This window comes from Pelodiscus sinensis, chromosome 1 (assembly GCF_052426305.1).
Source record: "Pelodiscus sinensis isolate ZL-2025 chromosome 1, ASM5242630v1, whole genome shotgun sequence".
Taxonomy (NCBI): Eukaryota; Metazoa; Chordata; order Testudines; family Trionychidae; genus Pelodiscus; species Pelodiscus sinensis.
Genome location: NC_143052.1, coordinates 285,179,195 through 285,467,552, shown reverse-complemented (window position 1 = coordinate 285,467,552; position 288,358 = coordinate 285,179,195). Strand labels below are relative to the sequence as shown.

Genomic DNA, 288,358 nt, shown 5'->3' with positions numbered 1-288,358 from the left:
ACCTTTTTGTCCCTCACCGCTTCTTTTACATGGTGGTTAAGCCACGGTGACTCTTTTTTAGGTCTCTTGCTATGTTTTTTAATTTGGGGTATACATTTAAGTTGGGCCTCTATTATGGTGTCTTTAAAAAGTTTCCATGCAGCTTTCAGGGATTTGGCTCTAGTCACTGTGCCTTTTAATTTCTGTTTAACTAACCTCCTCATTTTTGTGTAATTCCCCTTTTTGAAATTAAATGCTAGGGTGCTGGACTGCTGAGGTGTTCTTCCCACCACAGGAATGTTGAATGTTATTATATTATGGTCACTATTCCCAAGCGGTCCAGTAATGGTTATATCCTGGATCTGATCCTGCACTCCACTCAGGACTAAATCGAGAATTGCCTCTCCCCTTGTGGGTTCCTGCACTAGCTCCTCCAAGAAGCAGTCATTTAAGCCATTGAGAAATTTTATCTTCGCTTCTCTTCCTGAGGTGACATGTATCCAGTCAATATGGGGGTAATTAAAATCCCCCATTATTATAGAGTTCTTTATTTTGGTAGCCTCTCTAATCTCCCTCAGCATTTCAATGTCAGTATCGCTGTCCTGGTCAGGTGGTCGGTAATATATCCCTACTGCTAATTTCTTATTATTGGAGCATGGAATTACTATCCATAGCGATTCTATTGAACATGTTGATTCACTTAATATTTTTATTTCATTTGATTCTACATTATCTTTCACATACAGTGCCACTCCGCCACCCACCCGGCCTGCTCTATCCTTTCTATATATTTTATATCCTGGTATGATTGTGTCCCACAGATTTTCCTCATTCCACCAGGTTTCAGTGATGCCTATTATGTCAATCTCCTCATTTAATACGAGGTACTCTAGTTCACTTATCTTATTAGTCAGACTCCTAGCATTTGTGTACAAGCACTTTAGAAATTTGCCACTGGTTATTTGTCTGCCCTTCCCTGATGCATTGGATTCCTTTGTATGCGGTTGTTTGTCTGCTCTGGCCCATGGTTTACCCTCTCCCCTCCTCTCTTTCTGACTACAGCTTAGAGAATCTCTATCAATGGATTCTCCTCTAAGAGAAGTCTCCTTCCGATTTACATGCATCTCCGCACCAATCGGCTTTCCCCCATCTCTTAGTTTAAAAACTGCTCTACGGCCTTTTTAATGTTTAGTGCCAGCAGTCTGGTTCCACCCTGGTTTAGGTGGAGCCCATCCTTCCTCTATAGGCTCCCCTTCTCCCAAAAGTGTCCCCAGTTCCTAATAAATCCAAACCCCTCTTCCCTACACCATCGTCTCATCCACGCATTGAGACTCTGAAGCTCTGCCTGCCTACCTGGCCCTGCGCGTGGAACTGGAAGCATTTCCAAGAATGCCACCATATCCATTATCCCAAAATCGCATTCTGCAAATCTTAATAGAATGCCCATTATTTCCAGATACATTGAAAATAACAGGCTTCTCATTCCAGATTCCTAAAAAACCTCATTGCACAAGGATTAAGGAAGACCCTGGAATATCAATTAATTTTGAAATTAGCACTGTGTAGTTATTGCCAAATTTTGAAATAAGCTATTTCAAATTAAATAGCTTATTTCAAGGTATGCAATACTGTGTAGATGTACCCGTAGTGAAAAGAACCTCTGTCACCAAAGATAAAAAGAGAAATCTCAGTAGATACTAGGCTGTGAATAAAAACTCTTACGCACAGTGATGTTTACTCAATTTATTTACCTTAGAATATCATAGATCCTGATTCTCTCTTTACCTCCATGGGTTTTACATTATTGTAACTTCATTAATTACTCCTGATTTATGCCACTTTCACTGATAATCAGCCCAATGGAGTTTAGACATTAAAAGCTCTGCTTAGTAATATACTCCTTTTTTCTGTCACTATGGAATTTTTCCCTTCAGTTTATTTTCTAGTGATTTGCCAAACTGGTTTTAAATTGCTTTTGATAAAGCCCAACCCACTAATGCTTTGAAACCAATGGGATTTTTGCCTAAGGTAGGACTGCAGGAGCATCATCCATAAGTTTGAGAATGGCTGGCTGACTTCTAGCAGAGTGACTGATGGAAAAATACATTTACTCTCCTAGCAGGAAGAAAAGCTCTGGAAAATTGCAAACTGCAAAACAAACATTATTCTTGGACATCTGACTAGGATACTGTAAGACAGGAGTAGTTACACAGAATAAATAAACTACAGGATAGATCAGAAAACATCAGCATGAAACAGTGACTATCAGAATAATCCCTGAAAATTATAAGGGACTCCATGAACAGCTATAGATTCACAAAAATACAAAGTGACTGGATTTATAAATTTATAGATTTATTTTTGAGGGAGGTTAAGATTAGAAAGGACTATTGTGATCATCCCATGTAACCTGCTGAATAACACAATGTCCCTCTATTTGCTCATATGAAAAGTATCTTTTAGAAAAACATCCAATATGGATTTTAAAATTTCAGTGATGGTAAATCCATCAAAATCACTGGTTAAATTGTTGCAATGGTTAATTAACCTCAGTATTAAAAATTTGCACCTTACTTTTAAAGTTTATCTAGCTTCATTTTCTAGTAATTTTATCTTATTTTACTTTTGTCTGCTAAATTAAAGAGCCCTGTATAATAAAACTTCTCTTCCCTGTGTACATACTTATGGATTGTGATCAAACTTTCTCAATAAAAAGCTAACATTTTTCACTATAAAACATGTTTTCCAATTCTCAATCATTCTCATGACTCTTCTCTGAAGCATAGTCATCCTTCTTGAAGTATGCATACCAGGACTAGATATAGTATTCCAGTAGCAGTCTCAGCAATGCCAATACACAGGTAATGTAATCTCCCTGTTTATATACACCAGGATCACATTATCCCTTTTAGCCTCAGCATTGAGAGCTCATGTTCAGCTGATTATTCACTATCACCCAAAAGTCCTAAATCTTAAAGCTCACCCATACTAACAAGAGGGACTAGCTGGTCCTTGCAAGTCTTGATTCCTTTATACACAATCATAGCATTTTGGATGGACCAAGTTTGGACTACTTTACAGGAAAGAGGTTTCATGTATATTTCATTTACTACATGCACTGGAAAACAGAAATAGATTAGTAGGCCCCTCACACTCATGCAAAGCTCATTCTAGTTAAAGGAAATATTTCCATTGATTTCAACTGGCTTCCCATCAGGAACTCAGAAAACACCAACAGTCAGTTTGGCAAAGTTATGTAAATAACACATGAAAATCTTGTGTATTAGCAAGAAAATCATTCTACTACAAGAAAGCAGGTAGCTACGTTAATTATTTGTTTTTTGGGTTTGGGTTTTATGTTTTATTTTGTTTTAATGAGAGTTGTTATTAATCATATGCACAATCATAATTTTTAAAAAGCAGCATTTATAATAAACTGCAACAAAAAACTATTAAAATGCCATTCCGATTTAAGTGGCTAAATTGATTATGACATATTCCTTGACTTTATAAAGTTCATAGTGCATATGATTGCAAATTTCTATTAAAATATATGTACTTCTTTGTTCACTAACAGATATTTAAGAGCCCTTCCTGAAGAAATGTAAGTGCTATTACTGAGACTGGCATGCCATATGGCAACCAGGATCAGCTGCAGCTCTAAACACTGCTGTCTTTTTTCCCTCATGCTACAGTTTTACATGATGTAATGTTTCTCTGTAATTGTTCAGTAGTCTACAATTTAAGCCAGCCATATCCTAAAATGTCACTTTATGGGGTTGCAGCTGATCCTGCTCACCATAAGTCTGCATTTATTTCACAGATGTCTATCATGCTGTCATCCCACAGGTGCTCTCAAACTTTAAAATTTCCCTAAGCTTCAGTTTTTAATGTAAGAAAAATGTATTATGCAAGACAAGGAAATGGCAGCCAAAAGTAAATGATGCTAAATGTCACTTGACAATACAACAGGCATGCAAATGCAAAGCTTGTGTATTCCTACCAGGTGACAATATTTGCACTATCTGCAAAGGTACGTAATACAGACAACACTAGGTGCAGAATGCTACTTTTTGGAAAAAGAAGTAAACACCCGGGGAAAAGAAAGGTGGGTTTTTTTCACTTGATTCAAGGAAATGATTAATTGTTTCAGTAAGTGTCACTCAGTACAAGGCTTATCAGTGAAAATAACATTACTTTCTAGAATTGGATGCATTCAATAGTTATTTACTAACTTTAATGCAGTTACAGATGAGAGCAAGTAAAAACAAAATTTGTTAAAGCGTTCTTCCACTGCAAAGAGACTGTACAAAAATGGCTACTTCTTAATCAGAAGCTTAACTCCTTTTGTATATTCAAGTCAGCTTACTTTACTGTCACAAATAGTTTGACAAAGTGGACTCCAGTCCATGAAAGCTTATACCCAAATACAGTTGTTAGTCTTTAAGAAGCCACAAGACCCCTTGTTATTTTTACTGAAAGTGTATGTCTACACAGCAGTGTCAGGGCCGGCCCGAGCCATTCACATGCCCTGGGTCCCGGGAGCACGATGCCGCCCCAGGGAGCGCGACGCATGCGCGGCCCCACCCCTGGGCGCCCAGCGCATGTGTGGCACCGCCCCGGGTGTGTGGAGCACGCGTGGTGCCACTCCTGCCCCGCCTGGCAGCCCCGCGCGGCGCCCCCTACAATGGGGCACTCCGGGTGGTAGCCAGGTTGGCCTGTACCTTGGGCTGGCTCTGAGCAGCATTATTTCAAAATAATGGACAGCTTATTTTGACTTCTGTAAACCTCGTTCCACAAGAAATAAAACCTCTTCTGAAACTGCTATTCCAAAATAGCTGTAGTATGGATGCTCCACGGCTGCTATTTCGAAATATTTCCTCTCTAGGGCCATTCAAAGTAATTACTTCCTAGTGCTTCCTGGGGCTCTAAATCGAGGTAGTACATCAACATTACCCTACCTTGGACTAATTTTGAGGCTTCCCTGAAGCGTAGATGCGCTATTTCAAAATAAGCTATTTTGGAGTATTTCTTCTAGTATCGCTTATTCCAAAATAAGAGTGCAGTATGGATATACCCAAAGAAACTAACATACCTAACCCTCTGAAATAAATAATCTGCTACTGTCTGCTTCCATTAGCATTGCAGAACCAGTACAGATATGGAAGGAGACTATGGATTTTATTATGGCTCATATTTCATCATGAAGTTTACTAAGGACAAATGCAAAGTACTCCACTCAGGAAGGAACAATCAGTTTCACACATACAGAATGGGAAGTGATTGTCTCAGTAGGAGTACTGCTGAAAGGGATTTGGGTGTCATAATGGATGACAAGTCAAATATGAGTCAGCAGTGTGACACTGTAGGAAAAAAAGCAAAAGTGATTCTGGGATGAATTAACAGGAGCGTTGTGTACAAGACACGAGAAGTCATTCTTCCGATCTATTCCATGCTGATTAGGCCTCAGTTGGAATATTTTGTCCAGTTCTGGGCATCATATTTCAAGAAAGATGTGGAGAAATTAGAGAAGGTCCAGAGAAGAGCAACAAAAATGATTAAAAGTCTAGGAAACATGACCTATGAAGGGAGACTGAAAGAACTGAGCTTGTTTAGTTTAGAAAAGAGAAGACGGAGAGGGGACATGATAGCTGTTTTCACGTATCTAAAAGGGTATTACAAAGAGGAGGGAGAAAAATTGTTCTCCTTGGCCTCTGAGGATAGAACAAGAAGCAATGTGCTTAAACTGCAGCAAGGGAGGTTTAGATTGGACATTAGGAAAAACTTCCCGTCAGGGTGGTTAAACACTGGAATAAACTGCCTATGGAGGTTGTGGAGTCTTCATCACTGGAGATATTTAAAAGCAGGTTAGACAGCCATCTATCAGGGGTGGTCTAGATAGTGCTTGGTTCTGCCGTTAGGGCAGGTGACTGGACTTGACCTCTCAAGGTCCCTTCCAGGTCTAAGATTCTATGATTCTATACCTGAAATTGTAAATTTTTTGTTTTAGGGCCAAATTTGCCTTATTTACCTCTGTGTTCCCCACTGTCTTCACTTGGGTTGGGCAAAAAAAAGTGAGGACAGAATCTGGAGACAATGAAACTGTAATTGAAGGCAAAATTTAACCTACTGAAAATGTTACTGAGTATGATATAGAAGCAAGAAAAGATGCAGTTTGGCTTTTGAATCCTAATAAAAAAAACCAGTAACTTGTATACTAAACATATTGGATCCAGAAATCACTGCAACACAATATATATGGATCTCTACAATGCAATTTATAAAAAGTCACCCTCTAAACTAAAATAAATATAGGGCAATAAATATAGTTTCACAATCAAGGCTCATTTCCATCATTAGATATGTTGTTGCATGTTTAAAATTAAAGGTAGAATAGAAATGAAAATGCCTTTGTTAAACAATTTGTTAAAAGTATAAACCAAGGTCATAGGCAGAATTAATCTCTGTATTCTTAGGCTGTGTCTAGACTGGCATGATTTTGCGCAAAAGCAGTTGCTTTTGCGCAAAATCTTGCTGCCCTGTCTACACTGGCCACGAGTATTTGCACAAGAACACTGACTTTGTAATGTATAAATGTAATGTAATGTTCTTGTGCAGATACTCTGACACTCCCGCTCTGGGATAAGCCCTCTTGTGCAAGAGGGCCAGTGTAGACAGCAATGTTAATTTCTTGCGCAAGAAAGCCCGATGGCTAAAATGGCCAGTGGAGCTTTCTTGCGCAAGAGAGCATCTACACTGGCACGGATGCTTTTGCGCAAAAGCAAATCTTTTGCACAAAGGCACATGCCAGTATAGACGCTCTCTTGCACAAATACTTTTAACAGAAAAACTTTTCCCTTAAAAGTATTTGCGCAAAATCATGCCAACCTAGATGCAGCCTAAGGGTATGTCTACACAGCAAAGTTATTTCAGAATAACGTCCATTATTGCAAAATAACTATTTGAGAATCTACACAGCAATTCTGTTATTTCAAAATAATTTTTGAAATTTCAAAATAATTTTGAAATAATGGACGGCTTATTCCAACTTCTGTAAACCTCATTCTATGAAGAATAGCACCTGTTCTGAAACAGCTATTTTGAAATAAGACATGTGTAGCTGCTCCACTGCTGCTTTTTTGAAATAGCCCCTCACCAGGGCCATTCTAAGTTGTTCCTTCTGGGGCTCTAAATTAGGGATGCCTTGGACTAATTTTGAGGCTTCCCTGCAGTGTAGACATGCTATTTCAAAATAAGCTATTTCAGAATAACTATTCTGGAAAAGCTTATTGCAAAATAACTGTGCAGTGTAGACATAGCCTTAGTTGTGTCCATGATGCCTAGATTTTGGAGTACAGGCAGTCCCCGACTTACGTGGATCCGACTTACGTCGGATCCCTAGATACGAACGGGGTGAGGCAACTCCCGCACATGCGCAGCAGCATTCCCGGGGCTCGCTCACCTGGGTCCTAGGATCCTCCTCCTCCTCGGGCCGGCTCCGACTGGGGTCCCGCAGAGTTGCCAGGCAGAGGAAAAGTGCCTCCCCACGCCCGCTGCCAGCAACAGGCTGCCCCCTCCCCTGAGCAACAGGCTGCCGAACAGACAAAAGCAGCCTCTCTGCCCCTCCTCCCCTCTATACATGCCGGGCTCCCAGAGCGCAGCAGCGTCCCCGGGGCTCGCTCACCTGGGTCCTAGAATCCACCTCCTCCTCCTCTTCGGCCGGCTCCAACTGGCCTCTGCCTGCAGCAGCTGGCCACAGGGACAGGGATCCCGCAGAGCTGCCGGGCAGAGGAAAAGTGCCTCCCCACGCCCGCTGCCCCCCTCCCGCGGCCTCGCATCCTGCACGCCTCCCCCCTCCCCCCCTGCCAGCAACAGGCTGCCCCCTCCCCTGAGCAACAGGCTGCCGAACAGCAGACAAAAGCAGCCTCTCCGCCCCTCCTTCCCCTATACATGCTGGGCTCCCTGGGCAAACAAAGACTCTACCAAAACAAACAAAGTGCTGGCCTCATTGTGTTAGCAAAAAAAGGACCCTCCTCCTACAACCCTGGGTGGTGTGTGGAAATAAAGCTATTAGCTCAAAGCATGGTGCAGAGCTGTTTGGTATTTGATGAGTTACTCCTTTAGTCCTGAGTTTGTCACAGGGACAGAAATAGATGTGAAATCTTCTGAACAGGGGAACAGACAGCAAAACAAACATTAGAGGGGAGTTAACCTTTCCCTATGATATCCAAAACTAAAAAAAATGTTTGGCTAGAGTTTCCCCTACAATATGTACCAGTTCCGACTTACATACAAATTCAACTTAAGAACAAACCTACAGTCCCTATCTTGTACGTAACCCGGGGACTGCCTGTATAATGCCTGTTACTCTGTATTCAAAGATCACATAGGCTTCAACAACTACAGCTGTTTTTGCACAAGAGGCTTTTGCACAAAAAAACGCAATGTAAATGGCTCCTTTTTGCACAAAACCCCTCTCTTGCGCAAGAGTCATTCTTCCTCAAAAAATGAAGGGGTTTTTGCGCAAAAAGGAGCCATCTATACAGCTCTTTGGCATAAAAGCCTCTTACACAAAAATGGCTGCTCATTAATTATGCAAATGAAGCACAGCAATATTACACGCCGAGCTTCGTTTGCATAAGCTTTTCCGCAAGAAGGCTACAGTGTAGATGTAGCCAGGATGTTTAAAAGATAATAAAAGTGAGAACTACCAGATGATATATTAACACTGTGGCTACATCTACACTGGCCCCTTTTCCGGAAGGGGCATGTAAATTTCACCAGTCGTCGTAGGGAAATCCGCGGGGGATTTAAATATCCCCCGCGGCATTTAAATAAAAATGTCCGCCGCTTTTTTCCGGCTTTTAAAAAAGCCGGAAAAGAGCGTGTAGACTGGCCCCGATCCTCCGGAAAAAGTGCCCTTTTCCGGAGGGTCTTATCCCTCCGGAAAAGGGCACTTTTTCCGGAGGATCGGGGCCAGTCGAGACGCTCTTTTCCGGCTTTTTTAAAAGCCGGAAAAAAGCGGCGGACATTTTTATTTAAATGCCGCGGGGGATATTTAAATCCCCCGCGGATTTCCCTACGACGACTGGTGAAATTTACATGCCCCTTCCGGAAAAGGGGCCAGTGTAGACGTAGCCTTTATGTTTAATTACAGTGGGACATGGTGATGATTCACTAAGTTTCTTCCAAATAATTATTAATAAGCAGAGCTGGTAAGAAAATATTGGTGATGATGGAAATAAATGACATTTTTAGAGCATTTTAATATTTTATTTTTTTCTGAGCAGTTCTACTAATAAAGCTCTTACTTTTGTGGTAACTATACCTGTGCTCTCATGCCACTTGATCTCACTTCTTCTCTAGAGTTTTCCACCAGGCAGCCATTTGCTTTTTTTTTAAATTAATGTTTTCCTTTTAATTTGGATAACCAAAAATTGATTAATTGGATAACCAAAAAATGAGTAATTGATTAAGAAACAAAATATATTTGTTTTTGGTTAAAAAAATGAAAAGTATGCAAAACATTGAAAAGTTTCTGCTAGTGTTTTTGGAAATGATAAAGCTATAAAATGTTCCAAATTGTAATTTTAATGGAAATAGCAAACAATGTTGCTATGTTGTTTTAATGTTTATAATTTAATATATACATGATTAACTATGTAAAAATGTTGTAGTGGATGAACTGGAGACGACTGGAAGTAAAAATCCATTAACATAATCTATATATAACAAGAGCATGGAAATACCAGAATGTTTCTGTCTACAATTTTCTCTCAACTATGTGGCCCAATGTTTAGTTTACCGTGAATTTAAAATATTTAAGTAATATGATGAACATATGTTTGGCCTGTAGAATGTAAGTCAAACGTGTATTATCTGGTCTTAAGGCAGCTTCTCGTTACATCAGAGTTGTGGTTTAAGGATATTTATGGGTGAAGAGGAAAGGTATGTCAAAAACAATGTAATCACAGGGAAATAAGAAATGTAGGTTGGTTGGTAGATGACATCTTATATTATGATGAGTCTCTGTGTTTATTTGAATATGTTTTTATATGAAGATTGAGACTCAAACTTGTAAAATATATTCTGACTTAAATATCATGCCAAATGTCACTGGAAAGATGATTTTCTCTAGATCTGCAATAAGAGCTTGGTTTTGTTTGATAATCTCTCAGATTTGACCTATGAGCTTTAATGGTCAGCTCTGACTATCTCCTGATCCTTGGATATGGATAATTATAGTCCAAAAGATGAATGTTTCAGAAAATGCTGGCATGTTTTGAATGGGGGAAGGGAGGATTAATGGAAATGTTTTGCAACTTTAACTACAGCAGGCACAACCAACAGAAAGATCTTAACAGGGAGGAATATAATGTCACTGCTCAACAGTCTCTAGCTTTACTTTTTTCTGATGAGCAGTTGGAAGAGTAAAGCAAGAAAGGATGCAGTAATGGTGAGGGAGAAAAATAAAACAAAGTTATAAGGGATAAAATAAACTAATTTAAAGAACAGTGTGTGACCCATGTACCCAGTAGGGAGATATCTTTTTAAAAGACCTATTGATGGGAAGCTGAGGGGGGGGGGGTCATTGTTGCTAGACAGATTTAGCATTCCACACCCAGAAGTTTCTGGAATTGGATGTGGTAGTTTGGGGTCTGCTCCAGTAGATTCTGTCTTTGTGCTGGGTGCTGACTCCATGAGCAAGCAGGCAGAGCAGCAGCTTTTCTAAAGACCATGTGCCCTGTGTGAGCTGGGAGAAGCTGAGCTCAGGAACGAAAAGCAAGGTGGTTTTCCTCATTCTGAAGCACTTTCCTGCAGGTAGTGACGATGTTAACCCTCTACCAGGGAACATGGACAATATTAATTATTGCAAAGGGAAAGGGGCAGGGAAAATAACTTCCTCTGTTTTAGTGGTATGCTTTGAGGACAGCAAACTGTCCTAATTCACTTTCTCAACTAGTATAATTCATCAACTTTTCTTCAAATGTACTAATGGGGAAAGTGTCATTTTGCCTACAGTCAGCCCCCTAACCTTAAGCAAATACTTACCAGTAGAAACACATCACAGCACAGATACATGCACCCAGGAACCTACACCTGCAACACACCCCATTGCCAACTCTGTCCTCACATCTATACACGTGACAGCATCATAGGACCTAACTGCATAAGCCCAGCATCAGGAACTCATACAGTCTCTGCAACAAAGGATTAATGGACATAAATCAGACATCAAAATGATAACACACACAAACTTGAGGGGGAACATTTTAACTTCCCTGGGCATTCAATAACCATTTTAAAAGTAGCCATTCTTCTACAGAGGAAATTTATCACCCAATTACAGAGGGAGACTGCTGTACTGAAATTCATTTACAAATTTGACACTATCAACGTGGGCCTGAATAATGATATTAACTGGTTAACAAACTAGAAAGGCAATTTCCCCTGATTTTGCTATACACATTTACACATCAAAAGCTAGGAATGGGACACATCCAGCCTGATGCAATTAGCGCCATTAACACTGGTCCTATCATTGGCAGGTAAATGCTTTTGCTGTTATATATACTCTGAATTCTGTAATTTCCACTCCAATTAAAACGGGCCCAGTTTTACCCATGAAAGCTCATAATATATTTGTTAGTCTCTAAGGTCCACAGGAGTGCTCATTATTTCTATTTTGTTATTCTCAGTTTTTCTATTTTCTTGTAACAGGGTTTCCTTTAAATCTGCATGCTTGTGACATAACTGGGGGTATGTCTATACTGCCACCCTAGTTCGAATTAGGGTGGCTAATGTAGGCATTCGAACTTGCAATTTAAAGTTAAACATCCCAGGCTTCATTTGCATGTTCCTGGGCACCGCCATTTTTAAATGCCCCGTAGTTCGAACTACCTGCTCGCGGCTACACATGGCACGGACTAGGTAGTTCGAATAAAACCTCCTTGTAGAAGGAATAACAGTAGTTCAAATTAGGAGCTTTAATTCGAACTACCTAGTTCGTGCCACGTGTAGCCGTGGGCAGCTAGTTTGAACTACAGGGCATTTAAAAATGGCGGTTCCTGGGAACATGCAAATGAAGCCTGGGATATTTAAATTCCAGGCTTCATTTTCAAGTTTGAATGCCTATATTAGCCACCCTAGTTCGAACTAGAGTGGCAATGTATACATACCCTGGGTGACTGGTTAATCAGTTAGTTGACTGGCTAGGAGTGATCCACAGCAGAGGAAGAGTAGGCCTGGATTCCAACTGAGGATTCCTATAAGCAAGTGGAGGGAAAATGTTTTTTAAGACTCAGCAAATTGTGCAGATTTGGTGATCAAAGACATTAACTGAGATTTAGGTGAACTAAATCTAATCTTTTGGGATCTCTCAGTTTCTTCTATCTGGCTGTGTCTACATTGGCATCCCTTTCCGGAAAAGGGATGCTAATGAGACACTTCGGAATTGCAAATCCGCGGGGGATTTAAATATCCCCGGCGGCATTTGCATTTACATGGCTGCCGCTTTTTTCCGGCTTGGGGTTTTTGCCGAAGAAAAGCGCCAGTGTAGATGCGATTCTCCGGAAAATAAGCCCTTTTTCTCAAGGAATAAGGGATCCTCCGGAAAAGGGCTTATTTTCCGGAGAATCACGTCTACACTGGCGCTTTTCTCCAGCAAAAATCCCGAGCCGGAAAAAAGCGGCAGCCATGTAAATGCAAATGCCGCTGGGGATATTTAAATCCCCCGCGGATTTGCAATTCCGAAGTGTCTCATTAGCATCCCTTTTCCAGAAAGGGATGCCAATGTAGACACAGCCTTTGTGTTTAGTGGAGACTACACTATTCAAATTTTACTTTTGGTTTTCTCTTTCTTTATATTTATTGTAACTGTGAAGATAGTGTCTGAGTTATAAAATAGCTATGTTATGTTATAAAAATTGGATTATTATTTGTTTCTTCATCCTAAGGTTTTATCAAGTTTTTACATTAATTTCTTTAGTTCCTTTTGGGACTTGAATGTGGGGAGAGTAAAGCAGTGCAATCCTTGTTGAAAATCATTAGAGACTGAACTCTGGGTCTCCAGCTATTTTCTCTGGGAGCTGGGTTTTGTTAAGGCACTGGAGTAGGGCAATGAAGGGAAGTCTAGCCCACCCAAGGTTACAAGAGCACAGCTTGGGAAGCGTGAAACAGACTTCATTACTTAGCACCGCTTAATGCCATATCAGTCAGAGCTAATTGGATTACATTGTTATCCAATGCTCTGCAATATTTAACAAATTGTCATTTGTCGGGCCACCTAGTTCTCTTTAGTATTATTTTGGGACAAATTAAATGAATAGGGTATGACTCAGGCAAAGTTTTTGCCCTTATTGCTTTCAATATTATTATCAATCCCAGCTGTACTGTTTAACAGAGACTCACACTGGTTCAATGCTAGTTAGAATTAAAATCTGTTTTTACTCAAGAGTGTCTTGTGAAAACAGGACAAATGTGTAGACCAGTGAGATTGGCAAGGCTGCTGTAAAAGACTGGTCCATCAATAAAATGGAGTGAAGACAGTAAAGCAAGTTTAAATGCGAATATTGTAATGTACAATAATTGAAATATTCTTGAATTGGGCACTTTCATGTCATTTAAGTTGAATAGCTCAATTTAGTGGCAGTATGTAGTTCACTGTATATGAAATATTCATGATAGCTTTGCACAATATTTATATGCTTGAAAATTTTAAATGTCATATATAAATGTTTCTTTTTAATCCATCATACATGATTTTGCAATTACCTCCTGTTCTGGCGATTCTCAATAACCTAGTTTGAAGTTGTATTTCTATTACTATTAGTATATGTAGTTTACTTTTGGTTAGATCAAGCAATTAGGATGTACCATTACTCTAAATAAGGGAAAGGGACATTTTTCCTGCTCTGAATAAAGGAATTATTACCTGGCCAGCAAATTGAGTAAACTGTTAAATGACGTGGATTCTCCATATTTCTCCCTTTTCTTATCTTTTGTGTACTTCAATGACATGTGCTCTTCTTGCTCCAAGCCAGAGGAAGCAGAAATGTGTAAATAAAAACCCTAACTATTGCACTGAGGATCTCAGTCTATCTCAAAAACATTAATTAATGATGCCTAATAATAATCAGCAAGGTTAGTGTTATCATAGACATTTTACAGATACACTAAGGCATAGTGTCAAAATATTCAAATTTGGGGTGCTTAAAGTTGGCACAAAAAGTCAATAGTTGGCACCAAAATAAGTGGCCTGACTTTAAGCACCTCTGAAGATAAGACTTTTTATATATTTGTGCCTAATAATGGATGGTGGATGCTTAATTTTAAGTATCCATAAATAAAATGTTGCCCAAATGTTACCAAAAGTTTCACACTGAGTCAGTAGCAAGTTAGAAACAGAAGTGAATGAACCCTGAGTTCTCACTCCAAGACTTGTGCTCTAATTATTAGTCATAATGGACCTGTTGTCCCTTATGAATGCACAGTCAACATGAAGCTTCAATTGGCTGTACATAGCAGTTATTTATTGATCAACTGAATATGGAGAAAATATAAAATGTTCGGCAAAGCAGCAATTTTTTGATGAATTTCTGTAACACACTGTGTGTTATTTGGTGCTCATAAAAATGACTGGATAAGCTGTCTTTGTCCCACAAGTGGAAGGAGAGGGGATTCTTTGCATTCAGATGGAAAGCTGGAGACACTCCCCGCTTTTTCCCTGGTTCAGTGCTTTCTTCACTTACTAAGCCTGTTTTGCATCTATTATTCATCCTCCTGGCTGATGGGTACTCTATGGGATTCTCCTCAGAGCCCAATGACATTGCTCAAAAATCAGCTAGAGGGGGCGAATATTAAGTAAAAGTGTTTTCTCCTTCCATTCTCTCTAAACTGCCTTTAGAGCAGCCTTTTTGTCTGACAGTTCTGTGGCATGAAAGATCAGGACCAGAAATCAAATGTAGAGACTAATGTGAATTAACGTGGAAGAGCACACTCAGTTACTAATTTTTTCATTGTGATTCAGCACAAAGGATCCACAAAAAGTTCACCTAAATCAGGGGAAGGCAAAATACAACCCATGGCCTGGATTTGGCCTGCCGAGCCTTTTAGTCCACCCTGCCTGCCCCTGCAGCACAGAGCAGAGCCGCTCAAAGTGGCTAGCTGTTCCCTATGGCTCTCTGCACTGAGGAAGAAGATGTGTAGGCTTTGGGCACTGCCCCTGTCCTCAGATCCACTTCCAATCCAACAACAACATTATCAACATTGCATGCATGAATCCCCACTAGCCTTTCAACATTGTCATAAACACTTGCCAACCTGGGCATACAGTCTTCACCATCTCTCTCAACAGCAAAATCATCCACCATTTCACCCACCCTGGAACAACTGGCCCCTTCTTCCCCATAGCATCTAGTTTTGGATATTCCCTCTGAAAAATCCAACATCTGGCCTCATCACACCAAAATCTTCTCCCTAGCCACAAAATAAGGTATTTTATACATATATTGGTTCTTTCTTTCCTCTGGATTTTACTGGTAGTGATGAGAGTGGGGGGTTCGTATACATGGGAAACTCAGGGTCAGTGTATCGTCTGCCCAGCTTGTGCCCTAGAAAAGCACTTCTGCTTCCCTTTGAGTATTGACACAACATTGGAGGCAGCAGTAACTGGTTCTAAACACTTACTCAATGGCATAGAGACAAGCAGCAGGGGCTGTCTCTGATGGTAGGCATGATTATTGTATCTCATTGGACAACCACTGCCCACCATAAAACTGGGCAGCACCAAGATAAAATGGCATCATACCACAATCTGCCTATTTCAAGGCGTGCTTAGAGTTTTATAACTTGAGAAGTGGGCTGTAATAAATGTACTAGGCAAATAAATAAAAGAAACAAAACATCCTTAAAAATAAGGGTGGAGTTTTGGGGAGTTTTGCTCAGCAGCAGCTGTGCGCTCCAGAATGCTGTTTGCTTTTCATCCTATTCTCCAGATACCTTCAAGATAGCCCACCAGCCAGGTGTGAGAGGCATGCATGGAATGCAAGTACTTTTCCTCGCTCCCTGATAGTTCAGGGAACAGGACAAAAAGCAAGCTGTGCCCTGGAATGCATGGCTGCTGCACCCCCTATCCTCCTGAAACTCTGCCCTTGCTTAAAAATAGGGTGTTAGAGTGTTCACATCGTAGCAACTGGATGATCTGAGCACCTTGAACAAATCAACAATGCATGTAAATCTGCTGAGATATATGATCAGCTGAAATTATTTAAAGTGGATATTGCATCCCTCCAAGAACCACTGCTAGCATCAAGCACATCTCTCAGGGTACGGCTAGACTGCAAGGATCTATCGGAAAAAGTTACGCAAAATGTGCTCCACCTTTTGCGTGTCTTTTTTCGATACTTTTGTCAGAAGAGACTTTTCCAAAATTTGGCCCATTTAGACTGGGCCAAATTTCGGGAAAAAAACCCATCTTTTGAAAGCCCCCTTTTTCCTCATGGAATAAGAAATACAGGGGCTTCCGAAAAAGCGTGTTTGCTCTTCTCGAAAAAAAAAGTAGAAGAACAAACACATTCCCTGGACACAGTGGAGGTTTTTTTGGGATACCAGAGGTATCTTGAAAAAACCTCGCTGTCTAGCCATACCCTCAGAGAAAAAGACTACAGGGGAGAAGAGCAGAAGAAGCATGAAAGCATGGAGCGGGATTTGTTATCAAGAACTCATTTCTGGGGATGACTCTGCTGCATTCAAATGGGTCAGAAAGAAGTTTGGCACTATGCTTGTTCACACCTGATAGCTTGTGAATGTGTAAGCCCCAATGATCTCCTAATCTTCTGACTTCAAGGACCAGTTCTCTGACCAGTTGAACATCACAATCAGCAAGATTCTGAAACATAAATATGTTTTTCTGCTTGAAGATTTCAGTGCACGGTTGGGAGATGATTATGAAACAATCAAATATGATGACCCCATCAAATGGGAAATCCTGAAAGGAAAGCTGGGCCTCTGGAGACAATCCCTAGAGGAGCAAAGTTGCAGGTTTCCTATAGAGATTTTCATTTAGTAACAAAGTTAATTACACTCTCCTCTTGAAGTCCAATATGCACATTGAATAGGAATGGAGACTGGATGGACCCCTATGGCTCTACATAGGTGACTGCTCTTATGAAAGAGGATCAGCTGCCCTTTCTATTTTGAAAAAAAAAAAATAACACATATAATCATTATCACATTTAAAGCACTTTACCATTTCAAAACCTTTTGCAATCAAGTAATTAATGTTTACATAACATAATATATCCCAATATGCAAAAACATTGAAATAACAGATAGTTTTAGAAAGCACAGTACAAATCCCTAAGCACATCCTAAGAAGCTACACAACATAGCAGTCAAATTCTCTATACTGTACACCTTTGAAGAGTAATGTACATAAGCTATCCATGGCTGCAGGACTAAGTAACAGAAGAGATAATTTGGGAAGTCGCTAAAATCCTCAAGGAAAGTTCAATGGGTTAGATGTGCCTTCAGAGCATTAGAGGCTATGTCTACACTTCAGCATTAGTTAGGAATAACTGACGTTGCTCCGAAATAACACAGTTCGTGTCTACACGACAAGCAATTATTTCGACATAATGTCAAAAGCCGAAATAAGCTATTTCGACTCAAGTTATGCAATTGATATAGTTCAAGTTGTGTAGCTTATTTCAGCTTTAGCCCTATTGTGTAGATGTGCCCAGAGTGAGTGGAATGGTGCATTTGGTCAGACTTGACTTGCCATATATTTATTATTAGGTGGAAGGGAATTAACCAGATCCGAAATTTTTCTTTTAAGCATTGTAAGATTTTTCTGTTAGTTCTGACAATTTATTTCCTTAAGATCTGATCCAATGTTTTTGATGTCCATAAAAGCCCCATTGCTTTAAATGAGAGTACTGAGTACAGAATGAATTCAGGATAAGACCTTTAGAATTAGAATCATTATTTAGATTTTAGGCATGCTTGGAATCAGCATTTTAGCTTACTAGGACATTTTGCTTCAATTAGCACTGGGTCTCCTGCATTCTTCCCCAAATCCCTCTGTCCTTGTTTAACAAACTTCTCTCTTCACATTAACCAGCCAGGTGCTCTCTACCACCACATGTTGCTGAAAGTTACAACATGAGCTGGAATTTGCATATTGTGTCTGATATGTGTGCACTCCTTTGCCATGGAAAATGCGGAGTGGATTATTTGTATGTGTGTGTTTCCCTCCTTAAACTTTGTTGCTGGAATCTTTAACAGAACTGAACTTAATACGAGGGAAAAGAAATTTTCAGGTCCTACACCAGACACTGTAAATTACGCTAATGATATTTGTAGTTGATCAATTCTATGAGGGAGCTAAGAAAGCCAAAACAAAGAACAAGAGACTACTTGTATGTCTAGGTGTGACGGACCGGGGCAGATCTGGGTACCACTGAAGGCGTCTGATCAGGGCAAATTGCTTGAACTTGGGGCTCCTTACAGCTCCTGACCGGACACCTTACCAAACAGGTCACAAACCAGTCACACCAAGCAAAACCCCATAGACACTCCAGCTCTCCCCTTATGCCCCAATCAGCCCTGGACCTAACACACAGGTCAGGGGTTATATAACCCAATCTTACCCACTCAGAATGGGGTTTTCCAGTCCCAAGAAACCAGCCACAGTTCCCAGGTTAATTTATACTCTGGATCTTACCCACAAGATCACACTGAGCCAATCCTTTAGAATCTAAAATCTAAAGGTTTAATACTAAAAGAAAGAAAAGCATGAGAGTAAGGTTGTTAAGGAGAATACATTACATGCATCGAATCACCAAGTTCTTGGTGCAGGCTCTTAGCAGAGATGTTATAAACTGCTATCTTATAAGTCTCTGGTGTATATCCTATGTCAGGATGGGTCTATGGCAGGCATGTCCAAAGTCCGGCCCGCGGGCCAATTGCGGCCCGTGTTCTGATTTAATACGGCCCCCGCTTCCTCCCCCTCTCCTGGCTCCCCGGCGCTCTTTTGAACTGGCACACCCAGTGTGCCGCTTCCGGCCGCGCCACCGCCGCCGCCGCCGCCGCCGCCGCCCATGGTCTCTGCGGTCCTAGAGCCTGCCCTGTAGGGCATGTCCGCAGCCCCGCTCCCCCGCTCAGCTGCGGGTTCGCCCTGCCCCCGGGCCGCTGTGAGGCCGGCGTGCCCTGCGCTCTCCGCCCGCCTCCAACCCTGCGGGCCCTCCGCCTTGGGGATGAGAGTGCGGGGACGGCCCTCACGCATGTTCACTTCTTCAAATCTGGCCCTCTTTGAAAAAAGTTTGGACACCCCTGGTCTATGGTTCTTTCCAGCTCATTGTTCCCTGTAAGGCTGCATCTGGGATCAGGAGCTGAACTGAAGACAGATAGAGGGTGCCACATGGCACTTATATACCTCTCCTGGCATCTTGCTGGCCAGAGCTAGTCATATGGTCAAATGACCTATCTCTGTTTCACCTACTGGCAACCATTATGCCCTGGCTGGTTTTCAGGTATCAGATATATTCCTCAGGTGTGTATTGGTCCCTAGAGATTCATTGTTTCCTTGCTAATTAGCATAGCCACTGGCTAAACGTTCTTTGCCTACTGCTCTATCTCAGACAGATAGTTTTCCAGCATCAACACAGAGAACATATTTATAATTCCAAATACAGATATTACACAAGTACATGAAGGCTGTGTCTAGACTGTCAAGTTTTTCCGCAAAATCATCTGATTTTGCAGAAAAACTTGCCAGCTGTCTACCCTGGCTGTTTGAATTTCCGCAAGAACACTGACGATCTCATGTAAGATCGTCAATGTTCTGGTGGAAATACTGTGCTGCTCCCATACGGGCAAAAGCCCTCTTGCGCAAATCATTTGCGCAAGAGGGCCTGTGTAAACAGCACAGTACTGTTTTCTGCAAAAAAGCCCCGATCGCAAAAATGGCAATCGGGGCTTTTTTGCGGAAAACTGCATCTAGATTGGCCAGGGACGCTTTTCCGCAAAAAGTGCTTTTGCGGAAAAGCATCCTGCCAATCTAGACATGCTTTTCCAAAAATGCTTTTAACGGAAAACTTTTCCGTTAAAAGCATTTTTGGAAAATCATGCCAGTGTAGATGTAGCCGAATAGTATGTACAGAATCAGTAGAACATAAGCTTTCATGTGACACCTCACACGGCCCCATTTGATTTTTGGGGCACCCCCCCATGGGTGCAGCAATGACATTTAAAATCCAATAATGTGACATTAGGAAATATTTTTTTGGGGGTAGTGGGGCTCAGAAAACTGGAGTACTGATGTCTTTGCATGGCTTTCCACTTTAGAATTGCAGTTTGAAAGCAGCTTAAAAACATAGTATAACATCCACCACAAACTGAAGCATCTTGCAAAGTGGGGACATGAAATTACAAGTTTTACTTTGAGTTCAGTGGGAAAGTCATAGTCTGTGCTCGGACACCTTTGGAGGTATTTTTCTCTTTTATTGCAAGCAGTATAATAGGCAATCAGTTCCTGAAATCCCTGTTGTTTAGATGAGGCATTTATAGGTGTTTTAACTACTTGAATACTAGTTAATAAAAATAGCTAGTCTTTACTAGTTCAGATTCTAAGGCCCTGATCCTGTAATGAGCTCTGTATGGGCAAAACTCTGTGCCCACCTGGAGCTCGCTGCAGCATGAAAGTATACATTACTAAATTGCTCAATGTAAATGTATCTTCTGAATTTACACCTGGATTTCGCATGGAAACAATATTGCAAATAGAACACCTTGATTGCTACTAAAAATATGGTGTCTGTCCTTTGAAAAGTTAATTTCCCTAGATTTATGCATAGATTTACATAGTAATCTGGTAACAGACGATACTTCTCCTAATGAAATAGGGGATTACTAATATATATATATATATATATATATATATATATATATATATATATATATATATATATATATATATATATATATATATATACACACACACACACACACGTGCATATATCACCACAAATGTTTTTCATGGGCAAATACTGTCTTTGAATGCATTCTAGTCAAAACCCTATGCAGAAAACAACATTTATTCATATTTTTAGTAAAACGGAAATGATTCTTTTATGTCAACAATGAGCTTATATTGCTAGAAAGCATACAGTGGCTAGACAGGTGACCTTATGGGCTTCATTAAGGGAAATTTTTTTCTGCATAATGCCTAACCAATCTGGTTTTCTATTGGTGCAAAGCAATTGGAACAAAATCTACCTTCATAATGCCACCTGGCTCCAGCCCTTTCCAGTTTATCATCTCTATGTTGTTCTGTGCAACACTGGCACAACCAAGTATTGCCAAATTCAAAAATCATGATTAAGCTGCAAAACACCATGAGAATGGCTTTAAAATTTATATATATATTTGGGTTCTCTGTTTTCTTTGTGGTTTCTGAGCACTTGGTGTGCCTGCAAATCACACAGGTGTCATTTGCAAAACTGATAAGCATCTCTCTACTCCATTATCAAAGTCATTAATGAAAATAATGATTAGTACCAGATCCAAGACAGAGCCATGCAGGACTCCACTGAATACATATCCCCACTTTGATAGTGAGCCATTGATAATCACTCTATACTGTAGTCTTTCAACCTGCACCCACCTTATACTAATTTCATTTAAATTACATTTCCCCAATTTGCTTATAAGAATGTCATATGGGACTGTGGGAAAAGCCTTACTAAAATCAAGATATATCACATCTACAGCTTCCCTCCTATCTACTATGCCAATATAGACATTTCTACAGTCCACCGAGGCTATGTCTACACAGCAGTGTTATTTCACAACAACTGATGTTATTCCAAAATAACAGAGTATATCTACATTGCAAGCCATTATTTTGAGATACAGTAGAGTCTGGATTATCCGACCTTCAGTAATCTGACATTCCACTTTATCCGACCCTGCAGCTCCTGGGGACAAAGCGGCACTGGTAGGAGCAGCATCAGTAGCTCCAGGGCGCGGGCCGGGAGAATGACCCCGCTCACTGACCTGTTGCTCTCCTGGAGCCGCTGATGTCGCTCCTGGCACCACTTCCTCCCCAGGAGCTGCAGGGTCAGATAAAGCATGGGCCGGGAGAATGGCCCCGCTCGCTGCCCCATGGCTCTCCTGGAACCGCTGATGCCGCTCCTGCTAGCGCCACTTCATCCCCGGGAACTACAGGCATCAGCGGCTTCAGGAGAGCGACAGGCCAGCGAGTGGGGCCATTCTCCTGGCCAGTGCCCTGGAGCCACTGATGTCACTTCAGCCGGCACCACCTCATCCCCTCCCTGCAGCACCCGGGGATGAAGCAGCGCCGGCAGGTGCAGCATCAGTGGCTCCAGGAGTGCGATGGGACAGCGAGCAGAGCCATTCTCCTGGCACGCACCTGGGAGCTCCAGGGAGGGAAGGGGCCAGAGCCAGGCAGAGATGGGGACCAAGCGGTGACAACTACAGTAGAGTCCCTATCATCCGACATTTTCAGAATTCTGACCACCTGTCGGTCCCGTTTAGGTCGGATAATTGGGACTCTTCCGTAATTGTGAAATGGAAGACTTCTTACTCCAACTCTTGGTAATCCTCATTTCATGAGGAGTAAGGAAAATCAAAAAAAGAGTGTCCTTCCTTTGACTTCCTGCTGTGTAGACAGCGCCAAAAGCCGAGATAAGATTTTTCATCTTAAGCTATGCAACTGATGTAGCTCAAATTGTGTATCTTTATTCGGCTTTCGCCCTGCTGTGTAGATGTACCCTGAAAGTTCTGGCATGCAGCCTGGCTGAATACTACTTGAAAATATATGAAAGATTATGGAGTAATGATGATCTCTTTTACATGTAGAACAGTGGAACAATAGCAACTCAAAGAGCCACCATGTTTTCCTTAAATTTTCATTGAAAACACTCTACATTAGTTTATTTAATTTAGTTAAATAAAGAAAGCTTTTTTTACCTAATTGTAATTTCTTTGTGGGCAGGGAGGCAAGGCCTGACTTCTTGTTATGTGTACATAAGGCAGTGCTTCCCCAACAAAGATTATAAGGATGTTATAAAGAGGAGGGAGAGAAATTGTTTTCCTTGGCACCTGAGGATAGGACAAGAAGCAATGGGCTTAAATTGCAGCAAAGGAGGTTTAGGTTGGACATCAGGAAAAACTTCCTGCATATCAAGGTGGTTAAACACTGGAATAAATTACCTAGGGGGGTTGTAGAATCTCCATCACTGGTGATATATAAGAGCAGGTTACACAGACATCTGTCAGGGATGATCTGAATAGTTCTCAGTCTTGCTGTGAGGTCAGGAAACAGGACTCAGTGACCTCTCGAGGTCCCTTCCAGTTCTATGATTTTATGATTCTATGATTAGGGCATCAAGGAACTTTTTACTTTTAATAATAATAAAAAGTGAATAACTTCTGATAATCACGTTTTTACTTCAGTACTTTCATATATTAAGAGTTAGATATTTTTAGAATGTATTTGAGTGAATTAAAGTGCATAGACTCTCCCAAAGCAACAATACTACATAGTTTAACCCCCAAATATAATTTTTCATTAATTTTTAAGATGTTAAGAAAATGTAAGATTTAGATATATTTCATATAGTTTCAAAGATGAAAAAAGTTTGTTTGATTATAGACTATTTCCATTGTGTATTTCTAATTATAATTATAACTTGGTCTCCTATGGAAAACTGTTTTTTTTATTCTATAACAAAGGACAAAATGGACTTTAGGGAAAAGTGTAATAGGACAAAAGAGATAAAAGGCCAGATGTTTGGGAAAATGGGCCATATAACATCCAATCACAGGCTACATCTACATTGGCCCCTTCTCCGGAAGAGGCATGTTAATTTCCAACTTCAGGATAGGGAAATCTGTGGGGGATTTAAATATCCCCCACGGGATTTAAATAAACATGGTCACCGCTTTTTTTCCGGCTTGGGGAAAGCCAGAAAAAAGCATCTAGACTGGCATGATCCTCCGGAATAAAACCCTTTTCTGGAGGATCTCTTACTCCTACTTTATCCTAGCCGGACAAAAAACCGGCGGCCATGTTTATTTAAATCCCGTGGGGGATATTTAAATCCCCCGCGGATTTCCCTATTCTGAAGTTGGAAATTAACATGCCTCTTCCGGAGAAGGGGCCAATGTAGATGTAGCCACAATGTTTTCAGTGAAAATTATGCCAGACTTTCATACCAATTGTGTATTGTTCTAATAACTTCCCCATCCACATAATCTATGGATCATTTGGGGGCTAGAATTTGCCTGGCCCTATGTGGGTTGGCAGTAGTGGGTTTGGAAGTAAGGAGTCTCTTCACCCCCTTTGACAGTCTGGATAAAATCCAGGTAGAATAACAGTCCCTGCATTGTGGCTGTTATCAATGGATATGTCTAGTCTGAACACCTTTTTCGACAGAGACTTTGTTGACAGATACTGCGACAAAGCCTCTGTTGAAAAAGAGCGTTTAGATTACATTATGCGAATCAAAAAAATTGATTCACTTTTTTGAAAAAGAGCATCCAGACTGCCGGACTCTCTGTCAACAAAAGAAGGCACCCGGAAGTGCGTCTGGCAGCGTATGGGGGCAGCCTTTATTTCCAGGTGCTGATGCCTGCCCTTTGCAGAGACATGTGCTTAAAGGGATCCCCCTGGACAGCTGTTGCTCTGCTCCTGCTTCTGGCTTGCCTACCTCCTAGAGGGAAAACAAAGCTTCTGCAGTTCTTGTTCTGGTAGCCCTGCTTCCTCGGACACCACAGCAGTTTATATGCAGGGTTTTTTCTGCTTTTCACCTTTTATTTGGCCATGGAGCCTGAGCTGCCCCTGAGCAGGCGATGGCCCCACGCTGCCATACTGCAGCTTCTGCAGCATCTGCATGACTCTGTCATGAATCTCCTGTCCCATATGGCCCCAGACCACACCAAGGAGACCCTCCTCCGGGATGCAGGAGCTCTGCCCTTGCCCCCAAACTTTTTTGGGGAAAGCAGATTTGGCAGCACGAAACGAGTTCGGACTGGTGGGACCGGCTCGTCATGCAGCTCTGGGATGATGACCACTGGCTCCGCAACTTCTGGATGCAGAAGACCACATTCCTGGAGCTGTGTGCCTGATTTGCTCCTGCTCTGGAACACCAGGACACCCACCTATTGCCCGTCACCCCCTGCAGAAGCGGGTTGCAATCGCCCTTTGGAAGCTGGCCACCCCCGACAGCTACCTCTCCATGGGACAGCATTTTGGCATGGGGAGATCTACTGTCAGGGCCGTTCTGATGGAGGTAAGTCACTTTCGGGGGACTGGCCCTGCTGAGTGGGGGGGACTGAGAAAGGGGGACTGCCTGGCAAGGACAAGAGGGAGTGGGGGGGTTGAGTGGCACTTGAAGGCCGCTCCTTGGCCACCCCTACACTGATGCGGGGGATGGGGGCATCCTGACAAGAGGAGGAATGGGTTGCAGGGAGAGGGTTCTCCTCCCAAGCGCTTAGGTAACCTTCTAACTCCCTGGTTTCTGTCTGTCTATTTGTCTTGTGCTGCAGGTGTTGAGGGCCATCAATGCGGAGCTGTTGAAGAGGCTTGTCCGTTTCGGGGACCTGGACAAAATCATTGTTGGGTTTGCTGCCCTTGGCTTCTCAAACTGTGGAGGAAGCCCAGTTTATAAACAGGACTATTCCTGCTACAGGCCCTGGTCAACCATGGGGTACAGTTTATGGCCATTTGTGTATCATAGTCGGGGTAGGCACATGATGCCAACATATTCCGCAACTTCTACCTGTACCGCAGGTTGCAGACAGGAACATTTTTCTCCCAGTGACACCTCACACTCAGGGATGTGCAGATGCCAGTGTGCATAGTGGCCGACACAGCCTAACCCCTAATGCTGTGGCTCATGAAGCCTTATACCGGCCACCTGGATGCGAGCAAGGAGTTTTTCAACATGCATCTTAGCCAGGCTCGCATCCAGGTGGAATGTGCTTTCATCTGGCTGAAAGGGAGGTTCTGTTGCTTCCTCAAATGCCTGGAGATGGGCGAATGCAACATCCCAGAGGTGGTGGCTGCATGTTGTGCCCTCCGTAACCAGGTAGAAAGGAAAGGGGAGGCCTTCCTGCCAGGGTGGAGGACAGGTCCTGAGGGCAAGGACAGGCCATTTCAGCATCCCCAGACAGCTGCCATCCACCAGGCCCACTATGGTGTCCAAATCCGAGAGGCCCTGAGGGAGAGATACTCAGAAGGAGCCCACTGACTCTCCTCAGGGCCTCACCCATGGACAGTTTGGCCTGGCCCACCTCTACCTGTCCCTCCATTACCCTTACCCTCTTCCCATAAAGAATACATACACATCCAGTTTTCTTTCTATACAGACATTTTTATTAGAAACACTATCAGTAAAGAAAATGTGCTAACTGTTTTTTAAAAAAATGCTGTTTACTGTTCAAATGTTTATAGACAAGGTAAATCTTTCACTCAAAAATAAAGATTTTGTTATATAACTGAAATGACCTTTAACTGAGGTGGTAGGGGACTGAAAACCTGGAAGGGGATGGAGGGCTCAAGTAGGCCGCTGCTTCCCTAATTGCTGGGTCCTGCCACCTTCCTGTGTCCTGGCATCACCACAGCCTTGGGATTGGGTGGAGTGAGACCTAGACCTGGCCTGGTCAGGAGGGGGGGGGGGGCAGCTGTTGGGCCTGTGAGGGCTTGGGAGCAGGAGGGGCTGGGGGGAAAGGAGGGCTGAAAGGGCTGGGGGGCAAGGGGGAAAGGGAGACTGGAGTGGAAGGGGTCTGGGGGAAGGGGGGCTGGAGGAGATGGGGGAGCAGGGGCCTGGCGTGCAGGAGGAGCAGTACCCATGACAGGGGCAGGCAAACCGAGGACCTCCTGCATTGTAGCACAGATGGTAGTGCACTGCTGGACCATCTCATCTAGCATCCTAGAGCAACACTCAGCCTCTGCTTCTGTCCTCTGCTGGAGGTTCCTGTTCAGGTCCTGCGGGGCCACTATGTGCTCCCTCAGCAAGTCCGTGTAGACCTGCCAGTGCCTGCGGGTGCCACGGGTCCAGGATAGTGGTAGGGCAGGTGTGGTGCTCCCCTGTTGGGTATAGGGTCCAGCTGTTGAGGAAAAGAGGAGGAGACAATCAATGTCTGTGTGCACCCCTGCTGTCCCTGAGGGCAGGCAATGGCTGTCAGAGGCTCTCCTTTAGGCAGGAGACACAGGGGTGTTACACATGACACTGTGTGTGAGTTGGGCAATGGCCTGAAAGCCTCACAGGGGCCCCACAGTGGCAGTGGGGCTAGCTGGTCCCACACACTGCCAACCCTCCTGTGTGTGGTGACCCCTCAAAGCACTCACCTGATGTTCCCTCCCTGATGTCCACGGACGCCTGGGAGGCCTCTGGGGTCTGGGTCCCTGCTGCCTCCTCTTCCTCCTCCTCCTCCTGGTGCAGCTCTCCTGCCTCTCTTGACTGGTCTTCCTCCCTCGGGAGGGGTTGGTCCACGATGTGGTGGGGTAACCCAGACTCCACCACATGCAGTGGAGTCTGGGCTTCCCCACCGCCCAGGATCTGTTCCAACTTCTGATAGTAAGGGCAGGTCTTGAGAGCTGCCCGGGAGCGGGAGCTCTGGTTCCAGACCCTGGCATATCCCTGCCACAGCTCCTTTACCTTGGCCCTGATTTGTGCCATGGTGCAGGGGTGATGCCCTTTGGTGGCCAGTCCCTGGGCCAGGCACTCATAGATGTCCGCATTCCTGCAGCATGACTGCAGGGCCTGCAGGGCTTCTTCCTGGGACCTGAGCTCCTGGAAGTTTTGGATTTCTGGCCCTGACCAGGCTGGTGCCCGCCTTTGGTGCCCCAGGGTGGGTCCTCGTCTCTGTCCCAAGAAGGTCCAGGGGGGCCTTGAGACTGGGACATGGCTGGCATGGCTGGCACGGGTCTGTGGTTAGATGCCAGACAGCAAGGCCTGTCTGGGTGCTTGAGCCCTTAAGAGGCTGCAGCCGGGAACCACAGAGGTTCTGTACATGTAAAGGCTACTCTGTCCACCAGGGCTTCTTCCTGGAGGACTTTTTTTGTCGACAGAACTGACTCCCTGCATCCACACACACCTTTTTTTGCTAGATCTCTGTTGACAAAGGCATTCTTCCTCGTAAAACGAGGTTTACTGCCTTTGACAAAACTGCTGCATTCTGTCGACTTAATGTCGACAGAACACAGCGGTAGTGTAGACGCAGGTATAGTTTTGTTGACAAACGGCCACTTTTGTCGGCAAAACCCTATAGTCTAGACATGCCCAGCATGTTTTCCTGAGGAAATACGGTACTGAAAGGCAAGGAGGTAGATAACAGTGGGTGAATGGGAAGTATAGTTCACAAAGGAGAATTTCAGCAACTCAGCCAGAGGTTATGGGCCTCCTACAGGTGTGGTGGGTGAGATTCTATAGCCTGCAATGTGGAGGAGGTCAGACTGGATGATTATGATGGTCCCTTCTGGCCTTAAAATCTAAGAGGAGGATCAGAGAGGAGGAAAAACTGGCTATTCACATGGGGAAATTATGCTATTCCCTTTAGTGGGCTATAGTAGTTCCCACTCCCATTGGTGCACTGGAAAGACTCTCTTGAAGGATAATCTTTGTGCCTCTTCTGTGACAGTGAGATTATGAACTACCCAATGCAGGGTTTGCCAAACAAGCATGGTAGTGACTATGTGAGAGAGAATGGGGGAGCAGTGTATGCAGATACATTCAAGAGTTTGGATCATAATACAGAAACAGGCTGATAACAAAATGTATCCTCAGCAGAAAGTGACTGACTCAGGGTATGTCTACACTACAAAGTTAATTCGAACTAACAGCCGTTAGTTCGAATTAACTTTGATAGGCGCTACACATGCAAACTGCTAGTTTGAACTTAATTCGAACTAGCAGTGCGCTTAATTCGAACTAGGTAAACCTCATTCTACGAGGACTAACACCCAGTTTGAATTAACTAGTTCGAATTAACAGCTTGTAGCCACTTAATTTGAACTAGTGGGAGGCTAGCCCTCCCCAGCTTTCCCTGGTGGCCACTCTGGGCACCACCAGGGAAACTCTTCTGCCCCCCTCCCGGCCCCGGAGCCCTTAAAGGGGCACGGGCTGGCTACGGTGCCTGTGCCAGGTGCAAGCCTGCCAGCACCCAGCCATCAGACCCTGCACCTGGCACGGCTCGAGCCGGCCACCCGCTGCCACCCAGCCCTCCGCCTCTTCCCAGGACCAGGCTGGTGGCTCCCAGGAGCCTGCCTAGGTCCGCAAGAGGCGGGCACCTGCCTGGTCTAGTGCAGACATCGTGGACCTCATCCATGACCTCCGCACTAGGCAAAGGAAAGTGGCCGTCTAGGGCAGGAGAGCTGCCAGCCTGGCCACCCACGAGCAGGTTGGCATGAAAATTAAGGTGGTCCACTGAGACCCCCGACCCTGAGCCCTGAGCTTAGAATGGCCGTACTGGGTCAGACCAAAGATCCATCTAGCCCAGTAGCCTGTCTGCTGACAGCGGCCAACACTAGGTACCCTGGAAGGGATGGACCGAAGACAATGACCAAGCCAATTGTCTCGTGCCATCCATCTCCAGCCTTCCACAAACAGAGGCCAGGGACACCATTCCTACCCCCTGGCTAATACCACTCCATGGACCCAACCTCCATGACTTTATCTCACTTCTCTTTAAACTCTGTTCTAGTTCTAGCCTTCACAGCCTCCTCCAGCAACGAGTTCCACAGGTTGACTATTTGCTTTGTGAAGAAGAACTTTCTGTTGTTAGTTTGAAGCCTGCTACCCATTCCTTTCCTTTGGTGTCCTCTAGTCCTTCTATTATGGGAACTAATGAAGAACTTTTCTTTATGCACCCTCTCCACACCACTCATCCTTTTATAGACCTCCATCATATCCCTCCTCAGTCTCCTCTTTTCTAAGCTGAAAAGTCCCAGTCTCTTTAACCTCTCTTCATATGGGACCTGTTCCAAACCCTTGCTCATTTTAGTTGCTCTCCCCTCTCCCACCCTCTCTCTTTCTCTCTCCCACCTCCTTTTCCCAGTCTCCCCGAGTTTTGTTCAATAAAGAGAGTTTCTATTTTTGAACACGTGTCCTTTATTTTGTACATCAGGAAGGGGGGCTAGGGAGGGGTAAGTGGAAGGAGGTGAGGGAGGAATGGGGTATGAGCCCCCGATGGGGAGGACTGGGCTGGCTCTGCAAGCTCCTCGGGGTGGAAGCTCTCCTGAAGCCCCTTGATTGACACCCCCCTGCCCCGGATGGCAGCCTGTGGCAAGTGCAGCCGGGCTGATGGCCGAGTGCTGTGATGTGCCGAGTGCGGGCACTCAGGGCACTCCAAGACAGGACTGCTTTGCAAGCGGGGAACCCCTGAGAACTGTCTGTCCGGGGTGGGGGTTGGGTCCCTTTAAGCACAGCCCTCGGCTAGCCTGAGACAGCAGCTCCACGCTCTAAGTCTTAATCTGATGCCCTGCCGGCACTGCTTCCGGCCATCCTTAACCTCGTTTCAGGGTCCACTCAGTGTGGACATGCTAGTTCAAATTAGCAAAATGCTAATTCGAACTAGTTTTTAAGTCTAGATGCACTAATTCGAATTAGCTTAGTTCGAATTAACTAATTCGAACTAAGTTAGTTCGAATTAGTGCTGTAGTGTAGACATACCCTCAGGTGTTTTCTTCCACACAGGTTCTACAAAATAATAGTTTGTCATCTTTTGGCAGTGGCTAAATGCAATATAGGCAGTTAGTGGGAAAAGTTACTAATGAATGGAGCGAGCCCCTGTGATAAATTACAGCTATTAAATGTGTTAATATATATATATGGCCTTATTGGAAATATACCCCTTGTCTATGCAAATCTCATAGCCATAGTTCAAAACATATCAGTCCCCTTGGCACCATTTTTTCCCCTAGGAATTAAGAATAAGACTCCACATTTTATCTGAAGCTGATGGACTAAGGAAAAAGAGACAGATTTGATTGAATTTTTTGTTTAGTTGACATTTTTGTTTGATTTTTTTGGCTGTTTCCTACGCAAAACAAACACAAGCCCGTTCATTTTGGATCACAATTTAAATGATCTGGGCCTGCAAATGCAAAGGAGGACAATGGTGTTTTCTAGCATTAGCTCCCTGTTGTTATCCTTTGTCTCCACATTTTTATTTGTTCTCAGCTGATTCCAGTTTCTTCATATCATTTCTTAACTCCTGTTGGCATAGCCATTGGCATATTGATGGTTGGACCCCCTGTCCTTGCCAAAGGTCAAATTACCCAGCATCCGCTTCTAACAAAAGAGAAGAAAATTCAGAATGTCTACTCAACCCACATTTACTCAACCCAGTGAGAAGGACCATTTGACCTCTAGTTTCATAGCCAAGGCCCCTACGTCTCCAAGAGACTCTACCCAAGGATGTAATGGTCCAAAATCTAAGTAACTAGGGAAAAGCCAAAAAGAAATCAGATTGAAAGATTTCCACACAGCAAGGAACATGGCTCCTCCAGATTCCATGTTACTTGCTTCTTGGATCAGAGTGTTTTCCAAAACTGATAAAACCTAAAGTAATGAAATATTTCTGATCTTTCTTCAAGGATTCAAAACAAAATTTAATTTGGGACTCATTCTGGAAATCTGGAAGGAAAAGATTTTTTTTCTTAATGAAGTATCAGTTTGGGGATTTGAAGATTATTATTGTAAATATGGATGATGTATTCCACCAACAATCCAGCATTAACTCTCTACACATTCTGAAGAATGTCATAATGACAGATAATGTTGCCACTTTTGGCCAAAGAGATTAGGCAAAATGTGCGGGTCTTGCAACTTATTTCCATTTGAAGAAGAAATTTACTATGCGACTCAAGCATTTCTTTGGGTCAATTCTATTTACAAAGAATGTACACAGAGTAATATGTCCTCAAACACAGTGGGACAGGAGGCGGTTTCCTAACTCACTGTTTCCAAGCTTCTTTCCAGATAGCACTGTGCTCAAAGAAGCTGGCTGTGTCTACATTGGCACCCTTTTCCGGAAAAGGGATGCTAATGAGACCAGTCGGAATTGCAAATTCCGTGGGGGGGGGTTAAATATCCCCCACGGCATTTGCATGAACATGGCTGCCACTTTTTTCCAGCTCGGGGCTTTGCCGGAGAAAAGCGCCAGTCTAGACGGGATCTTTTGGAAAATAAAGCCTTTTCCGGAAGATCCCTTATTCCTGATTTTAAGAGGAATAAGGGATCTTCCGGAAAAGGCTTTATTTTCCGAAAGATCCTGTCTAGACTGGCGCTATTCTCCAGCAAAGCCCCGAGCCGGAAAAAAGCGGCAGCCATGTTCATGCAAATGCCGCAGGGAAAATTTAAATCCCCGCGGCATTTGCAATTCTGACTTGTCTCATCAGTATCCCTTTTCCGGAAAAGGGTGCCAATGTAGACACAGCCGCTCTGTCTTGACTTCCTCTCTTAGGGTCACCTTCATCCAGAGCTTCTCTGACTTTCTTTTCACTTTTCTGAGTAATAGCTTCTGACACACATAAACATACTAGACTGCATACGAATAGCCTTACTGCGTCATGGCAAAGATACATCTAACTCATTATCCTGTCTTCTGACAGTGCCCAATGGCAAGTGTCCCAGAGGGAATAAACAGAACAGGTAACCAAGTGATCCATCCTGTCACCCACTCCCAGCTATTGGCAAACAGAGGCTAAGGATACCATCCTTGCCAATCCTAGCTAATAGCCATTGATGGATCTATCCTTAATGAGCTTATCTAGCTCTTTTTTGAAGTGTGTTATGGTTTTTGGCCTTCACAACATCCTCCAGCAAGGAATTAAACAGGTTGACTATGGGCTGTGTGAAAAAAGTCTTTTTTCTTAACCCTGTTATCTATTAATTTCATTGGTGATCTCTAGTTCTTGTGTTTCCAAGATGAAAAGTCGCAGACTTTTATAATCTCTTCTCATAGGGAAGCCATTCCATATGCTTAATCATTTTTGTTTTTCTCTTCTGAACTTTTTCCAATTCCAATACATATTTTTGGGATGGAACAACCATGTGTACATGCAGTATTCAAGATGTGTGTATACCATGGATTTATAGAGATACATGATGATATTTTATCTTATTATTTATTCCATTCGTTATGATTCTCAATCTGCAATCTAATGTAATCAATGTCGATCCCCTGTGTTTACAGTTAGTTCCTGAAGACACCTCTCTTATTATTCCTGAGTTAATTCTTAGACCTTCTCTCTGGCCAATGCTTTGGGTGGTAGCTTTTATTGTTTCAGCTGTCTTAGTCAGTGAAGGAACTTAACTGCTTCTCCCATTTAGCCAAAAAGAAGTATAGTTCATCCACCTATCAGTTTCAGCAAGGTCTGTGGTTTCTCATAGATTAAATCCACATTTGCTGTCCACTACTCACAACCAGCAACATAGAAACATATATAATTTAACTGAAAATCCTTAGAGAATGAAATAAGAATCTAAAAATTTGAGGGTCTCAAATTTGAGGGTCTACCTACCAGAATTCAAGGGAGTAATATTGAAAGCTTTTTGGGGAAAAAAATATGTTGAAAGAGCCATGATATTTTTCCCATTAAGAGGTCCACATCTTAACACAGAGATTGCCTTGTAGACCAATTCTCTTCACATTCATAATTACACAACACCGTGGTATTTACAGTAATTCCTTTCATGGCAAAGTAACATTAGGGTAATGTTTAATTTATATTTACTGGTCTTTTAATGAAATTTAGCAGGTGGGAAAAAGAAGGAACCAACACCATGTAAACACCCAGCAGACACAGCAAAGGTACCACAAACCAACTGTGATCCATTGACTTCAGAAGAACCAATAATATAGGAAGAGCTGTGTCCCCTGAAAACTGTGCACTTGTGATGCCACTCAGGAGAAATTCAGGTGTTGCCCAGCTGATTAGAAGAATGCCCACAGCTAGAATTTGTGTTTCTACTGGTGGTGTACATTCGGTGGACATAAAAAATGCTTTTCACACATGGATGTAAAAGATTAGAGGGAGCATTGATAGATTAATATTGTGTTGAAAGACCTACATCTGATATTAACCGAGATTACAGTTGTAGATTAATTTTAGACTTATCAAGTGATTCAAGTGCAAAGGCTACTACCATAAACCAATCATACAATGGGCTCACAATCCATCTCAGGGTGCTACGTCCCTCCTTCCACTAGTGTTATTGGGATAACTCAGGGAGGTCTCAGAAACTTTCAGTATTGGGACCTGGATTTGTCCCATTCATAGCCACCCTGCATAGAGGCTTTGATATTTATAAGATGGAGTGGAAAAAGAAAATGTATTTTCACTGAAGTCAGTGGAGTTATGATTTACTACATCTGAGATTTGGCTAAACGAATGGTTCTAATTAAAATTAAAAGACAGCTTCTCCTATATCAGCATGGATTTATACTATTACCCCTCTCTTCCAGTAACCTGGCAGGGGGTGAAGGGTGATCTTCCCCATGCTGACCTGGTATGCAGCTATACCAGAAAGTCACTTCTGGGATATCTAGCCCTTAAAGAGGCACACACCTTTCCCAAAAACCCAGAGAAAGGCCCCAGCCACTTAATCCGTGGTGAGGTCACCATGGTGGCAGTAGAGGGAATGAAATTTCTTCACTGTTCCAAGGCCAACTGATTGATACAGTTTGGAAAGAAAATCTTTTCAAAGAAAAAAAAAGTGATTCATTTTGAGGTTGATATCTAGCAAAGTGAATCAAAACAACTTTTTTACGTATTTTTTTTATTTTGCCAACCGACAGCTTAGAACTCCTAGTTTCTTCCAGTTACACCCACCACTCTTGTAACATCCTGAAAAGAGAATTGTCTTCGGATTTGTCCTACACATTTATACAATAAGGTATGAGAACTGACTGATTTCTCTCTTTTCAAAGGATGTGTGTAAATCTGAATTTTGAAGGTTTTTTATTTGACACCTTTGATATAATTACTATCTTGTTTAAATTTCACTGTACTATTGCCTAAGGTAAATGCAATAGAAAATCACCATGTTCAATGTTACATTTTTATATTCACATCCCCTCTGTCAAAACTAAACCTTTTTTTAAGACTACAGAGGATTTTTAAAATTTTATTTGCATGTTCATTTTTAATGTTGGTGGCTAATATACTGAAAGAACAGATGGAGGCGACTGAAGCAAGCGTCACTCTCCTTGTTACCATCCTCACTGTCTCCTGGAATCCCAGGCCTTCTTCATCCTAAACCTAAAAGATCCCCTTACCAGGGCAGACCAGAGAGAGGCACCCACTTAACATCACCACCTCTACCAGATCCACCTGAAACCCAAACACCACATTGGATTTTATGGAATTTGACTTTAACAACAACAGATTGTGTTTATCTTGACTAACTTCTTCTCTTTTCCCCCAAAAAGACAGTTATTACCATATTTGGTACCATCTAAGACACTTCCAAACATGTAGGTTTTCCTTCTAAAAACTCTTGCTAGCCAAAGAGAAAGGGAACAATGGACATTGTTAAAATTAAAGCCTTATTTAATGGTTCACATTTCAAGTGCTTTAACAGTTTTCCCTTCCTGTCTTTATCTTTAATAAAAGGTTAAAATAATTATAATATGTTTGGTGCTAAGCAGAACGAAGTCTCTGCACACAGGTGGGACATAACCAGTCCTGAAGGAAGGAATTTGCTGGACCAGGGAAGGTCCAGCCTCCAGGCTCTCCTGGAGGTCACCAGACTTCTGGCCAGATACCCCTCCTGACCACCGACCTCACAGATGGCCCCAGACACTGGGCTCTGCTGTGAGCCCCAGCTGGCCTCCCTGGTCCCAGAGTGCTTGCCTAGCTCCACTCCCAGGCCCGGTTGGGCTTTCTGCCCCTGATCCATGGGACTAGCTCTGCTCCCAGCCCCATCTGGGCTCTGGGGGCTTGCCTCCCTGCCACCAGCCCCCTAGCCCAGCTCTGGTCTTGGACACTAACCTGGCTCTGCTTCCAACCCTGGATGGGCTCCCAGATGCCAGCTCCTCTACCACTAGAATCCCAGTCAGCCCTGGCTCTATGGTCCAACAACATCTGCAGTCCTGCCAAACCATGGATGTTGCTGGACCAGAGAGTCATGGACCAGTGAGGTTCAACCCGTACCAAACTCTAGACCTTGTTTAACACTGATGGTATGGAAGCATCGAATACTAGAACTGAAAGGGACTTCGAGAGGTCATCAATTCCAATCTCCTGCTGTCACAGCAGGACCAAGCACCTCTAGATCATCCCTGATAAATGTCTATCCAACCTGCTTTTAAATGGTAGATAAGGATTGGGTTATATGGATTTAGCCCATGGTTATTCCATCTAAATTAATACAACAGTACTTTTACTTTGTAACTAGTTCACTGAAAGCAACTGAATTACTCAAAGAATAAACTTCACTCAGTGAGAGAAAGGATGGCAGGATGTGGCTTTGTAGATAATGGAGGATTTTCTCTAGGTTCACTACAGGATATTCATTTTTAACCATGCCAGCAAAACAGTACTACAGGTGCTGGAGAAATACTTGGTTCTGATACACTATAAGTGGTCCCCTCTCTACAGGCCTTCCAAACATGGGAGACCAGCTCTAGAAGGCGCCTTACATGATGCCTTGCTCAGGATGGCCAGAACTGTGCTACCACTCTGCTTCAACAGGACTGAGCTTTTTTGCTGCTAAGTGTATCAGTTCCCTGACACACAAGCTTGTCTAGCTTGCCAGAAAATACTTCAGGGCTCTGGTAGTCTAAATCTTGCCGTGCAAGTAACAATCAGTGAGGCCAAATTTCTGAGTTATTCAAACACTAATATAGGTCTGAGTTCCGCAAAGCACTGCAGGATGCAGTTCCCTTGGCCTCTCACAGAAGTTATTAAGTTTGCTGCCATCAAAGATGTAATGTACACACCAGGCTGTTAGGTTAAATGAAGACTCACCTTCCACTGTTAATACACAACAGTGGAATGACATTGTAATAAAACAAGAATGAGTTTATTAACAAATAGCTGTTATTTAAAGTGATACTAAGCAACATTCAATGATAGAAGTGTTTTTACAGATAAAATAAAACAAACATGCTTCCTAATGACTAAAATTTAATTTTACCGAGTTACAATCTTATATGACTCATAACCCATTGTCTCTGTGTGAAAAGCCAGGAAGACTTTTTGGGGTGCAGTTTCTGTCCCCCCAGGATGACTGTTGGATAGTTTTCTACCCTGTTCTCTTGGTGGATAATTTACCTTCTATGTAAATGTATTTTCATTGTTTTCTGCCTGTAACCATGCTGGCTGGACAAGTGAATACATAACTAGAGCAAGTTGGTCTTATGCTTTGCCTCCCAAACACATTTTAAGAACATATTTCCAGCATACATCTATAACTCCTTATGTGCAACATCACACAGTGTCTCTAGGGACAATTGTGTTCAACAGTTTACATGTGATATCTTACATAACACTTTTGGGATATATATTACAATAACAGTTTGCTATGACAATGAGTGTGTCAGGCCTGAGTGAGTTATGTTATGGCCAGTTGGTATTAAGGGGTTCCCAAGGTCACACCTAATCAAGCTGTTTCCACTCAACAGCAGATAAACTCCTGTGCATTCAGTTCTAGCACACCACAGATTATGATAGAAGGAATATATACAAATCTATTGTTCCTGGATTTAAATAGGCGTGCCAGTCTGTTCTCATAGACTCCGCCATTTGTGAACACGACTGATACAATGCTCATGAGGCCATTATTTAGAAAATTTAACTCTAGGAACTGCTAGATGAAAAATGCAGAAACACAACCCAATAATGGGAGAAATTTTACCCTCAGTTACATCTGTGCAACATCTCGGATGTCATGGTGCTTGCACAGGTGTAACTGAGTGGATAATAAATACCCATGCATTTTTATCACAATTAATTGGCGTATCTGTGTCTTATAAGTCTAGAGTTCTTCAACTAAGATTGTCTTATATAAGAACATAAGAACAGCCATACGGGGTCAAACCAAAGGTCCATCTAGTCCAGTATCCTGTCTACTGACAGTGGCCAATACCAGATGCCCCAGAGGGAAGGATCACAACAGGTAATTCGCACATGATCCCTCCCGTCACCCACCTCCAGAGAAATAGAGGTTAGGGACACCATTCCTACCCATCCTGGCTAATAGCCATTGATGGATCTAACCTCCTTGACTCTATCTAGCTCTTTTTTGAACCCTGTTAAAGTCCTAGCCTTCACCGCATCCTCTGGCAAGGAGTTCCACAGGTTGATTGTGCTGTGCGCTGAGTGAAGAAAAAATTCGTTTTGTTTGTTTTAAACCTGCTACCTATTAATTTCATTTACTGATCCCTAGTTCTTTTATTGTGGGAATAAGTAAATAACATATTTATTCACTCTTTCCATACCAGTCATGATGTTATAGACCTCTGTCATATCACCCCTACTCTCCTCTTTTCTAAACTGAAAAGTCCAAATCTTTTTAATCTATCTTTATATGGGACCCGTTCCAAACTCCTAATCATTTTTGTTGGCCTTTTCTGAACCTTTTCCAATGCCAGTATCTCTTTTTTGAGATGAAGCGACTACATCTGTAAGCAGTATTCAAGATGTGAGCGTACCATGGTTTTATATAGAGGCATGTCTTGTTCTCTATCCCTTTTTAAATTATTCCTAACATTCTACTTGCTTTTTTGACTGCTGCAGCACACAGCATGTATGTTTTCAGCAAATTATCCACAATGACTCCAAGATCTCTCTCTTGAGTAGTTATAGCCAAATTAGTCCCCATCATATTGTATATATGTGCATTACTTTACATTTATCAACATTACATTTAATTTACCATTTTGTTGCACAATCACTTAGTTTGGTGAGATCTTTCTAAAGCTCTTCTCAGACTGCTTTGGTCTTAACTATCTTAAGCAGTTTGGTATCATCTGAAAATTTTGCTACCTCACTGATTACCCTCTTTCTCTAGATCATTTATAAATGAGTTGAATAGGGTGGGTCTGAGGACAGACCTTTGGAGGACCCCACTAGTTACCTCTCTCCACTTGGAAAACTTACCATTTATTCCTCCCCTTTGTTCCATGTCTTTTAACCAGTTATCCATCCATGAAAGGACCTTCCCTCTTATCCCATGACAGCTTACTTTACTTAAGAATCTTTGGTGAGGGACCTTGTCAAAGGCTTTCAGGAAATCTAAGTATGCTATATCCACTGGATGTCTACATGTTTGTTGACCCCCTCAAAGAACTCTAGCAGATAAATAGGGCACAATTTCTCTTTACAGAAACCACGTTGAGTTTCCTCAAAAAATTATATTCATCCCTGTGTCTGACAATTTTATGTTTTATTATAGTTTCAACTAATTTGCCCAGTACTGATATTAGACTCGCCGGTCTGTAATTGCCAGGATCACCTTTAGAGCCCTTTCTAAATATTGGTGTCACGTTAGCTATCTTCCAATCATTAGGTACGGAAGCCGGTTTAAAGGATAGGTTACAAATTACAGTTAATAGTTTTGCAATTTCCCATTCAGAACTCTTGGGTGAATGTCATCTGGTCCCGGTGACTTGTTACTGTTAAGTTTACCAGTTTGTTCCAAAACCTCCTCTAATGACACCTCAGTCTGGGACAATTCTTCAGATTTGTTACCTAAAAAGAATGGCTCAAGTTTGGGAATCTCCCCAATATCCTCAGCCATGAAGACTGAAGCAAAGAATTTATTTAGCTTCTCCGCTATGACTTTATCATCTTTGAGTGCTCCTTTAGCATCTCCATCATCCCAGGGCATCACTGGTTGTTTAGACAACTTCCTGATTCTCATGCTCTTAAAAAACATTTTGTTATTTCTTTTTGAGTTTTTGGCTAGCTGTTCTTCAAACTCTTTTTTTGCGTTTCTTATTATATTTTTACACTTAATTTGACAAAGTTTATGGTCCTTTCTATTTTCCTCATTAAGATTTTACTTCCACTTTTTAAAAGATAGATTTTTATCTGTCACTGCTTCTTTTACCTAGTTGTTAAGCCAGGGTGGCACTTTTTTGGTTCTCTCCTGTGTTTTTTAATTTGGAGTATAAATTTAAGTTGGGCCTCTATTATAGTGTCTTTGAAAAGTTTCCGTGCAGCTTGCAGAGATTTTACTTTTGTGTCTGTACCTTTTAATTTCTGTTTAACTAACTTCCTCACTTTTGTGTAGTTCCCCTTTCTGAACTTAAATGCCACAGTGTTGAGCTGCTGAGGTGTTTTTCCCACCACAGGGATGTTAAATTTTATTATATTGTGATCACTGTTTCTAAGCAGTCCAGTTATTATTGAACCAGATCTTGCGCTCCACTTAGGATTAAATCAAGAATTGCTTCTCCCCTTGTGGGTTCCAGAACCAGATGCTCCAAGAAGCACTTAAGGTATCAAGAAATTTTATCTCTTCATCCTGTCCTTTGGTGATGTGTACCCAGTCAATATGGGGATAGTTGAAATCTCTCTCTATTAAAGTTTTTTAAATGTAATAGCCTCTCTAGTCTCCCTTAGCATTTCATAGTTACTATCACTGTCCTGATCATGTGGCTGATAATATATCCCTACTGCTATATTCTTATTATAGGAGCATGGAATTACTATCCATAGAGAGTCTATGGAACATTTTGGCTCATTTAACATTTTTACTTCATTTGATTCTACATTTTCTTTCACGTATAGTGCCACTCCCCCACCAGCATGACCTGTTCTGTTCTTATGATATATTTTGTACTCTGGTATGACTGTCCTATTGATTGTCCTCAATCCACCAAGTTTCTGTGATGCCAATTATATCAATATCCTCCTTAAACTAGGCACTCTAGTTCACCCAATTTACTATTTAGACTTCTAGCATTTGAGTATAAGCACTTAAATAATTTGTCACTATTTATCTGTCTACCATTTCTTCATATATTAGACTTTTTTTCATTTGATTGTGTCTCATCTGTTGCAACCCATACTTCTTTGTCTCCTTCTGTCTAGAACATAGAGCATCTCTATTAATAGAACCTCCCCTAATAGATGTCTCTGTCCGATCCATGTGCTCCTGAGCACCTGTCAGCTTTCCCCGTGCCCTTAGTTTAAGAACTGCTCTACAACTTTTTAAATGTTAAGTGCCCGCAGTCTGGCTCCATTTTGGTTTATGTGGAGCCCATCCTTCCTGAATAGGCTTCACCTATCCCAAAAGTTTCCCCAGTTCCTAATAAATCTAAAACCCTCCTCTCTACACCACTGTCTCATCCATTCTTTGAGACTCTGAAGCTCTGCCTGCCTACCTGGACCTGCACGGAACTGGAAGCATTTCAGAGAATGCTACCATAGAGGTCCTGGATTTCAATCTCTTTCCTAGAAGCCTAAATTTGGCCTCCAGAACCTCTCTCCTACCCTTCTCTATGTCATTGGTACCTACATGTAGCACGACCTCTGGCTCCTCCCCAGCACTACACAGACATCTATCTAGATGACTCAAGAGATCCGCACTCTTCACACCAGGCAGGCAAATCACCATACGGTTCTCCTGGTCATCATAAACCCAGCTATCTGTTTCTAATGATTGAATCCCCCATTACTATCACCTGCCTTTACCTAACGACTGGAGTTCTTCCCGGAGATGTATCTTCAGTGCGAGAAGTCTTCAAGGTTATAGAAACTGTTTGACTTCACATTTATGAAAATTCAGATTTCTTCCTATATTTAAAATTGGATTTATCTAGATTTTGTCATCTCCAGTAATATTGAGAGGGTTATTTTTGTGAAGTGGCTTTAAAGTTACCAATTTTATAAGGACATTTCTGGAACTCACAGGAGCAAAAAGGGACTGTGTAGAAATGTTAATCCATTGGAATTCAAGCCTTTAAGCTTTCTATATTCTGTGATAACATGACCTTTGTATTTTCTATTGACCATCAGAATCCTATTCAGTATAACACTGTTTATCAATATTAATTAATTAAATCACATAACCAGGCCATATGTTACTACCTTGTTGAACTTTTTCTTATATTATACTAGAGATTCACATTTGAAAGAAATGTGAAATCTGTCCTTGAAAACTTATAACTAGATCTTTATAAATATTACAAAAACAATAATTTTTGCATCAGTATGGTGAACAAGTAGCAAAGAGTCTGAAGAATATAAATGGAATGTTCTCTAGAAGAATTGGAAAAGGTTAAAATTCATCATTTTAACTGATAGGCTTTCTTTGGGAAATAACTGATGCAAAGAATACAAAATACTATGTTAATATTGTGTTCTTATCCAGTGTATTTTTTTGAAAAACAGCATCTCTTCAATAATAAAACTCACTTTTTTACATTCAGTCTAGATTTAAAATTCTCTCGAATGTTTTTGTCTTCATACACAAATACTATCTTAATTAAAAAGGAAAACTGTTTATGTGAATGATAGCATCTTTGTCCATTTCAGAAGGCATTGTACTATCAGAGACACATTGTAATTTAGTCCTTTTTAGGAATAAAATTAACATTGCCGTGGTATCTTTAATTGGTTGAAAGCTGGTTGCTAACTACCTAATTTGCTATCATGGTTTCTATAGTGATTTTCAGACTCTAACAAGCAAGTGACTACACTGGGGAAAAAAGGAATAAGTACAATTTATGCTAGAAGTATTACTTATTATTTAAATAACAGTGGTACTACAGGCTTCATTATCCTAGATACTGTACAACAACTGATAAGCAACAGCTCTTCTACTGAAGTGTTTATAATCTATATAGACAAGAAAAAAAACTATTATTCATATTTTATAGATGAGAAACAGAGAGATTAACTGACTTTTCCATACTCATAGAGGAAGGATGCATCAGAGTGAGGAAATGTACACAGATTTCTTATGTCCCGTTTTAGTGCTTTAACCACAAGACCATCTTTTTTCTTAAACAACTCTCTTCCATTTAGCTGTTTCTACAACTACAGATTAATCTGCTACAGTGATGGCCTGAAATTGACCCCAGTTTGGGTAAATAAATTGACCCCAGTTTGGGTAAATAAATGAGGTATTAATTTTTGGGAAAAGCTAACTCTGTCAATACTCCTGGCTGTATCTTACTTTCAACTTAAGGCATTTTGTGTAATTGGTGATGGAAAATGGATTTTTAATTGATTTGCTGATGAATAAATTACTACTCCAACTACCTTATCACAGAACAGACAACTTAGGGCCCAATTTTCAGGTTTCATTGGGAGCTATGGATGCTCAGCATCTCTAAAATCCAGAAAGATAACCATTCAATATAGCCTAACAACGAAGCTTATCTAGATGCAGTGACACCACATAAGTAGAGCCTTGCAAGGATACAAAATTTGTATCTGCATCTGCATGCATATCTGCAAAAATGAGACACAAATATCCATATCTATATCTATGGATGCAGGTTAGTGACAATTATAAAGGAATATCTGCAAATTTGCAGAGTTAACAATATAAAATTTGTATCCACATCCATATCTCGCCAAAATGAGTCATAGATATCTGCAGATATAGAGCTGATATCCATGGATTTGCAGGGTTCTACACACAAGATTTTCTTCACAACATAAATATTGCCCTTCTACATGGATAAGCAATCCCTGTAAAAGCCAACATAGACAGACACAAATGAAGTTATAAGGGAAGCCAAAGGAGGAAATCCTGAAACTATTCACATTTGTGAGGATTGTGTTTCTACTCTCTGGCTTGAGTTAAATCTATTTTCTTTAAACCTCCTCTGTTTACACACAACCTCCTCAAGCCCCCTCCAAAGTTCACCACAAAAAGCACAGTTATTTTGGTCTTGTGCTTATGTGTACTCCACCCATAAATTTCCTATGGGTTACAAATTACTTCTGCCACTTGTATTCCTTCCTCATTTTCTTCTTTTCCATAGTCTATTCAGACAAGGGTTTTTTCATTGTCTCTGTACCCACTGTATTCTGAATAACTGGAGTGTATGAGAAAGCAAAAGTCACAAAAGAATGACTTACTAACATTGCTGCCTATGCTGGATTTGAATTTAAAGCCATCACACAAGAATGCTGTTAACATTTATCCTACTCTCTGTAGGCTGACAAATTAAAATATTACTTGAAGACTCTGATCAGTTTCTGCTTCAGTGTTTCATTTTGATTGATGTTCTCTATTAATACCAGTGATGCTAGTTAGCTTTAAGACCCCCCCAAAGGCTAGTCCACTAGTTAAAACTCCAAATGTACCTCACACCAGCTGTTAAGCCTCCTGAAAGTTTTCCTGAGCACTGACAGAAGACCTTATCAATCATTACAATTAAGTGCTTTATGACTGCCCATTCTAAGGCAAGTCAGTTGAAGTGCCATCTGCTATTTTGCTTTTAAAACTCACTGGTCTGTTTATCTAAGGCATCTACTTATCATTTGAAATGATGTTTCCTTTATAAGGGCGTGTGACAGGCTAATGAAAAACAACTTTTTTTTTGTTTTAATAATCAGCAATTATACGATGTGATATGATTTTTGCAGTGCTCAGGGCCCTTTACAAATCAAAAGAAATCCAACAAAAACAGTAATTAATGTCAAATGACGAGTCACAAAAGGCCCTATTTAATTAAAAAGTTGTAATCTTTGATTAAGCCTCATCATATGTTCTTGTGATTGCAAACTGTTGTCTGAAAAGAGAAAGTAATTGGGGACATCGTCTATTGTCTCTCCTAACTGACACCTGCTAATTGTCTCAGCAGAAGTTAGAAGTGGTTTCATTGAAAAAGTAAATACATGTAAAATAAGTTTGACTTTCACATTAATGGCAGAGGGTGAATGGAGGAGATCCTGCTTCCAAGCAGGTTGTAATAAGATTTTCTATTTTATTATTTAAATTATCATAGTACCTAGGACCCCAGCCATGGACAAACATATAATATAATACAAACTATACTCCATTGAGCTAGTTGCTGAACACACATGGAACAAAAATACAGATACTATAAAATCTATCAATCCATAGCTGTATTCACTTTTCACTATTTATGTTGTGCTTTCATTTCAAAAGGATTTTGTGAACATCAGCTAATTCTCAGAATTCTTTGAGTAAGTGTGTTTCTAAAATCATGGCCTGCAGTATGAGGGTAAGGATTGCAGCATTGGCCTCAGAAAGAATTCCTCCTAAGGGAAATTGCCAGCATCTACTCCCTTTGACAGCATTAAATATATAAACTCTTCTGTGCCTCTCATTATTGTGAAGTTAGCTTCACCAAGAGTGACACTAGCTTGAAGCTTCTCAACAGGATTATTGCCTGTACAGAAATTCTCACCTCATTGAAATTCATGACAAACCTTCCATATCCTTGAGTAGGGTCAAGAGTTCACTTCAGGAATACATATGGAGAGAGAAAAGGCCTTGCCTCTCATCTCCTCCACCGTTCACCACAGTGCCTACTGTGGTTTGCTGAAAAGGCATTATCAGAGTTGGGTTTAGAACTCATGAGTTCATGATTCCATACCTCAGATCAGTTTACTAGATTTCACTCTGGCAAATCAATATTAATTCCTAATTCAAGTTCTTCTGCAGTAGATGTTTACCACTTTTTTACGAAGACATATACATATGGCCATGGTCCTCCAGCCTCACCATTGCCAAAATTTCCACTAAAGTCAAAGAGAATTTTGCCTGCATAGAGACTGCAGGAAAAGAACCCAACTGGTACCTACCTCTTACACATATAATTTTAAATGCCCTTTGGTGAGCTGAATGGAGCAATTCAGGGAAGTTTGCCTCCACTGTTTTTGACAGCATACACTTTAGAGATGTGCATAATTAAACATGCCTAATATAATGTAAAATTTGTCCTATAACATCTTGAATTTTCTCACAAAGCAGACTTTTGACACCTCCACTTCCGAGACTACTTCCTTGGGCACATTTTTTACTTTCTATCAATCTTAAATATAGTCTGCCTCAGTCTTAATATCTGGACTACGCATATTCCTTAAATTATACAGTAGATGATGTATTATCAGAATGACTGGTGTGATAGGGAGTGAAGTAACAGAACATTAAATATCACACCCACATCTAGATTTTGGATGCTATATAATACAGATTAGCTCTCATACATATTTTTGTATCTATCTGCCGATGAAGAAATTCAAGCACAGTGAATAAAACCAACAAGACCCTAAAGTAAATAATTCTTCCTCTTGGGCAATCAAACTTCTAACTCTGGGGTCATCTTTGATTCCTCCTCAGCTTTCTGTACTACTTACATACCAGATCTGGCTAAACCCTGTTGTTTCTCTGTCTACAGCATCTTCAATATTCACCACTTCCTATTTGTCCTCCCTTAAACCTCTGTCCCATGCTCTCATTATTTCTCACTTACGGTGACTTACTTTTGGCTCCTCTAACATTCTTCACTATGATCTCCCTTTCCGCTTCATTCAGCGTGTTTCAGTCAAGATTAACCTTTCTGGTCATATTATTCCATGGTTTAAGCATCTTTGCTGGTTTTCCATGTAACTGGATTAGATCAAATTTCTTATCCTTCCTCAAGGCTTTGCATAAGGCCACTTTTGGATCTCAGATGCCACTATACCTTTGCCCATCTATAATGTCCTATCTCTTCTGTACACTCTTCTCCCACTCAGGACTCTCTGTTTTTTCCACATTGTTTCCTGCAGCTGGAACACCTTCCATGGTATCAAGCAACCATATTCTCCTCCTTGAAGTTCCTCCTAGAAATTAATTACTAAACATCTTCCCCATTCTCACTGCTCACCTCATAATACTTGTCTTCATATTGGGTTGTGAGGAAAGTATAAAAACATGACTTACCTTTAGAAATAAAAGGATAGATACCAAATACACTGTTCATTCATTTTGCTTTTTATGGTGAACCCTTCCTCCTCTGTCCAATTTGTTTGTATTTTATGAGATAAACATTGTGAGCACTTTGAGACAAGAACCTTGTTCTTTTACATGTCTGTAAAGCATCAAGCATGGTAATGACACTGTAAATAAAAATTACGCTAGCTTTCTTCACATTGTACAGTGTCTTACTCTATGAGTATCTTTCTCAAATGTGTTTTGATCAGTCAAAGGAAAGTTAACAATCAAAATCTCTCCAGGTTCCCTATCCTCCAGAATTAACCCCCCTGCCCGCCATATAACTAGGTGGAAAAAGTGTTTTAACTTGCTACATAACATGTGATAACTTATGTATATTAAAAGTCTAGTACAGACAAGGCAAGTTGCCGGTTTAAACATTAGCTGGTCAAGATAAATGTTATGCTCTCTCCATCAAATCAAATAATCAATCAACACATTTTACAACTACAAGTACAAATTACAACAACAAGGCCCCAGATAGTTCCAAAGCTTTCTCAGTTAAGAACCCTGTTCTTTATCTCCCATTTTGCATAGTTTCTCCTACAAAAGAGGCTTTTTATGTGAAATAGGCTTATTCTGGAGTGTTTGCCAACCAAACACAGCTCCTTCTGGAAAAGAGGAGCAGCTGAATTTAAAGGAAAGGGAAAATAAGTATGCATGGAAAGAAAGACCAGGAAGGGTGGAGATTAACCGAGGAAAATTTTTTTGCCATCAGTTCAACCTGCTTTCCCTTAAATTAGAAAGGAAATCAGAGGAGGGAAAAAATAAGATAAGAACCAAAACAACAACAAAATCCTTTATTCTATGGAGTTCTTTTAGATGAAGCCTCTTTACCTCACAAATCACTCCTGTGACTCAGTTCTTAAGCATCTGGATTCTCCAGTCTATTGTCAGTTAAATTAATGTCTGTGAATCTTATCACTGATGATATTGTAATATCAGAAACATCAAAGGCAACTGCTTTCAGTTTCACTGACAAAAGCAATGGGAAGTAGAAGAAAAACCTTGCATCAGAAAATCCGTAAATTCTTCTGCTAATAAAAACATGGCATTTGATGCATTCTTTTTAATTTACAAATCATGATAACCAAACAGAAAAAAATAAAAATGCTTAGTTACACTGGGTTTGCCCCTTGAAATATAATTGGGAACTTGATTAATCAACGATAATATTGCTCAAACTGTTGTATCATGTCACTTATGTAGATGACTTCTATGAGTAAAATAGGTCATTAATATTTGCAGATCTGATGCTACTGTAAAAAATAGAAACAAATACTGAAGTAATAGTATTATCGAGGTAATTGGAGAAAAATTGGAGACACCTTAAACATGGAAAAATGGTAGATCATTAATCTCCTCAAATGATTATACTCTATTGATCACTAATGCCTAAATTCACGTTTGAACATGATGTCTGACTTACACCATTCACGTTTAAAGACATAGACTTTCTATAATGTATACATACTTTTAGTCTATCTTAAAGTAGCAATAGACAATGTTTAGTGTTCTTTCTTTTAGACATGGTGTCAATTCCAAAAAATATTTTGACATCTACAATAGACTAGCACACTTTTTTAACCTGTTAAATTCAATGAATACCTGGTAGCTTTAGTGCACTGTTCATTTTAAAAATGTATCAGTGACTCTGCTCTCCACTTTGTGGTGCTAGTGAGTCAGTGTGGATAGTGAGCAACAGTCTAAATATTTTGATTGAAAATCTCTTATTGAAAGACAATTCATAATCCACTAGAACAGTATACTCTTTCTTTTTCAGCCTATCTCTGAATCAAATTAGAGTAATATTTCAGCAAATATGACAGCAAAATATATGTACATACTTAATTTTAAATAATTTACTTTACCTTTTACTGAGATAGCTTTACTTGTGCAGTGTTTTACTCTGGCTGATATGTTAGAGATCTTATAATTTATTGATTGCAGACTTTATCAGTGTTGTATTTGCCTATACTAACTTAAAAAAATGCATGTATTTTCAAAGTCAGAATGCCTGTTCCTGCTGCCATGGAAATCAATGACAAAACTCCCACTGATTTCAGTGAGAGGAAGATAATTCCCTATGTTGACAGCTGAAGATATTTGTCCCCAAGATTTTCCATGATAATGAGCTGCACAAACTTATTCAATGAAAATTACTCTAAATTATTTATTTGACTGCAAATAATACAACATGCAACTGGAAATGAATGATCATTTATTCTTTTTCACACCGAGTAGCATGGACACATCAATGGTAATGTAAAATTATTTAAGCTTTGATTTATTTATTGTTTTTAATGGGTTTTTTTACCTTTGGAGCCACAGTTCAGAATTCACTCAAAAGGTCTGAGCTCATTGATTAGGAGCAGCATTAAATTTGACCCTGTTTGGTGTTCCTTGCTCTGGAATGAAGAAAGACTGAATAAGCGAAGGTCATTGTATAGAAACAGCCAAAGTGAAGGTGGACACTCTGGGTCAGGGTTCAGATAGTTAGCATGATACACTGTGAGGATGTATGTTTTGCACCTAGCTGAAAAATTCCATGTCTGTGGATATGAAGGAATTTTTGCTTTGATGAGCTTAACCCTGACAATCACAATTTAGCCTAAACAAAAGCATTTTTTAGAACATGAGTATCTTCTGATTCAATTAAAACTGTAAAAAGATGTTGCTGACACAGGATCCCATCCTGTTTCTGTTAAAGCTAATGGGAATGTTGTGTCTCACTTCAGTGGGAACAGAACTGGGTCCTTAATTAGATTGCAACAGAGCTTGTAGCAAGTTAACCCATTTGAAATGGATGTCAATCACACATGACTACAAGTCAAAAACAGTGATTTGGCTCCCTCTGTCAATTAATCATCATCTTTATCTGATCAGGATTTGAATGTTAGCTGTTCCTGTTACATTCCTGTCATTTTCCACTGCCATAGTAGGGAATGTGCGTAGTAGAATCTCTCAGTGGGTTTCCACATTTCTTCTAAAGAAAATAGAAAAAAACAAATAGAGAATTAATCTTAAAATATTAATTATGAAATTTTCAGGACTACTAATGCCAACTTGAGCATTAAGCATGTGAATATGTGATGATATATTGCATAAATATGGCTGCTGCAAATCTGTAATATTTTATTTAATTAGATTGTAAATGCTATGGGTGAAATCAAGGCTTTATAGTAGTTACGTAATGATTGTTACCTGATGGCAAGGCTCCGTAGTAAATGAACACTTTTATTTAACTCCAGACAAATAAGACCCTATCCTACCGTATACTCAAGAAAAGTTTCCACTGCTGTCAAAGAGCTGAGTAAGGACTATGGGCATATCGCCATGATTAAAATTTAGGCCTTGGCTCTATAAAGTATTGAATTCACATATTACATAACAGAGACCTAAAAAACAGAGTCAAGATGGTCAGCCTCTTAGGGAAGATAATGGCTAGGTAACTAAAAATTTGCTTATTCAGCAGTTTTCTACATGATTAAGCTTTTCATTAAGAGTTCAAGAACATCTGCATTCAATCATTCTTGTAACCTAAATGTACTTCAAACATGTCAGTCCCTGAAAACTAGAGAGCAAAGGTGTTTGCATCAGTGTTGTTGCCTTATGACAATTTGATTCGAAGGATTATTGTACCATGAGCTATGTGAGAGGTTTCCAGTAATGTATTAAACAATCTGACTAACATCTGTTTTCTCCTCCTCTCTCCCAGGAAAAGTAGTATGTGCTGTTCAATAGTTTGCTTGGGATATTTTAAACACACATGTTCTTAAGATGCAGGTCAAAAAATGCACCCTGCACTTAAAGTGGAAGAGGGCAAGGTTTGTGATGGAATTTAGTTTCTGGGAAAGTTCATTCAGCAGTTTCCATCTACTGCATAAATGAGCTTTGCCTTTAGTTCAGAAAATTCCATTGTGCCAGAGGAGTGAAGTTACCAACTATAGTCCTCAGCCTAGGGCTTTAGGAATCTTTAGCTACCTTGGGCCCAAGTAATTGGATGCCTTCAGGATAACAACTGAGACCTTGCACTTGATTTGAAATGCTATGGAAAGCTAGGGTAGAGAGTGGAGGACAGGTTTGATGGATTCTCAGTAGGCAGAGTTGCCAGGACACACTCCAGCATTCTGTATTACATGAGTTTCCTAAGCACTGAAGGCTTCATACCCAGGTATACTGACATGCTTTAGTCCAGCTGACGGTGACAAGGCTTGAAAAGCTGAGGCTAATGCCTTTGATTCACAGGATGAGATTGAGTCTCTTAGCCAGTCGGAGATGTAAATCAATATACCTTGCATTCTGAAGTTAAATGAACCAATCTTCTTGAGTAACGCTTCAGACTTAAGCACCAATATATATATATATATTTAATTTAGTGTTAATAACAGTTACTAAATTTAACTATGAACTAGTTATTAAAAAATACAGACATTTAAGGATAGATACAAATCAATTATACACAGACCTTATATCTGAATATATATAAAAATAACTATCTTAATTAATATACAGTGACTTATTACAACCAAATTATACTCATATAATTTAAATAGAACCTTAATTTAAAATGGTAGCCCTTTTTATTACACTGTACATTCCTTCTTTGCATTGCAATGGAAACATCTCTTAAGCAACCACATCAGTGAAATGCAACAAATTTAAAATACCTAACCCTTATACACTATACATTAAAATCAAGAATACACTATACATTTTCAGATTAATTTTATTTGCAATGTCAATCTTAACTTGGAATTCATGTTAAGATGTTATGTCTGCCAACGTTATCATATCATATCACATAATATATTGATATAGCAGTTCTTTTTATATATTTTTTTTTAATTATGAACTCCTAGGGCAGCAGCTATGAATTTCTCTCTTTCTTGGGAAGAACCAAAATACAGTATTTTGGTATTTAGCAAATAATAACTAATGATAGGAACAGTAACTAGTGCAGATAAGTATATGCTTTTTGTTTTTCAATTAAAAAGCCCAACAACATGCTTATTTGGTTACTGTTAATTTACTACTGTTTAGTTTAGAGCAGAAAATAAGATAACCTTTCAGATTATGATTTTCAGGTCTGGCAAGTGTTTTGGATACCTCACAGTTTGAGTATCCAACATGAGACATCTTACAGCAGTTGTAGGGAACCTAATGCCCGGAGGACAGATATGTCTCTAGACTTGCCTGGATCATGCCCCTGAGGCTCAGGGCTCCCCCACCAGCACTGTAGAGCCTGTGCTGGTACTCCAACTGGAGCACACAAAATCTACTAGTCTGGGCTGCACTGGGCTCTGATGTGTGAGGGGAATGTAGGGAGTATCTTTCTGTTTCTCAGATGGGTGCCACATCAGTGAGGTGTTTCTTGTGTTTTTGCTTTTCACTTGTGTGCAGCCCCTGAATGATTTTTCTGTCTCAGCAACTTCCAAACAGAAAAAGTTCCCCATCCTTATCTTAAAGGGGCCACATTTTCAGAACATGGGTGCTAGGCAATTTCTGAAAATCAAGTTATTTTAAAGTGTCTTGTTTTGGGCAGTCAAAAATTAAGGAATCTAAAATCACTAAACACTTTTGAAAATCACTTGGCCTTATTAACTTTTGTGTATATTTTCCTTTAAAACTTACATTGAGTTACTTTTTAAAAAGCTTCTTCGCCCTGGTTATTCATTTTGGTGCTGATTTTCACTACTGCAGTCTAATCACTCATGGCAAGATTGTAATATAATTGTTTGCCTAGAGTAACAGGTGGTGCATAGCAGAACCGCTCTGTCAGGCCACATCTATACTTCTACTCTGGTGATTGTTCTTCTGGAATTCAATTTAGTGGGTCTAGTTAAGACCCACTAAATCAAAAGTTGAGGGTGCCTTCAGTTGGCTCAGATACTTCTCACAGTCATGAGGAGTTAGGAAAGCCAACGGAAGAGTTTGCTCCTGTTGACCTCCCACTGTGAAGACGATGCCATGCTGAACTTAAGGTACGCAAACTACAGCTGTGCTATTTTCATAGCTTGAGTTATATACTTTAAGCTCACCTTCCAACTCTAGCACAGACTTGGCCAAAAGGTAGATTAGGCAAAATATCCAGAGACATAATCCTTCCCCAACTTCTACTGCTCTGCCAAAGTTGCTGTTTCCCCAAAACATGTCAGTCAGTTCACCTCAGCTGGCCATTATTTTGCGGGGATGGAACCAAAGCTCCCACTCTTCCTTGACCTTGCCTGCCATGGCTCAGGAGCAGCAGCCTCCATTGGGACCCAGGATACAGGTAGCCAATGCAAAGAAGTGAGCCCCTGACCTCCCTTACTCTCCTATATGCTGTTTTAAGGTCATCATTGTAATTGTTGTGTTAAGAGCAATGTTGAGGCTTCAGTTTAGCATACAAACAGACAAATAATGCAGTCATCTGATAGAAAGTTACTATAATGTGGCCATATTGGACAAAGGGACTCAACTTCCAAGTGTTAAGCAATATCTGCTCACTGGAGAATTGGGCTCCACTGGATTCTTATCCCCATAAAAAAGTTAAGTGAAGCCTCATGCACATAAATGAATGTATTGCAGCCACAAACGTCAAACTTTTTCAAACCTCATGCTCTATACAACCTTGTATTTTTGCTAATTAGTATGTTTTTCTTTCAAAAGTGAGAATCCTAACCTTTTATTTGACAGATATGTAGATAAAATGTCACATAACATTTTGAAAGCTTATCTACTTGTATTCTGTTTACCAGCTTTATTTTGAACCTCACAAAGGACTATACAAATGAAAAAAGTCCACAGAAACAAAACTATCACCTAAATCGTTCAAATAAATGTGCACACTATGAGCAAATGGTTTTCAACTATGTAAAAGTGCTAAAATACTGCTGTGCTTGGAAAAGTAACTATAAAAATAGTTCATTTTTACTCAACAGCTTTATTCCTTGTTTTTATTCACCATTCCGTCTGTTGACTTTAGCGACAAAAATAAGATGTCTTGCCATTTTTTCTCATGTTACTGCTGCCGCTAGGAAAGAGTAAATAAGATTCTATTCCTTCCTGATGATTAGCTACTGAATTGTTTACAATGTTGCAATCAGTTATACCTGTGCAAATCTGCTAAAGCCACACATGTGGAATCAGTAAGGTTATGTCTACACAGATGAGGCCAGCACAATCACCCTCCTGATCCTCCTGATTCTGGAGCCAGTACCCTACACTGTGGATGTATCCCAGGCATTGTCTGAGGCTGGGGAAGGAACATCATGTGAGTGCCATCATGTTCCCTTCACATAAAAGATGGAGGTGGTGAGCAGTGAGGGGGAACCGGGGACTTCTCGCTTGGCCCTTGTGGCCTGGGGATCGCGCAGCAGCCTGTGCATGTGGGAGCACATGCCACACCGCTCCTAGCCACATAGCACCAGGAGGCTGCTACAGAGGACCCCTGTGCTATTGGTCACAGGGTGTCTGGAGAGGCCTGCCATACTCATGACATCGGGATCGGACACCCTCCCTCCACAACCCACCTCTAAAAGGAGGCTGGGGACACATACAGAGTCAGCAGTCCACACACAGCACACGGGCATACCTGCATTCTTGGGGCAGCATCCACCCCCCAGCACCCTGCCTCCCCACCCCGTGACCACTGTGTCATCAGGGAAGGTGCACGATGCCTGAATCTTCAAGAACTCCAGCATGTTCCAGAAGATGCATGCTGGCACCTTTTTCCCTGACGACACCATCAGGGTCAGGGATGTGAACATGCCCAGAGCATCATAGTAGACTCTGCTCCCCTGGCTGATGTAACCCTACACTGGACACCTGGACTCCACCAAGGAATGTTTTTATTCCAAGCTGAGCAGGGCCCATATGGTTGTGTAGGGCAGCTTTGGCCATCTGAAAGGAAGGATCCATTGTGTCCTCACCTGGACCTTTTTGAGCTGAATATCCCCCAGGTGGTGTCGGCCTGCTGGGTTCTCCATAATATTTGTGAAAATGGGGGGAGACGTTCCTGCCATCATGAGAGCCAGAGCCAAGTGATTGGCTAGGGTCTTTTAACAGCTATGCACAGCTTCCATCTGGCAAGCCCATCAGGGAGCTGTGCACATCTGGGAGGCCCTGAGGGAGAGTTTCAGACAAGGACACCTATGACACTCTCCCCCGGGCCTCCCCACAAGGAGCCTCTGCAGTGTACCTCTATGCCATTCCTCCCACACCCCTCCTTCTCCCCTGCGCCCTGCAGACATAATAAACAAGACCTTTGGTTTTGAAACAAGAAACTCTTGTAAAAAAATGAGGTAAATGTAACGGGAGGAACTGGGAAAGAACCTGGGAGGGGGAAAAAGGGAGGGGAAGAGAGAAGAGGCTCGGGGATGGGACTAGGACTGGTGCCTGCCTCAGGCAGTTCCATCCCTTGTGTGTGAGGCCCTCAGCAGCTGGGAATGGAGGCTAGGAAGAGAAACTGGAGAAGTGAGGGCGGGAGCAGGAGTGGATGCAGGGGGTCTTGGCAAGGAATGGCTATGGAGGGCAGCTTCTGGACTGCTCAATCGTGACAGCCATGTGGTTGGTGATGGTGGTGTATAATGCGCACATGCTCCTGGCCTCCTGAGACAACTCCAGCAGGTGGAGTGGCACAGCTCCTGGTCAGCATGGCACTCCTGCAGGTCTGTGTCCAACCTCCGGTTCTGTCAGTCCAGAGACCACTGGAGGGAATGGAGGCAGGCTATGTGTTCCCACTGGAGGTCCTCATGGGGTCAGCGGCACCTGAGGGACATGCAGGGTTGGGAGGATGGCATGGGAGATCTGGCTTACACCCCACTCACAGCTGTGAGGAAAAGCGAGGAGGGCAGTCATCCCAGGAGACAGTGTGCCTGAAGCTTAGCCCTTAGCTCTGAGCCAACACTGAAAGGTCTTGGGTCAGGTGATGATGATGTGCTTGGAGCAAGGTCATTTGAGGCCTGGACAATGGGCACATTCCTACAAGGGTACTGACATCCCAGGGGGGAGCCTCACTACCCCCACATCCCAGGGACAAATAGGCATGGGAAGGTGATGACCAGGCCAGGAACCTGTGGGAGGGAGGGGGGCAATGGGACAGCTCGGCTTTCCTCCATGCTGCGCACACACCGGATCCAGCAGTGGCGACACCCCAGAGGGAGAAGACTTCTATCCCTGCCCTCTGGAAGAGATGGGGGAGGATGTTGGGGAGGTGTGTGTGAGTGGCAGATGCCGCTTTCCAGGGAGGGTGCTACTGGGATTCCACTACCTCCTGCTCCTGGCAGGTTCCCATGGCAGGGGGCCAGTGTCCTCCACCTCACCATGCTTGCCTGGGAACAGATGCTGTGCCTAGAGTGCAGGCAGGCTCATGTGCCATGTGCGGCACTGCTATGTGTGTTTCCCTGACTCCATCCTCCTCAGTGGTGGCTTGTGCTGGAAAGGTGTCCCATCACAGGGTTGGGAGTAAGACAGATATGTGCAGGAACCCTCTGAGCAAGAGCACCAGGTACCTTTGTGGCTGCCTCACTGTGGCTGTGTGCTCTGGATTGGTGCTCCATGTGCATGCACGTGCACAGGCTGCTGTGTGCTCCCCTGGCTGAGAAAGGTGGGCAAGGAGCACACAGCACCTTGCTGTCTTCCATTTCCCCCCGTGTGTGTCTAGGGGAAGTAAAGGACCTCACTTGATGGGCCTTCCCTGGCCTTGTCCAACTCCTGGGACACATACTAGGATGTGTGTGTTTGCTGGGAGGAGGAGGGGAGACAGCTCCAAGAACAGGTTGAACTCCTTGCTGGAGGGCATAGTGCTGGTGCTGGCCTCCTCATCTTCCTCCTCCAGCACCTCCTCTTCCTTCAAAACCTCCTTCTCCTTCACCTCCACAGCCATACCTTCTGGGAGGCTGACAACAAATGTCTCCTGCTCAGAGTCCACAACAAGGCAGTGGAGGAATTGACCCACCCAGGATGCAGTGGAGCTGGTCGAAGTATTGGAAAGTCTGGGATGCCACTCCAGAGTGGGAGCTGTGCTCCCTGGCGTGCCTCAGCTCCTTCACCTTCAGCCTGACCTGCTCCTGCATGCAGCTGTGGTCCTTCTGGCCCAGGCTCTTGGCCATCCGACTGTAGATATCAGCATTCCTGTGTTTGGTGTGGAAATTCTGGAGGTTTACATCCTCTCCCCAGATCTCAATGAGATCCAGGAGCTCTGCACCAGACCAGGGTGGGCCCCTCCTCTTTCGCTCCTGGGCAGGGGCTTCAGAGGTGGCTGCTGACTCACTTGCAGCTGTGAAGGGCTCAGTGGGAGTAAGGGGGTAGCTCATGGTGGTTTGGAAAGCACAGCTGGCTACAGGTGTGTGGCACAGGGCTAGCAGGGCTTTCTTTGTGCCACAAGCCCTTTCCCCTGAGGCTGCACCTTTACAGGCTGCAGGGGAAGGGGAACTACAGAGTTCCGATGTGTGCGGACAGAGTGGCTGCCAGGGCACCTGTGAGAATCCCTGGAGGCTAGTTATTTCGAAATAACCATAGGTGAGTTGTCTACACATACCATATTTCAAAAGAACTATGTCAAAATAGGTGTTATTCCTTGTGAAATGAGGGTTACAGAATTCGAAATAAGAAGACCATTATTTTGAAATTATTTCAAAATAACGGGATTGCTGTGTAGAAGCTCACTTTGTGATCTCAAAATAATGCTGCTGTGTAGACATGCCCTCAGTCTCTCCTACTGTAGTTGTTCCAGTGTGGATAAACAATGAATGATATTGAAGCAAAAGTACAACAGGACCCAAGGTCTCTTACCTCCCATGTGAGTACCTACACACTAGGCTATAGTGTCCATCTCATTCTTTTTCTTTCTTGACCCCAAATTGTTCCACTCTGGATAATTATATACATAATTATTAACCCAAGAGAGACAGACAGACAGAGAATTATCCTCAGAATGGACCGATGTTAGGAGGGTTGGAATAAGACCCATATTTTCCCACATGGGTTCACAACTATTTGCTAACACCAGAGGAATGTAGAGATTCTGGGTCCTTGTAGGGAACATAATAAAGTGATTATAAATCATTCTGTTTCTGTGCTCCCAGACTGTTTCTATCCTACTGTACTCCTATCTGCCTTCTAACACAGTACCTGAGGGTATGTCTACACTACAGCGCTAATTCGAACTAACGTAGTTCGAATTAGTTAATTTGAACTAAGCTAATTCGAACTAACGCATCCAGACTAAAAAACTAGTTTGAATTAGCGTCTTGCTAATTCGAACTAGCATGTCCACATTAAGTGGACCCTGAACCGGGGTTAAGGATGGCCGGAAGCAGTGCCGGCAGGGCATCAGATGAGGACTTAGAGCGTGGAGCTGCTGCCTCAGGCGAGCCGAGGGCTGTGCTTAAAGGGACCCAACCCCCACCCCGGACAGACAGTTCTCAGGGGTGCCCCGCTTGCAAAGCAGTCCTGTCTTCGAGTGCCCTGAGTGCCCACACTGAGCACATCACAGCACTCGGCCATCAGACCGGCTGCACTTGCCGCAGGCTGCCATCTGGGAAGAGGGTGCAATTGGGGGGCTGCAGGACAGCTTCCACCCCGAGAAGCCGGCAGAGCCAGCCCAGTCCTCCCCATCGGGGGCTTGTACCCCATTCCTCCCTCACCTCCTTCCACTTGCCCCTCCCTAGCCCCCTTTCCTGATGTACAAAATAAAGGACAGGTGTGTTCAAAAATAAACTCTCTTAATTGAACAAAACTCGGGGAGACTGAGAAAAGGAGGTGGGAGAGGGTAGGGTAACTAAAATGATCAGGGTTTGGAACAGGTCCCATATGAAGAGAGGCTAAAGAGACTGGGAATTTTCAGTTTAGAAAAGAGGAGACTGAGGGGGGATAGGATAGAGGTCTATAAAAGCATGAGTGGTGTGGAGAGGGTGCATCAAGAAAAGTTCTTCATTAGTTCCCATAATAGAAGGACTAGAGCACACCAAAGGAAAGGAATGGGTAGCAGGCGTCAAACTAGTAACAGAAAGTTGTTCTTCACAAAGCAAAGAGTCAACCTGTGGAACTCCTTGCTGCAGGAGGCTGTGAAGGCTAGAACTAGAACAGAGTTTAAAGAGAAGTGAGATAAAGTCATGGAGGTTGGGTCCATAGAGTGGTATTAGCCAGGGGGTATTTCCCAGGAGTGGTGTCCTGCCCAAAGTTTGTGGAAGGCTGGAGAGGGATGGCACGAGACAAATGGCTTTGTCACTGTCTTCGGTCCATCCCCTCCAAGGTCCCTAGGGTTGGCCGCTGTCGGCAGACAGGCTACTGAGCTAGATGGACCTTTGGTCTGACCCAGTACGGCCATTGTAAGCTCAGGGCTCAGGGTCGGGGGTCTCAGTGGACCACCTTGATTTTCATGCACACCTGCTCGTGGGTGGCCAGGCTGGCAGCTCTCCTGCCCTAGACAGCCGCTTTCCTGTGCCTAGTGCGGAGGTCGTGGATGAGGTCCATGATGTCCGCACTAAACCAGGCGGGTGCCCGCCTCTTGTGGTCCTGGGCAAGCTCCCGGGAGCCTCCAGCCTGGTCCCGGGAAGAGGGGGAGGGCTGGGGGGCATCGGGTGGCTGGCTCGAGCCGTGCCAGGTGCAGGGTCTGCTAGCTGGGTGCTGGCAGGCTTGCACCTGGCACGGGCATCGTAGCCAGCCCGTGCCCCTTTAAGGGGTCTGGGGCCAGGAGGGGGGCAATAGAGTTTCCCTGGTGTTGGCCAGAGTGGCTACCAGGGAAAGCTGGGGAGGGCTAGCCTCCCACTAGTTCGAATTAAGGGGCTACATACCCCTTAATTCGAACTAGTAAGTTTGAACTAGGCTTAGTCCTCGTAGAATGAGGTTTACCTAGTTCGAACTAAGCGCTCCGCTAGTTCGAATTAAGTTCAAACTAGCGGAGCGCTAGTGTAGCGCCTATCAAAGTTAATTCGAACTAACGTCTGTTAGTTCGAATTAACTTTGTAGTGTAGACATACCCTGACTCTGCTCCTATTCCATTTTGCCACCTCCCTTTTCTGCTCTATTCTGTCTTTTCCTGTCCATCACCTCCACCCTGGACCCTGTCTCCCTCCCTTTCTGCTCTTATACAACCCGCATCCACCTGAACTCTAACCCTCCTCTTCCTGCACTTACCCATCACTCCTGACTTCCTCTTCTGTTACATCTATCTGCTCCCCACCCTTTCTCCAGTGATTCAGCTCCTGACCCTTTTCACCTATCTTCCGAGGTTTAAAATGATGTAAAAATGTCAACATGCATAATTACATCAGTTTAATTTAGTTAGCTTCTGTGTATGTAGATCAGGCCTTGGATAACTTCTTGCAAAACACTTATTAAAATAAAACTGAAAATGTAAGTATATCATATGAAGTTTAGACTTTTTTTGTTAACACACTGAAAGAATTCTAATAGATTACTGAAGCACCATTTTACTCTACAGAAAATGTTCTAGTTTGTCCTTACAGGCTGATCCAAAGCCCGCTGCAGACAATGAACAGACTTCAGTGGGCTTTGGAGCAGGTCTTATATCATGTTAATCTGGGTGTTTTATAATTCCATTTTTAATTGTAATTTCAACTAATTTTCCTGGCATTGAAGTAAGGCTCACTAGAATATAATTCCCTGGATCACCCTTGCAGCCTTTTTAAAAGATAAGTGCATTTACAACCCTCTAATCCTCTGATATAGTAGCTGATTTTAATGAGTGCATATTTTATAGCAGCTCAGTCATTTAATTTTTAGATACTTTCAGAACTCTTGATGTCTATCATCCAGTCCAGGTGACTTTTTGCTCTTTAGTTCATCAATTTCTCTGTTGACACCACAGTCTACGTAGTACCTCATCTTGTTACGTGAAAAGAGCACGTCTGGGGTAGATACTGCCTCAAAATTTCCTGTAAACACTGCTGTAAATAAATTATTTAATTTCTTTGCAATGTCCTGATGTCTTGTACTTATTCCATTTGCTACCTGGTAATCCATCAGACCCACCAATTATCTCACAGCATTCCTGATTTTGATATACTTAAATAATGTATCTGTAAGTATTTGACTAACTCTGTTTAATTATCTACGTGTGCCTTACCCCTCTAATTCCCACTTATGCCTCCTAATTTCCTTTTACCTGCTGCAGTTTATATTCTTTTCTCTTAGTTTCATTGTAATTGGATTTCTGCTTCCTGAAAGATACCTTTTAGCCTGAAATAACTTAAATTTTGAACATTGTCATTTAAGCACATTGATTTTCTCCTTGCCATCCTACTTTCTTTTCTTTTCTTTTCTTTTCTTTTCTTTTCTTTTCTTTTCTTTTCTTTTCTTTTCTTTTCTTTTCTTTTCTTTTCTTTTTAGTATAGGATATGAATGTCTTCTATCACTGTTATGATATGTTTAAATGGCCTTCACGTTAAGATAGATTAAGACTAAGGATTTTAATTTCACTTCTTTTGATTTAGGGTCCTTTTGGCTAGTTCCTTCTCTTTTTAATCTGAAATAAAATAAATCCTTATTTGTCAGGATAGGGTCACTAAGACCTAGATTTTGGGATAAACCTTTCTTCCAAAGATTTTGAACTTTGTTATACTGTGGGCACTATTATTTAACAGGTCAATTAAAGTAACTTTTTTAAAGCAGCAGTTACCTTAAAATGAAGCTGAGAATAGTCCTGTCTTGTTTGCTCTAGAACTAGCTGCTCCAAAAAGCAATCATTTCAGGTGCCAAGAAATTGATTTTCTAAATCTTGCCCTCTAGTGCTATTTGACCAGTTTATATGTAGGTAGTTGAAATAATTCATTATTGCTATTTTACTGGGCTTAGTTCTCTTGTTGATCTTCCTTCAACACTCAATATATATATTTTCAGATCAGGATGCTGGTAGCATAATCCTCCTAGTATATTTGTATTCTTATGTCCTGAGATTTATATCCATTTAGTCTATATCTGTATGATCCTCTCTATTCAGAAATTGTATCTCACTAAAGTATTTCTAATAGATTTTTCCCCCATTAAATATATGTCATATGCAGAATACATGATGGTGTGGTACATTGAAAAGGTGTTATTGGCACTCATTTGCAATGACCTTCAAAACTCTCTTGTGGCTTCTCCACACATGAGTAATGCACCTACTACAAATTAATGCAAATAAAATCTTTATAGCACTCTACACCATCATTCAATATCTGCTATGTATCTGACAGAAAAAGTATTTTAGAGATATCTGAGAGTTAAATAAACAAATAAATTATTATTTGTACATGTGGATTGAAATCAATAATTGGCCATTTGTGGCTATAAATTGTCGGTCAGAAAAAACACCAAAAAGGAAGACAGATGTTTATGTACCAGCATAAGCATAATTTTCAAACTTTGTGTTTCTAGAGTTAGACATCTAAATCTCCTCTTAAGAATCCAAATAAGTGTTTTGAATTTTAGAGGGGCTGAATACTTAAGCCTATGAAATCAGAATTGCAAATAGTAAAAATTTCTAAAAACAAGGGGTGAAATACTACCCTCTCTTCTTGAAGTGGAAGGATATTTTCCCTCACAGCACTTATATTGATGTTTAGGTATGGATTCACATTTTGGATTTTCCCCAAAAATGTTCCAGGTGTACTTTGTGTAAATGGGATGTAATAGACAGCTCTTTGAGGCTTTTAGGCAAATCGTCCCAGCAAATTTTGCGGGCAAAATTTCTACTGATTTGAATAGAAGTTTTGGCAGAGTAGCCTTTTAGTTTTTCCTTATTTCAAGGTCCTGGAGGCTTGTCCTATGAGATTCTGAATTCCCTCAACTTCATTGACTTCAGGGTGAGTTGAGAACTACTCAGCATGTAAAGCTGAATACTTAATTATATCAGATGGAAAGAGGCAATTGCTGAATTGGGAAAAAAAGAGAACAAATCCTCAAATGCATCTTATATCAACTGAACATAAAAAATAGAAAGAAATCCTTTGATGCATATTACTCATCAGATTCTACCCTAAACATGAAGTGACTACTTTGGCATGTTGGAACCCTAATGATCCCTAACAGAAAGGCAAACTAAAGACAATATATCTACACAAATGGGAATCCACCCACACACCCACAAGATGCCCCAAATACAGTAGTACTGGCTCAGTACACTAGAGGGAGCTAGTACATAAATGCAATGAGACAAAGAATTTTTTTCATATTCACAAAGCATTTATGTCATATATTTTGATATCTTACAGTATATAATTTGACAACAAGTTGCCTTACCATATAATAATAACAGCACAAGACTCAAGGACAGAGTGATACAAATCTGCTGAGACAATTGAGTATCTTTCTATTAATGCTGATCTTTAAAAGGTGTTGTTGGTACACATCTTAGTTTTGTAAATAAAAACAGACTACTTTTAACAGATAGCCCACATGCTGAGCTTTCATCATACAGAATCCTTTCACACATACACACAATCTCTCTTTGGCACGCAGTTTCACAGATTATGTGCACATTTCAGTTTATTGATTCAACATTCTAAAATTAGATAGATAGATAGATAGATAGATAGATAGATAGATAGATAGATAGATAGATAGATAGATAGATAGATAGATAGATTTTACACAGTATTACTTCCATAGTGGTTAGAAGCAGAATCATTCTTCATGGCAAACTATCCACGTCAAAGCTACAAAAGGGTTTTTGGTTTGGAAAGCACTCTAAGAAAGAACAGTGATGTGAATATATAAATATAAAAGACATGCTCTTAGCTGAATGATATTTAGGAACAGAACTAAAAAAGTCCTCCTCTAATACCATTTACTAAGAGGGGGGGAGGGAGAGAGAGAGAGATCTAATCTGAATTTTTGACAAACACTAAAGTAATTTCCAGAAGCCTCTGGTAATTGCTCTAGATTTTATTTTCCTTATTTCCTAAATGATTCATGTTACTGACTTACACATTTGTCATTCACAATTTATAAATGGCAGCTTAACTGTAGTATTTATGAATTGAGATCAATACTTTAGCAATCAAAACACTCACCTTTCGGTTTCAACATACCATGCTTTTCCCCTCCTCCCCCAACTTTCGCCCGGGATGTCTGAACAGCAATCGAAGTTTAGAGAGCTCTCCCAGTGGCTGCTTGGGAATATATGTGCAGAGACAGTAGTCCCAGTTTCGGTACTAAAACATTAATCGAGGAAAAGAAAGAGGTCACAGAGCATACCAGGTCCTTTTAAATATCGGTGATACTTGAATGCAAAAAAGCTTCTTACAGATCAGAATCGTGTATAGAAGTGTTGAAATTGCCTATTCCAGCTGTTCACTACCGCAAGCTTCCATAGATACCACATAGCATTCGACAAAGGTTCCTTTGTGCATGATAAGATTTATATTTTGGTTATCTTGTGAAACCTGTTTAGTGTGTCTTGGGTGGGGCTCGATCTCTAATGAATTTTTTAACGGACTTGAGGAGAGGGCGGAGATACTGGAGTATCGACTCTGAGACACTGAGTAGTGTATGTGCTGGAAAAATATAATTTTCGGGTTATCTGTCAGGCATTACTATGTTACTGCGATTCAATAACTGTTAAGTGGCAAGTCGGTTTTTTTTTTTAAACCGAGGGCAGGGACATTGGGTGAAGATCGCTGCCTGCCCAGCGATATCACAGAAGACTTATAGAACCGGCAGCTGGATCACATGAACAGTTTCTCGTTCCCACAATGAAGTATTCTAACTGTACTCAGGGATTTAAGAGAATCTGGGATGTATGTCATGTATACACATTTTATCCCGTCATACGCTGCTACTACAGCCTGACATATGGGAAGTATTGGTCCTAATTTTTCTCTATTTTGTGCGATCACCGAGGACTCCTTAATATTTCTACAAAAAAATAATAAAAATGCCAGAGAGACGCTGCGGTGTGTAAAAATGAGACACTGCAGTTTACAAGCAACAAGCCCTTCTCACATTGTTAGTCTCCAATCTAACTGATCTAATCAATGACACCAAAGCACTGGGGATTCTAGGACCGCCTCCCCAAGCCTTTCCACTGATTCTCATTGGAAGCTGGGCTCGGAGGCAGGTTCCGTTTCTCAGAACGGATTGGCTGGTAGGGAATCAGTATCAATGTTTAAGCAGCGGCGTGAGGTGAATAGAGTCAGTCGGCAAGAGGCACTGGGAGAGAGCGATGGGGCTGGGAACCCAGCGAATGCTGCAGTAAGGGAGGGGGAGATATACGAGACAGTGTTCCAACTGTTGAATTTTCGCAAATCTCCACTTACCTACGGACGGCGTGTAATGTGGATCTGTTTTCTCTGAAATCGACATTTCTTTTGCATACGGTATGGTTAACGCTGGGCTAAAGCCTGTTTGAAAGGTGCCACCGAGAGAAGAATTTTTAAAAATCCCTCTACAACAGACTGCAGAATTAACTGTGCACAGAGGCTCCGGATTCAAATAGAGGAGAAAAAACAGTACAGAACTGAGACTTGGAACTAGAACTGTGAACAATTCCATGGGAACCCGTGCTTTCCCCCCCGTTAATGTGCAAGATCTCTGGGTGTTTCACACATAACACTGAGGAAAGGTGGCTAAAACACTCAGCAAAGCAGGAGACAGACGCGCCTCTGTGCCCGTGAGTGGATAACAGCCTTGTTTTCCTGATCCTCAGTCTCCCGGAGAAAGAGGTATAGTAAAAGTGCAGCTGGATTCGACACCCTCCTCTTTCTTCCCCTCTCTTTTTCCTCCAAAACATGAATCTGATTTTTCTGTCTATAGCGTGAGTCAGAGAAGCGTTAGGAGGAAGCTGCAACTAATGTCTGTGAAGGGAGGAACATGAGGCGATAGTGAATGTGATTTGTTCCGCTGGATCTGACTCATCCAGCAGATTGAAACACCTGCATTTCTGGATGTGTCAATCATTTCTTTTCGGCAGTTAAAAGAACCTGAAATAAAATTGTACCCCCTCCCCGATATATACCTATACATAATATCACTGGGGACTGTAAATCATCCCGGGTGAACGCATCTGGCATTGCGGCCGCTCTCCTCCCGTACACCAAGATGCCCAGAAAGACTATTACAGCTTGAAAAGACTGCAAAATGCATCCCACCAAACACTGAATTGCATTTGTTTTATTCTAAAAGAATTGTCGATCAAAATATTTGCCTCTTTTTATTCATCGCTAAGATTCCCTCTCCCCTAAATGAAGAGGACTAGGAGGCAGTGTCATTGGAAGGAGATGCTGAATAGAAAGAAAAGAGGGGCACTTGACAGCTCAGCCTTGTGAATGCAGAGACTGTTTCCCTTTTAGCGAGAGACTAAGAGTGTGTGTGTGTGGTGGGTTGCTTTTATTTATTTTTTTCTCTCTCGCTCCCTTTTCTTAATCTGTGCGTCCAGCCATGGGTTGCCTGTTGATTTCCTCTCGACTGGAGAGAAAAGCAAACTGGAATTAAACTGCATCGAGAAAAGTGCTGCTCCACAGACACACACACGCAGTGTGTGAGAGAGGATGTGGTGGTGGCGGCGGCTACTGGCCTGTCTTAAAGCAACCCATGTGTGCATTTGATTGAGCAGAGCCTGTGATTTTTAAAAAACACATCTATCGCTAGTGATGACGAGCAGCTGGTGGGTTTCTTAATCTCCCCCCTCCCCTGAGAAAGAGAGGGAGGCTGGTGGCGCGGGGAGAGAAAGGAAGGGAAACTACAAATCCGGACACTAGTTTTCACACTGCAATTTCCCTTCCCTCTTTTTGTTGTTCGGAAAGGAAAGAGTGAGCGTGGAGGAGCCGGCGAGAGGGAAATACCGATGGCAGCGAGATGCAGTTCTCCGCCGCAAGCAATGCAAGATTAGATCTCTAAATGCAGCAAAACACTCCCTGAAAACCAACAACCCCGCGGTGCAATCAGACATTTCACTGCCTTTCACTGCACACGAAGCGGGCTTCTACACAGGCGAGAGACTCTTTTTACTTCCCCCCACCCCTTCAGTCTCTTTTTCCCCTCCTACCCACCCTCTACTCCATCAGTCGCATCACAAGCAATGAGTGGCAAATAAGCGTTTTCTGTTTACGGTCCTGCTTTCCCAACGGCCACCTCCTTTTTCTACATTTTTTTTTTAAATTTTTGGACTGATCGGGAGAGCCACCACCTCCGATCCCTTTTTTATATATGCTTGGTAAGCCGGCGGATATTTAAAAAACAACACCACCACAACATAAAGCCACCGTTCGGATCCGTTTAAAGAAGAAGCTTTATTTTATTTTTTTTTAATTTTATTCTTCACCTCCTCCAAGCTGAAGTTGGCCAGCCCAAGTAACTGTGCGGGGATTTGTGTGGCCGCAGAAGCGCTTGATTTCAGGCTGCCGAGGCTGCTTTTCTCTCGCTCTGCCGCCCCTCCCTGCGAGCTACATGCTCCATTTGCTGCCCCGCATCCTGTGTCTCTGCAGATGCGTGAGAGCAACAGGTTCAGCAACTTAAAATAGAGGGGTGGGGAGCAGCCAAGCCGGGCGAGGCAAGGAGGCGGCGGCGGAGGAGGAGGAAAAAAAGGGGGCAGAGGGGGCCACCCGGGTGCTGCGGCAGCTGCCCCCCGCCCCTGGCTCGGGGATGTACCTTTCCATTTGTTGCTTCTTCTTCTGCTGGGCTCCCGCCCTGACGCTGAAGAACCTGAATTACTCGGTGCCGGAGGAGCAGGGGGCGGGCACGGTGATCGGGAACATCGGCAGGGATGCCCGGCTGCAAGCGGGGGCGGGCGGGCTGCTGCCGCCGCCGCCGCCGGCCGAGCGGGGCGGCGGCCGCGGAGCCAAGTCGACGTTCCGCGTGCTGGAGAACTCGGCGCCGCACCTGCTGGACGTGGACGGCGAGAGCGGGCTGCTCTACACCAAGCAGCGCATCGACCGCGAGGCGCTCTGCCGGCGCAGCGCCAAGTGCCAGCTCTCGCTCGAGGTCTTCGCCAACGACCAGGAGATCTGCATGATCAAGGTGGAGATCCAGGACCTGAACGACAACGCGCCCGCCTTCCCCTCCGACCAGGTGGACATGGACATCTCGGAGAACGCGGCGCCCGGCACGCGCTTCCCGCTCACCAGCGCCCACGACCCCGACGCCGGCGACAACGGGCTGCGCACCTACCTGCTCACCCGCGACGACTACGGCCTCTTCTCGCTCGACGTCAAGGCGCGGGGCGACGGCACCAAGTTCCCCGAGCTGGTGATCCAGAAGCCGCTGGACCGCGAGGAGCAGAGCCACCACACGCTGGTGCTGACGGCGCTGGACGGCGGCGACCCGCCCCGCTCGGGCACGGTGCAGCTCAACGTGCGCCTCATCGACTCCAACGACAACAGCCCCGTCTTCGAGGCGGCCTCCTACGTGGTGGAGCTGCCCGAGAACGCGCCGCTGGGCACCGCCGTCATCGACCTCAACGCCACCGACGCCGACGAGGGCACCAACGGCGAGGTGCTCTACTCCTTCAGCGGCTACGCGCCCGAGCGCGTGCGCGACCTCTTCAGCATCGACCCGCAGAGCGGCCTCATCCGCGTCAAGGGCAACCTGGACTACGAGGAGAGCGGCCTCATCGAGATCGACGTGCAGGCCCGCGACCTGGGGCCCAACCCCATCCCCGCCCACTGCAAGGTCACCGTGCGCCTCATCGACCGCAACGACAACGCGCCCGCCATCGGTTTCGTCTCCGTCCGCCAGGGGGCGCTCAGTGAGGCCGCCCCGCCGGGCACCGTCATCGCCCTGGTGCGGGTCACCGACCGCGACTCCGGCAAGAACGGGCAACTGCAGTGCCGGGTACTGGGGGGCGGTGGGGCTGGCGCAGTGCCCTTCGCTCTGGAGGAGAACTACGACAACTTCTACACGGTGGTGACCGACCGGCCGCTGGACCGCGAGGCGCAGGACGAGTACAATGTCACCATCCTGGCCCGGGACGGGGGCAATCCCCCGCTCAACTCCACCAAATCCTTCTCTGTGCGGATCCTGGACGAAAACGACAACCCACCCCGCTTCAGCAAGAGCCTCTATGTCCTGCAGGTGCCTGAGAACAACATCCCTGGGGAGTACCTGGGCTCTGTGCTGGCCCAGGATCCAGACCTGGGCCAGAATGGGACTGTGTCCTACTCCATCCTGCCCGGGCATGTGGGCGATGTCTCCATCTACACCTACGTCTCCGTCAACCCCACCAACGGCGCCATCTATGCCCTGCGGAGCTTCAACTATGAGCAAACCAAGCACTTTGAGTTCCGCGTGCTGGCCAAGGACTCGGGCTCGCCCCACCGCGAGAGCAATGCCACCGTGCGCGTTACAGTGCTCGACGTCAACGATAACGCACCCCTCATTGTCCTGCCTGCCCTCATCAATGACACGGCGGAGCTACAGGTGCCACGCAATGCTGGTGTGGGCTACCCCGTGGGCACTGTGCATGCCCTGGACAGTGACTTTGGGGAAAGTGGGCGCCTAACATACGAGATCGTTGAAGGCAATGAGGAGCACCTCTTTGAGATGGACCCCACAAGTGGTGAGATACGTACTTTGCACCCATACTGGGAAGAACTCAGTCCTGTGGCTGAATTGGTAGTCAAAGTCAGTGACCATGGCAAACCAAGCCTCTCAGCCGTGGCCAAGCTGATTGTCAGGGCCTTGGCTGGACCTCTGCCTGAAGCTGGTGAGCCACAGGTGAATGGAGAGCAACACCGGCGACCACACTGGGACCTATCGCTGCCCTTGATTGTGACCTTGAGTACTGTCTCCATCATTCTACTAGCTGCCATGATCACCATTGCTGTGAAGTGCAAGCGGGAGAACAAGGAGATTCGCACCTACAACTGCCGCATTGCTGAGTACAGCCATCCCCAGCTGGGAGGAGGGGGTGTTAGCGGTGGGGGAGGAGCAGGAGGAGGCAGTGGTGGGGGCAAGGGCAAGAAGAAGAAGATCAGCAAGAATGACATCATGCTGGTGCCCAGTGAGGGTGAGGATAGCAGAGGCCCCCTCAATGTCATGAACGTAGTGAGCAGCCCATCATTGGCCACCTCACCCATGTACTTTGACTACCAGACCCGCCTGCCCCTCAGCTCACCCAGGTCTGAGGTGATGTATCTGAAACCTGCCTCCAACAACCTGACTGTGCCCCAGGGACATGTGGGCTGCCACACCAGCTTCACAGGGCAAGGGACTAACGCCAACGAGGCTCCCCCGAGCCGGATGTCCATAATTCAGGTAGGAGACTTTTAGAATAACCTGGACCTCACTTTAGACCTTGGTTTAAACTTTACATTTTGTCTGCAGTGAAACCTGCTGTAAGGCACCAACAAAAATTAGTCACTTCAGACAGGTGGACTTATTGAAATAAAGGTGATGCAGACTATACTTGAGGGATCTGATTCTGTTCTCATGCTGGTGTCTCCAGTGTAAATCAAAAGTTATTCCACTGACATTAATGGAATCACCACTAGGGTAACGTTGGTGTACGTGAGAACACAGTTGAGCCTAAAACTTTGGGGGTAGTCTCCTAAAATGGAAATTGCCTAATAAAGGTGAGAGAGACCAGGATGGTGAGGTACACATTGGACCAGCTTCTGTGGGTGAAGAAGACAGTCCTTCAAGCTACACAGAACTCCTCTTCAAGTCCGGGAATGGCAAACTCACCCACCTTGTCTCTCTCATAACCTGGGACCAACATGGCTACAGCACTGCAAACAATTAATAAAGGTGGTCTCTTCCACAGGTTTCACTGTACTTTTGTTTGGGGTACAGATGGGGTGGGGATATTTGAAGAAGTTATGTCTGCTGCTGTAACCAACAGGACATGGCAGAAAATGTACACAATAAGGACACATATTTCCCCTCTGAGGAAATCTGTTACAATAGTGTATATAGCCTTCCAATCCTGTATGTAATATGAGCTATTTCCAAGATGTATGCTTTTTATTTTTTTAATTTCTTTTTTTTAGAACATATATGCATATATTTTTATCTTTGACACAGAACAGTATAATTTGAGGCCCCATTAATTATTTTTCTTCCCTTAAAACAATACAACTTTCAGTCTTGGAAAGTTGTCTTAACTAGATTAAAATGTATGGTATACTTCCTCCCCCCCCCCCCCCCCCACAGGGTTAACAAAACTCAAATCCTATTGTGTAACAACAGATTTCCAGTAGCCTGAATCAGTATTGATTATTGCTTTATAATGAAAGACTTACATGCTGGTTTTTTTTTTAAATCAAAGCTCATTTAAAAAAATAGAGTAGTGGGCCACATTCTGCCTTCAGTATCACCCATCACCCCATTAACTTTTATGATGACAGAATTTGGGACCATGGATTGAGTTCAATATTTAATTACAAGAACAACTTAGTAGGTTGTGTGTAGTTTAAAGTTCAAACATAGAAGGAGTATTCAGAAGAAGTGTGTTTGTACCATGAAACTGAAAGAAGAATCTGGCCCTAATTGATCTAATTTAAAGTATTCTTTGATTACTATGGCTTAATGTTCAAATGTTACAGGTATGCTCCAAAGCGACTTTAAAAGTTTTCATTGAACGCAGGCTCTGCGTAATGATTATTAAATATATCTGAAGTGTCATATCTGTTTTGGCCTGTGGTTCTCCTAATATGCTGTTTTGAGTCATATCGGAATGAGCTGACTGTATCAAAAGTGACACAGACTCATTTTGTGTTACCAACTAATGAGAAAAAGTTTCACTGTAGACACTTGATATATCAAAAGGAAATTCATAATGCATTTGAGACTTCAAATGATGCAGTTTTGTGAACACTAAATTTACTAGTTTTCAGTGGCATCTAATAGTCTCAAGAGAGGTAGCCAATAATTGATCCATTCTGGTTGTATGTTTTAATAACTTCAGAAAAATGCCTTGTGTCCAAGGTCACTGTGAACTATTTTTCATCCAACTATTGAGTTGTGTAACAGAAAGGAATTCATTTTCTACTTAACATGAATTTGTGTTGCTATCAATTAGGTGGCTGAGTATTCTTTAAAATATGAAATGGAGTTTAACAAAAAGTGACACTTCAGGAAGATTATTAGTTTAGGGCAACACCAAAAATAATTTTGTTTATAATTCCTATTTTGAAAGACAAATAACTTTCAGTGGTTCTTGTTTAAGTTATGTAATTTCTTTTACTGTAAAGTGAAGTGGTCAGAATACAGAACTATTTTCTCCCAAGTGATGAGTGTAATAATTACTAAAACAGAAAATTATATTCTCTTGCAATCATGTAATAGCTATATAAAGCAGTTAATACATGTATTAATGCTACTGAATAGTAAAGATTCAACTGTAGTGTAAAAAATCCCAGTCATAAATATTCCTTTTTGCAGTGTTCACTGTATAATATCAATCATGATTCTTCTTGAGATTAATATAAAACTGAAAGAGAAATTTCCTCCCTTAAAAAAGGTGTGTGTTGTGGTTTCTGTGAAAGTTTTGTTGTGATGACTGTGGAAAATCTTAACCCTAATTCCTGATAGCATGAACCCTAATACCTAATATGTAACTTTCTGTTTTCCTGAATATCTGTACACATTGTTTTGGAGCATGGTGGTACGGCTAGTGGGTTAAAAACACTCATTTATGGAAAGCTGTATCAAATTTAGTTTAGGTCACAAGTGGACTTAAATTAATTACTCACTACATAAACATAAACAGCATATTTGTTTTAACTTAGTTGTGGCACCCTGTTCTGAATATGCCCACATTTACAGTATCAGGGGTTTGCGTTAGCAGAACTACGTGGGGGGAAAATGCATGTCTCCACCACAGTTAGATACAGAACTTACATGCCACAAAAATGGAATTTTATATTATCTTGCTTTCTTTCTCTTCCCATTTTCAAATTAGGTATTATATATCAACTCTGCATTTAAGATCAGAAAGTACATGCTTCTTTGTGTCTGATTCTGGACTCATTAAAGCTCTCGTTGGAGTCAGTGGAAGTTTTTCATGAGTTCAGGATCAGGCTTTCTATCTGGATCCAATGGATCCTAATTCACTGATATAAAACCTACTTCTAGGTAAATAACCTATGCTGAGGAAGCAAAAGAGGAAACCAGTAAAAAGAAGAGAGTCTCCAAATATCTGGGTTATTGTCCATTTTCATTAACTAATGAAAAATGCAGAATTTGCTCATTGCCAGGTGAAAGCTAAGCTATTTTGTAAGTATTTTCTCCAGTGAATATTCAGTTTAGTTTTTTCATATATATGTATAATGGAACAATATTAATCTCTTACTTTCTCACTTACACAATCAAACAGCTCTCTTTCTGTTTCTCAGAAAGGATTTCATGACAGCTCTCTAGTGAGGTTCTGCTCAGATTTTGTATATTTAAAAATGCACTACATTACATAATATTAACTAGTACACTAACAAATATTATAAATAATTAAATCAATATTACAGCTGTCTAATCATTAAGGGCCAGATTTTCCCATTCTTACCTTTTTATTGTGGATTTCCTCCCAGACTGAAGTCAATAGGTCAGAATCAAATGTAATATCTTTATTCATGTGCATAGCATCTTATCTCACTTGTAGATCCATCCAATGTAATGGATACCTGGAAAAAATTGATACTTATAGTGTGGCTATGGTTAATTAGAACCTGGCCCAATAAGAATAGCTGCTAAGTAAATACTGCTCAGTTTGAATGAGGTGGTACAGTCTTTTCCCAAATTAAACACATTCTGCAATGCTTTAGTTTTATGTTTTAACTGTCCATTTGCTCACTAATTTGTGAGTAAATTTCAGTAGTTTGCGATAGGAGAATAAGTAGCTAGAGTGAATTAGTGGGATTTTGTACAATCATAATGCAAATCTTTAAATTTCCTGTATTAGGTACATGTAAAATGTTGGATGGCTATGCAGGGCACTGAGAACTCAGCCCCAATTGATTTCTTTAAGAGTTGCAGGTGTTCAGCAACTCTGAAAATCAGGCCATTTATATTCTATAGATTAATTAGTTGATAGGATGACATATAGAGACTATTATTTTACCAGGCATAGTTAGGACACCTACTCTACACAAATACATCTTACACAGTTATTTAACAAGTCTGCCAGCACATTGTATCTATCCTAAAGGAATAATGGTTTTAAAGAATAATTTAGCTTAAATCTATTTAGACATACATGCGATGGCAGGTGTTTATAAAAACACAATTTATTTACAAAACCAAAATTGTAAATGGTTCATATAGAGGACAAAAGGTATACATTTCATGGACATATTAGCTCAAACTTCCATCCAAGCCCTTCATTGTGTAACAGACGGGATTTTTCTTGGTATTCTACAAGTACATATGTTCATGTTCAGCCCTATCAAAAACTTCTGTAGTTAAGTGTGTAAGCAATTCATGCTAGCAGGAAACAGGCAAACAGTATGGCTGGCAAACAAGCCACAATTTCTTTTTCTTCAAGTTTCCAGTAGATGAAAGAGTGGATGTATAAAGGGAAACCCGCAGAAATAGGTTCTTTAAAGTGACATGACAGTAGTACAGAAAACTATCTACATATGCAAGGAGTGTTGATGATCATAGAGAATATTTATTATTATACTTGTGATGCAGTATGGAGAGATTTGTAAATATATCAAGTGAGACAGAATGGGGAAACTGTGGTCACAGAATTTATTGTACAGACAAAAAGAGGAAGAAGAAGAAGAAGAAAAGAAAAAGACCATTTTACAAGAAAGAATCAAGCTGGGAATTGTTACAGTTGCTGAAGTAGACAATCCTATAACATTTTAGGATAAACTGCAGATCATTCTTAATACTTCCAGGCACCTGATGTTTACGATGTGTCAACAGATTATTGTCAAGTCCCAGTGCAACATCATCACCAGGTGTCTAGTAGTATCTGAGAAGATACAGACTTCAAGGGAGAAAAAACCCGTGAGCTATATTCATGTTGTTATATCTTCAAATATACGATTGTTCCATTGTTTGCTTTAAGGAACTTCACAGCGCATTGTTGCAGAAGGAAACATGCTGACAGTGCAATATCAGGAGAACTGAAATAATTAAAAAAACAAATTACATTTATTCACTGCATGCAGAACTCCAATCTCAAAAGGCTCACATTATGTTTGGTTTTTACATTCTTTTCAAGGGGGAATAGTTTTCAGGTTCAGAAGCTGATTTTTCTAACATAGTTAAAGTTTAGAACCTGTATTGAGAGTATGTGGGAGAAGTCAGAGGAAGTTCTGCACTGTTGCAGGCTTATAGGTTTAGACATTATATTTCCCTGACATTTGGATTTACCAATATAAGACGAACCTCTCTAGTATGGCACTTTCTAGTGTGGCAACGTCTTTGGCCCAAAATGATTTTAGTTAGACGGGTGTCCTCTTATTATGGGTGTGGCAAGTGCTTTTTTTATAAGAATAAAGGTGCCGGCGCTCTGGAGAAAATTTGTTGAGCAAAAAAGAAAAAAAAAAGCGCTGGGGGCCCTTTAAGAGCCACAGTGCTGTGCTGGGAGCTGGAAACCCTCTCACCCCACCCCACCCATCCTGAGCAGGCTTCCAACAGGAGCTGAGCCACCCCAGGAAATCAGGTGCCGGTATGCGTGGGGGAAATCCTATTCCTTTTCTGTGGGCTGAGAAAATAGGTGACAGTATGCCGTTCTGGGCAGTACCATCACACACAAAAAACATTGGGTGTGGCTAAGTTTCCTGTGGTCCCATAAAGTTTGTTTACAGACACCAATCCTGGCTCTGTGTTCTGTGCTGTTATTTAGCTCTAATTTACTCCTAAATGTCTTTTAAGAGCACCGTAAGCTGTGGAAGCGTTGATAATACTGCTAGACAATATTGACCTTGGTAGTTCAACAAATTTTCTGGTTCAGCATCGGTTAAGTCCTGAGAATGCCGATCTAGAGCGGTTAAGCATGTAGTATTTTCTAAGACCAAATAAAAAATGACTAGATTAATATCTGATCTCATGCCAGAGCTATCTAGCTGAGAAGTATCATAATTTTTATAATGTGTATGGCTAGATTAGATCTAATGCAAAATAGTTCTATGAAATGTTTGAGATTTTAAAATATATATTACATTGGTATAATTACCCAATGCACATTTCTGGACTTGATGACCTCTTGGGGTCCCTTCCAGTTCTAGTATTCTCTGATAGCTTCTAGGTCTATTTTTCATTGTGCATTGAATTCAATGCAAGCATTGCTTGTGTAAGAAGTAGTTCAGGAATACATGTTTTCTTTATATTTTCAGTACAGTAAATATTTACTTTGTGCCCAACAGCTAAGCTACTCTGTTTGAACATTACACTCTCATAAAATACATGCACTTTAGGGCCTGATCTTGTGACCATATCCGATAGTAGTATCCACTGGGATTTTCTAATCTGGGTAGTGACTTCAGGATCAGGCATCCCTTCTTTGTTACATGTTTGTTATAGACCTTGTAGTCCTGATTCTGATCTTCCTTCCTTGTACATTTTACAGCTGGGTTACTCCATTTATTTCACTGTAGTTATGCCTGATTTATGCAGTGAGATCATTCTAAGGCCCATATTCCAACATTACAGAGCTAAACAATACAAAATAGCAGACAGAGAGAGAAAGTAAGAGTCATGAGGAGGATATATAGATGTTGGGACTATGGAAAAACAACAGTGTTTTCAAAATAAAAATCCTAGTTAACTAGTTGGTAAAGAACATCAAGGACGCAGTATGATATATTTTCTATTAGGAAAGACATATAAAGGCTGACAAATATTAGTGAAGTTAAAGTGACTAATAACAGTTGGCTCTTGCGGTCCTTATTTGGGTAAAACTATTGACTGTTACATGCTGCACAGTTATTGAAACTATACTCATTTTAGGGACCACTTTCATGAATTGTCTAATTTCAGTAGGAGTATTCAGATGCATAAGTGATTGCTATCATGAATAAGATTTGTACAACTGAGCCCTTAAACGAGTTACCTTTTGATTTAGCAATAACTTGGGCCCAGATTCTGCCACTGTTGCACTAAGTATTGTCTTATTCTGTAAACAATCCTACTGAATTCCATCAAATTTCACACCAAGAGCCTGATCTAGTTCCCATTTTAGTCAATAGCAAAACTCCCATTGACTTCAGTGATGCCAGATAAATCCTCCTGCTAAGGTACCTATGGAATATGAATAAAGGTGCCAGAATCTGGTAATTTATTTAGAACTCAAACATAAAAATCATCTGTCATAGGAGATGGGAAAAGTTACCTATATATGTATAAAATGGGAACAGCCTGTGTACAATGGTGCAGAATCTTTTCCAAATGAAGAATTTTCCTAATGAACTTTTTAAATATAATTTGAAGTCCACATTTATATTTAGAGTTGGAAATAACATACTAACATATTAATAATTGATAATTATAATACTAAAAAGGTAAGAAATCCAAGACTCTCTTTGAATTATTCATAAAGCATATTTTTGCATTTATATGATCAAAACAAATATTTGCATTTATTTTAATCCATGTATACAATATACTATTATTGTTAAATGTGGCCAGTATAGTTCTGTAATAAACTGTCACTATATAAATTTAAAGTATTTGCAGATCTCACCTATAGATATTCACATATAGACTCAATTTTGCAGTTGTTACTCAGGCAAAAAATAATGAAAATGAATGGAGTTTTACCTGATTAAAGACTGCAAAAGTGGACCATAAATCAGTTCTTTAGAGTTTTTTACACGTGAAAAAGCACCTGTTTCTCTTTGCAGCCATTCTTTCTCCCATTCTCTGTTAATTTTTAGACACTGTGCACTTTTCCACTTTGATATTTTTTAAAAAGTGGCACTAAACATCTCTTTCCAATAATTTTGTTGCAAAAGTAAAAAATGTTGCACCAAACCCCTTTCAGGTGGTACTACAAAAATCTATGCCAGTCTGTTTCACTTGTCAGAAACTTTTACACATACCTCTAGCAGTGTTGTTTTTGGAGGCAACAAACTCTTCAAGCTTGAGGAGTGTAAGTCTATATTAGATGAAAGGAAAAACACTGGCTCTACCAATATTTTGCAACAGTTAAGAATTTCTGTGAAAGGAACTTAAACAATGATTTGTTGACCAGAGTAGAAACACAGATTCTCTTTACCTTTGCTAGTACAGAAGCTGTATTTTGGTGTCAGGAGGTCAGAAGAATATACTTTGAACATACATTTTTCCCCAGAAAGTAACTTGAGGACTTCATATTTTCAGTCATATCAGTCCTTACATTGTACAGAGGTAGTAAAATTAGTGATGAGAGGATACCAAAGAATAGGGAATGCATGAAAACTGCCTCTCATGGAAATGAAGACTCACATATACATGAAAATGCTTCATGGAGAGTCTGCCAACATTTTTTTTCTGGGGAAAGTATCATTTTCTAGTGCAGAAGAGGGAGAAACGAGTAGGTTTGGCTTACTGATAGTTCTTAAATTATGTGACTTAGTACTGCACATCACATTCTGATAATATTAAGCAGTTTGTATAAAATAATCACTATTAAGCACTATAGTCAGAAAGAGCACATTTGTACATATATGCCTTTAATTAGGCTATTAGGCAGTACTTTATATAGCCTTTGCAAACACTAATACATGTCATAGATAAATCTAAGAGGTTGCAATATAGGGTTCACGTTTTATTAAGGTTACAATGTAACCATCTATTTCTATTTCTGAATTGCTTCAACCAGTTAGTGTTTGCTGCCTTTGCAGAGGACAGTATAAAAATCAGTTCATCTTCACTTAGTTTTGGTTGGAGGACATTTCTTTTTTTCAACTCTAAAGTTAATCAGTCCAATGCTGATGTATTGTCAATTTATTGTGGTAAAGATGTTCTCTGATTACCTAAGAAAAAAGACTTTAATGACATCAATGTTGACTTGTTCTCTGATTCTGCTACAGTGTTCAATGCATGGGACTGCAGAATTCTAAGTGTAAAAAAGAGAGAATTATTAGAAGATATATGTGCAGAAATTCAGCTAAGAGGTCTGGATGGCATGTCTTATCGATTCATTGTAAGTTTTTTTCAGTGTTAGACATGTGAAATTAGTTTCAGACAGTGTTTCAGACAATGTATTGGTATATGTATGACACACTTACATTTGCTTGTTCTAGTCCTAGTGACACTATGATTACTGGTATCTGCAGTCCTTGCCCTGGAACACTTCCAGACAGTTTTATTGTATTGAAATGACTCTTACAGTTCATTGAGCATCCAGCATAACACTGCTGAATATGATTGGCGCGTTTGCATATATTTATTCAAAAAAATCAGGCAGTTAAACTGCATAATTATGGGAAAACGAATCATAACAATAAAAGACCATTTAAGTTAACAAGCTTTGTGATCAAAGGATAAATACAGGTTGGATAAATGAGACTCTAGATGTAACTAATCTACATAAATAGGCTTTGGTCTGATTAGAAGAAAGGAATACATTAAAATAATTTTAAGATATTAAAAAGCATTTTGCTTCAGTAGCTTTATAACATCTAGTTTTATTTTATCATATTTTTATTATATTTCTGTTCAATAAAAATAGCTGTGTTCAATAATAAACTACTTGTATATGTGTTTATTTCTTGCTTACCAATGTTTGCAGAGCAAATAAAATGTAAAATAGCACAAGTAAACAAAAGTAACAAATTGTGAGTTTCCATTTTATTTTGAACACATTGTGTGTCAAAAATCTTAAACAGTTTTAAAAACTTGCAATGTTTCAGATTGATTTTTAATTAAAGAAAAACATTAAAGGGAACATTTAAAGGACTATTTCTTGTTTACTGTCTTTATCAGTGAAGAGCAGCCTTTGTAGTGTTTGAAAGCTGGTGCATTAAAAATCAATTTCAAGTCTTCAAAGCTATAAACTCTTGCTTGCTTTGTAGATATATACTGTTTTTAAAACCATTCAGAACATACTTGACAATTGAATTAAAAACAAAAGGTAAATAATGGCTTCATCAAAATTTTGAAGGATTTTAATGTATTTTTAATAATAGCTAAGAAACTTTATACATAACTGACATGTTAATCACAATTTGTAGTTTTTAAATTAATAATTTGTTCCGAAAGACAATAATATTTAGTCTTTTATTCATATATTTTGTTTTCAACTTTCATTTGTGGTGCTTTTTTTTGTTTTTAATGAACATCGTGACTGAAACACAGAGCATGTCAGTCAATATCTTTACTTACTATATTTCTGCCTGGATCATTACTGATTGCTAAGCAACCACTTATGGATAGAACTGTTGTGGCTACAATTCAATAAAAACTGAGCAAGAGTACATAAAATTGCATTAGGAACTGTCAGAACTGCCAGAAGTTTAATTGCATAAAACTCCAAAGGTCATTTAATTTAGAAGAGAATTGCCATAAAATTCTAAAACACAAAGATTGTTAAGTGGTCTTTTATTGTTGTGATTTGTTTGCTAAAATACTGTAAAAGAACAAAATAGTTTTCTTACTGCACCCCAAATTCAACACTTGGGCTCTGATTCTACTTTCACAAAATTTTGATTTTTTTTTCATGAAGTTAGTGAATTAGGAGTGGGTGCTTAATCTGATTAACTCAAAAAATGTGAAAACTAATCTAATTAGATACAAACAACTGTAGTAGTATTACAGGTTAAAAGGCCGGATTCAGAAAATACTTATTCAAGGAAGTATTTTAACACATGTGAATTAAATGGGATCCACTGAATTAAATGGGATCGCTATGTGAGAGAAGTTGCTCATGTGTAAATATATAGAAAATGCGTAATTTTTTTTATCAGCATCCCTTTCTGTGGTATCTCCCAAAACTGAATCTAAGCTACAAAAGCTGTTCAGTTCACTTTCCCTCAAACTGCATACTGCATACTGTAATACTCCATTGAGATAATCCTAGTGACTGAATATTTGATAGTTTTTGCTGTTTTGCATACACTTGTGTAATTTGATATGCTGATTTGAAGATCATAAAAACAATCCTGCTTTGATGATCATGAGCAAGATTATACAGCCACAGCTGTAAAGTACCCAGTGTGTTCTTTACTGATCTCTTCATCATTCCACTGGATCAAATGACAATAAGAATATAGTGGAATTTAGAGTGCTTTGGAAGTACTAGATTTAAAAGCTTTAAAAAATGGCAATCAAGGGAACCTTAGAAACTGTTTCAATATCTAGGCCACACTTCAAGCGTTTGTGTGGTGGAGAAGAGCATGCAATGTGTTTCTGAAATCTATAGTTTGAATGGAAAAGAATGTTAGTTAATAATGCACCTTTAATGTTGTTTGTGTGTGGGAAGGGAGAGGTATTACATGATCTATAAAGGACTGCTAAACAGCCCTAGAGAAGATGTTGTCAGTCTGTACTCTATTGCAACAAAGAAGAAAACATCAGGTTTAGAGGCAAATTCTATTGTCATGTTTTCCTGGGGCAAAAGTGTAATAAAGGAAGGGCCTCCCTTTCTATCGCATAGTTCAGGATGGGCAATAAAACAGTGGCGGTTCACTGGGGTTAGCTCCGGTGGGCCGCTGCTGCTATGTATACTGGCACGTCTGCACTAATGGATGACTGCAGCTCCCATTGACTGGGATTCTCTGCAGGTAAACACGGCCGTGCAGGGGCTAAACCTGGCAGACCGGATTTGGCCCACCAGCCAGTATTCGTCCATCCCTAGCATAGCTGTAATTACACAACTGCTTAAAATTGTGTATTCAACTATCAGCCTTCAGTAATGAGAATGATGATGAAGAGGAGGTATAAATCATGTGGAATGTGAAATGATCATCACACAATCAGTTTTATTGACAGCATTAGGTATTAAAAACACCTGGTATTAAAAAACACACAGTAATTTGCATCCCCTTAGCTTCAAGGAAAAAAGTCAACTATGTAGTAGGAAAATGGGAAAACAAAATGTTTTATGATGTTTCTTTTGAATTATAGTCCTCTTTTTGTGTAAGTCCGTAAATGTGTTCTATCTGTTTAAGCCACCTGTAATGTCTTTTCAGTCCTGGCAGACTAGAATATTGGATAGTGATAAAACTAACTGGATGGATTTGTTTTATTTTTATTCATTGACCACCAGTAAATATGAAGCTTTCTCCACAGTGTACATCTCATTAACACAATAATGTGTCTGTCCTGAAATAAAGATTTCTTGAGAAGTAAAGTAAGTAATTTTAAATGCCTTTGTGTTTCTGACTTCCAGAGCCTTGGATAGAACTTTTAAGTTCAGCTCATTTAAAAATTATAGACCAACATCTTCAGCACAAATCCTAATAATTAGTGGCTAGCTTTCCAGATCTTGACCTGCTCCATAAAGCTACTGTTTATCCTTGAATAAAGTTAAAACAAGAGAAAAATGCTACAGTTAAACAAATGCAAGCTGTAGGAATTTTGGCTGGTATTGGCAAAGATATATTATGGATTGCTTGCAGTTGTGTTAGTCTTGCTGATACCAATAAATGAAGTAATGGGTTCCCATGCTGAGTAGCAAGGGGAGGAGAGACTACATTTAAAGGAGACTTTTTGTTTTGATTTAAATTTTAAGCAATAGGTTTTCTACAGTATTTTATAATCAAGACAATTACATAGTAATTTGGGTTAGAATACATGCCCAGTTCCCCATCTCAAAACCCAATTTGTTACCACCTGTGGCTATTTCTATTAAAAAAAGAAACATAATTACTATGAGTCTCAGCAGTCTAAGAGCAAATTTTTGCAATTACAATACCTCCCTTCGGCAGATATGTGAAAATGGCAGATTAATTCCTGCCAGGGTTTGTCTGTTCTTTGTGATTTTTTAGGGTTACTAGTGATTTGGTTAAGTATACTTATTATATTGGTATTTGTTGTAATGTTGTGGTTAAAGTTATGTCAGCACTTCCATTGTAAATCTCTAGAAATAAGGCTCTATAGCACTGCCAAAAATCCTCTCCAGATCGAAACTTGACATATAAGACCTCAGGCAAGGAGTGAAAGCCTGATTCTGCTTGCATGGGAAACATATAGGAGTTTTGCTAGTAGAGTTCACTACGATAGAAACAGGATTGGGATATAGGTTATTATTTTATTCCTGATCAGATTTTAACAAAACTTAAAAAAGTGTTAGCTTTAGTACAATAGCTGAATTATTCTTAGGGTCATATAGTAACATTGATGGAATAGAGTGTGAGCTGTTGCCTTTAGGATTGCAGAAAATGTTGTTTTCAGATAGGATCTATTTTTTGTCCACAATGGCATACAGACTATCATAGTCTTTTAGAATGGTGCCACCAGGGTCAGCTCATAAAACATCCAAGTTACTCACCTGAATAGTCTTAATGAACTTTACTTACTTGAGTAAAGTTATTTGTTTGCCTAGATGTTTTCAAGATTAGGTGCTTAGGCTCATAGTCTGTAAATTACTTTGTTCAAATTAACTCTTGCCTTCAGATTGAGCCCCGGTTGAAGTCAGTGGGCTGCACATGGGCTCATGAGTCTACCTGCAGGGAGCAGCATTGGCCTGTGTTATGGATTAGTGAGTTGTGAATATTCAGGGAGAGAAATTTAAGGAACCCTAAAATGTCCATTTTCTTCACATGCATGTGTGATTTTATTTTTTTATTATTGCTGTTGTGATTTTGGATTTTAAAGAAGAATTGTTAGTTTCACTACTCTTAACTGTGGTTTTGTGGGCATTTTTCTGACTTGGACATTGTCACAAACACAGAAAGGTTGGAATGGCTTCCTTAGAGCCTTTACAGCCCATTTAACTGAAAATCCATAGGAAAAAATAGGTTTATGCATCACACCACAATATCAATTTATTTATTAGCAAATGATTAAAACATTCATACTCTGACTCTGAATGCCTTGCCATTTAAATAATATTATAAAATCAAACCAGCAATTCAGTCAACCTACCCTCCTACCAAGCAACTGCTCATAATCAAATATTAACAGTCACATATATTGGCTTTTATATTAATCTTCCAACCCCCAGTGAAAAAAGGGGTCCAGCAGTTCTGTCCTGAAAGTTCACAAAAATCCATGCTATTTTGGAATGGGGAAAAGAGGCATTCCAGAATTCCAGGTTCATTACAGATAATGATCTCTCTCTACTTTACCAAGAGGTTCTAGCTTCACATGTCCACAACTGTGTATTGCAATCTGAGGTAAAAGTTATTTAGGGTTTTACGGGTCAAATCTATCACCTTAAAACCTATGGAAGCTCACAGAAAACCAGTGCAGCTTCCAGAACAAAGGTGTCATATCTTATGTATAAACATATTCACTTATCAAGCTAGTTTCCACTTTCTTCACTACTTCCAATTTTATATGTAACTCTGTGTAGAATGCACTGAATATGTTAACCTTGAAATGATAAAGGCATGTAACATTGTGGGAAGATCTGCATCCATAGATGAAGGTCATACTTCTCTGGGCAGGCATAGATGGTGAAACACCTTTTTTAACCACCACTACTATAATAATGGTTCATTGGATTCAAACCTTATATTTTACAAAGTACTCATGTGAAGATAAATTTCTGTAATGATTCTAATATTTAAGGACATAAATAAAGGTAGGTTTTATGGTTTTCAGTGAAGGATTAAATAAAATGAAAGGCTGGCTATGAAAAAATCCTCTAGAGGGAAAATATTCTGAAAGCTCTTTTATAACTCTTAAAATACCAGAAGTAGTTGAAGGACACTAACTTCAAAAGAAGAAGCAACCCAAAGAACTGTGGGAAAATGCAGATATGCCTCTCTTTACTTCATAAATACCACACTAACAGGCAGGCCCAATGCCCTGCTTATTTTCATCCTCTACCCTTAATAGTATAGCGCTAAAATTGTACTATATCATAAATTTCCCCTGCAGACAAAAGCATGGATTCAGAAAACCAACACCTGTGCAGCTTTACATTTAGCAATATGATATGTTTGGAGTAGACAGGGTCTGCTCTCTGCATCAGCCACCATTCTCTATCATCACCCTCAAAAACCCACTAAACCACAGTCAAGTCTGTGTGAAAGGGCATCTGCAAGTGTGTAAGAGGAGGTAGAACATACTGTACAGGAGTTCCTTCATCCATGATTTCACTTGTTAGGAGCTGACAGTACAGGTTGAACCTCTCTAGTCCAGAACGCTCTAGTCTGGAAATAGCTGTCATTCAGAATTATTTTAGTTAGTCTAATGTCCACTTTTCATGGGTGTGGCCAAGTTCTCCACAGTCCCCTAAAGTTTGTTTACAGCCCCCAATCCTAGCTCTCAGTGTTCTGTGCTGTTATTTAGTTCTAATTTACCCCAAATGTCCTCTAACAGCCCAATAAGCATTGGAAGTGTCGATAATACTGCTACACAATATTGACCTCCTGTGGTTTGGAAAATTCTCTGGTTTGGTCCCGGGGTGCTAGACTGGAGAGGTTCAACCTGTAATATTTTTCCTGCACCTTTGCAGCTTTCTACAGTATTCAGTGTATATGTATGTGGGGAAATAAATCCCTCTGTAAAGACTCAGTTTTCTTTCAGCAGAACTAAAGAGCTGATATAAAGCACATTGAAGCCAGGGGTTGGTGGGGGGATCAGTTTATTTCTGTGGGCTTTGGATGTGAATTTTGCCATTGTCTTTAGAGGGAAAAGGAACAGCCCCAGACTGTATAAACTGTGTATTAAGGTGTGTAATGTCTGTTTTTCTCCCATCAGTGTATTGTGAGTTCAGGATAGTATATCAATAAAAAGACACGTTCTGATCTACCTTCCTACCATATTACTGTTACTTTATAGATTTCCTTCCCTAGAAAACATGTTTCAGTGCTCTTAGAGAAAGGAAAGAAGTAGCAGAAAGAATAGGAGAAATTCTGAATACTTACTTGAGTGGAAATTTGAGTAAGAACTTTGAGATTTGGTTCAAAATTAGAAATAAAATGCTTAGCATTCACAAACATTGTAAAACCAGTTTGCATGATAGAAAACTGTAAGAAGATAAAATGATTGTTTTCATAATTTCAGTGCAGGGTTTGAATCAGAGGGAGAGGAATATTTTTTAAATTATGCAAATATAATTAATAGGATAATTATCTTAATGATAACAACAACAATAATAATAATAATAATACATAATAATAACGGAGAATTAGACTGTATTTTTTAACTTTTAATATCCTTGCTTTTGTTAGTTTGTATGTAATTTTAATTGGTTTAACTTTCAGTGTTAACATTTAATAAGCAAATCAGGATGTCATAGGTATCAAAGTTGATATCAAAGATGTATTATCTCTTTTTGTTGTGATTCACTGTTCCAGAGTAAGCTGATACAGTGATAAGATGGTGGCGATACAATCTAGTCATTTAATTGTAGTTGAGTCAGTTAATTGTAGTAAACATAACATCTTGTTAAGAATGCTAAGGTAGATTCAACATGGTGAGAGCCATAGATAAAAGATGCACTAAAGCATTTCAAATTCAATCATTAGGTTTCATTGCACCCATCTGCTACCAGAAAATATAATTGGAAACTTGATTCATTGACCTTTAATTGTCATTTTGGACTATAGTTTTTAAATCCATATTTTCAAGTCAGAGTTAATTTGATAAGAGCAGTGCCCAGTTCATTTTAATGCAGTTATTTTTTTGCATTTTTTAAAAAGAAAAACAGTGTAGTTTTAATGGTCTGTTGTATATTCTGTTAATCCAAGCAAATTAGTTATTTAATCCTGAATGTGGTTAAAAGCAACTAATGTTCAACTTCATTAAGGCTTCTGTTAAATAGGAGGCTTGCTGAACTTTTTACTGTTATTTTATGCACGAACTACTACCTCTTATTAATTATTTCCAGGGGTCCATGTTACACTAAAATTATACTTACAAGCTCCAATTACACTAAGAATATACAGCATGATACAGAGGCTAAATAAGCACTGAAATTATGGATCACTTCAGGTATTTATTCCTAAAGCTTGTGTAGTTTCATAGCCTTCCTTGTATTTTTCCTGGCATAGATGCTATCATGGAGGGAGGATAGCACGCATACATCTTCTAGCATTTCTCTTACATGTGTGGCACACAGGTAGAGTGTCTTGTAAAATTACAGGGTTACTTAAAACAAGCAGGAAACATGTTGTGATAAGTGAGCATGGTTTAATGTCCTCTCAGTGATGGTATGCTGTTCTGATATCCGACGTTCATGTGATGGAAAGAAAACGATTAGACGGGTGGGTTTTTTTCAGCTAGTGAGATCAAAATCGTGAAGTATTTTATACAGTGTAGAGACAGTTGTATACAGCATAACCTTATAATCCCATTTTACAGCTTTTCTAAATACTGGGGAGCTCAATAAATAGGAAGCTGATTATATTGGCAGCATAACTCCATTAATAGGATTCATATCTACATTATTGACAAGCCAGTGCTGTTAATGTGATCCAGTATATTAAACTGACAGGAAAAACTAGAATGATAGAAGGCGTCTACAGTCTAATTGACAGGAAACTCTTTCAAAAAGTTCTTAATGTGGTCTTTATTGACAGTGTGGCTCTAGTAAGTACATATAGTTGGTGAACAGTGCAAATATATTGGATACAACCATACTAGTAGGCTAGAGTGAAGTAGTTATTGTTCTGGTTTCCCATACTGCCATCTTAACTGTGATATAAGTCAGATCAAGTCCTCTCGTAAGAACTTCACAAATACCTCTTAACACATCAGTGTTAGCTGCAATACTCACAGGCATTTGAAATGTTGTGAATTATTTTAAATGTGCTCATCTTTTTTTTAAATGAATAGAGGCAATACAGAGTAATGTAATAATGTGTCATGGATTTCATTATGTTTATTTATTGATTCTGCTCTGTGATAGCAGAGGTAGAGCTATTGTTAGTCAGAGCTCTTTTTACAGTGTGGTATTTGGCATATCTTTCTATCTGCATTTCTTGTGCCTTCTCCAAAAATAGTTCATTTTAAGAAGTCAGGGTATGTCTACGCTACAAAGTTAGTTCAAACTAACGGACGTTAGTTCGAACTAACTTTCATAGGCGCTACACTAGCGCTCCGTTAGTTCGAATTTAATTCGAACTAACGGAGCGCTTAGTTCGAACTAGGTAATCCTCATTCGACGAGGATTAAGCCTAGTTCGAACTAGCTAGTTTGAATTAAGGGGTGTGTAGCCCCTTAATTCGAACTAGTGGGAGGCTAGCCCTCCCCAGGTTTTCCTGGTGGCCACTCTGGCCAACACCGGGGAAACTCTACTGCCCCCCTCCTGGCCCCGGACACCTTAAAGGGGCACGGGCTGGCTAAGGTGCCCGTGCCAGGTGCAAGCCTGCCAGCACCCAGCCAGCAGACCCTGCACCTAGCACGGATCGAGCCACCCACCCGATGCCCCCCACCCCTCCCCCTCTTCCCGGGACCAGGCTGGCGGCTCCCGGGAGCTTGCCCAGGACCGCAAGAGGCGGGCACCCGCGTGGGCTAGTGCGGACATTGTGGACCTCGTCCACGATCTCCGCACTAGGCACAGGAAAGTGGCCGACTTGGGCAGGATAGCTGCCAGCCTGGCCACCCAGGAGCAAGTGTGCAAGAGAATCAAGGGGGTCCACTGAGACCCCCAACCCTGAGCCCTGAGCTTACAGTGGCCGTCCTGGGTCAGACCAAAGGTCCATCTAGCCCAGTAGCCTGTCTGCCAGCCTGGCCAACCCTAGGGACCCTGGAGGGGATGGACCGAAGACAGTGACCAAGCCATTTGTCTCGTGCCATCCCTCTCCAGCCTTCCACAAACCTTGGGCAGGGACACCACTCCTAATCCCTGGCTAATAGCACTCCATGGACCCAACCTCCATGACTTGATCTCACTTCCCTTTAAACTCTGTTCCCGTTCTAGCCTTCACAGCCTCCTGCAGCAAGGAGTTCCACAGGTTGACTCTTTGCTTTGTGAAGAACAACTTTCTGTTACTAGTTTGAAGCCTGCTACCCATTCCTTTCCTTTGGTGTCCTCTAGTCCTTCTTTATGGGAACTAATGAAGAACTTTTCTGTATGCACCCTCTCCACCCAACTCCTGCTTTTAGAGACCTCTATCCTGTCCCCCCTCCGTCTCCTCTTTTCTAAGCTGAAAAGTCCCAGTCTCTTTAGCCTCTCTTCATAAGGGACCTCTTCCCAACCCCTGATCATTTTAGTTGCCCTCCACTCTCCCAGCCTCTCTCTTCCCCTCTCCCACCTCCTTTTCCCAGTCTCCCCCAGTTTTGTTCAATAAAGACAGATTCCATTTTGGAAGACACGTTATCTTTATTTTGTACATCAAGAAGAGGGGCTAGGGAAGGTTAAGTGGAAGGAGGTGAGGGAGGAATGGGGCACGAGCCCCCGCTGGGGAGGACTGGGCTGGCTCTGCGGGCTTCTGGGGGTGGAAGCTCTCCTGCAGCCCCCCAATTGCCCCTTCTCCCCAGATGGCAGTCTGCGGCAAGTGCAGCCGGGATGATGGCTGAGTGCTGTGATGTGCCCAGTGTGGGTAGTCAGGGCACTCCAAGCCAGGACTGCTTTGCAAGCGGGGCACCCCTGAGAACTGTCTGTCTGGGGTGGGGGTCGGGACCCTTTAAGCACAGCCCTCGGCTAGCCTGAGACAGCATCTCCACGCTCTAAGTCCTCCTCTGATGCCCTGCCAGCACTGCTTCCGGCCATCCTTAAGCCCGGTTCAGGGTCCACTTAATGTGGACATGCTAGTTCGAATTAGCAAAACGCTAATTCGAACTAGTTGTTTAGTCTGGATCCGTTAGTTCGAATTAGCTTAGTTCGAATTAACGTTGTAGTGTAGACATACCCTCAGATAACAAATATTTTTTACTACTTTTCCCTTCCTTTTGTATATGTTCTTATCAGATGTTCACATCTCATGTCAATGAGTCTCAAAGACCTCCTAGTGAAAAAAAATCATTATACAGCAAAGGGAAGCAAGAATTGGTCCTTCAAAGCCTCCCCGATTATACTCATTTTAGTAGGAGAGGGACTGAGTGAGGCTGCCACCCTTTCACTATATCTCCTCTTTTTCAGGATGTGGGAAGGAGAGATTTAGCTGCTTGATGGCTCTTACATTTCTTCTTGCAGTGATGGGGAGAGAAAAAAAAGGGTGTGTTAAACTGAAAGCCCTTTCCTTCTGAGGAGGGGAGAATTGAACATGACAATGTTGCATTCTATCTTTTCTTTTCTTTTAGATGCGACCCTGGCCAATATCAGCTCCATCCCCTTTTCTGTCTTTCACTTTCCATTTTTACAAGGCGTAAAGGAATATCTGGTCAAAAGTACTACCTTCTGTTTAGCTTCTCCAATTTTAGGGCCTAATCCAGCTCCCATTGATTGTCTATAAGATCTTTTTATATTGTAAACTCTTCCATTCTATTTTTTGTGTCTGGTGAATTGCCAAGTATGCAGAACTTGGCAAATAAATAATAATATAGGGATTGAAGACTGATTTGGCTAGGATAACCAGTGATACTCCAGTTTTAGGGTGACCAGATGGTCTGTTTTTAAAGGGATAGTCCCGGATTTAAGTCCTCCTGCAGATGTCCCTACTTTTTCCTAAAAATGGGTAAATTGTCCCATATTTTCTGTCTCTCCCCTCCCACCCTCCTGTACTGGTGGATCCTATTATTGGCCAGATCCTTATTTGCCCCAGTGGGAGATGTGTGGGTCCAGTGTCTGACGATGGGGTAGGTGTGCAAGGCTGGTGATGGTCGGGCAAAGCTTCAGTGTGCCAGGCCAGCCACTCCCCCTACTGATCCATTAGTGCAGTCTCTGCTGCATGCCTACTCTTGGCCAGCAGGCTTCCCTCACTTATAGCCCTGTTTTCAGCTGGCAATGACTGCTTGTTCCAGTGGCTGGTGAGTGTGAACAGGCACATTTGTTACCCTTGCTGCCCACCGATTGGTCTTTTACATTTACCCTCCTCACTTTCTCAGCCCTGCTGTGCCTCCATATCCCCTTCCAAGCAGGGAGTGTCTTGCTCCGAGCACTGTGTGGAAAATCATCTCCTGGTCAGATCATTTAGCTCACCAACAGCCAGGCTGACAGGCTCCTTCCCCACCCTGAACCTCCACTGCCTCTGGCTGGGATGGCAGCCACAGACAGCTGCAGTCCCTCTATCCCAGGATACTGGCCAGGAGGAGCCAAGCTCTCCATGTGCCAGAGACCTGCATTATGCTAGCATAGGGAAGTTTCTCTGCTCCTCAGCTAAGCTCAGGAGTGGTGGGGATGAAGCAATTTCCAACCTGTTTGTGACCCAGTACTATAAGCTCTGCAGCACCCCATGGCTGGTGTTTAGCATATTCTTCACTCACTGTCCCTGTGCTAGATTTTGCCCCCAGGCAGTCCAGGGCTGTTCTGGCCACTAGGCATCTTCTGAGCCATTTTCTGACTAGGTTGGCTGAAGCTACTGCATTCAAGTTCCCTGGGCCCTGATACATAAGGCATATTTAGGAATTAACTGCTTCCTGCCCATGCTGTAGCCAGGTGACAGGAAGTGTCTGGGTTATGTCAATGATCAGCAGCAGCTTCGAGATGTTAGCTGCCTTTAATGAGTAGGAATTAGAAAGCTGCTTCTAGTCACAAAGGAGAAGGATGGAAAGGGGGAGGAGGAAAGAAATGATCTCTGCAAAGACATAGGCCAAGTGTCCCTTCCCTTCTGCACAGTGCTGAAAGGCTGCTAGTAGCTGTTGTATATTGGGTTGTAGATATAGATCTTGTTGTTATGGTAACTGAGTAGGTCACTGGGGTCAGCCCAGCTAGTCTGGGCTTCTTCTGGTGAGTTCTGTGCTATGCAATAAAATGGACACTTGCACCTACTCCAGCTCTCTGCCTTCCCACTGATTTCTTCCTATACTCTGAAACTCCCCACGACATAACAGTAGCCATGTTCTGGTATTAGCCCTTACAGAAATCTGGGATCTGTGATCCTGCATGCCTCCCCACATGTTGCCTCAAAAAGATGCAGTGCCGGGTACCAGGAGAGGCAGGGGCCAGCCAGGAATGTAGTATGCAGATCATTGAGTTCGGAGAGTTTGTCAAGTTAGCCAGCCACTCCATCCTTCTGTGAGAGAAATGTTTGAGTATATGTGGCTATGTCTAGATGACAGAGTTTTTTCTAAAAAAGTGGCCTTTTTTCTAAAAAATGTTATCTGCGTCTAGACTGCTGTCATGGTCTTTTGAAATCAAAAGAACACAGTGGTTTTTTTCAACAGCGGTAAACCTCATTTTATGAGGAAGAATGCCTTTTTTCAAAAGAGCTCTATCGAAACAAGGCTTTCTCGACCGCAAACAGGGCTTTTTCGAAGGAGAGTATCCAGATTGCCTGGGTGCTCTCTTTCGAAAAAGTGGATTGCTTTTTTGAAAAAGCTGTGCCTGTCTAGATGATCTCTTTTGAAAGAAGTGTATAGTCTAGACATACGCTGTATGAGTGTGTGCTACCGCTCTACATGCAAACTTTAAAGATAAGGTAAATAAAAAAACTCCAGCTACTCAGTATTTCTTTTTAACAGGGTCTCAATCAACTTGATGTTAATTTGAATGTTTGTACTACATAGTTCTGATTAATTGCATTGAACTCACTTGAATAGGAATAATTTTATTCAGCATAGGGAAATATGGTCATCCTATCCAGTTTTGTATACAGGCAGTCCCTGGGTTACGTACAAGATAGGGACTGTAGGTTTGTTCTTAAGTTGAATTTGTATGTAAGTCGGAACTGGTACATATTGTAGGGGAAACTCTAGCCAAACATTTCTCCAGAGCTCAGTTTTATTCTCCCACAAATCACTTCCCTCAGTCCTTTATTCTCAAGCTGAGGTGTCTGCTGAGAAAAGCCGCTCCACGTCTCCCTGGTCTGTTGGGGGGGGGGGGGGAAGGGGCGCTAGCTTCACGTCTTCCTGGTCTGCTGGGGGGAAGCAGCTAGTGTGGGGTTGCCTCACCCCGTTTGTAAGTAGGGATCCGATGTAAGTCGGATCCATGTAACCCGGGGACTGCCTGTATTGTATGGAGAGAGTAGTGGATACTGCTCATTCGTTTGTTTTCCTCTGCTTTCTGGGATGTGTGTGCCTGTGGGTCTCACTATGTAATTCATAGCCTCCGCACAAGAATCCCACTTCCTTTGGGCAAAAGAAAAGCCTAAGTAGTTCATGCTACCAGCAACCTGCAGTCAGTATCTCTACAGCAAAGGCTGGTGGTACACATCTTCATATGTGTCCTTGTTTATTTTTGGTGTTCTTTTGCACAATGTCATATATTATTGGAAAATTCATATAAGCACTCTGCACATTGTCTAGTATGGAATACCACATTTTAGAAGTGTGAAGCTTCCCAGCCATGTATATATTGAGTATAAAATATATCTGAACGGTGAAGTTCCAGGAAGGGAGCACAGGACTTAAGAGGACAATTGTTCTTAGATTTATCTTGAATGGTCTCATTTTTTAATTCTATCATCCAAATAGGTAAAATACTTCATTACTTTATTTATGTACAATGTGTTGGTCTTTGTTGTGCCAATTAGGGATGTCAAAGTTTAAACGGATGATGCTTACTTCGTTCTGGTTAACCAGCAAGGGCTGAAGTAGCACCCCACTTGGCATGGGCAGGAACTGCTCCAATGTCTGGATCAGCCTCTGTCTGCGGTGGGCCCAAGTGCCTCACAGGCAGGGGTTGCTCTAGCTGAGCTGGAGCAGTCCCTGCCTGTGGTGGTGGTGGAGGGTGAAGGGGGGTGAGTACTCCAGCCCAGTGGTGGTTGGGGGAGGGCTTCCCCCCGCTTTGCCTTTAATCAGGTAACTGGTTAAACAATACATTTAAATGGTTAACCAATTAAACATGATTTTACATCCCTAACACCAATACCTTTTTTAAATAGTAAGGGACTGAGGTTATTAGACCTAAATAAAAAGCTTAAGTTTCAAGCCAAGTAAACACACTCAACAGAAGATTTACTAAGATATCTTTTCTTTCTCTTTGTGGAAAATTGTACCATGTAGAATATAAACAGGTTCACACAAAATCAGGACAATTGTCTGTTCTTTCAAAACAAGATTTGGCAGAAAACAGTTCTTCTGTCTTGTGAAATGATTGCCAGTACGTAAGAGTTCTGTTTCACTGAAGGGAAAATACTTGGAATTAAGATTTTCAAGAAGAGAATTGGAAAATGCTTGAATAAGAAATTAAGTGGCAGTCTGATAAAGGGGAGGAATGTTTCATTTAATTTTATGCTAATGTTTAATTAAAAATATGTTAGAGTCAGCAAAGACACTTTGCTTTATTGTTTTTCAGGTATGAACACCTACATAAAATAGACATGGAGTGAATCATATATTTTGCAAAAGTGATCCTTATTCTTCTAATTCTGAGAAATAATAAGAATATTCTAGTCACCTATAATCATAAATCTTATTAATGTTTGTCTTTTTTAGATACTAGAATTCATTTTCTAATACGACAGTTATTTCTGAGTACAATTTGCCAAAAATACTCGAATACTATATTTCTCTAAAATATTGTGGATTTGTGTTGTTTCCAGAATTTTAATTTTACAAGGGAGGGATTTGCCAGTTGAAAGCTTGAATTTTCAGTCTTGTTTTCTAATTATCATATGTAGGCTAATTAGAGATGTACCAATGGTGGATTTCAGTCTGGAGAATGACAGGGTAATAGTGGGTGCAATTTTGTAAAACAGCTTTTAAAATTGCACCTATGATTTTGGAAACTCTACACATGTACTAATACCCAAATTTGCATCAGTAAACCCCTTTGAATACACAGATGTGGAAATGTATGCACATAAACACTAAGAGGCAGGGTTCAGGCCTCTTTGGAAATTAAATACTTGTGTAAGGAATATACAGGTGTTTCCAGCATAGACCTAGATTGCACGCTTCTGTAATACCCAAGGGAGATGACTCTAGAGGGGAAAATCTCCAGATAGCATAAAGTTGCCCTGTATTATCCTGCTGGAGAATAGTGGGGCTGCTTGCAAACTTGGGGAATCCCAGAGAGTGTGCCTTTCTCTTTTGAATCTTCCCAACGTCACATAGGCTGCAGCTCTGTGCTGATTAGGCTGCAGGCAGCCTGCAGGCTGCAGCTTCTGAACCATTGCTCTAAAGCTTCTTCTACAAAACATCAAAAATATTTCATTTCAACCCATTTCAGCACTCACATTCCTCCTTTGCATAGATTCACAGAAATTAGAAATGGGAGAGATGTCTTAGCTCAGCAAGGCTATCCTCCTCTGCCACTAGAGGAATGCGCACTATAATATATCATCTAGTGCTGTTTACAATGTTTCAAATAGTGGAGCTTCCATATATTTCTACGGGAGACTGTCCCATTCTAGTGATCTCATTAGGAAGTTGTTCCTAATAGTTACCCTATTTTTTCTCTCTGTTTCCTCCTTTCCTTTCTTTTCCTTTCTCTTAATCTTTTTGCAATTAGGAGCCATTGTAAATGACTAGTTAATACACTAACCAATGGATATGCAAACTTGTGGCTCAAATGGGAAATTGAAAATTCTAAGTTCCCCATATGTAAGTAATAAGCAAAAGCATTATTGGTATAATGAAATGCATTTCTTCTGTGTTACACAAATCTCAGCTAGGATCACAGAACGTGGATAGAGACGTGTGTACCACAGAATGCATTTTAAAATTCCATCTGGCCAGCATTTCTATGACTAGTAGTAGAATTTATATGTGTGTTCTTCATCACCACTTCATCATCACCATATTGGATCTCTCTCTAATGCACTGCATTAATTAATTTTACACAGTGAACATTTTGAATTCCAAACAAAAGCTCCAAAATTTGATCCTACAAGCTGTCACTAGTGAGGGCTTTGGGGTAAGGTGGATTAGCAATGTGCCTGTTCAGTTGGGGAGCAGTCCAGGGTGCATTATTTTAGCCCCTTGAATGGGCTACTCCAGGCTTCAGATGAGTAGCTGTTACCCTGCACCTAATATGGGGATTTCAGGTCACTGAATACGTGTAAAATGTAATCACCTGTCTGCCCAAATATATCCGAATCTGATGTAGAAAACATTTCCCTAGAATGCAGAAGAGGCTGTCCTAGCTAGGCTCTGCTATGCAATGGTTCTGTGGGCAGTTCTGATATTTATAATTGGTAGTTCAGTTCTGATTCTGGAACATCTACCAACATTCTAGTTCAGACAAAAGCTGAGCAATAAAGCTACATCTAGACGGCAGGCTTCTTTCGGAAGAAGCTTTTCCGGAAGAGATCTTGTGAAAAAACTTCTTCTGAAAGAGAGAGTCCACACTGCCACAGCCCATCGAAAAAGCGATCTGCTTTTTCAAACGATAGCGTCCACACTGAATGGATGCTATCTCGCATTTAAGCTGTGATTACTATAGATGGAGTGCCCACCAAGGCACCTGTGCTTTTTCCTCTTTTCTCTTCTTTCGAAAGAACTCTCTTTTTCCTGTCCACACACACCTTTTTCCAAAAGAGCTCTTTCAGAAAAAGGCTTCTTCCTCATAGAAAGAAGTTTACCAATGTCGGAAAAACCCCTCTGTTCTTTCAATTTTTTTTGAAAGAACTTTATTGCAGTATAGACGTAAGTGGAGTTTTTTTCGGAAAAACAACCATTTTTCTGGAAAAAAAAGCCTCTAGTGTAGATATAGCCTAAATGATTTCCCAGGAATTAAAATGATCCAGGGAAGTGCTTAGATTTCAACATTTAAAATCTTGATACAAATAAATACTGTTTAACAGGGGTGTAGTTTGCTTGTCCTTTTGTGTTCATTTTCCAAACACAAATGACCAAATTCCACTGCTGGTGTATTTCCACTGACTCTTAAAGTTTGACTGTATCACTCTGGTTGTATGATTCCAGTGGGATTTGAGGTCTTATCATCTACTCAAGTAATAAAAATCCTATTACAGTCAATAAAACTGTACAAATGAGTGTGTTCCATGTAAATTAGTTCAGAAGTTATTAAGGAATATTATAATACAGTATGGCATTAGTAATAACTGCAACTAATCACACAGAAAGGTTTGGGGTAGTCAGAACGCAACAAAATGCTTTTTGCTGGTGGTAGATTTTTCAAAAACCATACTTATCTTAGAACTGCAGCTGTGTGGGTATAAAGTAGTATGACTAATACATCTGCTGAAAATATTTAAGATGAAGTTTGATGAAAATATTTCATATACATTTTTATCAGTGTTGAATTTTTAAAATTTGTTAATGTCTGCTCATTTAGACTGTGATTGTTATACAACCCAATTGAGGTAGGCCCCCAAATCATTTACATTAATGTGAGTTGGTAAGATGACTCCTTTAAGCACCTTTTAAATTTCAGCTCAAGGCTTAATGTTTAGTGTTTATTATCAAGGGTTATAGTAATTGTAAGAATAGTGTATGTAAGGATTTTGCCCTCTAGTGGCTCTGCTAGCATCTTACAGCCCTTTTGTATCTCATCACAGGTTGGGAGTTTCCAAGTTTAAGTGACAAAGGTGTATATTGCTGGAGTCGAAGGACCAGGATTTTACACTTACTTCTGTGGCTATACATAGATTATCTAGTAGTTGTGTGTTCTTCTGTAATAATGGATTTATTATAGGATGGCACCCAATTATTTGTTTTTCCGCTAAGTATAATATGAAGAATATCAGTCAAGTTATTATTGAGTTACATTAATTTTTACTGTGAATATGGAACTTCATAGTAACAGCTCTCTAGTTAAGATTACAATTAGGGTTCCATTATGAACCCTATTTTTTCATCCCTTGTAATGTGGCATAGAAAAATACTTTCATCTAAAATGCACTTGAACATTTACATTCAAATATATGTATATCAAAAATATTGGTTTATACTAAAAATATTAAAATAATTGAAATGGGAAGGAAATAATCAAACACTCCATACAGCCTCTTGAATAAATGTACCTTTGTAAAATGTCACATCTAATAATCAAAGAAACAACCTTAACTCTGTTGCTGTATATCAAGCTGCCATCCATCTAACAGGATTATGCTTAATACCATAACATCTACAATACTAGTCATTTTATTATTCTTTGTTCTAGATTCTTTCGCTGCCCGCCCCCTACATCCTCTTTGATGCACTGGCAGTGGAAACAGACAGATAGTTCATTCAGTCAATGGGGTTTCTCCTTGAGAAACAAATCCCTAGGTGGTATAAATCTGCACCATATTCCAATCCCCTTTGGCATTGGAGACTAAAGGAGGTATGGTAGAAAGCATAATGGTCCAGGAATGGAGTAATGTATTGAACAGTGTAACATGGCTTTGGGGGTTCACCAGGCCTCAAATTACCTTCAGATGATCCCAGCATTAGAAGACAAAGAGGGAGAAAAGCCATACCCATTTCTCAGGTATACATTGACATTGGCCCATGGATTACAAAAGGACCTACTCTATCTCTCCTTCTCTATGTAAGTAAGTATTGTGCAAGCCCTGGTGAAGGAAAGGAAATTCATTTTTAATAGCATAACCCTGAAGGTCTCAGAATAAAATGGGTTCAAAAAATCTATGGGCAATAGATGGATGGGTATAGTGAACAAAATTCTCATTCCATTGAGGAGTACCGGTAGTTCGAATTAGGATCTCTAATTCGAACTACCTACTCCGTGCAGCGTGAGCCGCGGGCACGGAGTTCAGACTAAGGGGGATTTAAAAATGGCGGCGCCCGGAAACATGCAAATGCAGCCCGGGATATTTAAATCCCGGGCTTCATTTGCAACTCCAGTTGCCCTAATTACCCTACCTAGCTCGAACTAACGAGCTAGTGTAGACATAACCAGAATGTATATAGTATAGAATGGGCACGTATAAGAGGGTTTCTGATCTAAAAGATGTGATTGAGCAGTGCTATAGGGGCAGAATTAAGGTTGTTTTGGAATATGTAATCTGGTATTTTACATATGAACATTGAAGATAGCACACAAACTGTAAGAATATTTATATACTTATCTTTCTTCCCTCAGTCCATACTTTTTTTAATTTTAATTCTTTTAAATGCCTAATTTCAAAACTGTAATTTTTTTTATATACATACATTACCGCCTACATGTTAAGTGACACTCTTAATATAAATAAAAAGCTAGTGGAGGCTTCCTGCAGTGTGGACAGCACCAAAAGCCAAGTTAAGCTACTTTGACTTCAGCTATGCAACTAATGCAGCTAAAGTTGTGTATCTTAGTTCAACTTTATCCCATACTGTAGACATACTCTTAATGAAGTAAAGGTGCTCAGCTCCCTGAAGCTTCCTACTATGAGCACTTTTCAAAATCTAGCACCAATAGTGAGAACTGAGTAGTTCTGAAAATCTGGACCTAAGAGACGTGCCCAAAATCACATGAAAAGCCAATGCAAAGAGCTGGGATTAGAACCCGTAACTCCAGAATTCCAGTTCTCTAGACTACATTTTCTAGGTTATACCTAAGAATATGATATTTCCCACTGCAAAATTCCATTTTACTTTCTAACACCTAAATAAAATCACTTGCAATATGTGTATATAAACCCCTATATTTGAAAAGCATTATGAAGGTTTGATGCTACAACAGTGATTTGGAGCTGTAAATCTAAAATATTTGTATTTTGAAAACAGGAGTGAAAGTGTGATTGTATTGTCAGACATATGAATTGCATTGCTCCACATCTTAAAAGAACATTCTTGCATATGCAAAATCAGATTATTTTTAAATCAAACATTGTTATGCATGCCAAATCTGAAATTTGAAACTGTTTCAAATATTAATACAAAATACTTTATAATACTGTACTAGCTGTCTGTGCCAAAAAGTTAATAAGCAGCAAGGGTGTGTGTGGGGGGGGGGGGAGGGCACGGGGGACAACCCACAGTATAAATACTCTTCATTAGCTGGTAGATGAGAACATGTAGTTTTTTCCCCAAAATAATCTGTAGTTTAAAAAAACCCTAAATCACAAGTTATATTGATAAGTTTATTTTACTATACTGGGAGAGTGATAGTTGTTTGATAGTTGGCTGCAGCAAGTGACACAGAGCAGTAGATTTCAAATGTAGGAAACTTCCCATGCATCCCAGAAAGAGCAACATATCATTTTTATTACCATGGATCTTCATCCATTGCATATAACAACAAACATACCTAGTATATTAAGTTGGGAGCATATCGAAAAAGTAAATATTTAAAAGACTAGTTATTTATGTAAACACTTGTACTGCAACATTAAATCTTACCTTTGGCCTTCTGCTTCATTAATTGAGTGCTCGCTGTGTTACTGGTACTTATGTGCTAGATGCTGTTCCAGAACTCATTGCTGGGGCGCATAATGACATGATATGAAGTGTTTCAGAAAACAGTAGAAGCCCTGTCACTAAGTCAGCTGCAAGAAGTGATGTGTATGAATGTATAGTATATGGTGTTTTATGAAAGATGCAGTCTCAGTCTCTCTCTCTTTTTCTCCCAAAGAACTTTAGTTGATGATACAAGGGGAATTCAGTTCCCTTTGGCAGAACTCCACGTCAGTCTGGATGCTGTAAACACTCCTGTTCTACAGATACTTAGCTCATACTGCTAAAAATACACTAGTAACAGACTATAATATATCTTCTTTTAAAAAAAATGTTTGGCAACAATAATCATTTAATGTTATTGTGTACAGGCAAACCTTATTGTTCAAAAACATCTATTAATACTGATGAGAATGAATTAGAGAGATAAAATCAAACATGTGCATAATGATTGCATCTGTTTCTAGTAATATTAAAGAAAAGACCCATAAGCCATGAACATAAAGATTCTTAAACTATGTTCTTTTCCAGTTCAAATGAAATGTACTAGTGTAAATGAAACTGTATTCAGCAGTAAGAGCATCAGAATCCCAGTAGATGATGTAACTATGTTAAAAATGAATATTATTGAATAATTCACTTTTGTAATATGCAAAAATTAGGTAATTTTTTTTCTTTCCTTTCTAATAACCATCAGTCTTAATATCTACCTAATGAAAACACATAAACATTGTCATCTGTCAGGTTACTGACAGAGAATACCACTTATTGGAGTCTCATTGTTTACTTTAGCAGGTAATTTGTGGACCGGAATCATTTAATTGTTCTGAGTACATAATTACATGCCAGCATTTTCCAATTTAATTAAAATGTACAAATCTGAAGATTAAGGGATTTTTTTGAATTATTAATCATTTCTCCTCTAGGAAATCTTGTTGCTCTGCAGGAGATTTGTCCAGTGTACAACTATACGTATTTTTTCCTTCTCTTTCACAGACAGACAATTTTCCCGCAGAGCCCAATTACATGGGCAGCAGGCAGCAGTTTGTTCAAAGGTAAGGCCTATTAAATAACTTTCTTGGCTTCCCCATTTGCATTCTTGTCAAAATTGCTTTGCCAGAGAGTACCATTCAAACTGGAACAAGTAAATACAAATCTCTCTCTCTCTCTCTTTTTAAATATGTATTTCAGTAGCTCCACGTTCAAGGACCCAGAAAGAGCCAGCTTGAGGGACAGCGGGCATGGGGACAGTGATCAGGCTGACAGTGACCAAGACACTAACAAAGGCTCCTGCTGTGACATGTCTGTTAGGGAGGCACTCAAGATGAAAACTACTTCAACTAAAAGCCAGCCGCTTGAGCAAGGTGAGTGAAGCATCCAATGCTTACAAAGTTAAAGCTTAAGCAATTATTATAAACCTATTACTGGAGTTTATCATGGTAGACTAGCTCATTGATAATACTATCAGATGAAAAAGTAAATCTTGGCTCAGAGCAAAGCATGTTCATTATCTTTAAGTATAAACATGAAATTGCAATAGCCTTTCTTGTTTTATTCCAATGAAGATTATAAAAATCATTAAAATTAATAGTTTTCCAAAACTATTAGAGTATAGTTTGTTTTCATGGGTATTTCCATAAGAGTATTTAGTGTAAAGTCTTTCAGCCAATGCACGCCTTGAAAATTGAAACTAGATATTCTAACAACAGATAAAATTACATCTAGTCATTTCCATAGTTTACATAGTTTGGAGTAAGGTTTAACAAAATACCTGGGATATTATAAAAATAAAACCAAAGAAATTTTCAGTTCATGGCTATGTTTTCCCATTTGTAATGTTGAGTTCACTGTTCATAGCAATATAAGAAGCAAAGTGTCAAATAATGGCATCATATGATTTTCAGTATAATCATTTCATTCAAACCTAAGAAAGATGCAGATAAGTGTCTGTGAAGCTGCTACAATGATTTATACAAGGAGAGCGGCAATGCTCTATATGTATACATTCTGATAAATAAGCATGTTTATTGCCTCACAGTCTGTATCCAATTCATTTTTTTTCTGGATGCCTTTTCACTAAATATGATATCTTCTATTTTAAAAGACATATGACATTTCCTACCAATGTCAGACAAACTGAACACTCCAGCATCATGTGTGTTTGTGTGTTTTGCTTTTATTCTGGAAAGCAATGAGGAAACGAACAAATGAATTCTTTTGAATTTAATGTCACATATTTGTTAGTCATTTTAGTCTGTTGTGTGGAAAGTGATTCACAATATTAAGGATATTTTAAAAATTGATTAATTAAGTCATTCTTAATGAGAACCTATATTTATAATTAAACAGAAATACATTATAAGCTTTTTATTAATTGGTGATTAATTGCAACTAGATTTTTGCCTCCAGCACAGTCTGTATCTGTAGCACATTCATCAGCAAATACATGCTCTACTTCATTTTTCTGATTATGTTGAGATTGCAATATATTTTTTGTGGTGTACAATAGTTGTAATGCTGCAGTATAATTTATTCTTTATGTATTGGAGGGTTCACCTCATATAAGGCCTTGTTTTCCAAGTAATAAATGCCAGAAAGATTATTTTTTCCTGACCTTTTACCACAGTGACTCTGCTTATAATTGGACATTGATCTGTATAAAGATGCAGTGCTGGACTTTTTTCTTTTTTAAGAAACTGTTTGAACATGGATGTAAGTTTCTCAGTTTTTTTATAGAAAACAGAGGACAGGGTCTCCAGGCTTCAACATAACAGGTTACCAGAAAGTATGATAGAATTATGAAAGACTTAAAAAAAGTGCAATTAGGAAAGTTATGCCCTAATCATCTAAACAAAGCAGGTTCATTCTTAGTAAAGGGTTAAAAGACAGAATTTATATTATTACATTTTGTGCAGCAACATGTTATACACATCAAGCCAGATACAGGTCAGAATACAAGAAGACTAGCAAGCAAATTTAGTCAACCATTCGTATTGCTTATTTTTGTAACACAGAAAGCTATTTAGAAGTTTGCATTTGTCATCATATCTGGATGAGGGGTTCTATTAATCAAAAAACAACTCATGCAATTGGCTTATATTAATTCCTCAATTTCTTTTTATACAAAAATTGAACTGTGAATGTAAGGTGTGATCTGTTGCTGAATATCAGCAAAAGGCATTTAGGTAAATCTTTTTTGGGGTGCTTTGCGAAACAAATTAAATGTAAATATAGAGACAGCAAAGGGAGCTATTTTTCAAATGTAATTAAAAGGGGCAATGATATTTGTTGTTTCCTGTGAATTCTTCAGTATCAAATGACTGGTAGAGTTATGTAGACTGAGGTTCCAAACTTACAGTGAACTTCATGTAGGCTCAAAGGTTCATCCACACAGAGATCATTGCAGGAATAAAGCCCAAGAGCCCAATTCTTTCCTACTGAATCAATTATTGTTTTCTGTGTACCTGCACTAGAGTATTCTTTCTCTTCAGTAAATGGGTATTCTTTTTCAAATTAAAGGGCTGGTTTGTGGGTGGAAATGTATATTGAGTAAGATAGTGAAAGGAAAAGGTCTTGCTTTTTCTGTGAAGAAAAAATGTCTTCCAAGGTAAAGAAAATGGAAGAGTGGTCAAAAGTCAACTGCTCAAAGTGGTGTCAGAAGTGCTGGCTCTGTCATCATTCTCGATTGCACTTAGACAGTGACGTTGGAACAGTTTGTATAGTGGGACTGCTACGAGTCATGGAACCAAACTGTAAATCCTGTATATAAGGGAAACCACTTCAAGTCTGGGGGTGCTACAGCATCTTCTGCACCTGTAGTTCCAGCACCGGTACACTCAGAGATGGAAAACCATCATTTTGAAACTAAAATTTAAGCTAGGTGGTGTTTGTTTAAATAGATTTAAAATGCTTTTTGTTAATCTGAAGTCAGAGTTTGTTGGGTATTCAGCACTTTTTAATATCAAATGGCACTTAAATGGATACAGGAGCTTAATATTAGGTTTTTTAAAAACTTGGCCCTTGTTTGTGTCTGCAAATTTTTGTGTATAATTTTCAAGCATTTTGATCTATAGCATAGTGGTTAAATGTCAGTGGTTGATCTATACTTGTGCTATCACCTGTACAGCTGCACAGTAGTAGCAAACTGGGAAATTTGGTGAAAAAATGTCTAGGATAGAAATAGCTTCTGGCTGGATATGGTGTCCTGTGCCACTCAAATCACTTTTTGGCTTCCACCAAAGGAAGAAAAAAACACCCACTGGAGATCAAAGTCCAAATAGATCTGTTGTTACAAAGGTTTGATTTTGAAGGGGAATTCTATAATTGGTACTTTTCATCTTGCCTTGACCTCAGTACAGAGAATTATTAAATATGGAAAATATTACCAAAGAGGGAATTTTTATCAAACTGGACATTTGGCCGTAGTGGAAAAAACCTCCATATACTTTTTAAAAAGTCACTGGAGCAATAAGTCTTGTGTACTGAACAAGCATGTCTCCATTAAGTTATTTCAGTCATGCCAGCTGCTGTATACTTTAGTCTTCTCATTCTATAAAAATGTCTAGCTGTCTTTTAAGATTTTTTTATGCTATCTGATTCATATTGCTCTTTCTAAGCAACTGATTCTGCATGATCATGGTTTTGCCAGAACTTTTGGTTTATGCCTCAATTTTAGATTATGTCCCTGACTTATTTTAACCCTTTCACCAGACAGAACACTTTGAACTCATTCTTTTTGTTCAGCATTTTTAACAACTTTGATTACTTCCTATTAAATTACTTTGAAACTTCGTCTTTGAAATAGTTGATAGTGTTTTTTCATTGTATTTATTAATACTGGAATCATCCTTTTTGATGTCTAAGGTTTAAACATAAAGGCAATAATACCTTTTCCTGAAATGGTGACCAGAACTGAAAATCATATTATAAATGCTATCTAGCCAGTGGCTAATAAAAGCAAAATAATTTGTATTACATCCTTCTGTTAGTGCATCCTAGAAATCTATTTCCCATTTCTTGCTATCCACACAGCTGGAATTTTTTTCTAATAAGCCCTAAATCCTTTTCCTGATTAGAATGCTGCAGTACTTCTATTCCATTTCTCTTTTGGTTTATGTACCATGTGTTTCCTATTTTACTATATACAACTATTTTTAAAAATTTATTATCAAAACTACTTTTAAGATCAAGTCTTTCAACATGATAGTCTGTTCAATATTTGTTGCAACACAAGGTGTGGTATTATAATTTCAAATATATAGTATCAAATTTTGATTTTCATCCACAACTGTACCCCCCTTACAGGACAAATTTGCATAAATGCTGTTGCCTATTTAACAATAACTTTATTCTTGAAATAAAAGATAGGTCCATCAATATCTATTAGCTAGGATGGGCAGGAATGGTTTCTCTAGCCTCTATTTGCCAGATTCTGGAAATGAGCATTCATTCCCTCTGGGGCACCTGACAATGGCCACTGTCAGAGGACAGGATACTGGGCTAGACCCAGTATGGCCATTTTTATGTTCTTGTGACAAGAGGCACCTTAGGATAGGAAAATTAGAGGTAAATACTTCAAGATTCATGACTTCTAATTGGTTTCTCTGAAAGAGTTTTGCCCAAATGTACACACCATAGATAAATAGTATAAAAGGGACAAAATACTAAAGCATCAACACAAAATATTATACTTTTACTTCTTGCAACAAACATACATATGCATCTGAACTGAAGTAGCCTTCCTGACAGCAATCTTATGAACGAAAATGTTACCGGTGTTTTAACATCTCAAAGAATATTCTGAACTCTTGAGTTTATTCATAGAACAAAGTCCCTTAAAGTCTGATGTAGCTTATTGATTTTTTTCTGTTCTTTGAGTAAGAGTGATTATTTGTTCTTTAAAATGGGTACTTTGAATTGATTCTCCAAAAGTAAGCATGAGATCATCAGAATTTTTGATAAAAAAAAAGTTCTGTTCTCCCCATTGACAGCCTTATCACAATTCCTGACATCCCCAGAATAATTAAAAGCCATTGCAATTTATTTAATTAATTAAATATCAACCCTTGATGGTTAGTGAGGAAAGATCAGGCATAATTCTGTTCTTCTGTCTGACACCATCACCAATGCTTTTCATGCCATTGGAAATGGTTGGTTCTTACACAAGTGCACTAATTTAACGAGATATTCAAACAAGAAGATTATGGAAAAATGCCATCTCATGGTTCCTCACAGTTTGATGATTGCCTCTGCTGAGAAACTGATTCAGGTTGGGAGTCTCCCCAAAACTGACACGACCTGTGAAATACTTTATTCAACATTGCTTCCTCCCATAGGTTTTTTCCCCCGGACAGAACACCTTCTATCACATTCTCTCTGTGCCCAGAATGTGAATAGCTGTCAGACTGCACTACTTGTTCTGACGCCACCTAAGAATCTTTATGTTCAAGAGTATCATCCACTCCAACTTGGTTATCCCTAACTTGGTCAGGTAAGAGATTACCTTGCTGTTGTATGTCAGGACTTGCACGCAATTCCCATTCTTCATTTTCATCTGATTTCAATGTTACCCAGACCAAGAACAGTACCAGCTTGTTTATACACAGAGTCTCTTACCTTTTGATGTCCCAGGGACTTTTCTCATTCTGATTTAGAAGTATCAGTGTGTAGAATTACACAGTATAGAAACTAGAAACTTTTAATAGTTTCGAAGTAAATGAGGTTATATCCCTATCTGATTTCTTCCTTATCTACATTCCCTCATATTCCCACTTTTTTCTGACTTCTGTGTTTTAAACAAGCACGTCTGCAGTTTTCTGTAAGCAGTTGCCATGGGAAATGCTAGCAACAAAACTGCTGTATCAAGGAAATGACCATCTAGCCAGCTGTCTCTGACCAAATCAGTTACTAACACCAAATGAGATATTTGGGTAATACACTATGTTTTTATCAATTGGAGTTTTAGTTTAATACTAGGAAACCACATGTAGACTTTTATGAACAGTAAGGGCATTTTTTTCTAATTTTATCATAAACTTCAGTACTTTGACTAATTTTATTATGGCTTTTTGTGCTCAGCTGCAAAGATTTCTTAATTTTCTGCTGTCAGTAGGATCTCATTAGAAACAGTCAAATGAAATAGAGTTCCATTCAATTCTGTCTCATAATGGCACACAGCTAAAAAGTGAAAATTTGTAAGTTCTTATATACAAATGATAGAAATCTAAATACTAAAATCGGAGAATGTGAGTTCCTCATAAAAATGAGGATATTGATGTACTAGGCATCACAGAAACTTGGTGGAATGAGCATTATCGATGGGACACCATTTTACCTATGTACCAACAAGTGCTTGGAAGCTCTGTCCATGCTCTTCTCTCACCTGCAAGCTCTGCCTCTGTAGCACCCATTGGCTGGGATTTGTGGCCAATGGGACCTGGGGGAGGTGGTACCTACACGTAAGTGCGAGGCAGCATGTAGAGTCATGGAGCCCCTCCCTCCCCCAGGCCTTGCCACCAAAGGGAAGCTGCCTCAGGTAAGCTCCCTGTACCTTCCTGCCCCTGCCCTGAGCCTCCTCCCACAACCTAACTCTTGCCTAGACTCTGCACCCTCACCTCCTACCAAGAGCCCCCTCCCACACCTTATCTGCTACCCAGACCCTCACTCCAATCTCTTGCCCTTAACAAGCTCTCACACCCTAAAAACTCCCAGACTCTTTACCACACCTATGGTCCTGAGCTAGTTCCCACACTCCAAACCCCTTTGCTCCAGCCTGGAGCTCTCTCCTGGACCCCAAATGCTTCATCCCCAGTCCTATCGCAGAGCATGCACCCCTTCACCCCACCTTGCCCCAACCCTCATCCAGCCTCCTCCTGTACTCTGAACCCCATCGTTTTTAGCTCCATCCTAAAGCTTAGGGTGCCCCACCAAATCTAATAGCTTTGCTCCCTCAAAGGAGTTATTCTGTCCATATTATTAGAAAGAAAATACAAAGTCAAATGAAATCAAAATCTTAAATTAAATAAACTGTAGAATCTCTAGTAAATCCATGCTTGAATAGTAAGAATAAAGCAGTGGGGATATACTGCTGACCCCCTGACCAGGATGGTGATAGTGACTGTGAAGTGCTCAGAGAGATTAGAGAGGCTACACAATTTTTTTAAAAAAAAATCAATCATGGGGATTTCAACTATCCCCATATTGACTGGATACATGTCACCTCAGGACAGGAAACAAAGATAAAGTCTCTTGACACCTTAAATGACTGATTCTTGGAGCAGCTAGTCCTGAAATTCACAAAAAAAGTGGTAATTCTTGATTTATCCTTTGGGATCTGGGCCAAGAGGTGATTATAGCTGAACCTCTTGGTAATAGTGACCATAACATAATAAATCTCAACATCCCAAGGGTGAGGAGGAGACTCCAAAGTAGCACATCATGGTAACATTTAATTTCAGAAAGGGCATCTACACAAAAATGAGGAAGCTAGTTAAAAAGAAATTAAAATGTACAATTCCAAAACTGAAATCCCTGTAGGCTGCATGGAAACTTTTTAAAGATACCATAATAGAGGCTCAATTTAAATGTGTACCCCCCCCCCCTTTTTTTAAAGCAAGAATAGCAAGTGCCACTGTGACTAACCAGCAAAGTCAAAGAAGCAGATTGAAGCAAAAAGGCATCCTTTAAAATGTGAAAATTAAATCCTATTCAGGAAAGGAGCATAATCTCTGGCAAGTGAAGAATAAAATGTAATTATGAAGGCCAACAAAGAATTTGAAGAACAGCTGGCCAAGGACTGAAAACAGAACAGAAAAAAAAGTAGAAAGCAGCAAGCCTGCTAAACAATCAGTGCGGCCACTGGACAATTAAGATGTTAAAAAGCACTCAGGGAAGATGAGGCCATGATAGAGAAACCAAATGAATATTTTAAATCTTCAGGGCTGAGTATATGAGGGAAATTCCTAAACCTGAGCCATTCCTTTTAAGTGACAAATCTGAGAAACTGACCCAGCTTGATATGCCATTAGAGGAGGTAAGAAATCACTAGCAGTGTTCCCTATGATCTGTGCACTTGTGCTGCACTCAGGCGAGATTCAGATGTTGCTCACTTGATTAGCAGAGTGCTCACAGCTATGTTTTTTGTTTCTACTGGTGGTGCACATTTGGACATGCCTCCATGCACATAAACAGTTATTCTGCACATGGATGAAAGAAATCCTCACATGGATGGAAGTGATTAGCGCACATTGGTCATCAGGACAACACAATATTCACCTAAGAGTTCTGAAGGAACTCATATGTGAAATTGCACAACTATTAACTGTAATATATAGCCTTCCATTTAAATCAGCTTTCTGTACCAGATGATTGGAAGATAGGCAATATGATGCCAATTTGGGAAAAAAAAGGCTCCAGAGTCAATTTGGGCAATTAGAGCCTGGTAATCCTAACTTCACTACCAGGCAAATTGGTTGAAACAATAGTAAAGAACAGAATTATCAGCCACATAGATGAACACAATTTGTTGGGGGAAGACAACATATTTTTATAAAGAGAAATCATGCTTCACCAATCTATTAGAGGTTTTTGAGAGGGTCATCAAGTATGTGGACAAAGGGGATCCAGTGGATATAGTGTACATAGATTTTCATAAAGCCTTTATTAAGGTCCCTTATCAAAGGTTCCTAATCAAAGCAAACTGTCATGCGATAAGAGGGAAAGTCTTCTCATGGATAAAAGATGGGACCAAAACCGTTCAACATATTCACAAATGCTCTGGAAAATGGTGTACAAAGTAAGGTGGCAAAATTTGCAGATGACACAAAACTATTTAAGATAGTTAAGTCCAAAGTAGACTGTGAAGAGTTGCAAAAGGATCTGACAAAACTGGGCACAATTCAATGTTGATGAATGCAAAGTAATACACATTGGAAAACATGATTGTAACTATACATATAAAATGATGGAATCTCAATTAGCTATTGCTACCCAAGAAAGAGATCTCGGAGTCATTGTAGATAGTTATATTTAGATCTCCCCTAAATAGGCAGTGGCAGTTAAAGCTAACAAAACATTGGAAATCATTAGGAAAGGCATCCTTCGGCACCTTCAGCAACCTTTGGCACACAGTCCATCAGGGTAATGTGCTGGCGGACCATGAGACATTTTACTTACGTTGATCTTCTGCAGGCATAGCCTTCTGCAGTTCCCAGTGGCCACAGTTTGCCAGTCAGAGCTGCAAGAAGCAGCCCAGGTTGTGCCTGCAGACAGTCAACATAAACAAAGGTGTGGAAGCTCGCCAACAGATTAACCTGATGAGCCATGTGCCGAAGATTGCTGACCCTCAGATAGATAATAACACAGTCAATATTATATTGCTCTATATACATATGTAATATGTCCATATCTTGAATACTACATGCAGATGTAGTTGCCCCATCTCAAAAAAAGATGTTTTATAATTGGAAAAGGTACAGAAACAGTTTTATTAGAGGCATTGAATACTTTCCATATGATGAGAGATAAGACTAGGACTTTTCAGGCTGAAAAAGAGATGACTAAGAAAGAATGTGGTAGTGGTGTATTAAAATCATGACTGGTTTTGAGAAAGTAAATGGAATGTATTATTTTCTCTTCAGAATACAAGAAGTAGGACCCACCAAATGAAATTAATAGGCAGCAGGTTTCATTCAAACAAAAGGAAGTATTTCTTTTTACAATGCATAGTGAACCTGTGGAGTTCTTGGACAGAGGGGCTACGTCTAGACTGGCATGATTTCGCGGAAATTCTTTTAATGGAAAAGTTTTTCTGTTAAAAGTATTTCCGCAAAAGAGCGTCTAGATTGGTAAGGATGCGTTTGCGCAAAAATTGCTTTTGCGCAAAAGCATCCATGCCTATCTAGATGCGTTTTTGCACAAGAAAGCTCTGATGGTCATTTTAGCCATCGGGCTTTCTTGCGCCAAAAATGTAGGTGCCTGTCTACACTGGCCTTCTTGCACAAGTATTCTTGCACGAGAGGGCTTATCCCTGAGCGAGAGCGTGAAAGTATTTGCGCAAGAAGCACTGATTTTGTACATTACAAAGTCAGTGCTCTTGCACAAATTCAAGCGGCCAGTGTAGACAGCTGGCAAGTTTTTGCGCAAAAGCAGCCACTTTTGCGCAAAATCTTGCCAGTCTAGACACACCCAGGATGTTTTGAAGGCCAAGATTGTAAAAGGGTTCATAAAAGAACTAGAGAAGTTCATGTATGCATAGAAATGTGTACCCTCATATGTGCATATCCGTGAATAGACATCAGGATTTGCAGGGCTATACTATCGAGCACCCAGTAGAGAGGAGTGTGCTCCCACCATTCCCAAGAACCAGCACGCCCTGCACCAGCAGTTCCTCCTGGCAGTGCAGCAGCATCAATCCCAACCCTGCCTCCAACCACAGCATCCCATGCCTGGGGTCATACAGCCCCACCAGTGGGGAGGTCGGAGGTAGTGCAGCCACACTGCCATGAGGAGCTGCCAGCATGGGGTGCTGGCTCCTGTGTGTGATAGGACCACACTCCTTTCCTTTGGCTGCAGTGATCTTGGTTTGTATGTTTTGGTTTTAAACTCTAGTCTACCAGTTAATTTTTAAATCGATTTCTGCATTTTCAGTCTAAATTCCATTTTCAGGTTAAGTTCCCAAATGGAATTTTGTGATGCCAGGCCAGGAAACAAGAACAGCTGCTTAGAAACAATGATGGGTTTTTGCCATAAAGCTAAGAGAATTCCTATAGACTCATTTACTCCATTAATGTAGACCCCTAACATCTTTGCCACTTTTGGGAATTCTAGCAGTGGGATCAAAGAGGGGGCAGGATGAGGAAGACGGTGCCATGCTAAAAATGTGCAGAAAAAGAATCTGAAGCATTGACCGTTTTATGGGAAAAGGGGTCAAGTTAATGTCTCTATTTTACTGCCTTCATATATATAAAACATAAATTTATGAAGATATTACAGGAGTTGAAGAATAAGTGAACAGCACACTTTGCATGAGAATGCCTGTATCTACAATTATAACAAGCTGCATTTCAGTTGGAGTTGGATTCCTCCAGTCCAGGCTTTCAACCAGGGGCATGTTTCATTTTTGTTTTGTCTCACCACCAGGATATCCCATGTACTCACATGGATTTAAGTATATGGGAGACAATAAATAAAGATACTTTAGCAAAAAAATTAGGGGGCAGTTCTCTACAACTGACTTTCAAAATGTGCCCGAAAAGAATTTGTGTATCTATATGGAAACATAAATGTCTTTTCAATACAAATGCACCATTTGCTGTATTATACTTTATTGACAGACAATGTTTTATTGGCAACTTCAGGTTTTTTTCCTCCCAATTATCCACCTCTCTTTTTAACTGGAGATTGGCCAGGCCAGACAGCTGTACTTTCCCAGGTCTATTGTAAGCCTGCCAGTCTGCTCCTCTCCTCAGGGACCTTCTCCTCCATTGGCTGTGGGAAAGAAGACTTGTCCTGTGGGACTTGCTGCTACCTTTGCTATTTGAAGAGTCAGTTGTGAAAAGATACCCACATTTTTCTTCTATATCTTTATGTTTTTATATTGTAGGAAAAGTTTCAGCACCAAGTTAATTTGCTATATGAATCTGTTGAATTTTTAAGGGGGAAAGGAGTGAAACCTGACCTGGATAAACATTACTCTAGTTCTAATGCTCTTTGCTTGGTGTGCTGGTCTGCACAGCAGTACGTAGGCAATTCTTCAAGCTTCTAACTGTTTAAGAACTGGTCTTGTGTTTGTGTTCTGCATGTAAACGGTAAGGTTTGGGAGCTCCATTATAGATGTTCATTTCTGCATGTATTTCTGAAAGCTAGACGTGTAGAAGTCACATACAATCACTCCTCACCCCCAGTTTCAGTCTCTCTACCCTTTTCTGCCTTCTCTATTTTGAAACCACCTTACCTGTAGTCAAGAACCAAGTCATTGTACTTTGATTTGTTCTTGAAATTGTTAAAATTCATAAGTATTTCATATCATAGAGGTTTGTGCTTTTTACTGCAAGAATAGCAGAGAAAGGGCTCTCAGTGCTCAGTAAGATGAAACACTTCTGTGTCAAAATTATTATCTTGAGCTAACAATGTTCTTTCAGATTTTTTCTGTAAATAGAAAGATAAGTGGGGGCCTTGAGAGATCAACAACTTTGGAACAAGGCAACCGAAAAAGAGACAGTACTTATTGTTTTAGATTTTATACATTTTTTTCTGCTTAGTAAACAGCTCTCCTGTTATGCTTACTTTTCATAATAGAAGTTTTAGGCATACACATTGGAATGCATAGTGAGCTCATAAAACCCATACAGGACTGCACTCCTTACTATCTTTCTCAGAAAGTCCTTACTTTGGTGGGCTGATATTAGTGTCTTCTGTGGAATTCAGTTGTATTTAAAAATACGTGTCTATGTTTGTATATCCATATGTAAATTACATAATTATAGCATGTACATAATTGAATGTGATGATGGGTCATATCCTCCCTTCCAGCATTAAAATGTACAAAAAGGGAAAATTTCCACTGAATAATCTCCAGACTTTTTTATCTTCATTCTTTCCTCTGCTGTGGTGCAGAACTGGTAGGAGGTGTAGCCTGCTGAGTGCTCCAACTCAAGAATCTATGGAATATAATATTACTACTTAGGATTTATAGAGGGCTTTGCTTAGACACAGTGCTGTAACAACATTAACTGATTAATACTAATCAGAAGTTGGGTCTAAACCCCTTGAATGTTGATGCATATGTAAATCCCAAATGGCAAATGTGCTGGCTTCCGTGCACTTTCATCCTAGCTGATGTACTCATCTAACCTCCTTGCCCAAGTGGGCTTCATATGTTGTGAAAGTGACTTACTGTTCTTCTTCAGGTGATGTCCACATCGGTGCTCCATTGGCGAAGGGTCATCCTTGGAGCCGCAGTTTGGAGCTTTTTCCCTAGCAGTTTACTGTTGGGCCGCACATGTGCAGGAGGCAGCTCACACCACTGGCGGTGTGACAGCTGCCTTCTGTGCAGCCCAACCCCTCCCCTTCAGTTCCTCTCTTACCACCCAAAAAGGACCTGGAACCGTAGCTCCAGATTATACTCTTTAAAAAGGCTCTGCAGCCTTCAGAGAAAGCTCAGTCTACCCTTTCTGTGGGAGATCCTGAGACAGAGGTGCCTGTTAGCCCCAGTAAAAGTCGGGGTAGGAAGCCTGACCCCTCGAGGTCATTGCCTCCTAGGCTGTCCCCCAGTCAGACCAGAGATGTGCCAAGCATCTCTGTGACTACAGTGCCAGCACCCACCACAGGCACAGTGACTGTGAGCCCCAGAATAGAAGTGGGGTCGGCATGCTCACTCTCGGCACTGGAAAAACTGCGCCACCACACATTGGCACTGCCATCTACAGTGCTTATAAGCACGGCGCTGGACAGGAGTGGGGACCGGCCTGCCAAGAGGTCCTGTAAGACTACGGCACCACTCGATGATGGGCCGTCATCCTCACATGGCTCTCGTGCCTCAGAGGCTTTGTCAAGGTGGCGGTCATCAGTACGCCTGCACCATACTAATCTAGCCACCAGTAACCCCAATTTACCAACATGGAGGGCCAATTATGTATTTTTACAATCCCTTTGCCCTTCGAGGGAGCCTTCCCTGGTGTCCCCTTCCCCTCATTTATGCAGGGGCTATGCCAGGTCTCCATCACCGCATGAGAGGCTTCATTATTATGACAAGAGGAGTGTTTTCTCTTCACAACACTCCTCCACCCCCCAACTGCATCTCAACAGTACTATCTCTACAATGACAGACCATGCCACACACCATGGTATCCTGAATGGCACTACCTGCCCCCCCCCCCACTACAGTTCCCATTGAGCTTGATGGAAGCAGTGGGCACCTGATAGATGCCGTACCAGAGAACCAGCTACCTCCTCAAAAGGGCTCCCTCTGCCCTCATCATCTCACACTATTCCCACCACAATTGACTCTGAAGAGAAAGAAGGTCAGATCCTCAGGGATGACATCGATATGCAGGTGCCTCATCACTCTCTGGGCAATAATTCATCGTTGGCCCTGGAGGATACTGTAATTCCAGAGGATAGACATGCCTCTGATGATTTAAAACAATTCCAAGAGCTTTTCAAAAGAGTGGCCACCTCTCAGGATGTCCAGCTCCAAGAATTGAAGGAAAAGCAACATCGCCTTTTAAAAAACATATACCCAGCTGCCTGGGGTGAATAGAATTGCCAATTAATGATGCGATCATGGAGGTGCCTGATGACATCCGGGAGACACCTGCTTACATCCAACCAACCTGCAAAAAGGCAGACCTCAAATACTTTGTTACCCCTAAGGGTCTAGAATTTCTCTTCTCTCATCCACAACCGAACTCCCTGATTGTGGACGCAACTAATCAGTCCTCTAAAGCCCCTCAGATCAATGGCACACTTAATGATAAAGAGCACAAGAAACTAGACCTATCTGGCAAAAAGATCTACTCTTCAGCCACATTACAGCTTCTCATAACAAACTATTTGACCTTGCTAGTGAACCACAATTTTGATGATTACTCCAAGCTGGCTGAGCTGATTGAACACCTGCCAGACTCCAAAAGACCCATTCTTAGGGCAGTGATTCAAGAGGGCCACACCATTGCAAACACAGCCTTATTATCCACCATTGTTGTGGCAAACACAGCCACTAGAGCTACAGCCACAGCCATAGTCATTAGGAGAGCCTTCTGTGGTGCCTCAGGAGCTTCAGACTAGAATTCAGGGTCTCCCGTTTGAGAAGGCAAAACTTTTAGTTGCAGATACGGACGAGGTCTTTCATAATAGTAAGGATTCCCGATCAACCCACTGCACATTAGTCACCCCTCTATATCGTCGCAGATGCTACTTTCCTTACAACAAGAACAGGGACAGCTTCTATAGCTGACCCCAGCATAAACCTTATGACCATAACCATCCCAGACAGAGATCCCAGAGGAAGTGTCCACCTCGGTCACGTTCCTCGGGTTCTCAGGCCCCTAAGCAGCAAATTTGAAGTCTTGATCATGGGTCTGTCTGACCTCCTCTATCATCCAGTACCAACAAGCCAGAAACCTATGTTCAACCACGGGCTTCGTGCCTTTCTACATCGTTGGAACACGATAACCTCAGACCAGTGGGTTCTTGAGATGGTTCACGCAATCTTGTCTATCCCATTCATGTTGCTTTCCCCTCACCTTCCCCCTCTCCCGTCCCTCTTCATGGACCCATCTCGCGAAGCCCTTCAGCCTCAGCCACAATTTTTCCACAAGCCACAAGTTGGAGTTACATCCATCAGCAGTAGTTTCTTCTATCTTCTGCAGGTGGGGTTATCCACTAATTGACCTCTTTGCAACAAGCAACAACATCAAGTATTCTGCCGCTCTACTCTGCGCTAGTTAGGCCTCAGCTGGAGTACTCTGTCCAGTTCTGGGCACCACATTTCAAGAAAGATGTGGAGAAATTGGAAAGGGTACAGAGAAGAGCGACAAGAATGATTAAAGGTTTAGAGAACATGACCTATGAAGCCAGGCTTCATGAACTGGGCTTGTTTAGTTTGGAAAAAAGAAGATTAAGGGGGGACATGATAGCGGTTTTCAAATATCTAAAAGGGTGTCACAAGGAGGAAGGCGAAAATTTGTTCCTCTTGGTTTCTGCGGACAGGACAAGGAGTAATGGGCTTAAAGTGCAGCAGGGGAGGTTTAGATTGGACATTAGGAAAAAATTCCTAACTGTCAGGGTGGTCAAATATTGGAATAAATTGCCAAGGGAGGTGATGGAATCTCCCTCTCTGGAGATATTTAAGAACAGGTTAGATAGACATCTGTCAGGGATGGTGTAGACGGAGCTTGATCCTGCCTTGAGGGCGGGGGGCTGGACTCGATGACCTCTCGAGGTCCCTTCCAGTCCTATTATTCTATGATTCTATCAAGTGCCCACAATTCTGCTCCCGAGCAGGCCTTCGTCTTGATTCCAAGGGGGATGTCTTTCTGATTCCATGGGACAAGTCACTACACTATGCTTTCCCTCCGGTGCCTCTTATCTCCAGAGTCCTGCTCAAGATACGACTAGAAAGATCTCTGGTCATCCTGATAGCACTGTCATGGTCCAGGCAGACCTGGTTCCTATCTCCCCAATATATGTTGGACGAACCTCTGTATCTGCTTCCTTCTAGACAAGATCTCCTGTCCCAACACCATGGCACGCTACTGCATCCCTAACCTCACACGCTCCATCTCCATGCCTGGCTCCTCTCTGGTTTCAGGGAGATGAATCCCACTGCTCTGACTGCGTGAAATCAGTTCTTCTTCACAGTAGGAGACCATCTGCCAGAGAGACTTACCTTCAAAAATGGAGACGCTTCACATCCTGGTGCCAACAAACCCACCTTGATCCTCAGAATGCTCCATGTCTTCTATTCTAGACTACATATATCACCTTAAGGAAGGGGGCTTATCTGTCTCCATGGCCAGGGTATACCTTACAGCAATTGCTGCATTCCATGAACAAGTGGACGGCTCATCAGTTTTCAACCATTCTGTTACCAAGAGGTTTTTAAGAGGCCTCCAGAACCTTTATCCCCCCCCAAAGCACCTGCACTCTCATGGGACCTCAGTCTAGTCCTAAACTGCCTTATGAGACCCCCATTCGAGCCTATGGCCACATGTGCACTTTCATTCCTCACAATGAAGTGCTGGTTTTGGTAGCCATCACCTCCGCAAGGAGGGTCAGTGAGATAGGGGCATTAATGGCTGGTCCACCCTACACCATTTTTGCCAAGGTCAGAGTAATTTTAAGTCTGCACCCTTCCTTTCTCCCTAAAGTCACCACTTCATTCTACAACAATGAGTCCTGCCCATTTTTTCCCCAAAGCTGCATACATCTCCTAGGGACCCAATGCTTCACACCCTGCACATTCATGGTGAGCTAGCATTTTACATTGACAGAATGCAGGCGTTCCACAAAACGGCATGACTTTTTGTCTCAGTTGCTAACCGTTCCAGAGTACACTCATCTCCTTCCAATGCATCTCCAAACTGATAGTATCCTGTATCATCCACTGCCATGATCTTCGTAATAAGCCCTTGACAACTCTGCAAAGATCACATTCCACTCATGCAACGGCAACAACTACTGCTTTCCTGAGCAGTGTCCCTTTGAGCAACATCTATTGGGCAGCTACCTGTTCATCTGAACATACCTTCACCAGGCATCATTTCATCATGCCACAACTAGCAAGCAATACAGTGGTGGCTACAGCACTCTTATCCTCCGCCATTAGGTAGTAACTCCGATTTCCACCGTCGATAGTGGGCACTGCTTTGTAGTCACCACCAGAAAAGGAAGTTACTCACTTTGTGCAGTAACGATTGTTCTTTAAGGTGTGTGTCCCCGAGCGTGCTCCACAATCCTCCCTTCCTCCCCTCTGCTCCGAGTTACCTATACTCAGGTGCAATTGAGGAACTGAAGGGGAGGGGTTGGGCTGCGCGCAAGGCAGCTGTCAAACTGAAAATGGCATCAGCAACCTCCTGCACATAAACTGCTAGGGAAAAAGCTCCGAACTGCAGCTCCAGAGATGACCCCTCACCAACAGTGGAGCACCCACAGGGACACATACCTCAAAGAACAGTCATTACTGCATGGAGTGAGTAAATTCCTTTTTCCTGTGCACATCTATACAGCAGGGGAAAAGTCATATTAAGATAGGCAAGTTCAGCTACATCAATTGCATAGCTGAAATTGAAATAGCTTAATTCGGCTTTGGCACTGTCTACACAGCAGGAAGCCGAAGGAAGAACACTCGCCCTTCGACTATCCTTACTCCTCATGAAATAAAGGTTACAGGAGTCGAAGTAAGAAGTCCTCTAACTTGACATTATTTCGAAATGATGGCTTGCTGTGTAGACATGTTTATTGTTATTTTGAAATAACATCAGTTATTCTGAAATAAGGCTGCTCTACCCCCAAGAGCAGCAGCAACTTCTGATGCATATTTTATCATGTTACAGTTCTTTATATTGAAACCACTCTATGTATAACAGATGTTCCCTGAATATTACCCTTTCCTGAAGGTGACATGCCCCTTTTTTTATTTTGCAGCTCAGCTGTGTATGTGTTCCAAAGGAGCTGATAGTGGCTATGTGTTACTTGGGATGATACTGCATAAAGGCCCGCATGCAGTATGCCAAGCTACACTGAATTCCATCTGCTCCCCTGTACAACACAGAATGGAGGGGAACATATGCCCAGTTTAACAAAATTATGCTGTGATGTCAGAAAATTGTATTTAAATCTGTAAATGTATTGTAGAAATTTACAACCAAGTCCTGCTAACCTTACTTACAAGAATTGTGTCAATGAAATCAAGGCAATCAAGCAACATATAAACCACATCTTCTAAAACTTCATATGTTAACTTGTTTTCTTTAATGATATATTATTAACTAACAGTTTCTGGAAGTTTATTCTTTAAAAAATCCTAGTTTATTTTGAATTATAGGAGTGGCGTGAAAATTTCAAACATTTATATTTCTTTTACCTATTCCCAGACTGTAACAGTGAATGCAGTGTGTTCCTATGCCAGGGCAATCAGTTAACCTCTGCTTTTGTGGAGTTTAATAACTCTAGGGTAAAAACTGCTACTGCTGTAAAACTTACGGTACAGAAACCCTCCCAAAGAGTGTTTCATAAAATGAAATATCTTAAATTGCAGTGTTCTATAAATAGCACATTAATGTGCACCTTAGGAAAGCCTAAGATAATAGAGTTGGCTATTTTAACAGAATATTTAAATTCATCCTTCCTTCTTTTGAGTTACAGTGAGCTTGTTTAACAACAACAGGTGGAACTGAACCTGGGACATCTAGAGCTTAGTGCTTGATCTGAAAGCCAGCTGGAGATCAGCTATGTCTGCAGAGCAAACTTACTCTCTCTCTCTATTTCTCTTTTTCTCTCCGGCTGTGTCTAGACTGGCAAGTTTTTCTGCAAAATCAGCTGCTTTTGAGGAAAAACTTGCCAGCTGTCTACACTGGCCGCTTGAATTTCCGCAAAAGCACTGACGATCTCATGTAAGATTGTCAGTGTTTTTGCGGAAATACTATGCTGCTCCCGTTCGGGCAAAAGTCTTTTTCCGAAAAACTTTTGCGCAAAAGGGCCAGTGTAGACAGCAGAGATTTGTTTTCCGCAAAAAAGCCCCGATCACGAAAATGGCGATCGGGGCTTTTTTGTGGAAAAGCATGTCTAGATTGGCCACAGACACTTTTCCTCAAAAAGTGCTTTTGCGGAAAAGCGTCCTTGCCAATCTAGACGCTCTTTTCCGAAAATGCTTTAAATGGAAAACTTTTCTGTTAAAAGCATTTCTGGAAAATCATGCCAGTCTAGACGTAGCCTCCATGTAAATGCTTTAAGTGCCCCTACATGGCACACTGAACCACAGCCAATAGGTGTGTGGGTTAATCTTGAATAACTCAAACCAATTTTTATGTAAAAACTTGGATGCCTCACCTGCTGAAATAAGGTTCAAACAAATCTTAAAAGCTATGAAGGACAGGTGCAGGAGAAATCTATACAGGACTGCACCACTCTTCTTCATACTGTGTTAATATTTGCAGTATAAGTGCCTGCAAAAAGTGACTACAGTACAAATCCATAGTTTCTAAACCCTATATATTGTAAGAGCATGTGTTGTTTCTGCTACTCCATTCTTAGGGTCTGTTGCCTGTTGGTGTCAAGTATTATGATTGTCAAGGCTGTTCCCTACTTTGGTATGACAAATGTAGATGTGGGGGCCCACAAGAGCACCCCAAAACCTTGTCTTTACAGACTTTGGTACAAAAACTTCCTCCCAAAATCCGGGAATTAGGATTTTGGAAAATCTGCCACCACCCAAGTAATTCCAAGGAAAACCAGGGAAGAGATCACTTGGGAGACCTCCTCCCTAAGGATAAAACTCGCCCCTGCCCCAACCTCCGTTTTACTCAGAGTTGGGAAAACCAGGGGGGAGATTCACAAATAACAATGGACTCAGTAAGGCCCTGAGTCCAAGAACACACCAATCAATCAATTCCAGTTAATTGGAAAAAAGAAACAACTTTTATTATCAAAACCAAACTACAGTTGCAAGCATAGTAAAGTGGCTAGATGTAAAGAGCCACTAATTGACAAAGATTCTCAAGGAAGCCCCTGGGTTAAAACTTAGTTATAAAGAAAGACCAAACACTTCCAGCTCAGACATTAGTTCCAAATTCCCAAACCAGAAAAACAACAAAACCTGATGGACTAGCTAAACTTTTCCCTACTTACACATTGAAAGAAGTCCATTCTTGGGGAGAGAAGTGACTTCCATCTCCCTTAATACCTGGAAGAAACTACTCTAAATCTCAAACAAAGAAACAGAGGGTATGTCTACACTACCCTCCTAGTTTGAACTAGGAGGGTAATGTAGGCATACCGCACTTGCAAATGAAGCCCGGGATTTGAATTTCCCGGGCCTCATTTGCATAAGCGGGGAGCCGCCATTTTTAAAACCCCGCTGGTTCGAACCCCGTGCAGCGCGGCTACACGGGGCTCGAACTAGGTAGTTCGGACTAGGCTTCCTATTCCGAACTACCGGTACACCTCGTTCCACGAGGTAGTTTGGAATAGGAAGTTCAGAATAGGAAGCCTAGTCCGAACTACCTAGTTCGAGCCCCGTGTAGCCGCGCTGCACGAGGTTCGAACCAGCGGGGTTTTAAAAATGGCGTCTTCCCGCTTATGCAAATGAAGCCCGGGAAATTCAAATCCCAGGCTTCATTTGCAAGTGCGGTATGCCTACATTACCCCGCTAGTTCGAACTAGCGAACATTACCCCGCTAGTTCGAACTAGACATACCCAGAGAGAAAAACCTCCTCTTTTCCAGTTTGAAATTCCTACCTGCATTGTTATTGGATGACCAGATACTAGGGACAGAGTTAACCTCTTAGTCACCAGGTGTTGGTCAGCACTCCTGATTATGACAGTGATCTTTATCCTTGTTACATTTGTGTTGATGTGAGCAAAGCCTTCGTTAAAAGGCTTTGCTTCATTTCTAGGGTTTGTCTTGTGGTCTCTACATCTACTATATATTTGAGAGAGTTTATCAGTCTATCTATTTGTTTGTCTGTTTGTTCAAGAACTCCTCCTAAATCTAAATGATAACAGCTAAGACCACCAAATTCAGTGTACAATCTCCTCTTATCATAACTTAAAGCAATGTAAGGGTGTGGGTTGTACCAGAAAAATGAGATGTGCCTGGAATGGGATTATTTCTCATGAAACCATACAAAAAAAGAGACAGAATCACTAAGCAGGTGAAAGAGACTGGCTGAGGTAACCCCCTCCCCCACCCCAGTCAAGAACTGGCTGCCCAGAGCCTCTCACCTTTGAGGCACACTTTAGGAAAGGCAGGAGGGCTAAACCTCCTCCCTCCCAGATTTGTATGGGGACACTGCTGGCTGTTCCCCTTTGTCAGGGAGGAAGAGGACAATGCATTGCTCACTATGGTTGGGGAGGTAGAAAAGCTGTGCACTTTGTTCTTGATCCCTCGTAGGGAGAGGGAGGGGAAGAGTAAGCAGCTCTGGTTAACGCGTACAAATCTATGGGTGGGGGCTTTGGCTCCCCTGCCCATCCCCTACACGCGTGCGCGCGCACACACACACACACACACACACAGAATCCCGTGCCCAGAGCACCTTCTCAACCCCCAACTTTGACTTCTGCACCCCCTCCCCCACACACAATTCCAGTCCCCTGTCCTGAGCCCCTCCTTATGGACAAAAGCAATGCCTGGTAAATATGATACTTTCTAATATTATCAACAATTGTATATTTTTTTAATCTCAAGGAGTAATATCTTTTTATTTGCTGAAAAACTTTGAAAATTGTTTGCAATAATTATTTCTTAAAATATCAGTCTCCCCTCTTTTTTTCAGCAGTACTATCTTTCCTGAAAACATGTTGGCTTTATTACCATCTGAGAGAAAATGGCAATTTTGCAAGAGGACATGCTCACTGATGTCCTCTGGACGTTGAGAACAGTGGAAGATGGTGATCATTTTTTAAAAAAAGGCAATTTTTGAGGGGTTTTCTGAAAGAAATTTTATTTTTCAGCTTCTGCTGATAGATACATTTTAGTATTAAAAGATCGTGCCTGTTTTATTGTGCATACTCCTATTAAAGAAAGCTATCAGATTGGTTTGACATGATTTGTTCTGTACAAATCCATGCTGGCTGTTCCCTATCACCTTGCCACTTTCCAAGTGTTTACAGATGATTTCCTTAATTACTTGCTCCCCAGATTCAGGGAAGATAATGGAGCAAGTAATTAAGGATATCATCTGTAAACACTTGGAAAGTGGCAAGGTGATAGGGAACAGCTAGCATGGATTTGTACAGAACAAATTATGTCAAACCAATCTGATAGCTTTCTTTAATAGGATAACAAGTCTTGTGGATAAGGGAGAAGTGGTGGATGTGGTATACCTAGACTTTAGTAGGCGTTTGATACGGTCTTGCATGATATTCTTATCAATAAACTAGGTAAATACAACTCAGATGGGGCTACTATAAGGTGGGTGCATAACTGGCTGGATAACCGTACTCAGAGAGTAGTTATTAATGGTTCACAATCCTGCTGGAAAGGCATAACAAGTGGGGTTCCGCAAGGGTCTGTTTTGGGACCGGCTCTGTTCAATTTCTTCATCATCTTGTGAGCAAGACACGAGAAGTCATTCTTCCGCTCTTCTCTGCGCTGGTTAGGCCTCAATTGGAGTATTGTGTCCAATTCTGGGCACCGCATTTCAAGAAAGATGTGGAAAAATTGGAGAGGGTCCAGAGAAGAGCAACAAGAATGATTAAAAGTCTAGAGAACATGACCTATGAGGGAAGGCTGAAGGAATTGTGTTTGTTTAGTTTAGAAAAGAGAAGATTGAGGGGGGACATGATAGCAGTTTTCAGATATCTAAAACGGTGTCAAAAGGAGGACGGAGAAAACGTGTTCATCTTGGCCTCTGAGGATAGAACAAAAAGCAATGGGCTTAAATTGTAGCAAGGGAGGTTTAGGTTGGACATTAGGAAAAAGTTCCTAACTGTCAGGGTGGTCAAACACTGGAATAAATTGCCCAGGGACGTTGTGGAATCCCCATCTCTGGAGATATTTAAGAGTAGGTTAGATAAATGACTGTCAGGGATGGTCTAGACTGTATTTGGTCCTGCCATGAGGGCAGGGGACTGGACTCGATGACCTCTCGAGGTCCCTTCCAGTCCTAGTATTCTATGATTCTATGAATGCCGGTGGTTAAAGAAAAGAGGGAAAATGTAACCAGGTGCATGGAGTGAATTAGATATATAAGGAGTGAATGAGATTTTGGAAAGGAAATTGGGGCATACACTGTATTTTTACATTGCTGTGATGATGCAAAATCTCTGTAACCTCAGTTGACTGGTCAGTATGCTCTGGTTGTGGTTCTCCATAGAGCTGTAAAGAATCAAGAGTACATTGATGAATCCTGCCCTAAAAATTAAAATAAAAAATATCTTCAAACTATTAGAAATATCACATGACTGCAGGATGGTTTTTTAGTTTAGTGTTCACTTTTTCAGTGAAAACAACAATAAGAAAATTCCCATACAAAATGTATTTCAGGTGAAATTATGGTTGAGAAGATATAATAGTAATTTTGGATAAAATAAATGAGAGGATGTTGCAATTATCACCAAAGCAGGCATTGTAATTTTTACCCAGTAGAGCGATAGTTAAGATTAAATTTTATCAAAATCCAAAAATGTTACTATATGGAAACGCACAGTTAATGCTCCCAAACAGATTTAGTACTGCTCTGTTGTGACACTGTGAAGTGGGATAGAGGGAATCCACAGTGTGACCACAAGCAGTATGATTATTGTATATCACTGTAGGCTAGGGTTAAGGTTGTTAAACTTACTGCTGTATTTCCATATCTTAACATGTTTGAATTTCTTTTAAGTTTAAACTTCACTCAAAACTTCCTCAGTTCATAATGTCTATCTCTGGGATAATTACACAACCACCTATAATATATTTAGCCCTAAATGCCATATATATATTCTCAACATTAACTCCATTTTAACCTCGTTTTTGTCTGGCAGAGAGTCCACACTACCAAGCCTGTTATTTTGAAATAAGAGACTGTTATTTTGAAATAATAACTCCTGCTTTCCATGTGGAATAATGCCTATTTCAAAATATCAGAGGGGTAGCAGTGCTAGTCTGAATCTACAAAAACAACGAGAAGTCCTGTGGCACCTTATAGACTAACAGATTTATTGGCGCATAAGCTTTCATGGGCAAAGACCACTTCACAAGATGCATGATGCAATTGACATAGTGGGTCTTTGCCCACAAAATCTTATGCACTAATAAATCTGTTAGTCTATGAGGAGTCACAGGACTATTTCAAAATAGTATCTCAAAATAGTGGTAGTGTGGATATTCCACTGCTGCTATTTCAAAATAACTACTCCGCAGAGTCATTCAAAGTAATTACTCCTCAGTGCTTCCTGGGGCTCTAAGTCGAGGTAGTGCATCCACATAAGGGAGCCTGCCTCGAACTAATTTCAAGGCTTCCCTGAAGAGTGGACACGCTATTTCAAAATAATTATTTCAGATGTTATTATTTCTATATAAGTTATTTCCAAATAATTTCCCAATGCCCTGGGAAATTACCTTCTGTCCATACTGATGTGCTGATGATTGCAACAATGTTAGTTGATGTGTTCTTTCTGAATACATAGGTGTACAAGGGGAAATAGCTACAAAAACAAATTTGACTGTCAATGGGATTTAGGCACCTAGATCTCCTGTTTTTGAAAATCTTCTCCAAGATTCTTCACCAAATATCTTCCAATTAAATTGTCTCAAGCAGATATTTAACCTTTTTCAACTAAGACAATTTAAGTCTCAATGCAGCCCCAGAAATGGCTTTAAAATCAATGGAATGGCTATGGAGCCAAATACTACTTTCAGGCCATTGAAAGTCATGGGAATGACTCTAGATTTCCACCAGTATGCATAAACACTGAATTTGACCTCTTGGTTGAAATAATAGATTATCACCTTTAATCTTTCTGCTAGCCAAGTAAAGATATAGAGCTGCATTCAGTGTAGCTGTAGTTGCATATCTTAAGTCAACCTTCCCCTTTAATATTGACATGCCCTAACGTATTTATTTGAGCATAAGCTTTTGTGGTTAAAAAAACATTTTGTCAGATGCATCATATCATATGTGTGAAGTGGGTTTTACCTATGAAAGTTTATGCCCAAATAAATTTGTTGGTCTTTAAGGTACCCTAGGATTCCTCTGGTTTTTACAGATAAAGACTAACGTGGCTATCCTCTGAGAATTGAATCCTCCAGGTGAGTTATTCCTCTGTAAAGACATGGAAACTGAAAGCATTAATACACAGGGAGTTATCTCGGTTTGCCCTTCTAATGAAGTGGAGAGCACATTCAGCCTCCAAACCTTGCAGATTGCCCCAGCATCTGCCAATGATCGTGAAGGTCCTCTGCCTTCCAGTCCATTTGTGTCTTTAAAAGTCATGTTACTATGGTCATACACATCTGGCCATTGACTTCTTTCCCATGGGAGTATGTTCCTGGATCTGATGGAAGTTATCTTTGGAATTGGAAGCTTTAATCTTTTCTAAATTTAGTGGAAAGATACCACAGAGAGCAATTGTCTGCCCCATATCAGAAATGTGATACCTCTGGTATCCTTACTACGGGTTTACGGAGAAGACACATCCTGTTGCAGAGCTTGCTTTTCCCCTTCAATGACCCTTCAGTTAGGTTCACTTGCAAAAGTGGAAACCTGTATAGGGCCCTTAATTCTTGAATCTTTAATTAAATATTAGGTTTGCTCTGAAATCCTTGTGAGCTTGTGTGATGGCGAGTTGAGGGTTTCCCGATCCTGCACCTCCGTAGCAGCCAGAACAGTCTCCACCAGCCAGTAGAATAGAGAGGGATTTATTGATTTTCCAGAATACAGCACAGCACATACGTGATGTGGTTACCGGGGGCAGGGCGAGGATGGCTCAGGCCCCTAGATTATGGTCCATCACACCTAGCCCCCAGCTTAGCCTATTCTCTCCATACTTCCCAGACAGCAACTGCACCTTCCCCCACCCGTAAGTCCTTTGTCCCTCTCTTCCCTTAACTTGAATAACTGGTTTTGCTACTATCCTGGGAGCAGCGGGATACCCCCTGCTGGGCTGTGCTTACAGACAGTCTCCAGTGGGGGTCCCCCGCAGCCCAAGCATAGTAACCAACAAGGTACTGACATTACACCACAGCTTGTATCTTAGATGCAAAAAGCTATAAAAAGTGTGCACTTGATGTTTAAAATTAGAATCTGAGGTCACCCTGTAACTTTGCTCTGAATGCCAGATTGTACTGAATTTCTCTGCTCAAGTGGTTGAAAGAAAATGTTCACTAGTAGCCAAAGGCTACGTCTACACTGGCAGCTTCTTGCGCAAGAACTCTTTTGCGGAAGAGTTCTTATGCAAAAACTCTTCCAGAAGAGAGCGTCTATACTGGCATGTCCTTTTGTGCAAGAGACATGCTTTTGCGCAAGAGCATCCATGCCAGTGTAGATGCTCTCTTGCGCAAGAAAGCTCTGATGGCCATTTTAACCATAGCGCTTCTTGCGCAAGAAATTCACGTTACCTGTCTACACTGGCCTCTTGCGCAAGAACAGTTGTGCAAAAGGGCTTATTCCTGAGCAGGAACATCAGAGTTCTGGCGCAAGAAGTTCTGATTTCATACATTAGAACGTCAGTTTACTTGCGCAAGAACACACGGCCAGTGTAGACAGGCAGCAAGTTTTTGTACAAGAGCGGTCGCTTTTTCGCAAGATTGCGCCAGTGTAGACACAGCCAAAGAGTATATGGGTTTCAAAATAGAAGTCAAAACAATCAGTATGTTTATCTGACCACTTGAGCTGTTAAAATGAATTAAATACCAATGAATGATTACAAACATTAATTTAAGGATTAACTTCAGTATATAATATCTATATTTTGCATAATGTTAATCTTCAGTCATTAATGTGTTACTTGGAGGTTTGAAATAATTCACAATAATACTTAATCTAACTTCATATTAAATCTAGGAAACTTATTGTATGTTCATTAAATACCAATGGATTCTTAAACAGCTGTTAATCCTTGGCAAATGTGTTTAAGAATCAGTCAGCATTTAATAAAAATACAGACACTGTCTTATTAAATAAATATGTATTTAAGACATTTGGGGCCCTATTCTGCCCTAGTACATCTAGTACATTCATTATTGCCATTATTTGCCCTATAATTACAAAATACTTCTCATCATCAGTATTATTAACAGTGAAAATTCTGCTTTCTATAAAGGCCTTCACAGAAAAAAATGCAGTAGGGGGCTGCACATTTGCCAAATAGAGCAGGACATCCCAGTAAAAAACAAAAAACATGTTTCATAAATTCCCATCTTCAAAGTTACCTCATTATCAAATGTTTAGCCCTCTGGGTGTACATCAAAAAACTTCCTACAAAACAAATCTGGCTGTGTGGTGCATCATCAAAACCTTGTGACCTAGAGATGTTAACAGTAGCTTTTTGCTTTTTTTTTTAACTTTTTTTTTTTTCAAGTGGTGACCAGCTGTCAGGTCATGAGGATTTCTTAGTGGAAAGTCAGTTTGGTTACTTTGTGAAATATGGCCACCTTCTTGTACTGACCAGCTTTTAAAAAAATCTTAATACCCACAGTGCAAACTTCTTTTTTTGCTTCACGTGTTTTTAAAGTGATTAGTTCTTGAGTATTTACATTTCAGGAAAACAGGGTGTGCAAAACATGAACTTCCACAAAATTATTATAGGCCTAAAATAAACATATTTATCTGAAAAAGCAAAAAGCCAAAGTTCATCTTCAGAGGTAATGTGTAAGTTAGATTCCATGACCCTAACTTAAGCTCCCTTACAAACACATCAATTTAGTCTGCGAATGGATGAAAGATTCCATTCAACAGAGCCACGTAGATGAGCTTTCTAGACATAGGGAAATGAAGCGGCGATTTAAATAATTGCCACTTCATTTACATCAACATGGCTGCCGCACTGTGCCAATCAGCTGTTTGGCAGCACAGCGCAGTAGTCTGGATGCTCTGCGTTATACCTTGTGGAATGAGGCTTCCCTTGTCGACCGTGGAGCGTCCAGACTACTGCTCTGTGCCGCCAAACAGTTGATCGGCACAGCGCAGCAGCCATTTTGATGTAAATGAAGTGGCGATTATTTAAATCGCTGCTTCATTTCTCTTTTTCGAGTACACTAATCTACATGGTTCCGTCGATGGAGCTGTGTAGTTTAGACGTACCCAGAGGATTCAGAAGCAGGTGTAAGTTAAAGTAGTCTCTACTTTATTTTCAGTGTATCACACTGTATAGCTTATATTGGCTTCTGTAAACTATGCTCTCTTAAACTCCCTTCTACATCAGTTATGTCCAATTATTGTTAACTAGCCCCATTCATTTTTATAGCATATACATTGTAAAATTACATTTTAATAAACATAAGAAGTATTGTCATTATTCGAAAGGTTAGGAAGCACCTGTATCAATCAAATTAATAACAAGGAAAGGAGTTTCATGTTAAAATAATTATTTGATCTTTAATAACTGTTACATGAATCTACTGAAAAGATGTATAGAAACATATTTTCTCTAAATGTATGGGTTTTTAACTCTGTTTTTGATATGATTCCTCATCATCCAGGGCCTTCCTATTTTCTGTGTGTCACTTCAGTAAAACAGACTTTACAGTGACAAGGAGTCCTGTAGCACCTTATAGACTAACAGATGTATTGGAGCATAAGCTTTCGTGGGCAAAGACCCTCTTTGTCAGATGCATGTCCTGATGACATGCATCTGACTAAGAGGGTCTTTGCCCACGAAAGCTTATGCTCCAATACATCTGTTAGCCTATAAGGTGCTACAGGACTCCTTGTCGCTTTTGCTCATTCAGACTAACATGGCTACCCCTCTGAGACTTTACAGTGTTTTTCTTAGACACATTGTAGACTTTTTTGATGTATCTTTATAAGCAGTGAAATGGGTAAGCATCTAGTTTCACCAAATACAAACTGCTACTTAAAAAAAGTTTATTTTTTCCCTAATGTATATATTTTAATACCTGTTTTAAGCAGAACTGAGCTGGTACTTAAAATAGCTCATTGACATTTGAAATAATGGTACGAAAGCAAGTGTAATTTAAATTGGCATCAAGGTGAAGTGTAGGAACTGATTCAGCTATTACAACACACATTCAAAAATTTTGACATGTAAGATCCACATCTGTGTGAATTAAAAAGTGTATGTACACACAGACTTTCTGAAAGTATGGGTAAAATCAGGCAGAGGTGGTTGAAGCTGTGAGGAAATATTCAAATGCTCCCTAGGACAGAAAAGAAAGGCAGCAAAACTAATGTTATCCACAATTATGTGGATAATATTCACTGTGTTTTCCCCAGATTTTCATATTTCTTGTTACTCAACTGACTTCATCAGCACCTCTTTAAGAAAATGATATCTGTGACTGAAGGGTCAGGCATATGGGTCTGTTTCTACTGTGCCTTATGAAAGATCCAAAATTTAGTTTTGTTCTCTTTGGAATATCCTGATAGTGTTAATATTCAGTAATAGCAACAAGTTCCCTGCTTGTGTTTATCCTTCTTGGGAGCTTCAGATGGGTAGCCAAGTTAGTCTGTAACTGAAAAACTTAAAAAACCACAAATAGTCTAGTAGCACTTTAAAGACTATCAAAACACGTAGATGGTATCATGAGCTTTCGTGGGCACAACCCACTTCTTTAGATGGCTGGAGTATTAAAAGTCCAGATCCAAGAATAAATAAGGGAAGGTGTGGGAGGAAGAGAGAGGAGGGTGGAGGGGAGAAGGAGAGAGGAAAAGAAAAAAAGAAGAGAGAAAATAGTGAATTAGATAGTTCAAGTTACAAGAAGCTGATAAGCACAATTTGCACCTCTTTAAGTACCCGTTGTTTGATTGGTTAAGTCATTAGGATACGGAAGGTAGTGTGTAAGCCAGCCAATGTCTTTATTCATCCCTTTCTGATAGGAATCAAACATGTAAATGAAGTTAAGTTCCAACCCTTCCCTGTGCATTTGGCTTGTGGAATTGGCCTGAAACAACATGATGACTTTGAGATCTATTAATGAATTCCCCGGGCAGGTTAAAGTGTTCTCCAGCAGGTTTCTGTGTGTTGTCTTTTCAGATATCTGATTTGTGTCCATTAATTCTTTCCCGTAGAAACAGTCCAGTTTGACCAATATACATTGCAGAGGAGAATTGCTGGCATTTGATGGCATAGATTACATTAGTGGATGTTCAGTTAAATGAGCCCCTGATGTAGTGGCTGATGTGGTTGGGACCAGATATTAAATCACTTTTGTAGATGTGCGGACAGAGATGGCACCAGGGCTGATTGCAGAGGTGGGTTCCTGGATGATTATGATGGATTTGCCATCAGGAGTGGAGAATTATCATGTTTACTAATTATATCTGATTTTGAATAGTATATAGACAATGGTACATCTCAATGAAAGTACTTTAGAATAAAATTAGTATTGGTTCCTTTATTGTAAATGTTTCCAATTACATATATTAGTTCTGTTATTTGTGCTGTGCCATCTTTTCGCTATCTCACCATTGATATGCTTGGTTATTTCAGAGAGCTCTTCCAAAGGGGTTATTTTTTGCAAATCTCCACTCAGGATTACAACTTTCCGGTATTAATATTTTTTTCAACCCAAGATATTTCTTTGTGATTTTGACACACATACATCATAGGGTTTCCCAGGATGGCTACAGTACATACACTTCCAAATAAATCAACCACGGTTCTAATTGCAATTGGATTGCAATTCACATTGCCACAAAATGTGCTTTTAGATTCTTTTATAATTTATGAACTATTTTCTTCACTATGGGTATGTCTACACTACAGAGTTAGTTCGAACTCACTTTCATAGGCGCTACACTAGCGCTCCGCTAGTTCGAATTTAATTCGAACTAGCGGAGCGCTTAGTTCGAACTAGGTAAACCTCATTTTACGAGGATTAAGCCTAGTTCGAACTAGCTAGTTCGAATTAAGGGCTGTGTAGACCCTTAATTCGAACTAGTGAGAGGCTAAGGCTTCCCAGGTTTCCCTGGTGGCCACTCTGGCCAACACCAGGGAAACTCTATGCCCCCCTCCCGGCCCCGGAACCCTTAAAGGGGCACGGGCTGGCTACGGTGCCCGTGCCAGGTGCAAGCCTGCCAGCACCCAGCCAGCAGACCCTGCACCTGGCACGGATCGAGCCAGCCACCCGATGTCCCCCAGTCCTCCCCCTCTTCCCAGGACCAGGCTGGCGGCTCCCGGGAGCTTGCCCGGGACCGCAAGAGGCGGGCACCCGCCTGGGCTAGTGCGGACATTGTGGACCTCGTCCACGATCTCTGCACTAGGCACAGGAAGGTGGCTGTCTAGGGCAGGAGAGCTGCCAGCCTGGCCACCCAAGAGCAGGTGTGCATGAAAATCAAGGTGGTCCACTGAGACCCCCGACCCTGAGCCCTGAGCTTACAATGGCCGTCCTGGGTCAGACCATAGGTCCATCTAGCCCAGTAGCCTGTCTGCCGACAGCGGCCAACCTAGGGACCCTGGAGGGGATGGACCGAAGACAGTGACCAAGCCATTTGTCTCGTGCCATCCCTCTCCAGCCTTCCACAAACCTTGGGCAGGGACACCACTCCTACCCCCTGGCTAATACCACTGCATGGACCCAACCTCCATGAGTTGATCTCACTTCCCTTTAAACTCTGTTCTAGTTCTAGCCTTCACAGCCTCCTGCAGCAAGGAGTTCCACAGGTTGACTCTTTGCTTTGTGAAGAACAACTTTCTGTTACTAGTTTGAAGCCTGCTACCCATTCCTTTCCTTTGGTGTCCTCTAGTCCTTCTTTATGGGAACTAATGAAGAACTTTTCTGTATGCACCCTCTCCAGCCAACTCCTGCTTTTAGAGACCTCTATCCTGTCCCCCCTCCGTCTCCTCTTTTCTAAGCTGAGAAGTCCCAGTCTCTTTAGCCTCTCTTCATATGGGACCTGTTCCCAACCCCTGATTATTTTAGTTGCCCTCCCCTCTCCCAGCCTCTCTCTTCCCCTCTCCCACCTCCTTTTCCCAGTCTCCCCCAGTTTTGTTCAATAAAGACAGATTCCATTTTTGAACACAGTTGTCCTTTATTTTGTACATCAAGAAAAGGGGCTAGGGAAGGGTAAGTGGAAGGAGGTGAGGGAGGAATGGGGCACGAGCCCCCGATGGGGAGGACTGGGCTGGCTCTGTGGGCTTCTGTGGGTGGAAGCTCTCCTGCAGCCCCCCAATTACCCCCTCTTCCCAGATGGCAGCCTGCAGCAAGTGCAGCCGGGCTGATGGCCGAGTGGTGTGATGTGCCCAGTGTGGGCACTCCGGGCACTCCAAGCCAGGACTGGTTTTCAAGCGGGGCACCCCTGAGAACTGTCTGTCCGGGGTGGGGTTCGGGACCCTTTAAGCACAGCCCTCGGCTAGCCTGAGACAGCATCTCCACGCTCTAAGTCCTCCTCTGATGCCCTGCCGGCACTGCTTCCGGCCATCCTTAAGCCCTGTTCAGGGTCCACTTAATGCGGACATGCTAGTTCGAATTAGCAAAATGCTAATTCGAACTAGTTTTTAGTTCTAGACGCGTTAGTTCGAATTAGCTTAGTTCGAATTAACGCTGTAGTGTAGACATACCCTATTTTTCCAATGAACCTTTCCTTTCTCATTTTTGGTAAATGAAGTAAAAATGTTTTGTAATCTCATTTATTTTGTTTTAAAGATCTTGGATTATTTTTCTTTCACATAGTGTTTTGGGATCTGATGTATAAAATCTCAAAAATGTATAGCTTGGATTTCACATACTGTATTGCGTTTAAATAATATTGTATTAGCACAACAACTTAAGCTGTCAAACCACTTTATATCCACCGCTCCACAGGTTCTTGTATGGATCCATTTTGGGCTCCATGCCAGTTACTTTGCCACCTAACAAAAAGTGCTGTTGCTTCATGCTGCCTCTTATTTCCAATTCTAAGGAATGTGGTGGGACTCAGTAGAAGGAAAAGACAGAGGTTGTAAAGGGTTTACAGAAAGAATGGGTTATGACACCTTCAGATGTTCAGTGCTCAAAAGCAGTGAAACCACCATGCTTGTGTGTTATAAGATGACAAAGATATGAAAAGGCCACAGAAGAAGAATCAAGGTCTCCATCTTGACATCTGCTTCACCCTGCTTTGCCACACAGTATATCAAAGAGTAGAAATGTGGTAGTTATTTATGGGGAAATGGCCTTTTTTCTTTACCATGTGCATATTCCCATTTGTGGCATCAAGGCACATGAATCATGAGCTTCTACAGTCTTCTGCAAAGCAGTGTCCATTGAGGCAATATGCCACTCACCTCCCATTTTGGATGGTTCTGAGGGTATAAAATAGGGAATGGTCCCAACAACCCGACCTCATTTCTTATCTATGTCTTATGTTTTCTGGCAAAATCCCTCCTTCGGGAGCACTTGGGTCCCAAGGATGCCAGACCATGGAGGTCTAACCTGCCTTGGAAATAAATTGGGAACCAGTGGAGAATACTAATACTGATGTGATACGTTATTGATAGTTTATCCTTTTGAAGAACCAAGCATCCGCATTCTATGTATAACTTAGAATGTGTATGTGGCATTGAGGGAAGAAGCAACATTGAAACATTCTCCACTGGCTCCCCATTTGCTTTCAACGCTAACAATAGGTATGGAAACATAGTGAGAAATTTATTTTGCTCGTGTATTTGGCCACTGTACTCAGTCCCTGTCTAGAAGTGACTAATGCATTGATCAGTGTGGCCAGATACAGGACCAAAATAAATGGTTCTGAAAAAAGGTAATATGATATGGATCACTTGCTGCTTGTTCTGTTCATCTTGTTCTGTTCATCTGCTCTGGTGTACCTGGTAGTAGCCACTATCAGAAGACAGAATACTAAGCTAGATGAATCTTTGGACTGATCCAGTATGGCCTTTCTTTTGTTCTAAATATTGAAGTGAAAGAAGGCATTTATCACTGTGGTTTCTGCCTGTTATACAGGATTGGTGATGAATAGAGTAAGATCCTGAGACTTTGTACTTCATAGATAAATATAGTGCATATGTCTCAGGTGGTGAGAAATGTTAGTGAAATTAGTGTCCTGATTATCTTCTCAATCTATTCATTTTTCATCAATACTTCAGTTTTGCTTTGATTCAGTTAAAGCCAACCACTCTTTGTCTAGGTACAAATCTCAGTATGGCAGCTTGATGATGGCATCTGTTTAGAACAGGGGTGGGCAATAATTTTAGATGATGAGGGACTTCAGAAATTTTTGAAGTGGCCCCAGGCCATCCTGGAAGGGGTGTGCCCTTGGGCGGAAGGGGCGAGGTCAGGACACTTCTGTGTTCCCCTCCCACAGACCCTGATTGGCCTGAGGGTGGGGGTAGTGCATGAAGTTTTTGACCCCGTTCCTCACAGAGAGAACCACCAGCTGTTCTGAACATCTGGTGATTTCTCTAGGCACCTGCACCCCTGACAGTAGGAGGAGACTTTGCGTGTTCCCTCCACCCCTGAGGTCAATCAGGTCCTTGGGGTAGGGGAAGCATTGGAAGTCTCTCGCTCCCTGTCCCCGCCCTTCAAGGTGCTGGGCTTATAGTCAGCCACCAGCTGAGCAGCAGCTGGCAGTTGATTTTAAGCATCACGTGCTCCTTGCAGGGCAGGAGAAGATATCGTGCACTACCCCAGTGTCCAGGTCAATCAGAGCCTGGAGGACCACACAAACTCTCCTCCTACCCTGCCCTTATCCACTAGGGTTGACTCTAAGCACTGCAAGCTCCTTGAAGGGTGAGAGGAGACCTTACATGCTTTCCCCTGCCCTGAGACCTTGACTGACCTGGCTGCAGAGAGAGCACGTGAACTCTCTCACTCCCTGCCCCTACGCTGCAGTTGACTCTAAGTGCTGCGTGCTGCTGGCAGGGGAGGAGACTTCACATGCACCCTTGTCCCCAGCCCTGTTTGGCAATATAAAGCTGGGTTTCATCATTTTGTCTCATCCTCTCTCAATAGCCTCCTGTAGAAAATGAGGAGAAGAGGGAAAGTACAGCTACCTACAGAACTTCAGCTTAGTACAGCTGTACATTACATGTTCAGGATACAATTTGAAAGAAATAATGAGTCGTTATAGTGCTGCACAATCGTCTCTGGTCCAGGAAATCCCCTTGTTTGGGACAGGGCAGGTCCCAAGGGTTCTGTACTAGGGAGGTCCAATCTGTATTGCTGAACATTATGTTCAGATCCAAATGTTTATACAAGTCAGACTTTGCAAACTTTATGTAAGTGCAGATATATATTTATCAAGATACAATGTATGAGAAATGTCATGACAGTAATAAGCTTCAGGGGTAACCAAGTTAGTCTCTACAGGTATGTCTATACTACAGCACTAATTTGAACTAACTTAATTTGAATTAGTTAACTTGAAATAAGCAAATTCGAATTAGTGCACCTAGACTAAAAACTAATTCGAATTAGAATTTTGCTAATTTGAAATAGCATGTCCACATTGAGTGGACCCTGAACCGAAGTTAAGGCTGGCCAGAACCAGTGCCAGCAGGGCATCAGGTTAGGACTTAGAGTTTGGAGCTACTGCCTCAGGCTAGCCGAGGGCTGTGCTTAAAGGGACCTGACCCCCACCCCACAGTTCTCAGGTTCCCCGTTTGCTTTTCTACCTCGATGAGGGACAGCAAAGCAGTCCTGTTTTGGAGTGCCCTGAGTGCCCACACTCGGCACATCACAGCACTTGGCCATCAGCCCGGCTGCACTTGCCGCAGGCTGCCATCCAGGGGGGCTAATCGGGGGGGAGGGAGGGCTGTCAGGATCCAGGAGGCCCTGCAGGAGAGCTTCCATCCCAAGGAGCCCGCAGAGCCACCCCAGTCCTCCCCATCGGGGGCTCGTGCCCCATTCCTCCCTCACCTCCTTCCACTTGCCCCTCCCTAGCCTCCCTTCCTGATGTAAAAAATTAAGGACACGTGTTCAAAAATAGAAACTCTCTTTATTTAACAAAACTGGCGGGGGGGATTAATCTCTGGGGAGACTGCGAAAAGGAGGTCGGAGAGGGGAAGAGAGAGGGTGGAAACCTGGGAGGAGGGAGCTGGAAGGGGGAAGCCAGGGGAAGAAGGAGGAGGGTAAGTATAAAACTATGGTACGCCGTATCTTCACTACTGTGTACACATGTGGTCTCACCTCAAAAAACATATTTTGGCCTTGGAAAGGGTTCAGAAAAGTGCAACTAAAATGATTAGGGGTTTGGAACAGGTCCCATATGAAGAGAGGCTAAAGAGACTGGGACTTTTCAGCTTAGAAAAGAGGAGACTGAGGGGGGGATATGTTAGAGGTCTATAAAATCATGAGTGGTGTGGAGAGGGTGAATAAAGAAAAGTTCTTCATTAGTTCCCATAATAGAAGGATTAGAGGACATCAAATGAAATGAATGGACAGTTGGTTTAAACTAATAAGCAAAAGTTCTTCTTCACACAGCACATAGTCAGCCTGTGGAACTCCTTGCCACAGGATGCTATGAAGGCTAGAACTATAACAGAGTTTAAAGAGAAGTTAGATAAATTCATGGAGGTTGGATCCATAGCGTGCTATTAGCCAGGGGGTAGGAACGGTGTCCCTGGCCTCTATTTGTGGAAGGCTGGAGATGGATGGCACGAGACAAATCGCTTGGTCATTGTATTCGGTCCATCCCCTCCGGAGTACCTGGTGTTGGCTGCTGTCGGCAGACAGGCTACTGGGCTAGATGGACCTTTGGTCTGACCCAGTACAGCCATTCTTATGTTCTTATGTTCTAAGCTCAGGGCTCAAGGTCGGGGGTCTCACTGGACCAACTCGACTTTCATGCAAACCTGCTCCTAGGTTCGCATGTGGCCTTTGGTGGCCAGGCTGGCAGCTATCCTGCCCTAGACAGCTGCATTCCTGTGCTTAGTGCGGAGGTGGTGGACGTTGGAGGCCTCCCCCCAAACCTCGATGAGGTCCTCAGAGATCAGGCGGGTGCCCGCCTCTTGCGGCCCTGGGCAGGCTCCTGTGAGCTGCCAGCCTGGTCCTGGGAAGAGGCGAGGGCTGGGTGGCAGCGGGTGGCTGGCTCATCTTGTGCCAGGTGCAGGGTCTGCTGGCTGTGTGCTGGCAGGCTTGCAACTGGCACGAGCACCGTAGCCAGACCGTGGCCCTTTAAGAGCTCTGGGGCTGGGAGGGGGACAGAAAAGTTTCCCTGGTTTGGCCCAGAGTGGCCACCAGGGCAAACTGGGAAGGGCTAGCCTCCCACTAGTTCAAATTAAGTGGCTACACAGCCCTTAATTCGAACTACTTAATTCGAACTAGGCGTTAGTCCTCGTAGAATGAGGTTATCTAGTTCGAATTAAGTGCTCTGCTAGTTTGAATTAAATTCGAACTAGCGGTTTGTATGTATAGATGCTATGAAAGTTATTTCGAACTAACAGCTGTTAGTTCGAATTAACGTTGTAGTATAGACATACCCTATAGGATAAACTTAAAAAAACCAAATGGTCTGGTAGCAATTTATAGACTAACAAAACATGTAGATGGTATCATGAGCTTTCGTGGGCACAGCCCACTTCTTCAGATGACTGGAATTATGAGTTTAGAATGTGCAGACCCAAAATAAATAGGGAAGAAGGGGGGGCAGAGAGAAAGGGGTGGGAAACAAGGAGCAGAGGGAATAAAAATATTAAAGAGAAAAACAAGTAGGCAGAGCTGGTGCCACTACTACTACCTGAAGTAGTAATAGTGAGTTTTCACATTTAAGTTTTACCAGTTACCCTACATAAAGAAGGTAGTTATTCCATTTCCAAAGTGTAAGATTTTTTTTCATATTTCTGGTATAAAAAAAGAGGCATGCCAAAGAATTATAAACAGAAATTCTACAGTGTACGAAAGATTGTAGTTCTGTCGGGTCAGTACATTGACTGAAGGTTTAATAATTTGGGTTAGGTCTACACTGGCACTTTAGAGTGCTATAACTTTCTGCCTCACGGGTATGAAAAAACATCCCCTGAGCACAGCAAGTTACAGTGCTGTAAAGCACAAGTGTGAACTAGGCCCAATGCTGCTGGCTACTCCCCTTGTGGAGCTGGTCTACACAGAGTCCTGGAAGATCTCTCTCACATCACTCCTGCCATGTCCACACTTTCAGTTTAAAGCACTGTTGCAGCAGCGCTTTAAATTTGTAAGTGTAGACAAAGCCCTAGTATAAGAAAAATAAAGGCAGCAAACATGAGAACTGTCAGTATTTACATCTGCTTAAATTCCTTCCACATCTCCAGTTGATTGACATACTTAACAAGCTGTTAATTGCCCACTTGGTGTATTTTAAATGAGCTTTAATTTTTTAGTATTTCTGATGTAGATTTGTAAGAACTGGAAATTAAGTAGGTTTAATTGCTTGTTGGATATTTTTATTCACCATTCAAGGAAACAATACCCTAGGCCATTGTATTACTTGGTGAGCTTTTTCAGTGGCCCTTTTCCCCTGCTCTGAGCAACATACATTGGTTTTCTTTAAATGAATAATTGTGTATTATTTATACTGAGGTAATACCTTTATTCTAGTTCTACAGTAAGCATATAAGTGTTGTACCAATCTTTCATAAAATAAAGATTGTATGGACTACTACTGTTTTAGAATAGTAGAGTACTTCTTAGATACGAGTATAAAATGTTAGAAATCTAAGGTGACTCTATTTGTCTTTACACAGTGAATTGGAACTACCTTTTTTTAGATGATTTGTTTTACTTTTACTTCAATAGTTTTGGTCCCTGGGGTGCACAGCTGAGAAATATAGATTGTAACTATGATACCACATGATCAGAATCGCATAAGTGGTGATACAAAATGAATTGCCTCAGGTAGTGAACAAGCAGAGACTGGTTTGTGTAAAACAGATTTTTACAGTCTGGCTGTGGTGGGCTATTGTCACCCTAGTGATACCTGCTGAGGAACTGTTATATTTAGTTCCATTATAGTAGTATTTCTCTCTGGAAATGAATTATATACCAGTAAAGTAGTGATTGTTTGCATACAGCCATGGCTGTTATTATGCTCTCTACAACATTTTGTATTCAGCCATGAACATTTGTGTTAGTGCCAGATGTGAATTAATCTGTGCTTCTGATACAAGAGATTGGGGTGGTGGGAAATTTCTCTTCTCAATGTCTAGCCTTGATTGTCTTTATGTGTTCAATAAATGCTATGTAATCTTTCATCAAGAACCATAAATAAAAAATTCAAAACATAAGGTAATATTGAATATGAAGAACTGACCAACATCTAACAACCCTCCCTCACAGTGGACAATTACAGCATACGGTACATGTCTTGATTAGCTAACTTTATATCTTCAAGGACTACATCAACTTTCTGGTTGCCTATAAGTTGTATTTAGTTTGCATTAAAAGAAGCAGATATAGTCATTAATTTTAAACATTAATGTATGGATCATGGAGACTAAAGAGTGTAGTTTATTGTGTTCCAGTGAATGTTCGCATATGTAGTCTCCATTCATGATGAAGACAGCTGATAGACAACACTTCAGCCACTCTACTTTGGAGAGAGAAGAGTATGTCATTAACTGAGTTATACTGAAATACAGTATCTGGTATAAATAGCCACTATGTTCTTTGTGACCTCATTTTTGCAAGCCAGCTGCTAATAGGGGATATCTGGTGGGTCTTGATATTATATAGCATCTCTTACAATTCCTGTCTCCACAACTGATGATGTGTGATCTTTCATCTGACTTTATATCTACTGCACACATAAAGTAAGATAAGGAGGGGGTAGATGGGAAGGAGCTAACCTTTTCAACTAGATTACAGAGAGAACAATTTGTTTTTGTAATTAGAGCTCAACGGTGATCTCTGTTTATTTCACTGTTATTCAGTTTGGTGTAAACAGAACTCAATTTTGACAACTGTTTAGCTCACGGCACAGATTTAAAGTATTAAAGGATAATGGAAGACTTATTAGATTAGCTTTTGCCATGATCTTTTAGTGTCCCAGATAATTATTATTTGTGATACAGCTGAGTGGTTTAGTCTTGTATTATTATTATGCATGAATTTCTATGTAATACTTTATGTACTGTTGATAGGCACTAAAATATGCATTAGGAAGTATACATTTTGTCAGATTGCACTGATGTCAGTGGTGTTTTCAAGTGCTTCAAATTGCTCTTTAATGTAAACTACTTTAGTTTCCATATTAAAAGAATGAAAAGGTTTTTGGGCACTCCTGATTTTTCATTTTAAAAGAGAAAGGCTCAGTCATCTTCTTCATTATTATTATTACTCTCAGTCATTTTTAGTAACATTCATGTGATTCCACCACACACCTTTGCTCTAATGATTACATTATATTTCTCCTTAGGCTCTGCCATTTTTAATTTAATGTACACATTCTCTCTCTTTCAAGCTGTCTCTGAGTTCTTACTTATTTTTTCTTGAACAACTACCATTCTTGTATTTGTTTACTTCTTATGATCATCCCTGCTAATCACATTTTTAACTTCTTATTTGATTCTTTTGCTGACTGCATCTTAATACCCCTTAATTATGATACATTGGTTCTTACTCTGATTTATCACTGACTTTTTACCTTTCTGCTCATCATATATAAAATCTGTCTTTTCAGTCTTTTCCCTCACATGCCAAATACCTAGTTTCTCTTTCTTGCAGATAACCTTGTTCGATTACTTTGTCTGTCTCTGATCAGAAAAAATACCTCTAATCTTATTTTCTGTTTTAGCATGAATTTTATACACTATATTGCTTTTACTTATTGCTTTGATATCCTATGGAGTCTTTTTTTTTTTTAAAAGACAACTTAAATGACAAAACCCAGGTGATTTTTAATAGATTAGTGCACTGTGTTTAAAGAAGTTTAACTGATTATCATGGGCACATTTCACAATTACTAAAATAACCAAAAGAAACTTTAACATTAAGTTTTCACATTGGAATGAATGAATTTACTCTTAATGTCCATTGGAAAAGAGTATATGTCAGTGATGAAGTGGATGTATTTATTAAAAGCTGGGGATTAGTTCATTAGTGAAACATATTCCATTTTTTTCTCAACCACAAGAGACTACTTGATCCTTACTGGTTCACAATTTTCTTAAAGCAAAGTGAACATACTGTCAAGGTTGATGGGCCCAAAATTGTGCCTACTTTAATTTTTTTCCAGATTTTTTTTTTTAATCATTAATTAAAAAAACCCAGTCTAATGTTCATGGGTGCTGGGTGGAGCATTTGCAGGGGGAGACTAGCTCTCTGCCCTGTCTCTCCCTCCTGTGGCACCAATTACTCCTATGGCCCCACCCATACTCCATCTCTGCTCTACCCAGGCTCTGCCCCAGATGCCACACACATTTCACCCCATTTCTGATTGCCCTTCCACACTGCCGGTTGCTGCATCCCTTCTCACCTCTAGCCCCTTACCGTGCTTGTCTCTCCATGTCCCTCCTCTCCTTCCTCTCACTCATGAGGCCCAGCAGTCCCTGCGTCCCTCATCTTCTCCACACATCCCATTCCCCTGAGACTCTTGCTGCTTGTGCTCACCATGTCCCTCCTCTTCTGCATCACCCACCCCAGCATCCCTACAGGCAATGGGTGACTTTCAGGGGAATGTGGGGAGAGGAGGGATGCAATGGGAAGGGAGGGGACCTCATGGGGATAAGGCATGGAGGAGAGGGGGGACTCATCCAGGGAGCAAGGGGGCTCTCAGAGTAGAAGTCAAGCAAGGATGGGAAGAGGCAGAATGCAAGCAGGGGCAGCATGACCCCGTCATCTGAGAGGAGGCTTAGCCTTCCTTGTCCTATTATACTCAGTGCCTATGCTGATACAGGAAAAAAATGCCAGCTTCTCCACAATATGATCTTTCTTTCCATCTCCCCCCCCCCCATGATATCTTATCCACTGTTATCAAAGAAGAAAAGCTTAGTTTTTATCATTTTGTTACCCTCATCTTTTTGCTTAGTGCTCTCTTTTTGTTCATTTAGGCAGGAAAGATATTGAAACCTATAAGAACCCAAGTTTTACAGCTGTGTTTACAAGCTATAGGTGAGCAGAACCAGATTAGTTAAGTGGGCCCATGGCAAAAAAGTAGATAAGTGTGATCACTATGGTTTTGAAAAGCCATAGATTTGTAAATTCACATGCACACATTGCAAGCATATGCTTTGTCTTTGGGAAAAGAAACAGGTCATTCTCTGAAAGCCAGAATCCTCATTGCATTGACCCTTAGTGTAGTTGATTGTAATAGCTGATTGCAATAGCATGTATACAAAATTGAAGACTCAAGCAGCTCCCACCAATCAAACTTTTTTTTGTACCCCTGTTGCACAGATAGATACTGCTCTCCCAGCAGCATATAGTCTGTGTATGAATAAAGGAATTGGGAGAGCACTCAGACCTATCAAGCCTTAGGAGATTGGGAATAAGGAGGCAAATCAGACAAAACATGTAGAAATGTTATAAAGAATAAGAACAGAAAATAATGGGAGGAAGAAAATGACAAGTAGGAAAAGAGAATACAGAAAAGAAGGAGAGAAAAGTTAGTTGTATCTGTGGCAGGAGGATATAGTGATAGGGGCATGCTGAGTGGCCATCTGCTAATCTACAACACATAGAGCCTTCAGCAAAGAAGGATGGAAATCATTGTCTTAGATCTTCTTAAACTTCTCACAAGAATGGAACAGACTGGGAGGCTGGCAATGTGTATGCATACTCACAAATACTGGGAAGTCTGATTTCAGTCTTGTCAAATTGATGATGTCATTTAAAAAAAACCCAGCAAAATCTTTACGTGAAAAAAAAAGTGTGGTAATTTCATCTGACAATTATCATGTCTTGGTGGAACTCAGAAGATCATGTTGCACTGTAATGCACATAGCTGGATTACATATGGGTATCACTTACAAGATCTATATGTTTGGTGAAAGAAAAAAAACCCTAAATCTTGTTTACATTTATATGTAAGGTTTTCTTTTTTAGCTCAGAAATAACTGTCCTCTGAATTCATATATAAAATCTGAGAAGACAAGGTGATTATTCGCAATCCAGTGTTACTGTCACTGTGCCATTTTATTTTAACGTTGAAAGGAAAAGATTTAAGTTATTTTCTCATCTTTTGTAGCCATATTCAACGATGATGATTATATATATGGCTTATTTTGTAGTTTCTTTTTTAAATAAATGACATAATCTGTTATGCAAAGTACTCAAATATGAAGCAGATGTGTCTGTAATGGTATTGTATATCATTCTTCTCTTCTTTGATCATGATTTTGATAACCATATAATATATTTTTCTGCATCTTTTTTCAGATCAACATAGTGAGTTATAGGCTAAATGTCATGAAAAATTAAATTAAATCTCAAGATAATTCCCTGTCAAAATCTATTTAATTCTGTAGAATTCCCTTCAGGAAACACTGAAACCTAAGATATTGTATGGTGTGGTGAAAAGGTGTTTTGAAGCAAGTGAGTAGTGGTTAATTTGCAGTGCTACAATACAGTAAGCATTTATTTTTCACCCAAGCAAACTGTATTAACGTGGCAGAAAGACTACCATAAAAAATCACAGCTGTAGCAATCTCATATAAAAGTTTCTTGTATTTGTATTGAAAATGTTGTCGTTTTTTTACACACTGTTAAGTTCAGAAGTCTTGCTGCAACTTACAGCCCAGCAGGATCAGTTCCAAGACTCCCAGTTTTTTATGCATATGAGTGCACAATAGTTGACAATATACCGATATGTGGCAGTTAGTACAAACTAGTCTACTTTCACAGTCTTCTCAGGTAGTTGCAGGACATGCTAGATGTGGGGTATTACATTTGAGTTTCTTTTAACATTTTGTGGCATTTTCTCTCTATTTCCAAACTACCTCGTCTGCTTTGATTCTTTTGTTGAGAGCAGGTGAGGATGGTTTGCAACAAACGTTTTTTTTTCAGAACTGCAGTAATTTAAAAGCGAAGTTATAAAGAGATTTGTCACAAGTATATGCTGAAGAACCTCTGCAAGGAAATAGTATTTTTTCCAAAGTAAAATTTTACATTACAAAATACATTTCCAGTTAAATATGCACATATTTAGGGCTAATTTTGCAGGCCACATTTACAAGAACTACACACAACATCTTTCACGTTAGAGCTTCTAGCACTTTGTGCCATTTAAAAATATCAAATGCCTCTCCTTACCTTATCACAAAAAGTTTTAAAATCTGAGGTTTTTATTTTAAAATGATTTTTAACCTTCTGCTTGGGAGAAAAAAAGACATCTTTCAGCAGAACAAAAAAAAAAAAGGAATAATCTGATAATCTGTAACTCTGTCTCCTAAATGTAATTTTGCCCAAATAAAACATATTTCTGAAATATTTTCTGTTTATATTTAGTTCAAAACCATTCTTTTATTTATCTACATCTGACTCTGCTAGTGGAATGTCATTTCTCTTTTACTGAAAAGCCTGAAGGTTAGGAGCTGCATACTATTTTATGACCTTATTTAAAGAGCAAATGCTAACTAGGAATCCTAGTAAGTTAAGTCTTGTCTTCAGCATTAAAACACTAAAAATAAAAATTAAAAGGTGATTGTGAAAAAAAACCCAGAATAGTATCAGAATGATATTCTGTTCTACAGTATTAATAAAGAATAGTATCTCTTTCCACTGTAAAATAAACTGTCAGAGGAACTCAACATAGGCATAAAAATTGCACACTACAAAGCAAACTAGAAAAAAAGATTAAAATCAACATTTTGTATAACAACCTGCCAAGAAGCATGGAGGGAAAACACAAAGGTGTCCACACATACTATACAAAAACTGTTATATAAAAAACCAAAAGTTATTACACCATAAAAAGCTTTTTTGAGTCCTGAAAGCACAAACTTAACTTGAACTATTAATTCAAACCCCCGAAGATAAAATATTGTATTTTAAATTATTAAGCATAATTTGGATCCATCTTGTTGACAATAATATAGCGTTCACTGCATAAAATTAGTTGAGGTATTTACTAAGACGTGAAGACAGGCGTACTGAATTGTTCTAGCATATGTTTTCTCAGAACTTTCTGTGTTTTATTCACTTGTGATCTATCATATGTAAGATGAGAGCTCTTCTAACTATTTCTATCTTTTTTTGAATATGACTTCAATTGCTCCTTTATTATTTTTACCCTTTTATTCTAATGTGGATAAATTGAAGATTATCAGACTATTTTGTTGTTTTTCCTAGCTCCTACTTGTCACAACATATTTTTCACTTATGCATTGAAATTAGTACTCCTTATTCATCCTAATAAATGATCTCTTTAAAAATTCATGGAAAACCAAGTATATTATATCACTTTCTGTTTGTATGGAGGAACTGTGTGTTTCCAGGATACCTTTAGACAGAGCAAATTTTTGTCAGTGTAACATTTTCCACCTTTTTCTTAAGTTGAATGTCAAGTGCTATTTACTGACATGAAATATTATAAAATGAAAAGTACTTATCATAGAAGCACAACTACTTTTAAGATATATAGTGGTTTTATGTCAAATTTATGAAGGAAAAATAAGCCTATTTGGAGAAAAAGAGAATATTTATGAATACTAAAAGACTGGACCTACATAAAGAATCTTTTTAAAAGCACTGGAAAACTCAGTGGAGTATCAATTTTGAGTGTGGAAACAAGATGACTCATATATTAATTGGTTTTGCTTCAACAAAACAAATACTGTGCCTTTCACTCTGCTCTTTGATGTGCTAAATATCATAATAGTAGTCTTGTAAACATGCGCATATGCCAGTCTTACTTTCAGGTGCTTCCATATGTTGTGAGAGCACACTTTAAGAACAGGATAGAAATACACAAATTAAACAAGAAGCCAAGAAAGAAAAAAGATAGAAAGAAAGAAACATCTGCAGGGCAACAGTGCGAAAAAATGTTTAAGCTCTCTGCTATTAACTACTCAACCTGTTTTACACTGGAATTCTGCATAATTATGTTACAGAGGAGGGAGAACAACAGATGTTGAATAAAGATTGAAAATAAGAAAATGAGATTGTTCAAAATAAAAAAAAATTAAAAAGAAGCTACAGTTGCTCTCAGCTAGACATTTTTTTTTGGCAGGACTTTTAGACCGCAATCTATTTCTGAAATTCATTGCCCGTTTCAGTAAGATTAAGGTAAAACAAAGTGTTTCCTTTAAAGTCTGATCATTTGAACAATTATACAGCTCCAGTAATCCCCAAGCCAATCTTTCAGAAAACAGATGAGTGTTTCCTCAAGCAATTTCATAAAGTAGATTAAATGAATTTGATATCAGGTCAAAAAAACCTACAAATGCTTTGCATGAGCATTTTTTTGTCTTAGCTTATATAATTGTTTTACTCTCTGTACAACTATCTAAGTAATCAATAGATTGTAGTTCTTTCTAGTCTTTGTGGGATAAATGTCATTAAACTATAATAAAGTTTGTTTTCTACACCTTTCAGATATGCCCCCCACACTTACACACACATTAAAGCAAAGACAATGAACCACCTTTAACCTCTCTCATTAGCAGATAATTTCTGGGTTTGAATATTAGTAAATTACTATCTAGAAACTGCTGTCAATGGTGAGCCAGGATATAACCAAAATGGAGTACTGAATGCTATATACAGAGCCAACACACTATTGTCTGGAGCTATTTGCATCACCACTGTGACACTCCCACTACCATTTGAACATAAAATAATTTACCCATTGACTTCAATGGGAGATTTTCCTGAGTAGAGACTACAGGATTGGCCAATAGTCTGTAATTAGTGGCCTTATGCATTTCTGTGACACTGCTGTCCTACACTTAGAGATGGTCATTCAGAAAGGTTGTTTTATACAAATAGCAGAGACCATTTTGGGAGAGGGATTCAAAAATGAAATGGACCCTTTCCCCAACATTTTATTTTTCTACTTGTTAACTAAAAATATTTTATTTTTCAAGCATTCCCGACTTTGCTTTCCTTTGCTATCCTCACCCTACACACCATCACAAGTAGACTTCAGTCTGTTGATCTGCTTCTGCCAGGTGAGCAAATACTTCATCTGCTAGCTGTCTTCTCTTGTGATCAGAATTTTACATGTAAGATTATAAATCTTCAAAGGGTTTTTTGTAAGACTATGGCTCAGAACTTGATAAGATTGTATTATTTCTTAAAGGGCTTACAAGTAACAAGTTGAAGAAAGAGATTGCAGACTTGTATGCATTTTATATTCCAGAAGAATTGAACCAAAATTTCACCTGAATAATATTCAAAGTTAAATCACTCTGCCTTATTATATTTGCATTAGCCCTAACAGAGCTTCATAAAAGATGCTGTGCAATAGAGAAGGTAGAGGTGTGAAAGAAATGAAAATTTATCTGTGCGTGTATGTACTTTTTCTAGGCATGTTTACTCCAGACTTTCACTGAGATTAATCAGAAGTGAATATCCATAGTTCAACATGTTAACACATTTTATACTGCAAGTCTACCACTACCACTAGTCTCTGTAGGAATTGTATGGTTCACAAGCACCAGCAGGTTGATGGATCTGTCTGAGGAATCAGAACAAATCTTTCTTATGATTCATTTTTGCCACAGATAAGTCGTAAAAGTAAGACAGCAGATTGATGAAGGGTTAGGTTTTCTGCTCTTGTTTTAAACAGTAGATGTAGAACAGGTTCTTCTGTTTTATAGCCTGGAGCTGAACTGTCAACATAAAAGATGTACGGACTTAATACCTGAGAGCCGGGCAGAGAAATTTCTTCCAACTTTTTTCAGAGCAGATTAACCACCACACAATATAGCTCATTACTGCCTAGTGTAAATTTATTGAAAAGGCAGTTTTTTCTAAAGGACATGAAATACTTTATCTGATCATTATCTGCTTCACTGTAGGATGCAAAATCAGCTAGAGAGGCTTCTCCGGCAGCTCGGAGAAGAAAGATATTCACTTAAATCACTAACTGCATTTCTTCATCGGACCAAAACTTTATTGGGCTTGAACTACTATTCTTCCGTTTTGTGTGAGAGTGTGTGTGTGCGTGCGTGTGGTGAGAGAGAGAGAGAGATTGATACAAATATATACCAACTAATTCTCACATTTGCTAATTATTGATGTACATTACATCTATAATCAAAGAAAAAAAGAGTAGAAGTGATGGGATCACATGCAGTATAACATAACTAAAAGGATAACAGGTTTTGTCATATTTGCTGAATATGGTTTAGGGGGTTCTAGTAATTAATGAAAACAGTTACCTCTATAGAAATCAGTATATCATAGTTATTATACCTATGTCACCTAACAAAAGCACATCACACTATTTTTTTCTGAAATTGGAAATAGCTTGTAAAGCAGTGGAATGAAAAAGAAAACAAAGTAAATTATTTTTAACAAATGAAAGCGTTTGTCGTGATCATCAGCTTATAGGTAGTAGAAACTGCCTTCTTTTTTGTAGTTGTTTTCCATGTTCATCATCCATAATTTTTGTAGGAGAACAGATTCCCTGGACAATAGAAGCCAAAAGAAACTCCCACTGAGCCAGTTCTTGAAAGGTGCAGAGCAACTACAACTTTGAGGTGGGGAGGCGGTCTAAGAAAATTGTAGCTGGTCAGTACTTCTGAAAACTCAGCTCATTCACTTTCTCAAAGTAGATTTACTCCCAGTTTCACAAACAGAATTTATCATGCAGTGTTTGCTTTAATAATTTATCAATGATAAATTTAAATGGAGAAAAATACCTTCTGGCATTCCTGATAAATGGGGACAAAATTGTGGCAATACAGGGCATGTCTACACTACAGAGAAGATGAATCTTCCAGAAGTCAATCTTCTAGCGTTCGATTTAGCGGGTCTGGTATATACCCCTAAATCGAACGCTGATGGCAACCCCCAAGGGCATCCAGTACTCCTTGTTCTGCAAGCCATAAAAGAAGCTGTCAGGAGGATATGCTCTCATCAGCCTCCTACAGTGTGGATACCGCAGTGGCTCTGCTCAAGGTAAGCTGAATCCAGCTATGCATTTTGCATAGCTGGATGGCGTACCTTAAGCCGACTTACCTGGCCTAGTATAGACCAGGCTGCATTGTGGTTTAGCTTTTATTAGAAAAGAAATACCCTTTGTTAGCCTTTGCATTGCATAGGATTGTCTTTTATTTTTGCTTGATGTCATTTTTAAAAAACAACCTACTTGTACTTAAACACAGCTATTTATCAAAGTTATAAACTGATCTTGCAAGGGTTTGTGAATGAATGGAGAGAAAGGCAACAATTTACACAAAGGGCGTATTTGGCATTTTCTGTAACCACTAAATGTTTGGGGAAGTTGGTTTTTTGCTTGTTTGTTTGTTTAATTTTACCCTTAAGCAGGACTGGTATATGTAAGATGTTCCTATTTATTACCTTTGTGTATGTTGTGTGTGCATTCAGGAGTTTGCTTCCCTTTTATAAATAAATCCTTTTGCCATTTAAAATTCTATTTAAAAACTAGCACTACTGGGGTATGTCTACACTACCCCCCTAGTTCGAACTAGGGGGGGTAATGTAGTCACACGGAGTTGCAAATGAAGCCCGGGATTTGAATTTCCCGGGGTTCATTTGCATAAAGCCGGCCGGCGCCATTTTTAAATGCCGGCTAGTTCGGACTGCGTGCCGCGTGTAGCCGCGCGGCACGCAGTCCGAACTAGCCGGCATTTAAAAATGGCGCCGGCCGGATTTATGCAATTGAAGCCCGGGAAATTCAAATCCCGGGCTTCATTTGCAACTCCGTGTGACTACATTACCCCCCCCCAGTTCGAAGTAGGGGGGTAGTGTAGACATACCCCTGTAGAGTAAAGATTTATAAACAAGTGGATATTGCATTCTAAAAAATGAGGAGTCTGAACTTGCAGTCTAGATTCAAACAAAGCCTCCATTATTGTTAGTGTCAGTTTTGTCTGAATTAAGATTATAGGATTGGGCCTCATGAGTACACTTTGGTTTGTTTACTGTCAGACCCGTAATAAATTGGGATTTTTTTTAAAAAAAACGAGTGGTCCTGTAGCATCGTTGTGTGCATCTGCGCAGCAGGGCTAAAGTCGAATTAAGCTATACAACCTTAGCTATGTTATTTGCATAGCTTAAATTGAAATAGCTTAATTCAATTTTTGGCACTGTCTACATAGCAAGAAGTCAAAGGAAGAACACTCTTCCTCTGACTTTCCTTACTCCTTGTGAAATGAGGGTTCCCACGAGTCAGAGTAAGAAGTCCTCCAGCTCGACATTAAATAAAGGCTTGTAGTGTACACACACACTGTTATTTCAGAATGACATCAGTTATTTCCGAAGTAACTCTGCTCTGTAGACGTACCCATCTATAGTATCATGCGTTTTCATGAACACAACCCACTACTCTTCTGAAGAAGTGGGTTGTGCCCACAAAAGCTCATGATACTATATATTTGTTTGTCTCTAAAGGTGTTACAAAGCCACTCATTATAGACTAACTTGGACAAACACAGACTAGTCACTCTGAGACTTATAATATGGTTGGTGGCTGGTTTTTTAATATCTTTGTATTCTGAGTAGATGTATAGATGCAAGTTCTTTTGATCCTTATGGCCAGTCCTGGCTCAAATACTCTGGAGGATACCAGCTGGGGTCCTTTAAACCAATCTCTAGCATCAGTGATATTCTCTACCTCTATGGAGGGGATAGGGTTATAAGCAAGTTTCTTTAAATTAGCTCTTCTTTCCTGTCTGCTGCTTGGTGGATGCAGGGTGTTTCATTAACCATGTGCAAATGTCTTTCTGGATGATTTAACCCAACTTGGCATGACAAGTTATAGCATGTCATCCAAGAAATTTAAAAAGTGTTCCTGAAAACAGGAGTGAGAGAAATAACAGCTATCACAAATAAAGCATCTTTTACATAATATTTTATTATGGAAAATAGGCTGAATTCTATTTGCTACAAAAACATAAATGTTTGGCTCTTCAATTTTGCTCATATTTGATAGCATAATTGACTGCAAAGGATATTTTTCCACCCTGTCAGATGAGCTACGAAGTCTGTATTAGGGATGTAAAATCCCATTCAATTAATTTACTGGTTAATCCTTAAATTTAACTTGTTAACCAATTAAATGATGGCAGGCTGAGCTCCCCACAAGTTAATCCTTCCTAGTAAGCATCACCATTATGGGTGATGCTTACCTGTAGCCAATTAACCATTCATATCCCAAATCTGTATTTAGGAATTAAGGCCATAATCTTCAAATGTTTGTATCCAAAGGTAGGAATCTAAATCTATATCTGGGCATCTCAATTGGCACTACCTACTTGAATATCACATTTAAACATTTTAGCCAATTTTGATTAGTTAATTTATCCTAGCACTCATAAGGTATGTCTACACAGCAGTGTTATTTTGGAATAACTGATTTTATTTGAAAATAACATAGTCCGTGTCTACACTACAAGCAGTTATTTTGACATCATAATGTCAAAATAATGTCGTGCTGGAGGACTTTTTACTCCCAACTCCTGTATCCCTCATTTTATGAGGAGTAAGGGAAGTTGGAAGAAGAGTGCTCTTTCTCAGACTTCCTACTGTGTAGACAGTGCCAAAAAGCTGAAATATGCTATTTTGACTTAATCTACGCAATTGATGTAGCTCAAGTTGTGTAACTTATTTCAGTTTTAGCCCCTGCTGTGTAGACATGCCCATAATATGCTGGCACGTTCCGAGGCATTCAGGAATGGAAAGTTCTTGCACAAGCATTTTTCTCAGGACAGATAGATAAACAGAAGTTAGAGGAAGAAGGATAAGTAGGGATCTATCTATCTATCTATCTATCTATCTATCTATCTATCTATCTATCTATCTATCTATCTATCTATCTATCTATCTATCTATCCCTGTTGCATATATAAAATACGCATCACCTAAGAATTGTAGACAGTATAATAGATGTAGGTCTTCAAGAGAGAATTAAATGTGGACAATGTAGTGATCTTTCAGATGAGTTCAAAAGAGGTGATCAGGGAAGAAGGCAGAGGCATTTATACAAGAAGTTGACAAAGAGATTATTAAGATTTGAAGTGAGTAGTGAAGTGATCAAATCAAATTACAAGCAAGCAAGACCACTGGTTCCTTCAGAATATAAGGACTTGAATGAAAAATTTGTTTTTTGAGTTCTCAAAGTGTTTGCATAATAAATGGTTTGTTTGATTTGTTTTTGCTGCTGTTATTGTTGTTATACTTCCTTTTTCCTCTCCCAAAGTCTTGATCCTTTCTGTGATTTTGGAGGATGACTTCTAGGTACATGTGCAATGACATGAGCATGCTCGAAAGAAAGGTTAGCATACTCATTACCTTCTTTATTACCCTCTCTGTTCCTACTTGCACCCAACAAAGCCCTGGCTCCCACATTCCAATAAGAGGCCTCTCTTAAAGAAGGAAAATATGGAAAATACTATTAGAGGATTGGAAACTCTTCAAGCTGATTTTGCTCCATGTGACAGAGAGTAACAGTTGGTCCTCAAAGTATTATTTGCCACTTATCATTATCACTTTTGTTTGTGGTCTGTGTTTTCTCACAATAGATGTTCTTCACTTTCATTGTGCCACCTCATAGCTCCTTGTTAATTTATCCTCTGTTTATGATTCTTCACTTGCTGTAATAGGGATCTCTAAACCTTCTTGTTAGGAAAAAGCATTTTAACAGATGCCCTTGCTCATTGGGATGAATGTATTATGGATACAGAATTGTCTTCACACTTCTTACAATCACCTTTTTCACCTGCTCATGCAGTGAACACTTCTGGCTTGTTGTCAGTGCACTTGATTGCAGCGTTGGAGGCATACAGGGTCAAAGCAAGCCTTGTATCTTATGTTCTGTCATGCAAGTCTTGTGAGCTCTATTCCCATGCTCTCAATTTTGATATACTTTCTTTGTGCTTTTAGAACTGTAGTGCATAATTAAATCTTTTTCATACATTTATAAGATGATAGTTTTGTCCCCATAATATATATCCCCAATATCCTTGTGAATTTAACATATTAATTTGTGAAACTGATCTCCATATGATAAATTGCAAAGGAATGTGATAAATTAGCTTTATCTTTTACTTTAGCCTGCCTGACCTGCCCTCTGTGACTAGTTAATTTCCTGGGGACTTATTCTAACTGGCCCACCCTGTAAGCCTTTCTAATCCCCAACATTATTTTAAATCAATCTGAGAAATAGAAATTTCCTCCATTCCACAACTCACCTTTGTCCAAACTCTGATAGGTAAAATTCAGCTCTACACCAGTAACATCTTTTCTGTCTGTAAAAGTGTCATTACTATAGGCCCCAATTCAGTAAGGTATTTAAGCACATAGCTAAATTTAAGCATATAAGTATTCTCAATGAAGTAAGGATAGAAATTTGCTTCCCTTTTTAAAGGATTATAAAAGAGGAAAGACAAAAGTAACTTCATGTGTAGCTGTAAAACAAAGTCAATGAGACTTGCTCAGAGAGCTCCCAGCCCAGCTTCTGAGCACTGACAAAACACATAGTAAATTGCTAAAGATGTGTCTTGTCTTCTTTGTCAGTTCCAAACACTTACCCCTTTCTGTGATTTTGGTGGATGGGCTTAGATATAAAGCAAACAAACAAACAAAAGACCTGAATCCTAGGTTGGCAAATCAGGTATTTCAGCTCCTAGCCCATTACTGTGTTTGAAAATTTTCATGTGGCATTTGAGAAGGATTTTAAATCTATGTATAAATCTATCCTCAAAGACCATAGGTTCTCCACTATAGCCCTTTGTGATTAAATTTGTTTCTCAAAAATGGTCACTTCATATTTTTTTTTTATTTTAAATCTGGGGGGAGGAGAGGAGGTGAGAGGTGTAGAGAAAGAGAAAAAGTTCACTTTAATGTTTTGACATGGGCAACCCAGAAGGTTATTTATGTGATAATTTTATGTAGCTTTACAGGTGATATCTCCCAAATGCAACTTTTTACAAGGTACATCTGGGACTATAAATCTGATTAAAAGAACCATCTTTGCTCAAATTGCTTTTCAACCTTAAGAGAATGCTTCTTTAGAACCTGACAGTGATCTCATTCACTTGGACTCCTATCCATCTAGCTTAATTTAACTTAACTGGCAACCTTAACTCCCTCTATGGAATTGGTTCCATGAATATGATGAATGGTCTCAAAAGCAGAGGATGTCATTAAGCTAACTGAATTTAACCCTTTCCTTTAAACACTGTTTGTTGGGACTCCCAAATCCTACTAGCAGGCACTGATGGCTGAATAATAAGCAGGAAGAGATTAGCTGCATCTGAACTGATTATGCCTTTGGAGAATGCTACCAATAACACCAATTCTGTTTGTCTACCACTAGGAAATGAACAAAGGAAATGTGCTAGACACAAAATATGAACAACCAATTTAGCATGGTAAACAGGTGCACGTCCCTGTAGAAATCAGATAGAAAACAGAGAGAAAGAAATCCTAATAGGAAAATGTTGCTTACAACTTATAACTGGTTGGGCTTAATAGGCGTATTTTCCTTGACCTTCTATACAGGATTACAGTTTTGCTAGAAGGAAGACTTACATTTTAGATGTGTTCATCTATGTCATCAAAGATGCATGTTGTCACCAGAGTTAGAGTTGGCTAGCAGTGACACTCAAAGCATTTAGAAAACTCTGTGCTTTCCCTCTTCAAAATAAAAAAATACAAAGCAACAGAAATATACATACTATAGTTAATAATCTTCTGTGTCTGAAATATTTTATTCTCTGCTTTTGGCCTCATTAGATTTGTAGTTTGGGATTGAAAAAGCCACTACACTCAAAAACATATAAAAGATAAATAAAACATGATTTTGTATATCTTTCATTTACTACATGCTGCAGCTCAGATTTTCTTGAAAAAGACTATGAACAGTATTTACAAATATGAGCTTTGATTGCCTATTTTCATTAAATATTAGAGAATACATTTTAGATTTGATACATAATTTCTTTCCCCCTGTGTTTTCCATTTTGAAGTTCAGAATACTTGAAGGCAGTTTTTTCTACTGGAAAACAGTTAATTGGTTAAAGAAAGAACCTTTTCTTTAACCGTGCATGCTGATCATTTTCATATTTCTTTTTATTTCAATACTTATCTTTTTATTTTTATTTATCTTCCAATTTCTCTTTAGCTTTTCTCTACCCACAGGGCATTCTAGAGACTGCAATACATAGCCAGGAAGATACGGTACATGTTAGTCTCAGTACTCTGTCCATAGCATCAGTAAGTCTCTGAATCATTCCCTGACAGTGTGCAGTTACATTTAACTGTGGCTGCAAATGTTGGACGCAGCTCAGAGCATCCAGCTGCCATTGAATCTATTTGAACTTGATGTAGACCAGTAGTTTCTAGTGTCTGAAAGTATCCGTATGTGAGCACACTCTACAAGATTTCTGTCACTGCTTTTCCACTTGACTTTGTTTTAAGAAATTAGCTGATAGGTATGTGATGTCAGCTTGTCCCAATGGCAGAGGCTTATATTTTACAGTGAGGTTTACTGACAATATGGAAACCTTTGTTTATTTCCTTACCTTGGGTCCCTAGAAACTTCTCTCATTAATTTGAATAGTTATACTGCTAATTTTTGTTAAAATTTATTGGAGTCTTCAGAAGCCACAGACCTAATGGAAAGAAAGAAGTCAGGCCTCTTGAAGCTTTGAAATAGGAAATTTTGGCTCAGAATGCATTACTAGCAACCCCAAGAAGGGAACAATGATGTTTTACAATGAATATTACAGGTACATTATTCTAGTTAAATAAATTTTCTTCTGGATTTCCTGTTAGAAAGGGAAAAATGCATATAGCAGATCTCCCCCATACTCATCTTTTATTTCCTGGTGGTGAGCCTGGTATACTTAAAGTCAATGTTCAAAATCCAAAGCTAGAGGTTATACAATACTAGGACAGGTAAGTAGTCATAGAAATACCTGTACATCAACATGGATTAAGACTTATTCTATAGAACACAAAAGTTAAACTGTATACTTTGATAGGATTTACTGCAGCTCTATTGGTAGGCAGGCAAGGAGGAAGAATGTTCCTTTATTTTTATGTAGAAATAACTGTGGAAGAGTAGGTGAAATCTTGTTTTGACTATTATGCTGAGTAAATATAACATAAAAGTCATATTATGAATATGTATACGTATTTCCAAGGCGTCAGTTTACAAAGTGATTTTTTTCTACCAGAAGGGACCCTTAAGAGCCTATACACTGAGGCTACATCTACACTACAAGGTTTTTGCGCAAAAACAGCTGTTTTTCCGCAAAAACCTGGGGAGCGACCACACCTCAAATGAGCTCTTGCACAATTAAATGGGCAGTTAAATGGCAGAATAGAGGGCTTTTTCCACCATAGGTAAACCTCCTTTTCTGAGGCATAACTGCTTTTAGTGCTACAGCTATTGTGCAAGAAAGCAAGTGTGGACGCTCCAGAGGGGTTTCTTGCACAAGAAACCCCTATGGGAGAAAGCACAGAAACTCTGATGGCCATTCTGTGAATGGCAATCACAGCTTTCTTGTGCAAGAGTGTCCAGCAGTGTGGCTGCTCTCTTGCGCAAAAGCACATTGCTTTTGAGATGTGCTTTGAGGTGTCGACATGCTCTTGCGCAAGAAGTTTCTGTGCAGAAACTCTAGCATAAAAGGCTTCTTGCTCAAGAAGCCTGTAGAGTAGACGTAGCCTGATAAAGAAAAATGAATAATAAGCATAAAAAAAAAGACTTTGAGTAATTATAGTATTTGTTGCTATAATTCATTAGGGCTTTCAGATTTCTAGCATGTTTCAGATTTTTGTGCTTCTTTGTGAGAAGAATTTATTTTCATTAAAGTTATGCTACAATTTTTCATCTGGAATTAAGATAATTGCTAACATTGCTATTTCTTCTGATGCAAAGAGTGCAGATCCAGATAATTTCAGATTAGGCATTCCTTTTGTTTGTGCACTTGCTTTACTTTTGTGCAGTTGCACTGATATTTTAATGGACCACTATTCTGCATGATCAGTGAGCTGAATGTTCCATAGACTTGGAATTTTTCAACATGTTGGAAAATCATAGATCAGTTGCTTTGCCTAGGTGTTGCACTCTTTTGCCATTAGTGAGCTGAATAATACACTAAGCTGAAAGTACACCTTCAGGTCACCCAAAACATTAAAGAGCATAGCTTCAAAAATGACTGCTCTCCTGCTGTGCCAGTCATTTAGGTGCTAGGAAGGCTGATATGGGTAAAGAAAGGAAGAATGTCAATCAAAAAAGAAAAAGGAGAACAAATGGGAAATGATGTTCCAGTTCAAGCATTTCCTAATAGATACAGCTCTGAATTTGATTAAGTGGCTGTTAGAAGCACCAAATGTCATACAGTGAAAAGACCACTGTTTCTATTTAGAGATATTTAGATGACAGAAATAAATAAACTACTACTTTGTTGACAGCCATGATTCAGAGCAAATTCTGTCTGCAGCTTTGCCAGTAATGTAGCAGTAGTTCTCCAACACTATATTTGTCCTTTTACTTATTTATTTTTATTAAATATCCAGAACAGAGATTTTCCACATAATCATACTAGGAACAATTAAATCTGTTTTTACATCGAAATGGATGCCAGGTGTATACATGTAGTGGTTGCACTGGAAGCATATGCTAAATATCAGCTTTATAAATACTTAGATCTCTAGACACTAGATAATTTTGAGGGAGGGAATGTTTTTTATGTCATAATGTTTTTTCTTTCATGGTAGCAAATTAACAACTTTGTATGCATCTTCAGTATGCACAGAGTAACTCGAGAACCTGACAAATAAATTTAGAGCTCTGTCGTATCTTTTTAGCCAAACTACCTGTCTGAAATCTAAGAAGCCTGGTGTGTGATGTGCCCTGTACAGTAGCAGGTAGTATGAAGAAAAACTTTTAGAATTCTCTTTCTCTTAAGTTTTTACTTGCTTAACTCCTAATGGGGTTTTTCTTACTGAAGGACAAATGGTGTACTTACATGTGGCACTTTTTAATCTTTTGGCTCCTTAATAGCCAAAGCTAATTTTTTCTTTACAAGAAAAATAAAACAAGTCAATGCTTTATTCAGAAGACCATTGGTCACTTCACTTTTAGAACCAGCAGGCAATCTTGGGTGGAAGGAGGAGGCTTAGTGGTCTCAGATTCCAGTTATTTTTTACTCTAATATCCAAACAATTCAGACGGCAAAACCAAAAAAACCCTAGGGCTGTGTCTAGACTGCATCCCTTTTCCGTAAAAGGGATGCAAATTAGACACATCGCAATTGCAAATGAAGCGGGGATTTAAATCCCCCCCGCTTCATTTGCATAAACATGGCTGCTGCTTTTTTCCGGCTCGGAGCTTTGCCAGAAAAAAGCACCAGTCTAGATTCGGATCTTTCGGAAAATAAAGCCTTTTCCGAAAGATTTGAATTTCCCGGGCTTTATTTGCAAGTGCGGTATGCCTACATTACCCCACTAGTTCGAACTAGCGGGGTAGTGTAGACATAGCCATAGAGACATCTCTGTTTATTCACTCTTGAATGATCTTATAATAGAGCACGAGTCAGGTAGAAAGCCAAGGATGATATTCTTCTGACATTCAGAATCATAGAAGAATGTGGATTCCTCATAAATTGGAATAAGAGAAAACTCCATCCAGGAAATCTCTAATTTGAAAGCACTAATAATACAATAAAAATATAAATTCAGCAGTTGTTAAAATCTTATCCAATAGAGTTATTTAGTCCAACATAAATGTCTCCTGCTGGTTATCCTGACCTAGGGCCAATTCCACATAAGGTCATTATAGCATTTCCTTTTTTACTCTACCTTCCTACAAAAGCATCTTTAAACTCATATACCAAGATAGGTTTCTTCAGAGTTCTCCAGCCTACTCTATGGTAAGGGAGAAGTCTGCGATGACCAATTTGATAGCTGAATCTTGGCAAGCAGAAATAGCATTGGGAAAACATTCTGCCTCCCATGGAGATTAAGGTGTATGACCTCAGCAGAATATTAACTTTTTGAAACAGAGAATGATATTTAGTGGGCTTCCCTTATCTGTAGAGGGAAGACATGATCTTGCTCTGTCAGGCAAAAGAATTTTAAAATGTAAAATTAGTGCTTAATGGCAAAAGTGAGACAGAAATGGAAATTTCATTCACGCTTGGCGGGATGAAGGTCCACAGGTAGCTAAATTTACAATATACATTCTGGATATAGATTGTATTTGTGTCTGTGTAAGTGTGTATGGCCAAACCTCATTGTTAATCTCTGATGGAGGCCGTGTCTCCTCACAGTTGTACCCTTGTCACAGCATTCACTCAGAGGGGAATTAGTTGTCTTTAAAGTTGAGGCCACCTGAGCTGGGCCAACCTGCACTAAGTCTAGGCTCCCAGGCCCTCATGCAGAGTGGGGCACTGCCTGGTTAGAGGCTCTAGCTTGCAGTCAGGGTAGATCAGTAAAGTCTACTGCTCAACTTCCTCAGGAAGACTGGCGCAGGAAACAGGAAGGTCTGACCTGTAGTCAGTGCAAAGCAGCAACAGTCAGGCATTCAAGCTTTGGAAGACTGCCAAATGCATGCCTCATGGCCTACAATGTGGAGGATGTCGCCACAGGTTTGGGAGTGGCAGGAGGTAAGAAGACTCTATTCCACTGAGTCCCAGCTTAGGGTCCTAACAGTGTTGAAATGGTCTGTCACTAGGTCAGCAGGCCTGCAACACACTGACCTAGTATCAGTCCAAAGCCCAAACAGACTGTCATCTAGATCCCTTGGGCTACTTTCTACTTTTCTCTTGATGAGTACCTCCATTCCATTGGTGTCCTTCAGCTCTCTGCAGTAGGTGCTCAGCAGCATCCTCAGCAGCTCCTTGGCATCTCAGTAGACCATCAACTCTGTCAAATCCTTGGTAGAGCCAGGGGTCTCTTCAGGCTCCCACAGTAGCTCCAGCCCAACTGAGCTGCAGGGCCTACTTTTATACCTCCTTTTCTTGTAGTGCAGGTATGGCCTATTTGGCCCTGCAACCTAAAGGGGAGGTTGTAGTCCCACCTTGTCAATAATGAGTGAGATTATGCCTTCTTGTCTCAGTCTGCTATGAATAAAAGGATTGAGTATCTATTGAAAAATGTTAATAAATTGATCTGCAATAAGCAAATTTCACAGAACCTTACTGATTTCAGTCTATCACAACCAAAGACTACATTCTTTGGTTAGTAATAGAAATGTAGCCGTGTTAGTTGGTGTAGCTGAAGCAAAATACAGGACTATGTAGCACTTTAAAGACTAACAAGATGGTTTATTAGATGATGAGCTTTCGTGGGCCAGACCCTTTGTTTAGACTCAGATGTAGAGTGTCGAATTTTAGCATGAATGACAGTCCAGAGGATTCCCTTTCAAGTGCAGATTTAAAAGGTCTTTGTAGCAGGATGCAGGTAGTTAAGTCGTTGAGACAGTGTCCTTTCTGGTTGAAATGGCAAGAAACTGTTTTTTCTTTGTGATCCTGTCTGATATCTGTTTTGTGGGCATTGATCCACAAAGGATCTAGTTATCTTACCCATTACAAAGATAGCTTCCCCAATTATCACCTCTAATATCATTAGCCCACAGACATTCACCTCCCCCCACTCCCCATCCCCCTTCTGTTCTAAAATTTGATTTGTCCTTTTCATATGTGTTCATTTTTTTAAATTGTATCCTTTGGTATTGTCACGGGGTGCGGCACCAGTCCGCCGCCCCACCACTTTGCTTACAGACAGGTAGTGCCCAATGCACCGCTTGCTCGCGTACCTCCTTGGCGGAGTGGGGGGTCCGGGCCCGCCCTCACTCCGGACCCCGACCCAGGGCCCTGACACCGAGAGCGTGCCTCTCGGTGGTAGCAGGGGGGTTAGTACCCCAAACACACCTGCTCCCGGGATACACGACCCGCCCTGGGTCCTCCTCCACTCCGCTGGGCCGCTCGGCCTACGTGGTCACCCTGACCGGCCCCTTTTGCTCCGGGGCTACCCCCTCCGTCGCCTCCCGCTCGCCGTCCCCGCTTCGCTCTCCCTCTCTTTCCCACCTTCCGGACGCACCCCGCGCCTTTTCTACTTTCCCGGCTCTTCCGGGTTCCCTCTCCCCCTCCCCCGTCGCAGCCGTGACGTCATTGGCCGCGTCCCTGGGCGCGCCGTGATGACGCATCACGGCCTCTCCGGCCCCGCTCTCCCGCTCGCCGGGCCCTGCCGCGGCCGCGTCTAGCTCCCCGGGGGTCCCCGTTAGCGCCCGCGAGTGGCGGGGCGGTCCTGCCTCGTCACACACCTCCCCCCTTCCTCCAGTCGGCCTGTCCTCCGGTTGCTCGTCCCCCGGCAACCGCGAGAGACAGTCTGCGTTCACGTTATCTTTACCGGGTCTGTGTTTAATGTCAAAACGAAAAGGTTGCAAGCTCAGGTACCACCGCATTATCCGCGCGTTGTTATCCTTCATGGACTGCATCCATTTCAGCGGTGCGTGGTCCGTCACCAGCGTGAAGGTATTGCCTGTAAGAAAGTAGCGTAAAGAGTCTATGGCCCATTTGATGGCCAACGCTTCCTTCTCTATTACGGCATAGTTCCTTTCCCTAGGGAATAATTTCCGGCTTAGGTAGGCTACGGGGTACTCTGCGCCCTCCTCCTCCTGTGCGAGGACTGCCCCGAGCCCTACCTCGGAGGCGTCAGTCTGCAAGAGGAACGGCTTCTCGAAATCGGGGGACCGTAGTACTGGGCCCGACACCAGGCACTGCCGTAGTGTCTCAAACGCCCTCACCCCTTGGGGCGTCCATATCACCCTCTGGGGTTTCTCTTTCTTTGTCAAGTCTGTTAAAGGGGCCGCCAGGGAGGCAAAGTGCCTTATAAACCGTCTATAGTACCCCGCAAGGCCCAGGAACTGGCGTACTTGTCGTTTGGTGTGGGGCCGGGGGTAATCCCTAATGGCGCATACCTTGTCTAGCAGTGGTTTTAGCCGGCCCCTCCCCACCGTGTACCCGAGGTAGGATACCTCCCTCTTCCCGAACTGGCACTTCTTGGGGTTAGCCGTGAGCCCGGCCCGTTGGAGCGCTCGCAGGACGGCTCCCAGTTGCTGCAAATGCTCCTCCCACGTCCTACTGAAGACGACGATGTCATCTATGTATGCTGTGGCGTAGTCGCGGTGGTCTTCTAAGATCTCGTCCATCAACCTCTGGAATGTGGCTGCTGCCCCGTGTAACCCGAACGGCATGGTGACGAACTGGAATAGACCGAACGGGGTAGCGAATGCTGTCTTCTCTCTGGCCGCCGGCGCCAGGGGTATTTGCCAGTACCCTTTCGTAAGGTCGATCGTTGATAGGTATTCCGCCCGCCCCAGGCGCTCCAGTAGCTCGTCCACCCTGGGCATGGGGTATGCGTCGAACTTCGATACCGCGTTTAACTTACGGAAGTCTATGCAGAACCGTATGGCTCCATCCTTCTTCGGGACCAGTACGATGGGGCTACGCCACTCGCTCCGTGACTTCTCCACCACTCCCCACCGCAACATGTCCTGCAGCTCTTTTTGGACCGTGTCCCACAACTTCCGGGGGATGGGACGTACCTGATCCCTCACTCGACTCCCCGGTTCCGTCGTGATCTCATGGTACGCCCGGGTCGTCCTCCCTGGTCGGCTCGTCAGGCTGGCGGCCGCCTGTTGTAGTACCGCCCGCAGTTGTGCCTGTTGAGTAAGATTTAGCTCCCTCCCCATGGGGCTGGCCGCCCAAGTGACCTCTTCCTCGCCCCAGGGTCCGAACTCAATCTCCGTACTAAGAGCTTCCGATGGGGGCTCCTCCCGGGGTACCCACCGTTTTAACAGGTTGATGTGGTACACTTGGCTCTGCCGGTGCTTTCCCCCTACCTGGACTTCATAGTCCACCTCCCCAATCCTCTTGGTCACCCGGTAAGGTCCCTGCCACTTGGCCAATAACTTGGACTCCCCTGCCGGCAGCAGGACCAGCACTGGGTCGCCCGGGTTAAAGACCCTTAGCCGCGTCCCTGCGTTGTAATGGCGGGCCTGGGTTTCTTGGGCTTTTTTCAGGTTTTCTTGCGCCCACCTGCCTATAGCTCGCATGCGGTCCCGCAACTTGATTACGTATTGGACCGCCCCTAGGGCAGTGGATGCCTGCTCTTCCCATCCCTCCCGCACCAAGTCTAGTATGCCCCGCGGGCGTCGGCCGTACAATAGTTCGAACGGAGAAAACCCTACCGAGGATTGCGGTACCTCTCGTATTGCGAAGAGCAGGGGTGGCAGCAGCTTGTCCCAGTCTCGTGGGTCGTCTTGGACCAGCCTCCGCAACATGGCTTTTAGGGTTTTGTTGAAGCGTTCTACCAGCCCGTCCGTCTGAGGGTGGTAGGCTGCGGTGCGAATCTTCTTTATCTGTAGCCATCTGCACAGTTCTTTCATTAGGCGCGATACCAGGTTCGTCCCCTGGTCCGTCAGGATCTCTTTCGGGAGCCCGACGCGGGCGAACATTTTCACCAGCTCATCGGCTATCGTAGCCGCGTTGGTCTTGCGCAGGGGGACAGCCTCCGGGTAGCGGGTGGCGTAATCCACCACCACTAGTATATACTGGTGCCCCCTCCGAGTCCGCTCCAAAGGCCCCACGAGGTCCAAACCTATCCTCTCGAAGGGTTCGGTCACTAGCGGCATGGGTACGAGGGCAGCCCGTGGGACCCGTGCCTCCGCTGTCCGTTGGCATTGGGGGCATGATCTGCAAAAGTTCTTAACATCCTGGTATACCCCTGGCCAATAAAACCGCTGGATCACCCGTTGTTGCGTCTTCTCGGTTCCCAAGTGCCCGGCCCAGGGATTGTCGTGGGCCATTTCCATCACCCTCCACCGGTATGCTTTTGGGACGAGTAGCTGGGTCTCCCCGCCTGCCGTCCCCGGGACCCGGTACAGCCGGTCCCCTTGGATCTCGAAGTGGGTTCCCTGCTCGCTTCGTTGTGGGGTCCCCTCGCCTTCCACCCGGGGCTCTAGCGCGTTTTCCCAGGCGTGCTGTAATGACGGGTCCTCCCGCTGCAAGGCTAGGAAGTCGCCTGTGTCGACCTCTAGGGTCACCTGCGCCTCCTCCCCGCCTAGCCCTTGTGGGGGTATCGTCTCCTCCTCCTCCTCCTCCTGGGTAGCCCACGCCTCCCGCGTGTCTCTTACACCGGGGGGGGCCCGTTCGCCTAGCAACCGCCGCAATCCGGGCCAATCCCGGCCTAGTAACACAGGGTAGGGTAGTCGGTGAGTCACTGCTACTCGTAATTCCCCGCCCTGGCTCCCATCGTGTAGCCTCACCCGGGTCGTCGGGTACGGTCGGGTGTCCCCGTGTACGCACTTGATCCAGACTTGTGCCCCCGTGTGCCCTAATCTTCCTAACGCGTCTCTCCGTACCAGCGTCTGTCCGCACCCCGAGTCTAGAACGGCCTCTACTACCTCCCCGTTCAAGCGTATCCGCCTTATCATGCGGGCCCGGCTTACCTCCTGCCGGGGGCCTTTCCGGGGTCTAGGTTGGCCGTAGGTGCAGTCCATCATGGGGCAGTCCCGGCGGATGTGGCCCTCCTGGCCGCACTGGTAGCACGTCGGTTTTGGTTGGATCCTCTGCACGTCTTCCGCCCTCTTGCCGGCTTCAGCCCGGGGTTCCCCTTTTCCGTGGTCCTCGGTACCGCGCCATACCGGGGCCAGCCGTCGCTCCGGTCCTCGGACTGGGGGACTTCCAGCCCTAGGCCCCGTGTTGTCCCGCCCTTCCTTCCCTTTGGGGCTAGGGCCTCCCCGACCCACCGGGTTGGTCGTTGTGCCTACCTTGCCATGTCCTTCCGGCGTCTCGGCTGCCAGGAAGTGTTCCATGAGCGTGACCGCTTCCTCTAGGGTCCCGGGCAGGTGTCGCCGTACCCATTGTTGGCCCTCCGCGGGGAGCACTTGTAGGTACTGCTCGAGTACGACCAGGTCAGCCACCTGCGTTGCGGTCTTGGTGGACGGTTCCAGCCACCTAAACCCGGCTTCCCGGATCCGCTGCGCGACCGCCCGCGGCCGTTCCCCCGTTGCATATCTGGCCGCCCGGAACCTCTGCCTATAGGTCTCGGGCGAAATACCAAGTTGGTCGAGGATCGCCTCCTTGACCTTGTAGTAGCACAACGAGTCCCGGTCGGACAAACTCCGGTAGGCGAGCTGGGCCGGACCGGACAGGTAAGGGGCGAGTATAGTAGCCCAGTGCTCTTGGGGCCAACGGGCCGCCGTGGCCACACGTTCGAAAGTTACCAGGAATGCCTCGGCGTCGTCCTCGGCCCCCAATTTGGTGAGCCTAATGGGGAGTCGCGCAGGGCCCGCCGCCTCCTCTTCCTCGTCGTTGGTGGGTCCGGTCAGGCCCGCCCCATCCTTCAGCTCCCTTACCAGCTGCTTCTGCTGTTCTCTAAACTCGGAGGTTAGTTGTCGCAACGCCTCCGTTTGTTGCTTCTGGAGCTGGCGTTGGCTATCCACCAGCCATTCTACAATTTTGTCGGCATCCATGGTGCCGTGTCCTATTTTGAAATGGTAGTTAGGATAGAGTGGCCACCGGCCAACGAGAACGGAAAATAAAACAAACCACCACCCTCGCACCCTCGGTTTCAGGGGTGCAAAACTGCCCACGTTCTCCACCACGTGTCACGGGGTGCGGCACCAGTCCGCCGCCCCACCACTTTGCTTACAGACAGGTAGTGCCCAATGCACCGCTTGCTCGCGTACCTCCTTGGCGGAGTGGGGGGTCCGGGCCCGCCCTCACTCCGGACCCCGACCCAGGGCCCTGACACCGAGAGCGTGCCTCTCGGTGGTAGCAGGGGGGTTAGTACCCCAAACACACCTGCTCCCGGGATACACGACCCGCCCTGGGTCCTCCTCCACTCCGCTGGGCCGCTCGGCCTACGTGGTCACCCTGACCGGCCCCTTTTGCTCCGGGGCTACCCCCTCCGTCGCCTCCCGCTCGCCGTCCCCGCTTCGCTCTCCCTCTCTTTCCCACCTTCCGGACGCACCCCGCGCCTTTTCTACTTTCCCGGCTCTTCCGGGTTCCCTCTCCCCCTCCCCCGTCGCAGCCGTGACGTCATTGGCCGCGTCCCTGGGCGCGCCGTGATGACGCATCACGGCCTCTCCGGCCCCGCTCTCCCGCTCGCCGGGCCCTGCCGCGGCCGCGTCTAGCTCCCCGGGGGTCCCCGTTAGCGCCCGCGAGTGGCGGGGCGGTCCTGCCTCGTCACAGGTATATATGGTTGTGACTATTTTCTTCCACTATTTGATCTGAGGAAGTGGGTCTGGCCCACGAAAGTTCATCATCTAATAAACCATCTTGTTAGTCTTTAAAGTGCTACATAGTCCTGTATTTTGATTCTTTGGTTACATACTCTGAATGACAACAGAACTGTTGAAACTGGTATATAAACAAGACAGAATTCCTCAGAAAGCAATCCTGTCTCCTGTCACCAGTGCCACATAGTAGTCACACATGTCCTTTAAAATATTTGCTATCCCCAAACTTTGAGGATGGTGTATCTCAGCTTACAAAGCCAAAGGTTCCTTTTCTGGCTATCTGTTCAGCTAATTGATAGTTTATAAAAATAATTAATGTGAGCTAACCAATAGTGCTTTATTGTTTGTCAGTCAGGTATAGCAGTGTTATTTTAAAAATACATTGGAACCTTCAGGAGGTATCAATAGTATAATGATGTTTTCATTATCTTTGTTTCTCCCCATTCGTTGCTTTTATTTCTCATTGTAACTTGTTATCTCTTTTCTCTAACTAATTTGCAAAATCTTTGGAACAGGGACTGACTATGAATATTTGTATGGTTTCCAGAACAATGAAATCTTGATCTTGATGCAGACTGTAAAGACTACCACAATATATATGATTATTGTTGCGTATTTATTCATTTACCAGGTATAATAAATTAGACATCAGGGTGTCATCTGACACAACATAAAAGAGAATTTGAATATTATGAATTATTGGTAAATAATTATATAAACTCAATTATATTTCTAAACTAGAGCAATTCTATCCCATTGGAATAATGTTTGTAAAAGTCTACAGTTAGTCTGAAAATAGCCTTTCAATCAGATCCACTGATCTGCCCTATTAATTTCTACAGTCTTATTTCTCTTTTTTTCCCCAGAAAACAGCTCTGGGAGGGGATGGGCAGGGGGGAGAGTCAACATCAAGGAGTCACTATATTCACAATTTAAATGCTAATAATTTATCAGTTTAAGCCAACTATTCAGGCAACGCAAACTACCCAAAAAGTCTCCTGCTGGGGATTTCCTTAGCATGTGGAAGTCCTCAGCAAGCATAAAGCTGGCACAGCTGGCTCTTATGTCTTCCTCCCTGCAGCCTGGTAATGTGATTGGAGAGATCCAGAGTGTGCTGTGCTCTTTCTGTCCACAGCTGGCATTTAGTCCCTTGCTGAGCAAATTAAAGCAGAATCCAATGCCTCTTGGGGTTGGTGTTTGGGCAGAGAATCAAGGAACCAAAATTGGTTGTTGGTTTTCTACTTTTTATTTCCGCTCTGTTGAGCTGACCTGTGTGAAAGAGAGCATATATCCTTTTCTAAACACTTCCTTAGGCTCAGACACAATCCCTTGGCCTCCTAACTTGCTTATTTGGAGCTCCAACACTCTTGAAGGGAAGCAGGTACCGTGGAGTATCCAGAAAGACTCTATCTTCCCTTACCTCTGACGCAGCAGGTGCACAGATGGCAAGCTGCTTGGCAGCTATAGGAAAGAGACAACAGTTCCTCCAACAGCCCCCAGCTATCAGAGCTGTTCCTGGGGCGACATGAGAAACTATCCCTCTTACCTTCCACTGCAGAGTGGGTGGACTGATTTAAGCTCTTCAACTGACAAGTTATATGATGTCTTGGGGAACACATTATTACAGTATTTATAAGTATAAATATTCTTATTAATGTCCTCACTCTCAAATGAGCACATCTTAGAGTTTCAAAGGCCTAAGTGGTGCCAAACCTCTGGTTTAGACAACCTTGTACTGCTGAGGAAGTGTTCACATTGGTGGGCTTTTGGGGAGGTGTAGCCTATCTCTATCTGTGACTCACAGATCTGGTTTGCCTCCAGAACAGCAAGGCAGAGGCCAAAGACCCATTGTTGGGATCTGTGGACCAGCCCGCTGTGAGGAAGGAAAATTTTCAGGTAACAAATACATTTTCTTATTTTTGCACTGCCTCTAAAAAATATGTAAGACTGACACCAACTCTTTCATAGTTTTCAAAGCATACTTATATAAGATTCTTTAACGTATCGTGTGTGTAATCAACCTCTCAGCCCTGCAATATTTTTGCAATTTTTTGGACTAACACAGCAGTGATTAACTAGGACTACATCTAACAGCCCACCACCTTTCTAATTGCTTTTCTAATACTTTATGCCATATCAATGTTAAAAATATTTCCCCCTTACTCTGTATCTAAGAAAACTAGAGAGAAACTCTGTATAAGGGTAATAATCCTCAGGTGTTGATAGTTGTAATATCAGATGAAATGCCCACAAGAGTTAAGCACTTTACAAAAATGGCAATACATTTTGGTTCTACTGTCAATCATCTTTCTAATCCAAGCAAATTGCTTTTCTGACTGAAATAAGCCTTTAAGCAGACAAGCCAATATAAAAGTGCAGATTGCAAAGAGCTCTGTTTAATAAATACAAGCATGTGCAGAGAACTATTTGTTTATGTCTGCTTATTTATGTCAAAAGCAATTGTAATTAAACAGGAATCCAACCTCAGAAGTAGTACTTTACTTGATTGTTCTCATCAGAAGTGTCATATAACCCCAGTGTTTAGGGCATGTCAGAGAAGCCATTATTTTTTGCCTGTAATAGATGCCTACTGATAAATAGTCTGTTCAAGTGATAGTGTTTTTGAGTAAAGGTAATTGTCTCCCTCAATCAAAAATGAGAGACAATTTCATACCAATTCTAGAAGGTTTCTAATCAGGTCACAGAAATTATTAGCTGTAGTTCTTAAGAGAGAGTTATTGATATCTCATTTTTTAAAAATATATAAAGTTAAGTGTTCAGCTATTTATACATATGTGCACGTGAATGAGGCATTAAATAGTTAATATTTATGTCAAAATATTAAATTAGTATATCAAATTTAGTGTGTTCTATTGGTCCTAAATAATTGCTGATTTTTCACTTTGTATAATTTTGTTTGCAATTAGACTGAAAATATCTGTGATTCTGAGGGTACGTCTAAACTACATGCCTCTGTCGGCAGAGGCATGTAGATTTGTTTGTTCAGCAAAGGCAAATGAAGCCGCGATTTAAATGATCGCGGCTTCATTTACATTTACATGGCTGCCGCGCTGAGCCGACAAACAGCTGATTAGCTGTTTGTCGGCTCGCGCTAGTCTGGACGTTCCCCCTGTCGACATCAAAGCCCTTTGTCGGCAGCCCCGGTAAACCTCATTCCACGAGGAATAACGGGGCTGCCGACAAAGGGCTTTGATGTTGACAGGGGGAATGTCCAGACTAGCGCGCGAGCCGACAAACAGCTGATCAGCTGTTTGTCGGCTCAGCGCGGCAGCCATGTAAATGTAAAGGAAGCTGCGATCATTTAAATCGTGGCTTCATTTGCCTTTGCTGATCTGTCTAATCTACATGCCTCTGCCGACAGAGGCATGTAGTCGAGACACAGCCTGAGAGTTCTGTAATTATTATTTCATTATTGAGTTCTCTATATAACCATTTTCAGTAATGAATGTGCATTCACAAAACCAAGAGTTCAATGAGGTTTGCTTCCAGGAAAGTCAATGTGAACTGTGTGCATGCACTTAAAGGCAAATCTTTTCCCTTTTGATCTAATATATAAAGGAGAAAGTTTGTAAGTTTGTGAGCTAATAACTTGGATACTATAAGAGCTACCACAACCAAACTTTGCATGGGATAACCTTTCATCCAGGAGAAGGTTTTAAGGTGCTTTTGGACCTAATTGGACTTGAGTTCAAGCTGTAAAAATCAAAAAGTAATCAGCCACGCTGTGCTGCAGGGGCCGCCCTGCCCACCCTAGGTCTTGTGTCTGCTGCGTGTAGCCCCCAGCGCTGTCCAGGACTGGATTCTCCCACCCATGAGGATACATAAGCGACCCTCTCCCCCCCCGCCGCCTCCCACCCAATGCTGGCATGCAGTGCCCTGACCCCCACACGCACAACAGCTCGGGCACCCGCCCTACCCCCCGTGGCACCTGCGCGAGCTGGGGCACCCCTCCCACGTGTAACCTCGCCTCCACCCGGGGTTGCAATTCCACTCCTCCAGGGTTGACACAGACCTATATTTTAATCCTTATAGAAATCAGTGCAACTTGTGTACCACTCAAAAAAGATAATGGACTACTGTTTTTCTACATTTTGTTCCTCCAGTGTCCCAAGGAACGCCTCGGAACTTCAGCTAGTATGTAATAAAGTAAAGAAAACCTATTTTTATTGTTCACTATGTAATTCTGTAGAAAAGGGAACATTTCAAGAGCAAGAGTTGGGCTGTAAGTGCATCATCAAAAGTCACCTGTTTTAAGAACAGGTAGCTATAAACTTAGGTCCAATGCCTTCAAACCCTTTCTCATTTGAATAGTCCTTCTCACAAGAGCAATATCATTGACTTCAGCTGGACTGTGCCTATCACTAAGGATTTGTAGTATTGGGCCTATTTTTTACCTTTAGCATTTATAAAAGTGAACAAGGTAAACAGGTAGATGGGAGTGCGGCAGTCTGCACAGAAGATAGGAAAGAGGGGTGAAATCTTGGCCTGTGAAAGTCAGTGGCAAAACTTTCACTAATTTGGTGGTGACAGGGTATCCAGGATATATGCTGTTTGCAAGAAGAGGAAAAATATAAAGTATTTTAATATGTAAGGCTCATGAGCATATTTAGCATGCACTAAGACTGTAACAATGAATGCATAACAAATTATTAATGTTTTAATTTGCTGCCCAAAAATGGGAGAAAACTAAGTATTATTCCTTTACTTACTCAAATATATATATAGACAGAGAGAGAGTGTGTGTGTAACAAAATCAATTTATCTGTGTTTTTGTATAGCCCAGTTATTTGCGTATATGGTAATGCACAGCTAGACATGCTAAATGCTATGAAAATGAAATTTGTGGCAAAGAATGCATGAGCCATCATTTAGGAAATATGAGGCAGAATAAGCCAAACCCTCTTTGCCTCACTCAAGTGTGAGTTCAGGGTATTGTAGTTTTGTTTCATCTTATATAATTTCTCATATGTAACGGTACATCTAGACTGCAGGCTTCTTTCGAAAGAACCTTTTTTAGAAGAGATCTTCTGAAAAATCTTCTTTAGAAAGAGAGTGTCCACACTGCCAGAGCGCATCGGAAAACCAATCTGCTTTTTTGGAAGATAGTGTCCATTCAGTATGGATGCTATCTTGCATTTAAGCTGTGATTACTATGTACAATGTGGCCACCAAGGCACCTGTGCTTTTTCCTGGAGGCCTCTTCTTTAGAAAAAACTCCCTCTTCCACGTCCATATATGCCTTTTTCTGAAAGAACTCTTTCGGAAAAGGCGTTCTTCCTTATAGAATGCGGTTTACCAATATAGGAAAACTCCCTTCATTCTTTAGATATTCCTTCGAAAGAACGCAATAACAGTGTGAACGTAAGTGAAATGTTTTTTGAAAAACAGCCGTTTTTCCCCCCCAAAAAAACCCAACAACCCTGCAGTCTAGACACACCTAATTGAAGTCCGCTTACACACAGCCTCACAAATAAGAACATACACTATTAGATGATAGATAGTAATTTGACACAAACTGTAATGATCTGGAGATTATAAACCTAGCACATAAGATATTTCTTGGCAGTTGTTTTTTATGTGTGGTCTTTTATAAAAAGTAATTTAAAATAGACATCTAAGAGACAATTAAAGTGAAATAGTATTTCTGAAGCTAGGTTAGCTCTACTGAATCATTGTTCGGAGAAAAAAACTTTAATTATATTAAATTCATCTTGAGATAATAAAGAAGACACTTAAGAATTAATGAGTCAAATCATGGTTTCCCCTTTTTTAGCCATATGAAAGAAGTCAGTAATATGCACTCATTAATTAGTTATCATTGCAGTACAATGTATTTGTGCTGTAAAGAAATCTGTGGTGAAATGACTGTTTTTATTTTACTCTCTTTTATGATGACCGTGAGGAAAAGATTAGGGATTAAAAGAAAGAACCATAGAAGTGCATTTTTCATTTTAAGTTTAGCTTAAATGACCATTTTTGTATTGTATTGTATTTTTGTTGCAGCTTCAAACAACATATCAGAGATAGTGTATTTTTGATCAAATATATATCGTGTGTTGTATGCTCTTCATTTTGCTAACATTACTTCATCCTGGGCTTTCTTTCTGCTAGAGATTTCCAAACTAGGTGACTGTTGTATGCCAGTTAGTTTGTTTCCTTTTCTTTCTATGGTTGATAATTTAGCAGGTCTATTTTAGGATTTGTTCTCCCTAAAGTGCATAAAGCACTTCTGATTGTTTACCCTTAAAGCTCCAGAGACTGAGGAAAGTCTCCAGGCTGCTGCTGTTTATTGTACACAGTTGAACTGTTAAGGGTTTATTTTCAACAGGAGGTAGATAAGTAGAGATAAAGACCAATGGTTCACATCACCCTTCCAGTGCAGCTTGTACAGTGCTGGATATGACTTATTTTATATATTTATTTTTACCTTTAAATTTATTCAGTTTTCTCATAAATACTAATTTGGCCATTGGTGGTGATAGTTCACTTTGTGTTTGTAGTTTCTGCTGCTAGTACAAAAGTGGCTGTTCGATTTTCTTCACTGTCTGCTAGCAGCAGCAGTCAAAATTACAGGCTAATGGTGAGGTGAACAGCTATAATGTATGATAATCAATAGTCCAAATCTGCTTCCTCTGATACAACATAAAAGAGTGAAGTAAAAAGCTACAGATTTTCAGCAATGTAGTGCAAAAGCTTGTGCACTGCTGGTGGTTTTCCCTTCAAGGTCATCTTGTATTTTTTCCTCACAAAACTGGGTTGGTTTTTTTTTTTCCTTCATATTTAATTCAGTTGGTGCTAGGATGTCCAGGGAACAGACATGGAAGGTTAGTCAATACTGCAAATATGATGCAAGTATAAAAAACAGAGTTAGCCAATTCAGGAAACTAGAGGAGAAAGCTAGTTACGATATATAAAGATTAGTACTCATTTTATTTAAAGGGAATGCCAAGTCTAATAAATAATAGATTTCTCTTTGTGTACTTTATTGATGAGGGATAAATAGTATGTAAGAGTTACATACACATCTACTATATATTTTAGAAACTATGTGTATCTGTGCCATTCCATAGATCTTCTTCTGAGCATTTTAGTTATAAAAAACTTGAAATTAGCAGGAATATATTTTCTTCTTTGTAGATACGGTTTCAAAAAGTTGGCTTGTATATGTTAAAATTGTAAGTGTCTTAAAATAGTTGGCACATATGCACTGTGTGTTTGGTTTTTTAACATAACCTACTCTCAGCATCTGCCAATCTTCCCCGGTCTCTGTTCATATGCACATTTGACAAGGAAGCTCAGAGGGAGTACAGGTTGCATCTCTATAAACAATAACTCTCTGGTGAAGGAACTTCCATGGTCTGACAGGACCACGGATGTTCCAGAATCAGAGAGTACTGGTGCACTACAGGAGTTGGAGGGCCCAGGAGCCTGGTGCAATGCAGCAAACAGACCAGCTGGGTTGCGGCTCAGCTGGGCAGAGGGAGGGGAGCTGGGAAGGCTGGTGTGCAAAACAGCTGTGCTTCCGGGGGAGCCAGGGGGCCTTATGTGCAGCTCAGTTGGGCTGGAAACAGTTGGGAGAGGAGGGAAGGAACCTAGCTGAGTTGCAGGGGGAGCCAGTGGGGCAGTAGGGCAGGGAGTGGGGCCTGCAGCAGAGGGGCAAGAAATGACCTCCCCTGCTCTGGTAAAATCCCTCATCTGGGACCAGTCAGGTTCTGCGGGTGCCAGACCAGGGAGGTCCAACCTGTACTGACTTTTTTCGTATGAGTGAATGTGTCTAAGAAGGTTTGCCAAGGCTATCTGCTTTGATAGAATGATTGACAGTAAATAGAAAAGTAGAGTGAACTCCTATATCTTTGCTTGAGTAGTGCAAAGCATTCTGCCCTACCCACCTAGCAAATATTACATGGGATGGCACTTTTTGGTATAGCAGTTCCCAGGCTTTTTTGAAGATGACAAACTATATTAAAATCATATTAAGGGTGCATTTTGAAACACACAAATCAGGAAATGAATGACTTGTGCAAGAAATGTCATGCATCTGTGTATTACACATAGTTAACAAGAAACATTTAGAAATGTTTTAAATAGATGTTAATAAGAGAGGCATTAGTTCTACTTTTCCATAGTAATTTGCCGATAAAGCCAGAAAAAGAAATAAAATTACTCTACACTCTTCTGTTTAGAGGACAGAGCTGTCATGGGATATTTGGGTTCCACTCCCTCCTCTAATGAATATGTTTCATACAGGAGCGGACTGGCAATCAAAATCGGCCTGGGAACGGCCCTCCCCATGATGTCACCCCTGCCTGCCCCTCAAGCCCCGCCCCCTTTCCCTGCGTCACGTCCAGTACACAGTACACACGGCGGGGCAGGCTCCGTGTGCTACATACAGCGCAGACGCAGAGCTGCTCAGGATGCGGGGCAATGACGGTCCGTCACGGGTGGATAAGATGGCCCATCATGGATGGATATGACAGCCCACTGGGAAATTCCCAGTGTCCCGCTGGGCCAGTCTGCCCCCGGTTTCATACAAAATAGAAGAAATGTTAATAGAAGGGAATGAGAGACTTCAGCTCTGGAATATCCTATTCGTAGGAGCATTTACCTATTTTTGGTATAGATGTTTGTACAATATAAAATATTGTTTGCCCTAAACCTGGGTCTGGCATAATTTGTAGAGAGATATGCCATTTTAGTAAATGAAAAATAAAAAAACGTTTCTCTAGCAGGTTAATTGAAGTTTTTATTTTGTTTGCTTTGAGCATTTTTTGGTTGGTTGGCTTCAGGATTTTTTCCTGAGTTTTGGTCAGCCATTTATTTTTAATTTGAATCTTTGGGGGAGGAGGTGAAATTTTCAAGCAGTTCTGATAGAAATGGGCTAGTTGGTGAAATGTAGATGAATGAAAAATATAATTTATTTGTGTGACTCTGCATTTTTATCATTTACCAATTGTCACCACATACTTATTTTCAAGTGGGCACTGGGTGAGGCACCACTGACTTCTTATTAATTCTGGGTAAAAACAGTCATGACAAACATCAGTACTAGTTTTTAAGGTCTTCTCAGCCCTCTTTTGGTATGTCCCCTTCATTTTCTTCTTTTACTCCCTGTTTTTCCATTTTTACTTTGTCCCATCCCTATTAAGAAGAGTGTCCAACTTCTTGTTCTCCAGAGATCCTCTACTAATTTCTTCCATAAATTGTTCCTGCTGTTTTCTCTTCCATGAGAATTTCTCCATAGTTTCTTTCCTCCATAACAATGTACTTTGTTTCATATTTATGTATCTTGTCAGTCTTAGAATTTAAGCTCACTGGGGGAAGAGGGGAAGGAGGGGTCAGGAACATATGCAGAGCACTGCATGTATTCAGAGCACTCTATAAATGATTATTAATAATATATCTTGGTTAACGTGCTCACCTGGAATTAAATTACTTTACTAAGAACGGTTGTAGTACAGTATTAAATAAACTTACCTCAAGCTTCATTCATATATTTGAATTTTTGAAGTTTAAATGATCAATGCTTTTTTATGGTACTGGATCCTGCTAGATGCCTCTGTATGTTTTTATCTTAGTCTGAGTATGTGTGTGTAATGTCTGGGTGGATACATTTAATACATAGAGATGAGTATTTAAAATTATTGAATAGTTATTATCTGATCCTAACAGAAGGAATTCACGTGCAGTACACTTTGATGTCAAGTCAGTAAGAATTACAGGTGCTCAGCATTTTCAGGATCAAGACCTTTTGTGTGTGTTTTTGTTCACGGGCATATTTCAGGATTTCAGTCTTTTTAGCTGAACTGCAATTCTAGATATAAACAGTTTTTATGGCTACCAAAATTATTAAAAGAAAATAATGATTTGGAGGCCTGTCTGCTACTTTAATGTGTGGAAATTCTTAGTGACTGAGAAATCATGTATAGAAAACTTGGGACTCAAGACATCTGAGATTTACTTTCTCAGTATTGGCTGGAGGGTCCTTAGAATATGGGCAGTAGTTCCCCTTCTTAGAATCAAGAATCCCTTAATAAGTGATCCTAACATAGGGCTCATCTAGACTACTCTAGAGTGTCAAAAGAGGATATGCATATGTTGTGGGAATTTGCATATCTCTTCCGAGCTCTGCTTTCAAAAGTGAAAGTAGTTTAGGCGGTGCTTTTTTGGCAAACCTCCCCCCCCCCCATTGTTGAAAAGCCGTGTAAACCTCATTTTTTGAGAAAGAGCAGAATTCCTGCAGAATTTGCATATCCTCTTTCGACACTCTAGCCTAGTCTAGATGAGCCCAAAGAGCTGGAGTCATGCATGTAGTGGAGTTGTAGGCTGAAGAATGACAGTCATAAGAACATAAGAACGGCCGTACTGGGTCAGACCAAAGGTCCATCAAGCCCAGTATCCTGTCTGCCGACAATGACCAGCACCAGGTGCCCCAGAGAGGGTGGACCAAAGATAATGATCAAGCGATTTGTCCTCCTGCCATCCTTCTTCAGCCTCTGACAAACTGAGTCCGGAGACACCAATTTTATCCCCTGGCTAATAGCCTTTTATGGACCTAACCTCCATGAAATTATCTAGTCCAAAAATAATTGGTTTGATACATGATGGCCAGCCAAAATAATTTTTTAAAGCAGGAAGAGATAGATTCTCCAGAAGATTTATGGCCTAATTCTGACTGTTAGTCACCATTGAAATGACCAGCACTCAACTGCTGCCCATTTCTGTTGCTGCCTGAATTTCCATCATTTCAATCTCCTTAGCAGATTCATTTCTGCAAGTGAGAATGCACATAGCTGTCTCATCTAGGCAACTGTTTAGATATGAGCCACAGGCACATACCTCATGTGGAAGCCTCAGGAGGATCTCAAACTAGTTCTTCCCCCTGCCTCTGTTGTCTGTGGCATTCTAAGAGAACTACTAAAACCCACTCAGAACTACTTCAACTTTTAACCTTCTAAAATATTTAGAATACTCAGCTGAGATTTGGTCATTCCAAATCAATTCAGACTTATGTGGAAGACGGGTTTCCACATAGGTCTTACCTGTCCCAGCAAAGTGTCCTCATCGTTGGTCTAGAGTGTACCCTGAGATAGGTTTCTCTCAGTCTGTCCTGTTGGAGGTCTTCCACTTTTTATAATTAACTAGGCATTGGAGAACAGGGACTCGGTCTCCTGTGTCCTAGTTGAGTGCCCTAACTACTGTACTAAAGAGTCATTCTCTCTGTAGCTGTCTCTCCCAACGAATATTTAAGTACTTACACACACAAAACAACAAGAAGTCCAGTGGCAACTTAAAGACTAACAGTTTCATTATGGCGTAAGCTTTGGTGAGTTGCAACTTATTTAATCAGATGCATGAAGTAAAAGAAAAAGAAACAGATCTTAGGGATATAGCCATGGAAATGTTACATCCAAGCTCATTCAATCAGGATGAAAACAGATAAGAAGGTGAAAATGTTCTGCCTAAAGGAGAAAATTACTTCTCGTAATGAGACATTCCTAGTCCCTATTCAAACCCATCCTGATGGTGTTAAATCTGCATATTAATTCATATTGTTTGAATAGGGCCCTGATTCAGTGATCTTGGATGTAACTCTCTGATCTCTGTATGCCTATAATCTGTTTCTTTTACTTTATGTATCTGCTAAAGTAAGTGGCAACTCATGAAAGCTTATGCAATAATAAAATTGTTAGTCTTTAGTGTACAGCTGGACTCCTTGTAGTTTTTGTTGAAACAGATTAGCACAGCTATCTCGCTGATATTTATACACAGCTGAACAGGAAAAACCGAAAGAAACTTACCTGAGAATATGTCATTGCCCAGTGGTTAAGGTGATCTTCTGAGAGGGGGAAGACCCAAGTTTCTTATTTGCATCAGGTAGAAGGGAAAATTTAATGAGACTAGGTACTGTAACTGGTGGGCTGAAAGATGGAGGGGTACCATAATTAGCAACAGCACCTATTTCTCTTTAACTTATTCACTCTACAGGGAGTGTAGGTGCCTAATTCGGGACTGTGGATTACTCCTAGTGGTAAGGCACCTAAAAGCTAGATGTGGTAATACATTAATCTCTCCATTGATCTAGCCCAATGTACTTATATATGCCTTTGAACTGAATTGTAGGACTAGAAATTTCCACATTTCATCTTTAAAAATGTAATGAACAAAAATGTGTTATTTATCTATATTCCATTATTTCTCTGATAAACTAGAAATTTAAAAGTCCTGGTTGAAAGCATTATCAATTCAAATAGTGTGTCAAGGCTTATCATTCTTCCAAATTGCATGTATTGAGCCAATACATTTTCACATACTTTCACCAAAACAAAAAAGGAAGAAACTGATTACATGATCCATTTTCACAGCTAATAAAATAGCAGTATGCATTTTTGACAAGCTTATACTGAATCATGCAGATGGAAAATTCCAGTTCTCTATTCTCAGCAGGAAAAGTTGTTTTAGTGGTATTGGGTTTTTGTTGGTGGTTTTTTTAGTTTTTTTTTTTTTTAGAAAATCTTTTTATTTCATGATTGTCACTCAGCATAGCAATTACAAACAAAATGGAGGTGACAAAAATGAAAACTCTGCTTGCTCTTTTCTAAGAAGTGTTTGTAGTTCCAGAAAGCTGGTCATTGCTCAGTTATTTGATTTGAAAAATTAATCCTGATAATGCCTTATGAGTTCCTTAAGTACTGTTCACTATTTTTCTAGGATGAGTTCTACAGAACAAAGACTAACAGATTTCTACAGCAGATTAGTTTACAGATGAAGCTCAATTCTGCTGAGACTGATTCCCTAATGACCCCTTTTTACTTCCTTTGGGCTATGTGAATGCTTCAATAGTGAGAGAATGGAGTTAAGTAAATATATTGTCTCAGCCAGTTAGTTATATTGCAGTTCTCCTGAAATGTTTTAATTATTCCTTTTTTCCATAGTTAAGAAACCAGAGAACAGGAAAGCCCACTGACAGCTAATCATAGCCTATATATTAGTTTAAAGGAACCCCTAATAACAGGAGTTGTTGCTTTTCTCATTTGCTTTACAGAACAAGAAGAGTGTGTTAATTGCACAGATGAATGCAGAGTGCTCGGTCATTCTGACAGGTGTTGGATGCCACAGTTCCCTACAACCAATCAGGCTGAAAATGCAGATTATCGCACAAATCTCTTTGTACCCACAGTTGAAGCTAACGTTGAGACTGAGACTTACGAAACTGTGAATCCCACCGGGAAAAAGACTTTTTGTACATTTGGGAAAGACAAGCGAGAGCACACTATTCTCATTGCCAATGTTAAACCTTATTTAAAAGCCAAACGTGCCCTGAGTCCTCTTCTTCAGGAGGTTCCCTCAGCATCGAGCAGCCCAACCAAGACATGCATTGAGCCTTGCACCTCAACAAAAGGACCACTGGATGGTTGTGAAGTGAAAGCAGGAGCCTTGGCTGAACCAACCAGCCAGTACTTGTCAACTGACAGTCAGTATCTATCTCCTAGTAAACAGTCAAGAGACGTTCCATTCATAGCTTCAGATCAGATGGCTAGGGTCTTAGCAGATGTACATTCCCGAGTGAGCCGAGACTCAAGTGAGATGGACTCTGTTCTGGAGCAGTTAGACCGTTCAAATCGGGATCTAGGGAGAGAGTCCGTGGATGCAGAGGAAGTTGTGAGAGAAATTGACAAGCTTTTACAGGACTGTCGTGGAAGTGACCCTGTAGCTGTGAGGAAGTGAAAAAAAGTATAGGCTGGCATTTACTAGCCTCTTCTGCTTATTTGAAAAAAAAAAGAAAAAAAGATCGCCCCTGGTTATAACAGTTTTACAGGGATGAAGGAAGACCAATGCTGCTTTAAGGCTTTTAGTGAACATCTGAAGTGCCCACAAGTATGTTCTTTTCACTGCTCTTTCTTTTTCACAGAAAATACTGGTTTCGTTTTGACCAAACTTTCATTAGGACCGTGTGAAGTACATTAAGAACCAAGAGAAAGAAGGAAAGACGGTGCCATTTTGACAATCTGATAGGAAGGTATGAGACAGGAGGAATAGAACTACGTCTGATATTTTAAGACTGTCCTCAATAGTTGATGCTGACTTTACTGTTTACCTATAAACCCCATGAAAAGCAGGGTTGAATCATTCTGATCTGTGGTGAATTTCCAACAGTCACCACAGTCTTCTACTGAAAGTCCTAAAAAAAGTTTTTGTAGTAGTCCAAGCTACACCAAACATTAACACTCATTTGTGGTAAACATTTCTGTATAAAGTTATTTGTCACAAAAATGAAACAAAAACATGAACAAAAGTCATTCCAGATCATTATTCAACAAAAACATATCCTGGTCATTAGTAACACACTTCATATCATATTAAAGTTATATGTAAAATGATATAGTCCATTTTGTCCTGCACACACATAAGCTAATTCACTTGATAAAAAGAAACAAAAGTTTTAATACCTACTTAGCATTTTAGTGTCCAACAAAAATATAAACAGTTAGCACTAAGTTAGAAACAAACCTGATGTATAATACAGGTTTTCAAAATTGTTACCTTTGAAGGGTAATACATGACACAAATTAACATTATTAACACTTTTTTATTAATTTGTGGACACTAAAATAGCTCAGGAAAGTGAAAATGTCTTAGACATCTACACAAATCACATGACCATTTAAATGTGCAAATGTAAGAAGATTCAATGTGTTTACATCAAATGACATATTTTTATTGATTTATTGCAGATTCAGTGCATATGAGCCAAATTGTTAAGTGTATAAGAGCTATATTGTGTATTTTATTAAATTAATATATAGTTGTGTTGCAAAAATATTTGGGCTTATATTGTAAATGGCAAGTGTTGCCTCAGTAGCTGTCGAACTCTATGAGTTTTGTTTTCTCCTGCTTCCTTTTCCCCATGGAGTGTGGGAAGCAGTGCCTCAGAGCAAAGTCTCTTGTTTAATGTATGGTCTACAAAGTACTTCAGTACATAATCTGTTCAGAATGTGTTTGAGTGAGCTGATGGAGCTAACTGAACGGCCTACAAATACAACTATCAATCATGGTTATGTGCAAGTCCTTCTATTGCAAACCCATGTTTAATAACAAAAATTACACTTGAACCAACACCTGAAACCTCCTTGTTTTTTTTTCCAAGCACATACACAGCCACGTTTAGATAACATATTCTTGGTTGAAATCACCACTGATCCTAATATTTAATATTTTATGCTACTGTTAAGTCCATAGAGTATAAAACTGTGTCAGAGCCTGTGTGATACAAGCACTGTTTTTTCTGGTTTCTTGGAAAATGCTATAGTTTACAAAGACGTTGGGTGTGGGCTGCTTCTTTTTAGTTGGTTTGTTTTTAACTTTTATTTTTAAATTGCTTTGTTTTTGTCTTGTTGAAATAATTTGCAAAATAATCTCTCTCCCACTTTCCCTCTTTTTAACCTCTACCCTTCTGTACTATGTTTAGCAAATTTCACAATTGCTTCTAGACAAAAATTGAAAAAATACACATTTACATATTTGCTTAAAATGAAACTAGCACAAGCACAAGAAACAGCAGCTGACAAAAAAAATAGACTAAAATTTTCCTCTGGGTATTTTAAATACTCTCTATAACATAGCACCATGATATACAATTCTAGAAAATGATGGTTCTGGATTACACAAAATATCTTTAATTTTATTGAAAAGAGTGAATTTACTTCACGTTGGCCATATCAGATCCCACAAGGCCATACATAAATAATCAGTTCAAGAATACTAGTATTCACATTAATATCAGTTAAGAATATTAATATTGATATTAATATCAGAATATTAATCAATTCAAGAAACAGTGTTGTCCAATATCTGGTTGTGATGTTGTGTATTCCGTGTAAAAGGTGTTCTCATCTAGTCAATCATACAATGAATTGTCTTTGGTTATTGAAAACCAGCCATTCCAAAAGTTTGCTCTCAGCTTCTGTTGTACAAAAAGTCTACAATCATATATAAACAAGGGATGAGGTACATGTTTTATCAAGCTACTTTCCATAATTTGGACAAGCTGTGTTTTTAAAATGTGTTGTTGTCTGTGTTCTACAGTATTATTTTGCCAAGAGATTCAAAGTTGATTTTGCTTGATAGCTAAAATTCCATGGCAGAGAAAGGATTCCTTTTTGGTTTGTCTGTAGTTTATCCATATTTCCCTGGTGTCCATCACTTTAGTTTATGATCACCATGCTTTTAATTCAGACAGTGAGATCCTTTATTCAGCTAAGCCTAAACCACTATATAAATGTAGTCAAGTGAGGGAGGCTTGTGTATTTTTTAAACAATTTTAACGCTGACTAACCAATTGTACAATTCATTGTAAGTGTCTGAAAACATAAAAATACAACATTCTAAGAAAGGGCTGTGCCAGCCGAAAAAGAAAATTTACCTTAAGGCTCTCTGTCACTAGTGATTTACTAGCTAGAGCTGTTTAAAACATTATCTGTATTTAGTAGTGATTATTTATTTACCGGTCTGAGGTAATTCGGAATTCATGACTCACAGCTTTATAGCTGAGTTTAGGAAATCTTGTGGGGTTTTTTAACTTGATTTGTCCAACAACTGCCTTGTGTTGCAGATTTCTGGCATATTGCTTCCAATGGGTGTGTCTAGACCTCATCCCTCTTTTCACAGAGGAATGTAAATTAGACACTTTGAAATTGCAAATGAAGCCAGGATTTGAATTTCCTGTGCTTAATTTGCATAATCGCATCATGGCGCTCTTTTGAAAGAGCGCTATTTTGAAATTGAAACCTTAATCTAGATACGGTTCTTTCAAAAATAGAAGCCTTTTTTGAAAGATCCTATAAACCTCACTTTTTGAGGTTTACAGAGTCTTTCGAAAAAGCCTTCTCTTTTTGAAAGAACTGTGTCTAGACTTCAATTTTACTTTTGAAATAGCGCTTTTTCAAAAGAGCGCTATGATGCAATTATGCAAATGAAGTGCAGGAAATTCAAATCCCAGCTTCATTTGCAATTTTGAAGTGTCTAATTTACATCCCTCTGTGAAAAGAGGGATATAATCTAGACACACCCAATGAGACAGTCTCAGAATACGATAATCTGTTTCATAGTTTAGAAGTCATCTCCTGCTGCTGTTGATCCATCATCATCAACTGATAAAGTTTACTTTGGAGGAGGTTTTGAGGTTAAGTTAGCATCTGTGTGATTATGTGAAGAAAATACCACACAGGGAAGAAATAAAATATAACTCTCTATCCCTCTGCTTCACTGCCAAGAAATGGTAACAATCCATCAATTAAAACTAAAGCCCATGGATTATTTTTTGCATTCTTTAAGTACATAAGGCAGATTTTAGAAGTGATTTTTAATACTAACTGAAAATTTCCACCAGACATTTGTAAAAACAGTTATTGTCACAAGGAGAAAATCTATTATGCAGCTAATAAACATGTGTGAATTGAGTGGAGAGGAATGGAAGTTTTCCGCTTGTATATTAACCAAAGCAAATAGTTACATTTCTTATGATTTCAGAAAAAGTTGACCAACCAAATCATAAACAACTGAACTAAAAATCAGTTAGATTCTTTTTCTAGCTCTGTCCAACAGAATTGAACATCTCTTCAAATGTGATGTGCCATTAGATCAGAAGAGCTTGTCCATTGAGAAATATGACCATTAAAAAGTCATGGATGCTAGTGTTGGAGTTCGATGCTTTATTCAAAGTAGATTTCCAGCTGTTTGTTGCCTAATGGAGTAGAAATCCTGGGTCAACAAGTAGTCTGAAGTCTGGCATATTATACGCCCACTCATTATTGTCTAATTACATTCTTTTGACATCAGGCAGCATTTATCAGTGCATTAATTCAAATGGGAGTTTTGGCTATCAAGATTTGTTGATTTGAAGTGTAATTAAATGAAACCTGATAAAGGTCTTGACTTCTCTGGCCCCATTGTTCCACAGGTTGGCAGTTCACATTTATCAACCCTTGTGTCCCCAATTGCTAAGAGCTGCACTAAGTGATTGGTGAACATCACAAAAAAAACAAAACAAAAAAACAAAAGCAGCATACATTGTATGGATTATTTCAACCGCTATTGTTTAATGGCTGTGTTTAACGTGACCTATCTGGAAAATGAGGACTACGAATAAAAGAATTACTAATAGTGGTGTTGCCTGCTCTTACATTCATTAACAGAGAAGAAATGTGCTAAACACTGCATACCACAGGGAGCCTGATGGTAATTACTCTGGAAAAGCAACTTGTGGCAATGCGGCTGCTACAGCTAGTTAACAGTTTGCCAAAAAAATGACAGTTTCTGCTTCATTTATTAGAAATGTGTAACCATTTTCTCTCAACAGGAAAGGGGTGAAGACTTTTCATCAAGCTGGGTATGGTTATCCTTTAAGCAGCTGATATGATGAAGCTCTACAGGCTATTATTACAACAGTATAGAGGTCCATTAATAGGACAATTTGGTTTACTTTACTGAAGTGAACTTACCAGAAGTATTATAAATGAGGGTCTCAGTTCTCCAAAGCTGTCAGCCTAACAGGAAAAATTAAATCACTGCTCAAGTGTACAAGTGGAAAAATAATCCCAAAAAATGTAGGGTTTTGTTTTTTGTTTTTAATCTTTCTCATTGTCTTGAGTAACAGAGATAAGTCATCTCTAGACATACTTTGCTGTAAGCAATGTGACAAAGCAGTGTGTGTGGGGGGGGGGGGAGGTAGAGGGATGTGATTAAGTCTTAAATCTGGCTGCCTGAGTTTTTGACAAAATATACAGTCCTAACGATCCTGTAACTTGTTCAGTTTTTATATCAAGATGAATTCACCAAATGATGTGCCAAAGGGCTTTTTTTTATAGTGCTCTAATTTGATATCTTCTATGGTTACCCATGTGGCATAATGATAATAGGTTGGATGTTTTTTCCATGATGGGGAGTTTTTTCAATGAATTTTCAACCAACCAGAGACTAGTGCTTGCTTTTGACAAATTCATATTTAGATAACCCAGGATACTACAGGTATTAGGAAACTATTTGTAAATACCCAACTTCAGATCTAGCTCATGGTTATGTTAGCATGCTCTGTTATCCTCTGCAGTTCTGTATTACAAGAGGCTGATCTTTACAGTCCAATATAGGCTAGATAGCTATTTACTCATCCCATGTCTTCTATAACTCTATTATGCAGAAAGAAAACCACCCGGCATGTAATTAGCTGACTACCCTGAACACAGAAAACCCCTATTGTTTTCTTCTGTGCTTTCTGCTGCATATGTTTGTCTTCCTACAGGCTGCATTCCAAAATCTTGCTAGCCTTGTCTATGCAGAATCCTGCCAGAATGTACCTTATGCTGCTGAAGTCCTGGTTTGACATGGAGAGGTTTGCTGTCATCAACTCTGTCTGCATAATTCAGAGCTTGGCTGGATGCATGCTATGTGTAGAACAAAAGGGCATAAAACATTCCAGCTTCCCTTTGCCCCAGAATACAGTGTCATTGATTTCTCATTTGGAAAATGGCCAATCTGTTGAATAAAGATTTTCAGATCTCTGCTAAGCCAATCACTTATACCTGTTTCAGGGTGTTCACTCATGGGACAAATAATTCTGTTTTCAATCCCTGTATGTCTGCAACATGAAAGCAACAAAGTATAGTTCTTCATTTAGTTATACATCCCTAAAGGCAGAATTTCACTAACAGTAATAGGGAAATGGCCCTATGCAGTACATGTGTAGCCTGAATTGTGAAAGGTCAGCTTATTATCAGTACTGCGCACGGAAATGGATCAGGAAGTTACTGAGCCATCTTTGAGCCTTTTGAGTGATATTCCGAATGCTTGTGGTTTCATAGGGAACACAATATCACCCTTTGAAAATTGCTTATGATTACTAGTGGTACCCAGCTCACAATATGTTAAACTCAAGATTAAGAGAAACATTCCTCCTAATAGTTAGGAGACAATGTTTCCTTTCTTTCTTTCTTTCTTTCTTTCTTTCTTTCTTTCTTTCTTTCTTTCTTTCTTTCTTTCTTTCTTTCTTTCTTTCTTTCTTTCTTTCTTTCTTTCTTTCTTTCTTTCTTTCTTTCTTTCTTTCTTTCTTTCTTTAATAGGTACAGGAATCAATCTGTGAAGTCTGTTTTAGTTTCAAATTAAAAGTTCAATGTATAGGCATGCAACTTTGCTCTAATAGTAGGTGTATTAGAGCATATATAATTATGGGTTTTTTATTTACACACAAATGTATTATGTCCGGGAACAACAAGGAGATCTTACAGCATGTCCTGGTTGTCAGTAAATTCAGACTCTAGTAATGTATAGATAAAGGGAGCAGTCAAGGACCATCACCATTTAAACAGGAGACTGTCAGATAAAGTACCTGTGCTGCCACTGTACCATAAGGAGAGAAGCAATCTGTGACTTAGCCAAGACATTCAAGCTTTGTAGGTGGAAACACTATATATTTGAGAGCATCTATGTGTCTATCTGTAAGTCTGTATGGGTATGGCTACACTAGCTCGTTAGTTCGAGCTAGGTAGGGTAATGAGGGCAAGCGGAGTTGTAAATGAAGCCCGGGATTTAAATATCCCGGGCTTCATTTGCATGTTCCCAGGCGCTGCCATTTTTAAATCCCCCTTAGTCCGAACTCCGTGCCCGCAGCTACACGCAGCACAGACTAGGTAGTTCGAATTAAAGATTCTAATTCGAACTACCATTACTCCTCATTCCACGAGTAGGATCTTTAATTCGAACTACCTAGTCCGTGCCGCGTGTAGCCATGGGCACGGAGTTCGGACTAAGGGGGATTTAAAAATGGCGGCATCTGGGAACATGCAAATGAAGCCCGGGATATTTAAATCCCAGGCTTCATTTGCAACTCCGCTTGCCCTCATTACCCTACATAGCTCGAACTAACGAGTTAGTGTAGCCATACCCTGTGGCTACGTCTACACTGGCCCCTCTTCCGTAAGGGGCATGTAAATTTCAGCAGTCGTCGTAGGGAAATCCGTGGGGGATTTAAATATCCCCCGCGGCATTTAAATAAAAATGTCCGCCGCTTTTTTCCGGCTTTTTTCCGGCTTTTTCCGGCTTTGAAGTAAGAATAAGAGCCTCCGGAAAAGGGCACTTTTTCCGGAGGATCGGGGCCAGTCTAGACACTCTTTTCCGGCTTTTTTAAAAGCTGGAAAAAAGCGGCGGACATTTTTATTTAAATGCCGCGGGGGATATTTAAATCCCCCGCGGATTTCCCTACGACGACTACTGAAATTTACATGCCCCTTCCGAAAAATGGGCCAGTGTAGACGTAGCCTATGTCTGTTTGTTCAAGAACTCTTCCTAAATGGTAAAAGCTAAGATGACCAAATTTGGTATACAGCTTCCTCTTATCATAACTTAAAGCAAGGTTGGGGTTTGATTGTGCCAGGACAATGGGATGTGCCTAGAATGTGATTGTTTCTCATAAAATGCAAAGTGAGCAATGTGCTAGTAGGCTCAGTTATACTGCAGGATGACCAGAAGGTGGTGGGTGCACCAATAAGAGGGTGGCTGGCTGAGGGCAGAGTTCTGAATGTTGCTAGCCACTGTACATGAGTAAGGTTCTATGCTGTTGAGCCGCCATCCAGGCAATGCAGCCCCCCCTTGACCCAGCGAGCCTTGGGAGCTGGTGGCCAAGAAGTGTGGCCCCTGCCTCCCTAGCCAGCCTTGGACAGCCCCAGAGAACCAGCATCCAGGCAGTGTAGCCTCCCTTTCCCTGGACAGCCCTACAGTGCCAAGGAGCCACAGTCCCAGAGATTCAGTGGCTAGGCAGTACAATCCCCACTACCCGAGTCAGCCCTGGGGAGCTGTCGGCTGGGCTGCATGGTCCCTGATGCCCTGGACATCCTGAGGAAGCCAGCAACTGGGCAAAGTGGGTCCCACCACATCAGGGATTGGCCAGTGTCTTGTATCCCCAACCATTGCCCTGAGCCCCCACACACCTCCCAATTCCCTGCCCATATCATTTTATAAGGACTCATTATAGTACATCAGGAAAAGAATATAAATATATAGAATCAGAATTAATCAAATTGCAAAATTATTTTAATAGCTTGTATTATTTTAACAGTTTTGTTAAGTGTTTAGAAGATAGATAAACAACTGTTAATTATTCCTTAGCTACAAGATCTGCTTCTGAAAAATATTTAAGCTTTCACTTTACTTCAGATTCTGTGCCCATGGAAAGCATCTTAGACCTTGGTAGAGGACACTATGGAATCCCAGAGATGCCCCTCTGCCCCAGCAAAACTCCCAGAAGTAGGGAAATACCTCCTTGATGCAGTTTGCACCTCCATGCATCAGCATGCATGAATCATCCCCCCTATTATATTGAATGCCTTCTACTTTTTCTATAACTCTGTCTTCCAGCCTTCATCTAATCATGTGTTGGTTGAAAGAGAGTGTGTGTTTTGTTAATCTCAGATCCTTGTGCATCTTCAAAATGGAATGTGGAAGTAGTTAAAAATAACAAAAGCTTATGAAAGCCTAAAAGGATTAAAAACTAACCTATAGAGAAATCAGCACAGACTAATCATCTCTGAGATAAAATAGAAGACAGTTGTCTACTAGGGTACGTCTAGACTACAGGCTTCTGTCGACAGAAGTTTTGTCGACAGATACTGTCGACAAAACTTCTGTCGACAAAGAGCGTCTAGACTACATTGAGTTCTGTCGACAAAGCAAGCTGCTTTGTCGACATGGTAGTGTGGACGCAAAGGACAGTTTACATGCAATAACACCTTCTGTCGACAGAAACTCTGTCGACAGAAGGCGTTATGCCTCGTAAAATGAGGTTTACCAGCATCAACAAAACTGCTGAGTTCTGTCGACAGAACTCAGCGGTAGTGTGGACGCAGGTATAGTTTTGTCGACAAAAGTCCACTTTTGTCAACAAAACCCTGTAGTCTAGACACACCCCTACTGTTGACTGTCCACTGCTGTCTGCTGCTAATGACTCTGAAGCAGAATATGAGGATTTTTCTTCTAAAGATAGCAAGTACTGCTGGAACAATTTGCATAGTAGAAATACTGAGATGGAAACCACTTTAATCAAGGGGGTGCCGCGTCCCCAAACTCTATGAATATAGCAGCTCACTGTAGCTAAAAGAAAGGAGGAGAATATAAGATTAAGGAAACTGGCTATAAAAACAAACAAAAGACCTGCAATATTGTGCTAAAGATTTCATATGTCATTTTGTTTTCCAGATGAAACACCTTTCTTAAAAGAACCATTCCTTGACCCTTATGCTTAAAAGCAACATTTACCAAATTGATTAATCTTAAAACCACTAAAAGGCCAAAAATCTTTGGAGTGAGACTAGGTCTCTGTGGTCCGAGTGGAGGCACAGCAGGTCGAGGAAGCAAGAAACAGGTGGTTTGGAGATGGTGGCGGTGGCCGTTCCTTAGCACATCAGTAAAGGAAGTGAAATGAAGGGATGTGCCATATCATTGCAATTGGAGGCAAGGCAGGGAAGGTTGGAGGACATCTGAATTAGGCTCTCATGCTTGAAGAGCTTTGCTGGAGGCTTGCCAAGCTTAATGTGGGATCAGAAATGTAAAGCTGAGACAGCTCTGCTGATAACTGGTGATTCTTTTAGTCCAAGGTGCTGTTCACATCACCTCCTGCCTGGATGAGATCCAAGCATTTACAGGCAATGACAAATCTAGGCAGCAAGGAGCCACCGGAGGCTGCAACTAAATCTTGAAACTCACAGCTCCTTGTAAAGTGTTTTACAGCTGTCCTCTTTCATGTTTCTTTGTTTAATCAATCTTAATTATTTTAAAGGAATGCCAGTGAGTACTAGGTAGCATTTGCAAGCTTACAGCAGTGGACCAAAGAAAGCCCAGCCTTTGGAAATGTGCATGTTGGTTTACGCAGAATACACATTTACAGAATGTAGCACTCAGTAAAAATTCTGATTGGCTTATATTTGAAAAAGCCACCTGTTAATTTGTATGCCCAGTTTTGGAGAGATGTTGAAAAAAATAATCCAGGGTGACAGGCTTCATTTTGGTGCACCTAAAAGCAGGCACAATTTAACCACAATGTAAATATTAATCATAATTAGTAGTTACCAAGCCATAATATCATTCCAGCATAACTACCCCCTTGTTGATTTGGACCACACTCAGGATTGTAGTTGGCATAACAGGCACAAATATTATGTAAAAACTGGAAGTTCTTATAAACAGTAATTAATACATTGTATTACCAGCAGACTAAAAGCACTTTTCTCAGCATTCACTGTTTTAAAGACTGCATCGAAGTGGCCGTAAAATGTGCACCAGCTTTAGTAAAGCACATCATCAGCCTTAGGGTTGCTGTTCCAGTGGTGACTCGCATTGCCATCCACAACATGTGCTGTAAACTTGTTGGATTTTATTTGTGCTGGAATCTTGCTATATAAAAACAGTATAATTGCTGATTTACCACTGCTGTTCAATCTAATTTACTTCTTAATGGTCCATTTGTATAGCAGAATTTGCATTTTATTTCACAAATAATGTTATGACTCCACCTGCCCTACTTCAATAACAGACCAGAATGGGGAGATGAAATGGCACCAGAAAAGAAGTTAGAAATTTGCTACCTTACCAAAGTCTCCCACAAGTGGGGGGGGGGGGGCAGGAGAAAAGGGGGGAAAGATAAAGGCACAACCTATGTATCAAATAAAGCGTTCATGCCCTCCTTCTCAGCTTTCTTTGGCTTCCACAATTCTGAAGACATAATTTTCATGTGATGCTCTCACACGCCTCCATCTCTGTAAAAATTCATTTTGAAGAATGTGTCAGACAAGCGTATATCAGACATATGTTGTTTTATCAAGCCACAACATCACTCCAACATAACTACCCATTTATTTACTTGTACTAAACACTGTAGATCATAGGTACATTACAAAGTATTCTTCTGCCTATGAGAAGGAGCTCACAATAAGTTTGGAGGGGTTTTTTTTTTGTTCTAATTGACAGTGCATATTTATTTAAATAAGAGCATAAAAATGGCCATATTGGGTCAGACCAACAGTCCATCTAGCCCAGTATCCTGTCTGCTGACAGTGGTCAATACCAGATGCCCTGGAGGGAGGGATCACAACAGGTAATCCTCACGTGATCCCTCCCTTGTTACCCATTTCCAGGCAAACCGAGGCTAGGAAAACCATTCGTACCTATCCTGGCTAGTAGCCATTGATGGACCTAACCTCCATGAAACTATCTAGTGACCCCTAGTTCTTACATTATGGGAATAAGTAAATAACTTTTCTTTATTCACTTTTTCCACACCAGTCATGATTTTATAGACCTGTATCATATCCCCCTTTAGTCTCTTTTCTAAGCTGAAAAGTCCAAGTCTTTTTGATCTCTCTTCATATGGGAGACGTTCCAAATCCCTTATTATTTTTGTTGCCCGTTTCTGAACCTTTTCCAATGCCAATATATTTTTTTTGAGGTGAGGAGACCACATCTGTACACAGTATTCAAGATATGGGCATACCATGGTTTGATATAGAGGCAATCAGATATTTTCTGTCTCATTCTCTATCCCTTTTTTAATTATCCCTAACATTCTATTTGCTTTTTTGACTGCCACTGCACACTGCATGGATGTTTTCAGCAAACTATCCACAATGACTCCCAAGATATCTCTCTTGAGTAGTTGTAGCCAAATTAGTCCCCATCATATTGCATGTATAGTTGGGATTATTTTTCCCACTGTGTATTACTTTACATTTATCAACATAAAAATTTCATTTGCCATTTTGTTTCCCAATCACTTAGTTTGATGAGATCTTTTTGAAGCTCTTCACAGTCTGCTTTGGTCTTAGCCATCTTGAGCAGTTTGATATCATCTTCAGATTTTGCTACCTACTTTACTGTATTTTCACTCCTGCTTCAAGGCTCAAACCCAGTGGTGACAGCTGTCATTTGAAGGGTAATTCATTACCAGGGCTCGCCAAGCAGTGGTGAGCCCCGCTTGCCAGCTGCGCAGTTCTGCGCTCTGTGCATGCACACATTGTTCTGCACATGCGCAGATCGCTCTGCGCTGGCTCTTCTGGTTTGTAATCCACTTGCCATGGGAGAGTAGATTACATTATTTGTTGAGCCTGTTCATTACAGATTTTACAGAATTTCTTAATAGATGGATAAGTCTTTTTTTTTCCCTAGGGAACACTAATAGGTTAAGATTTTTCATGAACTTTTAATCATTCGAGCAAAACGTATACACATCTGTCCATTATTTAGTAATGTTAATAACACAGGAAGCTGAGAATGACAAAAGATTTATTTCCCCCATGAAACCACAATTTTTCCATAGAGAGCAGAACAAAAATACTTCGGAAGAATTCTTTTCCTCTCAAGCAATAACAATAAATGCCACTGTTTGTAATAATAGTAAATTTTATTTTTAAAGGATCTGTCTGCGTAGCCTTCTTTGGCGCCTCACAACCAACATTAAAACCATAAATCATCAAAGCATACAACAGATAAAACATGACAAGCTAAAACCGCATGAATAATTAAAACTGAAATAATTGTTTAGAACAGATAACCTTGCCCAGGTGCAGAACAGTGTTCTCCACTATAGCACTTCTTCATGTCGTGATGTTGTGTATTTCACAGGCCTAGAACTTCACAGGCCAAGATGCCAGGAAAATACATGCTAATATATGTACTTGGTCTACACATGCCCCAAACCCAGCACCTTGTTATTTTAAGGTCCAAACCTTTAATCTCCTCTTCACACCGTAAGTCTTATTGAAATTTCATTTTATAATAATTACACTGAAATCATCCAAGGTATAAAGTGTTATTGTATTTTAGTTTGATATCTGTTATTACCACTAACTAATATCACCAGCAGGCTAAGTGCTTAGGTAGAATACTTACTTAAACCCATTTATTTTCATACTTAATGCATCATACTTCAATTACCTTGAACATTCTACTTTTGGATTCTAGTACCTAACACAAAAATCCCATAAAGAGAAGGTAGCCACTGAGGTTATATATAACTTTCAACATCTAGTTTTATACACTATACAACTCATATTCCCTTCTATAGGCCTACTTGTGTGAATAAATCTTTGCACGATCAGACCCTTATTAGTTCTCCTAGGAGTATTACAACGGCACCCAGCCAAGGCCATGGCTACATTGTGTTAGTCATTGTACAAAGACACAGTAAAAGACATTCCTTGCTTTGACAAGCTTACAGAAGAAATAGACAAAGGCTGGGGAAAGGGCAGTACTATGATCTCCATTTCACAGATGGAAAATTGAGGCACTGAGGCTGTTACTTCCTCTAGCTGACACAGGAAATTGGTGACAGAGCTGGACATAGATCTCCAGAGTCCTAGTCCTATGCCATAACAATAACATTATCCTGCTTCTTACTCTGAGAGGCTGACAGAGATTATGGGGGGGGGGGGACGCCAGCAGATTCTAATATGTTTACTACAATTTATCAAAAGCGACGAGGAGTCCTGTGGCACCTTATAGACTAACTGAAGCGTAGGAGCATAAGCTTTCGTGGGCAAAGACCCACTTCGTCTTTGCATCTGACGAAAGCTTATGCTCCTACGCTTCAGTTAGTCTATAAGGTGCCACAGGACTCCTCGTCGCTTTTGCAGATTCAGACTAACACGGCTACCCCTCTGATACAATTTATCAGTATTTTATGAGTTTTTATCACTTTTCCTTTATATCTTTTAGGTGCTTTTCCTTTTGTTACTGTGGCATCACTTTAGGCCATGTCTACACATACAAGGGATTGCAGCTGCTGCGATCAATGCTGCAGGGGCAATTTTGCAGGTCTAGTGAGCGGGCAGAGCACTTTCCAGTTGACGCCAGTACTCCACCAGAATGAGAGGTGTTAGGTGTGTTTGTAGGAGACCGTCCGCTGATGACACAGCGCATAGTGGACACTGTGGTAAATCGCCCTAAGCTTCATCAACTCCAGATGCATTATTTACGTAGCCAGAGTAGTGTAACTTAGGTTGACTTACACTGATAGTATAGACGAGGCTTTAGTCATATTGCTCAGAGTTTCCAGTATCTCAACAGGACTTTGTAAGGCCTCTGACTTATCTGTGTCCTATCTCATGGAAACAATACATTCCATGGTCAAATGCTATTCTGTAAAGTAAGACAAGTGGCAGCTGGCACCATACAGTTCTGTTATAATGAAAACATGAGGTGGCTGCCATTTCACAGTCCTGCACTAATGAGAACAGTAGGAGGCTAGAATTACAATGGTCTAATGAAAACAGGAAATGGCTGGCATTTGATTGGTATAATGAAAACAGGAGGTGGTTGGCATTACTCTGGTACAATGAATAAATTAAGATTTCTGGCCTTACCAATCTCATCTACATTATACATGAACTCAGTGTGCACAATGTAGCCTCAGTCCACTCAAAGTCAAACCAACAGTGAATGTAAACAGAATCCTCCTTTACCGTACTTTAAAGCAAAAGGCTTAATTTTGGTGCAGCATTTGATTATTTTTAGTAAACACAGGTGATTGAAAAATAAAATGATAGGATAAAAAAGTTCACAGATCTTCCTTTTCCTTAAAAAGAAAAGGCTGTGATTTCTCATGACTAACATGTTAGAACTGAAGGTTAAAGTTGCTCAGCAAGAATGAAATCCAATACTACAAGAGCTTTTAATTTAGTATCCTACTTTTTGTGGGGGAGGAATAAGGGGGGGACAAGTATCCAATGGCTACTAAATGCTTTGAGGTATTGCATGTAACATACTGAAAGAACAAGGGGAAAATAAATGCTGAGAAGAAAAAAGAAGTTAAGCACAAAATCAATCATTCAACTAATGGGCTTTCTTCTCAGACAAAAAGGTCAGGAGTTTTTGGTCATTGCTTTTCAAGCTAACCATTTTAGTTGACTTTTTTTAATTATTACTGCAGAAGAGAGTCTTGTGTTTAGCTCTCTGACAATAAATATACAACCATCTTCTTTTTTATTGTGACTTTTACAGCCATCAGAAACTGATTGATTCTCAGGCTCCTTAATCTGACTGGATTTACCATCAAGTTCCTAGAGTTCAAGGCCAGTACATTAAGACATTGCATCAATCTACTTGTACAGTACCTTTCAGTTCCTCAACTCCCTGTTTAGTTTTTTATTTCCAATATCAACCACATCTTTCTGGATGTCTTCCATCTGAACTGATAGACAAGATCAAGCGAGTATAATTTTCAAATCAGCAATTACTATGCTGAGAAGTTCCAGAAAAAAATGTCATGCTTCCTGCTGCCTAGTATTCTATCAAGAGTTCCAGCTTTCCTGCTCAGGCTTCAGTGAAAATATTCTAGTCAGGTACTACTGAGTAAAGAAGCAGTGTGATGCAAACAAGCTACAGATAATCAAATCAAACTTTCTAATCGAGTTTTGCTATGCTGACACTCTTATTTCTCTCTAGCTCACAGTTTGCATGGTGTTTTACAACACTGCGAATTACTTAAAGATAAATACTTGTGAGTTTATGAAATCCTTTTATGGCCAACATATATTTGAGAAAGTTAGAGGGCGAGCAAAATCATCTTCCTGTGATGCCTCTCCTACTAATTTCATTTCATTACATGTCAGCCTAACTAGCTCATTTCTCTCTATTATAATCCAGTTTTTTGAATCACAAGATCCCCATTTAGATAATAGCATATGGAAGGTTAAAGGTAAACTTTTACCCCATCTCCTTCAAAATGATCACAGCTCTTGTATTTAAAGAGATGCATCTTTATGCCTTCAGGATCAGATTTGACTCTCACATGCATACCAGTCATAACACTGAATGTTTCATAAAAACTGCGGCTGTACATTACTTGTGCTAGCTGCAGACATGGCTTAATCGAGATAGAAGATGACGCGTGCCATGCATTTGAGATTAGATTCTGGCGCTCAGCCATTAATGCTGGCATCCCAGGAACCAACTGAGTGCTCTGCCAAACTTCTGGGATTTGGATTCACTGAATCCAACTCACAGCCTTTAATCTCCACAAGCAGTATCTGTTTGAATTGCGGGGCCTGTAAAACATCCAGGTGGCAGTAAAATTGTGGCATTGCCTATATAAGCACACGGAATAGGAAACTCAATTTAGAAAGCTGGGAGATATTTTCCAATCCTCATGTTTTTCAGTCATTGATTACAATAGACTGCTTAGCAGTCTGAACTTCGACTCTTGCACCTTTTTAGCTTGTTTAGTCTTCACAGAGGCCATATTCATGTTGTCTGATGCCCATGCCTCCAGATTCTGTTGAAATATATGAGAGCTTATAAATATTGCATACTGTAAATTTGCTTGACAGGTCTCATCACTTTGTAAGCAATATTTTTCATTAGCCAACTTTGTAGTAAAATGGCATTTTGCCCTATTTTCAAACTAACAAATTCAGTCAGGGATGGCATCTTTATTGCATTATTAAATACATCAGTCAATACCACCTGGTGTAATTGAGTCTTGTTATGTGATTCAGATAGTCATTTAAACTATGGATTTTTCAAAGTCAAATCATCTGGCAGAAAGAATATTGTTTTAATGGAATTTTAGATAAATGCTTACTGTATCATTGCAACCACTACTCCTGATTTAAGATAATGAATTGACCTTTCCTCAGATGATACTCAAAATCATTTATAATTGTGTTGTACAGAAAAAGCAGCAATAAGCACTTGATTATGCTTGATTTCTGCTTTATTCTACGTATCAAAACCAGCACCTGACAGTTATGAGGAATGTGAATGAGTGTGACAGTGCAATTATTTTGGAGAAGATAGAAGTACTTAGCCAAGGTTTTTTTTAAGTACTTTAAAATACTAGTAGAGATATATGGTCTGTTTTCTCTCTCTCAAGATCTATGCAAAAGAGAAAAAAGATATTGTTAGCAAACTATATTGAATGTTCTCTCGGGCTAGATTAAAATGATTGAAAAGAAAAACCATCAGAGGGAAAAAAACATGGAAAAGTTAGTGGATTAAAGATGAGCCAACCAGTTCAGATAAACTATCATCTGATTCAAACCTCTGCCAAACGTATAAGTTTGAAGCTAACGCATAATGATATTTTACCACAAAGTTGGTTATGGAAGTGTTTTATTATTTTCATTTTCATGTCCCCCTGCCATTTATGTTTCTGGCTAGTCCATTAAAAGAGGAAATGTTAAAATAACATTAGAAAAACATTTTAGTGGTATTCTTTCTAATGTTTTGAAAATTCAAGAGGTTCTTTTAGAATCTAGATAAGGATTCAAGGAGAGGTGCTTAAAATCTTGATTTAAGCCAATATTGCTCAATACCAACTAATTTTTCACATTTCAGTTGACCACAAATTACTTTGGCCCAAATCCACAAAGGGACATAGGTTTCTAAAGCCAAGGTTTACGTGTTCAAGTTGCTATTGCAATCCACAAAATCCCTACTCAGCCACTGCCTAACACTGCAGGTGCCTAAACTCACTTGGGTACCTACGTTTTACTGGAAAAGTTCACTAGGAACTAACTTTATGACTCTGGTCATGCACACTGCTGCCTCACTCTTGGCATCTGGAGAGCTGCCTCACACTTACGCTCCAGCACAAGCCACATACTGGAGAACAACATGTGTGAGCTAGGCACCTAGGGTATGTCTACACTACAGTGTTATTTCAAAATATCTTATTTTGAAATAGTTAATTTGAAATAAGTTATTTCGCAATAACACGTCTCCACACAAAATGCATTTCAAAATAGCATTTTGCTATTTCGAAATACTGCGTCCACACTGAGTGGATTCTGATTTGGCGTTAAGGCTGGCCGGAACCAGGTCAGGGTAAGGGCATCAGGTAAGCAGTGTCTTTGTGTGGTTGTTGCCTGAGGCTATCAGAGGCCTGTGTTTAAAGGGACACCCCCCACCCCCGAGCAGCCAGTTCTCAGGTGTCCCTGCTTGCTTGCCTGCCTTCCACTTACCCCTCCCTAACCCCCCTTCCTGATGTCAAATAAAATACACGTATTTTCAAAAATATAAACTCTCTTTATTTAACAAAACTGGGGGAGGGGTGAAACTCTGGGGAGACTGGGGAAAGGAGGTGGGAGAGGGGAGAAGAGAGGGTGGGAGAGGGGAGAGGGAAACCTGGGAGGAGGGAGCTGGAAGGTGGAAGCAAGGGGAACAAGGGGGAGGGGAAGCTCAGGGCTCAGGGGTGGAGGTCTCACCGGGCCAACTGTCTCCCAGCACGGCGGGTGTGGGGGCCTTGGCGTCCCCGGGGGGATGGGAAGAAGCGTGTGGAGATTGAGGAGAAGGGAGTGGAGGTTGAGGAGGGAGAGGCGGGAGGGGGAAAAGGACCGGGAAGAGGAGTGGGAGCTGGGGAGTCAGCAGGCGCTGGAGTGGCACGAGGCAGCACGCTCTGCACCAGGGTCTGTAGATGGGCACAGATGGCATGATCCTGGGCAAGCAGCTCCCACCGGAACTCCCGTTCGTCCTGCATCCACTGCTCCATGGTGCGGTGCAGGGCTCGCAGGGCCCCCAGGTGCTGGTCTCGGTACCCCTGCAGTGTTGTGGTGGACTTGTTGAGACCTTGGGTGCGGGAGGATGTCCCAGGGATGGTGGCGCCCTGCACGTGCAGCTGATGCAACTGTGGAAAAAAAAGAGAAGTGGTCAGTTCTCCCTGGGGATACAGTGGGTGAAGCCCAGCCCCCCTCTGTGAAGTGAGGATGACCGTGCCCTGCACCATCAGAGCTGCTCTGCTTGCACAGAGGCCATGGTCAGAATGTCCTGCTATCCCCGGGAGTGGGAGCTGCCCCGAGACCGCACCCATGCTCCTGTGCTGTGTATAGGGTGCGTGAGGTGGGGGGAGATGTTAGAGGAGGCTTGCGAAGGGAGGGCGTCCTGCTGTGTCCCACCCCAGGGTCAGGAGCATGTCAGGTCTCTTCACACACATGTGTGGCTATCAGGCCATGGCCCCTGTGTAGCAGGCAGCTGGAGCCACCTGCCCAGAGGTGGCATGGCACATGCTTGCACATGCACAGATTGCTGTGTGATGCGTGGTAAGCAAGGGCCACATGCACTGTCCTTGGTCTCCCTCCCTGCTCTCTCCCCCCCACTCCGGGAAGGGGTCAGTAACAGCACTTACATGGTGTGGCCTCCCCAGACGACTCTGCTGACTCCTCTCCTGGAACTGCTTGGTGGTCCTGCTGGTGTGGTGGCTCCTCCTCTGTGCCCTGGTCAGGGCCCTTCGGTCCCAGCTCGCTGCCCCCCGGGGTGGCATGGACCGCACTGATCCCAGGATGTGGTCCAGGGCGGTGAAGTAGGGCAGGTATCTGCCCCTACTGTGGAGCTGCCCTGAGTGGTCCTGGCGTATGCCTGCCACAGCTCTTTTATCTTGAGGCGCACCTGCTCCTGGGTGCACCTGTGGCCTTTCTTGCCCATGGTGGCAGCTATGTGGCCGTAGACGGCTGCATTCCTCCGTCTAGTGTGGAGATCGTGGACATTGGAGGCCTGCCCCGAAACCTCAACGAGGTCCATGATCTCTGCATTAGTCCAGGAGGGTGCCCGCTGTCTACAGCCCCTGGCTGGCTCCTGGGTTCTGGGGGACTGGGCAGGGAATTGCTGGCTAGCTCTGACTGTCTGGCTCATCCTGGGGCCACTGGGTCAGGGGCAGCGACTGCTGGCAGGCCTGGATCTGACATGTGTAGTGTGGCCAGAGTCTACCCTTTAAGGGCTCCGGGGCTGGTGGAGAGGAGAATAGTTTTCCTGGTTTGATGCAGAGTGGCCACCAGGGGAAACTGGGAAGGGCCGGAGGCCCCCTATTTCGAAATAAGCGTCTACACAGCACTTATTTCAAATTAGCTATTTCGAATTTGGCGTTATTCCTCGTAGAATGAGGTTTAACTAATTTGAATTAAGCGCCCCCATTTCGATTTTATTTCAAAATAGTGGTTTGCCTGTATAGACGCTAATAAAGTTAATTTGAAATAAGGTCTGTTATTTCAAATTAACTTTGCTGTGTAGACATACCACTAGACTCCTTCATGCTTTTGTGGATCCAGGCCTCTGTTGATAACTTCCCTGCCATTTTTCAAAGGTATGTGAAATACAAGTTTTAAGCCAACTGTAATTTTTGGTGCTTGGTACCCAATAGTTAGAAACTATGCATGTCCTCAGTGTCCTGACAACCTCGACATCATATTTTATTAGAATGGCTAATGTATTGCAACCATGTTTGCACTGCATGTTTTTGTGGCAGATCCAATAAGCTGAGCAAAGTTGGGCCTAGTCAAGCAAATGAGAAAAATATCATCCAGATGAAATTACTGTAAGGTGCATGCATAATTAGTAGAAAGTCTATACTCAAGGAGGAGTTAAGAGAGGGGTTGCTGTCAAACAGATGTACCCAGTGGGAAATTTCAGGGGTCAGTTTTGGGTCTGGTAATATTGACTATAAAATTTGCAGATGCAACCAAAACAGGAAGGTTACAAGCACTTCAAAGGATAGGTTTAGAATTCAATATGACCTTGACAAATTGAGAATTGGTCTGAACTCAAACGTTGAAATTCAACAAAGACAAGTGCAAAGTACTTCTCTCGGGAAAGAAGATCAAATGCACAACTACTAAAAAGAGAATAACTGTATAGACAGTTATATTGCTGAAAGGGTCTAGGCATGATAACAAGTCACAAACAGAGTATGAGTCAACAATGTGATGTAGCTGTGACAAAAGCTAATGTTATTCTGAGGTAAATTAACAGGAGCATCATACATAAGACATATAAGGTAATTGTTCTGCTCTGCTAAGCACTGCTGTGTCCAATACCATTTGCCACATTTTAGTTACTATGTGGATAAATTAGAGCCTCCAGAAAAAAGCTACAAAAATTATTAAAAAAAACATGTAAAACAATCAGTCCTGTGAGAACAGTCCTGTGAGGAAATTTTTATAAAAAACTGGGCATGCTTAGTCTTGAGAAAAGAAGACTGAGATAATAGTCTTAAGGTAGGAAAAGAAATAATAGGCCTAATTTGTAACCATTAAGATTTAAGTTATATAGTAAGAAAAATAATCCAACTATACTGGTAATATAGCTCTAGAATTCCAAGAGAAGTTGTAGAATTCCCACCATGGAAAGTTTTTAAAAACAAGTTGGACAAATGTGTCACAAATAGTCTAAGTTCATTTGATCCTGCCAAAGTGCAGGGGACTGGACTTGAGGACTTCTCAAGTTTCCTTCCAGCTCCTTTTCCATCATACTATGAACTCTTAGAAGAGAGACCTTCAAGGAAAACATAAAGTAGTTTAGTATATGTGCTTGATTATGTACCCGATGATGCTGTACTTTTTCTTCTAAATAAACCAAATGCCAATTAACAAAATGCCAGCCTAGAAATAGGGGAAATATTGTTGGAAATGCTGGGTCTAGATGAATTGTAAAACTCAGCTACTAAATATATGGTATCATTAACAACCGCATAGCACTTCCTGCAAGATGATGGGTTTTAACTCTGCTATTCTAACCAAATTTAAGTTGGGAAATTAAATTCTGTTTGCTATGTTCCCTGTACATCTGCAATAAAAAAATAACAAGGCTCTTTTCCAACAGTAGTATAGTTGCATTGGTGCTAATAACAGTCTAAGTGCTAGCTTAGAGAGGGGTCAAATACTTTCAGCACAGGGTCATGAAGCAATGATGAAAATGCTTGACCCTTATGTACCCAAGTATTGTCACCATTTTTAGTACTTGTCCTGCGCTGGAAAAAGAGATACAGAATATTCTAGTACAGCTAAACCTCTGTATTATACCTCATAGCAGAAATATTGGGATGAAGAAATTGGGACGGTGAATATTGTCTCTGTATTTTGGGATGAAAGGTGTCTGCAAATACCATGGCGATAGAAATAATATAGTAAAATATGTAGCATTGTGAAATGTTATTTCCTTGCTCATTTTCTGTAAGTAATTTTGCTATTGTTGTGATTGGTGAGTAAAATATTAGCTTTATTTCATCATCAGTTATCATATCAAAGAGAAACTAGTGGATTTTGTACCTACAGTGGTAAATGTTAATGGAAATTTTGCAAGGCATCTATAAAATATGCAAGCATGTGATAACATAAATTATATTGTAATCAGTCCAACTGTTGTATGATTCAAAAATGTTTGCATTTTGTTAATGGCAAGACAAACTTTTTCAGCTTTTTGAATTGGATGTGAATGGAGAGCAGGGTTAGGTAAAGATGGGGAAGAGATGCTGTCAAACAACGACGATCACATGGTGATGGTGCATCTAGCAAACCATAGTTAAAAACAACATTTTGTCTCATCTGAACTTCAAAGGAAACAAAGGAATCTGAGAGTTGGCATCTTCTATGAACCTGCATGTTCTTCTAGTTTGGCAAAATTCCTAACGAGGATGTAAGAAGAGGCACTGAAGTGCCTCATTCTCACCTTGATGAGCACTTAAAATGTAATTTACTGTTGCTCTCAATTACTGTAGATTCCACAAGTGTTTACTATTTTTGGCATCCTGCAACCTCACAGCCAAATGATGATGAATGAATATAGTGATTTGTTCCATTTCAACAGAAATCTGGTGGTAAGGCAAAATAAGATATTTATACTACTCTGCATGCGTCCTGTTTGAAACTTTAATAAACTGTCAAGAAGATGTGATGTCACTACATTGAAAGAGATATTCCAGGAGGGCAGACTTTTTTTTTTCCAGAGACTAAGTTCTTTCAGAACAGAAAAAGGGAAAGAACATTTTTTCACAAATATGTTATTTGTACAAAGTGTAAAGAAGGACCTATTTAGTTGGGTAATTAAGCTCTCATCTAGGATCCAAGCATTGGGCTCAAGTTCTTAGGAGGATGATCACCACAGTCTGTTTGCTTCATGTGCATCTGATTTTTTTTCCTCCAGGCATAAATCACGGAGAACCCTCAGCAATTTGTCCTCAACCTGTCAAACATTTTGCTGATTTTTTTAATTTGTATTTTTCATTTAAAAGGAAGCCAGTTATTAAATATTTGTTTCCCAGGAGATACTTAAACACTGTAATCAAGTTACCCTTTTTCCTTTTCTTTGTTAAGTTGAAGAGTTGAGTTCCTTGAGTCTATCATTATGTCATGTTTTATAATCTTTTAGTTAACCTCATGATTTTTTTCTGAATCTTTTCCAATTTATCAATATCCTTGAGTTGTGGATACTAGAACTGGACACAGTACTCCAGGGGCATTCACACCAGGGCAAATACAGAGCTAAAATAATCATTCCTCTCCTACTCAAAATTCCCTGATTTATCCAGCCCAGGATCACATTAACAATCAGGAAAGCATATTTAGAGGTCAGCTACAGGAACCTCTGGGTAACATTTTGTGGCCTCTTCTATACAGGAGTCCAAACTAGATCACAGTCATACTCTCTGGCCTTAAAATCTATGAAATCCTACTTTTGCGGGATGGAGACTACTTCTAAATTATGGGCATGTTAGGAAGAAACTTCCTCTATGAGCAGGTTATTCCTGAATCCTCTACTTTTCACCTTTTTTTGAAGCATCTGATCATGGATACTTCAGAGACAAACTATCAATGTAGAAAGAAAATTGATCTGATCTGCTACTTCCCGTGTTCCTGTGTGTACTCAGGAAACTAGATTATATTTTTCCGGAAGTCATTTTGTTCCTAACCAGGGTGTACCCCGGCATCTGACCGGCACCTCCCGGCGTCCCGGTGTACCCCGCCCTCCGGCGGTGTCTTGGCTCGCCTCTGCACGCTTAGGCGGTTTGCCTTTGCTCGGGCATCGATGCAATCTCCCCCACCGGGGGGTGGAGGAAAGGGGAGCCCGGGCCCGCCCTCACTCACGGGCCCCAGCCCAGGGCCCTAAGGACGTGGAACTGTCTTGTTCCGGTCTGGCTGATGGGGCTCCTGTCATAACTCGTCAGCCTGCCAGCCCCAAGTGGGCTCTACCCTGGGCTGCTTCCTTTCCCCACCCCCGGCGTTCCCCGCTCGGGGTGTTTACCTTCTGCCTGGCCGACAGGCTGCCGACCCTTTCGCGTCCCTCCCCGGCACTGGAGGGTTGCGGGGCCGAGATCCGGATGTGGGCGGTGCTCCCGCCCCGAGGGTGTCACCCGACTCTCCCCCTCTCCCGGGTCTACTCCCCACTCCTCATAGCCACCCCCCCCTTATGGCGGCGAGGCTTTTCCTTTTAAGCCTCCCGCCGGAGGCATCCCTTTTTTTACGTCACAGGCAGGGCGGGACTATGGCCGCCCGTTCCTGCCCCCGGTTGGCCACCGCCGGAGCTCGTCAGGGTGGGGGAACTCCTCCCGCCCTAGCCCCTCCCATCCTGCCGCACCGCGGCCGCGAGCCAGCGGGGCTGCCGGTGTTTCCAGCCCCAGTGCGGCTTGCGTGCAAGCCGCGCACTCTCGGGCCGACCCCCCCCGGATGCCGAGCAGCGCCTGTTCGGTGTAGCTCAGGGGGCGGGGAGGGGTCGCCCCGTCACAGTTCCACGTGGAATTTTTTCTGGTCTGTTCATAAATATTCTCTAATTATATTTGCTTACACAACACAAATGCATCAGTATTGAAATGCTAATCCTTGGGGATTAGTTTGCATTTAGTGTGCTTGTTTATAGGACAGTGTTTTTTTCATTCTTTCGGTTTTTGCATACTTGTTGTTTTCCACAGGTTAAGTGTGTGTAAATACTCAGATGTCAAGGAAAATATTTGAACACCTGTCTACAGTTTGCTTATTTGCTTCATTTTAGTGCTTGTAAAAGTTCACATTCAGAAAAACTCCAGCTGTTTTCTCCATGATCATGCTGTAGCTTGTGAGGATGCAGGTATTTGTAGTTATTGACATTTAATACAGTAGGGGTGGGGGAGATTGTTTCCTTACTTATACATAGTGAAGGACCCTTACACCTGGGGATATCATCTGTCCCACATTTCCTCCTCAGACCATTCCCCCACAGTCCCCTGCTTCAGACCACATAGGGTCCTTTTGGGAATACAAACTAGAGTTTTCTCTTGTCTCCTCCTCCAAACAGCCAGCAGCAGTAGTGCTGAAGAGGCAGTCAAACTTCATGCTCTGTTACCCTTTCTGTGGCTCCTTGCTGTGTAGTGAAAGCCCATTTCTTTTATGAGGGTTCCAGGAATAACTGGTGTTTGAAGAAGTCTGAATGGCATAAGCTATGGCTACCTTATGAATTGTGCTGCAAGAGCCTAAGCAAATGAAGCACCGATTAGCATTTTCCTGCGCTTCATTTGAATACTCTCTTTTATTCTGTTTTTTTGCTAGCGGTTTTTGTGCAAAAACAGGCAGTGTGGCTTTGGCCGTTCTGCGCAAACCCCCCTTTTTCTGCAAGATCCTTATGCTTCTCTGGGACAGGCATCTTGAGGAAAAAGGGAGGTTTGCACAAAATAGCCATGACCACACTGCCTATTTTTGCGCAAAAACGGAACGAAAGGGAGTATACAAATGAAGTGCGGGAAAATGCTAATCTGCACTTCATTTGCATAGGCTCTTGTGGCAAAACTCATAGTATAGCTGTAGCCATAGTGTCTTCAGAGCTGGGCTGAAAGTCTAGCACAAAGCCACTGGGAAAGACCTGCAAGTTTTATCCTGGGAAGCAAAATTCTGTCTCTATATTAGTTTTGGTCATTTGCCAGATACATAATCTGGAGACTAAAGAACCCTATTATACCTTTACTAGTGTTGTGTAGTACTTTATCTTGTGACACTACTTGTGGTTGTAGCATGGTACTACTCAGCAAGGGTAAGACTGCTAGGATTTTATCTTTAATGAGCCATGGAACCATATAAGTTGGCCCTCCCAGCTCAAACCCTTTCTAGAGGGTTTATTTTAGGAGGTGAGAAGGAAATTCAATGTCCATAGCTATTCAGTCCTTGGCCTTTCAGCATTGTATCTGCTCCATAGTTCCAACTGTGCTCATAATTTTTATGCTGTAGTCATGAGTCCAGAACAGGGTTGGGCAATAAGCGGCACACAGGCTAGATACAGTTCTCCATAATCAGTCCTAGGCGAGCTGCCAGTACTTTATTTACCTGTGTGTTCACAGGTATGGCTGCTTGTACCTCCTGTTGCCCATTATTGTGGGGAAGTTCTATGCCCTGTTTCAAACAGGAAGCTAGATTAGATCATCACAGTGATCCCGTCTGGACTTTAAATCTATGAATCTAGAGTTTATTTTTCCAATATCTGAACTGCAATATCTGACCTGCAAAACCCAATGCATCTGCTCTGCTCGGAGGAATGACCAACAGATCTATAACCTAACCTTGCTCCTACACTAGCAATCCACACACGGAGCATCCCTAAAACTGAACTCTGGTTCACAAAGATGTTTGCCTAGATACTGGCACCTGCCTGCATGCTTCTTCCTTCCTACTAAGCAGAACCTCACCAGTTCTGCCTCTGGAGGCAGTATTGGGCCCTAAAAGTCACAAGGATTTATAGTCACTCACTATTTATTTATCTTTCCAGGCTGTAAAAATGGTATGTATAATAATTTACCATATCAGTACGTACGTATTGTGCCCATGTGGGAAAACTCCTGTCCAGAACCACATTTACAGCCAAGGAACTGCATTTTGTGGGGGCAAGTAATCTAACTGGTTTTACTATGATAAGATTTTGAATAGGATTATATGACAGGGTTCTCTGTGATAGCAGGGGATGGCACTGGATGACCCAGGAGGTCCCTTCCTGTCCTATGCTATTATTTCAAAGTTTTTACTGCTACAGAAGTGGATCTGTAAATGAAAATTTAATCACTAATTGCTGCCATGAGTTGAACAGTTCATCCAGTCGAAGAGAAAAGATAAGCCTCTCTTTATTCCACTTCGGCAAAATGTGTATTTTTCATAACTAGTATCAACAGAAAAGAGAATCCAGTGCATCTGATACAGCAAAGTTAAGGAGACTAGCTGAACACTGCCAGTTTAGTGATGGGCTGAAAGATTCATTGCACATCCTGCACACTAATGAGCCCACACAGATGCAGCTTTTAACAGAAACAGACTTAACCTTAAAGTGTGCAATTAAGACTGTGGTTTCCACGGAGACAGCTGTGAAAGATGCAACAGAGTTGCAAAATAAACAAGGTCTAGAATGTCAGACACATAAGCTAGCCATAAAAGCAAAAGGAAAAGCGATGAGCAAACAAGGTATGACTTGTTTTCAGCATTGTAATTCCACACATTCAAATGCCTCGCTTTAAATATAAGTTGTTCAGAAACAGTAACCGTAAGGGTTGCATTTGCCGGATGTTTTGTTCTGCACCTAGGGATAAGCACGGAAAAGAAGAAAGGCATCCCAGTGCATTGTGCAACAGATATTGGCAATGGCTGTGATTCAGATGTCAGAGTATTTGTGCCACACCACAGCATGAAAGGAAGGGACATAAAATGCAATCTTGTTTATACTCCTTGTGGTGGAAATGCAATTCCTAATCACGTTAGATACTGGACCAAAAAGTACAGATCTTATTTTACACACACAAACTGTATGAAAAGAACATTTGGAAGGCTGCCTTAAATTTCATGTTCCCTCCCTACTTTTTCCCACTGGATTCTTGAATCATTCAGTAAATAGAATAGTCAGTATTTTGTGTTCTCCTTATTCAACAGGTAGTTCAGGGTTTCACTTGCTACACACTATTCAAACATGCTCTTAAGTTACAACTATTAATTTCCTCATGCTTCAGGGTGCTCATCACTACAGTATTTGAGTGCTTCACAAACATTAAAGAATTAATCTTCAGAACACCCCTGTTAGGTGTGCAAGTGATAGCAGAAACAGATGGGGAATAGAGGACCAATCCACAGCCTTATTTAAGTGCCTCATTCCCATTGATTTCCCAGTCTATTTGCCCAAAAAGTCCTAATCTCTGGACTCCCACTCTCATCCAAAACTTCCAGCCCCAGTCTCCTGGCCCAGAAAATCTGAGTTCCCCTCCTCTCAGTCCCTAATCAAATCTGTCACTCCCTCCATTCTAGCCTCCACACCCATCCACATTCCCCATCCCCACTGGCTACTTACTCAGATCTCCCTCCTTGGGCTTCTTGTCCAATCTCATTTTTTTTTCTCCCTGGCTCCCCACTAGCCCCAGGCTTCTTGTACCAATCTACTCTTCCCACCTCTTCAGCAGGGCTGGCATGTGTCCACTTTGCATTCTAATTAGGCAGCTTCCTCCTCTGTGCCAGTTGGACCTTGCATGGAGTGGAAGATCATTGCGGCTACGTCTAGACTGCAGAGTTTTTGCACAAAAATGGCTGGTTTTGCACAAAACTTGCAGAGCGTCCACACCTCAAGTGTGTTTTCATGCAAGAAAATCGACAGAACAGAAGGGTTTTTGCACAAGAGTTATTCCTCTTTCTAGGAGGAATAACTCCTTTTTGTGCAAGAGCTCTTGCACAGAAAGGTGTGTGTGGACAGGGAGCTGCCTGTTTTTGCACAAAAAACCCCTATCGAAAAAAGCATATGTGCCCTGGTGGCCATTCTGTGATAGCTATCAGTGCTTTCTTTCGAGAGAGCATCCACGCAGGCTGGATGCTCTCTTGCGCAAAAGTGCATCGCTTTTTCAGTGCACTTTTGCAGTGTGGACGCTTCTTGTGCAAGACATTTTTGTGGAAGATCTCTTCTGCAAAAAGCTTCTTGTGCAAAAAGCCTGTAGTGTAGACATAGCCTGAGAGCACCGGAGAGACAATCAGATTGCTGGACCCAGCATGTCCTACAGCAGCCCAGAGTTAAATCAAAAGGAAAGTTCTGCTTAATTCTGGGCCGGAACATGCCCAGTGTGTACAGATTCTTGGGCGGGATAAGGGGAGATATATACAGCTAAAAGCTAAGATGTCTCTACTGAATTATGACTTGAAAATCAGCTTTGGCCTGATTTTCACAGAGGTGCCAAAAGGCATATCCCTTCCACACAGCCCACCCCACTTCTGAATTTCAAATAATTTCCCTAAAGCATGTAGCACTAGAGCAATGGTGGGAAACCTGCCACCAATGGACCGCACATGGCTCATAGGGATAAACTGCTAGCAGGCTGCTAAACAGGTTGTTTACCTTTTGTCTGCAAGTATTGCCACCCATAGTAACCATTGGCTGCAGTCTGTTCCCAGACAACAGTAGCTGCAGGAAGTAATGCAGGCTGCAGAAACTTGCTGATCATTATTTCTTGCAGCTCCTATTGGCCAGGAATGGCAAACCGCGGCCAAGGGGAGATGTGGGTGGATGTACTGGCTGAGAAAGGTAAACAAACTATCTCGCAGCCCACCAGTAACTTACCCTGATGAGACGTGTGGCCATTGTATCACAGGTTCACTGCACTAGAGTGTTCAAAAGAAAGGGGTCATCAGAAATTCTTAATATGGACAAAATGATGTATATTCCTGTAGCCTCACTCCCCCAAATGGCTGAGCCATTTTAGGCTGAAAGTTTCCAAAACAAGTCAGTCTGAGTTATTGAAAATTTCAGCCCAAATGGTTACAGTTTGGCAACTGAAAAAGGGTTTTATAAAAGGAAATATCGAGCAGTCTTAATAAGAGGCATTACAATAGGTTTTACCTATAATTAGGAGAAGCAAACATAGGAAGTGCCATTCTGGATCAGACCCAAGGCTCAAGTAATCATAGATCGTTTTGCTCAGAGAGTGATTAACACAAGTGTTTCAGAGGAAGGTGTATGAACCCCATTGTAGCGAGAGGTATGATAATCTCCTCTCACATTAGATCACAATCTGATCTCTAAGGCCATGCCTATACTACAGATAAGATTGAAGCAGCCACAGTCGATCTTCCGGGGTTCGAATTAGCAGGTCTAATTAAGACACGCTAATTCGAACTGAGAGGGTGGTCCCGCCGATGCCGCTAGTCCTGCTTCCACAAAAAGTAAGGGAAGTTGAAGGGTGAATGTGCTCCCTTCAACTTTCCACAGTCCGGACGGTGCCAAAATTCTAGTTAAAATACTTTGACTTAAGCTACTCAATTAACATAGCTGAAGTTGTATATCTTAATTTGACCTTATCCCATAGACCAGGCCTAAGAATAAGGGATTGGCTTTATTCTTAAAGTGTGAGATTTACTATCCTTTCTAGAATTTCTGTTATCACCAATTATGAAAAATCTAGATAGTCTTAGTATTCATATAAACTTTTAAAATTTAAATTTGATTTTAACCACAGTTCGTGGGGAAACAGTACAGAATTTCTTTTCAGTTGTTTTTAAACTTTACACCTTTTATTTTCATTGAATGTTCCCTTGTCCTTGGATTATGATTCAAGGAGAACAGAAGTTCCTGATCTACCTTTCTCAGGTCATTCATTATTTTCTGCATGTCTCCTCGTATTCATCTCCTTTTTAAGCAAACAAAGCTTAATCTTTCCAATCTTGCTTCTTATGAGACTTTTTCATGCCCCTTCTCTGAGCTCCCTCTAGTTCTGTGATATCCTTTGTGAGAGTGGTGAGCTATATTCTAGATGGAGGCTACACCACAGACTTATTTAAAGGTAGTACAATCTTTAAACTATTTACCACTGTTTATGCATCCCAACATTTTATTAGCTTTTTCGATTGCAGCTGCACATCGAGCAGTGGGTTTTGTTAAGCTGTCCTCAATGATGGCCACGCTTGTGTTCTGAGTGGATATGATTAATTTAGATTGCTGTACAGTTTATTTCATATGCAAATTCTCCTACCTCACTGTTTACCTCCCTTTCCAGCTCATTAATAAATATATTAAACAATATGGGATATAGTACTGAAGCTTGAGGCTCTCTATTGTTCATCTTTTGTTCTGGTGAAAACTGAGCACTTAATTCTGCTCTGGTTTTTGTTGTTGTTTTTGCCCCAGGGAGTTTTTTTCCCCATCACTCTGATGGGTGACCCAGAAGTCTCAAATTATGTCTTTGTCTTAGAGCTTTAATACTGAACCATGTAGACCTGATCAGGAATCAGCTCACAATCTCAAGCCCCAGAACTTCCTGAATGCTACTGGGACCAAATCACAGTAATTAGATTTTCTGCCTCTGTCTCGGAAATGCCACCTGACTAACTAGTTGCCATTAACAAGGAACCACACGACACTGGGAAGGTTTGCGAATAACTGAATTTATCTGAAGAAGTGGATTTTGCCCATGAAAGCTCATGATATATATTTGTTAGTCTCTAAGGGTATGTCTACACTAGCCCCCTCGTTTGAACTAGGGTGGCTAATGTAGGCATTTGAAGTTGCAAATGAAGCCCAGGATTGAAATATCCAGGCTTTATTTGCATCTTCCTGTCTGGTCGCCATTTTGAAATTTCACTAGTCCGGATTAACTGCCCACGGCTACACGCGTCAGGGACCCGGTAGTTTGAATTAAGGCCCTAATTCGAACTACCTGTTATTCCTTCTGCAAGGAGGGTTGCAGTGCTGCTCTGAAGGGGAGTGAAACCTGAGTGCCAGTGGATCAGATTGCAGTGGATCCAGAGTGGGGATTCTGGCCTAGCCTTATGGGCTGCAAATCACTGCTGCAGGGTGAGTGCAGGGCAGGATCACAGTCCTTTCCTCCACGCCAGACTGGTGACACACCCGCTGGGAAAATCATGGACAGGAAAAACGGTCACAGACAAACAGAAGCAACATAGTATGTGTTACTCTTTTCCCTCTGGGACACACAAGCAGCTCTACTCATGCTAAATAGTTTCCTGCTCTGCTGCAAGTAGCCCCCACTGTACTCCTTTTCCCACTGTCCATCTCTTGTCACTTTTGTCTTCCTTAGGCTATCAACACTTTAAGCCAAGTAGAGTTTTTCTTTCTTTCTTGCGGTGCCTAATGAGGACCATTTACTTTCAGGGGTATTTTCAAAAGCACCTAGCTTCCACTGATATCAACTGAGATTTTGTCCCCCTATGTCCTGTAAGTCTGAGCAGAGCAACATCTAAATGCCTTTAAAAATCTGGGCCTTCATTTGTAGCACAAAATGTTTTGCAGACTGTTTTAGAGGCTACAGGCCAGATCTACAGCTCACATGAACTGAATGCAGCTATGCCAATTCATAATAGCTGAACATGTGTCCTATATAACTAGAGATAATTTCTTCCTACATTGAGAGAGACATTGCTGGAGTGGAGCATTCGTCTTCAGCAGCACTTTTTTGAAGAGAGATTTTTAAAAAAGCAAAACTGTAGGAGAAATACTGACTTCAGCGGTTGCTCAGATCATTAGATTTATCTTCTTAGTCATGACATCTCTAATGACAGGAGGTGATCCTGACCTCAGTTTTATATCTTGTCCAAGATCTTTTCTAGATACATAATGTGACCTTAATACCTGTTTTGACTCAACTCTTAACTGAAAAGACAATGTCCTAAACAGCATTTATTGAAGTCCTTATGTCCATATAAACTCTTCTTTCAATGTAAAAGCTGCCTGCACATTTTAAGCATATGTGGAAAACTATAGGAGACATTTGAACTTATCTAATAGAGTACTCTAAACTTGTTACAAGTTTGCAATGTAAAAGCTTAAAATAGAAGTGCTCTAGGTAAAAATATATATAGGAAGGTGGAGGAAGATGTATGACAGCTGCTGGTTTGATTTGAGCACACTGTAGAATATGGAATGTTCTGCCTCGAGTTCCTCACCATAGATGCATAATGGTGTTATGAATATTTCAGTACTAATATCAATCTGTCCTTTGCTTTGTAGAATCAGTTTTATATTATACAACTTTCTTGAAAAGAACCAGTTGCCCAGCTTTCCACTTCACAAACAAAAGCAGTTCCATCCTTTGCAATTTTTCAGCTGATATCATTCATAAGCATCCAGAAATCTTGCTTTTTAATATCATAATTTGTGTGTTAGGTCCAATCCAAGCTATTTACATCAGAATGGGGAGGGGGAGAATAAGATGGAACTTTACACAATATATCTGACAAGCCTCATGTTCAAGCCTGACCTCTTAATTATATTTCCTTTCCATATGTGATGTTATGGTGAAGCAAAGAGATTTACCCTACTGAAATTGCTGAATTAAAAAAAAAATGGTGATGGCACCTTCTCTACAGGAAATGCACACAACTGTTCTTGAATAGAAAATGGAAATCAGATACTTGTTTTGCCAGGGTAACTTTAGTGCTGTATTTTACACAAATCAAGGTTTTCTATGGCTAGTCATTGAGAATGTGATTGCCTGTTTATTGCTAGTTTAGGTCAATATTGCTATTTCACCTGACATCTGCTTTATCAATAAGGCAATTTCACACAATTAATTCCTTTTTTTGCTTTAAATGTGCATCCATCTGGAAATCTGCATAGTTCATAACCATAACCATCACTAATAACTAGTGAAAAAAACCGTCTCTCACTTAAAGATAGATTTGTATCAAATAATCTCATTGCATGACTCCTTCCAGTAGACATATCTTCTAAACCAAGCAAGAATTCAAACCAGCTCCTAATTTTTCTAACTGCACTTCTGTGCTCTTTGGAGATTTAAGATTGTGGCTGTGATATATGAAGTTGGAAAAAAGAAGTTAAATGCCGGAAAGCCATAAACTCTAAAGACAGCCTCTCATATCTAATTTCAGAGGTTTGGCAAGTGCTGTATACATTGATTTTATAGTTATTTTCTGTCCTTTTTGTAAGTTAAAAGGCCACATGAAGAGCTGTAAAACATAATACAAGCTCTTTCCCTTCTCTTGCGTGGATATATTCTGCTTTTTTTGGATACCATTTTACTGGCAATGCTAGCAACTCTTGCTTAAAATGCTATTTGTGGTGCAATTGTCTTTTAAATGCAAACCCATGTGTGTGATCTCTAGAGAAAATGATAAATTTCACAAAATGGGCATCCCTAAATTACATGCCATCTGTAGCTAGTGAAGAAAGGACTGAGCCAGTGAGCTGTGATCTTGCACCAATGTATTTATCATTTTGATTGGCTCTAGGGAAATCAACAGTTTTTGGCTTGAACTTTTTCAACTCCAACAGGTTATTATGGACCAGTTAAGATGCACTGGCTAAAAGAAATGTTTTAGTCCCATTTAGGCCCTGCTCCTGTTACTACTGATGTCAACAGCTAAACTTCTCTAGAATTAAACAGAAGTAGAATTGGGCCTTGAACTAGCATTGAATCAGTTTTCCAGATACTTTTTTTGTGGGTGCGCCTAAACTACACCCCTCTGCTGACAGAGGGATGTAGATTAGGCACATCGCTATTGCAAATGAAGCGAGGATTTAAATATCCCGCACTTCATTTGAATAGAAATGGCCGCCGCTTTTTGCTGCCGTGGCACTTTGCCGGCAAAAAGAAGCAGTCTAGACGGGGATCAGTCGACAAGGAAAGCTTTTTCCGACCAATCCTGTAAACCTCATTGCATGAGGCATAAGGAATCTGTCGGAAAAGATTTTTCTTGTCAATCGATCCCCGTCTAGACTGCTGCTTTTTGCCGGCAAAGTGCCAAGGTGGCAAAAAGTGGCAGCCATTTCTATTCAAATGAAGCACGGGATATTTAAATCCCCACTTCATTTACAATAGCAATGTGCCTAATCTACATTCCTCTGTCAGCAGAAGGGTGTAGTTTAGACACGTCCTGTGCATCCTTATTAAGGCATAAGGACTATTCCGGTATTAAGCTGAATAAATTGTAGATAGTATTACTATTGCATATATAGTTGTACAGTAACAGCTGTAAGAAAAACAATGAACTTTTCAGAAGAGCATGTTCACCTTTCAAGGGCATAGTTAGTGAAACAGGACTTACTGTATTATAACATACTTAAATATCAAGGGGGCAAATGAGAGAAAGGAAAAATCTAGAAGATACTACAGAGGTGCTCCTTCATAGATACCTTCAAGAAACTCACTTATTTAATTAATTTTGCACCAATATGCATTATTTCCTGACTCGTACTTCACATCATGTTCCTTGAAATTAGCTCACTTTATAATTAAGAATACTTAATACTTAAAAAATTCTGCTCAGAACTAACCAGACATGTCAAATAGACTTCCCCAATCACTGTGTGCTTAATCCAGCTGCCAATACTCAGTTTTGACTTAATCCCTGCTATGCATAACTCAGAAATTAAACTCATAAATTTCAGTGAGTAAAGATCAAGCGAGGACCTCGGAATTTGACCATTTGTTAGACGAGAGTATTATCATATTCTGTTTTATCTGTCAAGGATAATTCACTTAATCTTTCTTTTGCTAGTTGGCCTAGGCTCAACACAGACAAGAATGAGATAATGATCAAAAGTTGGGGAAAAGAACGAAAACTTTGAACATTATATTAGCAATATTAACTGTGAGACTGGGAAAATATTAACACCACTTTTAAAAAACTCAGCTTTGTGGTTTAGTTGGCTCCCCATCTCCTAAGTAGCCAAGATAGTTAGTTTCATTTTATTGTATTTTATTTTATTACAGTAACAGTAATGTTCAAGATCATGAACCTTCAAAGAGTAATACATAGAGCCCAGCTGAAATTCTCTCTGTAGGACCAGGATCTCGTTGTGTTAGGATTGTACAAACATGTGTAGGTACAATCTAAAAATTAAACAAATCAAGGTGTGAGTGAAAGTGATGCAACATGCATATGAAACAGTCAGGATGATGGCAGGTAGAAATCATGCTTGTTTCATGTTCTTTGATGACAAATGCATATGAGCGCAGTAGTTTGTTTTTGGGAGGCTTTGGGGGATTGAAATGGAGAAAAAGAAGGGATTGTTGAAGTAAGCATTTGGTAGGTAAATGCTTAAGAGAGAAATTGAGGGGAGGTTTGTAGTGCAGTAGGAAGAGAATAAGGATGAAAAAAACAATGCTGAAGAGATGGCTAGAAGAAGGGCAGGTTGAGGGGAGCCAACAACCAATGGTGATACAGCAAATAAGGAAAGAAATCCAGAACTCAAGTTTCAAAGCTAAGTGAAAGATAATGCCAGGAGTGTCTCTCAGCATGAGAGTAAGGTCATCCACTTTTCAGTGACATTTCAGGCAGACAGAGCATTACACATGTGTTACATTATTTACATTGCCTTTCTGCATTGCATTGCCTTTCGGTCAATTTTCAGGTCATGTCTATTTGAAAGAATGTAGGGCTACAGCAGATGCAAATATGCAAGAGATGCAAGAAAATGAATGAAATTATACAACTGGTGATATGAAAGACACAAGGTGGACCCTATGGCCAGCAGAATTAAGGATGACAAGGAGTTTTTCAAATGTATTAGGAACAAAAGGAATCCTGACATTACATTACTTGGTGGAAATGGTAGAATGATCAATAACAATGCAGAAAAGGAAGACATGTATTAATAGAAGAACAAATATTAATCTTCTGTACTATAATAGATGATATATTCTCATCATATGGTGATAACACTCTCTGTATTCCTGTAGTATCTCTGGAGGTTGTTAAATAGAAGCTATGAAGTTCAGTACAGTAAAACCTGTGTTATCCGGCACACCCGAGAATTAGGGTGTGCTGATAACCTAAAAATTCTGGTTATCGAGGGGGGGGGGGGCGGAAGCCATGCAGGGCCTATGGGGGGGCCATGGGAGCCGTATGGGGGCCGGAATGTGGCCTGCTGGGGGGGGGGGCACGAGCCATGGGGGGGCTGGAAGCAGCAGATGGAGGGGAGGTGCAGCCTGTCAGAAGCCATGGGGAAGCAGAGCGAGTTCACCCTGCTGACATTAGGGTGGGGAGGACAGGGCAGGGGAAGGGGAACCCAACTTCTGCTGCTGCCCCATGCCAGGTATCTCCAGTAATCCACAAGGCTGGATCCCTCTGGGAAAAGGGTTCCATGGCAGTAGAGTGCTGGCCAGTGACAGTGGCAGAAAGGGGATCAGTTCAGATACATGCATCCTGGCCCACTAGCTCTCCCTGGCCAGATTGTGAGTATGCTCTGGTCTGTAGATGGCCCACAGGCTGGGAGCATGAGACCCTTGATCTAAGGTATTTGACGTGATACTACCTGACTTTAATATTTTCATTAAAATTAGAATAATATTCAATAAATGAGACACTCGTTGACTAGATTAAATAATGTCTCACTAATAGGTTTTTAAAATTTAACTATAAATGAGGATAACGAACATATCTAATTCCAGTGGGATTATACAGGGATAGTTTTGGTCCTGTGCTGTTTAATATTTTCATCAATGACCTAGAGAAAAATCACTAATAAAGTTTGCAGGTGACCCAAATTTTGGGGGAAAGATAAATAATAAAATCACCAGGTTACTGATTCAGAGCAATTTGAATGATTGGTAAAATGTGCAGAAGCAAACAATATTAATTTTAATATGGCTAAATGGAAATGTACATACTTAGGAACAAAGAAGTTAAGTCATACTTATGTAATGGGGGGACTGTATCCTGGGAAACAGTGAGTCCAGAAAAAGCAATATTTAAGGGTCATTATGGATAACAGGCTAAACTTGATTTTCTAGTTCAATGTCAATGAATAACCAAGACAGCCTACACAGTTGCCAGGCCCCTGTGCTTCCAGAAGATGCAGGGTATTGGGCAATAGGGGTGGGACTAGGGCAACCAGCCATGAGCACCACCCAGACTGCCCACACACATACACCAGCACTTCAGCACTACCCAGAGCATGTCGCCCGGTGGTCTCATGGAGATTTAAAGGACCCAGGGCTCTGTCCTCCACAGCTGTAATAGCAGCAGCAGTGGCAAGGAGACCCAGGCCCTTTTGAATCACCAGGCCCTGGGACAACTGCCTTTCTGTATGGCTCTGAGGGCTGGGGGGCATATGTCATGCTGTGGGTGGTGTGAAGGGCTGGCTCCCCAGCCCTGTCCCTTCGGCCAGAGGGCTCGCCCCTTCCGGGAGCACAGAGCTGGGGCTGCTCCAACATGCCCATGAACACAAGGAGGCTGTTGGTTCCCCTGTTCTGGACACATACTTGCTCAGCTTATCCGTCCTTTGTGTGGGTTAGAGCATGCCTACTGGATCAAGCCCCACAAGTGCAATCAGTGAATAAATGCCTAGTTTGAAAATATAGCCTAGGGCTTAGCCATGAACTAAGGCACCAAGTAGCTTGGCAGCATTAACACTATACCCGCTGGTACTGTTTTGTCAGGAATTGAGGTGCCTATGGACTTAGATACTTGTAGGCTACGTCTACACTGGCCCCTTTTTCAGAAGGGGCATGCTAATTTTCAACTTCGGAATAGGGAAATCCGCAGGGGATTTAAATATCCCCCCCGGGATTTAAATAAAGATGTCTGCTGCTTTTTTTCCGGCTTGGGGAAAAGCTGGAAAAAAGCGTCTAGACTGGCCCGATCCTCCGGAATAAAGCCCTATTCCGGAGGATCTCTTATTCCTACTTTGAAGGGATTTATTCCGGAGGATCGGGCCAGTCTAGATGCTTTTTTCTGGCTTTTCCCCAAGCCGGAAAAAAAGCGGCGGACATCTTTATTTAAATCCCGCGGGGGATATTTAAATCCCCCGCGGATTTCCCTATTCCGAAGTTGAAAATTAGCATGCCCCTTCTGAAAAAGGGGCCATGTAGACGTAGACGTAGTGTTAGGCTGCAACTAAACAGTGGGTTTTGTGAAGGCCAGTGGTGCTCAAATGGTGTGTAAGTAATTGTGAATCTGTATCTTTTCATAAAATAGCTTTTTAAAAACATTTCTGAAAAGAACTAAATAAAATCTAAATCTCAAAAGAACCCCCGCTCTGAAGAAGGTAAATATGTGTGGAGCAGCTATGACATTCCAGCAAAATGCTAGGGTACAGTCGTTTTGGGGGAAAGCTCAGGCATACTGTAAAACCTACACACCATTTTAAACATCTGAACGAAAGCCAAGTTAAAAAACAATACTGAGGAGAGAGTGAAGATAGAAGGAGGCCAGGGATATTTCAAGAAAGCAGTAAGATTCTTGTCTATTTTATGCACATGCTATCACTCAAATTTACTTCCTTTGCTAAAAATACAGAAAGTGAGAGTAGACAAGCTCCTTCTGAGTGCCAAACCCAGTCAATATTATCTGTATATACGTAAACCTGACTTCACCAACAAAAAAGACCTTTGGATTCTGAAAAATTTACTGCAAAACAAAATAGGTTTTTTTTATTCCCCCACTTGAAAGAGCCAAAGAACTTTCTTTGACTTCTCCAAGTTATCCTTTTTCTCTAAAAGATTGCGCACTTAGATGTCTGATGAGAGCCAAGATCCTGGTATTGATTTTTAACAGTATGTTTTCCTGTGTGAGTTCCCCACAACCAGTGTTAGGACCTTCTCACAGGTTTGCACCATTGCATTTATATATTGTATTTACCCAGAACAGTGTTCTCTTTGATGTGCAGAAAACCTGACTCTGATTAGTTTCTAGACCTGGTTAAGGATGGCTATTGAGTAAGGTCAACAATAGGGAACATGGCGCCATTTTCTAAGTAATAAAGGATAAATGAACAGTCATATATAACTAGCACATTTATCCAGCACTCCTCAGGTCCTTAAGGAGGAGCTCAGGGTTAAGGATGTTAAATTGTCGTTTCCTAGCTAAGTGTATAGTTGATACAATTTGCATCATCTATATGATTAGTTGATAGCACCATTCTGCAGAGCTGCAGCAGGGGTAGGTCCAGGAGCTGGCTCAAGCAGGGACTGAGCAGTCCCAGCTCGTGCCAGCTCCTAGAGCCACCCGCACGGAGACTCTGCATTTTAAATGTAGTAAGAGTTGCTGAGCTCTTACTGCATTTAAAATATAGAGATGCAGTGTCCTGGACCAGCACAAACTGGGACTGCTTGGTCCTGACTCATGCTTAGTCCAGCAGCATCTGTTTGCAGCGGATAGCCCTAGCCACCACAAAGAAGGGGTGCTGTCAGAGCATCCTCTGTTCATGGTAGCCAGGGCTGGCCATGGGTAAGGGCTGCTGTTGGAGCAGCTCCTGCCCTCGGTCAGCCCTGGCCACCATAAACGGGCTGCTTAGCAGCAGCCTTCTCTATCCCTCCCCCACTTCCCGTAACAGAGCCTTTTAAGGCGGCTCCCCTAGCACCAGCTCTGTTCCCCACCCCCTTGCTTCCTTTCACAGAGTCAGCAAGGGGGGTGGCTCTGCAAGGAACACGGGATAAGCGGGGTTTAAAGCAGTCCCCATTCACCCTATGTTCCCACTGTAGCCTCTCTCCTCAAATATTAGTACCAGGGCTACTTGCTCTTCCCCTTCCTGTCCCTGACAGGGAATGAGAGCAAAGGGCACAGCTCTTCTGCATCCTGCGGTCCCCAGCCAGAGTGAGGAGTGCAGCAAATGGTGCACTTTCCCCTTACTCCCTGACAAAGAGGAACAGACAGCAATATTCCTGTACAAATCTAGGGGAGAGGAGCTTCAACCCCACCCTCCCTAAAGGGCACCTGGGGGTGTTGGATGTTCAGCGCTGGGGCAGTCCCAGACGGTGGGGAGGCATGCCCCCAGACAGCCCTTTCACCTGCCTGGCATTCTCTCTCTTTTCTGTATGGTTTTCTGAGAAGCAATCCCATTCTAGGCACATCCCTTTTTTCTGGCACAACCAAACCCTTACATTGCTTTAAGTGACAATAAGAAGAAAGCATACCAAATTCATTGGTCCTAGTTCTTACCATATAGGTAGGATGAATTCCTGAACAGATAGACAGATAAACTCTCTCAAATATATAGATCACAATTATATATAGATCACAATGAATGCTTAAGTCAGAGAGCTTTGGGAGACAGATACTAGAGATGTTAAACAATTTGCAGTCTTTCTCTCTCAACACAGAGTTGTTCCAATGGAACCATAATTTCACTGGGAATATCAGGAAAACATGGGTGGGTATTTTAATAATATTTTACTTTCCTATATATCATGGCTATCTTTTTGAAGCAATTTACAGACTAAGCATGATTAAATTTATAAGGGCTATCCACATGAGAAAGGATTGGGTCCTAATTACGCAGAACTTCATTTATGTACTTTTAGGGTAAAAGATAACAGGCAATCAACAAACCATAGCAGATTGGCCAGAGGAGAAATTGGCTAAGAATATCCATCCAGAACCACTGTTAAACATTCTACGGATTGTCCATGCAGAACAGTCAGAAGCTTGGATAAGGTGTCATCTGAAAGACTCCATCTGTGAATCACATGAAATTTCATGAATTCTTTAGCAGAATGACCCTTTAAGCATTTTAACTGTGGCTCTCAGGGAGTCTACCTATACAAAACCCGACTTACAACACTACCTTATTGTTTCTGACATACAAACTTCACAATGCCGCAGGCAGTTATTTGCCTTTTGGCATCTAGCAGAGGGCAATAAGACAATGCTATTTGTTTCTGAAGGGGAACAATAGCAGCTGCTGGGGAAACTGCTCTGTGTGACCAATATGGGCATCCATGAATTCTTGTGACATTTTTATTGGGCCACATTAAAGTGGAATCATATTGCTTTTATTTGTACTTATTGGTATTTTTGGGAAGGAGGTATTGAGAGAAGAGAGTCTACCTGTGCAGTTGCTTGAAAGAAGGAATAAAAAGGGAAATAACTTAAAAAATATAAGGCTACATCTAGACTGGCCCCTAATTCCGGAAAAGTCATGCAAAGCAGGTAAGTCAGAATAGGGAAATCCGCGGGGGATTTAAATATCCCCCGCGGGATTTAAATAAAGATGTCCGCCGCTTTTTTTCCGGCTTGGGGAAAAGCCGGAAAAGCGTCTAGACTGGCGCGATCCTCCGGAATAAAGCCCTTTTCCGGAGGATCTCTTATTCCTACTTGAAAGTGGATTCCTACTTGAAAGTAGGAATAAGAGATCCTCCGGAAAAGGGCTTTATTCCGGAGGATCGCGCCAGTCTAGACTCTTTTTTCCGGCTTTTCCCCAAGCCGGAAAAAAGCGGCGGACATGTTTATTTAAATCCCGCAGGGGATATTTAAATCCCCTGCGGATTTCCCTATTCTGACTTACCTGCTTTGCATGACTTTTTCGGAATTAGGGGCCAGTCTAGACGTAGCCTAAGTGATTATTTTGTGTTCTTGAAAATTTGAAAATGAGGCAGTGAGTGAAGCCAAATAATCTGAAAGATCATATGGTATTATATAAAATATGAGTATGAGATTCTGTTCTTTTTGTTTATCTTCTTTGAGATTTTAGGGGAATTTTTTCTTTCTGCCAGGGCACATCAGGTAAAATCAAATTTGCATATAGTACTGTGTGCAGACATAAAAAATACATACACAACCTGCAGTTGTCTTGCTATTTGACACAGTGCATCAGGGTGCTCCTCTGCGACAGGCAAAACTTGCATTGTCTCCCCAATCTGGTGTCAAAGAGAAGATCAGTATGCAAATATTGGCCTAGTGTAGACTGTTGAATAATGTTTTCTTGTGTTCTGATTGAGGTACACAGGTAAGAGTCATGTTGATAAGACACGGAGTGTGGAAGCTATTTAGGGGTCATCAGCATAAATCAGATGTGGAGGAGGGGGGTGAGCCTCTCACTGTGCTGCTGGAGGAGTCTTTTTAGGATTTGCAAGTATATCAGAGACCAGAGACACTAACTTGCATTGCATAATAGAAGGATTTGTTCTGTTTGTGTATTCTAAGGATAGATAAATTCAGATAAAATAAGATCCATTCCAAGCCTGCACTCATTCCTCATACCAAGCTAGAAAATGATGCTGTTTGAACTTTGAACACAATTGGCTAATTTTAATTCATCATTTTTGTATATCTTTGTACCTGCCCATTCCATTTACGATAATTCTGGCCTTATACAGGCAGTACCTTTCTTAGGGTACGTCTAGACTACAGAGCTTTTCTGGGATACTGGACGTATCCTGGAAAAGCTCTGCCACGTCCAAGGAACACATCCACTTTTCCGGGAAAAAAAGCATCACCGTAAACCTCATTTTATGAGGAAGAAGGGATGTTCTGAAAGAGGGTTTTTTTCAAACATTAGGCCTAGTGTAGACAGGAAGAAAAGTGGTTTGCAATTTGCGTCTCTTTTTCTGACTTTTCTTTGTAGTGTAGATATAGCCTTAGAAGGACGCTTTTTGTCGCAGACAGAAGTATCTATTATAGCAGCTCAGAAGTTAGACAATTAGCAGCTTCTCAGCTAAGGGTTCAGCACCTATGTACCAGGGTAAAAGGTAAATTGGTTCCCTGGCTTTCTGTGGTTGAACTAGATTTCAGTCATATAGCCCTTTATAACTTCAATAGTCAACGCAAATCAGTAAGGCCAATTGACTTCAGTGGAAGTTAGAAGGTACCTTACCTCTGAATCAGGCTATTTATTTTAAAACCCCAAATAGATATTCAAGTTTGTTTATTAATCCTCCAACTTCATGTTCTCTTAGGTAAAAAAAACTGTTAGAAAAGGAATGTTTCAAAGTTGCAGAATTTTCCTAGGCCAACTTTTAGTTCTTGCACCTATCCTTGGTAATTACACTGGCAGATTCATGATCTATTTCTCATGTTGTTTGGAGAACAGCTCTATAACTGCCACTGAAGCCCACCTAGTCCTGCATCTTCTCTTTCCCCAAAACTGATTGAGTCACTGGGACTACATCTAGACAGCGGTGCTATTTCAGCATACCAGAAGTATCCCAAAATAGCTATTCCTTGGCTTTAAATGCACCCATTATTTTGAAATGGCATCCATGTAACCCTTGTTCCATGACGGTTAAGGGACTTGTCGGAGTAGCACTTTATTTCAAAATTAGATCAAAATAAGATACTCAATTTGTGTAGCTTAAATTGCATATCTTATTTCGACCTATGGGTGCAGTGTAGATGCATGCTGGATGTGCATGGTTTCACTTCACTAACCATGATACCAGCTATATGTTTTGTTAGTCTGTAAAGTGCTACCAGACTATTTGTTGTTTTTTAAGTTTAGCCTGTACAGACTAACTTGGCTACCCTCCCAAAGTTCTTCTCTGCAGTGGCCCCGCAGACTGCCAGGGGGATATAAGTTATCTTGGGGATGGGGAGCTTCTTACATTCTGCCTCCAGTTTTCATGGTGAAAGCAGGCTAATTCAACTGTTATCTATGCCATCCATACTCACAAGAGTGGAATGTGCAGCTTTTACTCTTTATTCAATATATATATCAGAGTATTCATATTTCCCCTGTTTCCAAATATCCATCTGGAAATGTTTCCTGTCCTTTTTGTCACTTCCTTTAGAATTCCCATGGGGTTCCTTTTCAGCCTGGAGTTTTGGTAGTCTTCAGATGTTCTAATTTCTTGATCACCTACTCTGGCATGAAGCTTGCTTTCTTTTATATTTTTTTCTTGCTCTCCTGGGAAATTTGTTGGTTTCTGACATCTGGGTCCCCCAGCCTTCTATGTGAGCACAGAGGCAAAGAATTCATTTGATTGTGTTTTAGCAATGTCTGTCTCTTCAGTCAGAAAATTACCCTGGCTATCTCTTAGAAATTTCAATGTCTCCTTGAATGACCTCTCATTCCTTATGTACTTGTGAAAATGTCTTATTATTTATCTTATCCTGTTCTGCAATTTTCCTTTAATTTTCCACCTTCACTGTTCTAAGCAGAAAGCTACACATTCTGTAGTTACATTCTATAATCTTTCCAGTTTTCCTGGTTTCTTTTAATACCTCGCATTAGCCTCTATGTGATCCCTGACTACTTTTTTCTGCTTAGGTCCTCCACGTTGCCTTCTTTTGGCTTTTATTCATGTATTTTTGGTCCGTTAGAGCTAAGAATGGTAACCACATTTTAAGGTTTTCCAGCTCCCAAGATTCTTTCCCTCCATTGTTGTGTCCCACTTGATTTCATGAAAACATTCTAGCCCTCGTAAAGTTTGCTCTATGAAAGTAGCAATATATGTGTGTGCTCTAGTAGTTAGACTGAGTCAGGGCTCTTGGGTCCTGTTCCCAACTCTGTCCCTGCCACACTGCGTCACACTGTCTGACCTTGAGAAAATTACTTTAGATTGTAGCTACCCCTAAATGAGTGGCAAAGGGCCACTACAGACTTGCTCCTTGAGCTTCTGTTACACAAGAGCCGGGTGAGTTCAGCATAGACAGTGACAGTGAACTCCTCAGTGGAGAACAGACCATGCACAGCCAAAGGAGCTGTGGTGACACAGAGGAAATATACATAGCACTTTCGGCAAATATATTGTTTTGGAGTGTGATTCTAAGCTGTCTTGGAGGTACTTAAGCTACTCAGCCCTAAATCCATGGGGAGCTGTCATGAACTTTAGTTATAAAAACATACAAGTTCTAATAATTAAAAATAACATTGTGTGGCAGGGCATTTAGTCAAATGTCCCAAAGAGCTCACAAAATAGAGCTCACTGTGTAAAAGCAACAAACAGGCAGCAAATGGGAAATACAGATTGCTCAACCAGATTATATTTCCCATGATAGAATCCAGGAAGCACCACAAACACTCTCCAAAAAGGAGAAACCTTGGTGCATCATGGGAAATATAATCAAGCGTTCAGCTCATAGATGGAACAAACGAGGTACCTGAACTAACATTCCCATCAGACACCATGATATGTCTGCAACATATTTTTGTTTTAAAGCAAAACATTGTCAGATAAAATTTTAGTTATTTGCTAGAAAGATTTTCCATAGAAAAAACTTTTCCTAGCCTGGTTTAGTTGTGCTTAGTAATTAATATTTGTAAAGGGCTTTCAGACTGAGTGGAAAGGCATAGGAGAAGTTTAAAATCCTGTTAAGAAAAATCACTTTTTTGACTACAGTGATTTACCCTTTATTTCCTTTCTAAACATTAATTCATCTACAATAAAGTATTCTTCAGAATTCAAAATTAAATTAGTCTTTAAAGTATTGTAATTTCCCCCCACTACTTGGAGTTACTAGGAATAGTGTCTCAGAGGGGTAGCCACCGGACTGCTAATTTTTCTAAAAGTTTTTTGGGGAATATTGTGGTACACCATTCCCCTAAATATGTGAACCACACTCTAAGGGAAACACTTCCAGTAGTAGGTTTTTCTGGCTTTACTTCCTAGTGAACTCTCATAAAGTCTTCCAAAGTCTGATGAATAACGAAGGATTCCTTTAATAGGGTTGCTAGGAATAAGCACTGCAATTTCCCTAAGCATGAATTCTTTGAAGTTACAAACAACACATGAATTAACAGTTGTAAAATTCAGCCAGTGTAGGGCTCCTCCAGATCACTGAGGGGAATACTGAGTCCAGACCACCCATCTCCCAGGGAATCACTCTCCAGCAGCAGAACAGGCATGTCTGCCTCAGTTTCCCTGCCTCAGAATCCCAAGCAACAACAATCACGTCTAAAAATGCCCTTTCTTGGGGCCAGGTTTTTACAAAAATATAATTCATATAATTAATAACAGAAGTCCCCAAACAGACCATTTCTAGTACCTAGTGCATATAGTCCTTAAAATCCCATGTCCTGTAGACCAGTAATATAGTAATTACCACTCCCTGGTATCTTCCACCCTCTAGCTCATCTTCAGTCCCTCTCTCTTTTTGTCAGGCAGCCACTCAACCCCATCTAACTAGAGGGCAAACTCTAGTTCCAGAACCTCTCTATTGGGAGCCCCTGACTCTCTCTTACCCTCAGTCCTCTCCAACCCATTAGCTCCATCTAAGAAATGGGGCGCACACATCATTCTAAACATGTCTAACATGAATTTACAATAAGAGAAGAAGGTTGTTAATAAAATCTAGACTTGTAAGTGATACCAATCAAGGTGATAGAGACAGAGAAAGCAGCACATAAAACGAGGAAATAACATACATTCTAGTGACTAAAACTTGACAAGCTACAATGGCTTGGCCAAAGCAGTTTTCTCGCCCCCAAAGTCCTTTCCTTCAGCACTTGCTGACAGGCAGTTAAATAAGGATCCAAAATTTTCATGAATCATTCCCCTCCTCCAGGAATGTTCCTCAGTGAAATTGATAACAAAATGTTCTTTTTCTTCTCCTTATATTTCCCAAAGTCTTTTGGCTTTGTTTCCAGAGTCAGGATGAACCACAGGAGTTTGGACTCCCGTGTTTTCTCATGCTGATTTCACATCCCTCTGTTAATTTACTTTTCCTATTGACTTAGTATGTAAATTTAATTCCCATTGTCTTTAGCTAACCCTATTTAATTTATATTGGAGACAGAGAGATAACTACTTTTCCCTCCTGTCTGGAAAAATATTTGTTTCTTCCTTTGGTTATAGACTTAAAAGAATATCTGCAAGTGTCCATATTTCCTCATCTAGTGTTAATACCTATGTTTCACAATGATGTAAGGGACCACTGTGTTTGATGTTTTTATCTGCACCTTCATTTTTTAATAAATACGAGGGCACCAATGTGTAGTGAGCATGTCCTGCCTGATAGAAGTTGCTGTTATAAGAAAGAACCCTTTACTAGAAGGTGTCATGTAGAAAACATGTAGATGGTGTCATGAGCTTTCGTGTGCACAGCCCACTTCCTCAGATGTAGTTCATCAGGGTTAGCTTTTGGTGTGCTGCCAAATGGTTTGTTTACCTGAGGATCTGTAGGCACAGTTGTTCACAACTCCCAGTGGCTACCATTCACGTTTCCCAGACAATGGTGCAGGCCAGACCACTTCTTCTCACAGCTCCCATTAGCTGGGAATGGCAAACCAGACCCACTGATTCCTGTGGAGCTCCATGACTGCAGATGCTCAGCTAACCAAAGCCTCTGGCAGTCCATTACCCTGATGAACTGCGTGTGGCTGGTGTACCAGAGATTCCCCACCCCAGCTTTACCAATAGGCAGTAAATGGCACTGAGGGTGACTCAGGCTGTTCTCTTTGCTGCTCTCTGGTCTGTAGCTCAGGGTCTCTGTTGAAGTGAGGTGCATGCTGATTTCACCCAACATTGACTGTGAGAGCCATGTGCTTCCTCTGCATCCAATCAATCACTGCTACAGTTCAGTCTGTACTCCTTGAAAATTCTAGGTACTCCAGCACAGTTGGCAGAACTATCCAATCCCAGGAGACCATCTTGGTTATGATAACCTTGCAGCCTACTGAGATGAAAAGGGCCATTCATGCGACCCACTCACTAGCCTAGGTTGCCCATCACTGATCTACCACTATCCTCAAGGGCAACAGCAATAGAACTTTTATAAAAGTTGGGTAGGGCACTGGTACCAGAACTGGGAGTGCTGTGGGAGGAGGGGGCATGCCCATTGCTTTTTAAAATGGGTGTAATTTGGGGGACAGTAGACAGCATTACCCCACTCAAGCTGCAAGCACATAGCTGCACCAGCTAATAGCTTCCCTACCATGAGACGCAGACCCGTCTGGCATCATTCTGTGTCTGCCCAAGGCTTGCAGTTTGGGAGGGCAACACCACCACCTGACCCCCCAAATCTAAGGCCACATTAAAAAGTGGGGGACATGGCTCCCTGGCCCTCCTCCATTTTGATTTTGGCACTATTGCTCAGGGGCCACCCATCTTATCTTGGGCTATGCTAACTGCCCCCTGTTCTTTGTTGCCAGGTTCTTTCATTTATATGGTCCAGGTGCTTTTTCTTGTCCCTAATTGGAAAACAGATGATGAATCACAGGTGTACTTCCTCCTTAAAAGGCCAGTGTCAGCCTGTGACAGTGGCCAGATGATCCCATGGTCAAAGTTTGATAATTTTGTTCAGATCTGTCCCTTGTTTACAGCCACTCTCAAGAATCGGCCTACTGAAAATACCACTAGCCCCCCTAACAGCCACAGGCCATGGGTGAGGGGAAGGTCACAAGAGGTCACATGCCCCAAATGCCATGGGTGGAAGGAAAAAGGGGCTGGCCAACTGCAAGTGGGAGGACTAGTGGGGATCCTGCACCCACAGAAGGGGTTGCCTCCTCCCCTCTACACTCACTGGCAGCAACAGAGCAAGTGGAAAGATACAGCCCCAGCTTACTTGACTCTTAGGAAAGGGATAGGACCACCCCACACTCACCTACAGGAAGAGGAGTGACATGGCAATGGGGAGCAAAGCAAGCCAAGGGCTAATTTCTCCACTTACCCAGCTGCTGCCAGTGAGTGTGATGGAGAGGGAGGGGCAGATCACCACTGCTGGCACCGGACCCCTGAACACCCTAGTGCCTTCGGACTGCCTCAATTGGGGGCAGGGCAGAACAGAATGGGATGGGGACAAAGGGGAGTTGTAGGGGTCATGTGGCAGGTGCTCTCCCCAGAGTTTTCCTTCACCAGTGGCCTCTCTCTGACTCTTAGTGATGCTTAAGCAGTCCAGCCACCACTCCACAGCCAGTCCCTAAGAGAGTGCTTAAGTGCTTCCTTTTGAGTCAGATTCCCATTAGTAATGTAGAAAAGATCTGAGTACATGTATATTTCTCGCCTGTCAGGCCAGCCACCTAAATCCCTCTCTGCTTCCTGGAATTTCTCACCTAGCCAGCTTCTGAAAAGCTCTTCTTTAGGCTCTTAACTATCCCTATGAACTCTTTGGGGATTTGAGGTTCCACGTAACTATAATACAGGGCTGAAATTTCCACTAGACAGCAGGCCATCTAGGAATTAGGTGTTCCCATCAGCCAAGTATAGTCTAAAAATCTATAAGAAACTTGCTCAAAATATCACAGGATGTTTATAGGGGCGTAGAGGATTGAAACCCAGTCTCCCAAGTCAGCATCTTATGGTGCATCTAGACAGCACCCTTCTTTCAGAATAAGCTACGCAAATTGCGTAGTTTACTCTGAGTCTATGTCAAAAAAGCTTACACAGCACCAAATTTCAAAATAAGGCACTGTTCTGACAAATCCCTTAACCCTCATGGAATGAGGCATTGTATCCCAAAAGAGCAATGTACCCTTAGTTTCTGAACTACACCACACATTTACACTGACATCCTAAAGCCACAAAGACTTATGTGTATACTTAACTTTGAATGGGTTTGTTGTTCAGTTGAGTTCAATGAGCTTAATGAAAGTTAAGCATATGTGTAAGTCTTTGCTGGATCAGTGCTTTAACTGGAACCAATGATTTCTCCCATCTTCTTCTTTTCTGAAATTTTTTTTGCTTCTATCATCATTTTTGCATGCTGATCTGTCTGATTGGTCAATTTACCGTATGGTAAAGTTAACCTATTTATTCTTATGTCATTTCCTTCATTTAGAGTTTCACATAATGCTTTGCCAGGCTAATCAATAGCAAAATTTTAACATCATTTTGTTTCTTTTGGTATCTGTAGTGGTAATTATATTACTTTAAATCCAGATATACTTCTGCCAAGGTCCTGTCTCCTTCATTTTCTAGTGCCAAACACCTGTTATGCTATGTAGTAACGCTATCTGACTGGTTCTTGGTGGGAAATAAATGAGACCCTTTCTGATATAGCCATAAAAGGCAATGGCAAAAGCAACATCATACTCTATCTTTTTCATGATTAAATAAATTGGAGAATAAACCATTGTTCAAAAAGGGAAATCATATGTTATTGGTAGAAAATGGAAGCTGATATTTAGCTTCTGAAAATCAAAGTGGATGGCTCACAGCCACTTTCCTGCTGCCCTTTTAGATAGAGACTTGTATTACATGATCAATCACTGGGCAATTGCGCTTACCTTGAGTGATTTTTGAAGAGACAATATGTCAGGTGTTATAATGAAGTGAGGTTAAATGCTTTTCGGGGGTTAATAATTAGCCCTCAGTTTGTCTTTCAAAATGTGATGTTCACTGGAAGTAATATAACCTGCTGCCTTTTGATTACATTTGAATAACTGCACCCCTTGATTTCACCATCAAGATAAGAATTTCCTGACAGAAGCTAAATTTGCTAACCTTACTCAGAGTTCCTTGATGACAGACATAACAAGCAGCACATATCAGCTGCCTGAGACTTACTCCCCTTGAGTAATAGGAGGGTATGACCATTATTAATCAGGACAGAGATTACAGTAAGTGCCCTATACCAGGGCTTGAGCATTTCCCTAGAGAATATGTTAGAGATTGAACTCTCTAGTCCGGCACTCTTTGGTCCAGCAATATCTATGGTCTGGCATGATTTTAGTTAGCAAGGTATCCACTTATTATGGGTGTGGTCAAGTTCCATGAAGTTTGTTTACAGACACCAGTCCTGGCTTTCAGTGCTCTGTGCTGTTATTTAGCTCTAATTTACCCCTAAATGTCTTCTAAAAATCCAGTAACCAGTGGAAATGTCAACAATGCTGCTAGACAATATTTACCTCCACTGGTTCAGCAAATTCTCTGGTTCAGCGTTGGTCAGGTGTCAAACTAGAGAGGATCAGCCTTTGCTAGTAATGCTATGATGATGAACATGACGCATAAACAATGTACTCAGCACTCCACAAGAGACAGAATGGAAATTCTCTGTCCTAGAGGTCCCAAAATCTTAAACATGAATCAAAGGAAGGGACTGAGTAGCCCAGAGGGAATACTCATTTTGAATTATGGGTTTTTCTCCATTTCTTGTGAGCATCAGGGAATAAATGAAACTTCAGGAGGCTTGAATGTACAGAGGTTGGTGGTTTGGTACGTGGAGAGCAATGTGTAAAAAGGCTCAGAGATGGGTATGAAAGGATAGGAATTAAGGCTGGCATACATGGAAAGGCAGAGTGAAAGGGGAGTGTAAGAAAACATTTTCTGCATGAGTATACATGTTACCAAGGCTCGACAAATCACTGAATCTATTCGCCCGTGGAGAGTAGATTTCAGCTGGTCGCTCCATTCACCGGTGGCGCGCGCATGCGCAATGCGGGTCTTGCGCATGTGCAGTGCGGGACTGGCAAGTAGGTTTTGTCAAGCCCTGCATGTTACTATTGTTATTAGTAGTGTTTTCTATTTGTATTTTAGTAGAGCAAGTGTTGTGTTTTGTTATGGCTTGGTACACAGGAAAATATGGCTCCCACCTACAGGAGCTTGGTCCTGGATGATCAAAAGGAGTTAGGTATGGTGATATTGAGCATCACAATACACAACTTGCAATATGAAAAGCCCGAGTGCAACACTTATGATCCTACACAATGAATGGGGGAGACAGGTGCCTTACATTAAGATTCACAAAAGCTAGAAAGCTAGGCAAGGAGCTATCTAAGCTAGACAATTGGAGATGCTGACCAAAAGAGGCTATTAGGCCCCACCTTCTTTGACACCTAAGTCCCAGCTGCTAGAAGGTGTCTAGTTCTGCTAGCAATCCTCCCTTATCTACCACCTCCTGGAATTAGCCACCTTGCTCATAACTTTTATTAGAGGGGCTAGGGTACTCATCTGGGATGTGAAATACCCTGGGTTCAAAACCCTTTTCAACCTTAGGAGGAAAAACTAGGGAGCTGAATAAGTATTTCTGCACTTCCTAAGTGAGTGCTCTAACCACTGGGCTATGTGATATTCTGTTGTGAGGCTTTTTAAGCCCAGGTCTACACTAGGGAGATATTTAAATATAGCTCCCCTTATTTTGAAATAATAAATGGAGCATCCACACTACCAAGCCCGTTATTTTGAAATAACGGGCTGGTTATTTCAAAATAATGACTCGTGCTTTCCATGAGAAATAATGCTTATTTTGAAATAGTTATTTCGAAATAGTGGTAATGTGGATGCTCCATTGCTGTTCTTTTGAAATAACTACTCCTCAGAGACATTCGAAGTAATTACTCCCCAGCGTTCCTGGGGCTATGAGTCAAGGTAGCTCATCCACATTAAGGGAGCCTTCCTCGGACTAATTTCGAGGCTTCCCTTTAGTGTGGACATGCTAGTTCAAAATAGTTATTTCAGGAACTATTATTTCAAAATAACCTATTTTGAAATAATTTCCTAGTGTAGACATAAGGTAAGTTACTCTGCTGAAACTTTTGCATGCTGGAAAATACCTGAAAAGTCAGGTTGAGAGGGAGAGATGGCATGAAAAACAACATATATTCAATTAAAATGTTACACTGTCTTTAGTGGGTCACAGCTATGAGTCCCAATCTTGAGGCAGACTGTCAAAAAGCAGGGCAGACAACCCAGACTGGTGATAAGTTCTATCATTAGATTTCACAAACCTGGTAACAAATATGAATTCCTGAAGCAATGTAATAGTCTTACCATGGAATCACACTGTCTCCTTGGGCACTTCAGTCTTGCCACCCAGGCAAGCGATTAATTTAGTGACAATCGGTCACTCATATGAAAGTTCACAAAATATTCAGGTCGCTCCCAGTTCTAAGAGACCAGTCACTTGCCCCAGATCGATTTGTGTCTTTCATCTCACTCTGAAGACAACTCTGGTAGCCAATCCTATAGTAAACTTACTATGGATTTTTTAACTAAGTAAAGAAATGTTATTTACACATTAAAGCAGGCAACATATATACACAAATGAGTTAAATCTATGGTTCCAAAAGGTGACAGAGATATAGTAATGTTTTACTGAATTGTTTTTTAGGACTAACCTATGAGATCTCTGCTTTTGTTTCTGAGCTTCAGCCCTTGTGAGAGTCCAAGCAGCAAAGAGATAACCATTTCTTCATATGAGCAGCTTTATTTGTCCTGGCCCCAGAGTTCAAACTGATGGGATGAACATTCTTGCATGTAACTACTTCTTTGGTGGATGGACACAATCAACACAGTGTTTTGTCCCACAATGGCCCATTAAGTTTAGATAGTTCTTCTTGATGGGTAGAGGAATCTAGGTTCACAAGTTCAGAGTATGTATTTTTACAGTTATAAAGCAAACTTACATTTACCTTGTAGCAGTGGACACAGACACTAGAAGTAAGATTAATGCATCCAACAATTTACAATTTTGTAGTCTAAATATTAAAAACATTTTTAAAAGTCTAATATCTATATATTGGTCATCTGGTCTGGTTTGCAGCTATGAATTTATCAGTGCTTAGTTATGCCTACAGCCTTGGCCAAATCTGACACTTACTGCCAATATCGCACAATGCACAAAAAATGAACAAAATAAAGCAAAATCCATCTTAAGCTAATATTAAGCATGGATCCCTAAAGCTTTATCATCATCAGGCCAGGCCCCAATCAGTGTGTGAAACAGCCCTGCCTCATCACATCTCTTTATCCCTGGCCATTCTGTTATATCAAAAACAATTCAGAGCAATTAGTTTTGCCTTACCCAGCAAAAAGTAAGCCAGGCAGGTATGGCAGCGGGATCTTTCTGGATCCTTTTCAGAGATGGACTAAAAGGATGCCAGAAATATTAGTAGAATTCAGGTGGCAACATGCTGATACCTGGGGCCCTTTCTGTAGAGAGTTGCTGGACTGTAACAGAGAGCTCCTGCAGTGACAGTAGGCATCCAGGCCCCACTGTTTCTCACCAGTGAGAACTCCTGATGAAGTTCTTCTATTGCCAGCACATCACAGGCTTCAGGAAAGGTCTCAGGATCTCAGCAAGACCATTCATCAGCTGTACTAAAAAAGTCTTCCAGTGGTCCATAGATGTTTTCTCCAACCCAAAGAAGAAACTTCTGAAAGCATCAGGTGATCATGGTCTCATGTAAAGACCATGTGAGATCCTGATTGTACTGCTGACAGAGAAGCTGGTTCTGGACTTTCTGACAGTCCACCACTATCTCCATGACTCAAACAGGAGCTTGTGCTTCCACCATCACTCCCCCAAAAGAGAAAACATCTGGGGAAACGCAAGGCCTATAATAATTTAGTTCTATAGCACCAGTGGAAACAACAAGCATGAAGAGGGAGAGAAACACTGACGGAAACACAATGATGGTCAGGCAAAAGAGTGGCAGACACAGAAGACCAAACAAATACATTCACATTGGCCTTCATGGTGTAAAAGTGAACCAGTTGGACCCTGATACTGGGCTGAGAGTAGCCTTCAGTCAAGAGTACAGCACACCAGTGGAGTGAAAGGACCTTCAAACATCTATTACCCTAAGGGCTTGTCTAGACTATGAAGAAGATTGACCCTCTGGAGTTTGATCTTCTAGTATTTGATTTAGCTGTGTAGTGTAGACCTTCAAATCGAATGTTGAAAGCATCCCCAGCTGATTGGGAGACAGCCCTCCTCATTCTGTAAGAAGAAAGGGAAGCTGACGGGAGTGTGTGTTCTTGTTGGCCTCCTGGAGTGTAAGTGCTGAAGCAGCTTGGCTTAAAGTAAGCCAAATCCAGCTACACATTTTGCATAGCTCAATGGCATACCTTAAGCTGATCTTCCTGGTCTAGTGTAGACCAGGCCCAATGAACTGCAGGAGACAGACCATAGAGTTCCTTGGCTGTCTGGGGATGTGCTTCCAGCCTACCACACAATCCACAGGTGCAATTGAAATCCCTCGCAAGATAATCACAGTATCAGAGTCACAACCAAGTGATTGCAGATACAAGCCATGGGGCAATCCTGGGGTACACTGCTTGATATGGGCTGCCAACTAGACATCAAGCTGTTGATTACTACCGGCTGAGCCTGATGATCCAGCTAACTTACTGCCCATCTCAGGGTATGTCTAGATTGCATCCCTCTGTCCGCAGAGGGATGCAGATTAGGCAGGTTGACATTGCAAATGAAGCGGGGATGTAAATATCCCACGCTTAATTTGCATAAAAATGTCCACTGTTTTTGCCGACTCAGCACTTTGTTGGCAAAAAGAGGCAGTCTAGAGGGGGATCTGTCGAGAAAGAAAACCTTTTTCGACAGATCTCTTATGCCTCCTGCACGGAGGTTTACAGGATCTGTTGAAAAAGGCTTTCTTTCTCGACAGATCCCCCTCTAGACTGCCTCTTTTTGCAGTCAAAGTTGGCAAAAATGGTGGCCATTTTTATGCAAATTAAGCACAGGATATTTAAATCCCCGCTTCATTTGCAATGTTGACCTGCCTAATCTGCCAACAGAGGGATGCTGTCTAGACATACACTTATAGTCCATTCATCCAATCATAAATCTTTAATTGCTGGCAAGAGTACTGTGGGAGACAGCATGAAAAGTTTTGTTAAAGTCAAGGTATGAATGTCCATTACATTCTCCAAATCTACAGTGCCAGTTATCTCATCACAGAAGGCAATCACACTGGTTAGGCCTGAGTTGCCCCTGGTGAATCCATGTGACTGAATGTCTGAATCATAATAATCAGTCTCCACTTCTGTTCTTGGGAAATGAGCCTCGTTACCTGTGTTGCAGAGAATACGGATGTGGCAATACACCAAGGCTACATCTAGACTGCATCCCTTTTTCGTAAAAGGGATGCAAATTAGACATATCACAATTGCTAATGAAGCGGGGATTTAAATCTCCCCCACTTCATTGGCATAAAAATGGCTGCCGCTTTTTTTCAGCTCGAAGCTTTGCCGGAAAAAAGCACGAGTCTAGATGTGGATCTTTTGGAAAATAAAGCCTTTTCCAAAAGATCCCTGAAGGTATGTCTACACTACCCCCCCTAGTTTGAACTAGGGGGGGTAATGTAGTCATAAGTAGCTGCAAATCAAGCCCAGGGATTTGAATTTCCCAGGCTTCATTTGCATAAAGCCGGCCGGCGCCATTTTTAAATGCCGGCTAGGTCGGACCCCGTGCCACGCGGCTACACGCGGCACGGACTAGCTAGTTCGGATTAGGCTTCCTAGCGTACAGCTAGTTCACATAGGAAGCCTAATCCGAACTAGCTAGTCCGTGCCTCGTGTAGCCGCGTGGCACGGGGTCCGACCTAGCCGGCATTTAAAATGGCACCTGCCGGCTTTATGCAAATGAAGCCCGGGAAATTCAAATCCCTGGGCTTCATTTGCAACTCCGTATGACTACATTACCCCCCCTAGTTCGAACTAGGGGGGTAGTGTAGACATACCCTTATTCCTCTTAAAATAAGGGATAACGGATCTTTCGGAAAAGGCTTTATTTTCCGAAAGATCTGCGTCTAGACTGGCGCTTTTTTCTGGCAAAGCTCCATGCTGAAAAAAAGCGGCAGCCATTTTTATGCTAATGAAGTGGGGGAGATTTAAACCCCCACTTCATTAGCAATTGCGATACATCTAATTTGCATCCCTTTTACGAAAAAGGGATGCAATCTAAATGTAGCCCAAGGTTGGGGAACCTCCGGCATGCAAGCCACACGTGGTTCATTAGGGTTAGCAGCTGGCAGGCCACCAGATGGTTTGTTTATCTGAATGTCCATAGTCCTGAAGCCCCACAGCCCTAATAGCTATAGTGTGCTGTTCCTAACCAATGGGAGCTGCAGGAACTGCACGAGGCCACCACTTCCCACAGCTCCCATTGTCTGGATATGTTGAACTGCAGCCACTATGAGCTGTGAGCAGCCAAGCCTCAGGACATTCAAGTAACAATGTATTTGGTGGCCTGCCAGCAGCTAAGCCTCATGAGCTTCGTGTAGTCTGTGGGCCAGTGGTGCCTCACTTCTGTGATACTCTGTACAAGTGGCATCTTCTTGTCTTGCATGTCTGTACTCCAAGACAGTGTGCACTTTGGACACGTGGCTTTTAACGCCATCAAGCTATATGTGGACCTGCCTCTGCGTTATATTACTGCATTTGGTGAGCAAGACTGTAGCTTCCGGATACGGGGGCAATTCAGGAAGTAGTAGTCTTCATTGTTGGTTTGGAAATGTATAACATCCATATTCCCAGTGCCTACTACCAAATGGCACACAAGGGAATCCCTGGCCTATTTCAAACTGGACTGACCCAATTTTGGCTCTGGAGGTCTACCAGAAATACTAACCAGGCCTCACAACAATTATGTACTAAAGAGACAGGTTGGCCAGGCTTGTGTCTGGCTCCTGAGCAGGTTTGCTGGAGGGGGAGGGAAAAGAGGTTTTCTGTATGCTTTCTGACCTCCCTATTGCTGTCACAATCAGTATCTGGCCTGGAGACTACACATTGAAATAAGCAACACAAATGGCAGGCATTTTCATATTATTAACAAATAGGACAAATGCATTAGAGCAAATTCTGCACTTACTTATGTCACTGAATCTTCCTTTACTTCAATGGAGATGCACAAGTGTAACCAAGGACAGATTTTGGCCCATTATCTTCAGAAGAATATATGCAATCCTATAATCCTAGTCACTAAATAGAGAATTCCCAGAACATGGGGATACATGTCTCTATCAAATGAGTGAGAAGGGCTAAAAAGGGTCTGGTATAGAGTGACTATGGAAAAGTGCTTCTCTTTGAATGAAACAATCAACAATTTATTGTTCCCTGGTTCCCCTTATAATTAAATTAAACAGAGAAGAGCCATGTGAATACTGAAGGTCTTTCAGCATATTCAAATACAAATGTAATCTTTGAATAGAGGTTTGTTGTTATGAGCACATCTGCAGTCATAAATACAGCATTTGTGAGCATTCAATAGAGAGATTCTGCAAATATTGATCCCTGCATAATAGCTATTTTAACATATTTTTGTTTGTTTCTTTAATTATCCGTGAAATGTATTTATTATTCCGTTATGGGGGTTATTTTCCTGAGTTCATGGGACCTTTTTAGTTGGTACTAAATCTCTATTAGTAAGACCTACCCTGGAGTCATTTGGCAAAAATGCCACTGAAGTCATGGGCAGTTTGCCTGAACAAGGTGCCAGACTTTCCTTCTTAGGTAAAAGTATATACTGTTTGTATAGTACTTGTGACTTGTCAGATACAGTGTTAATGTCTTGTAAGTAATGCAAAGGTTCAGGAACTCTTTTGTACTACACTGAACTCTTTTCTTAGGGCCCAGTTCTGCCCTCAGGCGTGTCAGTGCTACCAGCTCTCATGAATTTACCATGATTCCTATGATGTTTAGGGGGTACATTTTAAAATCCTAGCGTCTGGAATCAGGTTATTACCTTAGAAGCTCAGCTTTTATCTAAATAAAATATTCAATTTCTTTCCTTAAAGCTTTTGGAGAAGACCTTAAAAGTAATCCCTTCTCACTCCAGCACTAAAAGGGAAATAAAAAGACAACTCCAAAAAGTGTGATTTTAAAATCTCCTGGTTTTCAAGCTTCTGGAATTCTCTCTGAAGTTAATAGGCTCTGTGCCTGTGTACCTGAGTGCAAAAATGGACTCTTCATAAGCCATTCACATGAAGCTAATTCTCCCTTCCTACCTCAACTACAGGTATCCAGACTGTTCATTGCAAACAAGTGCTGGGATGGACATGTGGAAGATCAGGGAGGAGGAGCCAGGGTAGCCTTACTTCCTCCATTAAAATGTTCTGGCTGAGGAAGGCAAGAGAGGAAAGATGTTTAAGGAATTAGAGGGAAGAAATGGAAATACGTAGAGCAGGGGCACAAAGGAAGACAAAACAAAAGAACAGAAAGAAAGAAAGAAGAGATTAGATTACCAAAACCAGCCAGTAAGTTTAAACTTTTTTCTTATAAGAACATACCCCTTATTACACAAAAGAGAGCTAAACATAGAAACTTTCCGAATGTGACTTTTCTGTGTAAATAGTTGCTTTAGATGCCCGAGGATCCCTTAGGATGTATGAGGCCCTTTGGAATATTATTAAACTAGTGCCCTGTTTACATTGGAGCCCAGGGCTTCAGATCTGTGACTTTTGGGACTTTCTCCTGCCTGCCCAGAACAGATTCTACTGGGGCCTCCTTCTGCCACCTGCCTGGAGTGGATTCTGTTGGGTCTTGAGGCTCCACTCTGCTGGTCTTTTCCCTGCTCTGGTATGGCTTCTGCTGAGGATCCAAGCTTCCTTCCGCCACCTCCTGGCACAAATTCTGGAGCAACTAGGCAAGTTTGTGGCTTCTTCCATCTTGCAGCTTAGGCTGTCTGCTTGGGTGCCCATTTTTATGCAAGCCCCATATTGGTCAGGTGGGGAGGGGTAGTTTTGAGATCAAGCCCTGTGCTAATCTGCAGGAGGGGGGCTATGGAAGCTCTGGCCAGGGGTCCCCCCAGCACCCAGCTTTGAGAAGGCACCCATAGCCCATGACAACTCCAACGTTGTTGATCTCCCAAGATACAGAGAGAAGCCTTTTGGCCAATAGACAGGCCGAAGGGAGTGAGCAGTGGGTAAAGGGGAGGGACCAGCTTCTTCCACTTCCCCCCTTTAAAAAAAAGGTTCCATCCACAGTGTCGATTGGTTGTCTCAATTCACTCTGCACATGTGCAGTACGGAAAACAGTAGGCATAAACTTCAGAAAACCCTGGTCAATTTGCCTACAGGTAGGGGCAGCAGAGCTAGAGTGGAACAGGCTGGGGCCCCTACTCCCAGAGCCATTGTAAACCCAATACTGAACTGCCTATTGGTGCCCCAAATTTTTAGGTGTCCTATGCAGCTGCTTATGCTGTTTCTCCTTAGGACAATCCTGGACAGGATGTTATCCAATCAAAAATGGAAGGGGAACTGTCCTTTAGAAAATCTCTCTGTTAACATACAGTCAATGCCATGGGAAAGTTTGAGAACTGTTGCTATAGATAAAACAATTCATTCAGATACGGTACAATGGTGAAATCTACAAAAATGGCTATACAGGCCATCCTGCTATAAGTCCAAGATACATTTATAAAAACTTGGACTTATAGTGAAACCAAGCAGGGAATTATTTTCCCTTGGCTGACTTCCATTTGTGCAAATCGGTGGCGGGCAGGGGGAGGAGTTTCATGCAACTTCAGAATGGGGAATGGGAGAACTTATAACGCATCAGTTCCTACAAGCGTCAATGACTTTAATGTGGAACGGATGTTACAGGATGTGGGAGACACCCCATACATTAATAAAGGCACAAATGACCTGTTTTGTAGATAAGATCAGTGTGTTACAGGGATGGGCTAGATTGTCTTTATCTGTCTCTTCTTCCGGCCCATCCTAACTCCTGAAAAGGGGGGAAATCCTGACTAAGGTTTTGGCTCATAATACCAGTGGAGTTTAGGGTATCTGCAGACATCACAGAAAGTCATGTCCAAGCTGACTCTGTGCTCTGTTCATTCTACAGCAGAAACATTTATTGCAGTTTCACCACCCGTAATGACTTTGCAAGAGCCTTCATTAGAACCAACACTTGGAATGTTGGGGAAAAGTGCAGGTTTTAGAATATGGCCTCTCTGTGCATGTGAGCACACGTGCACAGGTACCTGACTTAATTCTGATTCCTCCAATATTAGTTGTAGTGTGCGTAGAAGAGGTGTAGGGACAACATATGGATGCTTCCTGATCCCAATCCCTACTTGGCTCCCTTGTCCCACAAAAAGGGTTTCCTTTCACATCTCCTCCAAATGGGATCCACAAGGTTTTGGCCTAAATAAAAGCATTTGACACCCAAATTTCTATATAGCTTGTTAAAAATAAACAAAATGTATTAAAAACAAACAAAGCTCCACAAATGTCTTCTTGGCTGGAGAAACTCCTGATGTTGCATGGTCTCTAGGAGCTATAGCCACGTTCCTCACTGAAGCTTTGGGGTGATGTTGAGGCCAGAAAACAGTAAGAAAATGTATTCTGAGAAAAACATTGCTCTTTGGGACCATTACAGGTGACAGAATTTAAAACAGCGTCAAGGTTTCTCTCTAGACCCAGAACTAATGTAGAACTAATAGGAAATCAGGGAACTGCAGTTGACAACCTTATGTCTTTCTGCATCTAGTGGAAACTGGGCACAGAAGACAATGTGAGCCAATTTGTTTCTTTTTCAGAAAAATGCATAAGGATTTTCATCTCAAGTACATAGTACATTTGTCACATTCTTTATTTTCCTAATACTTTACAATATTAATAGCTTAAATTGATTTTCCTTTTATTTTAATTAGTGTACTTGTATATTTAAATATTTAATGTGTAAGCAGCATTGATGATGTTTACTTATTCATGTAGACTTTAATTTCTATTGCAAAAATAGAAATCTCAGTATCCAAAAGATGCATTATATGTATAGTGACAATTTTGCATAGTGTTGGAAGTGACATCTCTCTCATTTTCTACCATTCTGGGAAGTGCTCACATGCCAATTTGCAATATAAGGTGAGAATATAGTAACGTTGCAGTGTGAAATATTGCTGTAGTTCCACATAATTAATCCATATTTGTAAAACTAGCATTTGCCAAGAAAAGGTCTGACTCTATAGCTGAAGTCAGTGGGGCTCCACATGGGTGCAAGCAGTCAACTTCTTTGCAATCAATTTCAGACTGCTACCTTATACTCTGGTCCTTCAATGTCCTACTAATACCATTAGAGCTACTCACATCATAAAGTTAAGCTCAGACCTAAATCATTTCAAGTTCGTACCTTAATATATTATGTTATCCAACATTACATGAGCTTGTGATAGAAGTCTAATAGATACACTTGAGGGGATAGAATTAAAGTTGCTGTGGCAGCTTTAACTTACAATATCCTGAATCTCGTCTGTCATGTTGTAGTCATGCCTTCATCTGAGGCAGGGAAGGATAAACAGGAGGCAAGCAAAATAAGAGAACGATGAAGAAAACAATCAGTCTAATTTTGTCTCTAGTTAGAGCGGCTGGCCTCTTTAAAAGGAGATGGGTCCCAGCTCCACCTGTGACATATGTAACACACCTCCTAGGTGTAGAGAATAAGTAATGTCAAAAGGCAGGCGGATGATGTGGTTAAAATCTGGCCTCTGGGATATAGAAGAGAGCAAGAAGAGAGAATGGCTGTTGTGTTCAAAGAGCCAATACTAGATAGAAAGGTTAGAGTACAGAGAGCAAGTAGGTGGAAGGAAAAGCCTCACCTGGAAATTTTATGTTTCCTTTTTCAGCTTCGTGTTAATAAACCAGGCCACAAAAAGGAGTATTATTAAATACAAGAAAGCTTTTGTGGATTATTGAGTTCAAGAGGTGAAACAGAGGCACTGGGGACCACGTACCTAGAGTGGGCTAAGGTGACCCAGCGACATCTCTGCAGTCGTGCATGGTATTGATGTGTACATATGGAGCAGCGAGGCGACCTAGTGTAACTTCAGGGGCAAAGGTGATAGCAGCTTCAGTCATTTCTTAGGGCTGGAAGCTTTTGTTGATTTGTAAATGCTGAAACATCATTTAACTCAGATTTTTATCAGGCCTCTGCATGTGAGCTGGGAGGCAAAATTTATATCATGTTGTGCCCTTTGCAAATCTATATCCGACTGTGGGCAACATTTCTGTCATTATTCGGAATTTTTCAAGGTCTCTGTGTCAAGCCAGTAAAAAACACAGTTTTGTTTCATCCCTCTCCGTGTCCACGGAATAGTACTGCTCTCTATAGAACTTCCATACAAAGGTGCCTAAAGCAGAGTTAATATGAAGACCGGAGGAAAGATCCCTGCTATTAGTTTCCATGTTAGGGAATGTGTATTATTTATATACTGATTTCTAATGAAACCATCACCACAGTAGCAATGTATCACGTGAAAGAGTTAGTAGCAAAATTATCACAGTCCACTTGCAACCATATTTTTTGCCTCTCCCTAGGATGTATTGACTTTTTTTTTCCAGGATCACTTTTGATATTGATTTCTAAAGTCATGATGCCAGATTGTTTTTATTACGTTTAGAAATATAAATATATAATGGCATGTGCTCCATTACCAAATATGTAAGAGAGGAAATGACACACTAGAATCCAACAAAACCTTGCAAGCAATTGTTTCTTTTTTAATACAAAAAGATAGTTGTTTTTCTTTGTAAATTAGGAAAAGTAAACACTGAAGCCCAGATTCTTCACTCACATTGATATTTTACTCTGATGCACTTCCGTTTACTTCAGAGCAATAACTCTTTCTTTACCTATAAATAAATAAGATGATATTCAGAAACATAATTTTATGGATCACTAAATATATTTAGGGTTAATACATATCTATGAATATTGCTGATGTAAAGTCAAAGGTCTGAGATCACTTTGCTGACTGGTGCTACAGGAAGAGGTAATAGGAACAATGTGTGTGTGTGTGTGTGTGTGTGTGTGTGTGTGTGTGTGTGTGTGTGTGTGTGTGCATAACCACCCTATGATTTTATTTGCATCCTGACAGTGTCACCTTAAGAGCAGTGTATGTGTGTGTGTGTACATAACTACACTACGATTTTATTTTCATACTGACAGTGTCACCTTACAAGCTGGCAATTTTGGGTGCATGCTGCAAAGGTATATAAAGGGAAGTCTAATTCGATATTTCATTTTGGTTAGATGGCTAGAATTGTGTGGACCAGACTCTCCCTCTGGGTGTCTTTGTTCCACTGTTTCTTTCCCTTCAGATGTCTTCTGTACTTCTGCTTGTCCCTTTCCTCCAGATGCCTTTTTTCATTTATCTTGAATTTTCTGAACCTCAAAAAGACAAAATATGTTATTCCTCCATTTGATAATCCTCACTCTGTTGTCTGTTTCATTTCTTCTGTAGAATCAACAAAGCACTATATATCTTTCTTTTAAATGTGTGATATTACAGTTACAAGAAGCAAACACATTATTGACAACCCAAACATTGACAATTCATGTTTCAGGCCCCCTGAAATTATGAGATTTTCTTAAGAATAATGATTATATATATATATATATAGAGAGAGAGAGAGAGAGAGAGAGAGAGAGAGAGAGAGAGAGAGAGAGAGAGGAGTAGTTTTCTTTTTTAATTTCTGATCCGTTAGAATGTATTCAGATCACATTTTCCAGATTTTTTTCTTCAACCATGAGGGCTAGAAAATTTTTTATTTTAAATCGAAGCTGAGAATCCCTTGTAAATGTAATACTCCAGGAGTTGTGGGTACAGAAAATCTGGGGGAATGTTGTGAGACTTGCAGTTTACAAAACTGCAGATAGAAATGTGAGCACATTGGTGCAGGTGCTGGTGAACATTTGCATATATGCATAGATATCTTTTATTGCTGTATGGCAGTCTGAGCTAGTTCTAACTGTTGGTACTGTAGTTTATGATACCTAGAGACACACATATGTTTAAGCTGTTATTCATATGTTAAACCCAATTATAGGTGCAAGATTGACTACACCAACATGTGCTCAATTCAATCTTTTTTAAATAAAGTTTATGCAGCTGAGAAAGGATTGTATTTTATTATAAGCTGACACACTGAAAAGATTACACAGAATCCACTGTAGATATCAGGGCTTAAATTCCCTCACCCTTCCCCCTGATATTGAGCTCTGAGCTTCAGCTATGAACCAGGAAGTCTGAGGATTCAGCACTGCAAGGTGCATTAGGTCATGGGGTTTCAGCCTTACTGGTTTTAAAATATTTACTGGGGCTCCATTACAGACAGTTCTGGCTGAATTTAAGCTCTGGTACTACCATGTAAAATATTCCCTGAAAAGCGTTCTCTCCACTGACAGCTAAGAGTGATATAAATAGGCCCTCATATTTGGCGGTGTGTTCGGTTTTAGACCAAAGCTTAGTGTTTAGTTTCATGTTGGCGGACAGCTATGACATTCCTTTCCTCTATACTGCTGTGACACTTTAGTGTAGACACTATCTATGCTGATCAGAGAGGCTCTCCAGTCGGTGTCAGTAATCACCTTCCTAACAGGCACTAGTTAGTGCTGCTGTCAACCTAGAACTGCCCAGATGGAGAGTTAGGTCAGCTTAATTACAGCACAGAGGGGAGTAGATTTTTTACACCCCTGAGTGATGTAGTTGAGCAGATTTAATTTTCTAGTGTAGGCCCATGCCTGAGGTTTTCATCCTCTCTTCCTGTAATGCCTCTGAGATGTTCATATGCCTCTGCTCCTTTATCATTCTGTGGCCTTCCATGCAGTTAACAGGAGCTTGCTTCTGACACTGTCTGTGAATACAGCCCAAATGCTGCTCTATTCAAATTTTACTCCTGAAAGAACAGAACAGAACATTTGACTTGAATAGTCTCAGTATGGGTGGGTGGAAGCTAGGAACGACACGTGCCATGTGGGGAGAGAGCTAAGATGAAGAAAAGGAACAAGGCTGTCAGCAGTCATGCCATGGAGAAAACATGAGGCAGATCAACAGAAGGTTGTAGAAGACACGGGAGAGGACTAATAAACCAGGGAGTAGTCTGTAGGGGTACGTCTACACAGCGGTGCTATTCTGGGATAACAGCCGTTATCCCGAAATAGCGTTCTGTGCATCTTAACAACACACCCATTATTTTGAAATACATTCAAAATAACAGGCTTCTTATTCCAGCTTCCTATAAACCTCATTGAATGAGGATTAAGGAAGATTCCGGAATAGTAATTTATCTCAAAATTAGTGCTGTGTAGTCAGCGCCAAATTTTGAAATAAGCTATTTCATAATAAGCTATGCAATTTGCATAGCTCAAATTGTGTAGCTTATTTCGAGGTACACACAACTGTATAAATGTACCTAAGGAGAGATGGTGTAACAACCTGGATACCTTGGACAGTCATAAAATTCAGTGTTATTCATTATTTTTGAGGGAGTACAATAGACCCACATTGGAACTGAAGGGCTTATAGAGCATTTCTGGACCCAGGTTACTCCCCCTGGTCCTCCAAAGCCTGCTCCAGAGGGAGGAGGATTTTTAAAGTGAGTCTGGAAGCTCAAAAGGGGGTGGACAGAGTAGGACAGACCTATCCTGAGAGCTCCTGAACAAGGTTACTGCAAAGACATTTGCTGTCAGGGGGTTGGTATCAATTGAGCTTTTTTTCAAGTTTTTTCTTTTGCCCTCTTATATTGGACTTTTAGACTCGGGTGGGAAGGCAATTGATAGGAATGGTCCAGAGAAGCAGTCCTGAAGCACTCCAGAGTGCTTGATATTGTTGCCTCTCATAGGACACCAGGTTGGAGTCCAGTGGAATGGGAGTATCCAGGCTCACAGCAGGGAGCAAAAATCTCTATTCCACAATCCCTGTTTCTGATATAAGGGGAGCGTAGAGACAATGAAAGCCCTGAGGCAAGGGTGAGCCATCTACAAAGATCAGGGGGTAGACTTACAGCCTTCCCCACTTTGAGGACATGTGACTCTATATATGTTTTTGAACTCTGTTACCCCAGAAGGGGGGCAGACTGAGTTGGTGACCCAGCTGGAGGGCCACATTGCCACTTGCTGAGAGATGGATCTTTGTGGTAATGGAGGGGTTGCACTGAGGCCTAGGTTGTCCTAAAGGCCCAGAGTGACCTAACCACCAGGGAATGCCACCAGTAAGCCCATTTGCTGCCACAGTAAGAATTAATTCCCTACTTGTTAATATCTCATGTACTCTTTGGCATGCTGCACTTCTTGGGCAGAGAGAGGAGCTCCAAAAGGTGATACTCTCTTGGGCAATCAGCATTAGCCAGTATTATTTGCTGTTATTGATGGATGTATTAAAATAGCTACCAGTGTGTAGGTGAAAATATCTGACACTCTGCACCGGCTAATCTCCAAATTAATGCTTAAGACTTTTCTATTGAATAGCACCTCTTACACACACATACACACACACACACACACACACACCTCATATTTCAGTCAAATGACAGATGTCCTATGCCTTGCTTAACACAGAGCTGAAATAATATTTAATGTACCAAGAAGAAAATGCCCTTTGAATTTAGAAAACTATCATCCAAAATGGACTGAAACCAAAATTATTAATCCCTTTGGGACTCTGTGAATGGATGAAGGCTATTTTGCACAGCATTTGCTCACATGAAGCGTGGAAACATGACATGGTATTAATTGGAAGGATAATATCAACCAGTCAAAAGCATGACCGCAGTCTTTAATGATTGGATCACTATCTTGTCTATTGTTTTTAATTAACATTACAAAATATTCAAGCTTTTATTTAAAAATATAATAGGCCAAAAATAATGCAAGAAATGTTTACAAACACTTACCTTGTGGAATGGAAGACTGTCCCTCCACTTCAGCTCTGGCATTTAGCCCTTAGGAATGCATTAGTGCTGAATTTAGGAACTGTTTGTTGACATGGGTTGTAAACTGGCATATTACTATTGCAGGGACACAGACTACTATTTGTTGTATAACATTTTTCTTGCAGGTGGTGAGCTAGAAATCATGTAATATTAATATTTTCCACATAGAGTAAAACCATATAAATTGACTGGAGAAATACAAGAGATTAGCAGTATGGAGACACATAAACTGGAACATTTTCTGCAATAGACATAGAAAGAGACCTTTCATGTTTCTGGCATTAGTGTAGTGATAATATATTTCTTTAGCAGTTAATAATTAATTAATTAGTAATCTTTAAAAGCTACCCCCTTTCTAACCAAGACCTTACCCACTGTTCATCCTCATAAAAACAATATAAAATGCAATAAGAATGTTGTAAAAAAATGCCTACTTGCAAAATTCAAACAAATAAAACCAGTTTTGATGGTGGAGTGCAATAATAAAAGGAAATGGGGTAGAAGAAAGCTAATAATATGGGGTGAACTGTAGTGATATGGGAAACAAATCTTTGGGAAAAAAAGAGCATAAGATTTTTAAAGGAGAGGGTGGATGTTATATGAATTTAAATGGATGTCAAAGGAGAAAAGCATATTACAGAAAAAGTCTTAATCAGCTATCAACTAGCTAAATCATGGTAGGCGGTTCTTAAAAAGCAAGTAGTCTTTGAAAACAGATAGCTATCAGGATGAGAGTCAAGGTGGAGGTTGCATTAGATACATAGTACAAATGGATCCTTCATAGTGGGGTTCATTTTTAACTACATTTAATACATCTAGATCAGGACTTGCTCCTTCACCCATTCGAGCCGATGGCAAAAGTTCAGTAATATAAGATCAAACTTCTTTCAGTTACACCTTTTCAAACCCCCATTAAAATCAATGAAGCATTGCTCATAGGCACCTGGGAGTGAAGTCTGGCCCAAACATCCTGAGCTACATTTCTAATTCTATACATATCAATTCCTTTAAAAGAATTTCTCTTATAATATGGGTTCAGACAACACCAGATTTTAGGAATGGGCACAGCATGTAGGCTGGCTGCTGTTTTACTAGCTTTACATCTTTTATGCATTTCAATGCGCTTTACTTGCAAGCTATAGTGACTCATAGGATTTCTAGAATCATATGTTGTGCTTTATAAAGCTACACACTATCCAGCAAGAGATGGAAAGCTGCATTGTTCTGATTTTATTATGCAAAAACTTTTCTTCAGCTAGATGAGTGTGCTCTTATTTTTCATGGTACATACAAATATTTCACTTGTCATATTCAGAGAGTGAAATTCATCCAAGTGCACAAAGCCCATGCAAAGCTCTAACATCCCTTACTGCCTATATTAGTCTTATATTCCAATCTTATGTGGAGTATCAATAAAGGCTTGGGGTAGATTTCACCAAGATAGCATAGTAATCATATCTGCTTTTTTATTAACGTAATTGATATTCTGGTACTGATACCCATACAGGTCTGATTTTGCTGTCTTTACACAAGTAATAAGGTATGTAGGTTTCAATCCTTAGTTGGCAAAGGTGATTGTGGCAAAGAACATCTCTATTTTAATTGTAGGTCCTTCATTATGAGTCCAAAAAGAACATACATTACAAGAGATTCATTGGTGAGGAAGTTACTGAATTTGATGAGCAAACAGGACATTGGTAATAAGACCCTCGTAGGAACAGAAGAAAGTCATTGGCAAGGAACTGGATATGCACTGTTTATGCTCTATGTTGAGATTCTTCTGAGATTTTTCTGTAGCATAATTCAGTATGACGGGGGGGAGATTGCAAGATGGTGGGGGGCCTACCTCCATGCTACCACAAGGGCTGGGGACTCAGGCAGAAGGAGAAAGGCTGAGAGCAGCCAGTCTTCGACGCCACCTGTAGCCCACCATGGTGTGCCCTTCTGCAGCCACCCTCTGCAGTAGAAGGAGTGGTGGCCAGGAGCTCCGGGCTCTTTTGAATCACCAGGCCCAGGATCAGCTGCCCCATTTCTCACTCCTCTTCTACCCCATCAGCGGCCCTGGTGACCAGCATTCACTATACAAGGAAAAGAGGAGGTACAATCAAAGGGTTTTACAAATCAGGGGTAAGTCATCTTGGCAGGCCTGTGTTTGGAGCTTTCACAGTGCCTGCTTGCATTAGATACGACTTTAGGCTGTGTTGTTAGTTCTACGGTGCTTTAAAGCAGGCCGTTATCTGACAGTTCAGCCGAAGTCTAATGACTATCCTTGGAAGAGTGAGCAGGCTGATCATAGAAAGCAGCAGACTGAAGGGATTATTGCAACAACTGAGTACCAGTTGTTGATCTACAGGATCAATTTCTAATCTTTCCCACTTGCTGTGAACAGACAGTGAACCAGCATTCATGGAACATTGTGTAGATGAACACCTCTTCTTTGAGCAGCATTTCTGAGAACCAACCACTTAGCAGGGGGATGAGAATGAGAGTGTCTCTGACTATGTCTCCCTCCCCCCGCCCCCACTTTCTATCTTTCCCTCTTCTCCAACACTATATTGATATGCAGGAATTGCCACCTTGGATCTCATCAGGTGTCTGGATCACCTGCAAAAATATGTTTAAAAGGGATATTATGCTACAGACTCTGGCTCTCATCACTGTGTGTCATGTTGGTAATTGACTAGAGAAGGGAGCACAGCAATATGCTGGAATTTCTTTTTAGAAATAGGCTTTATAGTTATCTAACTTTTTTAAACTATAATTTTATAGAAATTGGCTTTGAAGAGGTTTTTTTTTATTCAATTGAGAAAAGATAGTAACCCTGTAACCAGCAAAGCATAATTTAATAAATGGATTCAGAAATCCTTATGTGCAGTGTGATTTATTTGGGAGTCAGATCTCCTGGCAACATCACTAATTTGCTGCATGACTTTGGGCAAATTAATTTATGTCCCAGTGCCTCAGTTTACTCATCTGTAAAATAGGCATGATTGTAATTCTTTCCTTTTCAGGGCTTAATTGTGGTTTGTGATACACTTTCAGCTTCTTGGATAACACTTGGCATATAAATGATAACATAGTATTATTTCAGTTTGTCTTCTCTCTTGAGAACGTTTCTCTCCTTTCGAAATATTATGTTATACTTAACGTTAACATGTTTGATGCTATCTTAGGCATATACTGTAACAGTTGTTTCCAAGAGCTACATTTTATGGCAGTAGATATACAGTAGTTAGATCTATATTCCTGGAATAAGCTGCAACATTTTCTTTCTAACAGAATAAGAATAATGAACGTTGTGTTTTATTTCTGCAGGTGTGAGAGGCTGAATGTAATAACTTAGATATTTGTGGCACAGCCATACCCTCACAGAAATGGAAGAATGCAATTTATGGTATTCAGTTCAAGATAAAGTACAAGCTAGATGTGTCATTAAGGTAATTTTTTCAAAATGATTTTATGCTAAATATTCCAAAAGCCAAAAATATGAAATCCCCATTCCTAATTATCTTGTCCAGCCATGGTGTAGATTTCAAAATAGATAGTTAAATTGTGTTTATAATGCTCTGTTGGATATTACAAATCATTTTCCTTTTCAAGGGATGACTAATTTTTCATCCTTTTTTCATGAATGAATCATCTTGCAAATCCTATGTATTTGTTCATCAGGAGATGTATTTAACGGGCATATGGGTGCAGTCAATTGCCTCTGTACCATTAGAAAATCTAGCAATCCAAACAAATCATTTACATGTGTTGCAGGTGCCTCCTATTAGAAGGAAAGATGTATTTTAATGTTCTTTAATTAAAGTTTTGATTACTTTGGCTAGTATTCTGAAAAGAGCCAAATGAGGAATATTGCTGGTTTTCAGCCTGTGAGGTCTTGCAAGTTCCAATGGCCAGTAACCTCGATGGTGCCAATATTTTCACATCAGGAAGTGCTGTACATGAGTGTACTGTGTGTAATGTTATAAATCAAGCTGCAGATTTTTCAAGGCTCAAAGCTTCCTCCTCACCACAGAATATCCTCTTTAAGTAATCCTTTTCTTCTCTTTCTTCTTAATCTTCTTTCTTTCCCTTGTTGAGGCTGTCTTGCTTTGCGTATTATGAGCTATTTCAACAAATTGAAATGACCTCAATGAAAACAAGCTTAAATGGGATAAACATTTCCACAGAAAGCAACATATTCATTTTTCTGCCCATCTACTGCAAAAATGAAAGAGACATTCTCACACCACTTTGTCACACAGATAATATAAGTACTTGTCATTTCACCACTAAAAAGAAGCAGCAGGGCAACCTTCAGTGCAAGCATGCAAATTTATTATAATAATATTAAAAGGTATAATGCTTGCTTCTGGCCAATTTGTACACTGCCTCCTACATTGGAACAAGGTAGAACTAAATGGTGTCATGGTTAGCATGTAAAAAATTAATACAGTGGGGCCCCTCAGCACCATGATGCTGAAAAATCTAAAGGATTTGTTTGTGCAAAGCACTAATACTAAAGAGAAAATATTATTTTGACAGGTGCACCAATAAAAGTCTCAATCAAAAGAAAATAGAGGTCCAAACCTGAACCTATTAAAGTCTACGGAAGGTTTTCCAGTGCTCTTATGTGTGTGCTCAGGCGAGTGTAAACTAACAAGCTTGACTTTTTAATTTGAAATAATATTTCAAAAGTGATTGTCATAGCTGAAATGGGGCCAGATTTCTGCAGCCTAGCAAAATGACACTCTTTGTCAGGGTCTGATGTCTTGTGTTTCACAATGTAAGCACTGAGGGTATGTCTACACTTGCTCCCTATTCCGAACTAGGGATGCAAATGTAGCATACCGAAGTCGCTAATGAAGTGCGGGATTTAAATATTCCGCATTTGATTAGCATATTCGTGTCTGGTCGTCATTTTAAAAATCCACTAGTCCAAATTAACTCGCTGCGTGTAGACGCGGTATTCCGAAAGAAACAATGCAATGAGGAGTAACAGTTAATCTGAGGGAAGGGGTTTCTTTTGGAATACCGCATCTACACGCGGCGAGTTAATTCGGACTAGTGGATTTTTAAAATGGCAACCGGACGTGAATATACTAATCAAGCGTGGGATATTTAAATCCTGCGCTTCATTAGCAACTTTAGTATGCTACATTTGCATCCCTAGTTCGGAATAGGGAGCAAGTGTAGACATACTCTGAGTTAAAGCAACATAAATCGTTAACTCTTATGGTTGCAAAGAACAAAATACAGGCCTATGTAGCACTTTAAAGACTAACAAGATGGTTTATTAACTAACAAGAAGGTTGCAAAGAAAACCTTCCAGATTTGAACCAGGTATAGTCAATGTGGTAATGTTTGCCTAAACCTAAAGCAAAAACGTTGATGGGGTAAACTGTTCACATTTATAACAATGGACTGTTAACGCTGAAGCCCTATGACTGTCCTTTAAATATCATTACGTATTTAACTTGTAATCAAAGTATACAAAAGAAAAAGAGTACACTATAAAGTTGGAGCATCTTATCTTGGTGTCTCAGTTTGTGATCACATGTAAACAGAGGCTCCCGCTTACATTTTCTGATAACTTCCCTAAGTGAATACCTCTAGCTGCTGCCCAAGTGGTAAGAGGAAACTTAGACTGCACTTCTGAACTTCCACAAAATTTTATTCAAGAATTGTTCAACATTTCACAATTTGAAGGATGAGTTTGTTAATATCAGAGGAAAAAATGATTGCCTTGTGATAATAAGTCTGTTTTTATTTTTTTCAATATAACTCATATTACCTCAATCTAATCTGGTGTAGTTCTGCATTCCTAAAATTATGTTGGTAATTATAATTTGGATAATCTCAACAATATGTAGTTTACTGTATAATAATGCAAAGAGAGGAGGCTGCCACTTTAATAGTTACCTCTAATTTTTGTGAATGAGGAAAAACCTCACACGTTCATTCTAAAGGATCTCTAGAAATTTTATGAAAATGCATCAGTAAATGAAAGATATTTTGAGCTGTCTCTCTGCACTGAGAGCCCATTATAATGATAATTTAACACCTGTATCACTGATTTTTGATCGTGCAACCTGTAATCAGAATTTGAAGCAATCACGCTAGCAGTTATAATTTAGATTATCTCTTAATATATAATAGCATTGGTTCGGAAGGGATAGATCACAGAATGTATCATCCTCATGAAATCATGATTGCAGTCAGTGAGCTTTATTGTAATGGATGATAAATATCAGAACTTTTTTAGGGTGGAAAGGTAGCCAGGCTTGAGTGAGTTGTGTGGTTTCTCCATCCATTGTCTGTATGACACCATACAGAGGTCTGTCATGTCATATTTGTAACACTTTTCCTGACAGTTTAAAATTAGTCCTCTTAGACTCTGTTAATTGTCCTCCAGGCCATGTTTCTTTATAATAGTCACCATAGTGCAGTAAATCTGGAAGTATTACAAGAAGAAAGTTTATCAGTGGTCCAGTTAAAATATTTTGCATTGAGGCAATATGGTCAAGCATATACTATTCTATATATGCCCTCCAATGCCAAATACAACAATGACCCCTGCTCAGAAAAGATTTTTGGAGATGAGAGGCTGAGAAGAGGTAAGAAGTGTAGTCAGTGAATTCAAAGCTTCCCAAATCCAGTGGCCAAATCCCCCTGGATAAGGAAGTGAGCAACTTACGCTGTTCTGAAGATGGGGTAGTAGTGAAAAAGCAGCTTCCCCAAAGCTCGGATCCTCAAAACTATTTTAGTGCTTTTTTGAAAATGTCACTATGTGCAAAATTCTGTCGGTATGTGTCTAACTACCTTTGAAAATTGAGCCCCAAGTGTGTAAAACTGCTTTGAAAATGGAACTTAAGATTTTTTTTAAAAATGTTATCCATAATCATTACATAAAGACAAAGGCCAGTCATAAACAGAAGATAAGCACAAAATTCCATTCTTTCCTACTTAAAATCCAAAGTTTACAGTTTGTCATGTTTCTCAAATGGAGAACACAGAAAGTCCACAATGAATAATTGTTTCATAATTAAGGATCCTGTTATTTGTGGAATTAGAAGATATTAATGCCTTATCCAATTAGTATAAACTCTTCTTTTGTAGTTTCTATTGATGAACAGCTTAACTTAGTCATTGAGAAATGCTGGAAAGAGTGGGCTTGCATGTCACTTGCTCAATGCTGCAGTAACAATCACGGAGCAAAAATTTGTTTTATTTTTCCATCCTCATCAGATCAACACCAAAAATAAATACCCTAAAATCTGAAATCACTTTAACAAAGCTTCGAATGCATGGTAATAATAGATCACACTTGTGCTAGTTATTCCCAACTGGGCCCTTAGCCATATTATTTGCATTTTGTCTTTGCTCACAAGTAGCCTTCTTATGTTCTTGTTAGAGCTATAACACTTGCTGTTGCAAAAAAAGGAGGCTATCTGTATTCTCAGCATTCTGGGACAGAATAAAGGAGCAAACACTTCTGCACAAAGCTCCTTTGAGCTATTTAATTTACTTTTTGACAAAAGGGAAAGATGACATTGAGCACTCAACAAAGAACAAAAGTTATTTCTTAAAACATGAAATACAGATGATAATTCAATCATTAGGAAGAAATTCTATTGTGTTCAGGAAAACTCTACTGTGCCTTATTCATTACTGACTGTTAACTTCCCACCAATATGGGACTTCTGTGACTGTGATGTTGAGTTTTGTGTTTTATACATTTAAAAATCTCCTTTTTAAAAAGCCATAACATGTGAACTCCACTCATTCCTTCCATTTAATAAAATCTAATTTGGATCAGAAACAAATAAAAGAATTATCAGCGGGGGGGGGGGAGGGGGAATTGCTCTTCCCACTATATTGAACATTTGTGGCTTACCTTCATCTTTATATCTCTCTGTTCCCTTGACTTCCTTTTAATAAAGATTAGGTAGCTTTGACACAAAGCAGTTTAAGATAGATAGTGGCAACTAATGAAATCCCAAACTGTCTGACTTGTCAGAGAGACACTTCAAATACCAAATTTAGAGAAATAATGGTAAAGCTGATACAAGTACATTTAGAAGTGTTAGAAGCAGTGATGTGGCAGAAGCAATGGCTTAGTATTGGCTAGTGTCTGTTGGGGTAAATTATAATGTCATGATATCCCCCAAAAGAACACTTCTAGTGATGGTACTTTTAGGAATCCTATTTGTCAAGTTATTGTTGGCCCCATTTGGTCAAGATATTTTAGCACTGTTAGAGCTGAAACAGAACTCTTTGTAAGCTTGAAAACTTTTCTCTCTTACCAACAGAAGTTGGTCCAATAAAAGATATTATCTTATTCGACTTGTCTCTCACTTCAAGTATGTAAATAATCCCATAGTTAATGTGTGAACTGTATTGGGATGGACAATGGACTGAGGAACGGTGTCCACTTTATTACATACCTCTTTGTGTCTTACCTTTTTTAACCACTCATAGTTTTGAAGGCTTTTTGGTAGAATTATTAAATGGATTCAATTGTAACCAACGTTCCCTCTAACCTGCATGGCAGCACAGCTTCACATGTGATTAATCAGCTCTGCCCCGTCAGGGGCTCAGGGATCCACACGTGGAGCTGACTGACTGGGCAAGACTGATTAATCACCCGTGAAGCTGTGCTGCCATGCAGCTTAGAAGGAACACTGATTGTAACCTATCTGGGTATGACTGTTTGTGTATACAGAGCACAGGAATATTGACTGGGTCCTCTGGGAGCTCCAATAATACAATAATAAACACAAGAAAAAACACATCTTTGTTTTCTTTAATGACAACTCTATTCTATTTCCATTTGCCATTGAGGTGATTCATGGGAGCATCATGAGATACTAGATTGCTAGGCATCAGAAGGAAATTTCATATGCCTACATGTGTAAGTTTGACATATATCCAGTAGAGAGCAGTATTAGGGACACAAGTAGTAGTACGTTCCATAAGACCATATCTTCACTCCACAGAAGATTGAGGCTGCCGTGATCAATTTTCTGGAGTTTGATTTAGCAAGTCTAGTTAAGACTCACTAAACTGAATTCATAGGATGCCCCCACTAGTGGCTGGTACTCCTGCTCTTGCAAGGAATAAGGGAAGCTGACGGTAGCATTTGCTCCCATCAGCCTCCCACTGTGGGGAGGTTGCCAAGCTTATCTTAAGGTAAGATGACTCCAGCTACATAGTGTACGTAGCCAGAGTTGCGTACCTTAAGCCAAGCTTCTGGGTCTAATGTAGATCTGGTCTAAGATAGACATCTCTATGTTATTCATCAGCTTTGGTAGATGAGCAACTTACGGATTCTAAAAATCATAGAATCATAGAATTCTGTAACTAGAAGGGACCTCGAGAGATCATCGTGCCCAGTCCCCTGCCCTATTGGAAGGACTAAGTATGGTCTATATAACCCCTGATAGATGTCTGTCTGACCAGCTCTTAAATACGAGATCTCCAGTGCTGGATATTCCACAACCTTTATAGGCAATTTATTCCAGTGTTTAAGCACCTTGACATTAGTTTTTCCTAATGTCCAACCTAAACCTCCCTTGCTGAAGTTTAAGCCTGTTGCTTCTTGTCCTATCATAAGAGGCCAAGAAGAACAATTTTCTGTGACACCCCTTTAGATACTTGCAAACTGCTATCTCAGTCTTCTCTTTTCCAAACTAAGCAATCCCAGTTCCTTCAGCCTTGTCTCATAACTCATGTTTTCTAGACCAGTGATCATTTTTGTTGCCTTTCTCTGGACCGTCTCCAATTTCTCCACATATTTCTTGAAATGTGGTGCCCGGAACTGAATACAATATTCCAATTGAGGCTTAATCAGTACAGAGTAGAGTGGAAGAATAATATCTCATGTATTGCTCACAACACTCCTGTTAATCGCGTCTGTTTTTTTTGTTTTTTTTTTTTTTTTGCAAGTGTCTCATGCTGTTGACTCATATTTATCTTGTGGTCCATTATGACCCTTAAATGCCTTTCTTCTATTCTCCGTCCTAGACAGTCACTTCCAGGTTTACAGAATCAGTCGGAAAAGGCTTTCCTTGTCAACCGATCTCCGTCTACACTGCCACTTTTTGCCAGCAAAGTGCCACATTGGCAAAAAGCAGCAGCCATTTCTATTCAAATGAAGCATAGGATATTTAAATCCCCACTTCATTTGCAATAGTGATGTGCCTAATCTACATTCCTCTGCTGGCAGAGGGGTGTAGTTTAGACACACCCTAAGTTGTGTTTGCCTAGTTTATTGATAAAAAGGTCATGTGAGACCATATCAAATGCTTTACTAAAATCTAGGTATTCAACATCCATAACTTCTCCCTTATCCACCAGACTTGTTATCTTATCAAAGAAAGCTATCAGATTGGTTTGATATGATTTGTTCTTTACAAATCCATGCTGGCTGTTCCCTATCACCTTATTTTCTTCCAGGTGTTTGGAGATGAATTCCTTAATTAGCTGCTCCATTATCTTTACTGGCACAGAAGTTAAACTGAGAGGTCTGTAGTTTCCTGGGTTGTTCTTATTTCCCTTTATAATGGATCACTTTCTTGCTCTCTCTTTTGTTGGTCGGTTTTTGGTTTTTTTAAGTAATTACTGTGGCTGAAGGAATGTTGTACATGTAATTCTGAAGGTAATGAGGTTCATGGTCACTTTAACTTGCACCAATGAGTTCCAGAGCTGGGACACAGCTACTGAGAAAGCCCTATGTACTGTGTTCATCAGCCTCTCTGTTGTGGTTTGACACTTCTTGTTTTCCATAGAAATGTAGCTGTTGTGGGAGGTCATGATGATGGAAACTATAGTGAAGTGTGAAACTGTGATCCAAGACTACTTTCAGGTAGACAGAACAGCTTGATGCAATATAATCTCTACTTAATGGCCTGAAAAACGATAAAGACCCATTTTAAAACTACAAGAATATCACATTTTATTAAAAAATGTAATATTGCCCTTTGATTGTTTTTAGGAAATGTATTTGGGCAGCTGTATTAAATGACACTGCTCCAGTACTGCACACTCAGCAGTTGCTTCTCTGATATAACAGGTTACGGGATTTAAATAAAATGTCATCTCTACGTGATTATAGCCAATACTGATCCAGAAAGCATAAGATAAGTGTTTTAAATAATTTCCCTATTGAAAATCAATAATTTGTTCACTTATTATGAGCACAGTATGTGACACAGAAAATGGAATAAAATTTGCATTTCATTTCTTTCAAGGACTCTTTAAGGAGCCACAAACAGTGCAGAGCCATTTTCTCCCCCAGATTTTTATGAAACACACGAAAGACTTAAGACTTTTAAAACCACTTCCATATGCCATCTGCATGCAGTTTGGATTTATCGTTAGTGTGACAGTATGGGGAACAGCGTTGTTGTGGACAATATGTGCTGTATGTGGAAATAAGCAAATAGAAGGTCTGTAACAGGGGAGATTAAACTGTAATTGCTACTTTTATCTTTTTCATTCTTTAATATAATATTTTGATCCCATATAATGCTCTACAAAGGGTGCTATATCAGATTATTGCCAGCCTTTGAAAGGTCCATTTAGGGTCTATAATTAGTAAAGAGCAGGGAAGGCCACCAACAAAAGATTGGCTTTCTTTTTATTTGAATTGTGGGATTATGCTTAACCTTTTCAAATGCTGGATGCTATTTTGATTGTAACGCTATAAATTATATACAGCCTGATGACGCTCAGAAGGATTTAATTGAAAAGTTCAGCTTCATATTGGTTTGGAAGGCTTGTACTCAAACCAGAATACATGACCACTGTTGTCAAAACATGATGGGCTAGATCATGGGGTGGAGTAGGTGCCTGGGGGACCACTGTGGGACTGCCTCTGGAAAAGCCACGTTTTTGCAGACAGATGCTCTTCCTTAACTGTCCCCCTTCCACACCACTATGGGTATGTCTACACTGCAGAACTATTTTAGGATACTGGAAGTATCCCAAAATAGCTATTCCACGTCTCTTGAAGCAGCCCATTATTTTGAAATCGATTTTGAAATAACGGGTGGCTTATTCTGATGTCCCAGTAACCGTTGTTCCACGAGGGCTAAGGGGCATTTCAGAATAGCGAGTTATTTCGAAATTTGGCGCTGTGTAGACAGAGCCAAATTTTGAAATAAAATATTTCAAAATATACTCGAAATCAGCTATGCAACTTTGGGAGAAAAAGAGCTATGCATGCAAAGGAAATATAGAAAACCATTTGGCAACAGGATTTCCTAATTAAAGGCTATGATGAGTGGCAGGCAAAAGGTAACTGTTTAATATTTTCTTGAATATTGCAGTTTCATTTCTGCATGTAATCAGTTGGTGTATTGGCAAAACTGTAGCACTTCCGATACTCCTCTTGTTTACACTAGATTTTCATTTGCTGCTTACTTGACTAAACTGACTTCATAGGTAACCTATGCATTTTCTTTTGTTCAGGCTCACTGAATGCAATTCAGCATTCATATAAGGGTAATTGGAAAACTGTGGAATTGCTGTGGAATTCAATTTCTGTGGAAAAGCATTGAGTATGAAGGTTCATAAATTGTTACAGAGAAGATCACATGTAGTGCTGCTTGTTCTTAATGGGATGGGGCCATGTTGTTTACTCTAAAACTGTTTCCTCTGGTTATTGCTTTCCATAAACTATATATGACCATGATTTTCAAAAGTACCTAGTAATTTGGAGTGCCTTAATTTGTGGATCCCCAATAGGAGATGCCATCTAAAGGCCTGATTGTGAGGGAGTGAGTCTTCAGTATTTTCTGAAAACTAGAACCCTTTAAAACTGCCTTATGGTGGGCACACCCAAAACTGTGACTCCTCAAATCATTAATCACTTTAAAAATCTTGGCCTCTTTGTGATTTAATAACAATTTATCAGTGATGAAAATTGCATTGGAAGGTATAGACGCTGATTTCACCTGTCCACATAATACATTAAAAAAAAAACATCATAAGTGCCATGGGTCTGAACTAGCTCAGTACTTTTGTGAACAGACTGCTCAGAACCAAAGAATATTAAACACAATCCCTAGGCACGTGAGATTGTGTTAAGGATGGAATAAGAAGCCTTAACTCTGTAGTTCCTGGCTTTTGTTGGATTATTTTTACACAGCTTTTGTGTTTAAAGAGGATTATAACACATATGGTCAATAAGATCACACAGTCTTTTCAGACCCCTGTAATACCTAGAGGTGCAATGAAATGAGTTAAGGATGGACTGAAAAGCTGCATCTCTCTGTTTCCTGGCTTGTGTAGGTTTAAATGAGAACCTGTTACAATTTTTAACAATGCCCTTCCCATTATTTTTAACATTAATGGAAAAAGAGGCGGGAGGAACCCTGCAAAAAAAGAATAAAAAAAAATGTGATACTGAAAGGCCCTGATCTGATTTCAATGGCAATCATTCTTCAGTTTTTCCATGGTGATCATAAGAGACCCTTCAGAGCTATTATGATCTTGGTCGAAGTTCTTGAGACACTGCCATTTAATTTCACTGAAATCTTAATGGAACTATTATGGTTCTTCCACTGTAATCATAATCATAGGTTCTAAAGTCATTGTGGTACATTGTGCCAATGCATACTACTAAGGAAATCTTTCATGCACAGATCATTGACATGATGGACTATAATGGCTTTCTTAGTGCTGCCTTTGTCTATTGAATCAATGTCTAGTGAGGTTGACTTTAATACAGTGATCCAAGCATGTAGGGTATCTCTATTAAAACTCTTCATGAAGTTTTTGATGGCAAGTAATCATTCTGCATTACAATATTCATTTTATTATTTTTGTATGCCATAATAAGTTTGTATGGCTAAGATAACCAAATCTGAATAAAGAGTATTTAAGGATGAACACTAAGACATGGAGTGGTTTAACATGTAATTGAACTCCTTGCTCACATTCTCCATTGGTATTGTTTTGTTCCTACTCAGGTTTTCTAGTCATTCTTGGATAATTTGGGGTTCACTTTGATGAAATATATGAGAGAGATGTGGATGTAAGGTGGAATCTCAGGCTAGGTCTACACTATTGCTTTTTTGTGTGAAAAAGCTCCGCAAATTGTGCTCCGCAATTTGCATAGCTTTTTCCGATTGCTTTTCTGGAAGAAGCTTTTCTGCCATTTGCTTTGCTGGAAGAGGCTTTTCTGCCATCTAGATGGGGCCAAATGGCAGAAAAGCCTCCTTTTTCGGAGGAGTCCTTATTCCTCCTAAATAAAAGCAGAAGAGCAAATGCATTCCCTGGACGTGGTGGAGTTTTTCCGGGATACCTCTGGACATACCCTCAGGGTCAATAAGAATAAAAAATAAACTCAGTTGTTGATTTTTAAGCGATTGCATCTACTTACCACTTTCCTTTCAGCTTCTTAACTGTAAGTCTAGTGATTGGCCTATGCTGCTGACTTTAGATGTGATTTCAGAAATTAAAAGGAAGAGTGCAAAGGTTTATGGACCCCTACCTTGTGTGAATGGTTGTCTGTTGAACTCAGGAAATGGGCAGCTGCTGAAATTTCTTATGTGGCCCTCAGCAAAGGCTGAGTCACAATATATTGGCTTCCTAGAAGCATTCTGAGCTACTTCTGCTATGGGACAATCTAGGAGTTCTAGTAGCTCCAATCAGGGCTGGCCTTACCATGAAGCGAACTGAGGCGGCCGCCTCAGGTGCCAGACTGTGTGTGTGTGTGGGGGGGGGGGGGCACCACTAGGACCCAGAGTGTAGAAAATTGTGTCTGCTACTGGTGCAGTGAAGGAGAATGGGGGGCATCATTTGAGCTCCCTGCCTCAGGTGCCAAAATGTTGGGGGCCGGCCCTGACTCCAATAGGAGCCCTAGGAAGTTTTGGCTAAAGGTGAACATACACTTGAGAGAAATGTGTATATCCACATAGTTCCAGAACAACACGGTCTCCTCAATCAACAAGCAATACTCTTTCTTGTCAGTAAGTCACATCCAGTTTGTTTTCATCCAGCTCACTGTCTCTCTTAGACACTGTGAACATAATGAAACACTAGAATTGGAATATGTTGAAAAGAAAATGTAAAGTCTGAGTATCTCAGCATGCTGATGATATTATGGTGCCCAGCGCCTCTCAATCTCACACACATATTAAACACGACAGGTGACAAGATAGAAAGCTGCTAGACCCTGCGTGTAAGACTTCTCGGCTAAGATAATCAGTTGTCCTACTCTACCCTCTGGGATGTCTCTGAACTGAGGGGGAAAGTAATAAGAACCTGGAAAAGAGTAGCTCCACTTTCTCTGCTAAAAGCCAGGGGGAATCTCCCCCTCCCTTCATTGGGAAGAAAGGACTTACACTGCAAGGGAATCTGACATGTGAGTAGCATCAAAATCTTGTGCCTGACTGGGAAGCTTCTGGCCCTTCTAATCTTTGCACCTATAAATTGAGAAGAGAATCAGCTGACAGGAGAAGAGATGAATAAGCTAAGAATTCCCCATCTGCCTTTGGGGGGGGGGGATATTAATCTACTAACTCCTACTCTTCTGCTCTTGAGTGACACAGATGACAATACCAGCTTTCCTTTTTTGTTGGGGGGCGCAGGGAGAGGAGAGGGAAAAAAATATGCAACGAGCATTGAAGCAGTATTTTGGTGTCTCCTGAAAATTTGACTTGCTTATTTCAAAATTTCCGGAGGAACAACTGATCGCTACTCCTACCCATTTTCTTCTTTTTTTTGTTTCTTTTTTACATCACTTTATGTTTGGAGTCAGAACTGAATGAAGATCCTCTACAATATGATCATGCTATCAAGCTCTTTGAAGAAATTAAGGAGTCCCTTCTGTCCTTTTTTACTCCTGGAGCAAACAGGATTTGAAAACCAACGACAGCATTCTAAGCATGGGGGTGCCAAGCAGCAGGAATGTGCCTACTAGTCATTTCCACACATTGTGCACAAATACATCCATTTAGTACACACTCACATACACATATTTGTTTCTCTGGCTTGCATGGGACACAACTTTTATTTAGATACATTTTTGCTTACTTCTCCAGTCTGAAAGAAGGTGAAGGATTGGTCTAAAATAGACATATGTATTCCCTCTTCTCTTCCCCTTTCTGAGTCTCATCTTCACATAATACTAAGATCTCTGATGAGACACCAAAATTGCCTCCCAGCCTGATTCTGATCTGTCTCTGAGATGAAGGAAAGAACCCTTGTCCTCTCAGCTCCCAGATTCCCATAAGCAAGACAGACATGTTCTATAGTCAATGCTATTTGGTCTAATAATACTAGCCTGGGGAATTTGCCTGGCTTCACTACTGGAGACCATTAGCAATCAGTATGAAGATAGCCTCAGCTCCATACACAGGTGTACAACTAGATTGACAATGAAATCTCTGTCATGAAACAGTTGCCGAGCTCCTTTGTCACCATGCAGCTTTCATGGCTGAGGAGGCAAGACGTCAGGGGCAATGGATCAATAAGAATAGCATTGTTTTAGTACCTATCAGAGAAACGAGTTGAAAAAGCAATGGCACAAAGATAATTGTGGATGTCGGTAAGCAGTATAGAGGGCCATGCTTACCTGTACTAAGGAAAAGAATCACATTATATACATGTAGAATTATTTTTCTAGCCCATATGTGGACCAAATTTTTCATTCAGACATGCATGTACAATTCCCAGTGTCAAGCACTTTTCATACCATAACATCATAATTAATCATGATTGTATTTGTATTTATTTTGTTGTTGCAAGAACCCCGCTAATCACTGTGGTAGATACTTTACAAATAAAAGTAATGAAGAAGTCAGTCCCCATCCTAGAAAATGTACACTCCAGAGGTCAAACTAGAAACAACTGGAGTACGTGCAGACAGTGTGATAGGCTGGAGGATAATCAAGCCCTCATGCCATCTCTTCCCACCCCCACTCCACCTTTGGCTTGCCTCTTCCCCCTACTCTGCCCCCTCTCCCACTGCCTTCTGCATGCCACTGAACAGCTGATTGTGGTGGGTAGGAGGTGCTAGGAGAGAATAGAGGGCCTGCTGGCAGAGGGGAAGCACAAGGTGGCAGAAGGGAAAGGAGCTGATTGGTGGAGTTGCCACTGGGTGCCTATGAACAGTAGTAATAGGAGGAGCAAGTTATCGACATAGGCTCACTTTATAAGCCCCAGAAATGGAAAAATAACATAAGCAACCCCCTGAAAGATGTCACAATGATTGTTTTATATCCCAGACATACTGTGGTATACCAAGGCTGATCCACACTACCAGATAGGGTGTGTTTGGATCAAGGTGGAGATTTCTAGCACAAGAGTTTTCCTGGTGGCATATATTAGCCTACAGACTACACCTTTTCTAAATAATGCATCAATAAAGATACAGCAGGGGGCTCTTGGGAAAGTGCCCTAAACTTGAGGTATAATTCTCCACTGGCTGGGAATATTATTGTAAGGCACCTTTCATCTGAGGATGTCAGTACATTGCAGATATTACATGACATCACAAACAAGAAATAATTAATACTCCCCTATTGAGTGTCTGATTTTTTCAAAGGTAAAAAATGTCCAAAGCTGTAACAATGAATCAGGAATTTTGTTGCAGATCCAGGTATATATGTTGTCCCTTTTTATCACTATTTCAAGGGACGATTTTTGTTTTGTTTTGTTTTTTTGCACCATAGACTGCCCTATACTTTACGGCTGTGTCTAGACTGGCCAGTTTTTCTGGAAAATCAGCCGCTTTTCCAGAAAAACTTGCCAGCTGTCTACACTGGCTGCTTGAATTTCCGCAAAAGCACTGACTTCCTACTGTAAGAAATCAGTGCTTTTTGCGGAAATACTATGCTGCTCCCGGTCGGGCAAAAGTCCCTTTTGCGCAAAACTTTTGCGCAAAAGGACCAGTGTAGACAGCTGAGATTTGTTTTGCGCAAAAAAGCCCCGATCGCAAAAAATGGCGATCGGGGCTTTTTTGCGGAAAAGCGCGTCTAGATTGGCCATGGACGCTTTTCCGCAAAAAGTGCTTTTGCGGAAAAGCGTCCGTGCCAATCTAGATGCTCTTTTCCGCAAATGCTTTTAATGGAAAACTTTTCCGTTAAAAGCGTTTCCGGAAAATCATGCCAGTCTAAACGTAGCCTTGATGTTTTAGATAAGAATTTAGCTTTTATAGTGAAATATACTTTTAAACTTATTATGTTCTGTGTTTTACAGTTTTCTTTTGTGCTGCCTGAAAGTAATTTCCTGTCTAGAAATCTTTATTTCCTAACCTTTTACTAACAGTCTACTTTTTATGTCTTCTTTTCCAGTATAATTAATAGTATATATTTGTATTTTTGAGATTCTCCAAGCTATAGTCATGACAACCCCTTTAACAATTCCCATATACATCTCCTAACGTTCTATGCATAGTTGTGTTTCATCAGTTTTCCTTATGGCTGGTCAGTGGATATAATGTGTAGGTGTAGTTACAGTTTATATAATACTATCATTACCAGGTTCACTTCATTTAGGAGTGTAAAAGCCTCTGCCTATTTAGCAGACTGAGTTGGACTCATGAGAAAGGAATATTTTTTAGGCTGCAGACTGGGCATTCACTCATGAGGGTGCATCTACACTGCACCGTTTTTCTGGAATGACAACTGTAATTCCAGAAAAACAAAGCTAGTATCCACACCACCCTCAAAATAATGGAGGGCTTTTTCCGACATTGGTAAATCTCATTCCATGAGGAATAATGCCTCTTCTGAAAAAGCTCTTCTGAAAAAGCTCCTCACCAGAGCCATTCTACAGTTATTCCTTCCCAGTACCTCCTGGGGCCCTAATTCAAGATAATGAATCCACAATAGAGGAGCCTGCCTTGAACTAATTTTGAGGCTTCCCTGTAGTGTTGACACTCTACTTCGAAATAAGCTATTCCAGAAGATATCTTCAGGAATAGCTTTTTCCGAATGAAGCTTGCAGTGTAGATAAAAGTTAACAAGATTTTTTTTTTTTAAGATTTCTCTTTCTTTGGGCTCTTTATTAATACTTGTCCTGCCACACAAGTATTATGACTGATCAAATTAGCCCAACCATTTTCTCCACTGTTTTACAGATTATGGCTTTAACTTGACACTAAAAGAGATGAGTATAGATAGCTTTGAAAACTGAGACTTTTAGGGCATGTCTAGACTGTGGACTAAAATCGAGTTAAGATACGCAACTTCAGCTATGTTAATTACGCAGCTGAAGTCAAAGTAGCTTAACTCGGCTTTTGGTGCTGTCTACACAGCAGGAAGTCGAAGGAAGAACATTCTTCCTTTGACTTCCCTTACTCCTTATGAAATGAGGATTACAGAACTCAGACTAAGAAGCCCATTATTTCAAAATTATTTCAAAATAATGGGCTTGCTGTATAGACACATGCTCTGTTATTTTTAAATAATATGAGTTATTTTGAAATAAGCGTGAAGTGTAGACATAGACTTAGAGAAATGCTGGGAGCTTTGAAAAACTGAAGTATTGGAAGAAAAATACCAAAATCTTTTCTAAAGCCACTCCAGCTACAGGCCACTCTAGCTACACCTGAATTAAACAGTTCCCTAGGGGTGATATTTTTCTTGGCAGCAGCCTTGAGTGGTGGATTTGGACTGGTGAGAACCAGTGCACTGGGTTGCAATGCCACCCAATGAAATTTGTCCCTGTTCCCCCTCTATCACAACAGAGGGTGGCTGGGCTAAATCTGCTTCTCCAGGCCTGTGAGAAGATGGCATGCCTAGGGTGGCAGATTGTCTCGAGCTGCCTCTGAATTCCTCCTATTCCACATCCCACTCTATCAGCTTAATTGAGACTGTTTAATCTTGTAACATTGGACAGAAGTGGCATGATGGCAAACATTATCAATTAACACAAGCTCTAATTGTTACATTTTTAAATTTTGTTTATAAAAAGTACATCATTGTATTCTATTTTCAGGCACTTATGAAAATTTAATTAAGCACCCACTTGTATCTTTATAAGTATAAATACCTTTAAAAATTTGGCCCCTGGGAACCAGTGTTGCTCTCCTTACTAATGTGACCTCAAAATACATTCTGATGTTACAATAACAGGGCTAATATAATGGTTCAATCCAAAACCAATTCTTATTGACTTTTGTGGGCTTTGGATCAAGGACAAAGTACCTAAATAGATAATTAAGCGAGTCATTCCATTAATTTCAATGGGATGACAGATGTGCGTAAAAGCTGCAGGACCATAACCCTAATGTGTACTGAAAATGTCTTCATATTCTTTCTACTAATATGGTATCATTCAGAAAAAAAAGGACTTTATTTTTTTTCATTTTGTGTTTGCCTTAAAGACATGTTGACTGTAATAATAATAGCAGCACTAATCATGCTGTTATAATTAAAGGATTTATAAATTATCCATAAACTTCACTCCAAGATAAAGTTGTGACTTAAAGGGTCTTAGCGGTGATGGATTAATCTTTCCTGTTGCCCAGCACTGAGACTAAAAATATCCCCCCCATCTTTAAACTACCTAAGGATTGGTATTTTTAAAATTGCCCTTATCTGCTATAGGTTGCCTATTGAAACTAGTCACATTATTCATTATGAATAATTTATCCCATGAATTTCAGCTCTTTTTTCTCTTCACAAATTATCTGCAAATAATAGGTTAAGATTTTCATTAATTTGATGGTGTCAGAACTTAGGTAGCTTTGCACATACGTACTCGAGGAAATGTAGGTGTAACAGGGACTGTAGGGTTACTAGAAACATAGGTATTAGGTGGTAGCTGAGTGGTGGTTTTATGAGTGACATTGAGCCTAAATGTTGGAATTAGGTGCCTATGTCCCCCTTGGAAATCTAGTTTTGCAGCTTTTAAAAAAACCCAGTAAATAGTTTTATATTCTTGATAAAACTATGAACATTGGCTACACTGATTCTGCTTTCAGCATATATTCTTTCAAATAAAAATTTACTCTTTAGAGCCGTAGTGGGGAACCTACAGCACACTGGCTGCATGTGATTTACCAGGATTAGGCACTGGCGAGCTGCCAGTTGGTTTGTTTACCTGAGCATTCACAGGGACAGAAACTCTCAGATCCCATTCGCTGGGAAGAATGAACCATGGCCATTGGGAGCTGTGGGGCTCTGTGCCTGTGGATGCTTAGGTGAACAAACCATCTGGTGGCCCATCAGCAGCTAAACCTGACAGGCTATGTGTGGTTGGTGCATCAGAGGTTCCCCACCTCTGGCATTAGACAGTAAAGGTTTTCAACTGTCCTTAGGCACTACCATAATAAATATGAAAAAAATGATGATAATGCACCTGGAGTGATGTCAAATGTACATTGCAAATAAACTAGACAAATCCTGGTGATTTTTTTTCAAGGCTGAAGCTACTTCCAGTTTTTGCAACCTGAAATGTGGTGTTTCTTTGAACTAGAGGTCATCAGGAAATGGTTGGTTTAGTTCAGTATGTCTTGTTTTGTTTTGTTTTTCCACAGAATTTTGCTTGTTTCAACAGCAATCAAAAATGGAAACATTTTTGCAATAAAAAAACCCCCAAACCTTGAGGAAAGCAGATGAAAATCCAATTTTCCATTTTAAAAGAAAGATTGATGGAATTTTTTGACCAGCCCTATTTTTAATTGCAATAGATTTTAAAAATTCAGAAAAAGAATAATTTTCAATGTATGGTGTCCTTTAAATTGTTTTCTTAACATATTTTCTATGTAATTAATTGCTGTAAATGCAACAAGGATGATATATAATAAAAAATATGGTGAGTTATTGTACATAAGACTAGTTTTCTTAGCAGTTGTGGTCCAACCAATGAAAAGGTTAAAAATTCCTAGCTGAAAATATTTCACTGGCATCAAACATTCAATATTCACCACTCTGCATTAATTGTCTTACTTTGGAATCTACTGTAATGAGCATAAAAAGCTATTATTGAAGATACCTGAGAAGTGAATGTTACATTTTTAATTGTACCATTGCTATAAAAGAAGCAATTATGTTGTCTAGTGGTTGCAGTAGGGAGTCTGGACTCTTGAATTTTGTTCCTGGCTTTGCCATTGACTTGCTTGAATGATCTTGTTTAAACACTTCGGCTACGTCTACACTGGCATGATTTTCCATTTTCCGTTAAAAGCATTTTCGGAAAAGCATGTCTAGATTGGCAGGATGCTTTTCCGCAAAAGCACTTTTTGCGGAAAAGCGTCCGTGGACAATCTAGACGTGGTTTTCCGCAAAAAAGCCCCGATCGCCATTTTTGCGATCAGGGCTTTTTTGCAGAAAACAGTACTGTGCTGTCTACACTGGCCCTTTTGCGAAAAAGTCTTTCGGAAAAAGACTTTTGCCTGAACGAGAGCAGCATAGTATTTCCGGAAAAGCACTGACAATCTTACATGAGATCGTCAGTGCTTTTCCGGAAATTCAAGCGGACAGTGTAGACAGCTGGCAAGTTTTTCCGGAAAAGCAGCTGATTTTGCGGAAAAACTTGCTAGTCTAGACACAGCCTTGGGGTATGTCTACACAGCAAAGTTATTTTGAAATAACAGTCGCTATTTCCAAATAACTTTACCAGAGTCTACGCAGCCAAACTGCTATTTCGAAATTAAATCGAAATAGCGGATGACTTATTTCAAAATTGGTAAACCTCATTCCACAAGGAATAGCACCAATTTCTAAATTGCTATTTTGAAATAAGTATTATATAGATGCTTATTTCAAAATAGGGGGTTTCCAGCCCTTCCCAGGATGCTCTGGTGGCCACTCTGGGCACAATCAAGAAAACTCCTCTCCTTCTCCCTCTCCCCAGAGCCCTTAAAGGGGTAGACTCTGGCCACAGTGCCTGTGCCTGCTCCAAGCCTGCCAGCCCAGAATCAGCAGTCGCTGCACTTGACCCGGTGGCCCCAGCATGAGCCAGCCAGCCCTCCACTGCTCACCAGCACCAGTTTGCCAGCTCCCAGGAGCCTGCCAGGGGCCAGAAAAGATGGGCACCTGCCTGGTCCAGTGTGGAGATCAGGGACCTAATTCAGGTTTTGGGGGATTCCTCCAACATCCATGATCTCCCAGGAGCAGGTTCGCATGAAAATAAAGGAGCTAAGGCAGGCGTATGCCAGGGCCACAGGGGGCAGCTCCCAACCAGTGGCAGACCCAGACCTCTGCCCCTATTTTGATGCCGTGGACTGCATCCTGGGCGGCAGGATGGTCCATGTCCCCCAGGTGGTCATTGACCCTGGGGCAGAGCTTGCTGCCTCCTGCTGCTCCAGCCCCTGTTGCCTCCCCAGCTACTGCTCCTCCTCCCACTCCTTCTCTCCCTCCTGATTCTTCCTCCCCACTCTCCTCACACCCTCAGGGATGCTGAGGCCCTCCGTACCTACGGTGCTGGGAGACAGTTGGTCCGATGAGACTCCCAATCCTGAACCCTGAGCTTCTCCTCCCCCTTCCTCTCCTTACCTCCCTCTGCCAGCTTCCTGCTCCCAGGTTTCCCCCTCTCCTCTCCCACCCTTCCTCTTCCCTTCTCCCACCTTCTTTCCCCAGTCTCACCCCAGTTTCATTCTCCCCCACCCCAGTTTTGTTCAATAAAGAGACTTTGTTGTAATGGACGCATGTGTCTTTTATTGTACAGCAGGAAGGGGGGTTAGGGAAGGGTAAGTGGAAGGATGTGAGGGGGGAATGAGTCACAAGCCACCAGTGGGGCACACCAGGGAGACTGTTACTGCCTGCAGAACGTGCTGCAAGGCTCACAGCAACACATCCAGGAGAAGCACCAGAGTGCCCAGAGGTGGCTCTGGCTCCATGCTGCAGAGTGCTATGGCGTCCTGAGTGAGGGCAACCAGAGCACACAGAGAAAATAATGTTTTGCTGTCGCTCAGTGAGGTAGACAAGCAATCAGGGAAACCTTAGAACCAGCTGTTCGGGGGGTGGGAGGGAAGTCCCTTTAAGCACAGGTCTCAGATAGCAGCCACACAAGATAACTCCTGACCTGATGCCCTGCCAGAACCAGTTCAGGCCAGCATTAAATGTGATTCAGCGTCCTATCACTGTGGACGCACTATTTTGAAATAGCAAAACTCTATTTCGAAATAAATTTTGTGTCTAGTCTAGACGCGTTATTTCAAAATAAGCTATTTCGAAATAACACTGTAGTGTAGACATACCCTTGGGTCTTCTTAACCCAGTTGTGAAAATGGGCATTGTAGTCTATACTACAGCCAGTACTTTTGAAAATGCGAGCCGCTTTTTAGAAAGAGAGCACGCAGGTATTCTGGAGGCTCTCTTCTGGAAAAGCACAGTTTGCATTAGATAGCGCCTTTTTTTGAAAGAGCACTTTTGAAAAAAGGCATTATTCTTTGTAAAATTAGGTTTTTCATGGTCAAAAAAACTGTCATGTTCTTTTGATTTACTTTTGAAAGAATGTGGCAGCAATCTAGATGGAGGATAAGTTTTTTCAGGAAAAGGCCACTCTAAAAAAAAAAAAAAGCTGTAGTCTAGACACACCCTGATAGGAACTATACCTATAAAAGCTAATACTGTTATTGTTATTTGTGAGTTTTGATATAAACATGTTTGGCAAACATCTGGCCTTTGATTATTTCTGAGTAATTACTTTTCAGGTATATGTAGTGGAGAAAAGGCTTAGAGAAAAGAAAATAGCTATAATGTGAGGTTTGAGAAATCCCTAATTGCAATGAGCCTGAAATGTAATTTCCAAAGAACTTTAAGTATAAACATGCAATATTGTTCACTGGTGTGTATTCATAAAGTTTGTAGAGAGTACTAGAACACAGCCACTCTGTTGTCTAGCTATTGTTTACCACTGCTGCCTGCCATAACTGCTAGACCCTCCTGTGCAGCTCTGACATATGTTACTTTGTATTTTTATAAGGCAAGCATTCTGTGAAGAGGAGCTAGAAATGTTCTCTCTCCTTGGAAATTTGCATGTTGAATGTTAGTAGAAGAGAAAGTAAATGCACATTCACCGTGTGCATAGTTCATGAAGTGATGAGGACAATAAGAGCCTCAGAGGGAATGATTGTTTCTCAACAAGGAGCTCATGCATTTCAAATTGCTCAGCACCTGGGCTTGAAATCAGTCCATGCTCCTGTTGGTTAATGCTGTTGCACAGTAGTACTGGCAACAAGACTGACAGCTTGAAGGGTTATTCTCAAATATTATACAGCATGTTAAATTCTGATAATGTGTTTTTTTTCTTACTGGCAATATTGCAAGAAAAAAACGGCCCATATCTTTATAGACATACATCTGGCTGCATGGTACAACCTGGCTAGAAGGTTATCGGAAGTAATTCATTATTTTCTAGTTTTTACAGCTGCCTTGTGCTTCATACATTTCAAACCTGATATCTAGTATGTAACCACTTATGTCCCACATCAGACAGAGCAATGTAGATGTTGATGAAGTACCTGTAATGTCCTGTTCCACTTTTCAGCTTGTTTTGATGGCATTGTGGATTAAACTCCCCTGTGTGTGTCACTAAAACTTGTATGCTGCATAGAGAGCCAGAACTGCTGCTGCACTGAGTTTCCACTTGACACAGTGGTGGGATGGAGAGAGGTGTCAGGGAACAGATTGACTCCCAATTTTGTGCCTGACACTAGCTGGTAACAATCCCAAGGAATTGTCTGCTAATGAGAGACGGATAGTCAGCTCAACTCACTCTCTGGCAATGCCTCCCAATCCCATTTTCCTTGGAGGATAAGGACGGAGTCTGTTATAGAGTGATCACTCTGTGGAAAGTGTTCTCCCCAGGATGTTTTTATCTATTATCGTTTTCCCATACAAGTTCAGTAGAAAGCATAGTGATTGTTTCACCCTCATATTGTTACTGGGATAGTTCGTGCCTATCAGCCTCATACTCAAAAGAAACTGTAACAGCACTTTCAAAAGATAAGCCTGGGAGCTTAGATTCATAACCTTATTAGACACTAAAAAAAATGGTTTTATTAAAGTCAGTAGATTTATGGCTTATTACAACAATGTATTAGCCACTAACTCCCCTTTATGTGCTATGACTGCTGTGGTGTTAACAGGCCAGTTCACCTTACATGGTCACTTAGAATACATGCTAATTTACGTTAAATGATCTGTCCCATCTTATATTTAGCTGTGACACACTGAATACTTTCCCCAGACCTGAGGAAGAACTCTGTATAGTTTGAAAGTTTGCCTTTCTCAGCAACAAAAGTTGCTCCAATAAAAGACATTATCTCACCTACCTTGTTTCTCTTCCTGTCTAAAGAATATTATCTCATGTGAACTCCTCTGCTGTGTTTTCACCAGGGCTGGCTTTGTAAACGACATCTTTACTTGCTAGGTGCAGGAAAAGAGGTATCTTCTTTACATTTCACATATACCCACAAAGTTCATTGCCTATACTCAGAGACCCATGACTAGTTTTTCCTGTGCGCTGCTTCCTGTTGACTTCATATTTGATTTTTTTTCTGTCACTTGTTCTATGTGCATTGGTTCTGTGTAGCTTACAATCCTTAATTTACATTCCAATGGAGAGAAATGAATGCACAGTGCTCGCCTGTCAGAGATCCTGTTTCTTCACCTCAGCTAGTGACGCATTCCTTGATATAGACTTTAAAAAAAGATTTTCAGTATGTATGCATAACTCCTTATATAAAAACTGTACATTCACTTCACAGTGATATTAATGTTCATTTCAGATCTTACAAGACAGGACATTCCTCTAATCCCCTTGACAGTTGGTATTAAGTCATTCTTGAGTCACAATTAGACAATCAGGTATACCTCTCAGTTATTGATGAAGCACCCAGTCCACCAAATAGGGCATCTCCTAATTACCTGTACATCTCTCACTCACAGACATGGGTTTTCTTTTACCAAGCTGTGTATGTAGCTTCATAAATAAAATGTAAGATACAAAGAGAGGCAACATAACTACATCATTTTCAAATTCTAAGAGAAATGAAAGAAGGTGGATATCACATTGTTCTGTATTTAATAATTATAATCTCTATTCAGTAACAGTACTATGCGTGTTCTTTCCAGCTATGCTTCACTAAGATTTGAGTGGTGTGGAGAGGGTGGATAAAGAAAAGTTATTTATTAGTTCCCATAATAGAAGAACTAGAGGACACCAAATGAAATTAATGGGTAGCAGGTTTAAAATTAATAAAAGAAAGTTCTTCTTCACACAGCGTTTAGTCAACCTGTGGAACTCCTTGCCAGAGGAGGCTGTGAAGGCTAGGACTATAACAGAGTTTAAAGAGAAGCTAGATAATTTCATGGAGGTTAGGTCCATAAAATGCTATTAGCCAGGAGATTGAAATGATGTCCCTGGCCTCTGTTCGTCAAAGGCTGGAGAAGGATGGCAGGAGACAAATCGCTTGATCATTGTCTTCGGTTCACCTTCTCTGGGGCACCTGGTGCTGGCCTCTGTAGGCAGACAGGCTAGTGGGCTAGATGGACTTTTGGTCTGACCCAGTACGGCCGTTCTTATGTTCTTATTCCTGCACCCTCGGTTTTGTTCAGTGTACCTTATTTTAAGAGGGATAAGGGATCTTTCGGAAAAGGCTTTATTTTCCGAAAGATCCACGTCCAGACTGGCGCTTTTTTCTGGCCAAGCTCCGTGCCGAAAAAAAGCAGTAGCCATTTTTATGCTAATGAAGCGGGGGAGATTTAAATCCCTGCTTCATTATCAATTGTGATCTATGACGTAGATCACATTAAGATCTATTCATGAAAATCATGATGGAAGCAGAAAACTTTTGATTATTTATTAGAATTTATTTATTATAAACAGCTAACAGGTCAGATAAATGCAACAGCATTTTTCAGTGCTCATCACCATACCGTAAACATATTTTCTCTCAACAATTTGTAGGTTTCCATAAATAGCATATTTTGTAGAATATTGTCTATAAAAGAATTACAATGCTATATTATTTCAAATTGTGAATAGAATGAACTTTTTAAAAACATATTTAGAAGACATAACCCTTTGATTTATCTCTTTTCTTTTCTTTTCTTTTCTTTTCTTTTCTTTTCTTTTCTTTTCTTTTCTTTTCTTATGCAGAGAAAAGTCTTGTTTTTTTCAGTACCTAAGCTAGATGGACTGTGCTTTGACAGATTCTTGGTAGCTATCTTGTCTTTGCTTGTTTGTTTGCTTGTTTCTTTGTTTTGTTTGTGTTTGTAAGCTAAGTTTGGGACAATTCTGGGCCACTCAGTTATCCTTATTAGCAATGACACTACAATTGACAGGTACATTTTTTTCCTCTCCATTCTTTTTCTGTTATAAATTCTGAGAGTCCCCCTTTTTTCTCCTTTAGTCTTTAAGGATTCATCTACACTGCATTGGAGGTCGAAATAAGATACACAATTTGAGCTATGCAAATTGCATATCTTGTTTCAATGTTATTTCGAAATAGCTTATTCTGAAATTTGGCGCGGTCTACATAGTACTTATTTCAAAATAAATCGCTATTCTGAAATGGCCCTTACTCCTTGTGGAATGAGGTTTACAGAGACATTGGAATAGCGAGCCCATTATATTTCAAAATAACAGGCATGCTCAGAAGCCGTGGAAAACTATTTTGGGATACCGCCAGTATCCCGAAATAGTGCTGCAGTGCAAACATAGTCTGAGGTGCCACAGGACTACTCTTTTTTTTTTTAAGTTACAGACTAACATAGCTACCCCTCTGAGACTTATTATCTTGTTTTCAGTCTTTCAATCTTGAGGTCAGAGCATTAGCACATTTGCATTATAGAAAGAAAGAAAACTTGTTGGGAATCCCAATATATATTCCTTCGAGTTTAAAGCCTTAATCCTGGATTCTGAAGTACTGGGTGGTTATAAGAGTATTAATGCAAATTTATGAAAAATTGCTCAGGTTGTGCATGTGTATGTGTATGCTCTTTCTGCTGATATCAGAGAGTTAAATTAAAAAAGCTAGATCTGAGTTAAAGGGGTATAACTGTTAAAACCATGGGAAGACCAAATGGCTGTCTCACACTACTGTACTACTTTCTTGGCTGTTCTGGAGATAGCTTTTAATGCAGGAATCCTATCCTTTCATTTTTTAAAAAAAACTATGAGCAGCTAGCATGACTGTTTCAGAGTTTTAGATAGTTTAAATTATTTATTGCAGCAAATATGCATAGTAATAAGCCCACCTTGTATACCAGTTACAACTTTTCCTTCTTCATCAAGATTACCCTGTACTACATGCCTTTTAGAAATTAGGGGCTGAAGAGAATAGTAGGTACTTACTTTATTTATTCGGCATAACAGAAACAGTGGCTAAAGTGTGTGTGTGTGTGTGTGTGTGTGTGTGTGTGTGTGTGTGTGTGTGTGTGTGTGTGTGTGTCAGGGGTGGGTAAGAGAGCCTCCATGGGCTGGGTCCAGCCTGCCAAGCAGGTTGATTCAATCCATGAACACCCTGCTGGTTCCCTGCCCTGCCCCGGCCAATCAGGACCTGGGGACGGGGGAGTGCATGAAGTCTCCTCCCTCATCAGGGGCACGCGGTGCTTAGAGTGAACCACCAGTTGAACAGCTGGCGGTTCTCTCTAAGTGCCATATGCCTCTTGCAGGGTGGGGGTACAGAGTGAGATACTTTGTGTGCTCCTCCCAACCCTTGGTACTGATTGACCTGTTCAGAACAGCTGGCAGTTCTCTCTAGTCAGGAGCGAAGACTTCACATGCTCTCCCACCCCAGGCCAATAAGGGTCTATGGGCAAGGAGCACAGAAGTGTCCTGGCCCCACTCCTTCCAGGGTGGCCCAGTGCTACTTCCAAAATTTGTGAAGTGCCCCCCCTTCTAAAAGTATTGCCCACCCTTGAAGTAGGATTATATATCTGTATCATTTCATTCCTTTTCCTGGTCTTCAGATGAACAGTCCTACTATGTTCAGTAGTACTGTTTATGCTCATAAATGTTTGGAAGATCAAACCTTAATTCAAAGCTTTTTGTGACAAAGGTTATACTTTTCCTAAATGTCTATACAGCACATGGCACAATAGGGAGGTGCTAGTGATGAATGGTATTTAAAAAGTTATTTGGAATATCACTGAATTCTTGGTGACAATTTTTAATTTAAGAAATACATTTGAAAAGGGAGTTTTTCTTCCATTTTGTTCCCAGACCCAACTCTGGCTGCCATTTGGAGATAATACAGTATCAGATGCCTTAGAAATGTATTTGTATTGCTGAAAAAGCCTCTGGTGTATTCCACCCCTGCACCTGCACCTGCACCTGCACGGAGATGAGTAAAAGCTCCTGGATCTGCCCTAGGATCTTATTTGAACCATGTACTCAAAGTTAAAGTTCTATGCCAATCCCAGTGTCCATGAAACCAGATTTATCTTAAGTAAAACCCTGCAATGCGCTGACCCTCACAATCATAATACAAGGATACTTCTTCATTTCCAGCCCATTCTCTGTTCAGCTTATGGAGCAAGCTTGAATTGATCAAAGTAGGTGTGATCACACAATAAAAATACGTGCTGGAGATTTCACCAATTTCTCTTTTTCACATAAAAGTTTGGGTCCTAGGAACATAATGTAATTTACAGTCCTGAGCTGTGATGACATTACAAGGCTTCCGCAGAGTTTCCTTAAGAACAAACAGATGAGATCACTATGTAATATTAAATGTTACTGTGGATAAAGCATTAACAGCACAATATTTTGGTAGTTTTCTTGATGTATCATATGGTATCTAATCATTAATAATGTTAATTTTAATGGTTCCGTACCAATTTCAGATCTTTTCTTTATTAGCCTATGTGTTTTCATTAATATTTTTATTAGAAGGAGCTGGATAATTTGTCTTGGGAGGCCAACTTCCCTTTATGTATTGCTAACAAGATACCACACTTGAATACATATCTGTTGCCAGATCCACATATAGTTTATACATTAGCTTTTAAGAAAAATGGGACTTTAACTGCATTGCAGAAGAAACCCCTAATATTTCCTGCCTCACAATTTCACTCTATTGTTCTCCTGAAAGGTCAGCCCTCGAATGTCACATCTGTTAGGAAGCCCATGACCTCTTCCAGAAAATACTGGCGAGGAAGATGGAAGGGGAAAGACTAAAGAATGTCTTCCATGATTACCCAAAATAGAATTTTTTAAAAAACGTGCTGAGCTCCCTCAGGCATTCATGTTAAACATACAGATATAAATAGGAGGTTTGACGTTTAGAAGAATCTCAGGAAGTAGTTCCAAATCAATCGCCAATGCCTTTTTTGTGTGTCTTCCCTTTTGTAGTGTGTTTTGCATTGTTTATTTCTTTTCCTTTCATTATGTGAAATCCAGCAGAAACAAAAGAAGAAGCATTTGTGTGAACAGCAGTAGCACCAGGACAGTCACTGGTAAATAAACTATGTCAGAGTTATCCCTCTGGAATTCTTTTAAATGTTTTTTACCTTCTGTTTGTGAATAATGATACTTTATGTGAAAGATGATTGAAAAACAGAATTTCCACCCCAGGGAAATTCTGATATTTTGACATTTGTTTTGATACTGAATCAGGATGAAAAGTCAAAATATTGAAATGTTTTGCAGAGCAAAAGTTTGAAGAATTTTGGCCTGCAAATGTCAGACTGTTTAGTTTTGTATTATGTCAGTCTCTGTGTCTGCTTACTGGGAGGTATACCACAAGGTCCTTCATGCCTCCCTTCTGTTATGGACCTTGCTCCTAGCTCTCATGATGCAGCATGGTCTCTCACTGTCTCAGGATGCACTGTACTGGCTCAGCCATATGCAAATTGTTTCACTAACATTAATCGATTAAGCCTATGGTCAGTATTATTGCTCCCATTTCACAGATGAGAACACTGAGGGACAGAATGGCATAGAGTAAAATGCTTAAGCAGGCATTAAACATTAAGCATATGATTAGTCCCCTTCAAATTAAGCATATGCTTAAGAGCTGTGCTAGACTGAGTCCAAAGAGACTTATCCAAGGTCCCTAATGAAGATATTGTCAGATCCCAGGACATATCTCCTGACTTCCAAGCTCATACTACCTCCCAAAGCAAATTTGTTTTAAGAGGACGAGGGACCATTATGAGAAGAGCTGTAATTATAAGAGACAAGTTACTAAGTGGGAAAGACGGAGCTCTTCTTCCATTATCACTGAAAAAGTTCCCTCCTAATTGCGTAAGAATGTGCTTTTTTCTCTCACAAGGAATGTAAATTAAGAAGGCTAGAGACTGATTTTACACAAGAGAATATTTACAAAAGAGCATCCAGAAGCAGAATTCCCCTGCACCCTCAGCATCTTAACATGAATCACATTGCTGGAGCTGTGTTTATTTCAGCTGGATTCTCATGTCAAAGTCAAAAATCACAGCTCTTGTTTTCAATGTCCAAAAGCTTTGTCAGCAAGAGAAAACAACATCTCTTTAGTTTGCCTTTCTTTAAAAGCATGAAAATATTTTGTCTGTAAATCAAGATAATGCAGGTCTTATGATAAATTAAAAGTCTTCTGTATTTTACCAAAGAGTTCTGACAGTTAGACATTATGAGTTCCAGAGCTTGGATCCGAGTTCCATAAACAAGAATGCAATGCTCTTCTAGGTGACAGAACCTGTCAAGGAGAAAGCCATTTGCTATATACTTGTCATACTGCAACCTTGCACAGTGGAACATGGTTTAAAAAACCATTCTTTGCTGATTTCTACCAGTTTTATACAAATTGTACCTTTTTATTCATTTTTTTCAGTGTGTAGCAGAATGGGTAGTACAAAAAGTCTCACAGACCATCTTTTTCAATATTTTAACACAGTCTAAATTTACTGAGCCATTATTTGTAGCCATGCTTTGCATTTTCCCTGAATTTTGTTAAAACCATTCCCTCTACCATTGTATTCATTAATAATAAACCAAACACTTGACCTCAAGAAACTTACTGAAATTATTATTATTTAGTCCTGCTTTAAAGGCAGGGGACTGTCTACGTTCTTGTGATTCTGTTTTATAGATGCTTATTATTTCTGTTCTCTTTATTACTTTTGTTGATGTGCTGATACAGAATTCATGCTATACTATATAATAATGAGAGGAACTATGTTCTCACTACATCCTCTGTCTCTTGAGAATGAAAATCTGGGTGTCTTTCTTAGCGCTACATTCTTGATGTCACTGGAATATGTAGGAGACATTTGCTGCTTGACTGCAAAAATTGTAAGTGCACACATTTCAGTAGCATTCTTTCTGGAAAAAGAAGAGAAAATTATTGTAGTGACACACCTCCTTGCATATAATACTGCTAAGATTATATGATTTGATGTAAGGCTTTGTGCTTAATGTATCTACCTTTATCTGTACTTCAGCCTGAAGCAGCCTGAGCAATAGCTTTGTCATATTAAATCCTTACAGAGGGAAAAGTTTCCTTTGGTTTAGCTGCCCTAAATTGCAGGTTACAAATAAAACTTTTCCTCTTGACTATAGTTTTTACTCTCAACATGATCCTGTTGCAGTTCAAACAGTATATATTGGATTTCTCTCTCAGATTACATTGTGAATCTTTCTTGTCAGTTGGCTTCTTTATGACATGAGTCAGACTGCATATCTTTTTTTATTGCATACATTGTTCACTAAACCAGCAAAGCTGAAAGTACTGAGCTAATTAAACTGGCTATACCTGAGCCCACATTTCACCTTAGGTATCTGAGATAGAAGTGGTCTATGATGTCATATGTACACGTATCAGGGAAGGATTCTTTCCAACAATGTGTATGTTGAGTGTTGCTAGGTATCCTCATCATTTCTATCTTCTACCTTAACTTTAAACAAGCTAAAATACATTTACTACTTTTTTAATAGTAAGTTTCCACATAAGTACTTGCTATCATGACAACAGGGCTATAATACCAATGGGACAGAGTAGAGTGTGTATACATTGAAGTTCCTGAGTGGTATGAAAAAGTACACTTTTGTTTAAAGCAATGGTAGTGTAACCCTTCTGCCAGGCCGAGTTAATAGCAGCAAGGGCTGGGTTCAGTATCTAGGGGTCTCCTCCCAACAAGGTAATACAACACCGGCTTGAGCCCCCACCCAGTGACCTGGGAAATCTTACGTATACCCCTGGGCGCCTCAAAGAGGCAGTTCTTCCCCTCTTGCAAGCACAGAGCCTCGGTATAGCAGCAAATCTTTAATAACATGAGGTAACCGACCTCAGCATTAAATTGGGAAAACACCTCAACTCGGATTCATAGACCCACCCCTCCAGCCACGAATCACCCAAAGTCTCCAAAAGTCCAATACCCCAAGAGTCTCTTGAGTCCAGCAACCCAAAAATCACCCAAAGACTCAAAATCCGATACCCCAAAAGTCTCTACCCCGGGTCAATGCCACCCCAGGGCTCAAAAGTTCACCTGGCAGGGTGTTACCATCCTAACCTGGAGGGGGGCGGGGGTTGATACACCTTACGTGCTCCACCAATGGCTCCATCTCTCTGTAGGCTGCCTCAGCCGTCCCACGAACTACCCTGCTCTGCCAGCCATCTCAGTCCACTCCCCTGGCCACCAACTGGTTGATCCTGCAGCTGCTCCACTGGCTGTCTGCTGCCACTCCTACCAGCTGACCGCAGGTCATTCCCGCCAGCCATCCTGCTATCTGCCTGTGCGTGCCAGTTGTCCCCACAAACCGCTCTGCTGGCCACCTGCTCATGCTGGTTGTTCCCCCAAGCTGCTCTGCTAGTAGCTCATCAGTATAGCACCAGGCTCCCTGCAGCACCAGTGATTTCAGCTCTTCAGCAAGTCCAGGTCATAATAGAGGAGCCTCCCTGCTACTATGCCACTAGCCCACAGTGAAGTCAGCTCAGCAGCTTGCAATTAGACTCCTAATGGAATCCAAATTATCTCTGATAGGCCACAGTGGAGAGAGGAGGAGTCAAATCAGTGTTGTTTAGCCCCTCAGACAGGGCCCCACCACCACATACAAAGATCTGCCCCCAGCTTCTCTCAGCTTGAGTGGGTTTAGAACCCATGCCCCTTGTCTAGCGAGTGCTTCTTAGTTTATGGCAAATCCCTCTGTCATGAACAGTTCCACTATCCCATTGCCCTTGATTCACATAATCAGGGTAACACACTTTATCCCCCCCCCACCTTAATAACAGAGAGACTGGGGATCCCAAAGTGGCCAAAGTGACCATTTGGACTTCTGTGAGCACATACGAGGCGGGGTGGGTGTGTCTATGCAAATGAGATCAGCCCCTGAAGTCTTTTTGCACTACTCGCCACAATTCACCACCAGATGTCAGGGTAGAGCTTATCCTGACCCTGCTTACAGTAGTTAATTAGTTCTTCTTCATAATGTGGACCTCAATTTAATAGAGAGGTTGTCTTTTGACCAGCTAACATCCTCCCATTCTCAGTTGTACAGACTAACTTTCTGCCCCTTTGTAATTGCTTAATACCCCATGGAGATTATAACAAGTGCTGACATACGAAAATTAGATTGGTAATTAATCTAAAATCAGGAATAAGGGACCTTTCGGAAAAGGCTGTATTTTCCGAAAGATCCCGTCTAGACTGGCGCTTTTCTCTGGCAAAGCCCCGAGCCGGAAAAAAGCAGCAGCCATGTTTATACAAATGAAGCCGGGGATATTTAAATCCCCCCTTCATTTGCAATTCCGACTTGTCTCATCTGCATCCCTTTTCCGGAAAAGGGGACCAGTGTAGACACAGCCCCTTTGGGAGGAGTTCTGGGTCTTGCTGTGATTGGTGGTATGCCTTCAAGTATAATGTGGGAGCAGGGCTTTTCTGAAGCCAGGACTCATGGAGCTAAAGACATTTGCCTCCTGTGAATCTGTGTGAATCTGTGGTTCAATTTCCCATTTATTTCCCAGAGAAGTGACAAACTCACCCTCTATCTGTGGAAAGGGGGTTTACAATTATAATTATTAAATTACTTTTCTTCTTCTACAGAAGAGGAAACAAATAAATCTTCTAAGCCATGAAAATAACAAAACAAACAACAAATAAAATTGAGGGTTCCTTTTCTTCTTTTTTGAAATAAACACCTAATTTAAAGGTTTACTCTGATATTTTATCAAAATCTACTTACCTGTGTGTAGTTTGTAGGTGAAGCTATGAAAGCATCAAGGGACGGAGTCTGTATAAGACAATTAGAGCTAAGAAAAAAGCTTTGCTACAGAGCTTAAAACCTCTTATGTAGGAATTTATAAAGCAAGTGCTGACCGAATATTATCCAGAGCTGTGTGAATGTAAAAATGCACTGAAGTAAAAAAACATTACCCATTTTTAGAATCAGGTCTATTATGGGTTGGCTACACCAAAAATAGTTGTTCTGAATACAAATAAAATACACTGGACAGTCTCAAAATGAGCTTGATCATAGGAAGTGTAGACTAGAATAATAAATTAGTTACTAATGAAGTCACATTTCTTAAAGGATTTCCTCCAAGGAATTTCTCTTGAAATAATATTTGTATAGAGTTTTGCAGAGGTGAACATTGCTGGCTTGTCTGACTTGCAAATTTGTGAGTTCCTGTTGCTGGCAAGAGCAAGTCTCAGGTCTGATACTGGGTTCTCAAAGTATGAAAAAACGCTACACAGGTATCTGTCAAATACAAGCAGTTTATTTCCTGACAGCTAACAGCTAACAGCTGCACCCCTTAACTAAAAGAACAACATGATAGGAAAAGCGGCATTTCTTATGTCCCTTCGGCTATCTGGGGAGCCTGTTTTGGCTGCAGACTAAGTGGGAGACTGTCTCAGCTTCCGAGGCGCTGATACCCAAAGCCCATCGGTGAGATACAAATTGCTATGTTCTGGTGCAGCCTTAAATACAGTTCCTCTACTTTGTTTTGCAGTTTGGAAATTTCCATGGGGTACTCATTATGTGCTGCTGCAGGACTTTACCTGTTAACTATCCATCTGGTTCTGATCTGGTTCTATTTTCTTTGGCCTTATTTATGTGATCAGTACATTATGGTAAACAGGATTGTTTATATATTCTTGCTCTTTATCTTTATCTATGCTTTTTCTTGCTATACTGGCAACAATGCTTTTTTAAAATGGTATATGTTCCCAGAGGCTTGCTGCTGGCTCATCAGATATAGATGGGAAAAGGGAAAAGTGGGGAATACATGTCTCACCACCCCTAAACTTGCACGTACAAAATTCTTTCACAATTAACCTCTACAGTTCCCTAGAGGAAAAAAGAAACACACACACACACATACATACACAGATTGTTTCCTTGAATCATTCTGAGTGTTTTAAAATTCTGACACAGAACAATTTTAAAATAGAATTTTTGCAAGTATCATTATTTTGCTGGAAGAAAAAAGCTGCTTAAGTTTATCATAAAAAGTCAGTGAAACTGGGCTTTCATTTTGTTTCTAAATTAGCAATGACATAAGTAGGAATTAGTTAAGGCCTGATAAGTTCATATTCAGTTCTATTCCTAGCATCATAATCAAGTCCTGAGGTCTGGATGGTGCCTGTATGATCTCCAGGATACGTCTAGACTGTGGCACTATTTCGGCATACTGAACATATCCCAAAATAGCTATTCTGCATCTTTTGAACCAGACCATTATTTCAAAATAAATTTTGAAATAACGGGCTCTCTATTCTGACGTCCCTGTAACCCTCGTTCATGAGGATTAAGGGACATTTTGGAATAGTGGTTTATTTTGAAATTTGGCGCTGTGTAGACAGTGCCAAATTTCAAAATATGCTATTTCGAAATTAGATGGAAATAAGATATGCAATTTATGTAGCTTAACTTATGTATCTTATTTCAACCTATGGGTACAGAGTAGATGCACCCCAGATGTCTGTCCCATGGTAGATTACATACACCATCATTTCTGAAAACTTGATAGATAGAAAGAGCAGAGTTCATTTATCGGGCATGATATATCTAAGTAATGAAGCAATTTTACATTATTTCACTATAATGTTCAAATTATAAAAGGTTTATGTCTGCAGATGGTTACCAGTGGATACAATTCCCTAGAAGATGGTCTGGGAGAGCCCTTAGCATCTTTTGCACAAAAGCATCCATGCCAGTGTAGACACTCTCTTGCACAAGAAAGCTCCGATGGCCATTTTAGCCATCGGGATTTCTTGCGTAAGAAATTAACTTGCCTGTCTACACTGGCCTCTTGCGCAATAATACTAGCGCAAGAGGGCTTATCCCTGAGCAGGAACGTTAAAGTATTTGTTCAAGAAGCACTGATTTTGTACAGTACAAAGTCAGTGTTCTTGCGCAAATACTCGTGGCCAGTGTAGACGGACACTTTTGTGCAAAATCTTGCCAGTCTAGACACACCCATGCTGTTTACCTGAGCCTCCATGGGCAAGCCTGCTGACACCTTCCAGTGTCCATGGTTCACAATTCCCAGCCAACAGAAACTGCGGGATGCAGTGTGGGCTGGGCCACTACTTCCTGCTGCTTCCATTGGCTGGGAATGGCAAACAGTAACTACTGGGAGCGGTGGGGCTCCGTGCCTGCAGATGTTCAGGTAATAAAAGCCTCTGGCAGCCTGCCACCAACAAATCCTGACAAACCACAATACAGCCGGTGCACTGGAGATCCTGTCCCCCCTCTCTCTCCCTCTTCCCCCCCCCCCCCCGCCCCCTCACTTTAGGCACTTGGTTTTGGAAAATCTTGGCCCCCATATAACTTCAATGGTTGCAAGACTTTATCCCTTGTATGTGATGACAGAAGGCAGATGTATTAAGGGGCATGCAATTTTGCTGAACACTTTAAAGTTCTTATTAGTTTTCATAGATTGAACAATATGGCGAGTGCTTTGGTTTTGTTCTTCATTCTGAGGAACTGATCTTACAATGAATACT

At 41.0% G+C, this 288,358-nt stretch overlaps 1 protein-coding gene across 7 annotated transcripts; it reads left to right on the top strand.

Moving 5' to 3' along the window:
- The first annotated feature begins 65,044 nt into the window (after positions 1-65,044).
- On the top strand, positions 65,045-182,622 carry PCDH17 (protocadherin 17). 7 transcript variants are annotated; one of them, XM_089775447.1, is made up of 6 exons: positions 65,045-65,578; positions 66,659-70,106; positions 101,160-101,218; positions 101,358-101,527; positions 169,605-169,679; positions 180,847-182,622. In XM_089775447.1, the coding sequence occupies exons 2-6, from the start codon at positions 67,497-67,499 to the stop codon at positions 181,527-181,529; spliced, it is 3,597 nt and encodes a 1,198-aa protein (XP_089631573.1). In that variant the 5' UTR covers positions 65,045-65,578; positions 66,659-67,496; the 3' UTR covers positions 181,530-182,622. The 7 variants fall into 7 exon arrangements, with proteins under 7 accessions (XP_089631573.1, XP_075775044.1, XP_075775047.1 ...); XM_075918929.2 differs by having other exon boundaries at positions 101,355-101,527; XM_075918932.2 differs by lacking the exon at positions 169,605-169,679 and adding an exon at positions 106,499-106,653 and having other exon boundaries at positions 101,355-101,527; positions 180,847-180,979.
- Positions 182,623-288,358: the final 105,736 nt, after the last annotated feature.

What these genes read in the sequence shown, in the direction of transcription:
- PCDH17 (XM_075918929.2), top strand. Translation starts at nt 67,497, where the DNA reads ATGTACCTTTCCATTTGTTGCTTCTTCTTCTGCTGGGCTCCCGCCCTG. An exon ending in GCCGGATGTCCATAATTCAG is followed by an intron (nt 70,107 to 101,159) that starts GTAGGAGACTTT and finishes TCTCTTTCACAG; the next exon opens with ACAGACAATTTTCCCGCAGA. An exon ending in AGGCAGCAGTTTGTTCAAAG is followed by an intron (nt 101,219 to 101,354) that starts GTAAGGCCTATT and finishes TATGTATTTCAG; the next exon opens with TAGCTCCACGTTCAAGGACC.